The sequence below is a fragment of the Saccostrea echinata genome, unplaced genomic scaffold (assembly GCF_033153115.1).
Source record: "Saccostrea echinata isolate AGI-Se365-2 ecotype Australia unplaced genomic scaffold, CSIRO_AGI_Sech_v1 ptg000064l, whole genome shotgun sequence".
Lineage (NCBI taxonomy): Eukaryota > Metazoa > Mollusca > Bivalvia > Ostreida > Ostreidae > Saccostrea > Saccostrea echinata.
In genome coordinates this window covers 5729910-6018267 of record NW_026889813.1, presented here as the reverse complement: position 1 = coordinate 6018267, position 288358 = coordinate 5729910, and the positions used below count along the sequence as shown (strand labels likewise).

The following is a 288358-nucleotide window of genomic DNA, read 5'->3' as shown; positions in this document are numbered from 1 at the left end:
TTTCATTGGAAAAATAGTGGGAAAAACGCCAAATAATCGTTCCAGACAAAAAATATCCCATTTAAATTATATATTTTTCCTAACCTTTTTTTTTCTTAAACAAATAAGAGAATACATGTACACTCTAAAAGCAAACAAAAAAGTTATTATGCAAACAGGTTCCTTATATTTATGACAATGGAGGAATAATATATCAGCTCTAAAATTTTAGATCCACCTCCGCTTCTTACAATACTGTTGAGTGTGAGTCATCATCCTATATTCATTGAATTTGCGGCTAGGAGAAATTTCACGTGTTCACGTTCGGCACTCCTTGGAAAGTGGTTTCCAGCTGTGCCTTATTACCAGATGATTGACATAATATCTTTTATGTCTTGAGTTCTTGAATCTATCTAGTTTCAAGCACTCTAAAGCTCTCGTAATTTTGAGGTAATTAAAAGTTAGGGGCTTGGAATGGATAATCTTGAGTTTAACCGATCAGAAATCTATCAAAAAGATGTTTAGCTTTTTAAAAAAAGATGTGTCTATATCTAATATTCGTCAATAAACAAAGTTAACATGAACATTCATAATACAAATATCAGTGTATTATACTGAACACTTATATTATCCACCCCTGATCGTAGAGATGGGGTCAATTATATACCAAAGTAATTAAATTACTTTGTCAAATTTTTCAGTTCAGATAACTGCAATTCACAAATTTATTTAATTAAATTATATACTTTGCAAAAGAAATAAATTATTCTAAAAATTACATTTTATAAATTTTAATTCTTTTAACAGTGGTTTATTGGAAGAAATGCTCTTGTGAACTGTATTCGATAGCGAAGATATAGATCATATTTCAATGTTCTGTTCTGTTCTATTTCCAAATCATAATTTTTTTCAAAGCATTTAATCATAGTTAGATGCAATTGTTAACTAGGTCATTCTTTTGGCAATGTTCGGGAATGTAGAATCTTTTCAGCTTAACTTACTTTGTCATATAATTTTCTGATCCAGCATATATGTACCTGGAACTCTCATCTTTGAAGTTTTATGGAGCAGATAACACAAACTTTTTTTCCCGGAAATCAGCCATATATCTAAGAAATTTATGTTTCATTGAGATGGCTTGAATAAATATGGAAATTTTGTAAGATGACAAATATGTCACAAAATGTGTGAGAAAAAAAATTGTAGACTATATAATTTATATTTTAAAGAATTTAGTATTCATGTCATTTCTTTGAAAATTAGTTAATAAAAACAATATATCATTCCTGGATTTAAAAAAAATGTTTGTGATATTCATCCTTCAACATTAAGCTTGGGTGTTTGTACTTATGTTAATCTAGAGAACTCTTAATTACCCCAAATCCCTGAATAGAACATTATCATGGGTGTAAATGTGGAAACGTCAGTGATTAGGTTATTTATAATGCAGACACTTATACAAAAAGTTCTAACAACCACTACAGAAGATTAAACATATGTTTGTTCTTGAAAAGTATACTTTTTTCCCAACTAAGGATAAAACTGATTTATACCTATATACATTTGTTGATGAATACTAAGTAAAATGTGCACAGAAAAATGGAAGAAAGAAGAATTCTACTTATTTCATTGTTATATTAGACTAAATGTAATTGAAAAGTCATTTTAATGTTATAGTAATAACATGTTATTTGCAATATAATTACATATATTTGTCATTAAATTACAATTACTTTTAATTGAAAAAAAATGATCAACTATGAAAAAAAACTTCCGATTAGTTGAAAGTTTGTACTTTATCACACACTCAATTTCAATACGTTTTTCAATTACCCCTTCCATACTTGATTGATAACGCAAAAGTTCCTTAAAACATATACATGGTCACTTTTATAACATAATGTAGAGAGTAGAAGTTTCTGATTAGAAAGTCATACCATTCTAGCAAATTAGTGCTCAAAATTTTGATACGATGAATATCTTTTCGAAGGATAAAGTGGTTGTGTTCTCAATAATGAGAAGGAGAGTACATGTTATGTTCATAATTTATGGAAGGCCAACATTTTAAATATAATACACCCTCAGTAATATTCACATGTATTATATAGTACTAGTATTTTTAGTATTAGTAAATGTATATTAGTATTTTCCTAATTTTTAATTTTATTTCACCACAAATTATTTCTGCATTCAAAATTATTTTAGTTATTCCGTTATAAATTCCGTTATATTCCGTTTAAATTTAGTCAAATGCTGAATATATTTTCTGACTTCTTAATTAATCTACTTACGCGTGAATTTTCCTCATGTCTGAAATTGAAGCGTTTGGAGTTTTCCGCTGCCATCCTGTAAATCAGAAATTGAAAGAAACTTAAACTGGCATACATCTACAATAACAAATTTAGAAATATATAAATAAAATGCATTTAATATGTACAATAATAATTTGAAATAATATTTTAAAAAAAACACATGCATGTCATTATATTCTTGTTTAAGACTAATTGACAAGGTTAAATGAAGAGGATACTTAAAACTTTTAAGGCGATAATCATGATACACGCACTAGAAAAAAATTCTAGAATAGATTAACAAATCCTTAGTAAAACCTTTAATATAATTCTTTCTGGGATCATATTGTTACAGGAAAGCAAAGTATTTGATGTTCCCAGAGTAAGTAAGAACTTTACCTTGTGAAGAATAAGTCCAAGTGAAAGTCAATCTCCTAGAAAAAACACTTTAACCACCAGATCACAAGACACAGATAATTTTCGAACAATTTTTTACAATTAAAGATAAAAAGCATGCACAAATTAAAGATATATGTAAACTAATGAAAAAAAATGTTTGAAAATGAATTAGAATATCGCAGAAAATAAAACAAGAAAAATTGTTTGTAAACAATTATTCCCGAATTTGATGCAGCGAAAATGAAGCAAGACTATCTCAAACGACAAAATCGTTCGAAAGAATTTGTGTCAGTTTCACAGCTCTGAATCTGACTAGGTGTAAGGGGCTCATAAAGGGTTTACTGAAAAAAAAGAATTTAAAATATACAGCGATTTTTTTTTTTACAAAGCATATTGATCTTTTGATGTATTTCTAATGAACATAATATTCAGCTGTAAAACCTCGAAATTAAGGAATGGATGCAAATATTAGCAAAGCATAACATAAAATATCAAAAATTTTCTAAGTGCAGAGTTTCTCTCTCTCTCTCTCTCTGACCTAAATGCTACATACATTCTTTAAGATTTACGGTTACACAAAATATCGTAAGAATATAAAAGTTTAACATTGTTCAGCCACTTTTTTTCTGAGTGGAAAAAGAATGAGCTTGAATTATGGTTATAATCTTTTAATATTCCAGTGAAGATTGTAAATGGTAGAAATGATGAATAATTTTAGTTTATATGTATATTATGTATAGATATTTTTCATGTATAATGGAGAGTTTATAATGCTTACTGTAATTGTTGGTGTTGAGGAGTCGGACAGATGGACACTAGGGGTTCCACCCCCCGTAGACTTTCGCTATGCGTGCATAATTATGTTAATTTTGTGTATACTGATGGGCCGTATGACTTAAAGTTGTGTAATAAAGAAAGAATTCTCATTATCAAACATTGATAATTGATACTGAACAATTTTATGAGTTATGGGAGACATAATGGAAAAGAAACCTGGATATAGAGAATAATGTTTTCCCTTTACACTGTGTTTAATGTCTAATGAAAATATCTCACTTTATTCATGTATCATATTCTAACTCTTTCATGGCACTTGATCCCCACCCCTGTTTTTAGAGGTCCCTGTTGTAAATGGACTTTTGATAATGCTTACTGTTCGTTATCTTTACATTTCATTTCAGTTAAAGCATCAAGAAAAAGGGTGGGAAAAACACAGAAAGAAAACAAAATATATATGATACGAGAGACACGTGCTCAGCTCGAATTTTCTCTCCTTGTAATAGAATCAGCGACAATAAAGTTAGAAGTACTTTAGCATTCTTTTATTCATAATTAGAAACCGCGTCTAGATATCGTGTACACTTGTAAAACACAATCAACGATCGGACAGTAGGGTTTCACTTGGGGTCTTGAATTGACTTGAAACATCTTTCTTGAAACAAAATGTCTAAAATTGAAATTATGTGGGTTTGTGGATGTCCCTCTGTAAATAACTTTTTTTTTACACAAAGAACAATACTTCCTTGTGTAAACCAGCTATGGGCACTACACTTGTTTCTATATAATGTATAGAATATGTTAAACTGTACCAAAGTTGATTTATAATTTGAAAATATTGCAACAATTATTAATTAAACTTCTTAATTTTATACATGAAGTATATAATCCCGAGAAAAGTTTATTTCTTTGGTTAAACACCCAAATCTCTGGTCAATACTTTTCGGCCAAAAATTGGACCTATTACTTTTTTATGAATTAGGCATATCTTTATTTCAAACTAAATTGAAGAGCCAGTGGTCAGTACTTTACAAAAATGTAAACTTCAGTATCTTTTTTTATTATTCATTTATTTATTTATTTAATTTGACAAAAACCACATGTGGCGCAAGTCATACATACAGTAAACAAATATATAGTCACACAGATTTTCTGATATTAAATGCATCACGTATGAAGTTACAAATGTTGATTTAACATCTGCTGGATTAAGAATTTCATAAGATATACATGTATTGTTAAAAAGTGTACAAAATTCACTTCTTAGTTGTTCATAAAGTGGACATACAAATAAAAAATGATGTTCGTCTTCAACAACAGTTTGACAATTAATACAATATCTTTCATCTCTTGGTATAATTGGATTTTGCCAACATGTTTTTTCCATTTCCTGCAAGTTTTTCATCGTCTAAATATGCATGTTGTAAAAGCAAGTTTGAGTTCTCTTGATCTGAAACAATTTTCTGTAATCTGTAATAATATCTAAATAATAATTTATATATTCTGAAAATAATGGGAAGTGCACCAAACGCTACTCTAACTGCTAAATTAGAAGCTTTATTATGGACACCTAAAATGTCTTTCAAGATGAAATTTTAAATTTTTTCGAATGGAGTTTTATCAAAGTCTTTTGTCATTTCTTTAAAATCACTTATCCAGATTTCCTAAACATAAGTCAATTATTTGCAAATATTTTTTTTTCAAAGAAACGTTGCATATTTTTGGGGTGCACGCTTTTAAAACCCCTTTGAAAGGCTTAGATGACTAAAGACAACACTAAAATTGTGTTTTTATTCCTGATAAATATGATTCATTAATACACTCAGGTGACCAATATCTATCCATTCTCCTTTTTTGCTCTTCACCACGGGTTGTATGTAATTTTTTGAACATTTTCAGCCTCCTCTTTGAATTACCCATACCTTTGTCAACCACATTTTGTATATTACATCTATAGACATAGGGAAACAGCAGCTTTGGATGTCATGGCACTGAGGCTTTATGGATGCGTGCAACCAAAAATCATAGAAAAATCATGCTTTAAAATGTTCTCCTTACTCCCGGACATCTGGAAGGAAAACTGTTTTATTATTATGAAAAGCACAGAGACCCCTGCATAAATTGTAACATTCATAATACTGGGTCCAGGTCTCAGGGTCGAGGATGGGTGGGGTAAGTGATGATATACTGAAAATACATCCTTAAAAATCATTTTCTTTGCATAATATGGACTTTCTAAACCTTTTTGCACATGTACAGAACATTACCAATCACAATCAAAAAGATGATTTGGCTCTTACAAAAAGTAAGGGAAGTTCAGGGAACCAAGTTTTTTGAGAAAAATGACACTTTTTGACCCCCAATCCCCAGGGTGAAAATTGAAATTTAAAAATCTTAAATTCAGGCAAATGTGTGAATTCGATTTTAAAAGGGTACATTATCAGGGGAAAATAACACCTGAAAAAATCCTTGACTAGCCCCACAAAAAGAGGAAAAGTTTCATCTTTAAAGGACCAAAAGTAAAAATATTCTTTTATTTTTTTTTTCTATGGCCCTGACATAAATAAATCAATCAACTGTTGAGGCTTCCAAAACTCGGAGATTAAGCATTGCCTTTTGAAATAACAAAAACATATGGTGCTGAGTACTGTTAGTAAATCCAACTTATTCTCTAATGTACAAAGATAGGGTATTTTTCCTATCATTTTTATTTTTTATTACTTACAAATCCATCTGATCATTTTAAACTATGAAAGAACTTATACCTATTAAATATTTTATATAAGTCTCTTATTAGTCCCCTACCGGTGAAACCGGAGGGGACAATAGGTTTCCTCTGAGTCTGTCTGTCCGTCTGTCTGACTGTCTGTCCGTCTGTCTGTCTGTCAATCTGTCCCACTTGGTTTTCCGCACTTTTATTCTAAACGCTTGCAGATATTGAGATGATTTTTGGTATGTGAGTGTATCTTGATGAGTTACAGATCAAGTTTGCATTTTGTTCCACTTCAATGATTTTTGACGGAATTACGATTTTTTCAATTTTTCAGGGTTTTCCGCAATTTTTTTTCTAAACGCATGCAGACATTGAGCTGATTTTTGGTATGTGTCTTTACCTTGATGAGTTATAGATCAAGTTTGCATTTCGTCCCGCTTCATTGATTTTTGACGGAATTATGGCATTTTCAATTCTTAACGGGAACCAGGTTACACTTGCCGGTAGGGGACTAGTATTGCTAATGCAATACTGTCAGAATGCTTGTTCAACTGACTTTTCAATCATATTATTTACAGTGATTAATCATCAAAAGTGTATAGCAAAAAAGGAATAATTTCTCTCCAGGACTGGGGTCAATTACATTGAAAAGTAATATGCATGTAGTTTAATTACAGTTAATTTGCTTTATTCTTTAATTGAATTACATTTAAATTGCAGAACACTTAAGGCAATCACATTTACTTCGCAAAATTTATTACTTTAATAACAAAATACATTTTCATTTTTGCAAACATTTATGATACTTGTGAATGAATGTAGAACATGGTCTTTGCTCAGCTTATATGCTTATTGTTCATTAAAGCAAATTTACATACTTTGGATATTATAAATATATTTTTAAAATAAATTTTGGGGAGTTATTTGTTTCTTTCTTCAGTACAAGACCTACATGTACATGATTGATATACATCAGCTTAACGAAAGGATACTTTCAGACTCGTCGCACAGTACAAAAAGGCGTCACTCTTTTTTGTCTATAAGGGACACAGACTTTAAGAGTCCAATCGGTGTCCCTCGGATTATCCTCAGGTATATTAAACATATGTCATATGTGCAATCTTAAGATTCCCAGTTTTGGTATAAAAACAACAGTTCTTACAAAAATTTGAAGGAATATAAGGTTTCTATTACAGATATATTTGACGATTCCTTTTCCGATCCCTTATGTTCTATTTCCAAATGTTCTGTCAAAACTGTACAACCTGTGATATTTTGTTTACTAGCTCTTCGTTTTCTAGGAATCTTACTGGAGAGAGCTTGTATACCAAAACTTTGGAAATCTGAATTGCAAATCTTCTAATGTTGTCTACGGAATATAATGTAGCCTTTGTAGGCTTATTTATGTTGGTGAAACTAAGGGTTCACTTATTAAAAGAATATCGGGGCATAGATTTCAGATTAACAACGGGGGACAGCAGCTTCTACAAGCATTTTAATTTACCCGATCATTCTATTTTGTCAATGAAAGTTAGAATTCTAGAAACGATTTACGATCATACTAATAGCACATCACTGAGTACACCTATCCGTAGACAACGAGAAGAATACTACTGGATTAGAAAACTAGGCACGGCCTTTCCATATGGTAGCAATGCCAATTTCGATAGAGTTGGGAATCTTTTAATTAAGCCCCCACAGTGTAGCAATGTGAAAGTGATGGGACTTTTTCACAGTCGGTCTTACAATAAATCTATTATAAACGATGTCTCCTTTGATTCACTACTATCTTATGTAAACAAGCATTCTGAGAGTATTGCATGAGCAATACTAGTCCCCTACCGGCAAGTGTAATCTGGTTCTGTTCCCGTTAAGAATTGAAAATGCCATAATTCCGTCAAAAATTAATGAAGCGGGACGAAATGCAAACTTGATCTATGACTAATCAAGGTAAAGCCACATACCAAAAATCAGCTCAATATCTACAAGCGTTTAGAAGAAAATTGCGGAAAACCCGTAAAAATTGAAATTGAAAAGGCCGTAATTCCGTCAAAAATCAATGAAGCGGAACGAAATGCAAACTTGATCTGTAACTCATCAAGATACAATCACATACCAAAAATCAGCTTAATATCTGCAAGCGTTTAGGAAAAAAGTGCGGAAAACCAAGTGGGACAGATTGACAGACAGAGGGACAGACAGACAGACAGACAGACAGACGGACAGACAGACAGACAGACGGACGGACAGACTCAGAGGAAACCTATAGTCCCCTCCGGTTTCACCGGTAGGGGACTAATAAACAATTGGGCCTTTATCAACATCATTATCGCACAAAACTTTACTCTTTCCCTTTGAAAATTCTGAATAGTCTAATTGTAAAAATCAAGTAATTCCTCGACACCAGAATACAGGTTCGGATCTGTGATTATGGATATTGCAAATCATGGGCTATTTAAACCGCCACGTTTTACGGAAGAAAATACAGCTAAACCTACCCTTTTTTCCTTAAACTTCAATATGCCAACAAAGGAATTAATGCGGGTAATATAAGTAATAATCTTAATCACAGAAGGGTCCAGTCTTGTATTCTACAATATTTCCAATTGAAGACTACACCCTGCATTCCCTATAAAAATACATCGACTATTGCTTCCAAACTTTTTAATTACAAGAAAACTTTACAGAGCCTGGATATTGAGCATCTGAAACATAATCCCCCATCGTGTTCATGTTCTTCTTCACCCTACAACTATAGTCCTGCTGGGAACGTTATTACTGGTGACGTAAATATTGTTAATAATGAGGACCTTAAATTACTTATTTTAAAAGGGCCAAAATTTAGGGAACCCCAATCTTTCAACTGGAATCATAATTTCATAAATATTATGAATTCTGTGGAAGATTATGCCAGGCGATGGGCCGGGCATAAAAATGAAGACCTTGATACTTTGTCAGAATGGATTAAACGTATCAGATGTATGTTAAACTCTCGCATTGAGCAATAGAGGGGCAACATGTAAACCACCTATCCTTCTTTGTTCAATGACTCAGAAGTGAAAAAAGAATTAAATAGACTACACGATCAGTATATACTGATCCCAACTGATAAAGCAGGTACAACATTGTATTTGTTTGTAGGAACTCGTAAACTTTGTTACTTTTTCATTGGTCATATACAAATTCATTTTGTTAAAAAACATTCTGATTGTACACACAAGTACTCTGAAGTTGATATTAAAAAGATGCTTGCATTTCTGATTGACAATATCTATGTGGTTTTTGAAGACCAGGTCGTCCAACAATCAGTTGGAATTTCAATGGATACCAATTGCGCCTCCTTATTAGCAGACCTATTTTTGTATTCATATGAAGCAGAATTTATTCAAAATCTTGTGCATGAGAAAAAGAAAACTCTTGCTGTGGCCTTCAACCCGACATTTAGATATATCGACGACATATTATCAATCAACAATAGTTATTTCCATTCATATATCGACAAGATATATCCCAGTGAGCTTGAAATAAAAGATATTTTTTGAATGGAGTTTTGAGCTTGAATATTGTTCTTTATCTCCATATATTTTATTAGATATATCGACGACGTATTATCAATTAACAATAGTTTTTTCCATTCATATGTCTTCACGATATATCCCAATGACCTTGAAATAAAAGATACCACAGAGTCTTACACATCTGTTTCATATCTGAATATTTAACTAGAAAAAAGATGTTAATGATGATCTAACAACCAAGCTTTATGATAAACGTGATGACTTTAACTTTTCAATCATTAACTTCCCTAACTTTTGCATCAATATACTCTTATCACCTGCATATGGGGTGTATGTTTCTCAGTTGATTAGATACGCAAGAACATGCTCTATGTATGAACAATTTTTAAAATGAGGTAATTTATTGACAAACAAGTTGATGAAACAAGAATATCAACAATTTCGTTTAAAGTCGTCATTTCGTAAGTTCTATGGTCGATACAATGACCTTGTTAGCAAATACAATTTATCATTAAGTCAAATGCTGACTGACGTTTTCCATACTAATTGTTAGGCCATTATTTACACATTGAATTGGTGTCAGATTTTTCCGCTACTGTGGAATCATCATTGTTCGTGGGGGATCAATGTTCGTGGATTTCGTGGGTAACCCTTACCCACGAATTTACATCCCCACGAACAATTATTTTGTCAACGTACTGATTAATTAAATCTACCAAATAAACGAGCTGCCCACGAAATTACATCCCCACGAACCAATGAAATTTTGATTGCCCACGAACATTGACCCCCACGATTTTAAATGATTCCACAGTATTTCCCGATCATGACCAGGAGCGTGCAGCGGGAGTGACCGGTGGTCAGGGGATGCTCACTCTTCCATGGCACCTGATCCCACATCTGATGGGTTTGGAGGTCTATGTTTGACCTGCTCCGGATTTGTAATGTTTAATGGCTTTGAGCTTGAATACTCTTCCTTATCTCCATATTTCATTACATGGTGACTCCAGTATATTTGAGTGTTTACATCTTTAAAACTATAAAATATATAGTTAATACCGGGTGTAAATTTCATCTAAAGAAGCGATTTGTGAGGTGAAATATGGAGATAACGAACAGTATTCAAGTTCAAAGAATTTATATTTATATTCTACTGAGAAAAGCAAGGATGGGGTTATTGAAAAAAGTTATTGTAACTGAGGATAATTAATTTAATTTTTATGGTAATTGGAAGTAATTTGTCATTGATCAAATTACTTGTAATTGTAATTGATTAATTACCCTGAAGAAAAAAATATCATATACTTTCAATTACTTCTCAATTACATTTTCACAGATTATCTTAAATCATTCAAAACATCCTTAATCTGTCAGTTTTTCAAAATCTTAATATGTTTACATGCTTATAAACATTTACATCTACATTATACATGTACTTACATACAAATAATATTTTTTTATATATAAATTGAAAACTTTTACACTTTAATGTTTTGAGCTTACTAACAAATGAAATAGTTTGAGATTTTTTATTCATTAACTTTTGTAAACACACGTATATTCAATTTTATGGGGCAGACAATTAATATACATGTTAAGGATAGCAATCGAATACAGAATTGCCAATCTGTTAAACGCAAGACTTTCCGACCAATTAATCGGTTAATCGTATCAAAAATTCTAGATACATGTGTGTTTCAGCATTCTAAGCTCTATTCAAATAAACAAGACTACGAAGATGTTATCTTTAGTAATATTTTATTCATATTTTATCAGATATATACGTTGTTTCAAATTTAATAGGGAAAAAATTAAGAAATCCAGGAGACATGCCTGAAGTATCAGTTATATAAAAATATAAGTCAGAAAAAAATATATGTCAGAAGAGATGATACGGAAGTCCATTCTGCATTGTCACCATAATCAAAACTAAGTCTGAACTATCACTTAATTTACAATGTTGAATAATATAATTCGATAGGTGACTGCAAAGGATATAAAAGATTTGGCTATCTTCTTTATTGTTACTTTAAGCTTTACAGCTTATCCGTATATACAATATAATACAATCAGATACAGTACAGAAGTGGATAATTTGCAGGAGAACAATGTGTACGTAATGAACATAAATAATAGTGAAATTAAAAGAAGGAAAAAATTACAATTATTGGATTACACGATCACCTCTTCACCTCATTCTATAATAAATATATTTACCGAGGTATTGAACAAATGCAATAATTTAAACATGGATGTTTTTTCTAAAGAAATATTTTCAAATAAATTTGCTTCGATAATCTGCATAAACAGGGCATACTAGTAGAAAATGATATTCATCCTCAGCACAAGAATGACACAAAAACATTTCCTCTAGGCTTTGTTAATAGCTTAAAGGTGTGAGGATAATCTTAACTTTGATATACATGTACATTTTTGAAACTAAGCCGGAATATATTTTTATAAATAATACTGTAGGTAAAATTACCCCCGCGTTGTCAATCCAGAGAGCCTTAATTATCTCCAAATCAGCTTAAATAGATAGGTGAAAATGCTAACATTTAAGATATTTTAATTTGTATTTTTTAAATTCAATTTTCAGGAAAATGTGTTCAAATTTACTTATACATTATTTTTCCCGACTAACCGATTACAGATTTTCTAACCGATTACCATCGTTCTGACCCAGTAACCGGTTAACCGTTTACAAATTGCCATCCTTAATAACTTTATTCCTATTGGAATACATTTATGTAGGACAAATTTACGCTGATTGTTTCGTGAAACAGCTGTGATACATCCTAGGAACTTCCTATTTATAGGTAAAACTTAGGTATATCTAACGGTCAGAAGACAAGTTCTTAAAAAAAATTATAACTTTCCTAAGATTTTGTGAAATATCACATTTTAAGAATTTTCCTCACAAAAACTGGGTACATTACCAGGCAGTTGTGCAAGTTTCAGGAGAAAAGGTATTTCTTACATAATGCTATACTTGAAATCATTTGAACTGCTGATATCACAAATTTTGGTTTATGCATTTTTCAGATATTTTGAAAATAGTTTAGAAATAAAAAAAATTAATTATTATACAGACTTGGCATATTGCAAAGGTTAATAAGGAGAGTAGAACATCTTGGAAAAAATAATTTCGCAAAAGATATAAGCAAGGAGAAAAACAAATCTTGTCTAAATCTTGTTTAAATGAGTTAAGAATAAAAAAAAAAGCTGTGTAACACTGTTAAATAATGAAATGTATAGATGTAACGAACAGTAATGAAAGTTCCAATGAAAGTTTGGCAGTTGTTTATCCCAAAATATAATATTAAATTAATTTTGATGAATTTTTTTTAACATAGTAGCTTTACCCAATTTCTGTTAGTATTCTTCTTGCGGGTGATTTTGATTCAGGGAAGTCTAACAGATGATTTAGGAGCATATTTTATATACATTCTATTCATGTGAGTTTGTTCTCCCAAAAAAGTTTTCGTTGTTTTTTAAAAAGTCAAATAAATTCACTTTCAGTATAAAATTAAAGGATTTAATGAGGCCTAAATGCATTTTAAAAGGGTTTGGAAAGAAGATATTTAATTTGTCTTCTGTCTGAAAGAAAAATCTACAGGACATCCCCAATCGTATTCGAAACAATGAATTTGCTTTGCGTAAAGTATGAGGAGTTCCAGGAAACTTTTTTTTTAATTTTGCAATCGGCGCCTAGAACGAAAATTTAAATAAAAGTCATGATATCTCAATGCACATCTTCAAGACAACACAAAGCAAATTCAAAAAATAAATGAATATATAAATAATTAAATGAATAAAACTTGCCATAGCTAGACTGTTGGGACATTTTGGGGAAGAAGAATAGACGGATGGAGGTGGATAACAACTAAATACCCGAATCTTCCTTAGAAGGAAGAAAGAAACTTTGACACTTTGATTTAGTTTAGCATTATCAAATAGAGTTAACTTAGGGATATATGAAGACAACTTAGCAGTCCTATCGACAACTATGAAATATAAAGTCCTTTCATTTGCTTTTGACATTAATAAATCAGTACATGCATTTATAAGTACAAGCATATTCAAATAAAGAAGGACTTCTCAGAGAATTTTGGGATTATTCATGACTGTGTAGACGAGCTTCCTCACCGGTGAAACCAGAGGGGAGAATATGTTTCCTCTTCGTCTGGTCGTCTACCTAAGCAACATAAAAATCCTTACAAAGATTCATAGTGGGTTCTGGTTTGTTTGTTTTAACGTCCATTCGAGAATTTGTTTTACTTGTATTGATTCCTATGGCTACTAGTTGCCCTCCGTTAATAGCTGACCAGTTTTTGTATTCATATGTAACAGAATTTATTCAGAAACTTCTTTACTTGCTGTGACCTTAAATTCCACATTTATGCATATTGATGACGTTATATCAATTAACCATTTTCATTTTCACTCCTACGTTAATTCAATATATTCCTTTGTACTCGAAAATAGTTACCACAGAGTCTGTCACATCTGTTTCATTGTTAGATGTTTTATAGAAAAAGACAGTAATGGCTAATAATAAAAAAAAATATGATAAACGTGATGACTTCAATTTTTTCTATCGTCAACTTCTCTTATTTATCTACATGTATCAATATACCATTATCAACTGCATATGGAGTTTATATCTCCCAGTTGATTCAAAAAGCAAATACCTGTTCTTGGTACGAATAATTTATTAAACAAGGCAAACTAATGCCCAACAAGTTGATGAAACAAGGATATCAATAGTATAGTCACCGTTTAGCAAGTTCTATGGTCGATACAATGCCGTTTTCAGCAAATACAATGTATCATTAAGTCGATTGTCTTTTTTAAATCTGATTGCTATATGTAGCGATATACCATAATCGCCTGCATATGGCGTTTGTGTCTCCAAGTTGATTAGATAGATATACGCAAGGGCATGCTCTACGAACAAACAATTTCTAAAACGAGGCAAATATTGACAGATAAATTGATGACAAAAAAGATATATTAACAATCTCGTTCAAAGTCTAAATTTCGCAACTTCTATGGTTAATACAATGACCTTGTTAGCAAATACAATATATTACCATAATTAAATCGATTATTAATTAAATTTTTTCTCACAAATTGTTAGGCCTTACTTTTACACTGAATTGTCTACAGGTTTTCCGTTTACCCAATCATGACAGGGAGCACAAAACAATATAGCCGGTAGATAGGGGATGCGTACTTTTTTAGAGGTCTGTGTTTGCTCCTGTCCAATCTGTATTGTTCCAGTGGTCTCTTGAGATAGAGTGCTTTTCGTTATTTTATGTTTTATGTATATATAAATGTTTAATGCGGTGAATGACTTCAACTAGTTCCAATAAAACCCGTGATAATGAGATAATAATTCTTTTTCTGTTTTCTTTTGTTGTCTTTTCGTTGTTTAGTCTAGAGGTGACTCCTTCCATATTTGGCAACTACTTTGTCATTGAATGTCAGATTCCTGTAAAGCATTCATCAAGTATTATACACTAAAGATCATTTTCTCATTGTATTTTTCTTTAAATGCTAGCCTGGTACTGATACCTTTATATGGTGTAGAAATATACGTTTTCTTTAAGTGAGCAAGGTTTTCTAATCTTTTTGGAATAGATTAGTACATGCATTGAAAATAACTCTCATGTCATTCGTTTTTATGATAATTTACTGTTCTGTGCATTTCCAGTCATTTTGACTTTAAAAGTTTGAGAAGAGTTAATATATATCAGAAAAGTTTTAAAGACTATCTATCCTAAAAATATAAAGAACATAGAAAATAGTAAGCACCGAACTATAATAGTCTGATTAGTAAAATGAACCTTCAAACCTGGGCAACTAAGTACATTATCATTATAAAAACAAGGTACAGTTTCAGTACAAATTTGAACCAGTATTTACCTAAAATATGAAAGTAATGACTCGTGTTTTCTGAGTAGTAGAATTCCATGCACTAAACATTCATCTACTCAACTCATATTTAAGCCAATTGCAAATCTTTTTATAAACATTAAATGTTTAGTGGACAATAAAGCCAAAACCACAACTACTTGTTTGAACCTTCTTCAACGAAGAATGCAGTTTGCTTCAGTGAAAATGAAAAGTTTATAGAAAAAAAATGTGGAAGACAAGACGTCGGAAACTCTACATTTAGAGTCTCTGGCTCAGGTGAGTTAAACATAGAAATAATATAAAGACAGATAGTATTTTTTCGTAGGAGCATTGAATGCACTGGATGACACTGTAAAGGAAATCAATACAGTTTTATCAACGAGATACTTATGACAACTTATTTCCTAAAAATATAAAATACGATAATAAGGTATAGGTATATTTTGCAGAGAGAATATCCTGTAGGAATTAACTCACAATAGAACGTACAATATGAGTAAATACAACCAAAATGCCATTTTATGATACTATTTCAAAAGAGACATGGAGAGAACAATGAAAAAGAATAATAATTGATAGTACTATATATATTCATATATTATATTAAATTATCTTCAACCTCAAGAATTCCGACAAATCATATATGTCTGGCATATCAAGCTGAAGGTGTGATTTGTAACATGGATCTGGAACTTGATTATCTATTAAGAAATCAAATATAATGTATGTTGCACATATTGTGAACATGATAAAACAGAAAATCAAAGTATACTTTTGAATTTACATATAGCACAAGTACCTGCCTAACGTTTTGATTAATCTCAAAGTCTTAAGGTCAAACCAAGGATAATTCTAAAGGGATCATTCATTAATCATATGCAAATTATTTGGGCAATTGCCAAACAATTTTTAAAATTTTTGTTAATACATCTTCAAGTATACTTTAAAAAATGATAGGCTTTAATGGCTTGAAGCATTAAAACTGTTTATAATTTTTGCACAGACGGAAGGACATTGTTCGGACGTAGAATGGGCTATTGCGTATGGAATTGACTGAGAGACATAAACTCCATATGCAGGTGAAAATGGGTATATTGCTATAGAAATAAGCGTAGTTGAAGTTGAAGTCTTTACGTTTATTATAAAGTTTTGTTGTTAGGTTACCATTAACGTCTTTTTCTAGTGAAATATCCAAATATGAAACAGACGTGTCATACTCTGCGCTATCTTTTATCTCGAGTTCAAAGGGATATATCGAATCAACGTAGGTATGAAAATGAATATTGTTTATAGATAAGACGTCGTCGATATATCTAAATGTTGACTTGAGGGCCTCAGCAAAAGTCTTCTTCTTTCCATTTGAATTCTGCTTCAAATGATTAAAGAAATTTCTGCTAATAACGATCGAGGCGCAATTGGTAACCATGAGAATTCTGGCAGAGTGTTGGAAGTTTTTATCTCCATAAACTACAAAGATATTGTCCACAAGAAAATTAAGCATCTTTTTAATATCAACTGCGGATTGTGTACAATCAGAATGGTTTTTGTAACAAAATAATTTTGCAAATGACAATAAAAAGGTAAGTTAATTGACGAATTCCATTATTATTGAAAAAAGCAGCTGCCAATGATGTCAAAAAGCCTGGAATTTATTTGTCGTGAGGAATGGTTGTGTAAAGTGTGGAAAAGTCTCTAAAATGTTGAAAATATGCTATTGATTTTGATACAATTTCTGATTTTTAAATTTTTTGAGTTCATTGGAGAGTTTAAGTATTCACATCTGATTTACACCATTTCTCAAATATATTGTTGTACAGTACGCCTGAATTTTCTCCTTAACTACTGTTAATATATTTTAGAGAGGAGTAAAGAAAGAGGCTTCGTGGAACATTTACTAAAACCCGCTATATATCTCCGTTTGCAAGGATTTGTATGTAGTTTAGGAATCTTGTATAGGTATGGTTATTCAAATTCAATTTGGTTGTTGATATTATTAAAAATATTTAAAACTGACATATGATATTGAAGAATTTCCTCCTTAGAAACTTGAATAGGAGTATAAGTTGGATTACCTTTGCAGATTTTAATCCAAGTTCTTCTAAAATACAATTACCTGCTTTGTCAGCTGGGACCTGCTTTGTCAGCCGTAACATGACGTAATTATTTATCGTAATTTACAAATATGAACAGCAAGTTCTGCACCTTTCCTGTAAAAAGTCCGCATTTTCTACTGATTCAAGGAATATTTGTTCTTTCATCAGTCATTTCTTCTAGATATCATTATGACTCAGTAACTTTTTTACAAAATTTATTGGGTCTGTGTGATCTTAGATAGAAGTACTGTTATACTTCCATGACTAGTTTGACCAGAGTGTTGCATAGTGTGTATTGGACTAGTATTATCGCTAATACATGTCTCTGTACCTGATTGCTTACAGACAGGCATACAAGTTAAGAATTTTTTTCTATGTCTTTTCTGTTAGCATCAGAATCTTTTTTTCATCCGTGCTCTAAAATTTTGATTGTTTTGAAGTCATAATTTCACTTTAAGTTGAAAGCACAGTTTTTAACAGCCCTTAAACTACAAGGCAAATGAAGTGTTCTTAACATCAAACCAAAAAATGTGTCCTCATGCATGAAGTAACATTTGACACTGTGACTTATAAGTAATTCGGACTCATCCCATAAAACTTCCATTCATTAAATAAAATCTTCGGTTAGTTCAAGTCATAAGTAATTAAAACAGACTTATAAGTAGTCATTTTGGAGGCCTGTTTCAATGCATGACATAAATGAAAAACACTTGTATCCATTGTCTATTAATGAATTCTCTCAAATAAATTAAAGCAAATTTATTTTTTAGTTAAGGGTGGTTATGGCCCTGCCATTACTTTGCATAAGAATAACCAGGTTAATGTTTTTTGAGCTTGCAGTTTTTGAAGCAGTTACATATCTATTACCTGTATGGTGACTGAATTAAAAATGTTTGATTTATACATGTGTTTACATATCTTAATGTTTAGGCATACAATACTGAAAATAGGTTATACTCACTCCTCCATTGCACCTGATCCCATCTGCTCCAAAATTTGTATTGTTTAATGGACTTTTGAGCTTGAATACTGTTCGTTATCTCCATATATTTCATTATATAAAATTATTTCAGATACACACTACTCACGTAATTTTTTTTATTTCATGATACATTTAGTTTTCTGCAGTTGTGTAGTCAGAGTTACACAAGATTTGATCTTGAATATTGATGTAAATTTAGGCATATTAAAAGTGAATGAGATAAATTCAAATGGATCCAAAATTCTTAAATTATAACATTAGACAATTTAGTTAAAATAATCAAAATACATATATCCATAATTAGGTAAATTAACACGAGTGGTTTCTGTTCACTAACACTTCACTACCTTTGAAAAAAATTCATGAGATATAACCTAAATTAACTCGATGTATACATCTCTCTCTATTTGTATCCCTTTCTCAAGTCCAAGTCCAAAAACATTACAACTTCTTAAATACAAAAACATAAAAGAAAGGTCTAAAATTGTGAATTTTCGTAATGAACTTGAATTCAGACTTGTATTTAAAGTCGTAGATAAATTTCTCCAAATCAGATATATACTAGTATATACATGTATGTATTAATTTAAAATAAAACATCATTACATTGAAATGTATGAACCGATGATTTTAATGTCTATTATAATCACTGTACAGTTTAACTTATTCGTACATCTTTTTTTCCAGAATACCATCTACTCTCTCAATTAATCATCTCAAAAAATCAATAATCAATAAAGATAGATAGCTAGGGAATTGAATGCATGTATCTCCAATGACATTTATTAAGAAACTCTCTCTCTCTCTCTCTCTCTCTCTCTCTCTCTCTCTCCTGTGTAAAATTCTTTGTTTACCTTAAGATCCGCAATTTCAAGTAATCAACAATGCATGTTAATCAACACCTACACAATTAAGGTACACAAAGACTGGTTACACAATAAAAACCAGGTACATACGTATATAAACAAATGGCTTTTTGATGATAAGTGATACAAGAAATTTATTGTAAATATTTCTTATTATATTTATATGTTTTAAAAGAGATGAAGATTACAATGCATAAGACAATAAAAATCTGAACATTTAATGTAGATGACAAATCTATACTGAAGGTGGTTAAATGTTTTATGTGTATATTTTTCACATGCAAAAAGGACGTTTTTGCCTTATATTATTTTCAACAGAATAATTTGCATTGATGTTTATTTCTTTTAAGGACAGGTTACAAGAAACAAAAACAAAAAATTCCTGGATTTGTGCATATTTTTGGACCTATTTTGGTTGTAAATGATGCAAATAATAATTTTTCAAAATATTAATTAACTGTATACTTTCTATGATGTTCAAAATTCTACCTTTCTGCAACCATCCTGATTAATCTATATAACTTTTTGACGTGTTAAATCTCATTATTCTGACATTTTGAATAAAATATATAAAGATATGCGGTTAAACTTGTTCATTTTACTTATATAAACATGACAATAAAAATGCATCTTTGATTCAAAAGACATCTTTCGGGAAAAGGAGGGGATTTCTTTTCATTTTATCCAGACTAGGACTTGAACCTAGATATACCATAAGTTATGGTCGCTTTTCCTTAAGCTATCTGGATTTTAATTAAGAAATCACAACCTTTAATTTTATCAATTCATATTAAGTTAATATAGACTAAATGTTTTCCTAGTACATGATCTACTGTAGAAATCTATAAGAATCCGAATCAATGCAAGGAAGACAATAATAACCGGATATCTTTTATGTGCATTAGCATAATAAAACACTAATTATAAAAAATATCTTTTCCAAGTTTAAACTACCAAATATACTGGAATTCAAGAAAATGAAATGATTGTGGTCAAAGAGGAGGTAACCCATAAAAGGTCATCCAGTTAACATTGTTGAATTGTAAAAAAAATATTTTCCTTGTGGTGTGATCCTATATGAATTCTGAAGTTCTTTGTCTTATCGTATTTACCTATTTAGAAAACTGAACTGAGAATGAACAATTATGATGATGTGTCTTACTAACACAACTATCAATTGATAGAGTTTCAGATGTCAATTCTTCGTTATGTTTTAAAGCAGACATAGTTAATCCTGAACATGATATTTCTGAAGTAAATCTTAGAAGTATTAAGGACCCTCTTTACACTGCACCCTAATTTTAGGGTGCTTATGTGTAATTAGACAGACCCATACTTTGAATTATAATCTGCATTCTATGACATAATTTAAAATAAATTCAAGTATTCTACACATTATATTAGACCAAGATAGAGTAGTTGAAAACTACAATTTTTCAAGATTATTACTTCATTGTCTTTGAAGATTTTTCCTGGATAAAAAAGGCAGGCTCCCTATATTAAAAATGAATTAGTTAATTTCAAAATATTCTCCTTTAAACTATATAATTTTGGCAAAGTCTAAAAAAACATTTTTCATCAGTGTATAGAAGGTCCTTAACTAACATATTTATATATTTTATTGCATACATTTGAATCGATTGTAAACAAATTTAAAAACATATAACTGTTATTAAAATTCTTTCTCCTAGTTTTAAATTTAATCATACGTCTGCATGATAAAATTTACAATCAACTTATAATGGTGATTATTCTATAGTCAAATTAAAAAAAGAAAGATCCACTTTCAATACTTTAAGTTTTACATTTTGAAATTCGCATCAGTTATTTATCATCATATTACCATTTTTACCTGGCCCCAAGACAATAAACTGAATGATATTTTGATTCTTTATATCTTGAGTTTAATTTTTCAAATGTGTTTTAAAAAATTCTATATTTGTATAAAAGTCAGATACAAATATATGAAAAATATTGTTTGATTATCAAACTTATTTAAAAATGTATATTCATTTGAAATTTTGTCTTAAGTCTGTTCTCAGGTTATGTTCTTGGGGCCTGGACCAACAGTTGGTATTATTACTTTTTTTTCAACAATAAGTGAATTGTTTCAACAAATCTTGGAATGATAATATTTGTGATAACAACATAAATCACTTATAAACTTACCTTGTTATATATAGTTGTCATTTCCAATATCAGTTTGTTATCCTAGCTCAAAAGTAGCTGTATATCCTTTAACATGTAAAACGTAAACAAAACAAATTTTATGATGATGTAAACAAATAAAAAAATCTTTCATTAAAGTTATTAAATGGAAGATGCCTAACACTCCTGAGCATTATCAATCCTGTAGTACATAGAAAAAGCCTCACAACAAAGGATAACCTATGAATGAGCATGATGATGAAGTACAGATGTGCCTCTTTATGTAGATGCTTTACACACAGGAGTAAACACATTCCATTCCGTAGAATCATCAGATTTCAGAATTCACAACACAATAAACACTCATTTCAAGCACATTTTCACATCTTAGTAGTAAAACACTTGAGATCTCTCCATTCATTATGATTCTGTTTTAGAAAAACGGTCAGGGTCGACATTCTTTCTATTACATTCGATCACAAGTAAACAAAAACAAAGTTCATCTACACTGATAAAAAACAGGCTGAGGCTTTGATATCTAACGTGCCTTGAACTCTAGCATAAGAATCACAAGTCATAATCGACGGACCTCGATGAAAGAAATCAAAATAGAACATATTCCCACTTCTTTGATGTAATTTCAATAATTTACATCACCAAGCGATGTCGAACAGGACGCCATTTTTATTGCGTTGAAATATACGTTATGAGCATGCGCGTACATATATACAAACTGAAGGCAAAATTTGACACACCATTACAGAAAAAACCCTCTTATTTATTTAAATCAAACATTTAATAACTCATATTTTCACAAACAGCACAATCAATCCCCCTTTATGATTTGAAAACAGTATAAAGTACATATATACTCCATTTAAGAGAGAAATTTGCCAAAAACGAGCACCCGCACTCAAGTCGGTTGTTTATCTCACTTGGATATATACTCTAAAAAAGGGTACCTCTCTTTTCAAGAGTCTATCTCTGTCAAATCTTCACTGTCAATGATAACTTTTATATCAGTGTAAAGATAAAAGAACAATCTCCAACATACTAGAAACTCATTTCTTGATCTTTACAGGTTACGGAGTACGAGTGCTACAAAATATCGCTGCGACTTAGGTGCTGGTCGAAAACAGCACTTAATTCTCACCAGCACTTAACTCTGTAATTCGACCTACTTGAACAGCACCTAAGTTGGTCGAAGTATTGATATATATATATATATATATATATATATATATATATATAATAAATGTTCTACATTGTATATTGTTACATTACAATTTCACAATTTAAAGACCCTTTCAACACTAGAGGAAAATATTTTTTGGACATTGAGAAAATTAGAGTGTGTAAAGGTGTAAATATTCAGCATATCTATCATATTTTCAACATATGGTGCCTTGAATTTACCCCAAGGATAAATGTTCAAATACAATGAAGTACTGATGAACAGAAATGACTGTTGTTTAAGTGGGCAAAATACCTGCAAATGAAGTTTTCTATCTATTTCTTGTGGTCTATTAAAGTGTTATGAGTGCTTGATTTGATCACAAATTAAGTAATAAACTGTACATTCCAATTAATTATATTCTTGATCAAAGGGCAGATTCACTCTATCTGCATAAAAATACCACAAAATCAGAACTCTTTAGTGTGAAGTGTATAGAGGGCTCTTAAAGTCAGACGACACATTGCTCGATATCTGCTTTGAATCTCTTCAAAATATACAACGATTTAATCATGATTATCATTATCTTGTGATTTTTAACTGTTTTCAAAATGTCGAAGTAGACAGAGACACCAAAAAAAAAAATTGTGATGTTGACAATGATAGTGAATTCCAATAGGATAATAACAACATCATGTGTATCTTGCAAAAATGCCTGGTAAGGAACCTCAATTTTTTGTGAGGAAACTTGTTAAAGTAGCAATACGTCAATGACAAATTCTTGGAAAAAAAATCATAGATTACTGATGAACGTGTGATCTGACCTTAATCACCTACACATCATTATCACCACATATTGTTGCTATGTAAAGAAATTAGATGTATTTGGAGTACATGTATATCTTAACTGGAGCTAACCTTGTACATTGGCATATTAATTTTTATGCTGAAAAAAGCTCAATATTCACTAATGATAGTGAAACATGACCAAACTCAATGGTCAACAGTATCAATATTAATAGACAATGTTCACAGAAATTTTTTTAAATGCATCCTGTCTAAGTTATATTTGTTTGGTCGACTGAGTTAATTTTTTTTAAAAAATTCTTACGGTTCCACCTGACTTTATTTTTTCCTTCATAAACCTTCTATAACATGAAAAAAATGTTGGCCCTAGTCTTTTCAATAACTTCAGTAATTATCAAAAAAGTGGATATACATGTCGTATGAATAGATATTTAGGGTGAAAGTTGTCGTCCATGGTTCACTGTCTTTGTTCCTGGCGTAAACGTTATACATACGTTGCACAACTCTATTGTTTACATTATGAATGAAAAAAAAAACCCGCATATAATATTTCTTTGGAAATGAATTGTTCAATTATGTTTAATGTCGAGCGCAGCGAGCGGCGCGAAGCGCCGCTCGTCACTGCGAGCTCTAACGACAACGCCTGGGCGAAGAGAAAATTCGGACTACTGCACATTTTTGGGGGGATATAGTAACTCACAGACCTAAAACACTACAACGTTTGAATTGTATTTTCCCTTATATCTCTACCTAGAGGAAAAAGCAACATTAATTGCCATGTAGTTGTAAATGTAAGTTACTCACATCTCCCCCGCCCAAATACCCAACTAAGAGAGAGACAGAGAGTGAGAGGAGCTAGAGAGAGTGAGAGAAGGTAGAGAGAAGAAGAGAGATGGAAAAATGAATAGGATGGAGGGAAGAAAGGAAGAGGGGAGAAAGTAGAGTAAGGGAGGACGGGTTCGATAGAGGGACAGAGAGTGATTGAGAAGAGAGAGAGAAGAAGATTGAGAGAGAATAGAATAAAAGAAATTAGAAGATAACGATCAGTGATCATGTAAAAATGAAATAATACAAATCGACAGCAGAGCAATTAAGAACTCTGAAAACATCAAAGGTGGGATCAGGTGCCATGGAAAAGTAAGCATTCCCCTGTCGACTGGTCACACCTGTCATATTCCCTTTGTCGTAATTAGGTAAACCAAGAAATCCGTAGTCAATTAAGTATGAAAATAATGGCATTAGAATTTGTGTGAAAGACGTCAGTCAACTTTCGACCGAATGACATATCGTATTTGCAAACAAAGTCGTGGCATTGGCCATATCATTTGAAAAATGATATGGAGACTGTAGATACCCTTTTATCATCAACTTATTTGTCAGTAGTCTCCCTCGTTTTAAAAATTGTTCGTATGAAGAACATGCTCGTGTTTATCGAATCAACTGGGATATATAACCCCCATATGCAGAGATAATGGTATATTCTACACAAATGAGGAAAGTTGATTGACGATAGAAAAGTTGAAGTCATCACATTTTTATAAAATTTAGTTGCTAGTTTACCATCAATATCTTTCTCTAGTAAATTATCCAGATATGAAGCAGATGTATCATACTCCGTGGCGTTTTATTTCGAGTTCAATGGGGTATATCAAATCAAGGAATGAGTAAAAATAGATATTGTTAATTGAAAAACGTCATGGATAAATTTAAATGTTGAATAGAATGCCACAGCAAGAGACTTCTTCATAAGATTACAAAAAGCAGGTCTGCTAATAACGGGGCACAATTAGTACCCACTGAATTTCCAACAGATTGTTGGGAAACCTGGTATCCAAACACTACATAGATATTGTCATTTAGGAACTCAAGCATGGTTTTAATATCAGCCTCAGAGTACTTGTGGGTTGAATCAGAATGGTTTTTAACAAAGTAAGTGTAGGTGACAAGATAGGAGATTTTACGAGTTCCATTCTTATTAAAAAAAACAATTGATTTTGTTATCAAAAAGCCTAGTCTTATATTTACTGTGGGGAATGGTTGTATAAAGTGTCGAAAAGTCATACGTTTTGATGCTATTGATTTTGGTAAAAGTTTGTGGTTCTAATTTTTCTAAAAGTTCTTTGGATATTTTAAGTATCCACATTTTGATTAACTCCACTTCTCGAAGATGTAAATCACTCATTGCTCATGCCAATGTTCAGCAGACCCTAAAATTATCAATCAAAGGTCAAAATGGAAAATAGCGATGTTTCTCTTCTTAATGCTACCAAACATTTTGGCGAGCTAGGAAAAATTATCTGTTTCTTCTTTTTCCTCTCACTGCATTGGTACCCCCATCCTGGGGCCCATCAAAATGCAAAATGCAAACAATTTTTTATCTTAAAAGGAATAAAGTTAAGTGTGAAACGTTAATAGGTTTCAGCAATACAGAGAAAAACAACTCTCCATGCTAACTTTATAGTGTTTGTTCTGTCCGTTCGTCTGTCTGTTTGTCCTCAAAAACTTAAATCTTGGTCATTACTTTTGAAAAATTGGTGCTAGGGCTTTGATATTTCACTTGTGTATTTCTTGTGCCAAGACTTTTCTTAGGTAACACCATTTTTGACCCCTTGCTCTTGACCTTGGAGTTTGACCTACTTTAGGAAAACTATAACCTTAGCCATGAGCTAAGGCATCAGTGTTTCACAAAAACATATTGTTACTTCAATTTCATAACTTTCCATTCATTAATTTTTCTAAACCTATCAATAGTTTATCGAAATGTAAACTGTTACAAACGGTTTTCAGAATTTCTGTAGAATGACTGGACTAAAAGGCTCACAGTGGGTGTGACTGATAAATAGGAGATGCTTACTCCTCCTTGGCAGCTGATCTACCTATGAAGGGTCTCTTTGCCTTCACCTCGGTTTGTAATGTTTTATTGGACTTTTGAGCATGATTGCTATTCGTTATCTTCACATCTCATTGAACGTAATTTTTTGAATCACTTTAACGATGTTAATAATATTAATAACTTTTATACTGAGAAGAAAACACTTATCATCAGTTTATTTAAATGAGCATTCATCAGAATTATACTGACTCTGAAAAACAAAAGAACAAAGAGACTTATAGGATACAGTGCTCACTACTGTCAACGTGCTCTTTTTTAATCTCTCAAATTATTCGATCCCCTCTTGGCATGATTTTAACAATTCTAAGCTTTGCATAATATTTTTTAACCTCACAGTGCCACAAATCACACGGTTGGCAAACAAATTAAATTGTGCGCTGCAGTGTATTGTGGACACTGTCTGCACACCTGTCTGCTTTATGACACACGAAGATTAAAGATAAATCATTTAGCGCATTGTATTTGCATTCTTTCACCAATTAATTTAAAACGTTATTTACATATATATGTATATATTTTCTCTCAGAGCTCATTATTATAACGTTACTTTTGCAATTCATTGTCAGAAATAATTTATAAAGGATTTGTATAAGAAAGATAACCCTTGATTTTCAATAAATATAATACTGACGACTATTTATAGTCTTGCTGTATAATTTATGAAGATTTTTTTCCATAATGAAACATGAAGATAACGAACAGTATTCAATCTCGAAACTCCAATGAAACAATACAAATTTTGAGCAGAGCAAACATGGACCTCAAAATTTAGAGGTGGGATCAGGTGCCATAAACATTTCTATAGACAATATGATACCTGTTAGAGTTAGTTCTGACCTAGGAATAATATCAGCAAACTTCATTCTATACTATATAAGGATGCTTGCATATTCAAAAAGAGGACTATGTTGCTTACTTTTGATTACTTGTTCTTAAGAAAATTTCCTTTGATTAGTAATCTTCTGCATTTTTTTTAAGGGTTGGGAACTTTGGATACCTTTCCTTTTTTTGCCCATAAGGCATCAGATGCCATAATTTTTGACAATACTCAATAAAATATGTTTCAAATCAATTTAATAAACCTTGTATAGTTTTATCCTTCGGAGAATTTCTTTAAAAAGAAAATCATAATTCCTTTTTAAATCTTTAGACTGTACTTTATCATATTTTATGAACATTGCACAATTGCATTGCATTTGAGACTCATATGTAGTTTACATAAATCAGTAAAATGAACGTAGTATTTGTCATATTATGAAATGATTAGTATTTTTCTTTACTTCAATATATTTTATTGTACGTTCTTATGTTTCATATTGTAATGCTAAAGAACGATCGAATGCAAAAAGCATTGTACGATTATGGTTCTGCCCTATTGCCATTGGGTAAAGTACATTTTTAAATGGTTTTCTGATAATCAAATTATCATTTCTACATCTATTTGAACAACCCTTTTCTAATTTCTAATCATAAAAATATCTGTATTTGATCAAAAGATTAAAATTTTAAAGAATTATTTGAATAACCTGTTCCTTATTTTAATTAAAATGTGTTTAAATATCTCTATCATAAACAGATGAAAAAAGCTAATTGACAAGTTGTCTCTCCTGTCAAGAGGCAAATGGAAATAATTTCATGGTATAAATACAAAGAGATTGGTAGTAAGTAAAACTTGTCGCTAAAACATGTCATATTTGACAACACTTATTGAAAGGAAGGCGCATAAAATGCATCAAATTATTGATGTAAGAACACATTTTTTGCTGCTGTCATTAAGAAGTAATGGAATAGGAGAGTCTGCACCTATATTTTACATAAAAACGTCTAATTTCTTTTTCAGATAAGCAAATTTTAAAAACTGCAAGTTCACAAATACCTAATCATTAAATATCTGAAAATCCTAAAATTTTGATGCCTTATGAAAAAGATAATAAATGATATTAAAGTCGTCGTTAAGTTCATCAAAAAAAAAAAAAAAAAAAAAAAAAAAAAATCATCAACTTGTTTCATGTCTGTGGTAGTGTGACTGATGCTTGATTTTACTAAGTTTAACATACATGTAAAATCAGACTCCATATTACGCTTGAATATTTTGAATAAAAGAAGGTCAAATTGACATTTCAATCATTAAACTAAAAGACATTTATGATTCAAAGACCTCAATATTCAAAACGCGTTTATTTATTTATTTATTTATTTATTTATTTATTTTTTTGGTTTATCTTAATTTTTTTAACATTTGTATTTCTTTGAACTAAAATGAACACCAAAAACAGCAGCACAACTGTAGCATTGTGTCCGTATTTAAGAAAATGAGATGGAAATTGCCATTTATTATTGATAGCGAATGTACATAATGTATGTTATCCTGGAAATATAAACACAAGAAATGATATCTTTATAAATCAAATAAAACTTCAATCAAGTATTTATAATGAAGTAATTGAAAGATGATATTTTATCCGTGATACACAATAAGACTGCTATTCTTGCATATACACTGTATGTACCACTTCCGGTTAGATTGCCAATTGTAAATAGTCATTTTCACATTGAAAATGTTTTAAAACTAAGAAATCTACACTTTCGTTTTATGAAATGCATTTTATGCTGGTTTAATTTTATTTCAATGAAATATTTAGGAAAGAATCAATGGTAAAAACTTGATTTAAGAACGCGTTGTAAAATATTGTACTATCCAATTACATGGCAATACAAAACAAATGAGAACTACATGTATTTGGTAAAATAAAATCAGTTTTCAATCTGTTTTTTTTTTTCAGAAACAGACACAGTGGGAAAACATCTCATATAGTAAGTCAAGCTCTTTATCCGAAAGTCTCAATAAGTGTGGGACAAAGAAAGTACTGCTTTAGAATATAATCTTTTGAACATTCTCAAAATAATGTGCTGTTTTTATCGTTTCTTTAAAATAATCATTTTCAGAAATATTGATCTTTGAGTATCATCTTCCCTTACGGGCAATGCCAGAGAAGTTGATAGTCATGAATTTTTCTTTGACTTATTTCACTGCTTCAGCGAATTTCATATGAAGATAGCGCCAGCTATTTTTCGAGGTTTACAGAGTAATAAAATTTTATTTTTTTTTTTATTTTCTTTAGAATTTCCAAAATTTGTACGTATGTGTCACCTAATGTATATCTTCAGTGTGTCTTTTTTTCTAAAAAATTAAATTTACATAAAATTTAAAAATTGAATTTAAAAATTTTAACATAGCTATGAAAAATATAATATCCATAATATTTTACCTTAATTAATTTATGCACTAATTTTGATATACCTTTTTAAGTATTTGTGATTTTTTTCTAGTAAGTTTGTTAAATTAGAAAATGAAATAAAAAGGATTAAGTGAAAATCACAAGAAAAAAACTGATTCAATAAAATTAAGGATAATAAACTAAGATTTTCTTAAAATGCGTAAAAGACCCAAGATCATTTTTAATCCGTTATGGAAACAAAGTTGTTCTGGCAAAAATTGTATAAAATATAACATTATAAGAAAAATATTTAGGTCCATGTAATAGAAAAATTAAGGAATTATAACCAAATCGGTATGTATCGTTTATTTACTGTTTTGAATATTATATTAAGGAAAATAATAATTACCATAGTACAGATTCTTGTGCTAGAAATTTCTTAAATATCAAACCTATAAGAATTATTGCACAGCTCTGGACATTTATTTGTGAAATTATCAAATAGCACAAAAAAGAATTTATATAAATACCTTTATTACATATGATAGTTGTTAGTTATAACGTCTTATAAAGTCAAAATCCTACCCCTTCAATCTATTCCGTCCATTTTAAAATGGCGGACGCAAACCGATATTACGTAACATACAATTGTTAATTAGAGGTTTCCACGTTCAAAACACCCAATCTCAACCTTAATTTGAGACAACTTCAGTTCCATAAAAAGCTAGAAGTGTTCAGTGCGTGTAATTCGTAAAAGAAAATATTGCAAAAATTATGGATTTATATTCTAGTTGATAATGTTTAAAAAATTAACATTTTTCCCCAATTGCATGCATAAATTTTGTATTGTAAAAATTAATTTGTTTTCTTCTATTACAAACAAAAAAACTGTATAATTGTATTTTAAAAATTAAAACAAGCCTCTTTTCCTTCAATATTATTATTTATTATTCTATTTCATTAAATCAGTGTTTCTTTTTAATATGTTATATATTCTACGTGATTGTAAGACCCTGAAATGGACACATTCTTTCTCAACATCAAGTGAATTGATAAAAAAGTTCATTTCATTCTCTTTTTTAAGACCATTGCATATTTCTCATACAAATTATTTCTGATGTTTTTAGAGGTCCGTGCTTACTCTGCTTACAATTTGTATTGTTTCAGTAGACTTTTCTGTATTTTCAAATTTCATTCATTAAAGAAACTTCATTATATAAGCGTGTAGAATATCAGTCATATGTTAGTGTGTGCTAGTAAATTATAGCATCAACAGGTGACCTATCAAGTAAAGAATGTGCAATTCCTCTAAATATCCAATCTTGGGAAATTGAAGTGAGCAGCATTAATCTTTCACTGAAATTCATGTGTCCACCTCTCAGTTCTTATCGGTTTATGACGGGGTTAGCAGTGTAATATAAGAGGGTGGCATCTGCTATATACATTCTACGATTACCCATGTTAAATAATCAGTATTCATATCAAGGAGAAATAGATACTCTTCATCTTCATTTATATGTTTATTATGTCACTGCTACTGTAAAGTAGCTCTTGATGTATGACTATGCTTTTCTCTTGTTTTCTTCTAGTTAGTATCAAAATAAGTTTTATTTATTTATTTTATATATGTTTAGATGCTACTGTCTGCAATGAAGTTTCTTACCCAATGAACCAATCTGTCTCTTACATGTGAGGGTTTTTTTTTTCTTGGCGACATGAATAAGTTTTCAAGAAATCTTTTTAATCGACTCGGTGGTTCAGTGGTTAGAACGCTCGCCTTCAATACAGACTGGCCGGGTTCGATTCCCGGCCGATGAATCTTTTACTGAAAACCAGAAGGTCTGGGAGAGAGTTCATGTTGAATCCTCTGATTTTCCAGTGAACAAGAGCAAGTTTATATAAAATTATTGTACATCTTTTTGTTTTGGTAGTCCAAAATTTGTAAGAATTCTCTAGCTCCTGGGGAGTCCAATATTTAATTCAATGTTTAGATATTAGATCACAAGCTGGGGGCCCAAAAGAATAGATGCGATTGATTTATTACAAAATTTTGAATCTTTCAAATATTTATACATAAACGAAGAAAGGGGGAATGTTTAAGCAAAATATCTCAAATAGTTCATTCTGTAAAAATTAATATTATACTTTCATGTAAATTAGCTGAATCTGATTCGTCGAGAAACATTTGTTAAAAAACATTATTACCCGCTGAATGATGAAGCCACGCCCTCCAGTGAAGCAACAGTTAACATTGCTTGACGACGGGTGATATTCCAAAAAATAGTGACTGCGCAGAATTTATGCGCGCAAGGTTCACTGTTATATGTACTTGTATAAAACATTCAGTATAATATAATAAATTTTCACCCTTCGAGGCTGCGCCTTGGTTGACAATGGTTTTCTTGGGGTGAAAATTTTCAATGTTACACTCAACTACATGCAATATTTATATAATTATTATACTGAACTGAATTCGATGTGATGCGTTTCAGTCAGTCAAATAATTTTCAGTTGGAACCGTTTTCGCACACAAGTGTATTGCCGCCAGTTAAAATTATTTTTAGCTATGTCTTACGTACAAGATAATAAGACGTACGATCGAGATAACAAGTCGTAGTTAAGAGATAATATTAGTACATACGCGATACTATAAGTCGTGCGTACGACATAAGAAGTCCTAATTAAGAGAAAATGAGTGGTACAAACGACATTTACAATTAAGAAATAAATAACAAGTTTAAAAACTTCAATGGGAATTGAAGTGGGTCGGTCACGTGATCAAATCCTGTGAAGGCCGAAGGCCTTCTCAGAAGATTTGATCACGTACCGACCCACTTCAATTCCCATTGAAGTTTTTAAACATGTTATTTATTACTTATATATACATTTGAGATGGACAATTGAATGTAATCGAATATAAATATTGCACTAACCGCACGTCGTAGATTTTGACAAATTACGCTATGTGTAAATCGGCTTGAAAAGCGGTTACGCTTCAAATTCATCTGGCAAATGATTCTGTTTTGAAGGGAATATTCTGTGAAAGGCTACTTGTGATCAATTATAGTGAGCTTATTGGTGTCTGGGAATTTTTGTATTCATGAGAACCCATATTCAATGTTAAAAAACACAAGAAACACGTCCGATGTTTGATAATAAAAAGTTGGAGGAATTTCGGTCGGAAAGGGATGGATGGAGACACTTGTCCGGACCAGATAACTTGAAATCAAGTACAAAATTTGATCAAAAACATAAAATCTACGATTTCAGTAAGGCATATTCATTAATTTATGATGTTGATATGGAGACACGACAGCTTACATTGTTAAGATAACGTCACAACGATCTCGATGATGGAGGTGTGCCTACCGTAACCGAACTTCCAAAGTGCAGCGTTTGTCAGCTGTTTGTGGCGTGATTGCATTACATTGATATTTTTCAACAGATTTTCAAATTTATTGTGAGTAAAGTTTAATGAAAAAAAAATTATAGCATTCAGAGGTCTGCGAGAAAAATGAGGGTAAACGTTGAGATATGCAGCTCAGACATGAAACTTCTAACACGTAGTTTTCTATTCTCTATATAAAATCGATCAAGAACTGTATTAAATACTCGTTTACATTGTAAATAAAATTATTATTATTTTACTTGCGTATTTTGTACATTTCTATGCATGAAAAACATGCTATATTGCTTAGTGGAGTAAGTCTTTTTATGTAGATATTACTTGATTGTACTACGCCGTGTGATTAGGTCACGTAATGACCTATGACCTGCGAAAAACTTCATACAGGTATGAAGATATTTGCTCTCTGCATGTTTATATAATAGAGAGATACCACAAATGTATATATTGCCGTACAAACGACATAAGTCGTAATAACGAGATGATAAGTCGTAATTAATAACGATATAATAAGTCATAATGACATAATCAGTCGTAATGATGAGATACTAATTAAGATGAAAAAAGAGATATGTCATTATAACGATAATAAGTCATTATGACGAGATAATGTCGTACAAACGATATTTTTTAAGTCATGCAAAATATTGAGTTATAAAAGCGAAATAATAAGTCTCATTAAGGAGATAATAGTTCGTAATAAGGAGATAATGTCTTAAAAAGGAGACACTATGTCGTACGTAACGATACGACGTAAAACATATAAGTCGTATTAGCGAGATAATAAGTTAATGAGATTACCCCGCCCCCAACCCAAACACACACATAGACGATAGAAATATTTTTCGCCTTTGTATTGATTCATTCATATAAACTCATCTTTTCTTTTTGGCTGGTCAAAGAATTTCTGAGATGGTTTTTTTTTTGACCGGGTACTTAACAACAATGAACCCCCTCCCCTATAAAAATTCTTGGACTGGACCCTGACATTTTTATTAACATGTATTCATTTCAAACTTTTCAAGTGTTATTGGGGGTGGGGGTCAGTTCTGAACCAGACAGGACGCAACATTCTGAAACGTCATGTGGATATCTTTATATATATATATATATATATCAATAAACGGATTGAAATGATTTTTTGTCTGAAATAATTGCTTTATCAAATTTAGAATTGGTCATACAATCGACCTATCAGCATTTGAATCTGGTCATACCGTCTTTTGTGGATCTTAAGACACAAAAATGATAAAAGTGACTCCAATCTTAAACTTAACTTACAATAAAAAAAGTATGCATCGGCCGGGAATCGAACCCGGGCCGCCCGCGTGGCAGGCGAGCATTCTACCACTGAACCACCGATGCGATATGAATGCAATATGAATTACACTTCGAGTGGCTAAGATTATTCATATTTCGCTCTTAATCACCTGTCATAAAAATACAGCTTGCCTTTGGGGTAAAGAAGTACAAGACAGGTAAATGTCTTCTGAGGATAAAATTTGATAAGTAACTTAAGCAAAAGATAACAAAAACGCAATTAGAATTATTTGAAATTGAAGATTGAAATCGTATTATTCATCTTTCTTCTACATTCCCAAAGAAAATTTAACATTTTTTAAAATTTGATATTGACGTTTTAATTTGAGTCATAAGAGTGTCCCGATTGTAGAACATGTCAATAATAGGTGTGCCAATATATAGGTGTATGGAAGAAAAAAGGCTGTTGTGTCTTGTTTATCAATTATGTGTGAAATGGTGAAATGTCTGTAAATCTAATACATTAAAAGTAGAGTACGTAAGTTGAAATAGAATGTGTTGTAAGTTAAAAAAGATATGATTACTGCTGTTGCTTTCTTGATTTGACAAGTAGCTTTTCATTATATATATATATATATATATATATATATATATATATATATATATATATATATATATATATATATATATATATATATAAAATTTAGCGTAAAAAACAATAACCTAATAATTGGTATGAAATGTGCCAGTCTAAATACGACTCAAATTGGGATGAATTTGAAAGCAAGGACATTACAACGACCAAAAAATTTGCGAAATTATGACTTTAAACAATGCTGTTGAGAGCTCTGTAACATCAACTTATTTGTTAATACTTAATAGTTTGTCTTAGTTTAAAAATTGATCGTTCTCAGAGCATTATCTAGCGTACGGAATCATCTGGGAGACATAAACACTATATGAAATTATAGTGGAATGTTACGTACGTGAACAAGTGAAGTTGAAGATGGAAAAGTTGAAGTAGGCCCGTACATGAGCTTATATACATACTATCAGATCTAATTCTAAATTCTGTTTACCTATTAGAGGAGTGGATATATCGGGTTTAATCGCTTGCTTATAATAAAAGTCTAAGTTCTCTACCTATTAACAAAAGTTTTACTTTGATTTTATATAATCATTTATTAATGGTTGTGAATAAGAAAAAATAAAATCTTTCTTTTAAGATAACCTTTTTATAAACAGGGTGATGCACAGGGTAAGTTTTAGACTCATTTTGTATAAAAGACATTTATGTGGTGCAGTTTGAATTACTGTATAAATCATAACCAAAATACATGCAAGGCATGATTAAAAATTTCCAATTTTAACAAAATCTAATGCAAAGATAAGTAAAATCATGTTCTTGAACATTTTTATGGCTTTAGTAATAGAACATCTAATAATCATAAAATGTTGGGGGTTTTTTTTTTACTCTAATAAGTTTTGATTTCGTCAACAATTAACGTTTCGCTATAGAGTTATAATGGATATTGGAGCTCAATGGCCATCTAAGTCTGCAGCGACTAGATTTTGATTTTACGTTCTGTTTTTTATTTTATTTTATTTATCTATTTATTTATTTATTTTTGGTTAAAAATGGAATAAAAGTATTATAAATCATTATAAATAATAAGTAACAAATAATATTTTTTGAAATGATTTACAATTTAATTACCTTTTTAGCATATTATAATTGTTTAAACTGAGTGCCGACGATTAATATTCTGTCATTTGATTAGTGTTCTGTCATATGTAGATCTAAGAATAAAAGATGCTCAACGTTAATGATCACGTCGCCTTTCAAGTGTTAAGGTATAAATTATTGTTAATTATGCATGAAATCTAAAAATTTTAATTTCACCGCTAAAATGACCCCTCCATATGAACAAATTATTCAAAACTAAATCTGAAAAAGATCAATTTTATTTCAAATTTATTTCATGTACACAAAATGTGAAGATAACGAACATTATGAAATGAGAGCAGAGCAAACAGGACCCCAGAAAACAAAGGTGGGATCAGGTACCATGGAAGAATAAGCATCCCATGTCGAACGGTCACACCCGCCGTTAGCCCCCTTTTTTGATCGGGTAAACGAAGTAGTATACGGATAATCAAATCTGAAAATAAAGGTCTAACCTATTGTATTAAAACGTCAGTCAACTAACGTCAGGGCGGTCTTCTATCGACCATAGAATTGTTGATTTTAAAAGAAATTTTTGATAATATTGTAACTTCAACTTATATTCTTAGAAATAGGATTATTCAAAGACTTCAACATGAGAAGAAGAAATCTCTTACTGTGGTCTTCAATTATATAGCTATGCTGACGATGTTTTATCAATTACCAATCGTTATTTCCATGCTTATGTCTACTCAACATCCAAGTGAACTCAAAATAAAGGACACCATGGAGTCTATCTTATCTGTTTTATATCTAGATGTTTAACTCACTATAGACGATAATGGCCAAATAACAACAAAATTAAATGTCAAACAGAACGAATTTAGCTTTTCCATTGTCAAGTTTCCTTATTTATGTAGTTACATTCAATTATTACTTGCTTAAGGAGGGATTCTTCTCATGAGAACACTTATTTCTTATATTTAAAAATCAATGAAATTTTCAGAGAATCAAGAAGACAATATCACTAAGTGATGGTATCACTTAGATTAAATTTGACCGTTTTATATTAGAGGCAAGGTCAGGTCAAGGTCAGTACCTTTTCCCTGGACATTAAGAATAAAAAATTACTGTTGCCAACCGTGCGATGCCTACTTCTATTTCAATAAATTAAATGTTTTTCTTTTTGCATAAAGAGATATTACCATATAGGCTCTATAAGATGATATTAACAAATTGACATAAATAATTTAACTAAATTGGATATTGGCTAATCCGAATTTTCTCTATTTTTCTTAAAATTTTATGATATTTTAGTTATTTTTATATGCTTCCTATATTTAAATTTTTCTTATTTTCACAGATGGTAAAGTTGTCACATAAAGATACAAAATGATATAAAATCAAAACGTTTTGACCGTTTACTAAGAGAGAAAAAAAACTTTTTACGGATTTTTGGCTCAAATCTGAACTTAAATTGGAAGCTTTTAAAAGCTAACATAATTGTAGTTTGTTTGCAAAATCATATTTATTTGTTATATTTTAAAACTTTAGTCCCGTATTATTAATTTAATTTACATTTTAAAAATTTCTCCAAGTCTTTGACTGTGTAAAAATTATAACTAAATTCATTGTTCTATAATTATTTTGAGAGTCAGAAAAGAAGATATTTTCATACGTATCAAATAAGGTAAGAGGAAAACAACAAATGTAAGCAGTAATCATTTTTAAATTATCTTTTATGACGTCCAACATTTTCTTAAACAAAAATGCAACACCTGGTCTTCAAATTCTAAATAACTACTACATTTCTCTTTTCTTTATAGAGATGAACATGGCGACCTGCTAATTTGGGCTATATATTAATATGGCTAGCTTATGTACTTTCAGAACATTTGATACACAATTATTTGAAGTCAATATTCACACAAATTTGATTAACCACACACGAAAGTTTTTTTCATGTATACATATAAGAACTTTATTCTACAAGTTGGATGATAAAAAAAAAAATGCTTCCATATCAAATTAACAAAAGCGCACAATTTTCAATGAGAATATAATTTGTATACATGAAAAAATGTTGTGTGTGATTAATTCGAGCAATGTGTCGTCAGACCTCAACCTTCAGTGGACATTCCCCTTTCTTGTACTTTTGTATCCTAAGGCCAAGTTGTTACTTCTTGACAAAATGATTGACAGGGAAATGTTAATATCGTATCAACAAAATTCGTGAACTTCATATTTATTCGCATTGCATCGGTGGTTCAGTGGTAGAATGCTCGCCTGCCACGCGGGCGGCCCGGGTTCGATTCCCGGCCGATGCATTTTTTTTTTATTTGGAATTTTTGTTCATTAGAGGCATTAAAACCCCTGCATGAAGTCTGCAACTCGATAAACTGACGACAATGTTGCCAAATTTTATATTCAAAGTACATGTAAGATCAAATGAAGATATCGATTATGTAAACAGATCTGAATTCTATGAACGTAACCAATAATCAAATAAATTATACATAAATTAGACACAGTCTCATATAAATCTTCTTTGAAATAAAGACAAATTGTTATCAACCTGACATTAATTAATTTGCACCTTGATTTATAATTATAAACCTTCAGTGCACATTCACCTTGTACTTTTGTATCCTAGGGCCAGTTGTAGCTTCATGGTAAACAGGGAAATCTAATATCTAAGCAACAAAAATTGAAGACTTTCCCTATTTTTATACCGCATCGGTGGTTCAGTGGTAGAATGCTCGCCTGCCACGCGGGCGGCCCGGGTTCGATTCCCGGCCGATGCATATTTTTATTTGGAATTTTCTGACGACAATATGGTCAAATCATTGCATGTAATTGTTTTGTTTGTCTCGAGAATTTTTCACTTATATGGAGACGCCACCATTTGCCGGTGTAGAGCTGCAAATTTTGACCTATACTCGGCACTCAGGGCAATTTAGCTGTGAGGGTTCTTTTTCGTGCCAGCACCTACTGCGACACGGGACCTCGGTTTATACGGTCTCATCCGAATGACCGGTCTCCACGTCCCACAGTGGGATTCGAACCCGCGACGTTAGGATAAACTCCTTACTCCGCGACTCAAGAGCGAACGCTCTAACCACTGCGCCACGCGAGTGACCATTACAAGTAATCTATAAACCAACAGATAAAGATGAAAAGCATATAAGGTCCAAATAATTACTAAGGTTAAATTCTAAGAAATATTCATAGCATGTAGTACTGAAAACATTTCTATATGTAATTAAAAGACTTAAGCTTATCCTTCGTCAACTTCCCTTATTTATGTAGTAATTAATATTCCAACATTGCCTGCATATGGTGCGTCTCCAAACTGATTCAATACGGAAGAGCAATTTTTAAACGGAGGCAAGCTACTGACAAATAAGATGATGTTAGAAGGATTTCAACAGGCCAATTTAAAGTAAGCTTTTTGCAAATTTTACGGTGGATATAAAGACCTTATTCGTAATACATCCTATCACTGGATCGTATTTTGTCTGACATGTTTCATACAATATGTTAGGTTACTGCTTTTATACTAATACTCCGTCTACCTGATCAGTACATAGGATGTGACCGGTCGACAGGGGATGCTTGCTCCCTCTAGTTATCTAATTCCACCCCAAGTGATTCCAGGGGTCCTCGTTTTTGTCCTGTTCACGATTCGTTTTGTCTACTGTATGTAAGAGATTGATCACTTTTCGTTATCCTCACTTTTTAAATTGATTGATTGTATGATACTACGTCCCATTCGAGAATTTTTTTTTTACACATGTAGAGATGTCATCATCATTTTTACTATACAGCTCAAAATTTTTGAACCTTATATGCTTTTGTGAATTAATTAAATGCATGTTTTGGAAATACATATCTATTGTTACTAAACAAAGGCGCAAACAAAAGATTTGGTGAATTTTGCCATTTTTCAAATTCATGATTGATGTTTTCTTTTCTAGTTTTTAGCTGTTCCCCTTTTGCAGATAAACAGCCTTAATCACATAAAGTTTACTGTGAATTATATTTTCCTAAACCGTATTAAGTATTGAGTTCCATTGCAGCTGAAATTTCCTTCACATGCCTTTTTGGCCGATGGTACATGTATGTATTAAACAAAATCTTTTTCCACTGTAAATTTTACCTTAAATGTTTCGAATTGAGTTTCAGCCAGGAGTGTTTCCCGGTCACGTTAGTGTAGGAAATGCATTACGTTTGGGAAACTCTCTTGTGCTCATAAGAAAATACTAAAGGATCTTAGCATATGTGTGCTTCTTTAGTATTTCCAAGACTAACTAAAAGCCCAAGAGAGTTTCTGAAACAAAATTTAGTTTCTACAATTTCATTGTCCTGGAACAGTCCTAGATAAACGCATTTGGGGTCAAACAAAAAAGGACCTTACTCAAAACATGCCAAGAACTTAGTTTGAACGGTGCTCAATTCCCAAAAATAATCTGTGAATACTTAATTCAAAACATGCATTTAGGCATTTTTTTTCCGAAAATTGAAGCAACGAAGTACTACAAAGTAATTTATCAATCACGAATATAAAAACTATACAAAAATTGCAAAATTCACCATATTTTTTGTTTACGCCTTTGTTTAGTAGCAATATATTTGTTTCCAGAACGTTTTCTGATCTGTATATGTATGGTATCCATAACATTAACAACTTACCCTCAGTCAAAAGCGGTTATATATGCATATTTTGGTCGAGATTATTCATACACCTTTTTCTGCGGATATTTTGTGATGCAGATTTAGCGTAAATATTAGTACAAAAAACAATAATATGCCTCCACTTAGAAATTATCATTTGCTAATATTTGGTATTGGCATAAAAGAGGGGAAATAATTGTTGACATCTGTTTTTTATACGATATTTTTGTTCCTTTCTTTTTATATCATAAATGAAACTTAACTGCTAAGATTTTAAATCAAACTCAGTGGGTGTTGTCATTTGAAGTCAGAATAGTGATATTGAGTCAAAATAGAAAGGTACAAAACAAATCTAAGGTATTACTATGACATATATAAGATGTAGGCTTCTAGTTAGATATCTAATGCAATTGGTCATTCAATATTCCTGAGTTGTACACATGTTAAAAACTATAAGCGGTATTACAAATAGCGCTGAACTCAGAAGTATATGAATTTTGTGTTACATATGTGGAAATAAGCTAGTAAAACTAAAAACCAAATAGCATATTATGTAAGATTTTCAAAAAAAAAACGTTGAACAAATTTTACGTATTGTTTAATCTTGATAAAAGGAACAATGAAAAAAAGAATTGCGTAATAAGTCTGACACAATATTTAGGAAATAAGCATTCCATCTGTTATTTTGAATAACTATATCGGATACAAAGATAATAAATCAAAATATCTTTCTGACGTATTTGTGTATTGAATATTACTATGTTATGTAATGATATTATTTTAAGCATACAAAACTGAAATTCGAATTTGAAATTCATTATTGATAATAATAATTATTATTTTCTCACTTAAATAAAACGTTTCAATAAAAATAAAGAAAACGAAAATATTTTCCCCTCATCTTCAAAATATATGATTATTGAGGTATTTAGCAGTTTTTATAAAGAAACATCTTATTTTGATATTCATGTATCCAAATATTTTCTTTTTGAAGCAATAAAATTTGAAATTATTATTAGTATCTATGTTTTATTTAAAATTAATAAAGAGATTTAGCTTTGAATATAATAAAATACTAAAACAAATAATTATCTAAAATTAATTGATTTTCTAACATGGCATTCGTTCAAAAAAGTCTATCATTAAAGAAATCTCATTTTGCTTGGGTTCTAATTTTCAAGAAGGAATAAAATTACATGTATTGCAAATATATATGCCATAAGTTGAGTATTCACTAAAAGGTAGATGCTTTAGATTCCTAAATATGACGCAAAAAGTTTATCATCGCGTGATTTCGCGAGAAGCATCATGCACAGAATAAATTTACTCGCTTAAAAATATATTTTTATAAGTTAAATGCATGTTAAATCTCTTGGCCAACAGTACACTCGAGAATTCATGTTCTCTCCTTTTGACATCTGCAAGTCATTTTGCGATATTCAGTACTTGTGTAGAAATAAGGAATCTACAGTATATGGTATAAAATGAAACTTGAAATTACGTAAATGAACTAAAACTGTTTGAAATAATGAACAAAGAATTGCTTTTATTGACGATGGTTAAGAAAAAAAAAATATTTCAAGATCTGTTTTGATTCAAATATAAAAAAAAATCATTAATAGTATTTCAACTTTGAGTGCTTCTGATTGTATTTGCTTACAATAAAGGAATATTTATTTAATTGCTACATACTTATTTGAATATGTCAAAAAAAGATTGAAAATCTGATAAAGATTAATGTCTATCATTTCATATTTATAACAAGTTTGAAAATATTTTGAGGAGAAAGTCTATATATTCTTTTATAACAATATTACTTATAATAACAATATTAATATAGAATATAGTAATTTTTATATAGAAACAAAACCAAAAAAATCACCTAATTGAAATCCATAAGCATCTCATCGTGTAATTCCAAATGAGAAAAAACAATGATGGCAAATATACAGTTCCAAACAAGAGATGATTTACAAACTACTCGTAGACACTAAATTTTTATTTTCTAAATCCATTTTTTACGCACCAGAACGTGTTGTGTACAGTTTGTCCCATGGTATTTCCTAATTATTGCAATTTAGTTAATTCAACCGTGAGATGTTACGTAACACAGAATATTATGTGGTTGCAGATGGGCATGGAAATTCCCGAGGAATAACTCTTAATTTAACAATTCATAGCCATTGGTAGGTATGATTCGATTTTTTTTTCAAATTAACCAAAAACTTCTTAACCATTTTTAAAATATTGTTGTTCAGTCTTCATTTGATACTATGTGTGCAAATGTTCAATTCTAATAATAATTCTCATTATCTATCATAACCGAAAATACTTTGCATTTAAATTTTCAGTTTCAAAATATCTTTTTCAAAACATGTTGGGAAAAAAATCTTTGTCAATTTCAGGTATTTGTAATATATTTTTTCTACAAATCAGTTCAATTGAAATATTAAGTAATTAAAATATTCTTCATCTTTAGTTTTTCTATCCAAGTAGAAATCGTACCTGAAATATCTACACAGTTTCACTTACTCTAAAGCAAATAATCTGAGTCCTTTTATTGCCAAGACATCCTGTTTAACCATGGCCCATTAAATTTTAATTGGATACTAATATTATTATTTGGAATAATAGATATGCGGTGAGGAATTCATTCTTTTATTTGAATGAAAAAAAAAATGCTCAATTGAAATTGGACACAAATCGTATCAATTAAGACACCTCATCTTTACAGCTGTTAAATAGTAAATGACAACATTGTACTATCAAACATCATTTACATAATACACAATAAAAAAGTTACTTTGCAAACACTACATTCAATAATAATATTGTAATTTTAAAATCAATAATTTAGTTTGGTATATGTTTGAATGATGGCAAAAGGTACTTTTTTTCATGTGAATAACCGATTCTTCAGTAAAACATAAATATTAAATACATGTAAATTATTTGTTTTGAATATTTTATGGAAAAAATAGTATTGTTTATGCAGATTAAGTACAAATACAGAAAAAGTAAACATTTATTTAAATTAGGTTGATGCCTTGTTTTTCTAATGACGTACATGATGCATACAACGTATTGTTCAACTACTACTTATTCTTGCTTATTTGACATGCTTTATTCCCTATATGTTTTATTCTTATTGTAAATGTCAGTTATATAATGACGGGATTTAAATTGCTTTGATTAAATATTTGATTGATAAAAACAAGTAAGGTCGTTTCTCACAAATTTTGGTACCCAATGATTATATACCAGGCTAAGTATTATATTTTCACCATGGCAAGCCATGAATCTTACCAAAATGATGTCATTTCATGTTACAGTTTGGATTGCAAACAATTTCAATGAATTTAGAAAGATGTCATGATTTTCTTTTCCATATTTTCGTCAGATTTTTCCTTATTATGGCAAATGGCATTATTCTTAGAAAGTAGAACCTTAATATGCCATGGGCGACTCGGATCCAAAAATTTCACGTGGTATTATGAAATCAAACTCTTAAAGTAGCTTTATCTTCCACATCTTTAAACGAATGATTTTGCCTTATATCTATAAACAATTGCAGTCAATACAAATGTCCTAGTAGAAATGATCGTTGTTTAACGTGTAGAGTTCTGACTTTGAATAAATAATGTCTTTTTTCAGTGTTTGCTTTTTTTCCTTTTTCAAAAATCAAGACGAAGTAAAACTAAAGTATAGAAAATGAATAAAAAAAAAATCCAAAAATATAATGGAATTCAAATTGATTTTCAAATCACTTGAACGTGTCCAGACATAACCAAATGACCTTACATACAGTTGAATTGATTTATCTCAAAAGTGTCTCATTGATATGTTAATGATATACTAGAAAACATTGATTTTTTTCCAGCATTTGTTTTTTTTCCTTTTTTTCAAAAATCAAGACGAAATTAAAAACAAATTTTGAAAATAAAAAGTAAACTATCGATATAATGGAATTCAAATTCATTTTCAAATCACTTGAACGTGCCCAGGCATATCCATATGACTTTACATACAGCCGAATTGATTTATTGCAAAAATGTCCCATTGATATTTTATTGATAGACTATTATACATGTACTTCAGGTTTGAAATAATTAGTGTTTCTGTCGTTGTATTAATCTTCGAAAATTGTAAGCTTTGGAAAAGTTAATGATTTGAAAATGATTTGGAACTTAAATATAAAGCATATGTGGTCCTACATTTATCCATCCTTTCAGACAAAAATTTGATATCCAAATCTGAAACTTATATCTTTTTATATTATTCTTTCATGTAGATTTTGCCTTCAAGTAGATTTCAAGATTATATCAAATTAAAAACATTTTTCTATGAATCTTACAATGCCTGAGCAAAAAGTTCAACTTATACTTTACGTAACTATATACATTAAGTATGACCCACAACCAGTCCAATTGTTGACTCTTTTCATTATGCAATGAATACTTATTGTTTAATAGTGAAGATTTTGTTGACTCTTAAGAATGCTTATTTTATTTCCGTTTCACATGTGGTATACAGTGTTTATGCTCTCTTTTTCAGAAAAATTTAGCAAGGGAGCAAGATATAGAATATGTAAACTGGAATGTTAAAGAAAAAAGGTTGAGAGATTTTAAGATTAGTTCAATCTTCTTTTACGTTCTTGAAAACTTTCAACAATTTCTGATATTTGCTTGAAGTCAACATTTCACGAATTCTATGGTCGGTACCACGACCTTGTTTGCAAAAACCATTTTGTCGTAAGATCGAATGTTGAATTACCTCTTTCATACAAATTGTTGGGTTATTTTCATACTGAACTGACAAAGAATTTTTCAGTTTACCGGATCAGGATAAAGAGCACATGGTGAGTGTGACCGGTCGACAGGGGATGCTTACTCCTTCATGACACTTGATCACACCTCTAATATTTTTAGAGACCCGTGTTTGCTCTTCTCCTAATTTGTATTGTTTCAATGGACTTTTGAGAATGATTACTGTTCGTTATCCTCTTATTTCATTTTACCGGTACCCACCGAACATGTATCTCTGCTGTCTCCGAGGATACGTTTTGTTTGGTACTTATTCATTCATGAGTAGTACAAAGAATAACGACATTAGACTGGCTGACGACGCGTATGAAAAAAGTATAAAAAGCGTCTTTCTTTTTTGTGTATAAGGGATGCAGACTCAGAGTTTGGTAAGTATCCCTCGGATCATTTTCGGGATATTAAACATGTCATATGTGCATGTCATATGGCCAGGTATAAAACCAACAATTCCTTTACAAAGCCGATTAAGTTTTCATTAGAAATATATTTGAATATTTTTTTTTTTTGGGGGGGGGGGGGGAGGAGGAGACGTCTGTTTTGCCAAAATATTTTGATTATTAGATGTTCTTTTACTAGTAATCTCACTGGACAGATTATCAATACCAAAATGTGGGGAAATCTCGACTACAAATCTTTTAATGTTGTCTACGGAATAGCATGTACCCTTTGTGGTCTTGTTTATGTAGGTGAAACCAAGGATTCACGTAATAAAAGAATATCTGGATATAGTTTTCAAATTAACAACGTGGGCCAGCAGCTTCTCTACAAGAATTTTAATTTACATGATCATTTTTTTTGGTCAATGAAAGTTCTAGAAAAATTTACTATCATACTAATTGCCCATCATTAAGTACTCTGTAGGCAACGAAAAGAATACTGAATTAGGAAACTAGACACTTTCAGGTCCACAGTGTAGCAACGTGTATGTGATGGAACTTTTTGACACAATACACAGAGACGTACGCGTAGTCATGGACATCGGTCTTACATGTACCATAAACCTAATATGCACCATGTCTTTTTTGATTCACAACTACCCTACTTAATACAAAGTTAGGTCAACATTACATTCGTATCAAACTTTATTCTGTTCCATTGAAAGTTTTAATGGTCTTTTTGAAAAGGCCAAGGAAAGTCCATACTTGGATTTTTCGCCAGAATACAGGCTTGGATCTGTGAATATGGATACTGCTAATCAAAGGTTTTTTAAACCTCCATGTTTTATTTAAGACAATACTTCTCAAGTACCCCATTTGTTCCTTAAACTTTAATTTGCAAACAAAGGAAATGACGCCATAAACATTAGTAATATTCTTAATCACAAAAACGTCCAGTCTTCTATTCCACCATATTTCAAGTTGACGTCCACATCTTATTTCTTACAGATATTTTCGACAATTCCTTCCAAATTTTTTAATTGCAAACAAACTCTTCAGCGCACTAGGTATCGACCATCTTAATCAAAATCCTTCTAGTGGTCATATTCTTCTCCTTAAAACTATAGCCCTGCTGGGCAACTCATTACTGGTGATGTGAATATAGTTAACAATGAGGACCTAAAATCAATTATTTGAAGGGCCAAAATTTAGGGAACCCCTATCTTTCAAGTCGGGACAGAATTTTTTTTAGATATAATGAATTGTGAAAGATTTTGCCAGATGATGGGTTAAATATGAAGAAGACCTTGACATTTTGTCAGCATGGATAAAAGTATAAGGTGGATGTTAAAATCTCGTGTAATACGATTGAGGGGCAATATGAAAACTATGTGTCCTTCTGCATTCAGTAATTCAAAACTGGCTAAAGAATTATCTGTATATGATCCATATCTACTGGTCCCAGCTGACAAAGCCGGTAACAATATAGTCGTTGTTTGCAAGACTCATTAATACAATTCCATTATATGTTGGATTCCAAACCCTCATAAAACTCGTTACAAACAGAGATACATAGCGGGATCGAACAAATGTTCTACCAAGCCTCTTTACTGCTCACGAATAACAGTAGCTGTGAAGGAGAATCTTCAGCAGTACTGTGAAACTTGAAGTAGTGTTAATCAAATGTGGTTCCTTAAAAACTCCAAAGAACTTTTAGAAAATTTGAAATCACAAAATTTTACCAAAATCAACAGCATCAAAACGTATGACTTTTCAATACTTTGTACAACTAATCTCCACGATAAATTAAAGATCAGGCTTTTTAACGTCATGGACTACTGCCTTTTTAATAAGAATTGAACTCGCAAATTTTCCTATCTTGTCAGTGGTCACCTGAAGACTTACTTTGTTAAAAATTATTCTGATTGTAAACATAAGTACTCTAAAGTAAAAAGATGCTTGAGTTTCTGATTGACAATATCTATGTAGTATTTGGAGACCAGGCCCCAAGACGATAAACTGAGAACAGACTTAAGTCAAAACTTTGATTTTAAATATCTCAAGTTCTATTTAACGTATTTGGTTAAAAATTTGCAATTTTGTATAATATTTAAATGCAAACATATGATGAAAATTTTGTTTCATTGTCAAATATTATTTTTAAAGTTATATTGGATTGAAATTTTGACTTAAGTCTGTTCTCAGTTTATGGTCTTGGGGCCAGGTTTTCCAATAATCTGTTTGAATTCCCATCGCTACTGAGTGTACCCATTTATAAGCAGACCTGTCCCTGTATTTAATGAAGCAAAATTTATTTTTTAAAAAAACTTCTACATAAAAAGAAATATCAACATTAAGAAATATCGATGACGTTTTTATCAATTAACATTGATTAATTTTCATTCATACGTTGATTCGATATATCCCATCCAACTCAAAATAAAAAACAACACGGAGTCTGGCAAAACTGCTTCATATTTCGATATTTACTAGAGAAAAACATTGATGGCAAACTAACAAATAAACATTCTGATAAGCGTTGATTCTGAGCAATACATGTATACTAATATAACCTGCTTGTTGGGGTTTATATCTCCAAGTTGATTCAATCCGCAAGGGCATGTTCTTAGTAGGAACAATTTCTTAGACGAGACAGGTTACTGACAAACAATTGTCATACAAGGGTATCTACAATCTCTTTTGAAGTCAACATTTTGCACATTCTATAGTCGATACAATAACCTGGTTTGCAAATGAAATAGGTGAATATAACGAACAGCAATCGATCTCAAATAACTTACAAACAATATAAATCTGTGAACGGGCATAAAACACGGACCGCTGGAAATTCCAGAGGAGGTACCAGGTGCCTAGGAAGAGTAGGCATCCCCTGTCGACCGGTCACACCCACCGTGTGCCCTATGTATTGATCAGGTAGACGGAGTAATCGTCATTTGGTCGAATGTTGACTGACTTATTTCATGCACATTGTCAAGCCATTTTTTTTTCATTCTGAACTTACTACGGATTTTACCGTTTACCCGAACATGATAAAGAGCACACAGTAGGTATGATCGTTCGACAGGGGAAGTTTACTTCTCCATGGCACCTGATCTCTCCTCTGATATTTTAGAGGTCCGCAATTGCTCTGCTCACAATTTGTACTGTTTCAATCGACTTCTGATGATGATTTCTGTTCGGTACCTCCATATTTCATTTATGTCTGTTCTCCCAGGTGTATGAATGGGGTGTTAAACCTAAAACCATACCGATAAACTGAGATAAATTCAAATTAAACCATTTAGAGAAGGTATTCCAGAACCGAATAACTAATTATTATACATAGAGACACACAAAAGGTAGAATACAGAGGATGCTTACTCCTCCTAGGCACCTGATCTCAGCAATTGTGTTTCCATAGGTCCGTGTTTTTGCCCTGTTCATGTTTCGTATTGTTTACAGTTTATATACATGTATGAAATTGATTGCAATTCGATATTTTTTTTCCTTTTTCATTCAATGATTTTCAAATGCTTACATTTCTCATCATATATTGTCCATTCATGTAAAAACAAAACATTCATCAAAACGATCCACAACGAAGAACAACATATATTTTTACTCTGAATTATAATCTCAGATTGGGAGCGTACTTTACTGAGAATGAAAAGCTTTATAATACGTGTGATTTGAGCTCACAAAGAAAGTGAATAGTAACAGCGTTTGTCAGTATTCATGAAGAGGACTTCTCTTTATATACAATCTATATCATCATCCAATTTATCCATATTTAAGGTAATACCCTTACAGTTTCTCTTCACTGAATATCTGAATGCTTATAACTATAAATTAAATTCAATCCAAAAAGTAATTTTTTCATTATTGAAGAATTTTTGTGGCCCAGAATGTCCCCCCAGTTTATGCTGAGTATTTATTTCAAGAGTTGGTAAAATAAAAGTCTACGGTTCTTTTCTAGCTTTTTAGCTGCTAGTTTTCAATCAAAATGAAGAATTTTTGGATTATTAAACTTAGAGCATAAGTTTTTCCCATCTTCCTGATAAAAAAAAAACAAATACATCTTAAATATTAATATCCCAAAAGCAAACTTGTTCTTGGTATTCCTATGGAGTAAAAAGTATTTCTTTTTATAAAGATTTGTTGAAAATGTTGGTTATTCGAAAACTTTTTAGGTTAAAATTCGTCTATAACCTTTCTCTGGCTGTTGATTATTTCCTTGAAGCAGTGTCTAAAGGTTTTAAGTACCTTTGTCCTTATAACAAGTTATTTGAATTATGACCTCTCCTCCAAATGGAGGGAAAATTAAGAACTTACATCACATGTGCTTGTGGACAGGAACCCCGCCCCCGCCCCCCCCCCCCCCCCCAAATATACACCCCGGGTCCAAGGATAATTTTATTTGTCTTCTTTTATAAATTAATCTTATAGTACACATTTACAATGTATTCCATATGAAAAATCAAAACAGTAGATTTAACGTTTTATTAAAAAAAACATACCCGCGGTATTATAAAATACGTGGGTGTGATTTTTTAATAAAAGATTGATTTATGAAAAAAGACAAATAAAAATATCCTTGAACCCGGGGTGTATATTCGGGGGGGGGGGGGGGTCCTGTCCACAAGTACCTATGCTTACAATACTATATCCTTTACACAATTTCATTTGTTGTTGTTTTTTTTTAATTTAAAGATTAAGAAGCTAGACATTCGGTATATATTCTATATATAGATAAGGATATTTTAAAAGGATTTAAAGGGAGCAACTTAAAGATAAGAAGACTTCATTTTATAGAAAAAAAAATCCAATAAATGATCAATATTTGATCGGTGCATTTATACACATATGCTAGACCCTGTTGAGACAAGAAATGATAGATTGAGTTGTAAATCTCTTCTAACTAATCAACCAAAAATGCACATGTCCATGAACATAATCAGAAAAGCTTAATCCTTGTTTTATATTCAACTCATTAAAATAATTTATAAGAAGAAAAAAGTCTCAGCAACCAATCTTTAAATTGAACATTAACTTGAAAACAGCAAGATCAAAAACTAATCTGGTTTTTTTCATTTTAAGGATTTCTTTTTTAAAAAACAGCCAGTGTTAAGCCTTCTGTAAAATCTCGTAATCCGTGACAATTCGCGTTATTTGAGATCCTGGTATGCAACGCATGAGAATGATTTTCTATTGCAGTCAAAGGCAAAATTTTTTAAGATTTTAAGACATTTTAGAACGCTTTAAAGGGATTTCTAACTCACGGAGAGAAGCCTTTCGATTCAAAAGATTGATATTCATTTGAAGTTTTAAAATTCATAAAAAAAAACAAACAAACACCGTCTAGGAATCAATGAAGACTTTCATCTGTTCTTTTTAACCTTCATCAATATTTAGTGGCAAATAAAATGGACTAGAATTGCTATCCGAAAAAAGTTATTCTCAAGCAAATTAAATGTTAAAAAAATGGGCATAAATATTTGAATTCTGTTTGGGATGCAAATACGTTCAAAAAGACTGTATACCTTCTCCAGAGAAAATCATGCAATTAAACACTACACACACTCACACACACACACAAATACAGGATTCAATTTCTCATTCGAAACGCATAATTATGCATTTTTTTTTAATAATTAGTGATGAATGTGGGTTGAAATTACAAATTACACCTTTTCAATCACTAATGATCTCTTTCTCCGCGAATACTGCTCTATTTGGCCTTTTGGGAGTGGCCAATGTGCAGAAAAACCTGCAGTAATTGAAATTGTTGCAGCGTGACGCTGCACAGACTTCATGAATGACTGAACTTTAATGCATTAGAATAGACACAAACTGATGGACTTTTTGTTTGTAAATCTGTACTCTGTTGTTGGATATTACTTACTGTATTGTACAAAATAAAGTGTTTTCTATCTTTCTGTCGGAAATTGGAAACTAATTTTATATCTTATTGACTGGTAAGCAGCTTTTTCAAATGTTGCTCGAAACAAAATGCAGCATTTTCCCGCTTGATTATCACAAATTAGGCTTTCTTGTTTATTATAAATAATGGTGTTTGAATTTATATCTATTAATGTCCATTTATGTCATTGTGAACTTACAGTGGCATACCTGAAAGAGAAAAAAAAATGAAATAGAACATAAAGGATTCTACTATTGTTCAAAGAACATATATTGGTAATCTTAATATTACAAATCTATTTTGAACAATAAAATATGTTTTACAGAAAATAATAGGCAATGAATTTGTATATATATATATATATATATATATATATATATATATATATATATATATATATATATATATATATATATATATATATATATATATATATATATATATATATATATATAATTACTGATGAAATGTACATTACATATTGCAAATTTTGATTATAACAATTCGTTTTACAAATAACAACAAGCAGAATACTAGTCTTATTTCTTTTCTTTTAAGATACGAGACTGTCAATACACATTGAAATGTTGAATTCTAAGTTATGAAACAAAAAGTAAGAAATTTCAAGTTTTCTTTATACTAAAAAAGGGGAATTATTTGATAATATTTTTTTTTCATATTACTAAAGCACTTTATTCTAATCAAAATAAATAAACGGATAAAAGAACAAACAATAAATATAATATGAATCGCCAAATGTTGTGTACATATGCACGAGTACAAAAGAATTTTATTCATTTTTATATGATCCAGCAGCCACATATTTCAGTTATTATGCTCAAGAAGTTCGCATTTCGAAGCAAAGTACTATAAAAAAAAAAATTAATGAATGAAATCAGATTTTTCTAGACATGAGAAATACTGACACAATATTCATTTCAAGGGGAAAAAGTTGAAACCATGAAAATGAAGACTATTTCAAATCTTACTGGGATAAGAAGAGTATCTTCAAATAAATGTTACGTGTTTTGAAATTGACTGGATTTTTTAAGGAATCTAGCCTCAACCATGTTAACGAGACACGCTGATGTATTGCTTCTATCGTGTACTAAAATTTCCTATTTTTGGATTTGCATGAAAACAAACGAGTGAGTTAATTAATATTTATCTAATATCAGTTTAATTTTTTTTTCTTGAATTTTTTAATTTACATTTGTGAATATTTTAATTTATAGATGAAATTAGTATGGTTACTTCTAGGATGTGTTTAAGATTGCAAGCTATCAAAAGTAACAAACTTCCATATGGATGACTAATTATTGTTACTGTAATCTTTTTTTTTGGATCAGATTATTTTTCAGTGATAGTACTTACTCAGAATTGTGTTTCCAACCTTTTCCAAATATCATTTAAACAGTTAAAAACAAGATATTCTCATTTGAAATTAGACGATGGTTGTGTGCGTGTACGTGGATACGTTTATGCATGTATTTTATTTTCCAAAATGTTATGATGGACTGTGGTAAAGCAAATATTTTTATTTAAAAGCTGGTCATATATTAATGTCATCCTTCAGTAATAATAATAAATGCATAAAAATAAATTTCATTTTAATATTTTTTTTCAGTTGTATGTCTGTATTTCCAGGGGAAAAGAGAAATAAGAAAAAAATAAACATTTACATAATTGGATTCAATAACGAAACTAGAATGAAAAAATGATAATTCATCGAGACGGATCAATAAAATTCAACTAGTTTTGTAAAGTTTCCTGCTAATTTAAGATCCAGATTATATAAAATTATGAATGAAAGAATTAACAAAATAACTTTGGAAATGCAAACATGGTTTGTCCAGTAGTTTGTCGCGCAGCTGTCCAGGAGTTTAGAAGGAGAATTTAAAAGGCGTCATGTATTTTCAAATATACAACCAATTTAACCCTACCCTGGACTCTTCCTGGGTATTTATTGTCTTTCTGTTTCGATAAAAATGGAGGTTTAAATGATATGAAAATTCTTTTTGGTATAAATCATAAACAAGATCGTGAAAAAGATGCAATTTTTAAAGTCTCTATTTTCAAAATGTTGTTACAAATTGAAGAAAATGAAGTTTAAAGTATTAAATTTTGCAGATTAGCTGTTCCCCGTAGTCATAATATGCATAAAAGTGTTTACAGTCCTAAACTATATTTATATTTCTGAATTGTTTTTCACTGTTATAATTAACTTGTTCTTGCAGTGTTAACCTGTAGCCCTCAAACTTATACCCTTTTTGTGACCCACTCTGAAAAGGCCATGATTTGTGCTAAAAAAAAAGTCGCATTCCCATAATCAATTGTGTTGTTTGTCATATTTTTATTCAAAATAGTCATTAAATATGTACACGTGTAGATTAAAATGCAAAAGTGAACAAAAAAGATGGAGAGGATTTGATTTGAAATCGCCAAATAAAGATCGTCTACGTGAGTTAAAACATTTTCATAATTCTGATTAGATTAAAATAAGAGATAAAATAATATAAAAATAAAATTTTATATAAGATAAAAAGGTGGTATCAGCTTTTCAAAAAAAAAAAGGACTAGTGACTCCAATTAATGATGTCACCTTTTCAAATTGATGTGATATTACCATTTTGAGTAGGTGATACCAATAGATGTCGATAAATACCAAAGCGAAACCTCAAGTTTATTGTCATGTTTATATTCACAAAATATTAAACTGACCAATGTTGACCAAAAACAACATGATGGAATAGGTTTCATTTAATTGTAGAGCACCAAGAACTGAGGATTATGTGAACATGGTTTGGAGTTGTGATTGCAACCTAGTTTCCCAAAATAGATTTCATAAGAATCAAACGTATCCATAAGAATGACATTGAATAACATATTTCGTGTCAGGTGAACTTTAGCGGAGATGAACCTTCAGCAATTTAAGAAGAAGCAAATTACTAGTAACTGAGTTGAATCGTGACCGCAATGTTGAAAAGACGTAATATTCAAGGAAATGTGATTTTCCTTTCTCCAATTTTGATTTTTTGAAGGTTAGTCATTCAATAAGCTGAGGGAAAATAGCTCTGCTAATTAATGCACTCTTTATCTGACTGTCAGATTTGATTTTACGGACAAAAGGTCCAAATATATATAACAGAGGTTGTAGATTCGTCATTTAAGTATTCTGTCAAACCTTGGACTAAAACAAGCATTGCAATTCAATCAAATCCTTACTCAGATTTAAGATTTCAGAATCCATTGCCATATAAATTGAAATATCGGTCTGGAGTTCTTCAAGTTTTTATTTACCAAAGGACAAGGTCGCCCGCGTGGCGCAGTGGTTAGAGCTTGCTCTAGAGTCGTAGAGTAATGAGTTGATTCTTACGTCGCGGGTTCGAATCCCACTGCACTGGAGATTGGTCCTTCGGATGAGATCGTATAAACCGAGGCCCCGTGTTGCAGTAGGTGCTGGCACGAAAAGGATCCCTCACTGCTCAATGGCTCTTAGTGTCGAGTTTTGGGTCTAAATTTGCAGCCCTCCACCGTCAAGTGGTGGTGTCTCCTTGTGAGTGAAAAATTCTCGAGAGGGAGAGAAAGAGAGAAACAAACAAACAAAAAAACCAAACGAAGCAATTTTCGATACCAACTGGATTTACTTTAAAACCTTCGATAACACTATCAGAATTTTCCTGTTTATGCAAATCCTAATTTATATCAATTGCAACTGTATTACTATAATTAGAAAGGCTTCTTTTGGTGCAGGAAGCATTACAATATCAGATTCAAGAAAAAATATATTTTAAAGAAACAAAAAATGAATGGGGACCATAGTATTGCATATTGTTATTATTTGGTTAAATTCGACATAACTGTTAAAAATGTTCATTATATTCACAGACAAATTGACATTGCTGGAATGCTGTACGGAAAGAAAAGGAACCCCCGATGTTAGGATTGCAATCATCATTGTGGCTTGAGCATATGTCTAAGTGGAGTAAATTATTTTGCTCTAGAGGGAAAGTTAAAATAAAAAATATTAAAGGGAAACATTTTATTTTTTAAAAATTAAATTGGTTTGTAGTCACGTATTTATCGGGCTAGTAGACGGTGGGTGAGTGTGATGGGAGAGGGGGTGGGGGTGGGGGGTGATAGAATATATTGATACTGAACATGAACAATTACTGCTTTCCAGTTACTTTTTATATTTTGAGTCAAAACTCTCGGCATTATTCTTTTGCCATATTTTGAACAATTTCATCATAAGGAACCTTTTCATTGTTTCACAAAAATACTTTCCGTTTAAACACAATGATCTAAGAAACACAAACCCAATTTAACCCATTATTAAAAGTGGAACCTAGTTCTGACAGAATCAAAAATATTAAGCCAATGACAGAAAACAGATCATGGTTTCAAGCTGATGGGTTAACTTCCGGTATATCAGTAACGAAGCGATGCTGAGGAAGCGCATAAAAAAAGGGACATTTTGATTGATATTAAATTTTGCCGTTATCTGCATAAAGGAAGACTGTATAACACGTAGATACATGTCTTGATAACATTTGCATTGTTTTAGCTAAAGTCGTATACAAAAGTCTGAAAGCATGAATTAGATATGACGCTATTGACTCTTTACACCATGCTGCATTTGGTCTGTTACAATTGCTTCTTGTAGATATTCGTAAAGATATGCTGCCTGATGAAAAAAAAAATTATAGAAAGGGTAACGATTTCACCATTTATAACTGAACAAGTGATATCGCGCTTTCAAATTGGTGATATCACTAAATGTCTATAAATACTAAAACGTCACCCCATCGTTTTTCATGAATAGTTACAGCTGTATTAAACTGGCAAAAATCATATTAAGGAAAAGTTCCATTTAATAGTTTCATTGAAGACACCAAACACTTTTCTGAGTGAAATGATATCAATCTAATTTCTTAAAAACAATTTTAACAAAAAAAAAAAAAAAAAAAAAAAAAAAAAAAAAACAAAAACAAAAACAAACAAGCAAACAAATAACAATTTTACCGCAGAATGAGATTTAAAAACAAGTTTAGTGTAAGGTGGACTTCGAGTGAGAAGAAACATTTGAAGACCTTGAGCAAGTACAGACAGAATGACTGAGTTTAATTATATTCTCAACGTTGAAAAGAATTTATATTCAAGGAAACGTGTTTTTTCCTTCAATTTTAATTAAAGATAATTTAGACATTCAACAAGATGGGGAAATAGCTCTGTTAATTATACCATTCAATATCTGGCTGTCAAATTGATGATATTAACAAAATCTCCCAAAATTTAAAACAAAAATTGTAATTTCGTCAAGTATTCTGTCAAACCCTTGACTCAAAACAGACATTGAAGTAAAAGCATTGAAAGTCATTCAAATCCTAACCCGGATTAGAGACTACTTTGTGATGGATTATGGCATTCTTCTCAGAATCCATTGCCAAATACAGCCAACAAATAAAAGTAATAAGTAATTATCTGCCTGTGATTATTCAAGGTTCTATATACCAAACGATAAACCATGTCAAATCTTAAAACAGGACAATACCAGAGTTAACTTTCCCTTTTGTGTGGACATCCTATAGTTTATAACATAGGGACTTTGCTGCTGTAATTAGCAAGGGTTCTACTAGAGCGCAAAGCTTCACAATATTAGTCTCAATGTAAAATGTGACGATAACGAACAATGATCAGTCTCGAGAAAAAAATTTACAAACAATACAAGTCTGTGAACAGGGCATAAAACACGGATGTCCGGAAATTCCAGAGGTGGGATCAGGTACCTAGGAGGAGTAAGCATCCCCTGTTGACCTGTCACACCCACCGTGAGCCCTATGTATTGATCAGGTAAACGGAACATATTTGGTATTTTAAAAAAAGCCTTAAAATTATAATAAAAAATTGTCAGACAAAATACGACCCAGTGATATATGTCATTATAACGACCATAGAATTTACAAAATGCTGACTTCAAACGCGATTGTTGAAATCCTTGTAACATCAACTTATCTGTCAGAAGGCTGACCAGATTTAAAAATTGATCGTTCTCAGAGCATGCCCTTGAGTATCGAATAAGACAGGTGATAAGGGAATATTACTACATAAATAAGGAAAGCTGACGATGGAAAAGCTGAAGTCATTTCATTTGTCATTTAATTAAGCTGTTAGTTGATCTTTATCGTCTATAGTCAGTTAAACATCCAGATATGAGACAGATGAGACAGACTCTGTGGTGTCTTTTATTCCAAGTTCACTAGGAAATATCGAGTCGACATTTGAATGGAAATAACTATTGTTAATTGATAAAACGTCGTCGATATATATGAATGTGGAGTTGTCAAGTTCTTGGGAGGGTGACTTTTTTAAAAGGTTAAGCCTTTTTTATAAAAGTAATGCAATATTGCATGTACATGTATATGTATATATTGCAAAAGCAACTATATTGAAGATAATGGACTTATCTAATTATATTAAAAGAAATCCTTTATATTTCTTGATAAAAAGATTTTCATTCAGTCAATATCTGTTAAAGTTTCTTTTCATGATACAAATTATCACAACACGCACATCATACAGGGGTGGGGTTCTTGTCGATGACTTTAGGAGTCTGTCTGCCAAGTTGCTTTGCCCAAAAACACCTTGTTAGAAAACAAAAAAAAAGCGCACGAAAAGTAAATAATTTATCCCAAAGCAGTGAAAGTGAGAAATCTGTACAAGAAAAATCCGGTGAAATCTTCATGTAACCTTATATTAACCTTAAAGTTGAAAATTCATAATCTCTCTCTCTCTCTCTCTCTCTCTCTCTCTCTCTCTCTCATTTTAATTTTATGATGTTAGATGTTCAATAAGCTGGGAATGTAGCTCTGTTACTTGATTATTTTATTCAATACCTGACTGTCATAATTGATGTTATTAACAAAAGAATCAAAATTATGTAACAGAAATTGTAGTTTCGTCATTTAAGTATTCTGTCAAACCTTGCATTCAAAACAAACAGTGATGAAGCAGTGCGAGTCAATCAAACCCTTAGCCATTGTGATTGACTAACAAACCTCATTCAGAATCAATTGCTAAATATAGCCTACGAATAATTATATCTGAGGTTATTTTAAGGTTCTATTTACCAATCGACAAACGTCAGATCTTATATTCAACCACAACAATTTTTGATAACATTTGGATTTACCTTGGGCTAACATTTTCAGATTCTGTCCCTATGTATACACATCATAGTGGCTTATTAGGAAGACTTCTATCACTGCAATAAGCTTTACAATATTACTCTTAAGAGATTTTATTTCTGTAATTATATTGAAGACGATGAATGAAATTATATTAAACAGACCAATATAATAAATTTATAACTCCTGATGAATAGAATTTCATTCAGTCAACATTTGTTACAAAACATTCTATTACTCCAAAGTATAATTACGGTTCTCATTTCCATGATACATTTCATCGAAACAAACACATAGGGGTCGGGAGGCTTTTTCCGGGAAAAGACCTCAATTGTTAAAATGAAATAGGTGAAGAAATGCAGAAAACGTACAATTAATCCTATTAAAGATTATTATGTTTAAAGACCTACAGAAAAAGGTTAAAAATTCATATTAACCTATTTGATGCTGATTCAAAGAAAATATGTCTCATACATTAGAATATTGCTATTGTGTGGTTAATTCTAAAATGAAAGTTAACAAAAGGTCATTTAAAGATAAACTTATTTCTTAATATAAATTTACTTTTCCTACAGCGGTTTATGGAGAGAAAAAGGTACCCAGAGTTGTAATTGCAATTATTACTACATGTCTTCAAAAATACGATTGTAGAGGGAAAAAATATTCGCTTTGAAGCATGTGCTATTACATGTAATAAGGAAAATGTCTGGAATTTTCTTTTATCTCAGAGTGGTTCGGTCACCTAGTTACGAGTGACCCTGATAAAACATACAGATGCTGAACACAAAAATTACGTCAGCTAAGATTTTCATTTCCATTTCATACTTTGAATTCAAACTCTCGATACTATTTTTAATGCATTTTGGACAATAGCGTCATTAAGGGACATCTCCATCGTTTAACAAAAATACCATGTATTCATCTCTCCGTTTGGACACATTGATCAAAAGAAACACAAACTCATTGCCAAATGCATTAGGTGAGGAAAACTGAAGTGGTACCTGATAATAACGAAAATCACAATCGGTGAAAGAGAAAAGCTAATGACAAGCTAGCTGATGAGATAACTTCTGGTATCTCAGTAACGAAATAATACCGAGGAAGCAGGTTAAAAAAAAGAACATTTTTGGTTGATATTAAATTCTGTCGTTGTCTGATTGTTTAACATACAGCTACATGGGTTGATAATACTTATATTGTTCTTAGCTCTGTTGTACGCAAAAGTCTGAAAGCATGAATTTTAATTATGAACAGATTTTTTTCTTTCATTCATCCTTACATTCACCACGTATGTTACTGTTGGTTTGTCATAATTCGTTTCTTTGCAAATATTCGTTAAGATATACTGGTTGATTTAAAAAGTTTCAGATAAAGGTGATAATGTTACCTATTTAAAAATAAGTGATATATATTACCCTTTCGAATGGTAATATCAATAGATGTCTATAAATATATAAGCGACAACTCAGTTTATTGTCATATTTAATTTTTCTGGATTGTTGCAGGCTATATTAAACTGATAAAAATAATCAGACTAATGAAAAAGCTTCCTTTTATGTTTTTAAGAGCACCAAAAATAAGGGACATTTATTATGTCTGAATATTGGGAATATTGGTAGGTTTAAAGATACCAACCTTTCCTTTTTGAATAGGATTTACTAAGAATCAAATTTAAGCATTAGAATGAGATTAAAAACTTAAATTTTGTGTCAGGTGCACTTTGAATGAGAAAACATTTCGAACTTTAGCAAGAAGAAGCAGAATAACAGAGTTGAATCATATAACCTCAAAATTTAAAAAAGCTTAATATTCAAGGAAACATGATTTATTTTGTCTCTTGATAATTTTATGACGTTAGATATTCATTTATCTATTAACAATATTCAATTTCTATTCATACATTGATCAAATATACCCCACCGAACTCGAAGTAAGACACCACAGACTTTGATACATTTGTTTCATATTTGAATATTTTACAAGAGAAGAGAATGAGCAATATACAATTTTCACCTGCATATGGAGTTTTATGTTTCTCAATTGATTCGATACACAAGAACATGCTCTACGTATGAACAATTTCTAAAACGAGGCAGGCTATTGACAAATAAGTTGATGATACATGGGCATCAACAATTTCCTTTCAAGTCAATATTTCGCAAATTCTATGGGCCATACAATGACTTTGATTGCAATACAATCTGTGTCGTTGGGTCAACTGTCAACTGACATCTTTCATACAAATTGTTTTGCCATTATTTTCCCACTGGATTATTCCATTTACATGATCATGACAAGGGGTACGGCGGGTGGGACCAGTCGACAGGGTACATACTCCTCCATGGCACCTGGTAACATCTCTGTTTTTAGAGGCCCGCGTTGGCTCTGCTCAGCTCACAATTTTCATTGCTTATTTGGACTTTTGAGCATTTTAACTCTTTGATTGATCTCTTCAATAACTTACTCTAAAAATTAATGGCATTAATAAAATATAAAAAAAAAAGCACATAAAGGAAATTGTAATTCCGTAAAGTATTCTGTCAAACTTTGGACTCAAAATAAAAACCGAAATTAAAGCATTGCAAATCAATCAAACCATTACGAAGATTACAGACAACATTGTGATGGAATGACAACACATTTCAGAATCCATTGCAAAATACATGTATAGCCCAAAATGTTTGTCTGGTACTTTTCAAGAACCTATTTACCAAACGAACATGTCAAACCTTAAATTGCACCACAAGACAACAAGTTTTGATACCATCTGGGTAAATCTTAAAAAAAAGTACCTAACGTTATCAGAATTTTCCTCAATGTATGCACAGATAGTGACTGTGTTTCTGCAACTATTTCAAAGATGAATTAACTAATATATTAATCAGATCAATACAATAAATTAATAATTAGTATCTTGTTGAGTATTGTATTTTCAATCAGTCAATACTGTATTTGTTTCCAAATAATATAAACACCTATCTATTGAGTTTCTATTCTTCGTGGTACACATTTTCGTAACATACTTATCATACTGGACGAGTTCTTGACAGTGATTTAATTAAGGCGACTTTCTGTCAACTTATTCCACTGAAAAAAGATCTTGCTATAAAACAAATGAAATCGCAAAACGCACAATAAACCATTTCAAAACAACTAAATTAAATGTCCTACGTGTATAAAACATTTTTATGGCGGGAATACAAGCAAAATCCGGTAAAATCTTCGTGTTAACCTTGCTTGACATTGAAGCACAGATTCCTCAAAATGGGGCTTGGCATCAATAACTTAATATATTATTTTATGTGTTGTTTAATTCAACATAAGTAACAATGCCTCATTCATAAACAAATCAAAATCAACATTTCTTACAACGGATTATGAGGAAAAAAGGTTCCTCTGGCCGGTGAAGTTGAATTTGCAATTTCAAAAATACGTCTATAGAGAGGAAAAACGTTCGCTCTGAAACAAGTGCTTTTAATAAAAAAAGTTTGGGAATGTAGTGGTTTGCATTGGTCACCTATTTGAGTGATCCTGATAGAACATACAGATACCGTATACAAACAATTGTGTGTCGGTTAAATTTCATAGTGTGAGGGAAAAAACTCTCGGCATTATTGTAAAAGTGTATTTTGATTAATTGGATCATGAGGGGACATCATTGTTTTACAAAAATGAAAACCCAAACAATTTATTCCTTCTTCCATTTGGACACAATGATCAAAGGAAACACAAACTCATCGCCAGTTGTCTTTTGTTGATGAAAACAGACGTGGTACCTGATAGTAATAAAATCACAATCGGTGAAAGAGAAAAGCTAATGACAAAGTTTCCAGCTGATGGGTTAACTTCCGGTATCTCCGTAACAAAGTAATGCTGAGGAAGCGCATGAAAAGGGGGACATTTTGGTTGATATTAAATTTTGTCGTTATCTGCAGAAAACGAAGATTGTATAACATATAGATACACGGGTTGATAATACTTTTATTGTTCATAGGTTAAGTCGTACACAAGTCTAAAAGCATGAATTACATATGACAAGATTTTTCCTCCATTCATCCCTTATACCTTGCAGCAACTGGTTTGTAACAATTGCTCTCTTTGCAAATATTTGTAAAGATATACTAGCTGATAAAAATAGTTCTAGATAAAGGATACAAATTCACTGCTCTTTCAATCAACAGAAACATAGAAAAATGCCATATACATGTTACTTTTGAAGATGCAAATGGCAAAACTTATCTAATTACGTTATATGACTAGAGACAATGGGATGTGAACTGCGCTGACTTCATCTTATCAATGTTCTCTTACTGGCATGCATGTCGGACGAAGACCAGTATATACATTTAACGCGATCTGCATTTACAAATTATCTAAAACCATTCTTAAATATGTTGTCTTCCATTATCGTTATATATATTTTTTATATTGCTGACAACAGGACAAGCAAGGTAACCATCATAATTCGAGTAAGCGTGTCCAGATTAACGATTTGTCAAAGTTATTTTACAAGAACTGAGTAAAATATGCAGTCTACATCCATGGATAATTCTTGTTCTTTAAACCTGAATCTTAGCAAGACTTAAGTAACATTTAACAGAAATGGGCAAAAATGTACCATCTTTATAAAACTGTATTCAAAATTAAGGAAAACCTGCTTGAAAATTAATGAATTCTTTAAACTTTCATTGAGAGATTTTAATGTTCCATGTAAACAAACCTTGAGGCCGTATCATGGCCAATGGCCAAAGCTTTAAGCTCTTTGTACATGAAGTTGAACCTTTGTCTCTAGAAGTTCACGTTTTTGACCTTTTCTACATGGGATATAGAGCAGGCTGACATTACCTAAATCCGGCAATTAACTGATTAAGGATTAATTAATTAGCGACAATCACTGTTCAATGCTTTCAAACTCTTTAGTTTTTTATACAGCATTTATTCTTAGGTTCTGCTTGGGGAAAAGAACAAAAAAGCAAAAAGAAAAAAAATGCCTTTGATGCCTGTTGTTTATTTCAGTCTCATAACAATTTTATCTAATTCATAACAATTTACCTTCTTCATCCATTTGACTGGATCGAAAAAAGGTCGTTTCACTTTTACTCACAAGCCTATAACAAATGAAATAATCGTATAGATTTTTAAGCATACAAATATACTAAAACAAATGAAAAAGAAAGCCCTTTGTAAAAGAAATTACAATTTAAAATGGTTAGTAATGCATTAAGTTTAATCTCAAATTGATATTTTCCACTTATTTCCTATCTATTACGCTACAATATGGCTATACAGAAAATCTCTAAGTCAGAGAGGAATGTATTGATGTCATACAAAACATGATAAATGTTAACAGTAAATTGACCTACATGATATAACCTGACCACTGCTATATTGCACTAACAGGTACACAGGATACGGGACTTTGCTTAGTTTGATATTAAGTAGAATATACATTCAAATGACCACTGGTGTGAGTATTTAAAATACTACAATAATGACAAGCTATTCTGTATGAGGAGAAGACTTAACCAAACAATTTTGCCAAAAGCATATTTGCACAAAATGAAATATAAATTGCAGTTGCATATTAATATTGTGGAAACCAAAAAAAAAAAAAATCACTGAGTTAAAATCAAGATGATGACATCATAAAATCTACATCTAAGATATGTACATCTTCAATTAGCACACAGAGATTCTGAACAGTTTTCCCTTGTAAGATATAACACAAAAAAAAAGAGTATGTAATTCATGCTGCAATTAATTTTTTTTTTTGGATCTAGTGTGACAGTTCACTGGAAAATTAAAAATGGGACAGAAAATGATTTAAATAAAAGTTATCATGATTAAGTACTTGATAATCTATCATATAACAAAAATGCATTCAAATTATACCATTTTGATGACACATAAACCAATCAAGACAAGCTCTTGATTCAGTTTTATACCATATTCTAAGAACTGTTCTGTTTAGCTGAGTTAAGTATCTGAGTTTTGGGCCAATTTGCATTTCAGTACTTTTACACACATTCAGTTATTCAAATGTACAGAAAATACAATGATAAATTCTAACACTTCTAAAACAATTTACAGTATGAAACATATATCTTACAAAGTGTACATGAATACTCTGTACAACTGTATTAACTTAATTTACAGTTTATATATAATAGCTCTAATAAAACTCAAATATCAGTTTACATCACAAAGAAAAACGTTTACATAAAGCACCAATATTTTAGCAACTGTTCCTTTTCAACCATAAAACAATTATTTACATTGCAAGTCTGAATTATATACACAAGTATATATATAGGTACAGTCAATTCTATACCTGCAAGAAGGATATGAATTAAAATTGAAAATTGTTCCAAACACTGGTAAACTTTGTAGAAATTACTGGAAATAAAGTTAAAAAATGCAAAGTATGTTTGAAAAGCAGCTGGTTTAATATGAACTTAAAAAGTCATACTTGAAAAGCATTTTTTTTTTTTTTACATTTTTTTTTGTCTTAAAAGTTGAAAAGATTTTTTTAAAATTAAAATGTAGGATGAACTGGAACTGAAAACTGGTTCAAAAAGAGAAAAATAAAATACAATGATGTTTAAGATGAACGGCATATAATGAAACATAATCATATGAACTCCTTTACAATGCAGGCTGTCCAAAAACAGGAAAAGTACCAATTTATTGATTTGCATCATTTTGAAGTCCAACTTCATCAATTCTATGTGTTTCTACAAGCATGACATGCATGATTTGTAGATTATTAATTCTGGAATCATTTAAGTATCAAGATTTTTTACAGATGAATCCTGGATTAAAACAATGGTTCTAATGCAGACATTTGCCCTTGTTTATACATGTATGTGTATGGCATGTTTACGCAATCAAGCAGTACCTTGTACCAGTAAATTATTAAAAAGTTATGCTCCAATTGTTCAATACAGCCACTGGACAGTATTGTTTACTATATATGGCACTCTGATGTGTATCCATATTGCCCTGTAAGTGCTGCTACAAAGTCCATGGTACCAAGTCACTCCCTAGCTTTGAGGGCAACTCTTCTCCATTTTTCCTATAAAAAATAAACAAGATTCACAGTAAACATTATGCTGAGAAATTTGCCAGATGTAGTAAAGAGATGTGACACAGTGAAGGTGACAGATTATTAATAAAAGAATAATTAATATATCTCTATAAATAGCTCTTAATAATATAAATGTCACTTTATCCTCTTCATTATAAGTACATGTTATAGGCCATTTCAAATATTTACCAAATTGCAATAAAGAGTACAACATCATCAATTTTTCTTTTGTAACTTTTGTGAACTTTCTTTTATAGTTTGGAATATGATTTAAATTTCTATTTTTCCAAATTACAGTTAAATTTAGGTATCTTGAATACCTCTGAAATTGAAATCAAGATCTTTTTTGTGTATAATATATCCTCTAAATCTTGAATCATTATTTATCTCTAATGCCTTTCTCAGCCCCATCAAGTTCAAGATAATGGGGTTTTATCTTATTTATACCTCTTTTTTTAATCTTTTTAAATTTTTTGGCAGAAAAAGTATAAAAGTATTTTTTTTAATATGGTAGACCCCTTAAATTACTAATTGCTAAATTCAAAGGTCCCTAATTTAATTGTGACACATTATGAAATTCAATCATTCTTAATTTGTTACATTTTATAAAATTAGCATAATTTCCAGTTCTACTTCTAGCTGAACAACTCTCCATGCATGTTTGTCAGGTTCACTTGATGACTTAAGTACACATATATGTATTGCAATCGTGTAATCATTCACATATTAACTACATATTCTTTTTCACGCTTGTTTTTAACTACTATAATTTCTAATTATAATAGCTAATTTACTCAAATTTTACCAAATAAAGATTGGATTTGATGAAAAAGTTCACGTACTCTTGAGCTACATTGTACAACTACTTACATGTATCTAGTGTATATTTATTATATGGAATAATTTTCATACAAACACATATTTTGCCCTAGGCCCTCACATATATAATAAAAAGTCATATACATTTCAAACTTGTTACAAGTATAATCAACTATATGCACTGAATATAAGGTCAGGCCTACTTCAGAGGAGATAGTTTACCTCCTCTTCCCCTGGCCCAAGGTCAAGCATGGTCAGTGGTCAGTAATTAACCAAGAAGATGTCACTATTATGACAGGGTCATTCATGTTGATTTCTTGTTTTTACATTATTTTCTACGCACTTCATGCAACTTTGCAAGGATTTGGGTGCAAAAATACTGGCTTGAGTGAGTTAACATTATAATTTAAATCAATTTAGGTACGTATTCCATTCTTGATTACTGATTTTCTCTTTTTTAAAAATTTAAGCTATTTTAGACTACAATCAGGCATGAATTACCTTTTTTTAATTAATGGGCATTTTCAAGAAATTCCTAGAAAACTATGTTTCTATTTATATTTTATTAAAAAACTAAAATTAAATTAATGTTATCTTTTTGATACTGTGCAAGATATTAAAAGTACCACTTTTTACTTCAAAATTTTACAAGCTGAGCAGCACAATTTACTTTTCTAAATTGTTGTCTGTACAGAACTATATAACATCTGCTAATTATTACCCCAGTTCTCTACATTCAATTATTTTCAATGGCAGTACAGCAGTCATATAATATAAATAAATGATTAGTATCAATAAATAATAGGTTTATAATCAGGTTAATTTCCAATGCAATCTGCAAGTGTGACCTTAAGATAAACTTAATCCTGAAGAAAATGGGCAATTATACTGTCTGACTGCAGCTCTCACCCACGATCCTTTAATCCTGTGAAACTGAAAATCTGTTCAAAAATTGTTTTCCCCATATTTATTTCAACCAATGCCAGAGGATAAATCTTATTTGTCTTTGAGCAGGAATGCATATATTAAAACTATAGTACACTGTAAGTATCATTTCCATTTTTTGACACTTAATTACTATCATATATTGTCCAAATTCAGTTAAGTTGTGCAAGTCTTAAATTTTCCTCTCACCAAATTTTTTTTTAAATGATAGATATACAAAAAGGAGACTTTTATTTTCTAGTTTTAGTTTCAGTCTCTCTCAGGATGGTTTATTTACTCTCTTTATCTTATAACAGGCCAGTGAGTATTTTTTACAAAATTCTTCGTGTAGGGAAAGAAAATCGAGACTTTTACAGCACTTCTGATATTCTTTCACACTGTGACAAAATGTCACTTTTATTCAATAAATAAATTACAGTATTTCACTGTTGAAAATGCAATGAAGTGAATTACATTACAAAATTTTATTGTCATATGAAACCATATATTAGCCTTTGATGCTTTCCTTGTATCAATTAAATTATTCTAATTTCTTTGTTGAAAATATATTGTTTCATAAGAAATATATATGTATTTTCTGTCTTTTACATATGCAAAAAAGGGGAAAAAAAATTAATAAATAAATAAAAATTCAAGGATAATTTACAGAATTCAGAATTTCCAGTTTTTGTGACTATGTCTACCTTTAAAGCAATTATTAGGTATGGAATATAGTGGACATTTTCCATGGCCATAGGCACATTTTAATTGAATTTGGGCAAAAAAAAGTTCAAAATTCAGGAAAACATAATTACAAAAGTGCAGCAAATTATCCAAAGGATTCTGCTAATTTATCTGCTGACATTTTCACCGTGGCAGCTAGTCTTAAATCCAGTGTAATACAAATTAAATTTTCTACATGATTTCAATAATATGAATTAGCTTTTATGCTATATATTTTAATTTTGTAAAAATTGTTAATGGCAATTCAGTTTTGGGTTCAACTGGTTGATGCAAGAATAGTTTTTGAGTAATGATTAATGTTAGAATTCTTTCACTTTCAGCATAATTGAAATAATTATACATATGTTTTTAGCATAAACCAGAACTCTGGAAGTAAATATTTAAGAAATGACTTTAATTTTTGAAGATTCATGAGGACATGAACTACGACGCTTCTCGCCGGCATATTTCATGAAGCACATTAGCACTGCGCTTCATGATAAATATGCCAGTGTGAATCGTTGTAGTTCATGTATCTCATGAATTTTCAAAAATTAAATTCATTTCTTATATTTACATTATTTTTCTGATGAGAATCCATAAGTTATGCCATTCAACTGTCATTTTTTAAGCAAAACAGTTTGCACTATAGTTTTGACGTGAAGTACTGTATTATGACGTAACAATCATGGAGATATTCATGCTCATCTCATGGTAGTCCATGAAAAAATGAACAATCTTCTAATTTGCAAAGAATCTTAAGGAAAAATACTTGGAAATGTAAATATTTCTTAATGAAAAATAATTGAATGTGTAAAAAGTTAATAATCAAAGTACTAAATGTTCTGATACTCAATATAAAGGCTACTCTAATTCGCTGTGACTTGAGCAAACAATCATGATTCCTAAATCACATAATATTCTGAAGGTAATAGACTTATATTAAGAAGATGAAATTCCAAAAAAATATTAAGAACAGAAGAAACAATATATCAAATCAGGAAGTCCATTTATAAACAGAAAATTTTATGAATGAAGAAAGCTGATTTTCCCAAAAAATCAGAGAATAGGAATTTATCTTGGAAAAATCGGTTACAGATTTGCTCTTTTATTTCAGTCACAACTAGATACCATGTACCTTCTATGACCAACAATATATTATTCCACAGAGGAATTGCTAATCATGGCACTGCAATACATGGAACTGTTTGAAATGAAGCCTAATATGACTAGTTTAGAAAGCTCAATGGAAAACCTTACAACAGAAGAATTTGCCAAGATCATGGAATCCTTCAATGTGTCCGAAATTATGAAACTTGACACAAGGAAATACCTCGAAGAGCCTGTCGTTATCATTATGATGGTCTTGTGTGCACTTGCTCTTGGTACCAACATCATTTCTATTCTGGCTACAAGCCATGTGCCCTCCAATCTCTTTACATCTCACTTTCGGCTGATACTGAGCCTTGCTGCATCTGACATAATGATTGTGGTCAGCATTGTGTCTCACATTGTTAACAAAGTTTTGAATCCACCTCGCATATTCCACCTACATTCTCAAGAAGAGCGCCTAGTATCGTCTTGTGGATTTCAGCTTGTGGTTTCGATCAATGTCACTGCTCATTTGATATCCCTACTTAACCTTTTTGCCATGGCACAGGATCACTATGTGGCCATTATTAAACCGCTACACTACCACCACATCATGCAACCCAGTCGAGTTAATATTATGATAATTATTTTATGGGTTATTTCATTTCTGGGTGGATTTTCCAACTTTTATGCAGGAATAGGAAAACCTCCCCAATTTAAGGACTTCAACATATGTGAGCGTGCCCTGTATAGCAGCTATCAGGCAGAATATCTTCTTATTCTTCTTACCTTATTGTGCTTTCTAGGAATAAGTGTCATTTATACAACACTTTATTGCAAAATCAAATACCACAACAGCCTCACTGTGACAATGTCCAAAAACAGAATGCACAACAGGAAAGCTCTTGTTACCACTTTAATTATCATTGGAACATTTGCAGCATGTTGGCTACCTGGCATGATCTTTCAACTGTCCATGATCATTCAAATTCATATAGATGACGCCAAAATCAGAGAATACATTGTGATGTTCGTACAGGCAAATAACTACTTGTATATCCTTTTGCTGTGTAATTCTCTGTGTGATCCCATCATTTACGCAATTCGACTGCCTGAAGTCCAACTAGGGTACATCCGATTCTTGTCCAAGTACTCTGTAACTTTTAGGAAAATACTTCACAGGAGAAGAATGACTCAAACTTGGAGTGTCTCACAGACAAGGACTAGTGTGAATACTTTCACAGATGCAGGTTGTTCTCTGAATCTTCTTGAGAGAAATACAGAAAATGGTAACCTAAACAGTAGCGAATCAATTGAAAGTAGTTAATAGATTTTAATGCTAAAAATGTATGTTGAAATTTGATGTAAATTTTGAGAGGCTGCTGATCAACAACTGTATGAAGTAAAACTGGAAGCAAATGATAATGGATAATTTATACCCTTGTCAATTCTTGTAAGAATTTAACTTAAAATAAAGGTTTTTATCTGATTAAAGAAAAAACTAAGCTATTAAAAGTATACAAAAAGGCCCTTGGGCTGCAACACTCACCTGAGCTATAGCTCTTGTGTTCTTTATCAGCAGATTTTTTCCTACATATTTCTATGCCAAAATTAAGATCACATATTTTGGCCAAACCTACTCAAAGGTGTCATGATTTGAACAAACTTGAATCTACACTGCTTGAGGATGCTTCCATATAAATATGACTAACCATGGTTTTGCTGTTCTTGAGAAGATTTTAAAAGATTTTTCCTATAGTTTCTCATGTAAAACTTTGATCGCCTATTGTTGCCCCACCCAACTCCCAGAGGTTATGATTTGAATTTAATGCTACAGTGTATGTGAAGGAGCTTTCACAGTTCATCTCTTTTGGCCCAGTGGTTCTCTCCAAGATTTTTCAATGACCCCATGCAATTTTAATTATGTCTTAATTTTATCCCCTTGGAAGAAGGCGTGGCCCCACATTTGAACTAACCTGAATCCCCTTAACCTAAGGATACACTGTGCCAAGTTTAGTTGATATTGGCCCATTGGTTCTAGATAAGAAGATGAAAATGTGAAAATTTATGACAATGATGACGACAAACAACAGACAAATTTCAATCAGAAAAGCTCACTTGAGTCATCAGCTCAGATGAGCTAAAAAAGATAAATGAAAAAAATTATCCTAAAAATTTTTCTTTGTTTAGATAAAAATAAACATTTTGTGAGTTTTCAATGTTGAAACTATTCAATGTTTTATAGGACAATCAATAGGTATCAAAATGTCCATATGTAGTCACACTTTCTTCTTCCTCAAACTCCCCTTTTATTTTAAGCAGTAACCAATTCACCCTATAACATTTTAAATCTTTAATGAGCAGCTGTCTTCAAACTGTTCAACTCAGATATTGTTTACCTAATAGTCTACAGCTCAATGCAAACCAATGGTCATGCAGTCTTTTGCTTACAACTCCTACTGATATCTGATAGTCAGTTTGACAAAAATACAAATAATAGCTCTTAAAATTTAGTGAAGATGAACACGAAGGTCAACACTATAAATTAATTTACATATCTTAGGTACTGATCTTTAAAAAATCAGATTATGCCTTAATATTTTGCCATAAATTATACACTCCTGATGCACATTCGTCTTTGCAATTAGTTTACTTGGGTTAATTAAACTTTTAAAATTTTTGAGGTCATTAAAACTAAAACCAAAATAAAGCTTCCTTTCTAATACACTCCATCAAGAGAGACAACTCATATGATTAACACCGTTCTTTCTCCTATTCAGTGCATTTCAGATGATGCCAGGTTAAAATATACTGAGCATATTTTTTGTCACATGGGAGGTAGGCAGAATGTGATAAATGTACCGGTATTCATAAAACACAAAATATATAATAGATTTGGAAAACTATAACTATTCAATTACTTTTTATTAACTCCCGTTGTACTTGTAGTTAAACTATTTTGTTGAGAAATGCTGATATTGTGTTTCAAAAAACTTAATCTGGAAAATGCTGTAAAGAGAGTCTATATATGCATGATAATGAAATATATCTATGAATTATTATTAGACTTCTCAATAAGTTTTCAACTTTTTTTTTATTTTCTCAACTTAGCTCCTTGAAACTTTTTCTCAAACTTATCAACATTTTCACGCAATTTATTATGAAGAGTTTTAACTGAACACCCCATCAAGACAAAACACTGAAATTGATCATAATAATCAATATAGATCATATGACGATTATGCCAGCTTTCAAAAACTATTTTGGCATACATGACAGCATGTAAATTTTTTTTGCAATATTGTACATAAAGATTGATCCCTTAGTACCAATAACTAAGTTGTCAAACAAAGATTGTAAGGATTGGCCCTGAATGCGATCTAGAGCGATATCGCAAAGAAATCTCTATCACAATTGTCAAATCGCAATTTCAGATTCGTGCAAATATCCAATTATTGTTTGGACAGTCTTGCTATAATGGTGAAGTCAAATCGAACTTTTAAAAGATGACGTTTATAGAAATGCGCATTCAATCGATCACTTTGAGTGCAGCAAAAAGAGTGCAGCAAAAATAGTGAAGACTGTAATTTACATTTTTTAATAATCCCTTTTGCATATTTTTTATATAATCTGTTGCCTATGCATTATACTGTACGAAATGCAAACTTGGGTATTTTAATCGATCGACGTTTGATGTAAGATGATAAATCAGTTTTTTGATGATCCCTTCTGCACCATCTTTCTTATCAAAAAAATTACGTTGGTGCAATTTATCTCATGTATGTCCGGACACAAAATGATGCAATATTCATATATTTAGATTCGCTTGACGAAAAAAGTTTGCATTATACTTTGTAATTAAGGCATAAAAAATCTCTGCGAAACGTTTACCAAAATATTATCACACACTCATAAATACGTAAACCACTCAATAAATCAAATCAAATGAACATCAAACAACAAATTATATTTTTTCCCCTAACTCTCAGATATCTTCCCACCCCTTCTCTAAAAATATGCAAACTCCACCTCCACTTTTAAATGTCCTAATGACACTTAATTGAGCCCTACGACTCTGGTTGAAATTGCCATTGTGCAATCGAGTTGATTTAGCGAGACACAAGATCAGGGTCAAGCCTATTATGTTTCCATAGAGGAACGGTAGCGTAACTTGGCATGTATTGACACAAGACCGTAGCATACAAAGAAAATAGAGTCAGAAATAAGATCAAATAACAGCAATCATAGCGTGTCACTGGCCACGAACAATTGACGTCAAATTTAGTAGAAAAAATAAACGCCTCGAAATGACACCAGGATCGGTGGCCATTACTGATCTACATTTTCAAGAACATCTGCAATGGTATAGATTTTAGAATACCAAAACATATAAAATTTTATATACTTCTTCAAACAATTACTCTTAATATATTTTTTACCTTTATTTTTGCTTAAAAATATTCTCGCTGGTGTTTAGCCATTTTTACAGAAAAGAGACATAAATCGAATCATGCATGCTTTCAGAATTAATTTTAATCTAACGAGTAGAGAAGGCCATAGGATGAACACGCTAGTTACACGTTAAATAAGTGCTAACAGGTACGAATTATGTGATCGTGAAATCGGAGACTCCAAAAATTACAGTTTGAACCGTCCCTTGATGATTACATGGTTGTATTTATTTATCGATATTATAACTGTTGACAGTTGTGTAATCTTTCATCCGAGTTATGCAGGCTGTAATTTTTTTAGCATTAAAGTCCTTTAACCTTGTAATTAAGAAAGGTGATTTGGTGTATGCAGTCCACATTTGCCTATGGGAAAAGGGGAATAACCTCGGAAGCAGCCACAATGTTGAATAACTTTTAAAAGTTTATGACATTTAAATATCCAGTTTAGTAATTTCATTTTTGTCTTCCTTACATCAGAAAAATAATTTATCTTCAAGAAATCTTTCTAAATATTATAGGCCAATTCAGTAGACATTAACTTTGTTCAGAGTACTGTATCATTATCTTAATTTAAAATACACACTAATTAAGCTGTAGAAAGGGAAAATTTTAACTGATACATGTACAATACCCAGGAACTGTAAACTTCATCTAATGAAGAAAAGTTCAGGGCCAGTAGATCCTAAAATAAGGGGACCATACTCTAATACATTACAGTGAACATAAAGTTGTACAAACATATCACCTGCCTGTTAGCTTGAGTCAGATGTCAGACCGTGTGAATGGATGCTTTAGATGAGGATATGCTGGAATCATCCGTGTCACTCGGGCTCAGTTTCTGTTCAAATTCAGTCGCCTCCATCATGGCTTTGTCTTTCAATGCCATCTGGTATGCCACCTCGAAGGCTTCTCCGAGGGTCATGATTACCTCCCTTGCTAGGTCCTGGATAAAGAATTGTTAGACACTTAAGGTTTCTTTAATAAGTAGTGAAAAATCTAACATAGACAAACAGCATAGGAGTTGTACCTTCTGAATAATCATATTTCAATGAATATGATGTGTAATCTATAATATTAGAAATTATTGGGAAGCTAGGTCTGTTTATCAATTTTATACATTTCAGTACCTGACCGCATTCTGAATCTTTGATATATATTAATATTTTACTTTCAAGTAAATTAGTTGAATCTGATTCGCCGAAAAACACTCGAATAAAAATACAAATACCCTCTGAAGAATGAAACCCCGCCCTCCAGTGGGATAGAAAGTAGAAACAGTCAACATGTCACTTGACAACAAGTGGTAATAAAAAAAAAATGTTGACTATCCATGTGAAATCTATGCGTGTATGGTTCACCATGATTATATTTGTGTAAAACATTCAGTATATTAAACAAAATTGCATGTAGTTGAAAATAACACTGAAAATTTTTACCCAAAGAAAACCATTGTCAACCAACGTGCCTCGGTTGAAAATGGTTTTCTTGCAGTGAAAATTTTCAATGTTACCCTCAACTACATTCATTTGCAATATTTATATAAATAAATATGTAGGAGATATTGGCAATACACAAAGTGAAGAATATAAGGGCCCACATGTAAATGAAGTTATAATCTGTACATTTAAACTCTGGCTGCATTAGGTAAGTTTTTGTGTGACTTGGGATGTGCCTGTATCTCTTTGAAATACAGTTGAAGAGAGAGCAGAAAAAAAATTCTGCTGACTATAAAAAAAATGACTCCACTATACAGTACACAATAACCTAGTTGTAGCCATAAAAACTGAAAACAAATATAGTCCACTGACCACAAACAAGGATCACAATACTAAAATGTTGATATACATCTTCCTTGACAATGGAGCCTATAAACAAACAAAGGCGTCAACAAACGAGTGGGACAACCCTGGTAGACAGTCCAGCTCAACGTAAACATGTCAACACCGTGGATACCTAATGGAGTGTGCTGATCGCATTCACTGCTCGTAATTAACAGTAAAATCCTCACAAGTGTATCAGCAAAAAAAAATATTTTGATAAACTGACTGAATGAGATGGGGTGTTTTGGTAGGATCTAGTTATTACATTTGGTATGACATATGATAGGGTTGGGGTGATTTTTACGAGTTTATCAATTCAATGTACAATCCTTAATCATGATAGATCTCCTGAAGCCAGGATCTCATTGATTTTAATTTGTAAACATGAGAAACGGAAATGAGTAATATAATCACATACAAATTTTAACCAAACCTATCACATAAATATTGTTTTAGAAAAACACAAAATATGAGATTGGGCATTGATGAATCAATGTGCACTAACAATTCTGAGTAATAATAAAATCACAAGGAAATATGCTTTAACTGTTGAAGCTTCAACTTTAAAGTATCTTTATAAATAACACTGCCTTAATATCAATTTTTAAATTTTTATTTTGTTATAAGCATGCTGACATTTTTTACTTGTGGAACAATCTGATACAATCACGCTGATGGCACTTTTAATGTCAAACTGGAAAATTTTGTAATTTAGAGAATAATGCAACTGATTGCACATGGAGCATTATATAATGAAACTTACAATTTAGAAGTACAAGAGTACTACATGTAGAATGGTTAAGACAAGCTTTTGACATTACTTTATTTTTCTATAGATATATAATTTGATGCCATAAAACCAAGCCTTTACAGAGAAGAAAAGTTGAAGAATTTGCCTAGTAAGCATTGCCTATGACGATGAACATACAGATACAATATAGTGAACAGAAATGGTTCATAGATGCCTACAGCATACACTGCCTCTGTGTAATCCAAAACTCCTCTTTGCTGTTAGAGGCATTGTTACACATTTCATTCAGGAAATTTGTCAATGAAAATTAACTCTTTTTTATCTGCATGTGCCCCACAGCCTGTTGGAACAAAACCACTTTATTTTCAATGACACGAGGAGCAGTCGACTTTTGTCAACAATCAGTGACCTTTGTCCCCGGACGATTTAAATCTTTTGTTCCCTCAATCTGATAAGAACCCACAATCAAAATCATCACATTTTTCCTTCTTTGCTTCCAGATTTCCTCACAAAAGGTGTGTCTTTTATATCAAATAAATACCATTATCATTCGATCGGGGATCATTATACGTGCTCTCATTGATTCTTGGCAATTTAACTCTTTCTTTCGTGAAAAGTCAAAATATGCAATATTTAAACTGTGACAAAAAATCTACATATATTGATATCATACAATACAGCTTCCATTAAATCAATCACTTTAAGGCTATTCGGACAATGCCACAATGGGCGATTTTCGAGGCACATATATCAATATCATTTAATGCCGGCCAATAACAAATACATCATCATTACACAACGCTCGTGATTCGCATTAGTCATTATGATAAATGCCAAACACCCCTAATTGCTGTTATGACATGAGGGGATAGTTTGCACGAGTCCCATTAGAAGTTTTGTTGTAGTTTCTGCATTTTTTCCCTCTCTTAACAAATTCCATATTTAGGCCATTGACAATCTATTGTATGATAAATTTATCACCATGCATATTGACCCAGAAGGGAAATATAAGATGATTTATAATCTTGTGTGTTATATGGTACAAACAAAACAAATGGATTATTTTCATCAACAAAAAATGTAAATTTCTTACAAATATATGTCACCCGTCCTGTGTGCATGCATTAAATCAACAGTATAAATGATTTAAGCTTGTTATCATGGATTGGATTATCTTTGCAAAAATATATAGGTACCTCAACTAATCAACGCCCTTAGATCACTCAGTAATTCATATCTGAAGAACATTATTACACAGTATGAAAGGTTAACTTCCACTGATCAAGACCTTTAAAGGGGCGCCTTATATTTAGGAGAATCTTTATGATTAAATGCATCATTATGTAAAGATTTTTCAAAAATCATGAAAAATTTTTGGTAACGATTTCTTAGTAACTATTTATCATTGCGGAGGATGTATATAATTTTTGTAAAATTTGACATCATAAATATCGATCGATTTGATATATAAAAGTTTTTTGTAAATTACACGAAATCTACATGTATGCCACCTAAAAAAAAGCAACTGACAGAATTAACAGCTTCACAATAAATCTTTCTTAACTCCGCCATTTTGAAACTACTACAGAATGAGGTCATGCACATGGTTGCGCAAACTCAATGTAAAAAAAAAATCTTTCAGAATAATTCACTTATCAGCTGCGTAGAAAACTGCTGCACACATTCACTGGAGAGCTTACGAAATCATTAATAATGCAATTTCCTTATATAGTCATTTGACTTAACCTTCTTTTAAATACAGTCCATTTTAAGACAGCTTTACGGGACAAATTAAAGTAAACACAGTTGTAAAATTAAGAAAACAATATTAGATTGTGTGGGTGTAATTGATGGAGAACCAGAAAAAATTTAATTTCTGTTGATTAAAAACAAAATGAAAATTAAATCTTAAAAATATTCTTTCTATCTTAAATTCCTCTACTGCACTAATAATAATCATGTAGTTACCGATTTTTTTAAAAGAGAAAGGATAAAATGCATTTACACCTGTTTACATTCAAATTTTTTCCGTAGATGAAAAATATAAATATACTATACCAATATATCTACTGAGTTGACTATTCTTTTTTCGTCTTACATACTCTTACTAGTTGTATTACGATAATACAATAGTTGTATTAACTACATTAATATTAGGTATGCTTGCATCTACCCAGTATAAGGCAAGAAGGATGACCACAGCTCATTTGTCAAGAGACCCACAGAAATTTTTACATACCCCAAGAGGAAAACAACCAGCCTTAAACTTAAAACCTAAATGGGAAAACCTTGACTGCATTTCATGCCAGAAATAGGAGCAAATTGCTTTTAGAGCATTTTAGAAAACATAGTAAATTATGCAATGGTCATCTAACTGTATTGCTTGATCACATTAAGATATTTCAGTCTTCTTCAGCATGGAGTTATTAGTCGATCCCAATATTTACTTTTTTGGACAATATCAACAGTGATTTTTACTAAAGCATTCCTGGGAAAAACTATACTTACCCGGTAATTGAATTTAATGTAAAATACTTTCACAAAATTTAAGAAGATAAACATCTATAGAAGTTCTGTAATTTAGCAATACTTATAAGACCAGAGATAAAAATTCCATCACAAATACAAAATTGAAAACAGCAGAGATAAATGTAAATTAATTCTGACTTCTGAAAATTACAATATGAATTACAATGTACAACTGATTTTCATTTACACTAACACCTTGCACACAACACACCTTACATACAGATGCAGCCCCCCACTGGGGGATCTCGTTTTCTGACCCTGACAGATGTTGCTTCATCAGTCTGCCCCTCCCAAAATCTAACCAGGGGTAAAATCTATGGAATCCCCCAAACTCAGAAATCACTCAGCTAGAAGTGTTTAACAAACTGTAAAATTCAGTACAAAGGGAGATAATGCTATTTCAGTACTCCAGGAAAGAGAATTTACAAGTTTGTGTCTCATTGTTTCTCTATCAAATATAAGGGCCAGACTGTCTATAGCACTCCAGAACATCAATAGAAATCAGATTCATTACAAATTCAAAATAAAAAAAAAAAATCAAACCTTTCTTAAAAGAAGAAAAATTCCCCTTTTAGTTTCTCCTTTTAAAGTGATTATATACATGTACTACTGAGGGTTGGATTAATTAACACAAAATTATTAATAATCAAACAGGATTTATGAAAATGACCTTATAATTACTTTATATGCAGTACTGAAGTATATGCATTATAATGATAAAGAAAAAAGTACTTATTACAAAGTACTCTAAATTTAGAAAAATTACCAGAATCTGTGTATATATATACAAAATATGAGAATCAGTCCAAGTACTATGTGGCCATTGTGCAGCCTTAGTTTGCTATGAATTCTAACTTACTGCTGTTCGACAGCTGAACACATGACAATAATGTCTGGATGTCTGGTTGTCCCGTGTGATGTAAGCAAAGAAATTCATGCTCTGGGCATCCTGGCACGCACAGAAGATGTTCCCAATCTCATGGTCACAGATGACCTTTTTGGATTTGGCATCAATAAATTTCACTCCTTTGTAGGATATTGACAACAAAATGGTGGGGATTTTGGCAATGATGTCTGCTGATTTCTGTTAATAAGAAATAAAAACATATGAGAATTATGAAGAGGTGAGATCTCTCTCTAAGAGAAGAAACAAAAAATGCATCCATCTAGTGTCCAAGAATCTTATGTCCATATTATACCGGTATGACTTTACATGTTTGATTGATTACACATGTATATATAATTACAAACTGAATTATCTTTTAATCATTAAAATTTCGAAACAATTTTTAATAATCATTTGTTAAAAAAAAAAAATTTAAGGCAATTTACAATGTAATCTTGATGGCAAAGAGAGAGCTGAAACATAAGTATGGATGTTTTCTCGTGCTGTGAGAGATGGATATGTTTCTCAATTCTTTGAAAAGTTAAAACATTGCCTCAAAATGGAAAAAAAAATACAAGACAATTCTATCACTGAGTGATATAAATTTAAGATGTCAAGCTATATAGAGACATGAGGGAAGCTATTTAGTAGATCTTGACAGTTCTGAATGGCTCGGATTCAATAAGATCAAGGAGATTAAACGGAAGACCCTGACAATTCGTATTAGTTCATATTTCACTATTACATCTGTCAAAGAAAGAGGAAATTTTAATGCGTAACTCTGTGTAGAAGTCACATGATTAATGATCGAGTGGCCTTTATCACTTTCACAACTGAAGGTTTTTTTTTCCGACCACATCACTTAGGAGCCTTCCAGCAATGGTCTGTTTTTTGCGCTTGATTTCTGCTACTGATGAACACCAAGAATTAGCATTTTTCAAATTAATTTCGCTCTTGAAGACTGTCTGAAATCAGGGGTACTGGCATGGAAAATTTGATATAACTCGTGGATCTGAAGAAAAAAAACTATCTCGTCTTATAAACTGAAAACGATGACTTTCAAGTCCCAGGCTTGGCCTCCCATGGGATTCAGCATCCGAAATGAAATATGCTTTTTTAAATCTCTAATTTCTCTGGATATGTCTAGCATCTTTTGATCACATATGACTTATGAGCTTACAATGGGATGGGAATATTATCAAGAGTTATTGAGAATGCATTGGGCTTACTCAAGTGTGATGGTCCAATCATGGCCAATATTAAGTTTACATTTCATCTTTTAATCCCTCCACAAGAAATAAATATCATCAGTCAGGTTTTAATATGCCCTGGGATCTCCAGGCACTGAACAGGCAGATGTAAACCATTTAAATGTCATTTCATAATGCTGCTAATTTCAGTATGTACATTAAATTATGTATGTATCTTAAAGATGGACAAAAACTTTATCCATAAAATCTGTTTGCAAGAAATATTAATTTTTGTGGTCTCCCTAAAACCAGTACTCTACTTTACAAAAGAATTCACAAATAAGACCAAATTATATTTTTTGAATAACTTTCTTGTTTACATTAATAGGAAAATGAATTTCATCTTTTTTAAAAAGAACTTAGAAAGATATTTTATACGAGCAATCGAAACAGACTCATTAATTTTGGAAGATTTTAGAACCAACTTAAGTTTTTGGTCTAAGTCGTAAGTTCTTTTGTACGCCAAGCCCCTGATATCTTAATGGATCAGGTTATGTCTCATAAACATTGAAATCAAAGCAGAATTGTTATATTTGCAAAACAAATTGATTTCCCCTGTATAATGACTTCATTAATTAGTTTTAAATTTTTGAATGTGAAATAATCAATACTGTATATATAAGTCAGATTTTTTGGGAGTCAAGTGTTGGTCCAAAACTCAATGTACGACTTATAAGCAAGTCCTACAAACATTAGTATTTTATATGTAACTCCAATGATAATCATTTATAAAGGTAGAACTTAATCTTATGTTTCTTTAATGCAGGAAAAGAAGATCTAAGTTTACAAGTTTACCAGTGCAAAAAACAAAAGTGCTTACAGATTTTAATGATCATATTTCTGTTTAAATTGTAAATTCAAAATACACAGTAATCAATTTTAATATGAAAATCAGCTACACCAGAACAGACCAAAGTAAAGTTTATTAGTCCCCTACAGGTGAAACCAGAGGAGACTATAGATTTCCTTCTCTTCTGTCTGCCTGTCTGTCTGTCTGTCTGTCCGTCTAGCTGTCCCTCGGTCTGTCAGTCTGTCCCACTTGGTTTTCTGTAGTTTTCCTAAAAGCTTGCAGATATTGAGTGATATTTGGTATGTCAATGTACCTTGATGAGTTACAAAACAAGACTGCATTTCGATCTGCATCAATGATGTCTTTTCTTTTTTTTTTTTTAAATTTTTAAGGGGGACAGATTACAAGTGCCTGTAGGGCTGATTAATATTGTTTATGCAATACTCTCAGAATGCTTTTTTTATCATAAAGAACCTAAAGAGATATACTATGAACATTTCAATTCTCACCACCCATAGTATTTAGTTCCTCAAGAATACATAGAAACCAACCATCTTAAAATATTATTCATAGTGCATCACGTGCAATTCACATATTTCAATCATGTATTTTTTTTTAACAGAAATGTATGAGGAATTCAAAAATTATATTTTCCCTGGCAGAGGATGTAAGTTTCAATGGTAAGATCTTGTTTTCTTACACATTACAAATTAACAAATGTGACCATTGACATTTTTAGGTTTAGTCCATTTCATTATGCACAGAAAAGATATGCTTCACTTAAATTTGCAGATAATAAAATATCTCTCATCAAAATGAATAAAATGAAAGTTTTAAGAAGAAAAATGCTGCAGAGATCTTTAAAGATAGTTTTAAATTAGCATGAATGCAATGGTACATGCGACATTGAATTTTATTCTTGACATGCTTTTTGAGCATTGATAAGTAGAAGAACCATGCATGGTCATTAAAAAAATATAAATAAGCTAAGAAATTTCTTCATATAAATTGCATTTTACTAAAACATGTCACCAATATTTTGAAAGTGTTCCTTGATACAGTCCCTGAAACGTTCTACTTTCCCACTTGAACGGTGAGCGAACGGTGAACGAACGGTGAACGAACGCTGAACGAACGCAGAGCGAACGGTGAGTGAACGATGTGTGAACGCTGAACGCAACTTGGTGAACGATGTGTGAACGGTGAACGGTGAGCGAACGCAGAACGCGAACGGAGCGCAAACGCGAGCGCAAAGTGAACGGTGAACGAACGGTGAACGCAAGATGAACGATTTATTCGGAATGCCTCTGATCTTTTCCTTGCATTGAAACTATTCTATTGTGTTCTAATGCTTGGTGCTAAAAATAAATTAATAAATAATAAATAAATAAACAAATCAATGAAAATTGTCCTAAGAAAGACGATACATGCACATTAAGTAAAATTATTAATTTAAGTTTCTTGCAATATTTTCTGCACGTAAGTACGATGTTTAAATTCAACTTTTTAATAACACGATTTTTATCGCTGTAAAACATTGTAATTGTTAACGAACGCTGTAGTATAACAGATGAAATTAATCTAGTTGTAAAATAAATATGTTTATTTTTATTTGATATATAAAACCATTGCAAATAATGTGGATTTTAGAAGAGAAAACTACGGACTTATAGAATGAATTACAACGGCTGTAACAACCATACAAGGGATTCCGTGTAAAATAATGGGAAAAAAAATTACAAAGGTATGCGGACCTATTGCATAAATACACTCGTATTTTAAAATCTTAATGCAATAATATATTTATGTGTCAGTTTTATTTTTTTATGATGATTTATTGAGCGGACTTCTACATGTATCTGTAGACATTTCCCGTCGTGATTATACTCGGACAAGATGATACAAAGAGGCAATCATGTTATTTGTTATATATTAAATTTTCACAACTTGATATTTAAGTAATATGTTGGCATAGTTTTTATTAAACAGACAAATGAGAGAGAGAGAGAGAGAGATTCGGTTTTAGCCCCCCCCCTCCTTAAATGTTTGCACCTATATCAAACAAAAATTCTAATTCTTTTCTAAATATATCAGGCAGTGAAAGTATCCTTTTTTTTTTTTATCAACAAATCCATTTGTTTTACAGTCATAGTCGGTTTTTATTTTCCTGCTTCAAGTTCACACGAAGTCCACGTGCTTGACCTGTCAATCAAAATCATTCGACACTGTGCAGGTGTGAAAGTCTCGTCACACCGAAGGCAAAGTGTTAGTATTTCCAAGAAGTTTTAACATTTTTTCTTATCATTTCTAGATCTGATTCCAACGTTTCTAAAAAAAAAAAAATAAATAAATAAATAAATAAATAAATAAAATACATTGGGAAGAAACACTTGGAATGATTAAGCCGCTTGAATTTGAAACATACTCCCTGCCAATTTAAAATACATGTATCACCGCCGGCACATGTATATTTTGAACTACTTTTGTTTAATGAATTTGTTTAGATGCATGTTTGTTTTGAGACTGAAATTTTTGTGCTACAAAACACATTAACTTCTTTTTAAATGTTAACTAAAATGTACTGGAAATACTAAGTAAGTAACTGATTTAGGGGAAAATGGGGGGGGGGGGGGGGGGGGCTCTTATTAATATCGAATGACAGACATAAAGTTACGGTGAAAAATATCATTACCGGAGAATCACCTTGGTTATATAAATGATAATCATGTTATAAAGGCATTTCTCTCTCTCTAATTAAAGATCGACTTTATATATGTAAAGTAGAAAAAAATTCTTTAATGTATTACATTTTAAACAAATATTTTTTTTTAACCACACTATCAATTTAATTCGCTCTAAAGATATTTAATTAACTGGATATCCGCAGTACTGTTTATCATTCTCAGAACAAGTTCTAACATGTATTTCTGTATTATTTGAAAAAAATGTGATAGAAATAAATATTTTCGTATTTTTGTTGCAGGTGGTAAATTAATTGACTTCGATTACTATCTATCCATTTACGATTTGTCGTCTTTAACATAAAAGCAAAATGTTGCAGTACTTGAAGTATCAGTATTTTGACCGTATTTAGATTTAATTTTTCAGCATCGTTCTACATCGGTACATACATGTACATGTACTTATAACAACATTGATTTTCCACATAAATTTTATAAATAACCTAACAGATAAGTTACAATAATAAAAATAAATATTGTAGATAATTTTTTTCCCATGAAATAATGATTCTTTAAACACTGTATGTTATTTATTAAATTCAAAACCTGTAAATCCTTACTTAAAAAAAGATAAGTCCTTTCACTTCGGAGTTCCGAATGACACTGAAGACTGAACGATAAGTGAACGCTGAACGCAAGGTGAACGCAAAGTGAGCGAACGAAGAGCGAACGGTGAACGCTTTGTGAACGGTGAACGCGAGCGCACGGTGAACGCTGAACGCAAAACTGTGAACAGAGAGCGAACGGTGAACGCACGGTGAACGAACGGTGAACGCACGCTGAACGAACGGTGAACGAACGGTGAGCGAACGGAAAAATGGGAAAGTAGAACGTTTCAGGGACTGTATCAGGGCATGCTCAGTAGAATTAAAGGACATGAAACACCAAGATGTGTTAATATTTAAACAATATTTAGACAATATTTAGACATGATGAAAGAAGGATAACTCTTGCACAATTCATGCTTATGTATATATACAATGAATAGAAAAAATATGCAAGGGAAAAATACTACAAAAAATCAAAAGGTTGGAAAAATCATTTACCTTGTCTAACAATTTCAACTTTTAAAAATAAACAAAATTAAATTAATTCTATTGAAACAATGAACAACATATTCTTATGCATGCACCAATTAACAGCAATATTTAATCAAAACACAAGAACAGTTTAATCTAAAAAGGTTTTTAAACAGATCAAACAATCTATGACATACTACAGACAACATCAAACCAACCTGGAGTTTTTTCCTAAATTTCATCTGTTAATCAGATTGTGGTCAAATTGTAATCACAGTTAAAACGTGTATCTCAGTGCATGTATACATGACCTTGTTGATTAATGAAGATTGATTAATTCGATTGATGTGTTAAAAATTTGAATTATATTCCACAAAGTGTCATTTATAATAAGAATAATTAATTTTTAAGACTTGTTACCCATATTAAAAACATACACAAATGTCAAGCTTTCAGTGTTAATTCCCTTTGCATGTGTGTCTTGTGTGTATTTGATGCTGCTCTCCATTACATCTTAATGATAAGAATGGAACTTATTTTGTACTAATGCCTATGCTTCATATAGAGGAATATGACAATTTTTACCTTTAGTTTAGTGATGCCTTCTATTGTAGACTCTGTTCCAATAAGTTCCCTGACTAGTGTAGAGCCCAGATACTAAAAACAAAGAAATTCAAATCTTTTTAAATCATTTTTTCTCTCAATAAATCAAACTGAAGTTTTAAACAAACCTGATATTGTGCAAAAAAAAAGTATCTTTATTAGCATACAAGGGAGATTCTTATAGGGTTTCACATTTTATTTTAAAATTGACTGTGTATCTAATTTATTTTAAAATTACCTGTGTATCTTGAAACTCATGGCCAGTGAAAATGAGTCACTCAGAAAAGTTGTGAATTTTCCAAATTATTCCTGTCCTAATTGATGTAGACCTATATTACCTCCAGCCCTCTTCATATAAGACATCTTGATAAAACCTACCTGGGCAGAGTAGTTACAGCAGCCTTTAACTAACATTTCTGGCCGATGCCTCCATTGTTTGATGGGGGTAGCAGTATTAGCTTGATGGGGAGGTCTGATGTGTATTGAACTGTCCCTCAATGCTTTACCCTAAATGAAGAACATACATGTGTCAAGATTTAACAAAACTAACCAAATCAGACATGACTGAAATTTATTTTAATGTTTAATGTTTTACACAGTCATTTGAAAGTTTCAATGACTTTCCTTCTCACCCATCAGAAAAGCATACTTGAAAATGTTTATAAAATCAATGTATTAATTTGAATATCCTGAATTTGAACAAAGAGTATAAACATATGGCAAGGAAGCACATCATTTCCTGTTTTGGACATACACAGTGTTTGATTGTTAGCATATATATTACAGTACTTTAAAGCACAACTAGGATGTCTATGTATTATACTACATGTTGTATCCCAAATTGTTATAACCATTTCAATTCTTCTGGTGATTTTTTTTTTTAACAAAAGAAAGAAAGAAAAAAGAGAAGCTTCACAGATGTTAATAGAATCAAAATCTCAGTATAATTTATTTACAAACTAGAGGTCCTGTAAGCACACAAAATGATACCCCCTGCTGCGTACGAGTATAATGGCAAAGTGCATATTTTTGCAGCATGTAAATGAGATTCTGTGAAAGTTCAACTGAATTTCATTCAGGAGTTTAGGAAGAGCTGCATTAGAGATAGGTAAATCCCATTATTATAGGTAGTGTCCGTTTGCTATGGAAAACCTCAAATTAGTGTTCATGCAATCAAAACATTGAATAGGAGATGCATGTAATAAAGATATTGTGAAAGTTTCATTAAATTGCATTCAGAGGTTTAAAAAAAATTATGAAATATAACCTGGGCACCTATTAATGCCTATAATTTTACCTGTTCTTTACGGAAGACATCCTCATCCTCGCTGCTGTCTGGGAGGGAATTCTGGGATACCTTGTTTTCCTCCTCTGAGGACGAGGCTAGAGGTTTGACCTTGGTGTAGTCCTTATAGAGGTTAAGTTCTGGTTCTGAAGTGGGTTTATCCTCATCCTTGGTACGCTTCTTCTGTTTCATGAGGAAAACAATACATTTTATAAAGGGATGATTTTTCTTTGAATGGCCTTAATCCTTAACCCCAAAATTGACACATTATACTGACATCTATGTGCTATCAACAGGTCAACATCACTGAAATCATGCATCTTGTTTTTGTGATATCAAATATCCTTACTGTAAAAATCAAGACATCAGTATCGTACAACATTTTTCATGTACAGAAAATCTGGCAATTATGTTCTTCTTCATCATTGAAAACTCTTAAGAAAATTACCTTGAAAGACACTTCATTTTCTAACAAGAGATGTTTGTGAAACACTTATGGGGCATAACTCTGTCAAAAATTGCTTGATTGTACCCAAAAACAGAATTTGATCTAGATATTTTTATGATAAATTCTGTATACCAAATTTCATTTCAGTATGTGCAACCTCTGCGAAGAAAATGAGCGGAAACTGCAAATAATTGGAATTCTTCTAAGTCCAAGGGGCATAACTCTGTCAAAAATTGCTCGATCGTACCCAAAACACAACTTGCCCTAGATATTCTTATGATAAATCTGTATACCAAATTTCATTTCAGTATGTGCAACCTCTGTGAAGAAAATGAACGGAAACTGTTGGTGGACCGACAGACAGACAGCAGCAAAGCAATATGCCCTCCCTTCTTCAAAGGGGGGCATAAAAAATGCTAGAAAATGAAGTATTAAATGCTTCATCAGGTTATCAAATCAAAGAAATATTTTTTTTCCCTCCAGGAAGCTAAAACTGAAGATGTCAGTATTGAGTAGAAGGAAATTTAATTGAGATATGCAAGAGTTGCCTCTCTTTACATACCAGACTTGAGAACTGTCTCTCGGGCTTTTTCCTGTTTGCCAGTGAGGCCAGAATTCGTTTCCTGTGTCCTACAGCTGTGATGTCTAACACACTAGTCAGTTCTACTTCCCACAACTTCATCACACGATCCATCGTGTCAAAGTTTTTGTTCATGAATGTTTCCGTCTTGTCTGACAGATGTAGGGAATTCAACCAATCACAAACTGACGTGGGGAGGTTGTCCGGGTCTGAAATATCAAAATATTTATTAAGAAACTGTAGCAACAACACTTAAAATGAGCTTCAAATACTGGTATTCTATGTTTTTTGAGAATTTTAAGGAACACTGTCTTATTCCATTATTAACCCCAACCCCTAAAAAATGTTCAATATAATATAGGGCTGGATGCAGAGTATTCACAATCTGACAAAAAGAAACCTCAATTGTTGAGTTCACTCACAAATTATCCGCAAGCATATTAAACAAACAAAGGATATAGATGGTGGTGGGAATTTTTTTTTTTTATCTTGATTTACTTACTTTTTAAGATTAAGAATATAAACATAAGTAATCAAAGATTACGAAGCTCACCTCAATGAATGTTATCTATAAATAATGCAAATTTCACATCAGATTTTTTTTCCAGTTAGTGTACATCCAAAGATCAATATCCATGCAAGTTTGATTTAAGTAGGACTTATAGTTACTTGGAAATAGACCTGCTCAAAAACTTTAAACCTGTTTACTAATCAAGAAAATTTTGGTCAGTTCCAAAATCCGAAGCAATTCTGGAAGTTTTCATCCTTAGATGCACCATCTAGATTCAGAATCCAAAGCAAGTCTGGAAGTATCCATCCCTAGATACATTATCCATGCTAATTTGGTTAAAATATGGCAAAATTCACTCTTGTGGAAAATCTAGGTTGGATCAAGCATCTGAAGCAGGTGGGCTAGTGTACATCCCTAGATGCATCATCCATGAAAGCTTGGTCAAGGTAGGGCTTATAGTTACTTAGGAATGGACCTGCTCCAAAATCTTTAACCTGGTCACTCATGCGGAAAATCTAGGTCAAATCCAGCATCCCAATCAAGTGTGGTAGTGTCCATCCCTGGATGCATCATCCATACAAGTTTGGTCTAGTTAGGGCTTATAGTTACTTGGGAATAGACCTGCTCCAAAAACTTTAACCTGGTCATTCATGTGCAAAATCTAGGTCAGATCCAGAATCTGAAGCAAGTGTGGTAGTGTCCATCCCTAGATGCATCATACTTGAAATTTGGTCCAGGTAGGGCTTAGAGTTACTTTGGGATGGACCTGCTCCAAAAACTTTAACATGCTCACTCATCTGGAAAATCTAGGTCAGATCCAGAATCCGAAGCAAGTGTGGTAGTGTCCATCCCTAGATGCATCATCAATGCAAGTATGGTCCAGGTAAGGCTTATAGTTACTTGGGAACAGACCTGCTCCAAAAAATTTAACCTGGTCACTCATGTGGAAAATCTAGGTCAGATCCAACATCCGAATCAAGTGTGAAAGATGCATCATTCATGCAAGTTTGGTCTATGTAGGGCTTATAGTTACTTGGGAACGGACCTGCTCCAAAATCTTTAACCTGGTCACTCATCTGGAAAATCTAGGTCAGATCCAGAATCCGAAGCAAGTGTGGTAGTGTCCATCCCTTGATGCATCATCCATGCAAGTTTGGTTCAAGTAGGGCTTACAGTTACTTGGGAATGGACCTGCTCCAAAATCTTTCATCTGGTCACTCATCTGGAAAATCTAGGCAGATCCAGCATCCGAAGCAAGTGCGGAAGTGTCCATCCCTAGATGCATCATCCATGCAAGTTTGGTCTAGGTAAGGCTTATAGTTACATGGGAATGGACCTGCTCAAAAACTTTAACATGGTCACTCATCTGGAAAATCTAGGTCAGATCCAGCATCCAAAGCAAGTGTGGTAGTGTCCATCCCTAGATGCATCATCCATGTAAGTTTGGTCCAGGTAGGGCTTATAGTTACTTGGGAATGGACCTGCTCCAAAAACTTTAACCTGGTCACTCATCTGGAAAATCTAGGTCAGATCCAGCATCCATAGCAACTGTGGTAGTGTCCATCCTTAGATGCATCATCCATGCAAGCTTGGTCTAGGTAGGGCTTATAGTTACTTGGGAATGGACCTGCTCTAAAAACTTTAACCTGGTCACTCATCTGGAAAATCTAGGTCAGATCCAGCATCCGAAGCAAGTGTGGTAGTGTCCATCCCTAGATGCATCATCCATGCAAGTTTGGTCCAGGTAAGACTTACACATGTAGTTACTTGGGAATGGACTTGCTCCTAAAACTTTAACCGGCCGACCGCCGTCACCGATGCCGACGCTTTGGGTATAGCATAAGCTCATCTCGACTTTGTCGAGGTGAGCTAAAAAGGAATAAATTAAAAAAAAGTCCATTTAGTTTACGAATTATCAACCCTGATGGCTGTAGTAAAATCATCTTGTTTCACCTTGTGTTAAGCTAGAAGATGATTTAAAAAGCATCCTCTCTTAGATATAAAAGAGTTCCATTTACAGACTTCAAATTTAATACATGTATTCTTAATTTTCCCTCTTCAGGACATTCTGTGTAAGTTTATCACAAACAGAAAGCTGCTTGATACATTATTAGATACACCTGATTTAACCAGGGGCATAGTGAATAGGCTGATTTACTGGTGGTGTATAGTAATAGTGATATAAGGATGAGTTCTGAATGATGTATATACATATAAGAATCCCTCATCCCCACCCACAGAAAAAATTCCAATACACACACTGAGAAATAATGATTCACCATATTAAAGATGTTGAATAATAAAATCAGCTCTCTTCAGTCAGTTAAAGAACTTGGGAGCTAGGATTTACTTAATAGTATTTTATTTGTCAATATCTAAGCATAGCTTCTTTAGTATTTTATGCTAAAACAACATTTTCAGTGATTGCGTCTTTGCTGCAACTTACGATCATTCGTGGTACATGCATACAGTATATATGAAAACAAGTAATGGAGGTCGATTTCTTAAAATTTTACAATAAAATCAGTTGTAAAATTGTAAATTTAAAATGCAAAATTGTTTCTAACCTTCTAGTATGCCTATATAAATGAAGTTTTTTGATTATTTTACCGCATTAGCAGTTATTTTCTTTTAAAAGTTTTAATTTTAAGTCTTTATCATTCTTCCACACTGTGTGCATAATCCTGGGGGAGCATCTTACTTACTGGAACAAGCTTGGTAAGTACTGGCAATTATCTTTGGGACCCTGCTGAATGTGGTGGATGATTGGTTAGACAAAAGTAAGACTGGCAGTGAGCTGATCCTTACAAGTGAGCAACGGTTGGTAATTTGGTTGGGAGGTAGGGGTTGATACAGAAGAGTGTGGAATGGGATATGGAGAGTGGGTCTAGGAGTAAGCTGGGGGGGGGTCTGAGCCAGAGGGTGAGGTTGACAAGTAGCTGCAATCTAAGAACAAATGGTGGTGGTGGTGGTGGGAGTACTTACCTATAGGAGTGAGCTGTGACAGTGATTTGGCTGAGTCCAGGATCTTTTTCCTGTGTTCTTCTGAGGTAATTCCTATAGCTTCAAGGTCACTATCCTCCATTATCTGCTCTCCCTGTTAAAAATCACTACTTTGTATTAACTGAGAACAAAAGCAGATGTTGACAATCATACTAACATGAATAAATACATATACACGTGCTATATTCCCTCAGGAAGTGATTGGTAATGACGTAGGCTATTGATCATGCAGGTGATGTGGTTAATTCAGATTTACTCAGTGTCCTGTGTCATAGTTGTGTTGGGGATCTTTCTTACTTCAGATTAAATCATTCTTACTGTGGGGGACTCACCAGAAAATCTGTGTGGTCAAATCCATTAGCCACCAGCGTATTCTCATACTGACCAAGTCCGATCTCCTCTAGCCATTCCCCCACACTCAGGATCTGTCCGGGATCTAGAACAATATTTCTATAATTTCAGACCGATACATTATCAAGCAATAAAATTAACTTGGAAATAAATGTTAATCTCTTTTCCTTTCTTTGCTAGTTTTAATCTAATAGAGAAAATTTTATCTTGTTTTTTGAGATTTGCTTTATTGATTCATGGACTTATTACATGTAAATGAATTTTTTCTTTTTTTTTGATTTTTTTTTTATACATTAATTCATCAGATCAAATGAAGTTAATGACTCATCCCCACTGTGACAAACCTATACACTTAGAGTTCTGTATCTACTTAACTATCAATCTCTACTTACGGATGCATTAGATTATGCAATATATTATGAAAACAAAATTTAAGTATGAACATTGTACACATAAAGAGCATAAACATTTTTCATAATATTTGTCAGTGAATTTATAAACTCATTTCAGATTTTCAGCATAGTGAACGTAGATTTTGTAGCATGCGAAAGATAAGAGAGCCAAGGGGTTTTACTCTGCAATAGCATTTTGAGTTGGATTTGTTTTTGCACCCTGGCAAGAAATTAAGGCATAATTAAAAGCAAATTAATGCTTACCAATATCTTGAAAATTTGAAAATTCTAAAGCATTGAAAATCTTAAAAATTTCAACTCCTCATAACATCATAGTAATTGTGTTTTACATCATATGTCAATTACATTACATTATGAAAACTACACCAAGAATATACTTTTCTGACCCTTGAATATATAACCAGTTCCCCAAACCAACTTTAATTTGATTACTTTTAATATTTTATCCTTAATTAATTTAGCTTTCTGATTGAACCCAGAGCTCCAAGGGTTTTTAATAGGGACTTAGCTTTGGTATCCATTTAAATACATCAACAGAAGACATAAGAAGTACACCTAAAATAATTGGAGACATGGAGACAAAAATACATACACTGTTGTAAACTATCAGCTAACTTTTTCAGAAAGGCTGGTTCCATTTCTCTCATAAACACAGACTCTCTGGCAATTCCACCCCCAAACGATGCCATTATGTCTTCAATCTAAAGAACATGCAAGACTACAAGTGCAGAAAGGTCATGCACAAAATGAGAGGAAAGTATATATATTTTTACAGGAAATCTGCAGCTTTCAAAACCTGCCCCTTTTTAGTATGGGATAAAAAAAAAATTATGGGAAAACCTGAAATCCATCAAAAAAAATCTTGTTAATGGCATCATTAGTTAGTAGAGAAGTTAAACACCAGCATGGGTTTCATGTGAGGTGCATGGACCTAAATTTTGTACCCTAAAACTAAATTCTAATTCTAGGTTTTTGTTTCTTGTTGCTGTATGTCATCAATCCATATTTATTTTTTTTGGTTATTTTTTTTTAAATCTGCATAAAATTAACTGAATTAATGACTAGAAATTTTATTGTGCCTGTTGGATGAAACAAATTTTCATTGCATGGCTATATGTTCCAGGACAGAAGATTTTATTTTTAGCAGATCTTTGTTACTACGCAGAAATATATATGCAGGTATTTTCATGTACAAATGATTAATTAGTAAAGAGCAATCACAAAGAAAATAGTATTGAAATTGAAAAACAGAAATTCATTCTGTTCATGCATAGCCTAGATATGGGCAGATTAATGTGTGAAAATGCAAATAATTTTGAAAATCTCATCAGATGTATATGAGAGATATTGCGAGTCATCTCAGCATGCTGGTGTACCTCGGTTGAGCATCTTTAACTCAGCTTCAAATGAAGGCAGGTCAGTGTATACCCCAATGTCTCCCCCAAAACTGGAGACAATGTCTGCAATCTAAAGGTCAAAGGTCATATTTCATACATAGTCCATAAATACAAATATTTTTCAATATTCAAAAAACAAAAAAATTCTTTGAAATACAAGAGATGAGAACTACTGGTCAATCATTTCTGATGTTTAAAGCTGAATATTTTTTAACTTTGTCAGTACAAAATTTTATCTGAACTATACCAATACAGGTATATTAGAGAATAATATGGACCTTAATTAGCTATTGCTACCAGCTTCCTTCAAAAATATTGGCAATACTATCATCTAAATTTGGTAATACTGAGGTCAAGGTTAAAAGCCTGGCAACAATACCACCTAATGTATTTAGGATTTTAATATTCAGCCAAATCAAAGTTACAAACAGAATACTCTTACCTTTGCCCATTCTTCATCATCATCGGCACCCTCTTCTTTCCCATGTAATCTGGACTTTCTTGGCTCATGTGTTGACATGGCAATGGTTGCCATATTCTTTTCAATATTTTCTTCTTTCATGGGGTCAAAAGTCATTGCCATGGCACCAGGCAAGGACTTCCTCTTTGAGGACCATGAGTTTCTGTGTGCGACATTGTCCGTAATTTGGGTCACTACAGTTCGCGGTCCACCGATCACAGAGCCCCTGTACAGACCTACAAGAACAAAGTAAACCATCATTAACACAAATCTACAACTGCAATGTTAACACATTTACTTATCCTAGTATATTTTATGTCACCTGCAGCGGTGGTGTTTGTGTTTCTCCTCAAGGAAAATTCTTACATCATTAATCCAACTCTAATTAACAACCACCTAGTTAATTAGTCTGCAAACATTTGATATGTACATGCAAGTACCCTAGAATCTTGGCCCCAAAGTATTTTACTTCATGATACATATATCTTATCAGTCTTTTGATCCACGTCTCTAAAAATAGTCTTGAAAAAATTATTGCTTGATGAATTCTAATATTTTTTAACTAAAGAGTTTTAACAAATATCTGATCATATCGATAGTTACAGTATTTCCCTGAAATATACAGTTGCAGTTAACTTAGTTACATCCTCAGCTGTAGGTAAAAGAGACTCAGGTAACTTGATCAAGCTGTTTCCATGTGGTATAATATTTTGACCATAAGATCTATCTAGAGTAAAATATCGTATGTGTATACCAAACAAAGTAAAACATGAAAACATCAAACTACAAACAAACATGGTTACATATATTGCACTACATTAAAACATGATTGCATCAAACTAAAGTAAAACATACTGATTGCATCAAACATGGATTTTAATATATATAGCAGAATATGATTATATCAAAACTTTGGTAAAACATATTTACATAAAACCTCCCATAAAAATATGATTATATATGAAACTACAGTAGCTAGCCCATGATTATGTCAAGCTACAGTAACTTGGTTATATCAAAATGGTAGAACATAGTTATGTCAAACTACAATAAACCATGATTATATCAAACTTAGTAGAACCATACTACAGAAAAACATGATTACACCATACTACAGAAAAACATAATTACATCAAACTATAGTAAAACATGATTACATCAAACTATAGTAAAACATGATTACATCAAACTATAGTAAAACAGACATCAAACATAATTACAGAAAACCACATGCAGTATACATTGTAACACTGGTTTTATCAAACCACAGTAAATCATGATTACATCATATGTACCACAGTAATAAGTATGTTACATCAAACTACAGTAGAACATGTTTATATATATTAAACTACTACACTGTAACAGATAAACATGGTTACATCACATTTCAGGGACTAGAACTTTTTAAATAAAACTAATGAAATCAAAGGAAAACTTATTGGAGATAAATAAATAATGATGAAATATTTTTCATTTTAAATAAGACATGTTTTCTTTTCTCACAATAAGAACAATTCAATGTAAAGAAAAAGTTGACTTTGAAGCCTTTACCTTTAAATACAAAGAAATGACGTACATTTTTTCCACATTATCAAAATTCAGAAAAAGTTCCAATTCCAAGTGCCAATTTTGTTCCCACACTAATGAAAAACAGATTCTGCATAAATCATTACTCCTCAACCTTCAATTAGCACTTACAAATTAGCACAAAGCTCAAGCCACAGTGGGTCCTAAATTAATGATTTTTCAACACCAAAAACATGTTTCCTTGAAAACAAGATGGCAAAATTTCCAGAAGTTGAACTTGAATATGTTAAAATTACATCATCAACCAATAGGCCCTTGAACCATTATGTTTTACTGGGTAATGATTAAGGAGTATGTGTTACTCATGTTCTAACACAAAAGGAAACCAACTTAACTGTAGCTGTCTCTTCATTTTTTTTAACAAATACATGTACAACAATTTGATATATTTAATAGGCATATTATTGTGTTGTATTAGATCACAATTCATGTTGTAATATGCAACTCAACAATTTTTCTTCTTTCTTTTTTTATTAAGCAAAATTTATTATTTCTAAATTCTTTTCCTGCAGGCAATGAGATTTTCTAAACAATTAATGCTAAAGCATGAAAATTCTTGGGACTGGCCATTGAGTAAATTAAATAACAGAAATTTTTCATCTCAAATTCATGCCAATTGATTCATGTAATAATGTATAACCTTTCATGTATTATCATAATTCTTGAGTATGAAGCACTTCTTAGTTAATATGTATGCCTATCCTACAATATAAACGTTTATATAACTCCAAAGTTACTGTAATATAACAAAGAACTGCATAGCAAATATATTAATCTACATAAAATATCCCTTCCGTCATTATACAGTTAAGATAAGCACATGCAGAAAAGCTGTTAGGTGCAAAGAAACTGACAAAGTTCGGTTGTAAATCACTGCATGATTCTTTTTTCTCTAGCATGGCCCAGGAACCCATGTTTCTTTCACATTTCTCTTCATTACTAAGGTTCATAATGTGTCAGCTCTTTACAGATCATCAAACTGGATCTCCATCAAGCACACCTCATTGGTAAACAAGACAAGCCAGATGCAGAGGTTTTCTGCCCATCCCATTGTCAACAGATTGCGCAACATGTATACAAAGGAAGTTCTGTTCATTAACTAAGTTGAACAAAAGCAAAAAAATGCACTAGATAAATATATGCATGATCATGATGATAAAGAAAACAAACTGAAGTACCATCAAAGTAAGATCAATGCTTCTGTAAAACACAGATTCTCCTGGAGAAATGCCATTTCCTTACTTCAAGCCTCCCACACCCCCCAAAAATGGGTCAAAGTGCAACTTTAAACTCTTCCCATATTTCCATAACAAAATTCGAAAGTCTATCATTTAAATACATAATAAATGTCCATTCATTTTTTACATTCATAAGTGTATATACATTTGTTATACCCATACCAAATACTATCATTACCAATATACAATAACAGAGTTGAACTGGGTCAAACACACTATAATTATGATGTGGTCATAAATAACATACATGTAAGCTCTATGTTAATTGTTAAATACTTACTAAATGTACATAGAAATGACACTAGTGCTGATGTAGCATATGGTTCATAATACCCAGTGCTGTTAATTATTCTATCCACATACCTTAATCATGTTAATTAAGTAAATTATTAACTTCTATTATAGAAATTTATCAACTTCAATAAAAGATATATCAAAGTCTCATATTTATGGTAAATCCTATAAGAAACTTCTAGAAAATTAAATACAACATTTGATCAGCAGTCACATGCATTTTTCATTTTTTAAAAAAAATATTTACGATTATAAACCGCGCCAAAAACTGAGTTCTGATAAGATGAATGTTGATAAAGTAAGATCAGATATGGCCTATCTTATAAAACTTCCCAATGTACATACCTTCTGTATACCAAATCCTCATTATTAAAAAAAAAAAAGCAGAACAATATTTCAAAAAATAAGAAAACTTTTTCAACTGAGTCAGCTAGCACAGATAAAACGTTGTGTGACTCCCGCCAAGCCTCTGATTGCTGCTGATTCAATCACCCATCTGAGTCTGATTATAAAACATTAAAGGAAGAGTGCTTGTCCTGCGAACCTTCCCGCTCAATCGTAAAAATTATTTGGCACTGCCTTACATCATATTACTGTAACCATGCCAGAGCGGTAATACCGTATTTTTTCCCATCATAAATACACTTTTTTTTAAAAAATACAATTATCTTGATCATCAAAAATATTAATATCTGGTAGTCTGGAGATGGCAAACCAACTGCAGAATGAAACTAAAGCTAATGAAACATACACATAATATACAGATATGTCTTACTAACCCATTTCAAGGTTAATTTAGATACCTGTCTGCAATTAACCCTACTTCCCCTTTACCTTGAGAAGTGAATTTCAAGAGTTTGTTCCAAAATCTTCCTAGATAAATTATTAATTGACATGATGAACCCCCCCCCCCCTCCCCTCCCTCTTCAATTTTCAGAATTACTAATGTGATATTATTTGATAAACTATATGGATAATGGAATCCCATAGGGCCATCCATTTTTATTCTTAATGAATTAGAAGTGTCCAAGCTATTCTGATATCTGGGGGGACACATCCAAAAAATATTTTTTATAATATATATACTTATTTTTCTGTAAATATGAACATCCTAATTCCTGACTGAAATACCTTATCCAAATGAAAAAAAAAACTGAAATGATGTCATCTCAAGATTTTGGATCATTCACACAAATCAATCTTGAAAAGCTATGGATCTCCCTAATGGCCACTTAATATTACTGACAATGGCAGTCAGGATAATGGCACTTCCTGGAACTTAATGTAGGTCAGTGATTCACATTCCTGTACAGGTGCATTCCACTGGGCTATAACTTATATTGTACCTGCCTGTGTGGTATGTGGATACTGACTTCTATATCTCTGAATTTCGGAAATGAATTCCAGTCTTCCAATATTGGTTCCTAGCCATCTTGCATTTCAATATGTGCAATGTGGAACATTTCAGCAGCAGGATTTTTTATATCTGCACCATTCAGAAACAATAAACATGCCTTAAATCAACATCAGGTCTTCAATGCATTTCAATACAGTAAACATCATTTTACAATCAATTCTATACCGCTAAACAAACATTATGCTTTCTTTTATTAAGGCATATTGAAGAATTGGCACCCACAATTGATTTCTGGAAAGCAACAAAAGATATGGCCTAGCTTACTCTCCTCCCAAAAACTACCTGTATCATAGAGAAAATATTTACAACAGATATTATTTGTGGGTGATGTAAAACATCTCTCTAAATCAAACACAGGGGCACCCTCTCCAATTTATGAATTCAGAACCAGATGAGGGGAAAAAATGGGTGTATAAAGATTCTCAAATCCAGATGAGTTTAAAGTGTTTCCAAGGACAGAAAGTGTGAGTTTTATTCTGAGGAAACTTAAAAGTGGTGTATAATTTCCCAAAATTTACAACCATTACCCTTTGAATCCAATATTGGCACACGTCTTTGCAAATCTTTACATTCTTGAATGTGCAGCACTTTGAGTGGCACTAGTTAATACAATGTTACAGACATATTTCATGCCAATGTTTGGTTAGACAGAACTGTAATATGATTAATGCTAGGAAGTAGACAAAAATCACTTCACATACTTTTTTTGAAATTAAATAACTCATTCAGGTGCTTTAGATTTACATAAGTATTTTTATTTTAACATCCATTCAGATTTAATGATTTTTTCCTGTATTTTAAAAATGTGATAACTCAATTTTTTTTATACACATCTGAAATTATTTAGTAAATGGATTTTAATTCTGCTAAAATTTAATGAATTCCAATAAATAACACCTTTTTCATCTCTACTGTGTACTGTAACCTAGGATCTCGAGCGACTCCATGCTAGGAGACATTGAAGATTAACTTCTCCTCATTCTTCATGTCAGTCCTTAATTAAATTTATCTATAAACACCAAACCTTTTCATCAAAGAAACAAAGAGCACTTTTAATCTTTATCAAGTGCAAAATACCTGACGTTCAATCTATCAGAACACAAATTACTGAGAGCAGACAGGAGCCAACATAAGTTATCATAGTCCTGTAAATCTGGGTTTTCCACTATTATCATGTGGATAGACATCTGAGAAAACTCTGCTGATAAGATGGGTAATTTGACAAATTTCACTAAAACACACAACAGCTGTGTCAAAATTACTACCATAGCATTGGCATGTCAGCATGCAGACAACCAAAAAAAATGTTTACAAACTCATCAGTTGTGGGAAAATTTTCACAAATGGGTCATGACTTGTTCCACAACTCCATAGTACAACAGTGATATATAACGAAGAACTTTCTTCATTAGAATTTTTTTTCCTTGATGATTGATGTTCAAGAATATCAGCTCACAGTACTCCTGCAACCCTGGTGTCCTTCCCAGCCTAACTGATTGGATATGTGTACCTGCATCTTACAGCTTTCTGCCCTTCAGTATTGAACCATCATATTACTTTTTCATGTCAAAATTTATTGGAACATTGTATGTCTGCAGGTAAAACTGCCATAGGTTTGAGTTTCCCAGGAATCCATACAGAACATTATTGTTTTGCCTAAGACACCATCTTGTCAAGTACCCATAGACAATAGAACTCTCTGGTCGTTAATCACTGACCTTCTGTTTTGTGTAACTATAGCAACATTTATCTAATACCTATAGCAATAAATAAAGCACAAATAAATATTATTCCCTAGATTGACTGAATTAACATCCACAGAGAATATAAAACAGGTAAAGGGAAAAATTGCATATTATTGCCTTCAGTGTCTGATAGAACAAAATGTTCAGCTTTTTTAAACAATTGACATATCATGAGTTTGACAGTGCACCAGTAAAAAATCCACTTACCTCCCACTAATACAATAAATTTGACATAATCAAACACATTCAAGTCACTTTATGTACATTACATATCCTTACCAACATGTACTTCCCCAACAGGAACTTTAATTAATTTACATAAGTACAGTCCCTGAAACGTTCTACTTTCCCACTTGAACGGTGAGCGAACGCTGAACGAACGGTGAACGAACGCTGAACGAACGCAGAGCGAACGGTGAGTGAACGATGTGTGAACGCTGAACGCAACTTGGTGAACGATGTGTGAACGCTGAACGGTGAGCGAACGCAGAACGCGAACGGAGCGCAAACGCGAACGCAAAGTGAACGGTGAACGAACGGTGAACGCAAGATGAACGATTTATTCGGAATGCCTCTGATCTTTTCCTTGCATTGAAACTATTCTATTGTATGTATGCTAAAAAATAAATGAATAATAAATAAATAAACAAATCAATGAAAACTGTCCTAAGAAAGACGATACATGCACATTAAGTAAAATTATTAATTTAAGTTTCTTACAATATTTTCTGCAGATATGTACGATGTTCAAATTCAACTTTTTAATAACACGATTTTTATCGCTGTAAAACATTGTAATTGTTACCGAACGCTGTAGTAATCTAGTTGTAAAATAAATATGTTTATTCTTATTTGATATATAAAATCATTATAAATAATGTGGATTTTAGAAGAGCAAATTACGGACTTATAGAATGAATCACAACTGTTGTAACAACCATATATCTATACATGTATATCCGTGCCAAGGCGATTCCGTGTAAAAAAAAAAAAATGAGAAAATTTTTTTTTTACAAAGGTATGTGGACGTATTGCATAAATACGCCAGTATTTTAAAATTTTAATGCAATAATATACTGATGTGTCAGTTTTATTTTTTATGATGATTTATTGAGCAGATTTATACATGTATCTATAGACATTTCCCGGCCGTGATTATACTCGGACAAGATGATACAAAGAGGCATTCACATTACATGTATTTGTTATATATTAAATTTTCACAACTTGATATTTAAGTAATATGCTGTCATAGTTTTTATTAAACAGACAAATGTGTGTGTGAGAGAGAGAGAGAGAGAGAGAGAGAGAGAGAGAGAGAGAGAGATTCGGTTTTAGCCCCCCACTTCCTCAAATGTTTGTACCTATATCAAATAAAAATTCTTATTTTTTCCCAAATATATCAGGCAATGAAGGTAACCATTTTTATCAACAAATCCATTTGTTTTACAGTCATAATCGGTTTTTATTTTCCTGCTTCAAGTTCACACGAAGTCCACGTGCTTGACCTGTCAATCAAATCATTCGACACTGTGCAGGTGTGAACGTCTCGTCACACCGAAGGCAAAGTGTTAGTATTTCCAAGTAGTTTTAAGTTAAACATTTTTTCTTATCATTTCTAGATCTGATTCCAACACTTCTAAAAAATAATAAAAGAATAAAATACATTGGGAATAAACACTTGGAATGATTAAACCGCTTGAATTTGAAACATATTCCCTGCCAATTTAAAATATCACCGCCGGCACATGTATATTTTGAATTACTATTGTTTAATGACTTTGTTTAGATGCATGTTTGTTTTGAGACTGAATTTTTTGTGCTACAAAACACATTAACTTCTTTTTAAATGTTAATTAAAATATACTGGACATACATGTTCTAACTAAGTAACCGATTTAGGGGAAAGGGAGGGGGGGGGGGGGGCTCTTAATCATATCGAATGGCAAACATATAAAGATACGGTGAAAAATATCATTACTGCGTGGAGAATCACTTTGGTTATATTAATGATAATCATGTTATAAAGGCATTTCTCTCTCTCTCTAATTAAAGACTTTATATATGTAAAGTAGAAAAAATTCTATAATGTATTACGTTGTAAACATTTTTTTTTTCAATCCACACCATCAATTTAATTCGCTCTAAAGATATTTAATTAACTGTATATCCACAGTACTGTTTATAATCCTCAGAATTAGTTCTAACATGTATTTCTGTATTATTTGAAAAAAAAAATGTGTTAGAAATAAATATTCTCGTATTTCTGATAATAATGATTCTTTAAACACGATATGTTAATTATTAAAATTAAAACCTGTAAATCCTTACTTAAAAAAAGATAAGTCCTTTCAGTTCGGAGTTCCGAATGGCAATAAAGACTGAACGATAAGTGAACGCTGAACGCAAGGTGAACGCAAAGTGAACGAACGAAGAGCGAACGGTGAACGCTTTGTGAACGGTGAACGCGAGCGCACGGTGAACGCTGAACGCAAAACTGTGAACGGAGAGCGAACGGTGAACGCACGGTGAACGAACGGTGAACGCACGCTGAACGAACGGTGAACGAACGGTGAGCGAACGGAAAAATGGGAAAGTAGAACGTTTCAGGGACTGTATATACCAAATTATACATCCCATTTCATATAATCAAACACACAACTACACTGTATTAATCAGCTGATGAATGGAAAAACTGAAAACTCACTTGATGGTTTGCACTTAGAAATCTGCTGTGACAATACGAGACATCTCTCTATATTTGTAACTTCCTCAGCCCATAAAAAAATATTAAACTGTTAATGCACTTAAATGCAGCTTCAACTTAGTTATGTACCATGATCATTTATCACTTTCCACTTATACACACATTACTGATACTGATTTTAATGCACAGATTTTCAAATTTCCTTCCTCAGTGGGCCAAACCTTTATTGTAGTTAGGAGGAAGTATTTTGAAGGGAAAAACAAGAGGCCCATGGGCCACATCGCTCACCTGAGCACATTGGCTAGGCAAAAGCACAATCAGTTCAGTATTGAAAAGACCGGGAGGGGGGGGGGGGGGGGGGGGCTTGAATTTTAAAGTTTCCATGTCAATATAACAAATGGCTTTGTTGTACTTGAGAAGATTTTTAAAAAAAAATTCCCATATATTCCTTTGTAAAAATTTGATCCCTCATTGTGGCTCCTCCCTATCCCAGGGGTCATCATTTGAACAAACTTGAATCTACACTACCTGAGGATGCTTCCATATCAATATGACTAAACATAGCTTTTCTGTTCTTGAGAAGAAATATTTTTTTCTATATGTTCTTATGTAAAACTTTCCATCCCCCATTGGGCCCCATCCTACCCCTGGGGGTCATCATTTGAACAAAATTGAATCTACACTACCTGAGGATGCTTCCATATCAGTATGACTAAACATAGCTTTTCTGTTCTTCAGAAGAAGATATTTTCCTTTATATTTCTATGTAAAACTTTGATCCTCCATTGTGGCTCCGCCCTACCCCCGGGGGTCATGGTTTGAACAAACTTGAATCTACACTACCTGAGGATGCTTCCATATCAATATGACTAAACATAGCTTTTCTGTTCTTGAGAAGAAATATTTTTTCTATATGTTCTTATGTAAAACTTTCCTTCCCCCATTGGGCCCCATCCTACCCCTGGGGGTCATCATTTGAACAAAATTGAATCTACACTACCTGAGGATGCTTCCATATCAAAATGACTAATCATGGTTTGCAGTTCTTCAGAAGAAGATATTTTCCTTTATATTTCTATGTAAAACTTTGATCCTCCATTGTGGCCCCGCCCTAGCCCTGGGGGTCATGGTTTGAACAAACTTGAATCTACACTACCTGAGGAGCTTCCATATAAATATGACTCATCATGGCTTTGCTGTTCTTGAGAAGAAGATTTTTAAAGATTATTCCTATATATTTCTATGTAAAACTTTGAACCTCCATTGTGGCCCCGCCCTACCCCCGGGGGTCAAGATTTGAACAAATTTGAATCTACACTACCAGAGGATGCTTCCATATAAATATGACTCATCATGGCTTTGCTGTTCTTGAGAAGAAGATTTTTAAAGATTTTTCCTATATATTTCTATGTAAAACTTTGATCCTCCATTGCGGCCCCGCCCTACCCCCGGGGGTCATGATTTGAACAAATTTGAATCTACACTACCTCGGGATGCTTCCATATAAATATGACTCATCATGGCTTTGCTGTTCTTGAGAAGAAGATTTTTAAAGATTTTTCCTATATATTTTTATGTAAAACTTTGATCCTCCATTGTGGCCCCGCCCTACCCCAGGGGGTCATGATTTGAACAAACTTGAATGTACACTACCTAAGGATGCTTCCACATGAGTTTCATCTTTCCTGGCCCTATGGTTCTTGAGAAGAAGATTTTTAAATGATGCCATTATTTTTTCAGTAATTCCTAATTATCTCCCCTTGAAAGAGGGCGTAGCCCTTCATTTGAACAAATTTGAATCCCTTTTACCCAAGGATACTTTGTGGCAAGTTTGGTTGAAATTGGCCCAGTGGTTCTTGAGAAGAAGTCGAAAATGTGAAAAGTTTACAGACAGACAGACAGACGGACGCCGGACAAAATGTGATCAGAAAAGCTCACTTGAGCTTTCAGCTCAGGTGAGCTAAAAAGGAGTGGATCAAGCTTTTATTTCATTTTAAATGATTTATTACTAATTTAGTAATATCCACTTGTATAACTTTCTAGCACATTAAAAGGTTTTACATAATTGCATATCTTTAATTCCTCATTAAAAAAAATCCAAGTCCATGTGTATTTTAGTAAGAAACATGAAATTGCAATCATCCACGTTCACAGTTTTAAACTATACGCCTAGGAGTAGAAAATGCACCGAAAAAATCCACCCTATTATTCACAAAAAAACATTGAAATCAAGCAATAAGCAAATTTAATACATGTGATTCAAAAATCATGAACACATATACAAACTTTTCCTTCATCATTTAAATAATAAAAGATCAAAGGGGGGAGAAAAACATTGTGTTCCACAAGACTACAATATCAAATTGATACAATTAAAGACTTTACAAGCCAGTATTCTGTGCAAACATTAATGTTCATAACGATGGCTCCATTTTCTATTATTCTGACAAGAATATAGGTAAAACAGAAGAAGAAAAGAAATTGGGGAGGTGTTTCTGTCTATATATATACAGATATCGAAAGGGAATCAGATAGCTTAATGTGTCTGCAGATTTCATTATATTGCCTCTCTGCATGCTTGTAATCCTAGGAAAAACTGGTCAGGAGGCAAATCTTTTGATTGCAATAAAACATCACTCTCTTTTCACCTCCGTGCATCAACTTCTTAGATTCCAAAAGCTTGATTGAAAGAAAAAAGAACCTCAAGACTGCCAAAATGTTTGACATAGAATTCCTGTACTCTCTCTCGGAAATATGTCGTACAATGACAGATTTCCACCAGGTTCAACAAAAACCAACTTCTCAGCTTAATGATCAGGTATCAGGTATTTGTATAAACATCATGAAGATAACACTATTTCTCGACTAAAAGTTCATAAAAAATATGTTGAATTCTTTATAATCTAGCAGGGAAAGGCTCCAATGTTTGTGTTAATTTATAGAGTCTATTAAATAACATCAATTATCTGAACTAAATGTACTAAAATTCTCAATGAATATGAACTTGTCAACCTTACAAATATCATGGAAGTATTTCTACTGTCAACACTGCCATAAATCTTTCAAGTAAAAAGTGAGCATTCTTTTTGTACATTTGTAGACTTTAGCTTTATAGTCTACACATTAGATAAATAATATGTCAGCACATACAGCTATGTGTTGGTTAATTATGGCCCATTAACAAATTAACACAGATATGTGCATAAATATAGAGGATGCAAGAAAATCCGGGTACACGATTTGTTGACACAGCCAAGAATGTTGTAGTGTAAGGATATATGAGGATCAAAACACAGTATGATAGCAGGCATGCACCTTACTTAAATATCTGATACAGATTTCAGAAATATCTCAATACTGCCATCTGATATTTGATGTTTATTTAAAGCATGTACTAGAAAAGCTTTTCTCTCACCAGCGCCTGTATTTATCCTAGACTCCTGACCATTATTTAACCATCAAAACTGATAAAATGTTTGAATATATCTAGTTAAATGTTGTCTGATGCTGGCATTAGAGGGCCATTTGTACTGATTTATGGTGCATACATGAAATGTTTTTATATGCATAAAAATTGACTCTCGATGTACAGCAAAAGCCCTTAAAAATCAATCTAATCGGAAAACATCATATAGAATACGCTGTCGGGATTAACTATAAAGCATGCTATAATTACCTTTTTTAATGATTTAATCAATAAACTCCCTCTGAAATGCTTGAATGGAATGCACAAAAAACAAACAAGATCAATCCTAAAATCCATTCACTAAGGTCCATGCACAGAAGCAAAAATGCCTTTTTGTTTCACTGAATAATGAGTCTGATCCAATAAACATCTAATAAATAAAGGGATGCTGACACAGAAATAAACAGACAAGGGAGCCCTCGGATCTGATCAGGAAAAGTGAACCGCACCAATCGGCCTGCAGTCATAACACGGAATGAAGAGGATGAAGTCACAGATAAAACAGGGCATTTATAATAGAGATGTAGTGTGGCTTTTTCAGTTGTGTATCCGGTGGAAAAAATCGTGTGAAACGAGCCTGACCTCATCAAACTCGGGAAAGGAAGTGTTGTTACAACATTCTACAAAACTCTGTCTCCAATCGACACAAATATAAATCACACAAACTTTCCTATCTGTGGCAGAAAATGATCTCACTGCACTGTATATAATCCTTGCTGTATTTTAAGGCTTCTTTGGCCAGTTTTGTGCTGCTATAAATCGCTTAATCATAACAAGAGAGTGGTTTAGCAGTGATCTGTTGGTCTATTACTGTCCATTACATCCTTATCAAGTTGGCTATAGGACCTGACTTATTACTCCAATTACTTCCTGTGACATCACAACACTTGACCATTTACCAGAACATGATCATGAAAGTTAACTAAATCAATATTAAATCACTCCATGTACTATATGAATCTATAGCCCAGTGAAATGCTATTTTTATTATGATTAAATATGTAAGGCAAAAACAAATTAATCTATTTGTTTCTTGTCTGAATCTAAAGTGCCTGTTTCTACTTCAATTTTATTAATGGCAATTAATATTAACCATTTTCATAAACTGAATACTTTATGATGGTCCTTAAAATTGAGTTAGATAAACACCACTGTCTATAATCTTTATTCAATTCCTAATTAAGAAAAACTAATTAATTTGATAACTAGATGTTTCTTGACCAATAAAATGTTCAATTAATGAGCAAAGTTTAGTTAATACAGCTTTCAAAAACTTTTTTTGTGAAGTATAACCTTTGAGACCTTGATCAAAATTCATGTTCATAAACATTTAGGTCAGAAACAGACAAGAATATCTCTCTGACCTGACATATGGACCAATTAGGTTGGATCTGTATATCAAACAAAAAAAGGCAGCAAGATCATTATTTTTGATTGCTTGCATGATGAAAGGATTTTGAATATAAAGGATAATATTAAAAAAAAAACACATATGAATGACTACTAAAAATGTCATTTTGTCTCGAACGAACGGTTTCCTGTATCATTTTAAGTTTTGCATTTAATTATTCAATTAGGGACATCATCATTCCAAATCATAATGGAATCACCATTACTCAGTCATCTGTACAAACAGTTTTGCATTATCTTACTTGATTTTTTTTAATAGAAGGAAATTTTTTCTCTCACAAAGTGTTCCAAATTTTTACAAATCAAGTGGTGCTTTTGATAATTATACACACATATAGTACAGTGTGTCAAGGTCTTACTATATAGCACACATAAAATGAATGACACTAATAAGTTTTCACTTTCAAAAAACCTTAAGAGAATAAAGCAAGATATATTAAAAGTATCATTCTATCTTTGAGAAAAAGAATGAATTAAGTTAGATAATCTTAACAATCAATCAACTTAAATTTCAACAAGCAGCACTTAAGCATAAAATCTAATTAAAATTTCATTTACACTGAAAAAGTTCACAGGAATACATGTATACTCATAACAAAATTGTGCACAATTAGTAAAATATTTTTTCTTCTGTAAAATAGTAAAATAATTAAAACTGCACAAATGTGAATATGATGTTGCAAGGTAATTGAAAATTTTACATGTATAAAAAATATCAATATAAAACAACCTTTCAAGCTATACACGTACAACATCTATCAACTTTGTCTTATCATACCAAGTATAATAATAATGTTTTCAGCAGACCCTGTACAGAACAGGCCTAGAGTTGTCTATCAATTAACAGTTAAATTCCCTCTGTCCAAGCATGAAATAAAACCACAGATCTCCCACCTTCACCTGCAGGCCTTAATTAACTTCTCGCACAGAACGGCAATTCTTCCTAGAGTAACTCTAATCCTCTTTTGTTCAGTTCTCATTTCTTTGAGCAAAGAGCTATTCTCTGAAATAGTTGATGATATATTCCTGTGTTTCCACCTGCTCAACAAGGTCTGTCAATGTATCGACTACCTGGACAAACTAAGACATTGTCTTCCAAAGACATACCCCGCTGTTTTCTATAATATACATGCATGTTCAAAGCAATGTTCTTATATGCCTCTTTACTCTGTATATTTACAATGAAAAGAATTAATGACAAAATTAATATGAAGTAATTAACAATAAACACAATTACATGAAGTGACATTATAACAAACAATATTTTCAATACAATGTTATACTACCTGTGCATGCAGTTCCTGGAGATGATCTGCTTTATGCGATATATTTTGATTTTCCTAATGAGGGATCTATCAAAATACAGTTGGGGAATTTTTACTTGTAAAACGAAGAGTTTTTTTAGTTCACAGAGAAGATTTTTAAATTTTTCAAGTAAATTGTACTATGTACATCCCATGTTAAAACACTTGCAAATTGTCCTTCATAAAAACCACACACTTTTTTTTACGATTTCACTACCAGGATATGTATCTTGTCACAGCCCTTCCTACAAGTCATATAGCTTTGTCTGGTGAATTATCAGTGCTGACCACAATGTCTATAAAACTTTTTTTTTATTTTAATCCTCCCTAAATCCCTCACAATTTTACAAATCACCATACAACACAGTCAATCAGGTACTGGACCAGTCAATATAATCACAAGGACCCCCTTGTCACTAAAAGCTGACACAATCAATTTAAGTTAATCTGGCTCAAGTACTTAGGATTCAGAGATACTTTATAAGAAAAGAAATTTTAAAGTCCTTATTTCCATATATCTAAGCCTTGATTCCTTTTATACTTAAAAATTATATGGCAAAATAACACGACTGTTTGTGATATAAATACAAGGGGATATGAAGATATACTCTTAGTGCATGGATAAAAAATCCCAATATTCACTTCTTAAAAAAAAAAAAAGAAAACTCGGTCATTTTCAAAGCTAAAAATAAACCAATACACATGTACAGTACATAACATTGATGCAACAAAGCAAATCTGCCTTAGGGTCAGTCAGTACACCTTTACAATATGGAAACATGATGCAACAAAAAACCTTTACTCAAGTTGCAGTAAATATTTCTAGACTATTGAGTGAACATCTGCGACAAAAACTACCCTGCTCTAGTTCAGAATTTAAAATTACCTTGTACAGAAAATACATAGCAATTGAACTAAAATACATTGAGGATATTCTATGTTTTGTAGATGAATACGGAATTTATTTCACGAGTGGGACATGATTTTTTGTATATTTTCACGAGTGCGAAGCACAAGTGAAAATATCAAAAAATCCTGTCTCATGAGTGAAATAAATTCCATATTCATCTACAAAACATTGAATTTTCTGTTTATTACATTTTTTTTAATTTTCCCTTTGCCTCTGTCTTTTCTATAGGCTTGACATCATTGTTGAGCTGTTGAGAAATCATAGCTTAGCAGTTGTGTGATTGAAAACATTACATAGCATGGATTTTAGCAACATATTTGGGATGAAATTTGCAATTTTAGCACTATCAAGATGGTTAATTACTATCTCTTATCTTATGACAGGCCAGAAATTATTTTTTACTTTCTTTGATATCCTTTCACACTGTGAGAGAATATCATTTTGGTATCCTTTCATACTATGAGAGAATATCACTTTTATTCAATATATAAATCACAGTACTTCACTGTTGAAAATGTAAATAAATAAAGTTGTATTTATAATTTAAAGCAGTAATCAATGTTGTGTTCTGACATGTAATGAGTGAGGTTATAAGGAAATACTGTCCACTTTGTGGTTAGTTCATACTACCATTTGTCACAGATTTAGTCAGAATAGGCACTATTAAATTTAATTTGGATTAGCTTACATGTATCAGTAATATACTTGTTGACAATCTTATTAATAATGTGACCTTGAACTTTGGCCTACAATGATGATCCTTCAAGATGTCATTGAATCAATAGCTAAGTACGACGGGCATTTCAAAAGTTCTGGCAACTGGTGTGCGGTAAATTAATGAGCATCATTGTCATAAATTAAATTATATCAATCCCTCAAAATAGTCTCCGTTGACCTGGAAACACTTTTTCAGTCTTGAAATCCACGTGGAAAATGCTGCCTCTAGTCCTCTTTCGGTATACGTTTCATACACTGGAATACAGCACTTCCGACTGCATGACAACTTTCAAATCGCTGTCCTCGGAGGGCTTCTTTGATAACGGCATTCAACCAAAAATCGCATGGAGCTAGGTCAGGACTGTAGGAGTGGATGTGGTAAAACGGCAATACCATTTTCCTTTAAATATTTGGTTACTACCTCTGATCTATGGGCAGGTGCTTTGTCATGGAGGAGCTTTATTCCTCTAGTACTGGTTGTTGGTCGGGTCGTTTTACAGTGCTCTACAACCTGAGACAAGACATTCTCTGCATAAAATTGACCAGTAACACTGCTGTGTTCTGAAACCAGAACTTGAGCAACAGGGCCTTTAGAATCAAAAAATAAGGTGTACATTACTCTCCGGACAGACCGGTTTCTGCGTGCAATTTGAGGCCTTGTATCATTTTCACCGATCCAAACTTTATTATTGAGCTTAGTTCCAGGTTCAAAAAAATATATCTATGTTTCATCACCAGTTACAATCTCATTTATTTGCCTTTGGTCACAATCTTCATAAATTGTTCGTAACTGTGAAGCCATTTCTACCCGGATGCGCTTTTGCTCTTCCGAGAGAAGATGCGGCACCCATCTAGCACAGACTTTCCTAAGCTTTAAGTTTTCCTTTAAAATACGAAAAACTGCTGACGAATTAATGTTAGTTAAGTCTGCTATTTCCTCAACTGTATATCTAGCATCATCAGCTATCGTATTTTGAACAGCGACAATTTCTTTTTCGCCATATGCACAAACTGGACGCCCCGAACGGGGGTCATCTTGAATTGATTTTCTACCCTCTTTAAATTGAACTACCAATCTTGCTATTGCTCGATATGAAAGAGCATGCTCTCTATATACTACATCTAAATCGGCTTTTATTTCTGTTGCCGTAAAGCCAAGCAATGAGCGAATTTTGCAATACGCTCTTTGCTCAACAAAAAAATTGTTCTCCTTATCAGTCATTTTTATGCCCAGTATACAGAGTATACCTAATTATGACATCATTTTAGCAGACCTATACGTCATTTTGAATGTAAAATGACATCACTACTAATGCATATTTGCCTAAGCTTTACAGTGGTATCAGAGTCATTTTAATCTGTAGCATAGTTAAAATTTTATATACCAGTTGCCAGAAATTTTGAAATGCCCCTTGTAACTGATTCAATATGCTTCCATACCATATTGATTCACACTAAAGAGTTGATATAGTAAAACTACTTCATAATCCTTTTAAAACTGGAAAGTGACAAGTTCACATTTGAATGAGTCGCAAGTTTCATCCTAGAATTGCACTAAATAATTTGACATTGTGAATGTCAGACTGTTGTGATTGGAAGGCTAAATTATGTCTATTACAGCTAAAGCTGCATGTATATATCATAATTTCTAAACTGTTTCACAAATTAGCTCTTTTATACATCATCAAATACAATATTTCCTCCTTTGTGCTAAACAGTGTACAGTAAAACATGCTTATAATGAACTTACAGCAAATGGATTTTCATTCCCCTTAGCTTTAAAATGTATTGCAAACTTAACAGATATAATGAACTACTTTCAAAGCAAAATTGTTCATGTATGTACATATAATAATATCAAAATTTTCATCAATGAAGTCCAATGTCAAAAACTATATTATTTGTAATATTTGAGAGGTAACAAATGGTGCTGATATTAACACGTTAAATGACAGGTGCTTGAATATCATCTATTGAGACTCACAGTACTTCAAAATATGAAAAAAGGATCGACCTCCTCATTATAAGAACTAAGCTCTTCAGATTTTTTTTTGTAGTACCAGAAATTATGAAATTCCTTACCATGTGCAAATACTTAGTAATATACACATTATCGTATAAACATGTAGTGCTAAATAAGATTTGGATAATGTGACAATTGTACCAGTACTCAATTCTAATGCAAATTAGCCCATCATTTTAAATAGCATTAACTATGATCAAGAAATTATTCCTTGGAAATAAAATCAGAAATAAATATTAACCCTTACCTTTTTATCTATAGCCCTCTACTATTACTTCAATACACCATATGCATTCAATTCCACAAGTTAACGAATCTGATACATACAAACTTTATACTTTCAATTCCTGGTCTTTAAAAGGTTTTATTTTCATGGCTTTTCAAAGCACAGTTGTGTTGTAACTGAATGAGCTCTATTCAGTGGGACTTTATATCCCAGTCAAAACATTGGTGGCATTGATTCCTTACAAATATCAATTAAGTGCCCAACTGTTTACATTTACAAGTTTTTTAAAAACTCTTCACAGAGCATTAATCCCCTAATTGGATTAGAGCAGATAATCTCTCAGCTTGACACCTGTCTATTACAAACTGATCCTTATCATTTTGACTGCCTATGATTATTATAGTGTATTACTCTTCATCCTAAATTCCTGTCATAAATTTTACACAAGCAAGATATTATTGGAATTCCAGCATTTTTTCAAGATGCCCTCAAAATATTTTTTGTTGCTTACATGAAATATAGACACTTACTACATTAGTTTATACATTCATAAATTCTGTAAACAATCAATTGATTTATATGATTCAATTTCCTCTGCTTAATTTGCCAGCAACCTGCAATCATATTTGATACATATCTGCCAAGTTTAACACGTCAACCACGACAACTTAAAGAATCTCTGGAATTCTTTACATCTGTTTGAATCTACATGTAATTCCAAATCAGCAAGCAAGTAAATTCCATAATTTCACATTAGAAGAGGATTTATCAGACAAATATAAATTTTGAAAAATTTTGCAAACCTGGAAAAGCACTGTAACAGCTAGGCTTAAGTATGATGTACATACAACTCCTCTAAAACAATCAAGAATCAGATGAACCTTCAATAAAATTCACAATAATAACTTTTTCGAAAATTTCTGAAAAGAAGTCCAACACCATGGGACACTTTGTACAAACTGTGTCAGCTAGTCTATAATAATAACCAATCAATACATACTGTCAATTTCTATGACATAGCATTGACTTATTTAGGTAGGACACATAATAAAGGTGCTAGCTGGCCTCCTTCTGTCACAAGATTACCACAGTTTATCTCAGAAAGGTCAATAAATAAGTATCTTAAGAAGGCAATGATGATAAAACAAAGGAACCTCGGGTGGATTTAATCAGGGGCCTCCAGCACCTCACGTACATCAAGTCGATACAGTCAGAGAGAATTGTGGGTCAAAGTGGGAGGATATAAAGTATGCATATATGGAAGAGAAAAGATTGAAGAAATTCTGGACATGAAATTTATCAATAAGTACATGTAATAATTCATCTCCAAGATGAATCATTAATTTGAGATTTCTTCTTTATTTCACTCCAATTTTAAAGAACAAATATTTTGAAATTTACAGCTGTTTACAGCAGATTGGTGGCTTTTTTCTTTAGATTTTATCAACTACCTAATATACACTTCATTACAGATATCCTTTCTTTGAATGAAAGAACCACCAAGTTTCCAAACTGATAAAATACACTTTTCTCAGTGAACCAAGGACTATAACAAAAGACCTCTGCCCCTATAACACTACTGGAACATCTGCACAATAATTCAATTAGTTTTGTTTCCAAACACCTTCTATAAAGAAGGATGTTACAATAATGTTGACAAGAAAAAAACCAAGCACTTTATCTTGACTAGATGCAGGTTTTCTATTTTCTGCCTAATTTCTCCCCATTTCTGTTCATTAAATGGGGTTTTCCTTATCTCTGGGGCAATTGTTTTATAAGGCCTCCCCATTTAACAGGCAACATCTGTAGCTGATTACATAACTCATGCTAAGCTTTAATGAAATGCATAAGCATACTTGGTCACAACAACTTATTTAACAATGATCAAGTTTTAATGAAAATGGGGATAAACTAAGCTCAAATACATAATCAATTTGGCAGTAACTTTGGTAATCATGCAAAAAATTGGGCTTTTTTTCAAATTTTTCACGACTTACAGGAAATTGAGAAGTGTCAGACTTGAGTCAATAATTGGTCATTTGAGCCAATTTAACGACTTTGATTTTGATGATGAAATCAAAAATATTTGTAGTGTGTTTGGTGCCTTAAAATGTTGCTACCCTTTAGGAGAACACGATGTTCTGAATAAGATGTTTGTCATGAATCGATTTGTCTTTTATATGTTACATTAACTATTCTAAAGCATTCAAAAATTCAAGCTTCAAAAATTTAAAAAAAAATTAAAAGAAAGGAGTACTAGTAACAAAATTTACGTTAACTCTGCATGTACTTGCATAACAATTATTACAATAATTAGTTTAATAAAAATTGCGGAAATACAACACTTAATTTTTACAGGCAGGTATATTACTACATATAAGGATATAAGGATGACTAGTTTTGCCTATAAAGGTCCTAAGAAAAAGGATTGGTTATATCCAGTAAAAAAGATAAACAGCTTGAAGTTAATTGTGATGCAAGAAAAGAATGCATTAAACAATATTGATGTCTCTTTGTGAATTTGTTTTACCCCTCCTAAGCGGATGGCAAACATGGCCTGGACCGAGGAAACACTATAATTAATTGCTAAATCTTGGGTAATATCTCATATATATTGATCTATTCTCGAAAGAAAAATGAATCATATTGCTTTTTTCCCCATAAATTTGGTAAAATCCTCCAAAATCAATCAACATATCTCTTGATAAAGTTGAGGGAAATTGCCAATCTCCAAGTAATATTCATCATACTGCCATATTAGGTAGCATCATGCCGTATGATTGATACTCATTGACTGTTCAATAAAAAGATAATTCAATTTTTCTGAGCCAGTAAAAAATGACTCTGTCAATATATGGTGATCTTCAAAATAAATGTACTTGTAGCACTATGCTTTAATTGATCGAGTGAAATCTCATAAGTAATGGTACGTTTAAAAATTTAATTTGATCAATCCAGTCAAAGGAAAATTCGTAAAAGGAGATCATAAGTAAAGTAACTTCATCAACTGAAAACTTTCAGACTGTCAACATTACGGGGTCATAAACCTGCCATGAATTCAGCTACTTACAGCAGCTAATCAAGTCTCTCAGCAACAAGGGAGACAACTCTACATGAGGAGGAGAGTTGCCTTTCCGTAGAAGAACCATCCCCAATCCCCCTTCCCAACAAAAAAATTATTAAAATAAAGATGTCTGGTCTTTCAGGTTGGCTGTAATTAGGGGGTTTAAAACATAGGTAATCAAAGATTACGAAGCTCACCTCGACGGATGTTATCTAAAAGTAAGGCAAATTTCACATCATATTTTTTTTCTAGTTAGGGAACATCCCAAGATCAATATCCTTGCAAGTTTGGTTTAAGTAGGACTTGTAGTTACTTGGAAATAGACCTGCTCAAAAAACTTTTAACCTATTTAGTAATCAAGAAAATTTTGGTCAGTTCTAACATCCAAAGAAAGTCTGGAAGTTTTCATCCTTAGATGCACCATCTATGCAAGTTTAATCATAACAGGCCATAATATTATATAGCTACACCAAAAAAATTACCCTGGTCACTCATCTGGATAATGTAGGTCAGATTCAGAATCCAAAGCAAGTCTGGTAGTGTCCATCCCTAGATACATCATCCATGCTAATTTGGTTAAGATATGGCTAAAATTCACTCATGTAGAAAATCTAGGTCAGATCCAGCATCTGAAGCAGGTTGGTTAGTGTCCATCCCTAGATGCATCATCCATGAAAGTTTGGTCAAGGTAGGGCTTATAGTTACTTGGGAACTCGACTGCTCCAAAATCTAAACCTTGTCTCACATGTGGAAAATCTAGCTCAGATTCAGCATCCGAAGCAAGTGTGGTAGTGACCATCCTTTGGATGCATCATCCATGCAAGTTTGGTCAAGGTAGGGCTTATACTTACCTGAGAACGGACCTGCACCTAAAACTTTAACCTGGTCACTCATCTGGAAAATCTAGGTCAGATCCAGCATCCGAAGTAAGTGTGGTAGTGTCCATCCCTAGATGCATCATCCATGCAGGATTGATCAAGGTAGGGCTTATAGTTACTTGGGAATGGACTTGCTTCTAAAACTTTAACCTGGTCACTCATCTGGAAAATCTAGGTCAAATCCAGCATCCGAAGCAAGTGTGATAGTGTCCATCCCTAGATGCATCATCCGTGCAAGTTTGATCAAGGTAGGGCTTATAGTTACTTGGGAATGGACCTGCTCCTAAAACTTTAACCTGGTCACTCATCTGGAAAATCTAGGTCAGATCCAGCATCCGAAGCAAGTGTGGTAGTGTCCATCCCTAGATGCATCATCCATGCAAGATTGATCAAGGTAGGGCTTATAGTTACTTGGGAATGGACCTGCTCCTAAAACTTTAACCTGGTCACTCATCTGGAAAATCTAGGTCAAATCCAGCATCCGAAGCAAGTGTGATAGTGTCCATCCCTAGATGCATCATCCGTGCAAGTTTGGTCAAGGTAGGGCTTATAGTTACTTGGGAATGGACCTGCTCCTAAAACTTCAACCTGGTCACTCATCTGGAAAATCTAGGTCAAATCCAGCATCCGAAGCAAGTGTGGTAGTGTCCATCCTTTGGATGCATCATCCATGCAAGTTTGGTCAAGGTAGGGCTTATACTTACCAGAGAACGGACCTGCACCAAAAACTTTAACCTGGTCACTCATTTGAAAAATCTAGGTCAGATCCAGCATCCGAAGCAAATGTGGTAGTGTCCATCCCTAGATGCATCATCCATATAAGTTTTGTCCAGGTAGGGCTTATAGTTACTTGGGAATGGACCTGCACCTAAAACTTTAACCTGGTCACTCATTTGAAAAATCTTGGTCAGATCCAGCATCTGAAACAAGTGTGGTAGTGTCCATCCCTAGATGCATCATCCATGCAAGTTTGGTCAAGGTAGGTCTTATAGTTACTTGGGAATGGACCTGCTCCAAAAACTTTAACCTGGTCACTCATCTGGAAAATCTAGGTCAGATCCAGCATCCAAAGCAAGTGTGGTAGTGTCCATCCCTAGATGCATCATCCATGCAAGTTTGGTCCAGGTTGGGCTAATAGTTACTTGGGAATGGGACTTGCTCCTAAAACTTTCACCGGGATGCCGACGCTAACGCTGACACTGACGCCGGGGGTATAGCATAAGCTCATCTCGACTTTGTCGAGGTGAGCTAAAAAACAAGTGAACTAAAAGAAAAGAATTTAAACAACATCAGTAGTCAAATAGCCTTTACAGAGCTATAGAATTATGACACTTTAAAAAAATGAAACTTTGGTTTTTTTGTTGTCCAGTAGCAGGCTACCTTATAAATTTTAGGCCACACACAAACAAATGTACTAGTAGCACTTAAAGATATTATTCAGTTAATTAAAAGAAAAAAAATACATGTAAAAAGTTTGATCATTTTCAAAAAAAATCTGAAATATATTAAAGGGGGAAAAATGCTAATTTATACAAAAGCAAAAAAAAAAGATAATTCCAAGAATCTGATTTTTGGGGGAAAAAAAGCTTTTATCACAATGACAACAACTATTCAATATATACAAACACTTAAATTCTGTATGTAAAGGTATACAACTATGACATGGTTGGGTGCTGAGGATAACTTACAGTTAGCAGGGTCCTGGATGAGACAGCTTGCTAAAGAAGCAGAGTAGTTGTCAATGGCAACACAAAACAAAATGGCTACCCATCTTAAAACAAGCAAACAAAATTTTCTGCAGAAGTCATATAAAAGGATACCTTTTACAGCATAATTAAAATAAATGGATGCTGATTAAGCTAATTTATCCAGATATTTCCCTAGCTATATCTATTTTTTTCTTTCATTATTGTTAAATGCATGTACATACAAATTTCCTGCAACTTCTCTTTAACGAAAAATTTCTTTGTGTCATATGGTTATAAACAAATGAAGAAATCAAAACAGGAATACACAAAATCATATAGTCTTGTGCTCACTATTGAGTTAAAGAAACAATATAACAGGACTTCTAATTAGGCAAATTAAAAGAACAGCTGAGTAAATTATGGCAGTCAGTTTTCAAAATGTAATTAATACAAATATTTAGTGTCAGATCTATATACTTGTTAACTGCTCATCACAGAAATATACAATCAAGGTCACTCTATATCAAGGTGGCTCCCTCAGAAAAAAAAATAGATTTACACACAGTTCGCTCTATAAACTTAGATGATTTTATAATTTCAACATATATAACATATCTTTGAGTCTCAAATTAAGATGAAGTAGATTGTTTAGGAAATCTACCTTCACCTTGAATGTGGTCAATGTTTTATCTCCATGTGTCACAAACTTACAGAGTTAATTTGAGGTACTTGTAAATTCTCAATATTTATATTATATAAGTATTACCCAACCAAAGGCACTGGAATTCCATGAGATATATTTTAGGTGTGCAATTAACATAAAAAAGGATAATTTACTCTTTAAAGTACTGACCAGCAAATGGACCCAGTTTGTCGTCTGTGACAATGTCATCCATACTACTGCTACTTCCTCTAGTGGAGGCTCTTCTCATCACCACTGGCTCCTCAGCTTCGTCTGCTGCCTTGGCAACAGGAACTTTGGAATTCTGGGTATCAGCAGAGTGGCCTTGACTCTCAGTCAACATATTTGCCTCTGTAATGGTTTCCATGTCTTTAGAAGACCTCTTGTTCTACAATATTACATGTGTATACATTAAATTTTAACACAGTGGTACAAGCAGTGTCAAAAACCCTCCTCTTGAAATAGTTTACTTCTTAATCAACCCTCAGGAAGTGGGTCATAAAGGCAAATAAAGACAAAAGGGAAGACACTTATTATAAAAGCTTTTGTGACCATCAAGATTGGCAAGAGGAAAAAAAAACAGAAATGTCCTTTAATACATTTGGTCATTTTACCTGTCAGCTGTTTACAAAATGCTGATTTACTTCCTGATTTTGTTGTGTAACCTATATACATATTTATCTCTTTAAAACACTTATCTCATACCTACCTTATTCATAACAGCTAGTATTTTAAATTCATCAAGTAAAGTTAATGTTTTAATAATTAATGCACTCATTTATGAACTATTAAGTGTTAATACTGAAATAATATGTATGTATGTTATATATCATCATAAATTAGCATATTAACATGTAAAAGATTTAATTATAATTAAATTATATATACAAAAACCTTGCAGTTCTTCCTTCATCCCCAAAAACTTTCATCTCCACAAAATTTTACACAGTCACAAGTTTAATTACTGTTATTCAATAGCAAATGAAACTAGCTGAAATGACATTGATATTTGTAAAGGGCAATAACTCTAATATCCAACATTATTTAACAAATACACGGGTTTAGTATCATTAATTTATAAATTAGAAACTGCATTACACAGTTATATGTAACATTACACATATCAGATATATAAATCATAATTTTGACAATGTTGACCAAAACTTAAATTGATATACTATATATGTTTTCTTGGCATGCTTCTAAAAATTTACAAACTACAAGGCATTCTAAACAGAACAAAACACCAAAGGACATGCATTTGGCATTAATACTGAGGCTACTTTAATTTACTTAAGTCCCATAATATCAACAAGTGTAAGTGGGTAATGGCTCCCACATACTCGTCCCAAGTCAACTTAAACCCACCCTGGATTAGGGAAACAAGTGCTATTTCACATCATTTACTAGACATTTCAATGTTAACATATAGTTTTGTATAGTAGTTTTGTGTAATAATTTTGTACAATAGTATGCAATATAAAGATAATACATGTATTCACATTCAGTGTTGTGTAAGGGGAGGTAATACATACAATACAGTGTACAGAGTAGGTGTAAGAAGCAATGTTCTCAGATATAATATATACCAGTACATGTGTTAGTAGCCTTTTAGTTAATGGATGGCCTTACCCATCTTCTTGGCTATTAAGGGTAGATACAGTGCATTACAATAAATGACTAAAAGATGAAAATGAAATGAACAAAAAATTCAGCTCTTGATGTAATAGCCAGAATGCAAGATAAGCACAATATATTCAAATACAGAGGCATTAAACAAGGAACTATTTTAAGACAGCTATAGAAGCGGACTTTGAAAATCTTTCATCAATTCAAAAGTAAGGGTCAACAATCAATATGGAATTTTTAATATGTGGCATCTTATTTTGGCGAGATAGTAATATTAATTTGTATTTATACAATATTTTCATGAGTTCTGGTGATTGTTCCACGTACATTATCCTTAAAAATTTTTGCGAGCAGTAAAAATCGGGATATTCGAGCAGTATAAGCCCATGGGCGCTTGGTTTCAGGAGGGTGTATTTTCTGTATTATGTGTTTTTCTGGGTGTGTCTGAATATACTCATTAAAATAAAAAGAAAAGTTTGCTGAAATAAGCACATTTTAAAAATATCACGAGTGTCGGGTGAGATCTAGCTTCAAAAATGATTAAAAACGCCCTTCAATCGTCTGCCGATTTGAACTTGCCATATAAAATATGCATTATGTGAAACTAAAAGCAATGAAAGTGAAGATTTCTACTATGTAAAATGTAGAGGCATCTCAGAATTACAGGAAAAGTCTAGAGAGAACAAGTTTGGTGCGGTTTCTGACCTCTCTAGACTTTCAGTGTAATTCAGGGATGCCTCTACATTTTACATATTCAGAAATAGTCACTTTCATTCCTTTTAGTTTCAGTGCTAGGTATCAAGGACGTTTTGGGTTTACTGCATGTTTTATACAGCAAGTTCAAATCAGCAGATGATTGAAGGGCGTTATTCAATAATTTTTGAAGCTAGATCTCACTCGACACCAGTAGAAAAAGTGTAGATATATTAACAGATTAAAATCAAGTTTGAACCGAGGCATCCCCTGAAATCCAAGTTGGCAATTGTCATACCTTCACTTTTTTTATATATAGTAATATACAGTAATATATATTTTTAATTTTTATTTTAATGAGTTTATTCAGATAGACCCAGAAAAACACAATACACAAAATACACCCTTCCGAAACCAAGCATCTATGATTGTGTCATGCAGGGAATTTTTTCTTAACACAGCGATGACTGTTTACAATAGGACAAATAAGAAAATTTCTTAAAAGTTTTTAGGTTATTTATTTGAAAAACTGAATTTTGGGTTTAACAGTTACTTTATTTTACCAACACGACCAATCGGTCTAGTTCTCGTATATTTTACATGACCGAACCAATCAATTACTAGACTGGGTCGGTCGGACAGGCCTTAGTGTAAAACCCTGCTGGGTTTATACAGATATGATCACTCACATTCTAACATCAACTGTTACAGTAGGTTAAATCATCAATTCTCTAGGTCAAAATCTAACATGGTAATCAAAACATCAAAGATTTGGAAGTTGACATCTGGAACAGTCAACATCAGGGTTAACTATGTTTCATTTTCCAAATAAAATGTCAAAGGTCATGGTCAATCCCTCATCATGACTGACCTAACTGAGCAATCACATGATATTCAGAATAGGTGACCCACAATAGAGTTTCTAAGTACATGTATTTCATTTATCTACTCAAAAACAATGGTGAACCTGAACACTACTGGTGGGATTAAAACCATCTTACTCTAAATCCCATACATGTATGTATGAAGTTTAGAGATAATAGATGTCATTCATAACAGAGGCAAACTACTGGTAGTTTTATTTACCAGGCAACCACAGTGATAATTCACATTGACTGACCTCTATGTGAAGTCAGGTGTTATTCAGAAAAGGTCAAATACAGGAGAGCTAAACGAATTGGCTAAACAAAACTGTTGAAGAAGATAGATGGACATACATCATGGACATACATCAGTCAATTTATACAGAAGTTGTTAATCCCTCCTAAAACTTGTAGTGCCAAGCAGATTTACCAATGCATGAAAAGTCTAAAATGATTTTCGGATGAAAAACAAGGTTACAGCTATTCTGTTCAGTACATTAAAGCATCTACTGCATATGTGAGCACAATGAAATAAATGCTGCATTATACATGTATTTGATGTTCTACATTATTATTTATGTCTAAAGCTAGATTAACTAAGGAACACAATTATAATTCATCTTTAAAGATGAAGATAAAGTATCTTTGACCCCCTAGAAAAGTTTGTGCTTTAGAAGAAATATGATAATTTCCTAAAATAGTTAAAATATTTCTATATGCTTCAAAATGATTTCCATAGGAACTGCTATATTTCTCATCCAGTCCTTTATACCCATGAAGTCTAAATGGGGAATCAATATTCACAAACCACAATATTTTAGTCTTTTGAGGGGGTACTATATTTAACAGAACCCCCACCTTTTAAATTGTTCTGTAAAAGTCTAAAGGGTGATCAAAATATGAAGACCATAATATTTTGAACCCTGGCTTTAGTATTTTATACGGGGTCTATTATTTTGCAGCAGAATTTTGAACTTGGGTTCAAAATGTCACAGGAATTAACATATAATGTGATATACATACTACATCTAAAATTATCAACCATAATCAAACACTTACATCAATAATGGCCATTTTTTCTTCAATGCCCACTAAAGCTGTGTGGGGTGAGGGGGGAGGGAAGTCAGGGGTGGGAGGTTGAGCATATCCAGTGGGGGTCAAGGGTATTCCTGTCATCCCTTTCTTCTTGCCCAATTCTAAGGACCCTGGTGGTTTCATCCCTTTAAAAATTTTACAGATACATGTATTAAATAAATACTCATAAATTTAAAATTGATTTTTTTCTGTTTGAAATTGACAAAAAAAAATCAAAATGGTTACAAGAAAAGTTTCACTTTATAAGTATCATCAATAGTTAACTTTGTAGCATACTTGATGAAGATTCTACCTATGATTGTTGATGATGAAAATCAAGCATAAAAAAAACCTTGTTTTGCATAGGTACGGTAATATACTGTACATTTACGAAATACTTTAATTTATAATGCAGTACCTTGTCCTTGTCCCTCTGTTGAATCACTAACCCCATTAGACAACCTCTCTGACTTATCCTTTGTGTGACGTAACACAGATTCAGCAAGGGTCACATATTCCCCACTGGTATTATCACAGACAGGTTCATCACAGTTATCCTGCTTTGAAGCACTAACCAATTTTTGTTTATCAGACCTCAATGAGGGCTTGGGAACAAGTGGGGGTTTAGGTCCCTTAGGGGAGACTGGTACTTTCGTTCCAGCTGGCAAATTTTTGTTGGCAGGTTTGCTACCAACAGCTGGCTTTTTAGGAATGTCTGATTTTGGTTTAGAACGACTTACTGGTTCCTCATATATCACATCCTGTTCACTGGAATCTTTTGGAATGTTACAGATTCTATCACAGTTGTTTACAGACTCAGCCTCTGAGGTTTCATTGTTTTCCTCATCAGCTTTTTTATTTGGTTCTCCTTCATTCTTTGGAATGTCACTTTTTGGTCCACTTTGAGCATTTGGAATGTTCTCAGATTTTGGCCCTGTCTGCATGAAAAGAGAGGCATCATAAGGATTTTCTTCTTCCTTTGTTACCTCCCCTGTGTTTTTGGTCTCAAAACCTTTGGAAACTGTCAATGGTATAAATCCTTTGGAATCTCTCATAGGCGTAAATCCTTGAGATTCTCTCACTTGTTCTGCAAACTTCACCTCTGACACAGAGGCACTGTTCTCATACTGAGTTCCTTCTTCTTCAGCTGTTCTTTCACTACCTCCCCTGGCTGTTACAACAGAGGCATTGTTTTCATACTGTGACCCTGCCTCCTCTTGAATTAAACCCAATGCCTTGCCAGATTTGTTGTGTCCTTCAGCATTTGAACCCCTGACCTCCATCCCCTCCTCTTGTATCCAAGCAGGACAAGGTGGAGGCAGATCATCTTTGTCCCTGAATTTAGCTATTTCTCCAGCAAACTGATAAGTATCTATCACATCTTTACGGTCCAATGACTCTCCTTTACCAACAATATTGGAGGCAATCTGGTAAGTGTCTATCACATCTTTCCGGTCCAGTGAACTTTTCCTTGTCACACCTGATGCTATTTGGTAAGTATCAATTACATCCATCCTCGCTAGAGATGAAGTTTTAGTGTGCACATCTATATCAGTTTGTTCTTTTGAATTTGGTTGTTTTACTTGTGACATAACTTCATACTCTGTTGTTGGTTCATTATCTGCAGCACTGTTATTTAAACTGACATCTAAGTTGGATTCAATAACATTTTTATCATTGTTTTCATCCAAATTCTTCACTTTTTCATCATTCAGTATTTCATCAACCTTCTTTGAATCCTTTAGATTATCACAAGGTGCAGGAACTTCTGCAGAGGAAGTGATGTCATGATCTTTTGATTTGATGGAAGGCTTAGTTAAATCACTTCCTGTATTTAAAACTTCACTGTCTGAAGCAAGTCGAGTTCTAGATGGTGGGGTATTTTCTTGCTTTTCTACACTTGATTCAGATGTATTACTTCTTTTTGGCAAAGGACTTAATGCTTTCTTTTTTCTGATAGGTTTCACTGGTCGATTGGGCTGAAATTGTATCAACAGAATCAAAATGAAAAATATTCAGTTTTCTGACATAATACGAATGTGTAATTAAATAACGAAGCAAATATATTATTGCCTGCAAATTTATATGTGGAAACAGCTTAACAACTTCAAAATAAAATTAGAATTTAGGTTTCAAATCAAGGATTTCACTAGAAGAAAATACAAAATACTGACCTTTGGACTCTGTACAGGGGAATCAGACATTGAAAAATATCCACCTAGAAATTCAATAACAATGTACATTTGGAATATGACAACAAATAGAAAAACAGGCACAGGGAGGCTATCATCTTAAATTTCATCTCCAATCATGTAGGATGAAAATCAAAGTATACATATACTTTTAAGACCTGCATAGTCTTTATATATATATATATATATATATATATATATATATATATATATATATATATATATATATATATATATATATATATATGGTTACAATAAGTTATATTAAACATCATACTTTATTCAACTAAACTTTTTTTAACTCAATTTTCATGGATTAATCTAGGGTATATTTACCACTGATATTCAGTATTTTTCCCCAAGAGAACATTTCCCCTGAATATCCCATTTTCCCCTTTTGATGAGTAAAAAATTCCCCTTACAACAATAAAACACTTAGATATTTTTTTTCCTTCATAAAAACTGGAAAATTTAAGTAAAAATTTTCATCAAATGTGAAAAATGGTTTTACTTTGCTATTTTATGCACTCTAAATGGTCATTAAAATGCTGAAATTCAATTGAGTCTCCCAACAGGGCTAGCCCTGCACCCACTGGGGGTCTAGAGTGGCCCCCATATCCCTAGCTGATTTTTCCCAATTTCTCCAGAAACGGTAGTTTCCCCCAAAACCTAGATTAATCCCTGATTTTAAGTTGAATACACATTGCTGCATCATTCAGAATGCTCATTTAAAAAGAATTCTATACAGTATCAGTTATTCAAATATTCATATATTATATTTTTTCATCATGGACATCTAATGACTATGTGATGTGTGTGTGTTCTGTTTGCATCATTTAATTTTTGAGAGTCTAGGTCAAGTATAAACATCCCAGATACTTCTCTAATACAGTATATGAATAAAATCTTGATATACAGTACATTCTTTTACAACTGTACCATATTCTCAACCAAAGCCCACCTGGTTGTATCTGTGTGGGTTCACATGGAGCTGGGGGGTGGTTAATAACACTGAGATTCTGTATACTGGCACCAGCCCTATACATCTTAGGGGACATCTTCTCAGGCAAGGCTGGAGCACCATACATGGAAACAGTCTGTCTGTCAGTGGAGCGTCTGGAGGGTTGGGGTCGTGTGGGGGTGGCGGTGGTGGAAGGGAGGGTAAAGGGAGGCTGGAATGGTTGGATATTTTGGAATGATACCATGGAATCTCGTTCTTTTGATACTTCCTCAATGGTCCTATTAAAAGAAGAAATAAAGTAAAAACATTATGTAGGCAAGACCATAGTTTGCATCAACTCAACTTTTGTGTCTAACTGGATTTTTAAACAAAAACCCAATTTGTCGTAATTCTCAGATAGGAAATCCTGAGAAGATTGGCCAAAATTCAAAGATGAATTTGATTCCACAATATACTACACATTTATAAAGATGGACAGATGTAGTGTACCATGTGAGACCATTGCAAAAGGATTGAATTTTGACTGGCAATCCAAAAGGCATCATATCTCTGTGTTGCTTGTGAAAGCAAAATCTAAATTACATGTACATTTTCCACAAAATAATATGGGTTAAACCAAGTAAAAAGTTTCATGTCAACTTACAACATACAGCAGAAAGACCGACGTATGAGACAAATCCATAAGAAAAGCTCATTTGAGATTTTATCACTAATATTTGACAAAGTATATGTATTCTGGAGTTTATTGTCCATCGACCTTCTGGCAAGAAGGATAACTCTCAATAGGGAAAATGACTATTCCTTTTATAAAATTTCTCGTTGAAAAAATCAATTTTAGTCAAATTTTGCGCCACAAGCTATGCAAAATTGTGAGCATTTCAATCAAAAATTTAAGATTTTTGTGGGAAAATTAATAAATTAAAGCATATTTTCATATGAATTATCACAGGTATGATGAAACTTAATCAGGTAAATTTTTATGAGTCAGCTGTTCAAATTAGCTTTACCTGTGTACAGGTGAGGTGTCACCCCCGTCAAATGTTGACTGTCTTGGAGGAACTGGTGGGGGTTCTTCTTGGAAAACAGCATTCACATCTTCACTGAAAGAATGAAAATTGGAATGACTATAAATCTTTGTTTGCATATGAATAATATGGTACTGGATAGCACTTTAGTTAGAGATTACTATTTCATTCAAGTACTTTTGCTTGCAGAACTCTGTGTGATTTAAATGGAATAGTTCATATAAAATTTAATTTATAGTACATAGGAATATAAGAACGAGATTCTAGTTTGAAAATATTACAAATCTACATTCACAACAAATCAAGATCATAGAAACACTAATGAGATTTACAAGAATCAGAAACAATAATGTTTATATAATTGGAACTACAGAATATAAACATTTTTTTTAACCATGCAATACAACTGCATGAGTTTTAAATATATAATTTAAACTGCAAAGTTCAAATTGTTCATGTAACTAGATCAGAATATTGTATCTTGACTTCTGGATACAAACCAGAATATGTCAACATTTACTATATACATGAATAAAAAAAACCTTGAATTTTCCACAATAGTAATCTTAGTACCAAAATTAATTTTGTAACATTTATTCACAGCTAAAAACAAATCCACACTTTTCAAAAGTTAGGTAACTTGTCCACCATCTTTCGGGAAAAACCACTAGAGTTTTCACAGAGCCTTTGTAATTTTCTGGTTTTAAGGGAGCCGACTGGGGTTTTATTGTGTGAAAACTACTATAGAGAAACTCTTTAATTTTATACCATATGTACCTTACATTGACTTCGGTATATATGCCAAGTTTAGTGAAAATCTACCGTCTGGTTATTTTTTAGGGACCATTTCAATATACAGGTACATTTACTATAGGATTATATAGGAAAATACCATTTTTTTCACACCTTGAAGCAAATTATACAAATGCTACTATAGACTTTTTGCTCAAATTATACTATTTGATGGGTAATACTATATTATACATTTTGTGCATGAAACACAAAATTCTACCGTCTGGTTTCCAGAGGGAGCATCTCAAAATGTCAAAATTCATGATATTTTCCTGTTTTTATGGAGTACAACAAAACATGTCAGATACCACAGATTTACACAAAAAATAATAAAAATGATTGCTAGATTCTCAATTTCCTATGTTTAAAATTTCAAGACCATGTATTTTATACTTTTTATTTTATGGCATAATTAATGACCCCACTTAAAGAACTTCGGTTATTCATAACGTCAAAAACACACTATTACGACGTCTCTATACCCATTATTTGAAAAATCGTTCAAAAAATCAGTTATTTAAAAACGTAATTAGATTTTTTAATCTTAGATTTCCTAAATTTGTTAATTTTTATAAATCATGTAAAAATAGTTGCTTTAAAAGAGTAAATACGCTTTGTTTTACTATGCTGCGCGAAGTATTGCGCAATGAAAACCCCAGTCGGCCCGCTTAAGCAGCTTTGTTATTTGACATAAAATATCATTTGCATCTTGTGTTTCATTTGCCCAAGGATGGGGCTACCATAACATAGAAAGATTTTTTAGCACACCTAAAAGTTTTGCAGCACACAGAAGAGGAACTTTTTTTCCCCTTTTGACCTTTTGTTTGACCCTGCAAAAGGAAAACTAACCAGAAGTCTCTGATGAGACTGTAGCTCTACTGGTCTGTACGTATAACAAAGGAAAAGTAGCACTTGGATTTGAAACTTTGCAACATGCAAATTGAATTATGTATCTTAATGTAGTCTACTTCTGTGCTTAGTTATATTGAAATCAAACGAAAACTGTTGGAGGAGTAGCGTTTTGAAAGTATTTCACAGAAATTTCTATTTTTAGTAACAAAGACAACACCATTCACTGAAATCAAAAACCGATATACACTGTATATGTTATGTATCCTAGTGTATTCTAATTGTGTGCCAAATTCGATTGAAATCAGACCAAAACTGTAGGAAGAGTAGTGTTTTAAAGGAATTTCATAGAAATTTCTATTTTCAGTAACCATGGCAACACCGTACATCGAAATCAAAAACCGATGCACTAAATTATGTATCTTATTATAGTCTTCTTGTATGCCAAATTATATTAAAAGCAGACTAAAACTGTAGCAGGAGTAGCATTTTAAAGAAATTTAGTAAAAATTCCTATTTTTAGTAACCATGGCAACACCGTTCATCAAAATCAAAAACTGATGCACTAAATTATGTATCATTGTACTGTCTACTTGTGTGCTAAGTTATATTAAAATCAGACCAATACTCTAAGAGGGGTAGTGTTTTTAAGGAATTTCACAGAAATTTCTATTTTTAGTAACCATGGCAACACCGTATATTGAAATCAAAAACTGATGCACTAAATTATGTTTCTTAGTGTAGTCTACTTGTGTGCCAAGTTATATTGAAATCAGACTAAAACTGTAGGAGGAGTAACATTTTGAAAAATTGTTTACAGACAGACGGACAGCTAGACAGACGGACGGACGGACGACGAACACCTTACTATCGCATAAGCTCTTTTGGTCTTTTTTGCACAGTGTGGACTGAACTATAACTTACTGGTAATTATCATCATGTTTTCAATTTTCGGCTATGTTCAACTTACAAACACTTGGAATTGTTTGTTAGATGGACGCTTGTCACACATGAAGGATCAAGGATTCATTTTCTCTACTCTTCATTAGAATTTCATATCATTTTGACTTCACATGATTTAAACTGATAATTATTGTTGTAAAATCCTCTTTCATAATTGAATCTTAAACATTCTTAATGTCAAGGAAATATTAACAGCTTGGGTATATATTACTCAAAAATATAATAAAATATTATCAAAATTCATTATATGTGTTTAATTATAAACCCAACATTTATACAATATCACAGTAAATATATTATGTAGAAAAAAATCTACAAATGAAATTCAACAATTAATTCTCTGATCGCTAAGGTGTAAATGGATTTAGGATTCAAGAAAGCCCAAAACACAATCCATTAAAGACATATTCTAATTTTCTGTCTGTAAAAATATGTTTTTATTTTTTTTTATTTTTTTAGTTTGTTTTTATATTTGATATTGTTCAACTAGCTTTGCTGAAATAAAATAAGAACATGGCCACCACAAAGTGGAGCATTCCCTCGCATAAAATATATTTAATATAAATCAAGGCAGCATTCGATATCAATCCTGAAGTGAACTATGTCACTTTCATTACGCACACAAGGATAAACTAACCTACTCATCCACACACTCATAAGCGTGTAACTATATCCCCTCCAACTTCGTTGCGAAGGAATAAAAATTTGGAATTTAATTTTCTTCTTTTCAGTGATGATGTTATGTACTGTTGTTACAACAATCCAACAGTATAAACAGATTGTCAAAGCATAAGCATTCTGTTCACTTACAAAGCCTTTGTGAAGTTATGATCACAATTTAATACAAATGATTTATAGTCATTTATATCACTTACAGTTGAATAGAAAAGGAATTTCTAAAACCAGGAAGTTCAAATGAATTGACATTGTATGTAATTAATGTATCATTATTTGCTAAGAAATATTAAATTTCAAGTCTCAACTAATATATTTTGACACTCCGGAAAGGAGATACCATGATTTTTTTTTGAATAGATCCAATACTGTTGAAATACTTAGTTTTCTATTTCAGTAACATGATAAAATTTAATCCAAAATTAATGTTTGTAACATTTTAAATTAAAAAAAATATTTAATACTTTCACATAGCTTCATTTATATGAAGTGTAAATCTCCTCAAAATGAAATTGCCATTGTTACACACAAACCTTGAATGGGCATTTCCAGGTTGACTTTTGTCAATCCTTGCATACTGAACTGAAGCTTCACTAGTTCTACACATGGGGGGACTTTTCCTCTCTGTTTCTGGGGAACTGCTTACAGATGGGCGGGGCTTAGGGACAGGTTTAGGGGTGTGATCCACTAATGTTTCATACACTTTGGCCTCTAGACTTTCTTGTGAATTTTTATTAAGATGATCTGCAAAAAAAGCATATACATAAAATACTTCATAAAATTACACACTTCCAATCTGTTTGTGATAATAAATTTCAGAAAAGACAAATTTGGTCAAAAGTCATATAATATTTTTTTTAAATTGAAGTAATACATGTAGAGCACAGAACATTCTGATTATTTGTGTATGGCACCTGATTTAAACTGATGATTATCCTACAAAAGACCTTGAAACATTGGTTGGCAAAGACTTTAACATTTTTATGTGGGTTGGACATGGTGAGTTTTTTTTTCCATGGGGAATAGTTCACCCTTCTTTCAGTAGTGGTTGGGTTCAGGTTCACTGCCCCTTCCATCAGTGTTAATTGCACTGGCATGGATCCCCCAACACAAAATTAAAAGATAGGGTTCTAAAAGATTTCATCATTTGTACATGATTAAAGCTACATAAACAATTTACCTGTAATCAAGGAGATTATCTCCAAATAAGAAGACTGATTCTTTTGTTCTTGAAGAATTTCTAACACTGTTTTCCCATCCTTGTCTCGCTCAGTGCAGTCTATACCTATAAGGGAGAAAAGATAAAAGATACCAGGTTGTACAAATAATTCTGTTTCTACAAAATAAGCCCTACACACTGGAACTGCTTAAACAATCTTGGTTTTGAGTAATCATTTATGTTTTAAATGCATTCTTTTCAGAATTTCTATGCAATTAGTGATACATACCTCTATCAAGCAAGATTCTGACAATGTCAGGCTTACAGTACAGGGCTGCTAAATGTAAGGCAGTGCCATCCTCTGTCTACAAAAGGGTAAAAATAGTCAATGTGGAATTTGTTAAAATTAATGTGAATAAAGTGTTAAAATTTCAAAACTCAAAAATAATTTAGAACTAATTAACACTTCAATGAAATGAAATGCAAATCAACCAAACTTCGGTAAGTCTGAGTCCTGTTATTATTATAGATCTGCTAATATAATAATTCCTACTGACAAATTATCATATTATCAGGCCTTTGTTGTTAAAGGTACAAGAGAATTTGTGCTTGCGCAAGGATAACTTCTGAATAGTACATATTAAGGAATATTCAGCAAGAAACATTTTCTATCAGTTGACTAGCTTGGGTACTATTTCTGACAGCCAAAAAATGTCTCTATCCTTTCACATGAGACATAATGAATTTTACATTTAGAGTGGTTGTGGGTATTAACTTACAGCTTGGGTTATCTGATTAACTAATGACAGTGATACTTGTATCACCGTCATACTACTAAAATGTGAGTTAAAATTTCTTCTGTTTAGCATTAAAGTTGTGTTCAGTGTTCTACTTAAAAAAAAGGAACACAAGACTATCAGTCACATGATTTGTTTTTTTAAATCTTTCACGTATAAATCAGGATAAGTATTAGAAATTAAACACTGGCTCAGTTTATATATATGTTTAATATCATACCTGATGCCATAGTAAACTAGTAAACTGTGATTATATTTGTATGTAAGTTGACAAAAACTGTTTTTCATGACTTAAATGTTCATTTATTTTTGGAACAGTACTTGTCATTATTGGTATTTGTGCAATGCTTATGTGCAACGACGTCATTAATATACAACTGTATGATATGTTGAAAATTCTTACCTTAAACATCTAAACCACATGTACAAGAACATTCAGTATATATATCTCATCAGAAGAGTTAAATGCCTAAGTGTTTTACAATTCTACTACATATGTACTGCAATTCTGACTTTTGTGCCAAAGATATTATACTGAAAATCTCATCATAATCAAATACATCTTATAGATGAAACCTACAAAACCCAAAAATGTCCAAACCTAAAAGGGTAAGAAAAGATATGCGTTTTTACCATTGTATTTATGTTAAATCCTTTGTCCAACAAAATCTCCACTATCTGCTTGTGTCCACATGCCACGGCCAGATGAAGTGGAGAGTGGATAAAGGTTGGACTGTGGACAAGGTCTGGACACTTGTCTATCAGGAGCTGCACCACCTCCACTCTACCATAACGAGCTGCAAGGTCAAGAGGTGACTCATCCTTCAGGTTCCGGATGGTGGGATCTGAGTGATGTTCCAGAAGGATGCTGACAGTTGGAGTGAAGCCATATTGTGCTGCACTGTGGAGTGGGGTTTCTCCATCACAGTTCTACAATAATTTATTGTCAAACTTCATCATTATCTGATGCATTTTTTAAATGCAATAATATATATATTTAGGACTAGTTACGCTTCATCCTACACTTAGGTAAAGGCATTCATTCAGTCAATTTTGTATTTTATTTTGTGAAGTTCTACTCTCAAAACAAAGACAAACTTAAGAAGAATTGCCTGACAAATCTCTATATCAGTATGGATGTAACGACTTAATCCTATCTCAAATCCTTGCAAGATAAATGTTCAAGTCCTTGAATACAGAAATCATCATTAAAATCAGAATTCATATCTACTCCTTCAACAAACACCTCCGAAATAGTTTTTTTTTTTTTGTGAATATGGTAAAGTTAACTAACTTGAAGTGCAGTCTTAATGTGATTAGACTGGTACTGTACAAACACAGGTGTGTAATCTTTTGCCTAATACAAAAAAACAAACTAATAGAGGGGGTCACGTAACCCAGTCTAATGAAATGGACTTACATGTAAACATTACATACTTACATGTAAACTGACCTGGTTTTGTTTTTATACATGAATTTTGGGATTTTATTTCACTTTAAGCTAACATGGACTTGAAAGTTCAAGAGTCTTGAGGATTTGGACTGACAGACAGGGGTATACATGAATCTTGCAATTTTATCTACCTATATCTGATTTTGTGCCTGTTCATAAATTTTGAAATCTTACTGACATTAACATACAGTAAGTTAACCTGAACTGAATCAGAGTGTACATGAATTTTACGTTTACCTGTAAGTTGACTTGAGCTTGTGAGTGAGGATTTGTTAGCAATGTTATGTTTACTTGTAAGTTGACTTGAGCTTGTGAGTGAGGATTTGTTAGCAATATGTTACATTTACCTGTAAGTTGTCTTGGGCTTGTGAGTGAGGATTTGTTAGCAATATGTTATGTTTACCTGTAAGTTGACTTGGGCTTGTGAGTGAGGATTTGTTAGCAATGTTATGTTTACCTGTAAGTTGACTTGAGCTTGTGAGTGAGGATTTTATATTTACCTGTAAGTTGACTTAAACTTGTGAGTGAGGATTTATTAGCAATATGTTATGTTTACCTGTAAGTTGACTTGAGCTTGTGAGTGAGGATTTGTTAGCAATATATTGCAGATTTCCACATTCCCTTTCCACGCTGCTAGGTGGAGCGGGTTACATCCACGGTTGTCTACAACATTTACTGAGGCGTTCTCTCGCAGCAGAATCTCAACAGCCCCTCTGTAAAAAATTTGGAAGTATTTCAACATGGAATACAGTAGCATTTCCTGCATTACAGTACATGTATATGTTATTTATTTATTTATTTATTTTTACTGTATCTTTACATACAGTGAAGTTCTGTGGAATAGTCTAATTTCCACAAGTTTTCCAGATCAACTAGCAATACCCTTGAAATGTAAAAGCTTGGTTTCCAGTAAATTGCTCAATAATTCTCTCCTCTCTCTCTCTCTCTCTCTCTCTCTCTCTCTCTCTCAAAATACAGATATGACTATTGTGTTCCAGAGAGGAATCAGTCTTTTTCTGTCATGCACATACACTCATCACTGTGCTTGAATCTGTAATTTAGTTCTGACACAAACCCTGATTGAAGTCAGAATTTGCTGAATAAGAAGAAGGTGAAAATAGCATCTTAGCCAACACAAATTGATTTTCTTTAAACATACAGCATTCCTAATTGGTTTCCACAAAAAATCCAATAAGGAAAGACTTAAGAACTCTTAACAGAAGATGGTCAATTTGCAGTGTGAATGAAAGTGTTCTCTTAAAGAATCATACAAAACAATCCCCCAAAAATATGTCATCAAAACTTGCGTGGGTAAAAACATAGACTTAATCTCTATGCCTCGGAGATATTTATTTCACGTTTATCATTAAAGTGCAAAAATATCGTATCGATATAATGTTGTACCAGACCACCATTTCCTTACTAGATCCTAAATGTCAGACTTAATGTCATCAAAATCATCCTGAAGCTTTAATATTTTATCAGTCTGAAAGAAATTTAGTCTTTTCACACCATGTAAACCAAACACTGAATGGGCCTAAAAACCAACAAATTTATGGAAACTCCAATCTTTGATGCAATGACAGAAGCTAAACTGTAGCAGTTTTTCCAACTAATCACCTGTAAGTGCATTAAATTACACAGTACATACAGGAAGTTCTTAAGGACTTTCCCCCTAGGCAGGTACACAGAGTTAAATTATTAAGGTAGTAATATTTTGCATTATAAATATAATCACCTTTATACTGCTACATATTCTGGGTTATTATATACTGCTTTCTGGTGTACAAATATTACAAATTCTGGTAAAAATTTCCATATTTTAACCAATTAACCCAAAGGCATGTAGTATAAACAGGAAGGGACGGAGGCTGCCGCCATCACTTTTTCTCAAGAATAATCTTTTACTATTTAAAATAGGTATGGAAATTGTCATACAAGGGTGGTCATGCTGAATGTAATGCTAATCTAGTAATTTTTTGTTGTTGTTGGAACTTACATATGCCCCCCCCCCCTTCATCTCCAATGTTCTGGAGATAGCTAGGTCAGTCTTTCATTATTGCACACTGCACACTGTAGTTCCCATTCTCCAATATATGTTTTGTATTGATAAACTTTAACTGATCTATAATGGTGTTGAATCTTATAAATAATTGTATTTTTATCGTGGTTTTTTTTTTGGGGGGGGGGGGGGGGGAATATTATAAATCCATTATTTTTACAATATAATCTACATTTGCTAGCTATATTATGAAATTTCTATAAACCCAATTATATGGAGGTAATAAAAAAATAAATCAAACTTCCATGTCCATTTTCTGTTGCTCTGATTTTTTTCCCTATCACGATCATGTATTACAGAATAATTAGGAATTAGGAAGTGTTTCTATAATTATATTTCCTAGAGGTGCACAATGTCTTTTCACCTGCATTCACCCTACAATTATTCATGTCTTCTTCCCTATTATATCAATTAATACAGATATACATAATACTTAAATTCATTAAAGGGTACTTACTCATTAGAAAGACAATCGTTTTAAATCATGCACCCCCAGGAAATTAACCGTACGAGTACGACAGTGCAAACCAGTATGAAAATCATAAACATGTTTTGGAAATGGTGGATTGTACAGAGTTATCTATAAAAGATATCTGTTCTTATGTGTAATGTTTTGCCTTATATAGTTTTCACACAACACGTTTTCAATATTCTAATTGCAATAAGATATGAAAATTGGAGCTGGAAGATTAACACATTTCTTCTTAATTAATTCATAATTAAAAACTAGTTACACAAAAAGATTGTCTGGTATGAACAATTAAGTGAATCATATTTAGTTTGCTATTTGATATAGGCATCAAGCAAATTTTCTACAATGTTAACCGAAAGCCTCATGCATACAGATACCTCTGTCTGACACTACATTGGTTACACTTATTATGTTACAAACTTACAGCCATGCAGGCCCAAGTATTTGAACCCTGGCCCTAGGGCTCGCGAATATCACAGTCTAGTAGAGGATTTCGTTCATTTTCAAGCAACTAATTTTGCTGGCTGAAAGTTTCTAAAGCATACACAAGTAAAATATGAAAGCCTTAGCACCAACTGTTCAAAAATTATGGTTGAAGTTTTTCAGACCTAGGTCATACTCCAAAGTTAAAGTCAAAGGGTCAAAAAACGTTCACTCCGAAAGAGAGGACTTCTCACAAGGAATGATGGAATACAAGTTATGGCAAAAGTTAATTTTTTTTCAAAAATATAGTTTTTGGCCTAGGTAAATAAATAGTGTGTTTCTGGTTCCCCGACCGACCCTAAAATATATGAGCCTACCCTAAAAAATTTATTAGCAGATATCTTTCCAGGAATAAACTATTCCAGTTTCACTATTAGAAATCCTAATCTTGATCACTTCCGTGTTTCAGAAAATGCATATTCTATACACATTAATCAAAAATGTTTTGACAGCAATTTTCACTGGGAAAAATGGTACAGTGCTTGCCAATAAAATATTAAAATAAAATACAGGTGACTCTCGATCTCTCGAAGTTCAAGGGACCGCAAGAAAAGTTCGAGAGATCGAGGGGTTCGAGAGACAGAAAGTGAATAAAATCCGCAATTTTCAGTTCCGATCATCATTGTTCTACTATTATAAATACCGGAAGTATATGTAGATAATGTCATTGGATTTTTCATTCGTATTTTACAGGTAATTCACTTGATTTCAACAACAATGATCGTATTTTGAATAAATAAAACGATCTCTTTAAGTTTCAGTATTTATTTGTTCTCATTTCATAATTACATGAAACCTGAATAGCAATCGTCGGCGTGGCTACCTCCAGGGCTTCACCGGGTCCTTCAACAGATTTCTCGTATTAAATGGGTATTCAGTTCTTCAGATAGGATTTCTTGTGCAGTGTTTGTCATACTGGGATTATGTAAACTCTAATAAAACTTCATAATCTATGAAAAATTATTGACAGGTCTCTTTAATTATTTTCTAAAAATTATCGTCTCGCTCTCAAGTCAAAATAAGTTGTGAAGCAATTCGCTTATAGTTTACCAATTGTAACCAATTAATTATATCAACACTCGGATGCTCACAGGTATAGTGTCATCTATGTAAACACCCAATTAACACCTCCATGCCAGCCCGAAGCAATCACTGTTATCCAGGTAAGTCTAAGCTGCATTGATTTTACGCTTGATCGGCGTGTGCACACGCGCAATCAAAACTTCAAGAGAAAGAGAGTAAAAAACAATGAAATGTGTGTAACGGGACCCAGGTCTTGGTTCGAGAGATAGAGAACTTCGAGAGGTCAGAAGTTCGAGAGATAGGAAGTAAATTTGCTTAGTTATATAGAAGAAAAAAACGGGACCGGAGGTTCACTTCGAGAGATCGAGAACTTCGAGAGATCGGAGTTCGAGCCATCGAGAGTCACCTGTAATATGTTTTCCCTACCCACCTACCTACCCTATTTTTTCTCAGGTTGGAATAGGAAACACACTATTTATTTATCTTGGCCTTAACTCCAGCATCAAGGTAAAGAGGTCAAAAATGTTTGCAAAGAAAGGTCTATACACATGTGAAATATGAAAGCCCTAGCAGTCAAAAGTTATAGGCAAGGTTATGAAGCTTTTGCAGGCAAACAGATGACAAAAGGAAAGACCAAGAACTATATGTCCAGGCCAAATCCTTTGATTAGAGCCTGCCTAGGGCATAAAAATTATTATGGTTCTTTAAAGACATCAAACACCCACATATAATGTTAACAGTGCAATATACATGTGTCCTTGACCCCATGGCAAGCATAAATAACCACTTTTAAAGTATGTACTTTACACTTATGACTTTTTTTCACAAATTTCTTTGGCTTCCAAAAAAATTAATCATTTTTTACACATTTCTGAATGCTTTTATAATTTTTTTTTAAAGAATTTTCATTTCCTTTAACAACTTGTAACATCCTAAAAAGTCCCAGAGTAACCAAGAGTTCAAGTCCATAGAATGTTGTATGTAACACGTACTAGTGGGTTAGTAAAATAATTTTAAAAGACGGTAATGGATCAATTAAGATATGCAAATAAAAATCAAACTTATCTGTAAAAGCTGCTTATAAGTACAACTGTGTATACTTAAAAACATCTTTATTGTACCTTTCTGCATTAAGTGGGGAAACTTAATGTAACATTCTTTCGCATTCAGTGAAAGAATTTTTTTCCAAAATAAACATGATAAAGATCATTTAGAGTGTTTAAATCCGGTGACATGTAAACAATATTTAGATAGAGACATAAAAAGGAAACCAGGACATATTAAGACTTTCTACTTAAAAAAAAATCAAATATAAACTGAATAAGCAGACTCTGCAAATAATGTCAAATTTTGAACAGACTATTACCCGTTACATTGTACTAAGATCTTCTTTCCTTTTGCACAAAAATGTTTTCCTTATTTAGTAGTATTCTAAGCTAGAAATATGTCCATAGGACATGAATGCCCCGCCCTACGTACATTGGTTTCGATAGTAAACTAGAAGTCTCTGCCGAGACTATAGCTCTATAACTTATCACAAAGGAAGAGAAAAGTAACACTTGGACTTGAAACTTTGCAACAGCAATAAATAGAATGATGATCCTTGATTTAGTCTCTATTTGTGGCAAGACTGCAATCAGATTAAACCGTAGAGGGAGTAGCCTTAAAAAAGAATTTTACAGAAATTTCGATTTTAGTTATGGCAACATCAATCAATATCAAACAACGATAAAGACAATAATGTATCTCAATGTAATCTACTTGCATGCCATGTTATATTAAAGTGTAGTCTACTTGTGTGCCACGACTTACTTTAAAATCAGACCAAAACTGTAGGAGGAGTAGCTTTTTGAAAAATTGATATATGGTAAAATGTTCTTAAGGAGGTTCGATCCTGCGCTTTTGAGCAGATTTTGGTCTGGACCTTTATTTCTAAAGTTCTGTATCATTTTTAAGTTCTAACATTAAATCCTGATTCTACAATGCAAATTAAACTATATCCAATGAAAAAACCGCGATTAAATTCCTTTCAAGTAGGACTAAGCCAGGAACTATATTCTGTGGCGGAAGGTTTTTTAGAAGAAAATGATCAGTTTTTCCCTTTTGAAATATATGCAGTACTGTTAAGTTTAGATTCCTATTTTTCCATGCTGGTTGCACACAGAGCTGTTTTTTGCAGTGAAATGTTTTATGCTGATTCTGAAATATCTATTAAATTATTTCTTAGGAATTCTTTCGTCATATTGTGACAAATATAGTAAATATATTCTGAAAGTCCAATAAAAAATTGAGCCAATTTTAACATAAAATTGACACCTTTTTAGTAATATCTAAAAATTTACATCATAGACCCCCACTTTCGATTTTCTTTTCTGAATATATAAGATAACTTCAATCAAACTGCTTAAATTCAGCAAAAGTTTAAGACTTTAAAATAATTTTCTTGCTTGTTAAATTTTTAATACCAGAAAAATCACATTTTGTGAGTGCAGAAAAGTCAAATAATTGATTATGCGAAGAAATTTAAAACTTTTTCTTAGTCACAATTTTAATGTGTCTTTTTTAAAATAGATAATAGTTTATTTTGTCCCATGGTTTATTTGGATAAAAACATTGGAGAAAAAACATCGAAGAAGTAATTTTTGATTAAGACACAAATGTCAGTGCAAAAAGGTCATATTGAATGTGCTGTAGCGCCAAAAGAAGCATATTGACCCCCATTTTTTGTTCTTATTTTCAATTAAGCTATGTGTGTAGAAACTAAAAATATACTTGACAAAAAAAGTTTAAGACTTTAAATATCAGGATCCAACCTCGTTAAAGAAAGATATGATCAATGTATATCAAGAAGAGAAAATTATGACACAGTTGAATCTATAGCTCTCAGTAATTTGAAAAGTTTCTTTGAAATTAAAATTAATGCACAATGAGAACCAGAAGTCTCTGATCAGACTGTAGTTCTACTGGTTTGTACTTATAACAAAGGAAAAGTAGCACTTGGACTTGAAACTTTGCAACAGCAATAAATAGAATAATGATCCTTGGTTGTCTCTTTTTGTGGCAAGATTTATTGCAATCAGACTAAAACTGTAGGAGGAGTAGTCTTCTAAAAAAAATTACAGAAATTTTGATTTTAGCTACCATGGCAACATCATACAACACAATCAAAAAACAATAAAGACAGTTATTGTGTCTCAGTGTAGTCTACTTGTGTGCCAAGTAATACTGAAATCAGATCAAAACTGTAGAAGGAGTAGCATTTTAAAAGTTTTTCACAGAAATGGCCATTTTTAGTAACCATGGCAACACAGTTCATTAAAATCAAAAACTGATAAACAGAATTATGTATCTTACTGTAATCTACTATGACTCTACTTGTGTGACAAGTTATATTGAAATCAGATGAAAACTGTAGGACTAGCGTTTTAAAAGTTTTCACAGAAATTTCTATTTTTAGTAACCATGGCAACACCATTCATTGAAATAAAAAAAAATACCCTGAATTATGTATCTTAGTGTAGTCTACTTGTGTGCCAAGTTATACTGAAATCAGATCAAAACTATAGCAGGAGTAGGGTTTTGAAGGTCTTTCACAGAAATTTTTATTTTTAGTAACCATGGCAACATCGTTCATTGAAATCAAAAACCGATGGCCAGAATTATGAATCATAGTGTAGTCTACTTGTGTGCCAAGTTATATTGAAATCAAACCAAAACTGTAGGAGGAGTAGCGTTTTGAAAAATTGATTACAACAGACGGACAGATAGACAGCTAGACGGACAAATTAATATCGCGTAAGTTCTAACCAGTAGAGCTAAAAAGTGAGATCAAGGTTATAGGAAAGGTCAAGAAAAAAAATATGACCATGATGACACAGTTGAATTGCTTTTATCATTTTGTATCTTTGTATGAAACATGATGAAAATATCTTGAACATTATTTTTAATAACTAAATAAATGCACAATGAGAAAAAGTGGGTTTAAGGCCATAGGAAAAGTCAAGGTCAGAAAATTTTGACACATTTGAATAGTCCCCATCAATAAGTATCATTGTATGAAATTTGATGAAAATATTAACAGCTTCTTTTAAATTTTTCATGAAAAGCAAAATAAGTACATGTATTAGTGAGATCAAGGACATATGACAGTGATTCATTTTGAAAATGGTTATCATGGGTCCAAAGGACCCCTCTTAAAGACAACAATGAGTCCCGTGCCAAAATCAATGCGTCCAAATCCAAGGGTACTGTATATTAGATGTTACAGAGGAAATTCTGGTAAAATAAAAAAGGGTATTGCACGAAAGTGCAAATGTTTTATTGTAGCCGTGAGTGATTTATACTTTTACTATCAATTGTCCAAGACTGTACGTGATTTTGCGTCATAAAAATAATATACTGTCCACTGTGCACTTTGGTTCTATTTTTAGATCGTACATGTATACGATCTCACACATTGTATCAGTCATAAAATGCACAGAAGCAGAATGAAGTTAAAAAAAAAAGTTTAAGAAGAAATGACAAATAGTCAGAAATAGAAATGATTAAATTTTATACTTCTTAGCTTGTAAGGAAAAATCGAAAAACAAAAAAACAACAAACAATGATACAGGGTACAGCTTAAATACAAAGGTATAGTATTCTCTTCAGAAACGTTCCACAGTATAGACGTTATCAGTGATAATCGAACTATGCTAACTCTCAAATATTTTCTGATAATTGCTTTTAACTGCAGTTATGAAATCTGACCTGTTGTTGGCAACCTTATACCTGTTAAAATAGTTCATGCATATCGCTTAGCACGTGGATATGATGCAATCGGTCAAATTTTGAATCAGATTATACCGAAATAATTTTAAATAGTACATGCCCTTCTATAAATTTATTGCGTCCATTGGGGTACTACTAAACAGAGTACGATAGAGTACTTTAGAGTACGCTAGAAAAAATGTGTAGTTTAATGCAATTTAATTGTTTATTTATGTAAATATAACTCGATTAAACATTATTATAAACTAATATTGCAATATTTATTTCAAAACATTTGTTTTTAGCGCTATTTTGACAAGAAAATAACATTCATGATTCAATGCATTAAACTGTTAAAGATTATTAACACTCTGATCTCGATTAATATTTTGTTTCAGACTTACTAACTTCAACTAAATTTTATCAAAAATTAAATTTATCGCCCTATATAAATATTTTTTACATTAACAATGAAACATTTCAACATGTTCAAGTTAAATTAGATCAGGATCAAACGATAAACCGTCACCTGAAATCAGAATTTGAAATAACTCCTAAAATAAGGAAAACATACAAATCTAATTTAAAATATATATTCATTATGTTTAACTAAAGTAGAAAAACATACAAAAAGTAGTTAAATTGCATTAAATTATTAAATTTTACTAGCGTACTCTAAAGTACTCTATCGTACTAGCGTACTCTGTTTAGTAGGACCGCGTCCATTGGGATGCACATTTATTGAAATAATGCATCCTGGGCAAAATTTGTGCGTAATTTACGCAGGACACACACCAAAATGAATCACTGAATTATGGAGAGTCAAGGTCAAATAATTATGAATCTTTAGTCAGATAGCTCCCATCAATATGTTTCAGTGTAAGAGTTTTGATAAAGATATCTTGAAAAACCTAAATCAATCACTACAGCATGCGTATTTAGATTCTTGTGGCCCTGTTCTTTATTCCAAAGAAATTTTTTAAAACAATTTTTTCTTACATGTATAAATTCCAATGTAAACCTTTGGTGCCCTATTATGTACTAGTATAATTTGAACAACTTCAGAACTAATCTGACATGCACTGGGACACAAGTTTTGTGTCAGAATAGACAGGGTGTCAGTTTTTGCACGGTTTAAAGAACACTGAAACGAGTATTATAGGTCAGTTTCACAATGAAATGGATTGCACAGGTGTCAGATTAAACATTTTTTACTGTACTTAATGAAAAGAATTTTAGAGTACATGTAAGTAGTACATCCTAAGCATCTTTTCCCTCAAGTTCACGACTGTATATCAGCCTCAGCCTTATAAATGTTAAATCATGTGAACATAGTTACATTTTTGAATAAGGTTACTGTAACACTCTTACATTTGTGGGCTATGTTCCTTAAAATACAGTTGTTTTTTTATTATCACCTTAATTAAAGATCATAGTGACCTTAATATAGGAATCAACATACCTTCGGTCTAAGATGCATTAATTAATCGACCAAGTTTGATGATTCTATGCCTAACAGTTTCCCATGCAGTAATGACCTGGACAGTGTTTTGCCATATTTGCATGGCCATATCGTATTTGATTAAAGATCACAGCAACCTATACACCTTCTACCTAAGATGTATCAGCTGACAAATTTTCAATTATTCTAGACCTCATAGTATTTTAAAAGTTATGAGCCAGGCATGAAAAAGGTAATAGACAGACGAACAGACAGCTACATGTAGATGGATGGACAGGAAAGCCATACCATAATATGTCCCATCTTAAGATGGGCATATAAAAAATAAATCATCTGAATTAATTATTTAAAAGTGGGGTTAATACCTTTATGTTGCAATTACTTAAGTTACAGCTTAGTGTCACTATTTTGCAGCAAAATCAATCAAGGAAGCTCTAAATCTTGTGAATTTTCTGGGACATACTTTGTTTACACTACTGACAATCGAATAAATGGAACAATCAGTATGTCAAAAGTAAAATGTATTGCCAAGGGTTGCACTAAAGGTAGTAAGTTCTCTAATTCAGAATGTTTAGAGTATTTTATGGAGTTCCAAAAGTATTGATCTTCAGAGACAAATAGTTAAATTAATTTATTAGAGGAGTAGGCTTATTGCAAATTAGTATCAACAAAAAAGTAACACAAGAGGACTAGGTTCTTTTCAGTTTTACAAGCACAGTTCACTGAATGTTCAGCAAGATATTCCACAGTCATGTCCTTGAAAAATCTATAGTCCATGATAAGATTTTTCAACAGCCGATGTCCCTTGCTTATGGACTTTTCCTACATGCACTGTGAAAGAGTTCTGTTAAGTAATTGCAATATCAAGTACCGGGTAATTGTAGCTGAATCTACTGGTGTTTTCAATTGACGTAATATGTCTATGGGTATTGCACATTATTTAGTTGACAGACATGAAATCTCCCAAACACTAGTAGTCTAAGAGTATCTATTATCCCTTTACCAATACATGAATATAATATCATATATAAAAACTAAAGGTCTTGGAAACAACAAGAAGTCCCGCACAAATCACACAAAAAATACATGTATGCTTAAGTTTGCTATGCGCACTTAGCAAGAACTGGTCTCTGATATAAGGTCCCCTGTCAGCAGTTGTTATCAGAGGCTGACAAAATGATTATTGCCCCACGCACCACCACCAAACACACCCAATGACTAGGGCTGGGACGATACAACTTTTTCTATATCGATACGTATCCCGATATTTGAGCCACGATACGATATGTATCACGATATGTTTAATTGGTTATAAATTCTTTTTTTATATTGAAATGAACAAGATATTTCTTCACAAATAAGAATAATTTATTCAAAGAAGTTGTATATCTGTTGTAAAACTTAATTATTTTGGTCTTAATTATTATGTATTTCATATTCCTATTTATATTAAGCATATTTATTTTACATATTAAACCCAAAATGTTAAGTTAACAAAGAAAAACATTAGTCAGAATTTTTTGGGAAATATGTCGATATTTCTTCATACATATCGATATGCGTATCATCCTCACATTGAATCGATATTATCGATATCTCGATATATCGTCCCAGCCCTACCAATGACCCCCTCCCCATCTACTCATCTAACAAATGTATACCATGAAAAGAAAATACAAGCTAGAACTTGAATCAAGAAAAAAAATATATACATGTACAGGTAACTCTTGATGGCTCGAACTTCGATCTCTCGAAGTTCTTGATCGCTCGAAGTGAGTCTCCGGTCCCGAATTTCTCCCCTATATAACTAAGCAAATTTACTCTTGATTTCTCGAACTCTTGATCTCTCGAAACCCTTGATTCCTCGAAGTCAAAATGCGGTCCCGCTATGCGTATTCTATTAGAATTCACCCTCGATACCTCAAAGTGGTTTTGTGTATACAAGGTTATATAATTAGCACCTTTACATTTAAATGCCCCTGGCAGAAGACGCGGGTCTCGAGGAACGGGATGTTTATTCAGGTGACACTTATGCTGCAAGGTGAAAATTGAATTATAATTAATTATTTTTGCCTATACATTATTGAAATAATTATCATCGACTGTCTTACGATAATTTAGAGATGCAGTGTCAGTGAAAAGTAGAAGTTGGTTAAAAGACGAAATACTAATTTAATTTTTATTTGAGTCAGTGTCAAAGTTAAACGAAATATGAAAAAGCAGAAATAGCCTCAATGTCAATATGACGACTATTATTGGACAAATACTTACAGAACTGCGTTCAATGATCATGTTTCAATTGGAATAGTCAGTGCTATGTACGACGCTGTAAAATGTTGTTTTCATGTAACGAATGCTTAGTATGATGTCCGTATTACAAAGAATAAATACATAAATATGAAATGACTATATACATTTTTTGGTTTACTCAGTTTAATGAAATATTCATCTAAATTATATGAAAAAATATCGTTGTTTTATAATAGCCACATGTAAAAGGTTAGCACTGCATGAAAATCATTACATCCGGTAAGACTAATAAAACCTGTCAACAAACCCAGAAAATTCCGGACTATTGAAAACTCGAACTCTTGATCTCTCGAAGTTTTTCCTCGGTCCCGCAGACTTCGAGGTATCAAGAGTTACCTGTACAAATAAAGAAAAAAAATTTACCCATTAAATCTTACAATAATGAGATGCTGGGTCACATTCAAAAGCAACTGTGCAATTTCTATTCAACAACATGAAGAGATTGCATAGATAATCATATTTACATGAGTTTCACTCAGAAAATAAGATTTGTTTGGTTCATGTGTACCCATGTCCTTAGGATTATCAGAAGTAATCAATCATAGGAACAGCATTGTACAGAAGAAAGCATTTAAATGTTTTTATATTCTTTGACAGTAACACTATGCTAGTTCATCAGTTTCACTTTAGACCTATAGTAGTCAATGTATCTTGTGTTTTACTTACACATGATCATTGAGTGCAGCAAGGTGAAGGGGCGTGTCTTTCTCTCTATCCACACAGTTGATGTTAACTTTTAAAAAACTACTGCAAAGAGAAAAAACCAAGCTATCAATGCTTGGACATACATAATACTGTCAATGAGCCCAAATTCTATATACAGTAAAAAACGCTTAAAGCAAAGTGCCAGGGACCAACAATTTTAATTCGTTATAAACGTAATTTGTTATATCCGTTCAGTTAACAACATGCTTTAAAACTAAGGGGAATGAAAATCACTTCACTGTAAGTGTTAATTCATTATAAGCGTGTTTGCTATAACCATTTTTTACTGTATCTGGGGCACGCGTTGATTCTGAAAATAGGTATTTCTACTAAGATAAAGAGTATATATACAGTGCAAATAACAAATCTTGAATAATTTGTTCATATAATTATAAAGGGTTTGTTCTAATATATTTGTTAACATTATAGGGATATATCAATTAAATCAAAATTGACATTTGAAATCCTGCAACATATGTGAGATATCACAATTTGCAAGAGTTGCCTATCCTATTGTTATACAATGTCCCTGGATCAACTGGAAACCCAACCATAAAATGTGTTGATAAGATTGAAAGACAAAAACGAACTGTATTGAAATAGCATCACAGAAATACCTCTATTACTTTTCTTTAAATTAGTATGTACTCCATAAAAACAGGGAATATATTTGTAGTACATGTATTGTACCTGTTCTAAATTATGACAATTTATAAAGTAATGTAAGATAGTTCTTACATTTTATGATTTAGAATATAACCAAGTAACAAGGCATGCATCTTTTCACTTTTTATATATCATTATATGCTCGATGTGGATTTGAAAAAAAAGGCGTTTTATTTTTCGTAAATCTTATAGAACTTTAAAAGCATCAATTTATTCATGCAAGGACTACTGCATCAATAAAACTGGCATTCTTTTTAATGCACGTTTCGAAAAACGTCAGGATACATAAGATTACATAGATGACACCCTTGTAGTGTAATGTTACGCAATGCCGTTCCTGTTACAACTGTACACTAACCAACCTTAGATTGGTCAGCAGGCTACTCCCACTTGTTGATTTTTTCAGGAGTTTCTCGATGACCTCGCATTTCCCGTGTCTGGCTGCTTCGAGTAACTCTTGGTCTTTGTCTATGCCTACCAGTTGACGGATAGCAGCCATACCATGAGTTCTAAAGCTAACGAGTTACTTCCTCATCTCATTTGCACCATCTTAATAAATTTCAGTATATAAGAATGATTCTGAATGGTCAATTCCAATAAGAAACAGCTAATCAAAAACACAGTTATAATTGAATGAATACTAACGTAACGAAATATCACTTCTATTTTGATTGGATGTAGTACAAACACTCCTCCAAATCTGTCCAATGACAAACTAGATAACTAGTTATTCCTGGTTCATTTGCAGCAGGTGGTATAAGTAGTATTCTGGACCCGACTCCCAACTGCTGCGATTTTTCATACAGAATCGGTCCATACTTTCCAGTCACGGTCGCTGTGTGAATTTAAATTCTTAATATATAAATAAATAAACCAACCAATCAACAATTTACTTGCAATATAATGAACTAGAAATTTCACCTTCTCAAATGAAGTAGTAAATCCATAAGATTAGGCACAGGGGCTTGCTCCTGGCGTGTAAAAATATTTATTAAAAAAAACATATACGATATGCTAAAAGTTTGAGTATATCGTATATGTTTTGTTTTTGTTTTTTTTTTTTAATAAATATTTTTACACGCCAGGAGCAAGCCCCTGTGGATTAGGCTATTTTTACAGCTTTTGGGTATGTGACATTTCTAGTCTAGTATATATTATGCGTAAAATTGATGAAAATTTTATGTATGTGGGGTTTATATTTCCACACAGCAAATGTGACTTGGAAGTATGACGCGATTTTGTTTAGGTATAATGAATATGAGTGAAAAGCCGCAATCCGGGACAATTGGGCGCACTAGTTATACCACATGCTCTAATTTGCATCGTGACGTAAACAACCCATCTAATTATAGCACACGTAAACACAGACGAGACAAGGACAAGTCAGCTGTACAAAAACATTGAAGCAGACAAGAAAGAAAAGGAATAACCATGACAAATCTTAGTCCAAAAACTGTGGTAAGTTGAATTTTCTGTTTATTTATATCATCTAAAACATGAGAGACTGAAAAGGAACATTGTTTTGTTCAAAAGGCATCAAATAATAATTCATCATTTATGCGCCATATTTTCCTTCGCCAAACAATGAGCAGAACGTTTCGCTGAACAGACGTATGTGAGGGGGGGGGGGGGGGGGTTTGGTAAAAAGTCGTCTTTCAAATGTCGGGGAGCTTTATAGGTTCTTGCAAATTATAATTATTTAAAATGAATCTGTTTCAAGAATACATGCCACCTTGCAATGATAATCACAATACGTTACAACGTGACTATACAGCTATTTATAACTATTATAGTGACTTAATGCACCACTTGTTTATAATTTATTCGTCATAAAAAATTTCAATGTAAAGAAAAAACTTAATTATTTTGTCTTTTGCAAGATGAATTTTGAATTTTTGAAAATGATTTTTTTTTAAATTTTTTGACATTTTGGCAAAGTGCCCTGTTTTTGTCTCATAACCATGTGACCCTTGTTGACAACTTGTCATCATATTCATTCATTTACTTATTTTAAAGTAACACAATTAGGGCATAGGTGTATATATATATACTGTATTAAAAAAATATTTACTGACAAAATTGTTTTGCAAACATACAGTTTTACATGTTACTTACTGGTAACTCAACTTCTTAACTCTTTCTTTTTTTTTTAAATCTAATTCCAATTGCAAATGATGCCAAAATATAAATGGATACTGGAGAGAAAAAAATAGATGGATAAATAGGGTTGTCCCCAAGAATTGAAATAGCAGGGGACATTAAAAAAGTAGAAGGGGTTCTTGGGTTCTTTCCCTAACAGAGAGTTGAGGGAGAATACCAGAATTACTGGGAGATGTCTTTATAGGCGAGGAAATTCCCCCGGCCCCCGGGTCTTAGGGACAATCCTCATAAAAATAAATTATAGAAATTGATAATCAATGATAAAAATGATCATATATTTGAAAACTTTATTGTGCTTTTATGAAATGTACAAGACATAAAATAATTGTGAGGGCTTCACACTTTTTGACATGTACTTTTCCTGTTAATACTTAGAAAACTTGGCTATTCAGACTTACTTGTGTACTTATATGTAATAAGGCCTGTAGCTAGAGCAGCACACTGGGCCCTAAGTATTATTCATTGTATTTACTTACCTGTTGATTCAAGGTGTGTTCATAGGTGCAGTCTGCCAGTCTCTTGAAAATCATGATTATTTACATTACATGTACTACTAGTTGAAAGTTCTTTTTCTTTTCTTTTCTTTTTTTTAAATAAATCTTAAACATGAAAATGTAAGCACTTAAATGAATGAAAGAATTTATCTAATGTTGAACTTTTTTCTGTGACACTAGCTTTCTATCATATCTATCATCCGTCAACTATATGTGTTAGCAGCTCTGTCATCTTTTAATCAGTCATTGATCTTAAAAATTTTCAGTATGACTTAATGTTTACATAAACTGTTGCAATATTGTACATATTTGTTGTGTTCTATAGGGTAAATAATTTAAAGGATAATGCCCCGTCTCAGGTAATTTAAATAAAGTATTCAAATTTCATTATTGAACCTGACGTTGTATAATATCGGTATAGAAAAACACCCTTTTTGCTGCCAAAATTGTTGTGGCTGGACTTTGTACCATTGAAGAGGCTTTAATGATTCATAAAAATCACACTATACTGTAACATACATAAAGATTAACAAAGTACTACAAAATGTCACATGAACATTTAAGTGGTCAGTGAAGGAACACCACAGGGAAAGATACTTGAAGTGACTTTTAAATCAGAGTATCATCAGACAATTACTTATGAGTGTGGAAATGCACATCCTTGCCTTCAGCAGAATCGTCCAGGACTACAAGGTCACCAATAAATCCCCTTTAGTCCTGGTGAGAGGATTTAATTTGTTTACGTCATTATTCCACGCTTTCTTAAATCAGAAGCAGAATTCAACAATTTACGTCAAGGAGACCAATCAGCTTTCTCATACTTAAATACACACAATACTTGTTATTCTAGCTTTTTCAAGTGTGCTCTGTTCATTTTTTTTTTTTTTTGGATAAATGGGTATATTATTGGGGGGGGGGGGGTATAAATGCAGTAATTCAAGGATATATGTGTTTGGGCACAAGTATATATCTATTAAGAAGAACAGAACCAAATGATTTGATAATTAGACAGCTAGCAGAAACACAAATTTTGCTAAAGTTAATGCACATCCACAATTCCACAGTTTTATTACTTCAATGTCAATTACATGTATTTCTCTTTTTGATGTGTTTCAGGTGAAGAGTGTGGGTCCCTTTCTTGTTCCCTTCTTCAAGACTGTGGCCATCTTTTTCGTTTTGTTTGGAGATGACAGCAGAGATGAATCAATATTCTTCTGTATAGTAAAATGTCTCCCTATTATCTCCCTGATCCTGTTCGTGATCGTTCATGGAATGAACCAGACCGAATACTATCGCTACTCACGCCGAATTCTGATTGGTCTGGTTTTCTCCTGCTTAGGTGATGCCTTCTTAGTGTGGCCCGATTATTTTGAAGTGGGCATCTTCATGTTTGCCATAGCCCAGTTTTCCTATGCGCGGGCTTTTGGATGGCGTCCAAGGAAGATCCTCCATGGGCTTGGCTTCGCTTCTCTGGGAGCACTTGTCTACATGTTCCTGGCCCCAGCACTGGAAGGTGTAATGCTTTACATAGTTGCAGCTTACATAACCCTTATCTGCACTATGGCTTGGAGAGCAGTTGCTAGAGTAGAGTTCTACAATGACCTGTGGACCTGGACCAAACTTTGCGGATGCATTGGCTCCATACTTTTTGTTATCTCAGACCTCACCATTGCTGTAAACAAGTTCCGATTTCCTGTACCTTTTCAACATCAGATTGTTATGCTGACGTACTACGCTGCCCAACTGGGAATTTCTCTGTCTGTCATTGACAGCCCTATCGATGAGCTTCTAGAAAAGACCCTCAAAGTATCATAAAGTGGAGCCATTTTGAACAACCCCTTAGGAAAGGGATAAGATCATGCCAGTTCATGCCAAATGCATCTCATAGAGTTCAATGGTCATTGATCAAACTGTATATTAATTGTTGATTTATTGATTAGTTATTGTTAATTAGTGTTATATTACTGATAATAATCTGTTGAACTTTGCAAGCTTTTGCAGATTTGTTTGTTTTTTCTTCATTAATTGTAGCTACAGTAGAGAGATAGTCCTTTGTTGTGTTGGATGGTTGACTTCAGTGTTATAGTCATTTCTGTGTGTTTAGAATTGTGAAATAGTGATAGCTGAGGTTGATTCCTGTGAATGCTCATACATATATAACTGAAAGTTTAAGGTTTATAAAAATGATTCTCTCTCACATTCTTTTCTTTTCTGAAATCATGCAATTACTGTTGGATTACTTACATCAAGAATAGTAATCTCCTAATATTCTATATTTTTTTTAATTGCTGAACATAAAGAAGCTGTGTCATATTGTCAGTTTTTAAATACAACATTTGTTATTAATTCTTTATCCTTTGTTTTCAATCAGTTTTTTTATTGTAAGAGTTTATATCAAGAATCTGCATTTAAACACTCAACCGGTACATTTTTACATGCATTTTCCATAATGTTACCAATTATGGTGCTATATTGTATGTCCTGATAACCCAAACAAAAAAGTCATTATATGGGTATTAGTTTCTGACAGATTGTGTTCATTTTAGTTCATATATATTAGAATTCTAAATTATCAACAAGTCTCATATTTTTCATTTTTGATTTTATTCTTTTTTTTTTCTTTTCTTTTTTTTTTTTTGAAAATGAAGCTTGAATTTGAAGCCATACAAATCTAGTTGTGCAGAGTTTTGTTATCATCATACTTAATGGTTGTTTATATTGTTACATGTCGAAAACTTTACTCAGCAATACTAATACTGTTTTTTTTTAATTAGTGTAGATCTACATGAGTGTGTATTTTAGTCCATTAGACATTACTCTTTACCCAATAACATTTTCATTGGAAAAATGTACAAAAACTAAAAGACAATTTGTAGAGCTTTCATTTCATCAATCAGATAATTTATTAAGCTGTGAACTATCCCGTTTTGGTCTATTAACCCAAATTCAGGTCAGTCACAACTCTTCTTCAATCAGTCACCTTTACTTATCTCAGCTAATGAAATACATACATTGTATACAGGTGATACTCAGTGAGCCATATATTCTGTCCTTTCATCACATTGTTGATGTTCTATGCTCTCATCAAATTTGTTGTGTTTATAACTACTTGTATGGGCTAAGGTGATTTTGGGTATAGTGGACAGTTGTCCAGTGTAACTTAAAACTTAACCAGAAATATATATCATGTTTTGTTCTAATAACTTAAGTATATACTCCATGTAGTTCTAATTTATATCCTATTTATTGCAGTTTTATTATCAAGGTCTGTATTTGTGGTATGTTACGATTTGGTGGATTTTTTCAGGGTTATAAATAACGTAACTTTTGAGTCCTTAAGGCCTACCGAGGCACCTTCCATTTGATAATTTTGTTTGATGTAAAGCAAATGAATTTTCAGAAAAAAATAATACAAGAAAACTTTTTTTAATGTCTAAACCCTGAAAAAATAAAATTTGTATCCTAGCTGTGTTGTAACACTTTTAGCAGTCATAGAAAAGGTACAATATGTCTTGCCATTACCTCATTCTCTTATTTATCATGGCTGCCTTAGTTATTATACACATAGTGCTTCCTTTTGATTCCTGAATACATGTATATATCTGAAAACTTAAAACTTATCAAATGCAAATTTGGGGGGGGGGGGGGGGGGAGGGGAGATTAATTGACAAGGCAGTAGGCAGTGTACATTTCATTTCCATGTTACTGTTCACAGTCAGCAATTAAAAATTGAAAGTGTTATGACAGAATTTTCCACAAGCATGCACACACATATTATAAATAAATATTACAGTACATAGATAATGGATTCAGTATTTTTACATCTAAGCACTTAAAAACAAATCTGGGTCACTGTGTTTTCTATTTATATTCTTGAGTCTTTTATTTTTCATATTGGTAACAATTCTTAATATATTCAGTTTTTACAACGATCTGTCAGTATGTTGTCTCTTTCAGGAAAAACACAAGTGTTGTTGTATTATTTTTAAAAACTAATGAAAATAATGAGTCGGAATGAAAATCAGGGAATTATAAAAAGCTTCGTAGTGATATATGTCTCCTATTTTCAATGCAACTTCAATGCAATTTTATTTCTAATTATTGTATTATCTGTTACACTGATATTAATTAAGGAAGTATTTGTCTTTATTTTTATTATGATATGCATATAAAGCATGAAACATGCACTGCTATAAATTGTAAGTGTCTATATGGGTTTTTGTTTTATATGATTGTTTTTTTCTTTTGTTTCTTTGTTTGTTTCCTTTTTTTTTTCTTAATATTTTTGTCTGTTTATTTATTTTATTTTAGGAAGGGGGGGGGGTGTTTTGTTTTGTTCATTTTTGGGGGGGGGGGGGTGTTCCAATCTTAGTAAACTTTTTTTCTTTTTGGACAGAACATTTTTTATTTAATAAAAGCTTTTGTAACGCATTATTTTTCAAGGGTCAGTATGCAAGCTTCTTTTGACTGAACAAATTTGCAGTTATTTGATTAAAATTCTCAATGTTTTAAATTGTTGATTGTTCCTGATAGTTTTTGAAATAAAATTTTGTTCAAAATTATCATTGTTATTTTGTTAAACTTGCATTGAAGATTGACCATGTGATTGATGTTTATATTTACATGTATAAGCATATTTATAACAGTCATTTTGTTTTAGCAGAGGAAATATGGTCAAAGTCCATTGAATATGGGCATTATGATTATTTAAACAAGATTCATACTCATTAGCACTATTTTATTTGCAAAACAGGGATGCACTCACATTTCATGAATTCATTTAAACTTTACACCCTCACAGATTTGGATATTATACAATTGTTGCTGTTTTTGAGGTCAACACCATGATTTAGACACCTGAAGAGTACGATATTCACTGAGCCCAAAGGGCAAGGTCAATATTGTACTCTGAAGGTGGTTTAATAATCGTACTGACACCCCGAAAACAGCAATAATTGTTTAATTATGATTAAATGATACAAAGTCATTAAGCAATCAATGCCATCTAATTGTTTACTTTTCCTGTAGTCCTTAAGCCAAACATAATGAGAGAAACAGGGTGAAAACAAACATAATCAGTTGTATTAATTTTAAATCTATTTAAGGTGTGATGTAGGAAAAAAAAATGTAAGGCACATAAGTAGGATTCACAGGTGCTTGGGGACGAACCCATCCCCATTCTTATATTCACCTGGAAGGTCACGTGCAGGTAAACATAACCATAGTATTTTTTGTACAATGTTGGATCACAGGCACTTGACGAATGGTTGATGTACCCCCATCCCTCCTCCTAAGAATTTATTTAGACACAGTAACTTAGCAAATATACGAACGCCTATTGGTACGAAAGCTTATTAGGATCAATCTATGGAGGACAATTTTTTTAAAAGGCGTTATAACGCCTTTCGAAAAGGCTTATTATGCCTTTTGAATAGCAATCATTATGTCTTTGACAGGCCCGTGCTTTTGAAAAGGGGGAGGGGCAGCCTAGAAAAAATTTGACAAGAAACAAGACCCCCCCCCCACTCCGAAAAAAAAATCAATTGCCTAACCTCGAAGGGGATTTTTTCTAACTTTTCGGTAAAACTTTTTTTAAATGCAATAATTTACCAGAGTTTAACCATACTGCAACTAACTGTTCAGGGACCAAGCAGCCAATAAATGATCTTTTTTATATTTAAACTATAGCAAGACTATTCTCCATGAAAGTGGGGAGGGGGACCCCCCCCCCCCCCCGCACTACCGGCCTAGCGGTATATCCAAAAATGGAAAAAGCGTTATTTTATAGTAATAAATATATGAGAGATTGAATCAAAGCCATCTTTTTTAAAAGTATTTTCTATATTTCTGCACATCTTGCAGACAACTGTTTGCATGCGTATTAAGAGAAGTCAACACTCCGAGATATAGACAGATGCAGCTTGGGGCTTTGCTGGCCATGTATTAAAAATTCATGTCAAATTTGTGAATATTTTTCTCTCCTCTTGGGAAAAAAAAAACCGGCAAACTATTTGTATAGGTATAATGAGCAATTAACCTTCAACCAAATTTGTGAAATCTATGACGTAAAATTTGGTAGAGGTCTCTGGCATCAGAGAAGGACTAAGTTGGTTAAACATTGAAAATATATTATACATTTAAAAGTCTTTTTTTTCCAAATATAATTATTATCATCTATGTTTAAATCCTTTTTGAGAAATGAGCCCTAAATTTAATTGTGAAATTCATGTCCCGAGGGAAAGATTTCAGCCCCCGGCGTGGTCTAAGTTAGTCATGTATTGAAAATAAAAGGCGTAATTTACCGCATTTTGGATGAAAATAAAGGGCGTAATAACGCCTTTTGGAAAGGCGTAAATACGCCTTTTTGAAAGGCGTAAATACGCCTTTTTAAAATGTTGGATTACGCCTTTTGGAAAGGCATAATAACGTCTTTTGGAAAGGCGTAATAACGCCTTTTAAAAAGGCGTAATAACGCCTTTATTTCGCGTTATTACGCCTTTTTTCGCGTTATTACGCCTTTTTTTCTCCATAGATTGATCCTAATAGGCTTTCGTATAAAATAGTATTTTTATGGTTCCGAATTTTTATTTTATTTTTAAGAGAATAAATAAATTAATAAACGAGTTACAAAAATGTCATCATGAAAGTTACTGAAGGTCATAAGCAGGGCGTCAGACTTCCAGTCGCAGATTTCTGTTCCACTGTAAACACAAATTGCGAAGCTACACCTCCGAAAACTTAACAAAATCCTCTTTTTCCGTGAGGGGTAGCATTTGCTGATTAGTCTTTCACACACAAGCAAAAAAATTTTATGCAATTTCAATGCCTTCCACGTGTTAGATGAATAAGACCAATTTAGTCGCAGGTGCATTTTAAAATACATGTACATGAATGTACACGTCTGGTTTTGGCATAATCATCCTGATGACGAGAGGAACGAATCGTAATATCATCCTTGGCTTTCCGAGGATCAATACATTAACTAAAAATGCACGGTCGTTCTTGAGAAGAATGTTTTGAAAGCCCCCTTTTCCTATATATCCCCCTGTAAACTTGTGGCCCCACACTAGCCACAGGGACCATGATTGAAAAAAAGCTTAAAATTGCGCTACAGTGCATGGACGTCGTTTAATCTGGATACTTTGGTTCCAGGCCAAATCGTCCGGATAAATGAATCGTCCGGATAACTGACTCTCATCTAAACTCGGTCATTTATGAGAGGCACTTTGTAGGTTTTTAATAAACCCCAAAACATAGGCGTCGGAATCAAAATTTTCATAGTGTTAAATGGATCGCGACTACAATAAACTAAAAGCTCAAAGACCAGTTTATACAAAAATGGTATAGTGATATGAATAGTTACATACAGAATTTTTTTTTAAAAAAGGTTTGAATGTGAAAAATACTTAACTATTTTACCAAGAAAATTTGGAAATATCTTTTCAAAATTCAGAACAAGTAACCATCGTCTTCCAGTAGAGGTGGGTAGATGGAATAATGCTGAAAGAAATGAAAGAGTGTGCTATTTATGTAACAATAAATTTCATTACTTACTGGAATGTAATTTATTATGTAATATTCGGAAAGAATTTTTTGTTACATAAATACCATGTACATCCAAATATTAACAAATTTTGTAATTTAATGACAAATACTGACCCAGTATTCATAAGAAAATTGTGTATATTTATCACCAAAGTGTTTGACACTATCTGTCCTCCTGTAATCTCTGCTCGTCCATAATTATTGTAAATATGTATATATATGTACCTCTTGTACCATTCATATGATTTATTGAGAGAATAAGGAATGAATGAATGGAACCAGGGGGGGGGGAGGCTTTAACCCCCCTTTTTTTGCAAAGACATAATGTAGGCATTGAAAAATGGGGTTTAGTCCCACAAAATTTTTTGTTGTTGTTGGTTTAGCCGCTCCCCCTATTGCAGTTTGCTTCAGACGCCTATGCAAAATGAGTTATATATTCATTTTATTGGTCAATCACTTGGTGACAGATCTTCATTTCTATTATGAATTCTGTCGAACATTATGCCAGACGTTGGGATAAATTTGAAAGGGAAGACCTGAACACTTTGTCAGAATGGATTAAGTGTTTTAGAAATGTATTAAAAATAATTGTATTGGAAAGTTAAAAGTCAATCAGGGTTCTCCATCAGCTGTTTTACTGTGTCGGACCCGACACAGTAAAATTTTCCCGACACAGAAAGAAATCAAATTTTATGCGTGCGATACAGTAAAAATTTTGCGACACAGTAAGATCTGTGATCATCACAAAATCGGAAAACGGAAGGATGCATGGTTCTTATATTGACTCAATATACATGTAAGAAGCATGTATCCTTCCGTTTTCACTAAATTGGAGATTATAAAAGAATTGGAAAGACTATATATGAATACTATGTTATATAGTTCCAGCAGACAAGGCTTGTAACAATATCGTCTTTGTTTGTAAGACTCATTATATTTTATAAGTTATAAGTTTCCTACTGTATATCCGATACAGTAGGAAACGAGTATTCTAAATAACTTGTGACATGACCTTTCTTATGACCTAGCTTTACATGTGTATTTGGGATCATACCTCTCAACCAATCAGATGATTTTGCAGAAAGTTGATTTAGTACCCCATTTATAGCAATCGCAACTTAAATGCGGTGGACGTGCAGGTATCAATCAATTTAAATAATTATAATTATGAGATGCATTATATAACGTGTTTTTCCCAACATTTAATTTATATTTGATTGCTTATGTTTTTCCTTTCTATTTACCTTTTGTGGACATTTTTTTTTAATTTAAACTACGAATTTAGTGCAAAACATTTTGATCCATAAGATACCACATACCTTTTTAGAATTAAAATCTTGAAGTACAACCCACGACTCAATACATTTTATGTTCTGAAAATCGTTTATCTTCTCCTGATACATTACATAACATTCACGTAGTATAACTAAAGACAATTTCAGCATTTTTTTTATACGTCATAGTTTAACAATTAATGGAACAATAAAATTATTTCAGTAATAAGTGCATCTCTCTCTCTCTCTCTCGTTGTAAACTACTGAAGTATAATTATTGATATGACTTCGAAATTCCTTTAATATAGAACTGTATTTTAGAAGAATTTGGTTTTAATTCTACGTCTGGAAATCCAACTTATACTCAAAGTTCACTTTCTAAGGATGAAATTCTGCAAAATTGTATTTAATTGTTTAATAATTTTAAAAAAGTAATTTTTTAAACACATTCCAGTCAACCAAGGTGAGTTCGACCTACCCTACCTATAATGGATTGCTAAACTTCATAAAAATCCTTACAAAGAAACATTGCCGGTTCCAGCAAATGCTCTATCGAGCCCCTATATTTACTCCTTACAAAAATATTAACTGCTGTAAAGGAAAATTTTCAGACGTGCTGTGCTACAGCATATCTTAGACAAAGTGGTGTAAATCAGATATGGATTCTCAAAAAATTTCAGACAAACTTTTAGAAAATTTAAAATCACATTTTTTTTTAATTTCAAAATTCATTAACATCAAAACGTACGACTTTTCTACACTTTATACAACCATTCCTCACGATAAATTAAAAACTAGGCTTTCTGATTTCATATATAGACCACTGCTTCTTCAATAAAAATGGAACTCGGAAATGTTTGTATTTGTAACTGGTCATTAACAAAACACTTTGTTAAATATCACTGATTCTACACACAAGTACTCTGATGTTTATATTAAAAGAATGCTGGAGTTCCTCATTGACAGCATTTATGTAACCTCGGAGACCAGGTTTTCCAACAAACTGTTGGAATTTCTGTGGACACTAATGGTGATCCTTTATTAGCTGATCTGTTTTTAAATTCCTGTGAAACAGAATTTATTTTAAACAAGATGTGTTTGTGAAACACTGATGCCCCCGTATGTCAATTTATAGCAAAGGTTAAATTTTCTCAAATGAAAATCAAATATGTTGGTATATATACCCAAAGTAAGGTGTAGTCTCGAGGAAATACCTTTGAAATATGAAGGTCCTAGCAGCACAACCATTGAATAGATATGGAAAGGGTCAAAAGTTTTTCAAAAGTAAGTCAAACATCAAGGTCAAGGTCAAATGCTCAAAATTAATGGTGCCCAAGGAAAGGTCTTCTCACAAGAAAAACACATGTGAAATATGAAAGCCGTAGTACCAATCATTCAAAAGTTATGGCCAAGGATAAAGTTTTTTTTCAAAAGTAGGTCAAACTCCAAGGTCAAGGTCAATGGATTACAATTGTTGGTATCAAGGAAAGGCCTTGTCACAAGAAATAGATATGTGAAGAATAAAAGCCCTAGCTCCACCCGTTCAAAAGTTATGGCCTAGGTTAAAGTTTTCCAAAAGTAGGTCAAACTCCAAGGTCAAGGTTAAGGGGTCAAAGTTGTTGGTATCCAAAGGAAGGTCTTGTCACAAGAATGACATGTGAAGTATGAAAGCCCTAGCACCAACCTTTCAAAAGTTATGGCCAAAGTTAAACTTTTCAAAAGCAGGTCAAACTCCAAGGTCAAGGTCAAAGGTTCATTGTTGTTGGTATCCAAACGAAGGACTTTTCACGAGGATTACACACGTGAAGTATGAAAGCTCTAGCACCAACCGTTAAAAAGTTATGGCCAAGGTTAAAGTTTTTCAAAAGTAAGTTAAGCTACTAGGTCATGGTCAAAGGGTCAAAGTTGTTGTTATTCAAAGAAAGGTCTTGTCATGAGGATTACACATGTGAAGTATGAAAGTCCTAGCACCAACAGTTCAAATGTTATGGCCAAAGTTAAAGTTCGGTAAAATTTTGCAAAACTGGGTCAAACGCCAAGGTCAGGGTCAAAAGGTCAAATATGATAGTACCCAAAGAAAGGTCTTGTCAAAAGGAACGCACATGTGAAATATGAAAGCCATAGCTCCAACCAATCAAAAGTTATGGGCAATGTTTAAGTTTTTACGGACAAACAGATAAACAGACAAACAAACAGCTAGACAGACGGACAGGGCAAAAACTACATACCCCCAAATCTTCGATACGGGGGGGGGGATAAAAACATCTACATGATAGAAAGAAAACACTTGCTGTGGCCCTCAACTCAACATTCAGATATATCGACGACGTTTTATCAATTGAGAATATAGTTACTGAAATTACATTCATATGTCGACCCGATATACCCCATCAATTTTAAACCGAGGCAGGTTACTGAAAGATAAATTGATGTTACAGGGATTTCAACAACTTCATTATAATGACATTATTAGCAAATATATCCTAACATTGGGTCGTATTTTGACAGACGTGTTTCATACCAATTGCAAGGCCTTTGATCTTATACTAAAATTGACTAAGGAATGTTCCCTCTACCTTAAAATTAAATACAAAGGCTCACGGTCGGTGTGACTGTTAACAAAGGATTATTACTCCTCATAGGCACCAGATCCCACCTCTGGAATTTCTGGGATCCGTGTTTAATGCCTTGTTTGCAGACTGTTTTGTGTGTAGATTTATTTTTAAAATCCATTACTGTTCGTCATCTTCTTTTTCACTACAGCTGTTTAAATAAACAAAGTTACCAGTATGATATACATGAAGTTGAAAGTATGTAAAGTTATACAGATGACACACGACAGATCTGAGCTCATGTGAGATAAAATGTGAAGTTAGGTAGTGTTCAGTTGAGATAATTGCAATACCTACACCATGATTTCTGGGAAAAAAGAAAACACAGTCGAAGCTCATTGTCTCGAACTCGATGGAATCATCCGAGGACTCGAGATAATGATAAAACTTCTATATTAAACTTTTATTTTTTTTTTCCAGTATTTATTATTATGGGTTTTTATAGTCATTAAAGGTAGATAAATAAATAAAAAAGACTATTTTACAGGTCAATATTATATATTTTAAAAAGTGCATGAAGATGAAGTTTATCACTGTTTAAATACATGCATAAAAAATTGTATACTCGATGATGAAAGCTATAATCGGTCAACCCATCAATAACCTGTGTAGCACACCTTGATGTATCCCCCCCCCCCCCGGGGTGTGACCAGATCAATAATGAACGTTCTTATAAATTCAATGCCAATTTGAAGGAGAAAGAAAACAAGCAAAAGTATTTCATTCTCTTCCTTGTTTGTTTTATTATGTGTGTTCGTCTCGAACTGAAAAAAAATCATGATTTTCCGGAATTGTTAGGAATCCTTTGAGGCATCATTCATTCTTTTTTCATAAAGTAAAAAACAACTTCCGGGTCAGATGTCATTCTTACACGTTACAGGTGTTGCACAGTTGCCGGTTTTTTGTGTTTAATTTTTCCAGATTTGTTATCAATGACGAAGCAAGGATACTGGGGCAGAAAGAAAAAGAAGGGTAAGGTTTTGGATTCAGGAAATCTTCGTATAATTGTGCAGTTTAATTTAATATGCCTCAACTAAATGTGCACCCATTAGGACCTATACATGACATCATGTAATGATCAAGTATGCGTATTTTGTTGAGTATCTCCTTTCGTTTCAAAGTGATTAAACACATTTGATAAAAGCAAACATATTGCAAAGTGTAATACATTACAATAGTAACAACAGTGAAAGGTTTGTGTGCAAACATCGTACATGTAAACTTTGAACACAGCTGCTCATGCTTATGCCTGAAGGTTTGTCAGTTATATAGATGTTGAGAAATTGTTGCAGCATATTGATATTGCTATTATTTCAGACTCAAAGGACGGGGTTAGGGTTAATATGTCACAAAGAGAGTGGATAACATATACATTTATAGTTAAATACCTTTCATCTGATGGTTTGAAGCTGACTTGTTAAGGAAATCAAAAGTGAAAGTAGACTGTTGTCAGGTATTTGATATGAAATAAGAATGCATTAGAATGCAGAATGCATATTTATATGAGAAGCAGGTTTTATTCATGTTTATATTTACTTATATACTGTATATTTGCAGTCTGATACATGTATTTTAAAGTATTTTAATCTCTGAATACAGAAAATGGTAACAAACAAGAAACAAAGCCCCCCAAGCAGACACCGAGTACAGGTAGTAAGAGAAGAAGGTGTTGTGGAGGGGGATGTCTGGGATTTATCTTCCTTTTGTCTGCTCTAGTTTGTGGAATAGCACTGTTTTATGAAAGTAAAGATTTCCACAAGAATTTGGGTAAGTACTAAATAAAATTTGAAATCGATTTCAGTCACTCTGGAGATCAATTAGTTATTTTCAGACTATACAATTTCATATTAGATAATCTGAAGAAATTATTGCCTCAGAGCATAAGCGTTTTATATATTTCTGTAATCAATATAGAACATATATTGTATATGTACTCTGATATTATTGTTCAGTTATATGTTGTATAATAAGTCATTTTGTTCTGTGATTTGATCCTTCAAAGAGAGCAGTGAAGTTTTAATTTTGGTGTATGTCTTAGCTAGACTGAAGATAGGGCATCAGATGTTTTGTGATTTCAATTTCCGTGGGCTTTTGATTGAATTGCAAAATGGTAAAAGTGAAAGGATCACAGAAATCTGGCAAAATACCTAGTTATATATGCTAGTAACTATGAATACATGATAAATTTATCTATTATATAATTTGTCATGGATTAAAAACAAACAACAGTTGTAGTTACAAGTACATGCAGTTCAACTTTGGTATCTATATGATTATTACTTTATCATTATAAAAGTTATGCATATTATAATATTCATAAGAATAAACATGTTTTGCCATTCCTGAATATGACCTGCACATTATTATGTATATCTTAAAATGAGAATCAATGTATATTTGTCAACAGATTATGTTGCGAGGCTACATGCAGGAGATGAATTTGTGGATGCAGTGTACTTGAAAGCCTCAGATATCTGGGAGAGTGTGAAACCCTATGCAATGTTAGTTCAGGAGAAAGGGATAGAACTCTTTCACAAAGGGAGAGAACTTTTCTACAGAGCCAAAGAAGGTTAATTGTTTTATAATAAAATCTGTGTAAATCAGGGAATTGACTGTTGAACATTTGTCTTTTTTTTTAAATATTGTGTTAATGGAATATATGGACACAATTAGAGCATATTACATTGAAAATGTAATAATAATGTGGACATTGAATATGATCCAAAAGTTACTAATGTATTTGTTGTGTCAGCCATAGAACAATGATCTCAATTAATACCGGTAATAATATTAAGGGAAAAAAAAATTAACTACCCGGTATAAAAACATTGAAGCATATATGCTAAATGAAGTTTTTTTATCCTATCTTGTAATTAAAAAAAAAAAAATGAAAATAATGCTGTGAAAAATGAGATATGTTCATTTTGATCAAAAGTGGAGAATATTTAAATTTTTGCACAGTATTAGTACATGTACAGCTTAATCTAAATTTTTCATGAAATTACTAAATGTAATAGATATATGTACATACATGTATGTTTAGAGAAAGGAAAAGAGAGTGCACAGTTAGATATATGTATGTGTGTTATAAAAATGTAATTGAATTCAAATTAATTGCTTTTTTTTAATAAAATAATGAAAAAAAAATAACAAAAAATTGTTTATTAATATCAGTAAACTAATGGCTATTAGCAAATTAGTAGCATTAAATTTTTTGGTCCGTACCTCCTTGACTTAAAGAAAACATTATTCAGGTAGGAGAATATAATGACGGTTTCAATAAGCAAACACCCCTGGCAAATGTAAGAATGTGAATTGTATCAGTCCAGCAATTGTCATTTAATTATTTACTGTGAATAGAAAAGAAACAACTTGCATATTTTCCAGAATCTGGAAACAAGAAATTGATAGGAAAACATCAAAAATTTCGTGACACCTGGTCATTTGGTATTTATAAGTGAGACATAATTTTCACTAACTTTGGTTATTGCTCTATATTATCCTTAGCAATGCAAATATATCAGAGATATTAAATTTTTGTTATAAGGCAGTCTCACGTAATTACGCGGAAATAAAGTTCCTGTGAATAAAAATTCATTTAGAGTAAATGACCTAAAAAATGATATGGGGAATTTAAATTACTTTGTAGAATGGTTGACCTTAGCTTCAGCACTTACAAAATGCTAAACATTGGTGGCAGAGTGACAAAGTTTTAAATACCGTCAAATGATTGGATATTTCTGTTAGTACAAATGATATGTAAATGATTGAGGGTGTCATGAATGAGAAAATTTTCTTTCTAACATCAATAAATTGCCCTTGCTTAGTATTTTAGTGCACAACAAATTGTGCCATACAATAAGTATTTTGTAAGAACCAATCAATTTAATATTTGACAAATTTTCCTTATCATAAATAGACATTATATTTAACATAATTATCACTAAAGCCTGACCATAACAATAACAAACGGCATCTCCACTACCCAGACACAACAGAAATAAAGTTCAGAATCAGTCAGGGTTTCTATAACTTGAAAACGTGAATTTATCACATCAATGATTTAATTTATTAATAAACAAAAATATCAAATGAACAGACAAAAAATATCCCCTCCAATTAAGCAACTAACAATAATATAAACTCATGTACCATAGAAATATATTTTCCTGAAAGGACTGTGTGTATACAATACCAAAGAAAAAAGAATAAAAAGTAATTTCATTCAACTTATATAATTAAAATATATATAAATATATAACATGAAATAAAATATGTTTATTTTACTCTGAATGAGGTTGTTGTCAGTTTGAAGGAGAGCTACAAGCACTGAGGCTTTAGCTATCAATTAGCGATTACACTAATTACAATGGAAGTGTAAGTCGTATGCAACTTAGTTTAAAATACAGTCAAAAATATACTTCATGTAAGTACAAAAAAATTTAATGATGACTATTAACTGACTCAGATTAAATTTAATCTAATTAAAAAGAGATTCTTACATATATATGTTTATTTTAGGGATGGAAAATTTACTAAAAGATAAAAAGGCAGAAGAAGAAGAAGCTCAGAAGGAAAAGTTAGAGGTGGAGAAGAGGTTGGCAGAAGAGAGAAGAAAGGCCGAAGAAAAAAGATTGGCAGAAGAAAAGAAAAAGGAAGAAGAGAAGAGATTAGCTGAAGAAAAGAGGAAAGAAGAAGAAAGAAAAGCAGAAGAAAAGAGGAAAGCTGAAGAGAAAAGATTGGCAGAAGAAAAGAGAAAGGCTGAAGAAAAGAGATTAGCTGAAGAGAAGAGGAAAGAAGAAGAAAGAAAAGCAGAAGAAAAGAGGAAAGTTGAAGAGAAAAGATTGGCAGAAGAAAAGAGAAAGGCTGAAGAAAAGAGATTAGCTGAAGAGAAAAGGAAAGAAGAAGAAAGAAAAGCAGAAGAAAAGAGGAAAGCTGAAGAGAAAAGATTGGCAGAAGAAAAGAGAAAGGCTGAAGAAAAGAGATTAGCTGAAGAGAAGAGGAAAGAAGAAGAAAGAAAAGCAGAAGAAAAAAGGAAAGCTGAGGAGAAAAGATTAGCAGAAGAAAAGAGAAGAGCTGAAGAGAAAAGATTGGCAGAGGAAAAGAGAAAGGCTGAAGAACAGAGATTAGCTGAAGAGAAGAGGAAAGAAGAAGAAAGAAAAGCAGAAGAAAAAAGGAAAGCTGAGGAGAAAAGGTTAGCCGAGGAGAAGAGAAAAGCTGAGGACAAAAAGAAAGAGGAAGAAAAGAGGCTAGCAGAGGAGAAAAGATTAGCTGAGGAGAAGAAGAAAGCAGAAGAGAAAAGAATTGCAGAGGAGAAGAGGAAAGAGGAAGAAAGAAAAGCAGAGGAAAAGAGAAAGGAGGAGGAAAAAAGAATTGCAGAAGAAAAGAAAAAGGCAGAGGAGAAAAAGAAAACTGAAGAGAAAAAAAGTGATGAGGAAAAGAAAGAAGAAAAGAGAAAAGCTGAAGAAAAGAGATTAGAGGATGAAAATCTTGAAGCAGAAATGAAAAGGTTGGAAGAAGAATTCAAGAAACATGAGGAAGAGAGGCAAGCTGAGGAGAGGAAAAAAGAAGAAAAGAAAAAAGAGGAAGAGAGAAAAATGGAACAGGAAAAGAAGAAAGGAGAAGAAAAAAGACTAGCAGAGGAGAAAAAGAGGTTGGAGGAGCAGCAAAAAGCAAGTGAAAAGAAAAGGCAGGAAAAAATAGAGGAAGAGGAGAATGTTAATTATGAGAAGGCTTCATATCCCAAGAAAGACATAACCAATGATGAGGATTACATGATAAGTGACTTGCTTGATGTTGGGGATGATTATTTACAGCAGGTAAGATTTGCTTTAATTTTGCATTTTTTCTATATTTTCAAAACCAAATTTTTCTTCAATTTGAAAAAAAATTTAAGTCACCTTTAGAAGTCAACTAAAGTTTACATCTATAACCTACAAGTTGCTGTTTGCATAATGTACACATGTATTATTATTATTTAATTTTTCTTCAGAGCATGCAGATATATTCTCTAATGCCCTGTTCACACAGAGTTTAATTCGAATTAACTCTAAGTTACTGTGAATTAAATTTAAAAACAGAGAATTAACTGCTAGATGTTCATACCTAAAAGATAGACTGTCCATAACCAATGGAATATAGTCTATGTCAAAATTTCAACCGGCCAAACTGTGTATTCTATTTATTTAGCGTAAAAATCTATTCAATGTATTTTTTTCTTACGATAAGCTTTAATGAGTTCTATTGACCATTGACACCTATGACGTTTCAGTACCACATGACCCCTTTCTAATTAGTGGAGATTTTTACTTCGAGGACCCTATATTACGGGCGTTTTATCGTCTAATTACGGCCGTTTTCAACATTATTTCATAATAAAACGATAATAATATGTTTCAAGAATATAATAGTGTTTCATTTTTAAGAAATTTAGATACGTGATAAAAACCCTTTAATTCGAATTAATTTACTGCACATCAAATTGTTTCACATTAGCTCCCCATGAACGCTAAGCGAGGTTAATTCGAATTAAATTTTGAAGCATGCATAATAGCAAAACTAAACCACATATTGGTGGTCAGATTTAAGTATACTTATGCTATTTTTGAAAAAAACAGAGAGACATTAATTTTAATTATCGCTAAAAATGTGTACAGACACTATGACAAGGTACCATCTGCTCTGAATAAGGTGATCTGGTTTGCAAATGACATCAAAATAGCCTTACTGTAGAAATAAACTTTTATTTCGCATTAGTTTACTTAGCATAACCTGTCATGTGCATGCAAATTAATTTGCATTTAAATTTTATTTCGCATTAATTTAATGGGAATCAAATATTTAATGCACATTTGTGTGAACAAGGCATAAGATTTACATTTACTACCGGTACTGATTATACTTCAGATTTACCATTTTTTTATATTTTTGCTTTTGTTTTTCTTGTTTGTATTTTTTTTTTTTTTGAAGTGAAGTCAATTAAATGGCATGTATTCAATTTTCAATTTGCATCATTCTTCACTCTTTACAAGAAAATGCTGAATGAAGCCAAAGATCATTTTGACCATCTGTTATCGGAGTATCCACACAGTCCACGAGCTATGTATGGCAAAGCCTTAACACTTGATAAACTGGCTGAGCAACAGAGGAGCAACAAGTTGCTGGAGGAATCTATAGCAATGTTGCAGAGGGTGATGGATGCTAAAGATGCCCCCGATGGACTTGTGAAACAAGCAGGCTTGATGCTGGGAGAAAAATTAACTTTCAGAGGTAAAATTAAACTGGAAATATTAATGAATTCTGCGAATTTTATTCAAATGAATTCAATTATGTATTCATTTAGTTAAAATTTTGTCAGTTTCATGAAGATGCTTCAGTGATATTAAATCCCTGGAGAAATTGCACACTTAAGTATTAAGTTCCATTTTATTCTAAGCAGAAAGTCCCCACAAAACCTTTTTTTTAATATAAGCATGACATTTTTATCCCCATTAAAAATTCTTTTATTTAATTGCTGAATACAAAAATAGACTAACCAAGACAGATGTTCATTTTTTTGCGAATAAAACTTGTGAAAGGTTTTTTTAAAAATAGCATGTTTTATTTAACATTTCATTTTAGGCTGGATGTCCAAAGCAGCTAATACTTATGAGAGTCTGGCGAACAAGTTTCCCTCCGACCTGAGTCTGAGAAATAAGCTTGGTGTGGCCTACATGATGATGGGACAGAATGAAAAAGCCAGACGTGTGTTCTCTGATGTAAGATTAAATTTCTTCTTTGTGGAAAAATTGCCAAACAATTGTTAACTTTGGGAAACAATCTGATCACTGGTATATAGATTTTATACTATGTACCAGTTTTTGCTCAGATTTTGTCTCAATCCCCTATGTTTGAAAAAGGATACTCAAACATCGTTGCCTCAAACTTGATGAGGCTGCATGAGAAAAAAACTTCAAGATATATGAGAATATAAGATATTGATCAAGGCTTAAAATATATTAAGAAAGAGTTTTTTGGACTTCCAAATTACTTTGACATATCCTTGGTATTTGAGATACATGTATCGATGCTGCAGATACTGATGTTCAGCTGTAAATATTTCACGATACATTTTATGCTGAGGCTTTCTGGATTAGGATGCTAGACAGTCATTTTAACCATAATCAGATTGATAATTTCTTTATAAACATTAATATTCTCTAATGAGAATCAATTCAATGATATATTGGTATAGGATATGTAAATGAATCCATTATTTGTAAAGAAAAAGGGGAGAGGGGTAAAAACAATCAGAAAAATTAACCCATGATTCTCTTTTTTTGTGTAGATTCTCCAAAAGGACAAAGGTGATTCTTTTGCTCGGGTCCATCTGGGATTCATTGTCAAGGTCACTGACAACAACCCAAGGGAGGGAATTCCCCTTTTAAGGGCCATCATGGAGAGTAACAATAAGGACATACAGCAAGGGAAGTTCTATTTCCACCTGGGAGATGCATACCAGAGACTGAACCAAACAGACAAGGTATAGTAAAAAAAAAATCTTGTCTTCTTATTTTCTAACTTTTATAATTCTACAAGTAATATATAAAACATGGTTACAGCGAACATGCTTATAATGAATTCACATGTACAGCAAAGACGTTTTTCAAAAAGTGTAATATTTCTCCTTTTTCTTGCAGGCATATGAAGTATATGAGAGAGGAGTAAAGAAAAAGTTGTTTCTATCAAAGTATCAGCGCTCTCTGTATAACTGTGATGGGGTTAAGGGACAACCTTGGTGGACACCAGAGGAAACAGGGTATCAGCAGTATCTCAAGGTAATGTCAAAGCTTCAAAAAGGATTTTTTTTTTTAAATAATTACAAAGAAAATATTTGAAAACAAAAGATTTATCTAAGATATTACTCAATAAGTTGTTTATTTATAACTTTATTTATTTTTTAGATATTGATTCAATTTGCTTAATCTAAATGTTATATACATGTACATGTAGAAAAAAAAAGAGTGCATGGTTTGATTGAAGGAGTTACATTTGCAGTTAAATGTACTAATAAGATGCGTGTACATTGTTTCAATGAACCTCCAAGGTCAACCAAAATCACTTTGGGCCATATGTACATGGCTTTTTTTAACATCCAGTTGAAACTTTATTGGTTTTTCACTTCTCAGTCAGTGTCAAAATAATCACAAAATATGACCTGATTATAAGCAGCTTAAATTGATATTCCCTGTTCACTATTCAATATTTTGCTGCATGCTATTGAATTTGCCATAATATGGGGCTTTACTACATTTATACAAACACAGAAAAATTTCACATTTGGGAAATAAAAATGTCATAAATCTTTTTAGCTCACCTAAACCAAGGGCTGTAGTAAGTTTTTTGTGATAAAAATTTGTCCGTAGTCTGTCGTTGTTGTCGTTGGTGGCGTCGTCGTAACCTTTTTACAATTTTATCTTCTGATCCAGAACCACTGCACCAATTTCAACCAATTTTAGACAGAGTATCCTTAGGTAAAGAGAATTCATTGACAAGTTTGTTCAAAAGAAAGGCGACACATTCTTGCAAGGGGAGATTATTAAGAAATGGTAAAAATTGGGAGGAGTCATTTAAAAATCTTCTTCTCAAGAGCCACTGGGACAGAAAAGATGAAAATTATGTGAAAGCTTCCTGACATATTGTAGATTTAAATTTGTTCAAATCATGACCCCAGGGGGTAGGTTGGGGCTGCTATGGGCAATCAAAGTTTTACATGGTTATAGATAGGAAAAATCTGTAAAAATCTTCTTTTCAAGAACAGCAAAGTCATGATCAGTCATATTTATATGAAAGTATCTACAGGTGGTGTATATTCAAGTTTGTTCAAATCTTGACCCCCGGGAGTGGGGTGGGGCCACAAGTTTTTACAAAGGAATACATAAGATAAATTTTTAAAAATTTTCTACTCCAGAACAGCAAAGCCATGATCAGTCATATTTATGTTCAATTTTGTTCAAATTATGACCCCAGGGGGTAGATTGGGGCTACAATGGGCATTAAAAGTTTTACATAGGAATATATAGGAAAAAGAAACTGCTGATTAAGTACAGGAAGGACTATTAGGTACTCAGGTGAGTGTTGTGGCCCATGGGCCTCTTGTTTCCTTATGTAGAAATTTTATTATTTTAAGATCTTGACTGACAATTGGAAACTAATCAGAGATGAGGGACTGAAGCAGATTGATCCAAAATCAGGCAGCTTTATTCCAGAGGAGGAAAATTTACTGGATAAAGGCCAATGGAAGCAGTTTACACTATATGCTAGAGGTACAATATACCTCTCATCGCCAGACTTCTACTAGCTTTGTTATATCCCCCCACAAACAAGGGTTGGGGTTGGTGTATAGGAATCACCTTGTCTGTCTTTCTGTCTGTGCAGTTGTGTCTGGACCATAACTTTGTAATGGAGAAACAGTGGAAGCTCAAACTTGACATAAAGATTGTTTATGAGCTGAGAACATGTCTTGACCTTGACTTACAAGATATGGTCAGATCAGGAATTTAAAAATGTCAAGAAAAGTTAAATAAATCATGTGTGGTCTATAACTCTCAGATGGAAAAACATTGGAAGTTGATACTTCACAGAAAGGTTATTTATCATGTGTTTTTAATCAACTTTGTCTGAGGTCATCTGGGCAAGTTGTACATGTAGGTCACTGGCAGAAAAAGTTTAAAATTTGTGTCTGGCCATAGCTTCTAATAGAGAAACATTGGAAGTTGATGAGCAGAGGGACTGTTATAACTTTGATACAGGGTCATTTGGGCAAGTTCGAGGACTATTTGCACAAATTATTTTTTGGCTGAGTGTGTCATGGCCTTGACCCAAACTCATTTCAGCAAGATCAAGGTCACTGGTAGCAAAAATTGTTTAATTTGTGTCTAGTTCATTACTATCTAAGAGAGAGAAAATTTTGAGTTAAGTAAGTAAACTTTATTTAGAGTAGGATGTTTTCATGTAATAAAAACATATGAGTTTAAAAGCTCTTAAATTGAGTAGAAATTCTTTTTTTTTCTATAAAAGTTTGGTTCACAAAGCAGATAGAAAAATTGCACTTTTTTCACAATCAATATTGTGATGAATCATTTAGTTTACCAGTATAAAAGAAAATAGGTGATGGCAGTAGGAACTGGAGAAGTGGGTGGAGGTGGAAGAGGGGGGCATCCCCCCCCCCCCCAATAATTTTGCCAGTATATAGTATACTATAAAAAAAACATGGCTACTTAAGTGCCCCCCAAACCCCCACCCCCACACCAAAGTATTATATTTAATAATAAACCTAGATTAATATTTGCTGTTTTTTTAAAGTTTGCAAAGTTTGTGGCCACAGAAGAAATTGGGTTTGCATATCTTACTGGTCTGTGACATCGTTTCAAACCCCGGCCAAAGTGTATGATCCTCTCCCATTCTGGCCATGGTTGAATGAAAAGGGAATTTTGTGTAGCTCATTAAAATATTGACCAATGCCAGCTAGTACTGCATAGTTGGAAAATGACCTCTATCCTGACCTTTCAATACCTTGCTATTTATTTAATATTAATGATTTCAATTGCAATAGAAACAATTATTTTCATTGGTTTAACATTGCGTCACAAATTAAGGGCATAATTATCCAAGATTATGATAATTCATGTGATCAAGCACTTTAGCAGCCACAGGTAGGAGAGCTATATGTGTATCCAGACTTAAAGCTGAACAGGACTCGTAAATAGGCATATGCCATTTTCAATATTACTATCTATGATATCAGCACCGGGGTATACTCTTCGCATTTGTTACACCTGACTGCTATATTGTCACAGGATGGCGACCCGTGTTTGTGCTGATTGTCTTGCATTACCTTTATTTACATTTCATTGCAGTTATGTGTATTTGTGTTTGTTCGTATACTGCACTGACCTGTGCAACTGTTGTAAGTTTCTTTGGTATCTTACTCTCCTGCATTAGAAGAAGTACATAGTTATATCTTTCGCTACCGAGTGCTGTATAGCATATGTCCATCTACACCGGTGATGATTGCTTACACTGAACAGTGACAATTAAAGTGAGCGGCTTTATATAGGGACCCTCAGATATAGCAAGAGACCAATCGAATATGGCAGACAAATTCCTTTTATGAATTTTGTTCAACTTTAACTTGAAATGATGGGTCTGTTACTAAGTTGACTAATTTCTCATTTAGCGTAATATGTAATTTCTTGATAGATATGTATAAATACTGACTAAAATCAATTTATGAATTTAAGGTAAGAAGAATGAAAAGAATTGTGCCAAAGTTCCCAGAGTGTGTGAACTTATTGACCGCATTCCACCAGCTAAGTCCTGTACAAGAGGACAGGTAATGAGAAATTGTTAATACTGAAACAGTTAAAAAAATTTATGATGCATAAGTTTATGAAGTGATAAGGTTCATATTTTTTTGACAGTGTAATTGAGATGAAAAATATTTTTTCCAAGAAATTTTTCATAGATTTTGATATGTACAATAATGAAGCATTGGATTATGATTTTTTGACAGATGTAGTCTCATAATGCAACCATGTGTGCAAACAAATTGACTAATGCGTGTTAGTGCATTCTGAAAATTTGTTTCCACACACCATTGCAGTTATGACACTACATCTTTCAAAAAATAATCATTCAATGCTTATATTTATATTTTTGAACTCCCTACTTTGTCTGCAAATGTGATTTATACGAGATTGTATTTCAAAATCCCTGTATTACTGTGGAATCATCATTGTTCATGGGGGATCAATGTTTGTGGATTTTGTAGGTGACCCTTATCCACGAATTTACATCCCCACGAACAATTTTTTTGTCAGTGTACTGATTAATTAAATCTACCAAATAAACGAGCTGCCCACGAAATACATCCCCACAAACCAATAAAGTTTTGCTTGCCCACGAACATTGACCCCCACGAAATTAAATGATTCCACAGTATCCTTTGGATAAGTTACAGTTGACTTTGATTGATTAAACTTTTGACCTCCCCATCTGTGTTTGGTGCTTTGAATACCAACTTTTCACACACTTTATGAGCAAAATACATGTGGAATGCAAATATGATATTATGGATAATATTTGCATGTTGGTGTACAAGATTTCATGAATGTTTATCCAAAGACCTTGAATCACTACACCTAACAAATGAACAGATGAAACTTGCTAAGCAAACACATTTTTGTGCTTAACGAAACCTGGTCAAAGTTCTATTCAATACTTAATTTTATATCTGTAAAGCTAGTTATGCTCAATCTCACAAAATGTTTTGATACCTGTTTAAACGTTATCCCTATCATTAAGCTTCATTGTAATTGACATTTTCATTTTTCCTGTGAAGCATTGGGTTTTAAATTATGTAATTATTATAGAATCACCATACATGTAGCTTGGGCTAGGAGGGAAAAGTGCATTCCAAGTATTTTTCTCCATCAAAATTCACCAGAACTCACAACCAAATTACTTAATTTGAGATGCTAGTAATAATCAAATTTCTAAAAGTGATCATATAATATAGGTGTGTATGTATATTAAATGATAGGTAAAATACTCTCTGATGAAGCCTGGAGTTCATGTTTGGCCTCACTGTGGACCAACAAACTGTAGAATCAGAGCCCACTTGGGACTGGTCATACCAGAGGGTCCAAAAATTAGAGTGGCCGATGACACAAGGTAACATACATGTATATAATGTACAATATATGTACCATAGTTTTTTTATAAAGCAAATCAAATGTTAGGAGATTTTTAGGTCGCCTGAGTCACTTAGGTGACCTATTGCTATCTGTTTTCATCCTTTTCATGCATTGTGCATTAATATTTGAAAAATTTCAGCTTCTTCTCTGGAATCACTGAACCAGTTTCAACCAGTTTTGATATAAAGCATCCAAAGGCAAAGGGAACTAAATTTTTGATGTCGTGGTCTCTAGTAGCTGCCTCACCGGGGCCTAAGGGATGGGAAACTGTTAACATTATTACAATAAGAATTGAGCCCTCTACCAAAATTTTGAAATTATAGCCCCAGGGTCATGGATTCTGGTGTTAGGGTGGTGCTCTGTAGATCATACAGTGAAAAATGCATAAATTCTTCAAAAACCTTCTCTGTTTTTGGGTATTTAGCAGTCAAGTTAAGGGCATAAATATTGTGAGCAAAGGCACCTCTTCCAAAATTTTGAAATTTGTGGCCCTGGGCAAGGGGTTCTATTGATCATGTAGTGAAAATGCCTTAATTCTTCAAAAATCTTCTCTGCTCTTGGGTATTTAGCAGGCAAACTAAGTACATAAATATAATGAAAAAGTATGTGCTCCTTTCAAAATTTTGAAATTTTTTCCCCTGGGTCAGAGGGTCTGGAGTTAGGGCAGGGCTTTATTGATAATATAGTGAAATTCTTTGAAAATCATCTCTGCTCCTGGGTATTTAACAGAAACACTAAGTACATGGATATGATGAGCAAGAGTGCCTTTTCCAGAATGGAGAAATTCATGGCCTAAGGATTAAGAATTCTGGAGTTAGGGCAGGGCTCTATTGATCATACACAACTGTAGTTAAAATATATTAATTCTATGAAAATCGTCTCTGCTTCTATGGTACATGTATTATGCAGACAGATTAAGTGCATGGTTGTGATAAGCAAGAGTACCACTTCCAGTGTTGAGAGATTCATGGCCCCAGGGTCAAGGTTCTGGTTTTAGGATGGGGCTCTATTGATCATATAGTGAAAATGCATTAATTCTTCAAAACTCTTCCCTGCTCCTGGATATTTAGCAGAAGACTAAGTATATGGTTATGATAAGCAAGATCGAATGTTCCTTCCAAAATTGTGAAAATCGATCATGTTCCATGGGTCAGGGGTTCTTCAGTTAGACTCTATAAAAGTCATGTATGGAAATAAGAGAAATTATTGCCTTTTATTATTCACATATATTAATTAATCACTAAAATAAATAATATATTTGATAAGAATATTGAATTAAAGAATTATACAAGAATTTTTAATGTATGAAACAAAAAGTACTTTTTGTAGTTTTTAATGGTCAAGTAGACTTGTAAATGAATAAATAAATATTATATAAAAATTTCTTATATTTGTACATTGAATATAATTAAAAGATCAAGAGAGACCATTAAGGCATGGAGATCCACTATAGTGTTGTGTAGTTTGGCTTACTTAGCACTAGGAAGTAAATAGGCTCTATACTTTCTGAGTTGTTGCTGATTACTACACTAACTTATTTGTTGATCCTTGATTGTCCTATTTCTCTTATTTTGAGCAACATATCTTCATCAATCAGTTTATTTTGTCTTAAATTTTTATATAATTATTAAATTGACTTTCCATTAATCCTTTATGGGGTTGTATTATACTCAGGTGACTGTTAAGGCCCTGGGGCCTCTTGCGTTTTACCTTCTTTTTTTATTATTATATGCAAAGAACAATTTTTTTGACAAATTAAATCATGATTGACTGCTTAATTGCCTTTGAAATATTTGCAAATATGATCATGATGCAGTTGCAGATGTTGGTTGTATTCTCGCATTTTAATGAAACTTATTTTGCAGTTTTTTTTCTCTCTCAGAAATGAAAAGCTAGAAATTATCAACTCTTAAAAATTATATATGATATGTATAAATGTAATACTAGCTGAGATATGAAATTGTAAAATAAATCTTTTAAAAGGTTGTCTGCTGGTTTTAAACATTTGCTATAAAGATTTATTTTGGTCCTCATTTTAGAGGATTAAAAGATCTACTATAGGTCTATCTACATGTAGAATTACTTTGGATTAATTTGTATATTCCATTGCTATGGATTCCTTTGTGTATGTAGTATCAAGTAATATTGATAAGATTCCTCATTTTGTATTAATAACAGAACTTGGAAGGAAGGCCAGTTCATCATTATTGACGATTCCTTTGAACATGAAGTATGGCACACAGGAACCAAAGATCGCCTGATCCTGATTGTGGATTTTTGGCATCCAGATCTTGATGAAAAAACAAGGAAAACATTGGATCCTATATGAGTTGAGGAGGATGCTTCTAGGATTTTGTTAATTAATGAACTATTTTTACAAAAAAAAAAAAATTGTCTTCTTTCTGAAAATCTGTTGAGTTGGTTATGAAAATGGTGGAGGTTATATGGAAAAAGAATCTAGATGAATAGTTTGATGCTACGTGTATGTGAAAATTATTTAATGTATGTTTGTGTGGATGGAGGCATAAAATAGAAATTGTGTGTTTGTAAACTAACACAGAAGAATGATGTTTTAAAAATGTATTGTTATAGAAATAATGGTATAGTAGTTTAATACATAAGTTATATAAATGATGTAGAAAAAATATGATATCCAGATTATGAATCAAAACTGTTGATCGTTTGAAAGAAGTTTTGTGTGTGTTTTTAACTGTTTTAGAAATGCAGCCTTTTACCATACAGTGAAAATTGACTTGCTCTTTATATGGTTGAATATGAATAATATAATGTATCCCACATCCATTTTCAGTGACTTGAATTCATAAAAGATCTCAAGAAGCTTGGCATGTACATAAAGTCATTGCTGGTGTGGCTATAAACCTACACAAGTCTATTTTCTTTCACCACCATTACATTTCAAAGGGAAATAACTGAGATCTCATGATTGTACTAAAATTCTATGCAATGTACATATATAAATACTTGACATCACTTTTTATAAAGGCTTTGCACAGATCATGTGATTTTGACAAATACATCTATGTATGCTTTTTGTTATTAAAGCAATTACATTTAATACAATTAGATATTCCGAAATATTTCTGTCATATCATGCATGCATATTCAGAAAAATGTCATAAATGAGTTTAATGATTTTTATGATGTACATTCATATAAATTTTTCAATAGATTTAAAAAAATCTATGAACAGAATACACATCAAAATGGAAAACATCTTGCCTTTGAACAAGCTAATGGATGTTTTGTGTGTGATTTTTTGGAGCATGAATGATAACCATTTACCAAGGCTAGGTTGTACCGTTATATGTTAATGTGATATACACATTATTTTGCTAAGACAGAGTAATAGTAAACTGCTTTATCCCACCAGACAATACATGTAGTTTTGATTAGAAGGAACCTTTTTTATGTTTTGAATGGGAATAATTCACACATTTCTCAAAATTTTTGAAATGGCAGTATTTGCTTTTGATCACAGTGTTTCTGATTAAATTTGCAAAATGATGATTTTTAGATATAAAGTTTACCTGTTTTTAGCCAGAGTTAAATGTTTGTGAGTTATTGTTATTTATACAAACATGTTAATAGATTATTGTTATTGATCTAGTCTATTTGTTAAAAGGGAATATTTTATAAAGACATGTTAGTAATTCAGATCTGTAAAATAAAATTTTGTTTCCCCACAGTGAAAGGTTGTTCTATGTATATAGCAGGGGTAATTTATTTCAGGAAAGTATAAGATTTGGATAAAAATGAAATTGGTGCAAATATTAAGTTGCAATAATAATTATCAATATTAACTATGCAAATCTGTTGTATTGTGACAAAAGAAAATGTCATAAGAATGTTGTTATTTTTTCATCAGGGGTTTACCAAAATTTTTGTTATTTTTTTATCTGAAGATGTGAATTATTCATTGTCTAAATGTGCCATGAAATCTAAAAACAAAACATTCCAAAGCTTTATGCGATAATGCTACTGCTTTATGTATTTTGGTGCATATAAACCCATTCACATTGACAATTAAGCAATATATTTTCTTTTTTTGTTGTACCGTATAACTGCTTTTTTAAAATGAAATGAAAATTTTGTGAAAATGAAGTCACACAGCGCTATTTTTAATTTCTGAGATCATATTTTGTTTTTGTTTTTTTTTTTTCAAATGTTAGATGATGAGTTATCTCCCTTTTCAGGTGACTTTTTATGTAACATCTTGTGTTCCATTTTAATTTTTTGCAGTTCACTATTTGTCACATATATAGCTAAAATTAAATCATTAAGAAAAAAGTTAAATGTTATTATTGTTATTTTCAATCAGGGTTCCCTATTTTTGTATAGATAATTTTTCTCTCTCAATTTTTTTTTGTTATCAGAACTGATCTTAAATCTCTGTATTTTCTTCCATATGATTACTAAAAGTCAATTTGATATCTATTTCAGAATCTTTTTTTTTTTTAAGTTGACCTTTATGTTGTTACTACATTTTTTAGAAGCTTTAGTAAACAGTATTGATCTTTTCATGACAATTCTGCATTTTTTGTTGCTCATCAGAATATTTCAGGTTAAAAAAGATGTGAAGCATTTTTTTTTTAAATGAGTTATTTCTTAATGTAATTTTATATACACATGTATTTGCCCCTGACTGGAACATTTTCAGAGTTATTACAATTTTTATGTTTATATTCTAGCTATTACCATTAATTGTGTGAAGGAGAGGTTTTTCATATTGAATAAAAAAGGTTGTCTTTTAGAATAATTATTGTATGTTATTGCTATTAAAGAAATGATATATATATTTTGAAAAGAAATATTGAAAGCCAAATTATGGTAGGAAAATTTATATGATTTTTTTTTTTTATGGTTGTAAAGTGAACAAAGGAAAGAGGAAATTTCATTTAGTCATTTTTTTTTTACCTGGTATATAAATCAGTTGGAATTTTTTTTTAATGCATTTTACATCATCAGCACACTTCATAGTGAATTAGTAGAAAGAAATCTTAGAACACATAAACTTTATTTGAACCATTCACACACGATGAACTTCTTTCATGTTCCTATGCATTAAGAATATATTGAATGCATGTTTCACTAAATGATTTTGTGTTTGTCACATTCAGTAACAACAATAAATATAAACCGTCATTCTTGTTGGAATATTTTATTTATACAATTAAAGATTACAATCACAAAGGTCCATATTGCAATGTTGTTAATCAGTGTATTTAAATTATGAAGAATTTTATTGGAAAAACTTTGGTTTACTAGAACATTGATTTGGTAAAATACAATCCTAGTATGTGTCATTGTGAAGAAGATACTATATCTTCAAAACAAAACATCATAACTTCATTTAGTTTCCCAGTTATCTGACTGATAAGTGTTGACTAAGTAGATTTTGGACTTAACACTCCAGGAACCATTTTACCAATTCCATTTGATTAAAAATATCCTTTTGAAAAGGAAATTCAAAGTAGGATAGACTCGGCTTAAAAAAAACAAAAAAAAAAAAAAAACTAGCACTACAGCATCAAAGATGGCTGACAAAGATATCTGATATGTGCAGTGCGAAACCTAACACATTGTCATAATTTTTGTCTCCACAAGTTTTATTAGGGGCCGAAGTGGAGCCATTATAAGTAATGTTAGTGGCCCATGAATTCTCTTTAAATACCATTTGGGAAAGGAAGAATAACGTAAAAAAAAAAAATCATATGCAATAGGATTATTTAGTCAGTTTTATGTCCGTTCTACAACTAGAAAAGCTGGTAACTCATTATCTGTAGTACTAATGAATTGTTAATAATGACTGCATAATTAATCTTTATGTACTAGTATATAATAATAATAAAAACGTACATTTTGAATAATGAACAAAATGCAAATTTCTAGAGGGTAACTTAGAACCCATGCTCAACACTTAAAGGGTAACGTAACTATAATCGTTAACTGGTTAATAAAGCTTATTATGCTACAACACCCCCCTCAGTCTCATTATAGTCATAGAAAGATGATAAATAGGTGAAAATCCAGAATATAAATTAAACAAATTAAAACCAACAGACAAAGTCAATACTTACTATTCTTGTTTACTAATACCATTTGTAAAAAACGAACGATAGTACTATTATTTCTGAACAATGTTTGATCCCTCCATTATTGGGTCTGACATCGCGATGGCCATTTTTGTGTGGCTGCACAAACATTTTATTCATTGTGCGTATGGAAAACATGTGCTTTTAAATTCAAGATAATGGCGCGTCCAAAAATGATGAATTCAAAAATAGTTTATCTGATTTAAAATCAATGATTATGTCATTTTACTAATAACTTCCTAAATATGGGCCGATTTTACACCACGATATAATAGAATGTAATCTTAGTGTGTTTATTATTTTCTACAAAAGCGTTAACCTGGTTAAGGTGTGAAATATGAAGTTATGATGTTTATGTTTTAAGTGATATACTAACAAAAGTTCTTAGGAACATTCATGTAAGATGAAATGACGTTGAAAATTACAGGTACCCTTATCATTTTCGGCTGGACTTTCAAGACAATTCGGTAAGCGATAAAATATTTAAAGTGAAAAATGAAAATATTGCCAGTATTAGATATAAACTATGTTATTTAAATTCTGTAGAGTACAAAGGCACTCAATTTGTCAGAAATGATAACAATGCGTTAATGTCAAAGCATTAGACCAGTTCACCTATTTTTGCATAATTGGCTGTGCATTGCAATAAATCTAGCAATTAAAATTATTTTAATATCTTGCACGTTATCTCGTTGATAACATCTTTTAGTACTTATCAATTTGGTATCGAATAATTGTCTATTTAAATTTAGTGTATTGTGCTATCTATTTAATCCTCGTAAAATTTGCAAATTTATCGTTTGTGCTCTATATAAAAAAATGTTTTATCTTGATCTTTCGCCATCAGGTGAACTTTACATTGAGAAAATCAGATCTTCTAAAATTGTGTTTCTCAGTTCGTTAAAAATGTGCAGACATGATAATATTTTTGAGCCCTTTATGATGGAATTTTGCTGAATTTGGATTAGTGTACTAATATTTTTCATCTAAAATCTTAACAATGGCGGACGTAAAGTTACCAGAAATAGGTCGACCAAATAAAGAAAGAGATGACAAAAAAGGTAACTAAACTATTTGTTTTTGTTAAACATAATATGGTCATATAAATGTGTTAAAATATGTAAAAAATGTAATTTTAAGAGGAAATTTTCTCCTGAGGTTTAAAAAAAGGCTTCAGTTGAGGCTAGGCGACGAGCTTTAACTACTTCATTGAAAATGAAATTGTATTTTTTGGAGGATTCTTTTTTTTCCGAAGACAAGTTTATGAAAGTTGGGGTTGAGAAAGGTTCCTGCAGGTATCGAATATGGGATCCCTTCTCCCAAAGCAAAAATAGAAAGCAATAGCTTCTGTTAGGAAAGACAATTATATCTGTAATACCCGCACTATATTAATGTTTGATTAAAGGATAAAATTAGCAAAAAATCTTTTTAAGATCTACATGACCAAAGAAAGATTTCATAGGAAGTGCAGATTCAAATTTGCATTATGTAAAGCTTGTCATTGCTTGATAAGTACTAGAAAATGCCAATGTCAAAAAGCTTTGCCACAACGCTTTTGCTGTAAATTGTAGCTAAGACATGTCATTGCCTGGTAATTACTGCATCTGAAACATAGCTCTAGATGGTTGTATATGTACAATGTATCCCCAATTAACATCCTTGTAAGTTTGGTCATTGTAGAGCTCCTGCTTAGTAAACCTGGGAATGAACCGATAAACCTCTTCAGAATTTTTTTTTATCTAACCAACCATCTGGAAAATAAAGGTCACATGCAGAATCAGAGATGCAATGTCTATGCAGATTTGGTCAATAGTTTAAGTTTCCATCTTAAATGATGAACAATGTAAATTAGTAATATGTAATAAGAGAAGAAAGTGTGATAATCGGAATAATTTAGAAAGTGCAGGTAAAAAATGAACCTGAGGTGTTGGATATAGAATCTACTTTTCGAATTTTTTGCTTGTCAAGATGTTTTGACCCCCTCCCTCGGCCCTAACGTCACGGGGACGGGTATCCTTTAGCTTCTTATAAATAACCCTTTCTATGTGCCGATCCGATGCTAAGTTCACAAGATAGTGCACTACAGGTACGAAACATGTACCCCTGTTAATAGTGTACTTTTTAGTGTTATCATAGGGGCTTGTCTTCCGGATTGTTAAATGTAAAATAATTTTAAAAATTTTTAATCTTCTTTACTTATATACTTAAACTGTATATAGGTGTGGTACGTCTTTTTTAAACATGGTTTTTCTTGACTGAAAGTGTCAGAATCTCTATTTTAACAACTTTTAAGTGTATTTAAAGAAGATTCAAAATTTTTGAAATTATTTTACGTTTAACAATCCGGAAGACAAGCCCCTATGGTGTGATTGCTCACACTGTCTCCGTTTTATTTGACAATACATTTATGATACATACGCTTTCATAGTTACCCTAAAGAAAATGGGTTGACTTTGAGGTCATCATTTGGTCATTAGACTCTAGATAAGGTCCTTTTTCTTCTACAAAATGCTTACCCTTTCTTAGTTCCTTGTATTTTAAGTACGGGAATAAAGAGCCGATTAAAGTAAGCACATGTGCCTTCAGATAAATTTATAAACTTTCTTATTCGTTACATCATGGAACTTTTTATTTATTATTTATTAATTTACTCCTTTAAGCTTAAATCCATTAGACGCGATGCATTCCTCTATGACCATCAAGGATTTCTAAATCAAATGCTCATAAATCCAACTGGATACTTTTACAAATTTGGCAAACACAATGAAAAATTAATTTGAATAAAATTTGTACACACCTATATCGGCAATCCTATCTCTAACTTTTGTTGTAATTTTTTTTTTTTTTTTTTACAAACTGAATTCTTCTTTTCGGTTTTACGCATGATTTTGGGGGGAAAATACGTATATTTCACAGCAAGTTAAAGGAGGAACAAAGATAAAATTCAGCGAGAATTTTCAACAATTATATATATGGCTATATTTATTGAACTGTGTTATTAACAGAACAAACAAGTGAAAGAAATAATATGATTTTCATCCCAAACTGAATTTCTTTACACGGACTCTACACAACTATTCAGATGGTCAAAGTTTGACTATATATTCCTCCGACAAGGATTTGGATTAAGATGTATTGAAATTTGTGACCCACAGTTGTAAAATGTCACAGATAGTCGATGCTTTTAGTTTAATGTCGGATTAAAAGGTTAGAACGAGAAAGAAAGTCCGGTAAAACCTAATGGAGAACTCATTGTTAATATGTATTTAAATTAGTAACACTTATAATATACCCGATTATTTCAATACATAAATGCGCATTGTTTTCTCTTCTAAATAAGTTAATCGGTTTGCAAACTTAAATGATACTTAAAGGTCCAATACAGGTTAATTGATCTATTGCGTTTTCTTCTATAAGGATAAATAATTTTGCATTGAAGAACGTAAATATAGTTATGCAAGAATAAGAGTTAATCGATTTCTTACGAAAATAATGGTTTTGATATCCTCAAACACGAGAAAGAAATTTTCAACCCTCAAGTCTATCAAGAAGAACCCCCTGTGGCCCCTTTTTTGCCTGGTGATACTTGATCCTTGACCTTTTCCGATCTGGCCACAAGAGTGTACAGTTTCTATGGTCTATCCAGTTATGGAATCTGGATAAAAATCCTCTTCATTTAGAAGTGTGTATACTTTTATTTGGAATATATCTTCTCTTTTTTGTAAGATTCACGACCGGACACTAAAGAAAACCTTGAGCATCTTCCCGAAGTCAAGAGCCCGGGGCCGAAAGAAGCTGAAAAGGACAAAGAAACACAGGAGACCAGTTTACCTCCTATAACCGACAAGAAAAAATCCAAACCTAAAGCAACCGAACCAGACAAAGTTCAGAAACAGGAGACTGTAGGAGACGGCAAAACTTTGACTGGAAAAGTTGATCAGAAGAAAAAAGTAGATAAGGTCTTAGACGCTGTTCGCGAAAGAAAAGTAGACAAGAACCTCTCAAAGCCTCCCAAAAGAGATAGACAGACAGAGAAAACTCAGGAACTACCTCATCTCCCAACTATCAAAGAGGCTACTGACTCTGAGGAGGTCATCGCCAAAAGATTCCTAGCGTAAGTTTATACAAATAACTTTTTTTTTATTTTTGGTATCTTTTCAAAATTAACTTCTGCATCACATAAGTTTATATTATTTTGAAATCAAACTTGAAGTCACGTTTTTTCCATCATATCTTTATTATGCATTTTTTTTGTCTTACATTGCTTTAAATTCTGGAAGCATTGTCCATTCATTTTACTTATTTATTTTTGCAATTGTCCCTTACCGTTTTAAGACTCTTGATGCATTGAACGTTTATTTGCAGTCTACGAAAGCGAGAAGTTGCATTTAAAAAACTATTCCACGTTAAAGAGGTCCACGTTTTTGATCACAATATGCTACCAAGGATAAACCCGTAAGTCTACAGTGACAATGTTCTCTCTTTATTTTCTTGAATATATAAAATATGGACGATATCGAACTTAAGGTATGTGATTTATCGATTTTACAAGCATATTTTTTATGTAAATTGTTTCATGATATTAAGCTTCCAATCATGTCAAATTTTGTTTTATCACATATAAAATATAAGAATATATACAAATCGGTTAACTCTTTTCATACATGTATCTCCAGTTTTGCTGTAAAAGTCCACATCAACTCTGTCTTGATGGCAATAAGATATGGATTATTGTGTATGGCTTGTTGATTTAGATGATAAATCCTTGTGTTTTCAGAAGCAAATCCAATCTCATATCGAGGTTGGATCCTTACACAGTGGAACAAGGAGAGAAAGAAATGAAAAGAATCACAAGGTCCATCGTGAGTATTTTCTATTACATTAAACGGTTCTACTGTATATATCTTACTATATTAACCGTAAAAAAGTGCTACCTAAGGCATTTATAGATTAAGAAATCGAAAATAAAAGGCAGATTTCAACGATGTCAATTATTCATGAAAAGAAATATGTTTTTAGCCATCAAACCCCGACTCAGACCATGGTTACAGATACAGAAAGACAGCGGTAGACATGATGAATCCTTGGGATTTCTTGGAATTAGACAGTGTAGAATCATCCCGTAGAACAATTCCACGCTACAGAGGATCACAAAAGTATCAAGTTCTCTAAGTTATGCACAGCAAAAAAAAAAACAAAAAAAAAAAAAAAAAACAAACAAACAAACAAACAAACAAACAAACAAATAGTTTTGCTAAAATGTTCTCTAAAACACATATCCATTATTCGCTCTATGTTTACGTGTTAAAATGCAGCTTGTAAACGAAATATAAACGGAACTTTTTTTCAGGCGCCGTAGGGATTATCCAAACAGACCCCCACCCAAGGGCAGCACATATTTCCCCCAATTCCCTAACGTAAACTATCCTTACGTTCAAGCAGAGAGTCCCACACGTATGTTTGAACTTGACGATGTGCCAAAAGTTAGGTGAGGAATGGGTTGTTTCACTTCTTTTTCATGATTTTAATCTGTCGTGAAAATAACACTTTGATGTGTTATCTTATAAGGATGATATCTTTAGGGAAACACTTTATAGGGGCCTGAACACAGATTTGAGATTAATATTTTATAAAATTTTCAGCTTAAGATTATGACTTATATATGATGCTAGAGAATTTCACGCAAAATAATTATAGATGCAGAGACACAAAATCAAATATTCGAGGAAATAATCGTCTGACCTTAACTACACCGCAAATACAACGGTCTTCTTTTTGCGTTAAATTGTTAGATTAACATCTCTATTGCCATAAGAGTACATTTACAGATCGATATGATCGATAGATATAATGAAGTATATGTAAATTTTTGTGTTTAAATTTGAAAAAAAAATTGTACAACTTTATTCACGAATATTGATTTCCTCAAAACTACTCTCTTGTTTTCTCTGTAGAAAACAACTGAAAAAGAAATGGAGTAAACGCTCACCTGAGAGAGTAAAGAAGGATTATACAAAAACAAAGAACGACTTTTACCGTATGGAGCTTGATAAACTGAACGAAATGCGTCCAACATACAACCGACCCAGTATGGTCAACACCTATACTGCCTATCTACAAAACACACCAGGTTCCAAGCAGGCCCTGGACGAATGCATCAGTGGAATCGAATCAAAACTTCTTCGAGATGAGGCTAACGTCAGTCTCTTGCCAAAACATCCTAGACCCTCACTAAAGAAGTCACATTCCACCCTGACCAGCGGGAGAAGTACCCGCCAGAGAGTCATCAAGGTCGTGGATACGCCCATAAAAGTCGTAGAAACGCCCACAGTTGATGTACCAAGGTCCGCCCTGCATTCTCGGCAGACGATTGAATCTGCGGGTTAATTGAATTGCATACGGAAAGTCAAAATAAACAATCTTTTATCATCATGATCTGCTGAGATTGTGTCACCTTTCACAGAAAATAACATCAGAAGACACCAGTTGACCATTTCTGTGTATTTGTCGACAGCCTTCAAAACATTTTTTGATAGAGACATTGTATACATTCATTTCATGATTTTAAAGCCTATTCATATATATTATATATGTTTTGCCCTTCTGTAAAACCAATTGCGAAAAAATTTAGAAACAATGAAACTGCTTTTGATTACGAGCCATGTTCTTTATTGAATTAAATAACAATAATTATAATGTTTTTAAAACTTACTCTAGTAAAGTAACTTTATCTCACATCATACTTTTGTTTAAGCATCAAATTTTTATTTTTGGATGTCGTCACACCTGGCCGTGCCGAAAAATTGAATACCGCGCTAACGCGCGGTATGATATTTTTAGGGTTCTGTGTTTTCTTATGGCACCTGATCCCACCTCTGATATTTTTAGGGATCTGTGTTTTCTTATGGCACCTGATCCCACCTCTGATATTTTTAGGGGTCTGTGTTTTCTTATGGCACCTGATCCCCCCTCTGATATTTTTAGGGGTCTGTGTTTTCTTATGGTACCTGATCCCCCCCCCCTCTGATATTTTTAGGGGTCTTTGTTTTCTTATGGCACCTGATCCCACCTCTGATATTTTTAGGGATCTGTGTTTTCTTTGTATTTTGTATTTAAATTTGTATATGGCTTAAAACTGTTTTCTTAATATTACTTTATACTCCGTTTCATATTTGGATTTTATACTGATTATAAAAGTTAATGCCAGCTAACAACTAAACTTTATGTATATTACCAATGGGATGACTTCCAAAAATCTCATCGCCAACTTGATACATGTATATTTTTAGTAATATTCTATCGCCTGCATATAGTGTTTAAGTCTTCTAACTTATAAAGTACGCCAGGGTATGCTCTGAGTACGATCATCTTTTAAACAGAGGCAGGACACTGACAAATAAGATGTAGTTACAGGGCTTTCAACAGTCCTTAATCAAAGTCAGCATTTCGAAAAGTCCTGGGTCATCATACTGACCTTGTTAGCAAATGCATTTATATTTTTCCATATTTTTTTAAGATTTCGTAAGGTTATATATTTTGTAATTTTAAAATTATAACTTAACAAATTTACAAAAATCTATGAAGGCCATAACTTTTATAAATACGGATTATAATATAAAAGTATGATGCCGTTGAAGCCAATAAAAAATATATAATTATTCGGACGAATTCGATATATATTCTGACAAGATATTTGTGTGGACAAAGGGGTTCTTGCTTAAATACAAATTATATACATTTAGAAGAAAGTAATGCAATTGTTTTTGATCGGAATTGTTCGGACGAACTGCATGTTTGCCTGGACAACTTAGTGAATTACATATTTGGTGTTTCTTCTTTATACAAGATTTATTATTTTTACTAGCTATAGAAAAATTGAGTGAAGTCGATTATCATAAATTTATCATAATATTTATCATAAAGAAAGATCATTCTATTTGAAAGATTGAAATATCATCCCTGTATCCTCATTTTTTAGTATTTTGGTCCACGGGCCTTTTGATTTATCATAAGTTTTTTGACCACAATGCAATATCGCCGAAATAAACACAAAGACGCACATGTCATGTGCTTGTATCAATACAGTATATATATATATATATATATATATATATATATATATATATATATATATATATTAATATATATATATATATATATATATATATATATATATATATATATATATATATATATATATATATATATATATATATATATATATATATTCACAATGTGATTAAAAAAATCATATACGCAGTTTCTTTCCTCCGTGAATGTTTGAACCAACATCAATGTGACTTGCGATTTATTGAAATAAAAAAAAGAACCCACAACGATAAAATGTGACAAGACAATATTTAATATCATGATACACACATTGACAAATTCTAAATTACAATTTTTGTACGTAACGCTTAAGCGAAATTCTTTATTAGCTGAACTGTAAAACGAACAACAATTTTTAATATTTATAAGTTGTACTATACAATTACACTAGAATCATGATTCGAAGTGAAATTTTTTTTTAAAAGAATTGAAATATCAAGAAAAGGTATTTGAAAGATCTAATCATGTAATCATGCTACATTATTAAACACTGAGTCCACAATCTTCTTCTTTGTCAGGGTTGTCACAAAATTCATATGGAATATATATACAAAACCAACAGGCTGATAACGATTACCGAAGTGTATTGCAAGATTGTAAACGTATTGTGGAGAGAAATTTTCGAAACAAAACAACCTTTAGATATCCCAGTCTCTTTACCGAAGTGAGGACACTTGTACTCTTCCAAGCAGTAAATATTTTACTTCGGCTAACAATTATGTACTTCCTGATCTACAACTTATCTACAACTTGCAATCCCTGCACTGGTTAATGTAATAAAATATGGAGAAAAGGAACAGTATTCAAGCTCAAAGTCCATTTCGAAAAGACACATCGGGGGCAGAGCAAACACGGACCTCAACTGGGAGACAAACACCTCATACGCAGGTGATAAAGGTATACTGCTACATAAGTTATGGAAGTTGACGATTGAAAAATTGAAGCCATCACGTTTATCATAAAGCTTTGTTGTTAGATTACCATTAAAGTGTTTTTCTAGTAAAATATCCAAATATGAAACAGATGTTAGTGTCTCGCAGACATTTTTTCCTCTCTGTATCTTTTGTAGTATCTCATTCTGACTTTTCTCAGCTTGCAGTGCACGACTTCACAAATATTTACCCCCCTCCAATGCTTCTCTAATAAGTAAGACTTTGAGCTTTCTTTTAGTCTTCGTACATAATAATATACTGTATTTAATTCTTGAATCAAAAGCGGAAGTCTTATTTATATCTGCCATTTTGTCATTTAACAATAAAGCTTACTCCGAAAATATCAAAATGATATTAAATATATATATATATATATAAATTGTGTTAAATTGAAATTTAATATAAAGTTATTAAAAGTTTGATAAGAACTTGCTTTTTATATTAGACTAAACTGAAATGGCTTTAATATTACTATTTTCCATATAAAACGTGTTGGATTTCAGAAAAAACACAGCACTACCGGTCATATACATGTATAAAACTAAATTACACAGAAACATCAATATTTGCTGCAACTTTTTACATGGGTTTAATCTGTGAATGATGACTGCATTAATTAACAGACTCAGTAATTGTGACTGTAGATCTCTTTTCTGTTGATTTTCTCTCATTCTTCCACTTCATTCCAAGTGGCAGGCCAAATCCCAAATAAAGAAAAATACCCTGACCTGCACTAAAGACTATGTGCAAGATTGAAAATACTTGAAGACTGGTGAACTGAGCAAGGAAACCAAAGACCCATGACATGCCAGTCAGAGTTGATAACCGGAAGTAGGCACCAACTCTATTTTGATCCTTGGATTTTCGCATGTCTCCCTTCTCAATGATTCGGCTTACTGTCACAACAAACATAAAAGTATTGATACAGACAGTAACAGCAACAGGTACAGCAAAAGTATAAAGTATCATATTGGATTCCGCTATGTAACAGGTGCGAGGAGAATACCCTAAACTTTGACCCTCACTGAAACTATAGCTTATAGTGACATTAATGCCGATCAGAAGAAGACAAAGAAGGGTGTTAATGAGCAGAAAACAAAGCACATTGGATTTTCGTTTGAATGTGGGTACTGTAATGTTGGTAAAAGTTTGAAAGATTTGAAAGGAAGAGAGACTCATCCAAAAGACAACGGATAACCAGGAATAATGAACTAATATACCGGCCACAAAACACACTGCCTCGCTTTGTTGGAAAAAAAATGAGAAAGTGTAGATAGTGTTTGCAAATATTAGGAAGAGTGATAGAATGATGATATTGGTCCCTGGGGGATTAATACTCTCTTTCTGAACAAGATATGATATGATTGTTAACAGTGACCCACCAGAGGATAAAGAAAGACAAATCACGGAGAGATAGGTATTCACAATATCGTTTGAGGTTGCTTTTTGAATGGATATTCGATTTGAAGCTCGATTATACCAGTCGAGGCATACCTCAAATTGTTGATTGCTATTATCTTTCTTAAAGTATCTAGAGGGGATGCATAGGTTGTAGTCTAAAAGACACAAGGAATAATTGACCAGTTTTGTTTTAGTATCTTCTGTTGATATCTTTATCTTCGGACAACGGTACCAGTCCGCCACAACTATTGTCGATGATACTTCGGAACAAGACTGCGAATTTTGGGATTCTAAACGAGATGCTGGAAATATTGATGAGATAGTCATGGGGTTAATAAAGTGATGACACAAAGAAGACGTGAAATGCAGATTATCCTCTTCTAAATGAAACTTCTGTCCTATTATAAAACTTGAAACGTTCATATCATAACCATGTAAAGTAGTGGTAAGAGTGATAATACGATCTTTTTGAAACGCGTGCAATATTTTTTCAATCATTTTATCGATATCATGTCCTTGATTTACAGAGAAGCCAATGAGAGCCCCCAGATGATCTTCATTGTTCTCCCCAAGTTCAAGGATCTTCATCACACAATAATACTCACTAAGGTTATTTTGTGCCATGTCATTTTCTAAAATATTCCTCAGATGCTGTGCTACCGCATGGAGGTTTCTTTTTTCAACCTTATGCGAGAGTTTGAAAATCATACTCAGCTCGTAGTTATTTTCTCCCCATTCCGAAAACTTAGGACGACATTCCAGGCTCTGATCTAAGACGTATTCTTTTTCACATGTTAGGTCCAGACATTTTCCCTATAATATTAATGATAGTTTTTTGTATATCACATTCTTGCATTTTTCACTGAGCACACACATTTATTAGGAAAAATCATTTTCACTCATATGTCATTTTATCAATTCTACTGGATAAAAACTATCAAAAATAATTTGTCTGACAGGCATGAAATATGAAAATAACGAACAACATTCAAGCTTAAAGTCCATTAAAACAATACAAATCTGGAGCAGAACAAACACGGACCTCCAAAACATCAGAGGTGGGATCAGGTGCCATGGAGGAGTGAGCATCCCCTGCCGACCGGCCACACCCGCCGTGTGCTACTTGCCATGATCGGAAAAAACGGAAAAATCCGTCGACAATTCAGTGTTTAAATAATGGCCTAACAATTAGTATGAAAAACATCAGTCTGCATATGACTCAACGATAGATTGTATTTGTTGACCAGGTCATTGTATCGACCATAGAACTTACGAAATGATGACTTTAAACGAGACTGTTAACTTATTTGTTTCATCAACTTGTCATGTCATAGATCTTTGGTAATATCTATTTATTAATCTGTCTACACCAAATAAAGGAGGAAGAGGTATGATAACTTTGTACTTTACTCTTTACTGATAAAAAGTCTTCATTCTTGGTAAGGATGAGATGTAACAAGACAAGAGGCCCTTGGGCCACAACTCTCACCTTAGAAACTTTATACTTCAGCAGTGAATTCTTTTTTCCTATATATTTCCATGTAAAACTTTGATCACCCTTTGTAGCCCTACCCTACCCCGGGGGCATGATTTGAACAAACATGAATATACACTACCTGTGGATGTGTCAAGATATATAAGACTGATCATGGTGTTGTTGTTCTTGAGAAGAGGATTTCTACAGATTTGTCCTATGCATTCCTATGTAAAACTTTGATCGCCTATTGAGGCCCACCCTACCCCTGCCGGTCATGATTTGAACAAATCTGAATACAGACAACCTGAGGATGCTTCCATATAAATATGACTGATCATTACTTTGCTATTCCTCTTCAGATTTTTAAAAAGGTTTCTCCTATGTATTCCTATGTAAAACTTTTGATCGCCCATTGTGCCCCCCAGCTCCAGGGGGTCATGGTTTGGACAAATTTGAATCTTAACTGTCTGAGGACACTTCCATATAAACATGACTGATCATAGCTTTGCCATTCTTGAGAGGAATATTTTTAGATTTTTTTCTATAAAAAAACATGTTAAACTTTGATTGCCCATAGTGGCCTTTCCCTACCCCGGGGTCATGATTTGAACAAATCTGATTCTACCCATGGATGCTTCCATATAAATATGACTGAGTATGGCTTTACTGTTCTAGAGGAGAAGATTTTTAAAGATTTTTCCTATATATACCCATGTAAAACGTTGATCACCCATAATGTTCCTATCCTACCTCTGGGGGTCATGATTTGAACAAATTTGAATGTTCACTATGCCAGGAAGCTTTTACGAAGACGAAAACGACAGACAACAGAGAAATTTCGATCAGAAAATCTCACTTAAGCCTTTGGCTTAGGTGAGCTAATAATAATTTGATGTAGACATTTTTGTCCATATATTTTAATTTTTCAATCTCACTGCCCAGGATTGAACGCTTTTGTCAAATCCCTGCCAAGGACTGTATGCTTTCGTATCAGTAGTATGCAAAAAGTTATCTTACCCCCTCTTTCATATATTTGTAGTAGTCAAATTAATATGCAAATGTATTTTCATCAGAAGAAAATAAATGTTCTTTGTTCATTTGTGAGATATATACACTTACCATAAGGTTATCATATATTTGACCCCAAGTACAAGTGTTATCTCTCACTGCTGGCCTTTCACTTTCCTTGTCAAAATCCAACAAAGCCGAAAAAGTTTTTAAATGATTTGTCTTGATAAAATTATTCTCTCTACATTCGATGGGCAATTGATTTAGGGATTCCATTAATGATACTTCTCCACACAGAGCACAAAATATATTTTTGAATGTGTGATCACATTTCGAGTAAGGTAAGTAATATTTATCGCAAGCCTGGATCAGATACGTTCTGTCCTCACCTTCTCTCATTGAAAAGGAACAGCGATCTTGGTCCACGTAAATGCAAGGTGTTATTACATCCTCTAGGGAACTTGGTGGATAAAACAACACATTGCAGGACGGATGTGGACTGAAAACGGATTGCAAGAGTTCTTCTGGTGTTTTTCTCAGTAAAAGATCCGACCTTTTCCTACAAAGAACTTGGTTTTGCTTCCAAAACATTAAATCTGATATGTGCTCATTGTGACAAAGAGCACAATGAATATTTTTGTAGGATTCGTTGGTAGTATAAGAGGTAACCGGGGTGGAAAGTGATATGTTTTTCGCCTGTGATTGTGACAAATCACAGCTTTCCCCATTAGGACAGTTTTCGATTAACCAGTATGACTTTCCATAGAACCTGGAGTGCATGTTCCAGAATGGTTGTACACAGGACAATGGTGGACGTTTTTTGAAGTTGTCTTGAGGTACCATCTCATTTATCTTATTACTATCTTCATTGCTGAGGAATTTCGAAGGGCAACACGTCGATTTCCTCATACAGGAATCGTCACATTCGCAGGGGGTGCAGGACGGCGTAGAGTCAAACATATGCACTCGTCTAAAGCTATTCCCAAGGCACATGTCTTGCCCTGGACAAAAGACCAAATATTGCGAGAGTATTTCTCTGGCTGTTTCATTATGTATTCCGGAAGTAATTTTGTATGCTTGACCGATGTCCTCATTGGTCGGATATGTTGCCTCTGGAGTCATATAGCGTCCAATACAGAGCTCCCACCAGCATATTGACGTTATTAGAAATAAAATCTAAATAAAACGAAAACATGGTATATATATATATATATATATATATATATATATATATATATATATATATATATATATATATATATATATATATATATATATATATATATATATATATATATATATAAATTATCTTTACTATATAACGAATGTTTTCTGCATTTTTTGGCATTTTTATCCCCTAGATTTCATGTTTTTGGGTATTTTGCATAACTGATATATTTGTTATATATTAATCTGCAAAATTCCGAGAAAAAAATATGGAGGTAAAAATAACCAAAATTAAAAAAAAGACTCAGTGTTGCAAAAACAAAAATGAAAATAAGTAGAATTTTTGCACGGCTCCTTACAATTTCGTTCAACCCTGAAATATACATGTAGTAGGCTTCACGAATTGCTATTCACACATTAAAAAATACTTTTAAAGAGAGAAAAATAATTATCGTATGGCGCAGCACAAAAATATTGCTTCTCATTAGGCCCGATTGTGCGCATGCGCAGAAAACACACAAATCTCCCCCCTCCCCAAATGGAAATGGACTGCCATTGTACCGAGGATTGTGACATAATCTGCGGGGAAAAACATTTTCTTTTCCTCAACATGCTTCAAATTCATGATTTTATGATTTTTAATGCTATAAATGAAAATGACACGTGACGTTGAAAAAGACGATAATAAGGCTCTGCTTGGTACAGCTTTGATTTAATTTCTGCACACTTTGCTTGTTTTTCTGTGCAGTTAAGTTTGCAATATATGCTTAATTCATATTCTTGATATTTTTTTCGATTTCTGATGCAGATGTTATAATAAATGAGACCTATTATATTTTGACTCACCGTTACAAGTACGCACAATTTTGCAAGCCATTTTCAAGGATATTAAGGAATCACTGATTAGATTGTTGGAGCATTAACGACAGCTGGAAACGTGAGTTAATTTGCTTAACGGACATGAAATAACAAAGTAAATATGAAAAAAAAATTCATTTTCTTCAAGATGAGAATTGCATGATGCATTACATATTAATTTTCATATTCCCCGCCGCAAAGACAGACGCGGTAAATTGACATGCATATTAAGCTTTTGACCTTTCACTTGGCAAAATTTACATTCAGTTGTAAATACCAACACACTAAACTTTCTCAGAGTCATCACAGAGAAAACAGTTGGAAATGTAAATATTTACTATGAACTTTGCCTAACGACAATCACTACACAAAAAATATGTAAACTTTCCTTAGCCTCGACTGGGACATGTTTTATATTTTCAGTGGTGCCCTGTTCTAATTATGTTGATTGTTTCAATTTTTCGACAGAGTAGGCCTCTTTTTCAAAGATTCCATCAATGATAAATCCACGAAATCAAAGTCAAAGAGGATTTAGGGGGAATGTCTTTAAAGAATGTGGAGACATTTACATTTATTACGTATGTACAATTTCTAAAACGAGGTAAATTATTGACAAACAAGTTGATGAAACAAGAATATCAGCAGTCTCGTTTAAAGTCATCATTTCGTAAGTTTTATGGTCGATACAATGACCTTGTCAGCAAATACAATTTATCATTGAGTCAAATGCTGACTGACGTTTTTCATACTTATTGTTAGGCCATTATTTAAACACTGAGTTGTCGACGGATTTTTCCTTTTTTTCCCGATCATGACAAGTAGCACACGGCGGGTGTGACCGGTCGGCAGGGGATGCTCACTCCTCCATGGCACCTGATCCCACCTCTGATGTTTTGGAGGTCCGTGTTTGTTCTGCTCCCGATTTGTATTGTTTTAATGGACTTTGAGCTCGAATATTGTTCGTTATCTTCATATTTCATGCCTGTCAGACAAATTATTTTTGATAGTTTTTATCCATATTAGAATTGATAAAATGACATATGAGTGAAAATGATTCTTCCTAATATCCAAAGAAAGGTCTTGTCACAAGGAATAGACATGCTGAATATGAAAGCCCTAGCACCAACTGTTCAAAAGTTATGTCAAAGGTTAAAGTTTTCCAAAAGTAGGTCAATCTCCAAGGTCAAGGTCAAAGGGTCAAAGTTGTCGGTATCCAAAGGAAGGTCTTATCGCAAGGATTTCGTATGTGAAGTATGAAAGCCCTACCACCAACCGTTCAAAATTTATGGCCAAGGTTAAAGTTTTTCAAAAGTAGGGCAAACTCCTAGGTTAAGGTCAAAGGGTCAAAGTTGTTGATATCCAAAGAAGGGTCTTATAACAAGAATTACACATGTGAAGTATGAAGGTCCTAGAACCAATCGTTTAAAAGTTACGGCCAAGATTAAATTTCGGTAAAATTTTGCAAAACTGGGTAAAACTCCAGGGTCAAGGTCAAATATGATGGTACCCAAAGAAAGGTTTTTTCACAAAAAATACACATGTGAAATATGAAAGCCATACCTTTAACCAATCAAAAGTTATGGGCAATGTTAAAGTTTTTGCGGACAAACAGACAGACAGACGGAGAGGGAAAAAACTATATACCCCCGAATCTTCGATAGGGGGCCATAAAAAATATTACGAGTCACACTACGAAAAGTTCTTATTGTATTGAATAACTAGCACAAAATTCAATTAGTAAGAATTCTATATCCTATTGGGATTATTTTATCTATTATAATTTATTGTGCATCATTCTAAATTATAAAACTAAATAACATTTCAGGGTCTCTAAAAGTTTATCCACTTCTTTATTCATATAATTAAAGGGGCCTTGACACAGATTTGAAGTTAATATTTTCTCAAATTTTTCAGATTAATATAATGATTTTTTTTGTTGCTAAAGCATTTCACACAAAAATATTATAAAAGTGTGTTTAGAAACTTCTTTTATCTGAAAATTATTAAACTTCAAAGTAAAGAAGAAGGTACACTTTTAGCTTTATTGTGCCCTAAAAATTTAACGTTTTCAAAAAGATTTGAAACTGGCTTAAATATTAGTTGAGTATATGACTGTGATAAATCAGGAAAGAATAGGCCAAGAAGAAGTACCATTCTGGAAATATGACGTCATTAACTTGATGCATTTCTCTTTTTTTAAACAGAAAAAAGCCTCAAAATGACTCATTTCAAGGGTTATTTTTCTTAAGAAAATAGTGTCCACAGCCGTCGCCCACCTTAAATTTTCGGATATGATGCGTAAAATTCTTTGAAAAATCACATATCTCAAAATCTTTGTGGGCGATGCCTGTGGACAATATTACCTGAAAGAAAATTCCATTGAAAATTGATGTCTTCTGCAACTTTCAAAGAAAATTATACGGGAAATTACACAAGTTTAAGACGTCACAATTAGCACTTAGAAGGTCATGTGAGAAAAATGATTTTTATGATCTTTCAGCGTGGAATTTCAATGATTCAGGAAGCATGGGTTTTAATTTTTTACATCACTTTCATTTTTAAGAAAAACACAGGGCAAGATTTGTATTGAAAGCGTACCTTGTTCTTTAACATTTAAGGAAAGTGGGAAATTTATTGTGTATTAATGAAAAATATTCAAAGTATGATCCAGAAAATTCAAAGTAGAAAGGCGAGAAAGCAAAACCAACTCACTTGTATTGTCAGTCCGTGTTCAGTGTTGTTTGTAGAGTAAACAAATTGAATACACGCGGTAGCGTAAATATGAACAATGTCAAAGTTCGTCCCCATGCTTACAAACGAAGGTGTTTGAAGTGATAGTATGAAAGAGTGTTTTCGTCAGTGAATTTTAAGAATTTTCATGTGAGTTCAATTCCTTAAAATGAGGATATTTTTGGAATAAAAGAGGAAATTTAAAGTTGTAAACAAAAACGGCTAAACAACTGTGTCCAGGCTCCTTTCGGACAACCTTTATTCATTGTTTTGAAGGAAAATATTTTTGAGAAGAAATAAAAATGTAATACTTACCATTTTTGTGGTGTCGGAAAGAGTTTTTGATAGTGTCTGATAAGCTGCAGTATTTATACCTTTTTAAAATGATTATAAACAACATAATAAATATTATCTTCACACGGTATTCACGATTTTTCAAACAACTGATCTGTATTTAGTAAAATTGACACACTGAATGCGATAATAACCTGCCACCCTTCAGATAACATGAAGCTTCGCACCATTTCTTACCTACGAACGGATTAAAAGAACGATGCCACCAATCTCCCACATCAGTAACGTAATTCTACGAAAGCTGAATGAGAAGGTGAGTTTCTTCACCTCATTAACCTACAAACACAATATCAATGATGTCATCAGTATCATCACACAATCAACATACAAACAAAATATCAATCAAATGATTTTATCGTCAGAACGCCGTTAAATAAGGATGATTTTCCGTCAAAACATTGGTAATTCTAATTAAAAAAAAGTGTGTTAAAGGAAGTCCCTCATCAGTGAAAACTTCAATGATAAATAACATGGATGACATTTGAAAATTACTTTTTAAACTTTTGAAAAGTCAACTTTAATCCACTCTTCATCCTGTATTTTCCTTGGATTTGGGCAAAGAAAATATTTCTGAATTAAACTTCTTAAAAGAGTAAAATTTGTTTAACAAATAACCACCCTTAGGTACTCATTTCTTAGCATTATGCTCTTTAATAATAGAATTTTAGGATATAGTCTACTTTGTGCATATAAACGTTTGGCATAGAGGAATGTTGTTACAGCCAAATAAAATTTTTTGCTCGTATATTTCATGAAAGCGCAAATTTATTTTCTGTGTTACAGATGGCAGAATGTTTAAAATATACTTGAAACATTCACTAACCTTAATTGAATATTATTTCATTAGAATTTTCTTTTCAAGAATTCTTGAACACTTTAGATTATATATGAGAGCATTCTATCATATTTTATGTGTCATGCTCTCTTAATAAATATTTACTAAAAAGGGCTTTTAGACCCAACCTGGATAGAGTTGTCCTATGGATATCGATTCCATGTTTTCATACCTCTCTATATATTTCTTTAATCCTTTGTTCAGTTAGGGTCTTCCAAAATTGATTCATCCTGGAATGTCTATTATAACTGTACACTACTCTATTATAACTTACACTACTCTATTATAACTGTACACTACTCTATTATAACTGTACACTACTCTATTATTACTGTACACTACTCTATTATAACTGTACACTACTCTATTATTACTGTACACTACTCTATTATTACTGTACACTACTCTATTATAACTGTACACTACTCTATTATAACTGTACACTACTCTAATATTACTGTACACTACTCTATTATAACTGTACACTACTCTAATATTACTGTACACTACTCTATTATTACTGTACACTACTCTATTATAACTGTACACTACTCTATTATAACTGTACACTACTCTAATATTACTGTACACTACTCTATTATAACTGTACACTACTCTAATATTACTGTACACTACTCTATTATAACTGTACACTACTCTATTATAACTGTACACTACTCTATTATTACTGTACACTACTCTATTATTACTGTACACTACTCAGACACATCGGCTCTGTAAGACGTATCCTCTTTGTTCAGTTTTTATCTTGGTAAATATTCTTTCTTCAGTTCCCAGCAGGCACGCAACGTTGTTTCAACGTTGAAAGTAGGTGGAATATAAGTTGCAAAGTTGACAACAATAGTTCAACGTTGTTTCAACGTTGAGGTTTCAACGTTGAATCCTCAACCTTTTTACAACGTTGAAACAACGTTGAAGATGCAACATATTTTCAACGTTGAATGTTTGTTGATATTTCAACGTTGAAACAACGTTGTAGATAGAGCATATTTTCAACGTTGAATGTTTGGTGTTATTTCAATGTTAAAACAACGTTGAAGATTCAACATATTTTCAACGTTATATATTTGCTGTTTTTATAAGGTTGAAGCAATGTTAAAAATGCAGCATATTTTCAACTTTGAATGTTCGTTAATATTTTAACGTTGAAACAACGTCGAGGATGCAACATATTTTCAACGTTGAAAAAAGTGAGGAAAATTTAATGTTGAAACAACGGGTAATGAGCACCTTGTTTTTCAAGGTCAAAATAGTAAGGATTATTGAACGCTAAATCAATGTAATTTTTTGCTATATATATATGCATTGTTGGAAAATATCATGATTATTCGCAATAAATGAAATGCATTATGAATTAATTTATTTAAATTTCATTCAAAAGGATTGTGCTTACAATACTGTAATAAAATGTTTAATATGAGTTAATATGAAGTATGACATCTACATTCAACTCTTCACTGTAATTGCATGTTTCAAAAAAGTTAATTTGTAAATCAATTGTGAATCAGTGTTTTTGCATAAATAAAAAAAAGAAACTTTTTTATGCTTAATATAAGCTTTTTATAAATAATGACATCTTTATCTAATACTTCACTGTAATTCCATGTTACTATAGAATTGATAAAAATAATAATTTATTCCATATAAATGTAATCTAATTAAAATTAGACTTCTTAGATCCGCGCCGTATACTCAGCGCAGAATGTATACGGAGCGGATCTAAGAAGTCTGATTTTAATTAGATTGTACTTTTGTTGCATTTAGGAACGAAAAAAGTAAACTATATTAGATATATTACTATAATCTTTCTTATCACAAAATATAAAAACATTAAAATAAACACGTTACAAAAGGGTTTAACAATTTTTCACAAAATTATATTAAAAAAAAAAATTCGAGTGTAAGCTTCAAAGCAATCATACAGTATCAATGACTTTTTAATTGTCAGTAAAAAAAAAATAATCACAAGGTACATTGTACGAGTAAATATTGAAAAAAAATTTCAATTCTCTTGAGTACATTAACCACCTAGAAATTACTAATTTCCCTGGCCGACACTGGTGACCATGATGTTCATTTACGTGTAGGGAATTTAGAGGAAATTCGTATTATGATTTGACATTTCTTCCACTACGCGATGAAGAATTATTGAGAATTTTTGTACTCAAAATTTCTTAAATAAATTAAAGTAAATGCCATTCGAGCAATTTAAAAATAACCCCCAATCCATTGTACACCAAAACAATATTTAGGTGTGATTTTTTTTAAACAGTGTCTAATTATTTTCTTTTAATTATTTTATTCTATGTTGTGTTCATTAATTTTATAAGAGAGAGAGAGAGAGAGAGAGAGGGGGGGTGCTCGCTATAATGTTCTCAGATGACAGCCAATTGAGTTTCTATGGACCCAAGCGACAAATCAAGCAGGGCACATAAAAGAGGTTGTCGCGTGGTCAGGTAATTGCTATCAAAACATCCAATCTCATAACATCAGGTAGCACAGGTAGCTGGCCTGTCAATCACATCAGTAGCTATTTGTTTTATTTATGATTGACAGGTGGTATATTATTGATCTTGAACCAGGTAGGTTTTGGGGGCGTTAACATAAAATTGGGTGTTTAAGGTAAAATAGGATCACTATCACAAGTATTTTTTTTTGTAAGAAAAATTGTATATCAAAATTCTTTTTTGGCTTAAAAGGACAAAAAAGTAATTTTTGGGGAATTTATTGTATCATACATGGACTTTTGGGCATCAAACAAAAGTATCTTGCAATTTGAATAAGAAAAATTGTGTGACATTTTAGATAATTTTGGTATATTTTCATTTCAACTGAAAGAACAAACATTTAATAATTATCCATTGTATTTGACAAACAAACCTAGAAATGAAAGTAATCTTAAACTATACTGAAAGTAACTTCAATGAAACCCCAGAAACGCAAAGGAATGGATTCAATGAAAAATTTTGATCATGCAGATATCCGTATCCCGCCCCAACGTGCAATAAATTCATGCTTTTTACGTATATGTAATATTTTTGATTTTCTGGATGCTCTCCTTTATCAGAAGAATGATAAATCTTAAATATAGAAGAAATATCCAATCTGTTCGAACAAAAATGTTACTCGCTAAGTTCTCCAAACAAATGTCCAGTTTGTCCGGACAATTACGATCAGAAACAATTTCCTCTACATTCTTCTAAGTGTATATCATTTGTTTGAAGGAAGAACTTATTTCTCCACACAAATATCTTGTTCGTCCAAACGAAGAACAAACACGTGAGAACTATTACCTTATTTGTCAGAACACATATCAAATCCTTTCGAACAATTATATATATTTTTTCCTTCAACGGCACGATACTTTTGTATATGATAAAATAGTTATGGTCTTCATAATTTTTGGTAAATTTGTTAACGTTATCAGGATTCTACACTTACAATGTATTACCTTACAAAATGAAAAAAAAAACGGAAAAATAAATGTTTTTGCTAAAAAAAAAAGGTCATTATAATGAACCAAGAATTTTCGAAATGCTGACATTGATTGAGACTATTGAAAGCCCTGTAACATCATCTTATTTGTCAATAACCTGTCTCTGTTGAAAAGTTGATTGTACTCAGAGCTTTTTCTAGCGTATCAAATAATTTAAGAGTCAAACACCATATGCAGGAGATAGTGGAATATTACAATATAAATACATATAAGAAGTTGGATTCGGTAGTCATCCCTTTGTAATATAGTTTAGTTGCTAGTTGGCCTTAAGCGTCTATTATCAGTAAAATATCAAAATATGAACCGGATGCTTAAGAAAGATTTAAATAGCAATTTTTAGCAATAACCACTGTGATATATCTATTTTTATTGTGCAGAAAACACAGTAGGTGAAATATATGGAGATAACGAACAGTAATCAAGCTCAAAAGTCCATTTGAACATTACATTATACACCTTAAAAATCATCAAAGGTGGGATCAAGTGCCATGTAGGAGTAAGCATCCCCTGTCGACCAGACACACACGCTGTGTGCTCGTTGTCATGTTCGGGTAAATGGAAAAGTCCGAAGGTAATTCAATGTGAAAATAATGGCCTAACAACTTGTATGAAAAAAGTCAGCCAACATTCAACTTAACGATAGACTGTGTTTGCTAACATGGTCATTGTATCGACGATAGAATTTGCAATATATTGACTTTAAACGTAATTGTTAATATCCTTGTATAATCTACTTATTTAGTAGCTTGCCTCATTTAAGAAATTGTTTTTAACGTCCCTTCACGCATCACTTGCCGGTGGAGGGCTCAAGATTTAGACCTGTACTCGGCACTTTGAGAAGTGAGAGATCCTTTTCATGTCAGCACCTACTGCGACACGGGACTTTGGTTTATTCGGTCTCATCCAAAGGACCATTCTCCACGTCCCGCAGTGGGATTCGAACCAGCAAGGTAAGGATCAACTCATTACTCCGCGACTCTAGAGCAAACGCTTTTACCACTGCGCCACGCGGGCGACTGTTTGTACGTAGAACACGCTCTTGTGTATCGAATCAAATAGGAACATAAACTCCATACGCAGGTGATAAAGGTATATTGTATTGGCATTAGTGTCTCTTTCTAGTAAAATATCCAAATAGGTATAAAAGATCTAGACATGTAATGCTGTTATGTTACATTTTCCAGTGTTCGTCAGAAAAACGCAAGAGAATTAAACGTTGAGATCCAAACCTTGTCATCAATCACCTCTTTTAAACTTTATATCACTCTATTTGGAATGGGATCATTTTTCAACTGTGCCAAGTTCATATGGGTTGCACATGGAGAAAACTGACCCCTAGGGTTATTTTTCTACAAAACATTACTTTTTTCTAGGGCTGGTGGAGGGTCATTTTTTTCAACGTCGGAAATTGGCCCCGGTTATTTTTCTACGTGGGTCATTATTCCTCTTTACACGGTTTTCCTGCTCGAAAAAAAGTAAAGAAGTTGCAAGTATTTATTTTATGATTATGTATTTTGTTTAAAAAACAAATCATTTAAAAATTTAAACCAAATCCTATTACATATGTATGTATTATAATGCTTGAAAATATCAAATGTGCAGTCGTTTAACCAGTTCCGAATTTTGATCAGTTCCGAAGAATGATTTAAGAGCTGATAATTAATAAATTCATAAGTGTAAACATAAATTGATTTCTAAGGTACGAAGGCTTATTTATAAGTGTTTGAATTATATGGAGTTTTAATTTTTTGCCGGTGTAAAGATGAATAATGACCCAATAGAAAAATGACCGGGGTCATTTTTTGCCGTTGAAAAATGACCTCCCAGGGGTAGATAGAAAAATGTAATTTTTTTGTAGAAAAAGAATCCTAGGGGTCAATTTTTTACATGTGCAACCTATAAAAAATGACTCCGGTTGAATAATGACCCCCTCTCCCAACATAGTGATACGAAGTTTAAAAGAGGAGATTGGTGACAAGATTTGGTTCTCAACGTTTAATTCTCTTGCATTTTTTTTCTGACGAACACTTGAAGAACACGCAATTAAAATGTAATATAACTGCATTACATGTGTTTGGATCTATTATACCTTTTGGATATTTTACTAGAAAAAAACACTAATGGCAAACTAACAAAAACTATGATAAATGTGACCTCAACTTTTACTATTTTCAACATCCCTTATTTATGTAGCAATATACCATTATCGCCTGCATATGGAGTTTATGTCTCCAAAACGATTCGATACGAGAGAGCATATACTACTTACGAACAATTTCTGATACGAGGCAGGCTTTTGACAAATAAGTTGATGATACACGAGTATGAACAGTCTCGTTAAAAGTCATCATTTCGCAAGTTCTATGGTCGGTACAGTGACCTTGTCAGCAAGTGCAATCTATCATTAAGTCGAATGCTGACTGACGTTTTTCATGCCAATTGTTAGACCATTATTTACATACTAAATTGTCTACGGATTTTCAGTTTGCGTGATGATGTCAAGAAGCGCATGGCGCCTGTGACTAGTCGACAGGGAATGCTTACTCCTCCATGTCACCTCATCCCACCTCTGATGTTTTTGGAGGTCCGTGTTTGCCTTGCTTCCGATTTGTATTGTTTCAATGGACTTTTGAGCTTGAATACTATTTGTTATCTCTATATTTCATTATACAAGATTTATCATTCCTCTGATAAAGGAAAGGATGCAGAAAACCAAAGATGGTACATGTATAAAACACATGGATTAATTGCACTTTCGGGTGGAGATATGGATATCTGCAATAAGTTTTAATTTATTGACTCCATTCCTTTGCGGTTTCTTGGGTTTCATGGAATTTTTACTTGCAGTAGGTTAAAATTGCTTGCATCTTTTCTTTTGTTTGCTATAAACAATGGATAGGTAATTAATGTTTTTTCTTTCTGTTTTAATGAAAATGTACCAAAAGTATCTAAAACATCGCACAAATCTTCTTATTCAAATTGTAAGAAACTTTTGCTAGATGTCCGAAAATTACTTAAAAGTACACTGTTATTTAAAATCTCTGACTTAAAAATACATGCACTCAAATGGAACTTCGTCAACAAATAGATAGACATTATAAACAATTCTCATTCTTTTTCTCTCTCTGTCTTCTCTGTGGAATATTTTTTTATTCTTCTTAAAAACAATGATACTTTTGTCAAATCAAAATAAAAGCTTCTCCACATAGTGTAGATTGAAGTCGATTTATGTTGTCAATTCATCATAAAAGACAGATCACTTATTCCAAAGATTTAATGAGACCAAGATATCATATCTGTATCCTCATTTTACGTATACTTCAGGTGAGCATTTTGGTCCAAGGGACTTTTGATCTATAATTCTTAATCTTTTTAATCAAAAAGAAAAATACAAAAAATATCCCTAACAAAATCTACAGGGGGTCATTATTCTACGTGGGTCATTTTTCGTCACGTAGGATATGCAGATTTTAAGGGTAATGCCACTTTTTCTACAGGCAAAAGGGTCATATTTCGACGTCGAATAAGGACCGGGGGTCATTTTTCGACGTCAAAAAATGACCCCCGGTCATTATTCTACGGGGGTCATTATTCGTCTTCATACCTGCAATTTGTGTTTGCTATCATATCATCGTAAAGACTTCAATTTTTCACATGAAGCAACATTCAAAAAGCTATCAAAAGTAAGTTTGATGTGTATTTTAACAAACACCAAAAGCGTGCCGAAAATAAATAGTTCGATCACTGAAAGATATCAGAATATTTTCGTGTTGTCATTTTACTAGTTTCGACCATTCACGGTAGCTCAGTCGGTAGAGCGCTCGCTTCGTGATCGGAGGGTATTGAGTTCGAATCTCGGCCGCGACAGACCTAAGTAGATAAAAAATAGGTAACAACTGTTCCTTCGCCATGCGCTCGGCACTTTGAAGTGAAAGTTGCGGGTCCTTCGGGTGAGACCTTAAAAACCGAGGCCCCGTGTCACGGCAGGCGTTGGCACGATAAAGATCCCTCACTGCTCAATGGCCCTAAGTGCCGAGTAAAGGTCGAAATTTGAAGCCCTTCACAGGCATGTGGTGACGTCTCTATATGAGTGAAAAATTCTCGAATGGGACGTAAAACAACATACAATCAATTTACTAGTTCCGAATACCCATTATGAACACTATAATATGTTTGTATTCTGTTGTTTTCTTCATATTAGACGTGACCGGTATTTTTCTTTATTCTTTGGAAATACCAAAAACTTACTGGTAAGCATCTATTTGAACTTTTCCTAGGCATGTCAATTGATAATGTGTAAGATGGATATTTTTAATTTAGGGTCGAATCGCATGGAACCGCTAAGGTATTCGGAACTCGTCGGCTCATTCTTAACTGGTAAAATATTAACCCATGTTAACTTGCTGAAATAAAAGTTTATTTGAAAGGCTGAATTAACTTTTATGAAACAACATTTAATTCGACAAGTCATTGAACTACTTTGACAAACAACTTAGATTTTGAAATAATGCCGTCGTATATTTGTAGCACCGCCGAATCGTTCCCTATTCGGAACTGGTCAAACGACTGTACTTTAAAAATATTAAGAGAATCAAGATATTAATAAATATTTGATAATTTTTATCGATTGAGGGAGATTATCCGATTTCATGTACAAGAAGAAGAAAAGAATCTCTACAGTACAAGACAACGATAACTCGTTCCCCAAAAGGCGCAAAATTTACCGCGCCATACTTGCTAAACCACCTGAATTTCTAATAAACAATATCGTGGCTGTTTATTGGGCATTAACTATAAGTATCCAATCTACATGACGTAACATGAAGACATCATTCTGTGGACCACACCCAGTGTTACCAAATTCCTGATTCCATCTTCATAAAGACTGCACAGTGTTAAAAAAATGCGTATGAAACATATTCCGATTGCTAGTTTAAGTATATATGCACCAACTGCAACACATGTTTTTCATTTATGATATTCCATATGGTACATTTAACTAATCAAGAAATATAACTTTAAGATGTGACAAGACAAAATTTATTAAGATACACATAATGATAATTACACAAATTTTGGTAGTTTAGGCAAAGTCCTTTATCAACTGAACTGAAAAATTCCCATTTTGATGTAGAAAATTAGTAATTACTTTATCTAGTTATTATGACTACAATGATTGTTTTTACAAAGATAGGGTTCAATTCAGAAAATAATAAAAGATATGATCACGATACAACATTAAAAACTGATGAATGAAGAAGAATTGTCCCTTTAACAACACTATAATTACAAAATTCCGTTCTATATATACAAAGCCAATGAGCTAAAAAATGAGATGAAATGTGACCGGTCGGCAGGGGATGCTCACTCCTCCATGGCACCTGATCTTAATCCCACTGTGACATAATTTATATCTTAGAACAGTAACTCTTGCACTTATATTATTTCGTAAATGTTATACTAGAGTTGTCTTCCCTTGTCATTCATGATGCTGCTGCACGTGTTTGTAATAAACTAGTTTTCATCGCCATCTTGATTCTGAATAATGCTACATGGTGTCAGAAGAAAATTTTTTTTAGAAATGGATCGCTTATCGCCACCACCCGGACTAAACCTTACTGGAAACTTAGCAGAGAACTGGAGAAGATTCGAACAACAGTATGATGTTTACGCTGTAGCAAGCTGAGTTGCAAGCAAAGGAGATAAAGTTCAGGGGATGACTCTACTCCACGTGTTGGGACCGGACGCCATTGATGTTTATAACACTTTACGTGGACGGAAAATGAAGATAAGACTAAAGTGGCAGATATCAAGAAGAAATTCAAGGAGTAATGCAATCCTAGAAAGAATGTAACATATGAGCGACACAGTTTTAACACGAGAACACAGAAGGAGGCAGAACCGGTCGACGCTTTTGTGACTGAACTCAAACAAAAGGCAATTTTATGTAAATTTGGTGAACTAAAAGATTCCCTTACTAGAGATTGAATCGTTTGTGGAATTCGAAGTGACACTGTGCGTGCTAGATTGTTAGAACGAGAACTCACATTGCAGAGTGCCATAGACATTTGTAGGGCAGCGGAAGTGTCTGAATCGCAGCTCCAGGAAATGGGAGAAGAGAAAAACGTTCATGCAGTCAGAGATAAAAAGCAACGGTATAAGCAGAAGGATGCACAACCCCAGCATAAAGGTCAGTGTAAGTACTGTGGATTGGATCATCCTAAAAGACCAGATCATTGTCAAGCATATGGCAAATCATGTAACAAGTGTCATCAGAAAAACCATTATGCAGTAATGTATAAATCTAAGATGCGGCCTATTCCACATCCTACTAAACACAGAAACCCGAGGAATCGCAAAGTACATCAGATTGAAGAAAGCCATGAAAACCTTGACGATGACTTATTTATGTATTCAATTGACACATTTAAGGATGATGATTGGACAGTGAAGCTACTGGTCAACGATGCACAACCTATCTACTTTAAAATTGATACTGGTCCCAGTGCAACGTCAAGAGTCTCAAGGCCTGCAAGTATGCCAACCTTGATCGACACTAAACAATTGATGCTAGCAACAGTAAAATAGTTTCCTACTCTGGACATGCTGTAAAAGCCTGTGGAAAAGTCCGAACTTCAGTGAGACACAAGGACAAGTATTTTCTCCTGGAAATACAGATTGTCGATGATGATGTCCAACCTGTTCTTGGACACTAGTCCAGTATTGACTTGAATTTGGTGAATCGTATGTATACAGTTAAGAAAAATCAAAGTACCAAAAGTGTAGAAGGACTGCTGAAAGAATATGATCATTTATTTACTGGAATAGGATGTCTACCTGGGAAATATATGACATCAAGATTGATCCCAGCATACCACCAGTAGTTGCGCCACCTCGGAGAATACCACACACTTTGAAGGACAAAGTTTTCGAAGAACTACAAAGGATGGAATCTTTGAAGATAATCACTAAAGTGGAAACCCCAACTCAGTGGGTTAGCCCTATTGTAGTAGTCAAGAAACCAAGCGGGAAAGTGAGGATTTGTTTGGATCCATGAGAACTGAATAAGGCTATTTTAAGGGAACATTATCCACTGAAGACTGTCGAAGAAGTGGCTGCTAGCCTTAAGCATGCAAAGCATTTCACAACTTTGGATGCGGCCTCTGGATTTTATCAAATCCAACTGACCGAGGGGAGTTCATGGCTCACTACCTTCAATACGCCTTTTGGAAGATTTAAGTTCGAGAGACTTCGATTTGGAATATCTTCGGCTCTAGAAGTGTTTCAGAGGGCCATGTCTCATGTATTTGAAAATCAGCCTTGTGAAGTGATTGCAGATGACATTTTGATGTGGGCAGATAGTGAACAGAAACACTGGGAAAAACTTAATCAAATACTGCAGAGAGCTGAGAATGTTGTATTACGTTTCAAAAAGGACAAGTGCAAAGTAAACAAATCAGAAGTTGAGTATGTTGGACATGTTTTCAGTGCAGATGGCGTAAACCCTAACAAAAAATACTATAGTTAACTATAGTTAACTATAGTTCAGTACAGTAAATCAAAGTGTCAAAGTTATCACTATAGTAATTCAAAGTTTTCAAAGTGATCACTATAGTGTCATAGTTATCACTATAGTAAATCAAAGTTTTCACTATAGTAAATCAAAGTGTCAAAGTTATCACTATAGTAATTAAAGTTATCATAATGTCAAAGTTATCACTATAGTTAACTATGCTATTTTTTGTTAGGGAAAGCCCAGTGGTGAAAAATCAAAGCAATTTAGGTAATTCCAGCGCCAGAAAACAAGAAGGAATTACTGCGATTCATGGGGATGATAAATTAATTACGAAAGTGTATTCCAAATTTGTCGACCAAGAATCTACTACTCAGACCACTCAGACAGTTGCTCGAAACCGATGTAGCATGGCACTGGAATGATGAACAGGAAAAAGCCTTTAATGATCTGAAGAGAGCAATAACGTCAACGCCTACATTAAAATATTTCGACGTTAATGAGGATGTCAAACTTTCAGTTGATGCATCATCATATGGACTGGGTGCTTGCATCATGCAGAAGGAGCAACCTATGGCTTGAATGCAGCTGATAGAAACTATGCACAAATAGAAAAAGAGATGCTTGGAATCGTGTACGGACTACAGAAATTCAATGAGTATGTGTATGGTAAAACAGTTTCAGTGGAAACAGACCACAAACCATTAGAGAGCCTGTTTAAAAAACCATTGCCTAGTGCACCTCCACGACTTCAACGTATGATGTTGAAAGTTCAGCAGCATGATTTAGTTGTGAAATACAAAGCGGGCAAGGAACTCTACATTGCTGATAGATCAACAGGATCAGATGCAGCTGATGAACATGAAGAACAGTTTGAAGTTCATGTGATAGAGACTATTCATGTAAGTCAGGAAAAGGTTATGCTATTTCAGAGTGAAACCAAAAAAGATCCTGTTCTCATGAAATTGAAGGGCACAGTTCTACAAGGATGGCCATCAAACCGGAAGGATTAAGATAGTGAACTTACTCCATACTGGAATTTTAGAGATTAGATAAGCATTGTAGATGGCTTATTGTTGAAAAGGAGATCGTATCATTACACCAGAGCAACTTAGACCCAAGATGTTGAAAATTCTACACAGCAGTCACCAGCTGGGACAAGAGAAATGTACACAGCCAGCTAAATCAGTATTGTTTTGGCCAGGAATAATCATGCAGTTGAAGGACATGATAGAATAGTGCAACATCTGTAACCGCTACAGGAACGCGCAGCTAAAAGAGCCAATGATACCCCATGAGATCCCAAATCGTCCTTGGCAGAAAATTGCAGCTGACATTTTATTTTTTGGAAATACACGATACTTGATAACTGTTGATTACTTCTCAAAGTTCATAGAAGTCAACCGCTTACCAGATGGGAAAGCTGCCACCATTATCAACATTCTGAAGCAACATTTTGCTCGACTAGGAATCCCTGAAGAGTTCATTAGTGAAAATGAACCTGAATTAGCAAACCATGAATTTAAAAACTTTGCAAAGGATTATGATTTCCGACATATAACATTTTCGCCGAGATATCCACAGAGTAACGGTATTGCTGACCATCAAAAACCTGTTTAGGAAGGAGCAGGATGACCACAGGGATCCTTATATTGCGCTTATGAAGTTGAGAAATTCAGAAATACCAGGAGTAATGCTTTCACCGGCACAACTTTTATTTGGACGAACACAAGAACTCTTGTACCAACCCTTAAATCCAACTGGCAACCAATGAGATTTAACTCAGAACGTGTTCGCGAGGAACTCCAGAGCATTAAAGATGCACAAAAGTCTTATTATGATCACAACTCAAAACCCCTTAAACCACTTGACAACGGAAATGTAATACGTGTTAGGATTCCAGGACAGTTCTTTAAAACACCAGGAAAAGTCGTTAGACCTGCAGAAACTCCAAGATCGTATTACATACAGCACGGGAATGACACAGTGAGGAGAAACCGCCGAGACCTTATCAAAACAAAAGAACTGAGCACAGAACAACCAGTAGAAACTGAAGAGACTATCCAGTTTTGTAGTTCCAATTTGTTAGTTGTAGTTAAAAAAGTAAATGTATTGAGAGGTGTTTATTATAACGGTAAATGCAACTTTTTTCAAATGTAATTTTAACAACCGTTTCAAAGTTAACTTATAAAGGGAGATTTGACATAATTTAAATTTAAGAACAGTAACTCTTGCACTTTGTATATATTATTTGTAAATGTTATACTAGAGTTGTCTTCCCTTGTCATTCATGATGATGCTGCACATGTTTTTAATAAACTAGTTTTCATCGCCATCTTGATTCTAAATAATGCTACACCCTCCTCTGATGTTTTAGAGGTCCGTGTGTGCTCTGCTCCAAAATTTGTATTGTTTAATGGACTTTTGAGTTTGAATACTGTTCGTTATCTTCATACATTTCATGACGACCAAACAAAGCCAATGGGCTAAAAAATGAGACCAAACAAAGCCCTTGGGCTAAAAATTGAGACCAAACAAAGCCAAGATAAATAATCTTCCTGTGGAGTAAAAATAATATTTGATATTTTCTGAATAAAAATAATAATTGATATTTTCTGAATAAAACTGGCCATAAATAAAGCGGACAATTTTTCTTTTCCCTCTCCAAAACCATTTAAAGTTGAAATACTCAATTACAAAATTTTTGTACAGTTTAGGCAAAGTATTATATCCACTGAGCTGAAAAATTACTATTCTGAAGTAGAAAATTAGTAATCACTTTATCTAGGTACACCATACATGCGTTTTATGACAAACAGTGATTGTTTTTACAAAGATAGGGTTCAGTTCAGAAAAATATAAAAGATATGATCTCGATACAACATTTAATACTGATGAATGAAGAATAAATTCCCCTTAAACAATACTATTGCAGAATTCCGTTCTATATATACAAATATATACAAAGCCAATAAAACACTCGAAGTTGAAGATTTTACATCTGAAAACAATGAATGCTATAATCATCCATTTTCTATTGACGAACTTCAAAAATCTTTAGAAAAGTCTCATGATACAGCTGTAGGACCGGGCCAAATCCATTATCAAATAATTAAACACCTTCCTATAAACAGTAAAGAATGTCTTCTGCAAATTTTTAATACAATTTGGGAGTGAGGTCATTTTCCACCTTCCTGGGCCCAAGCTACTATGTCGTTTCGATTGTTTATATTTTTGCAAATAAAGAAATTAAATAAATTCCAATGTCTTGTTTTCAAAATTTAGTTAAAAGTCACTCGAAGTCCCCTAACAAAAAATACTATAGTAAACCATAGTTAACTATAATTTTCTATAGTTAACTATAGTAAATCAGTTTCAAAGTTTATTCCATAGTAATTCAAAGTTTCAAAGTTTTCACTATAGTTAATCAAAGTTCCAAAGTTTTTACTATAGTTAATCGAAGTTCCAGAGTTTTTACTATAGTAAATCAAAGTTCCAAAGTTTTCACTATAGGAAATCAAAGTTCCAAAATTTTTACTATAGTAAATCAAAGTTTCAAAGTTTTCACTATTATAGTAAATCAATGTTCCAAAGTTTTCACAATAGTTTATCAACTTATTAAAGTATTTTAATATTGTATTGCTTATTTTGTCGTTTTAGGGGGTGGAGGTGGCCCGGGGTTTGATGGGGGCTGGGGGTTGTTATACGACTTAATTTAAATTTACGAATTAGATAACTGAAATGCAATATTTACATTTATAAATTGAAAAAAAATACATGTTTACTGAAGTTGATGGAACAGATATTTTGGTTCTAAATTACACAATTTTTATTTTATAGTATATTATTATACTTTCTCCATAAAAAAACTTAGATTACATCTGCATTAAATTTAAATGCATTTAAAGAAATGTTGCTCATCTATCAGCGAGAGAGACAACCTTACATTAAAATTCATTTCTTGTACATGAAATTTTTTAGGGGAAGGGTCGGGTTTTTAAAAAGTTCTCTGATGCTCATAAAATGTCAAGAATGGGAATAAAAAAAAGCAACATAACTCCACAGATTTTACAATAGTAAATCAAAGTATCAATTTTTTTTACTATAGTAAATCAAAGTTTCAAAGTTTTTACTATAGTTTGTCAAAGTTCCAAAGTTTTTACTATAGTAAATCAAAGTGCCAAAGTTTTGACTTTGATACTATATTTAACTATAGTAAACTATAGTTAATTATAGGTTACTATAGTATTTTTTGCTAGGGTCAGGTCAGGAGATAGTAAATTATACAGAAAATGTATAATAAGGTGGTATAAAAATCATGCCTTCTAAAACAGAATGAAAAGAATTAAACACTTTAATGTCAATAATCAATTATCTTTGGATTGAAAAATATAAACCCTGATATATATCAACCCTATTCTGTAAAAAAAAAAAAAAAAAAAAAAAAAATAAAAAAAAAAATAAACTGAGACATCTTCAAAATTGGACATTCTGAAGCATGGATTTATAATGTGTTTATATCATCTACATGCGATTTAACCGTCTGTTATTAAATAAATGTAATTTCAGATAGACCTGATATTTGAGACACACGTAAAACGTGTCTCCATGCATTATGTACAATAAAGGTCAAGGTCATATTCAGAGGTCAAATGTCAAATACTATTATATCATATTCTGATTCTTTTAATGTTTTTCTTCATTGATTGTTTTTAAATCTCCAAAAATATCTGAAACCCATTGGTCATTTTTCCTACACTTTTTAATCTCTGTTCCATTTTAATCATTCAGTTAATGGATCATGCTTTTCTTTTCTAAGAAGTCTTAAAGTGTAGCATATTTACTTGAATTTGCAATTCCCGATCAGTGTATATTGTATGTTCTATTTATACATCACAGTGCACTCAAATATACTGGCATCAATATATTTTACTGAATTATAGTAACACAAAATGCTACCATTTTATACAACATCACACATATTTGTAATAGAAATATTTTATAAACACTGCACATTTTAATGTTGAATGTCTTTTTTCACCCTCTTCTTACATGGGACTGATGGGCTATATTTGAATCTATATGGCAAAGAATGTGCGGTTGAATGTTTTTTTTGTATAACACATATAATGATTTTATATCTCAGAACAAAATATCAAAGTTTCAAGGCAATTTGAATCTAAGGGAAAATTTGGCCTATCTGCTTTGTACTACCTTAATTACAATTTTAAATGTTAGCTCAAAATAAAGGGAATAATGACTGCATAAGTTAACAGTTTCGCGGATCGGTAAATGCTTCTCTAAAGATTATGAGTTCCTCGCATACTTCCACTTGATACCAAGTGGCATTCCAAATCCCAAATAAAGAAAAATACCCTGACCCGCACTGAATACTATATGCAAGATTGAAAATACTTGAAGGTCGGTAAACTTAGCAAGGAAACCAAAGACCCATGACATACCAGTCAGAGTAGATAACCGGAAGTATGCGCCAACTCTATTTTGATCCCTAGATTTTCGCATGTCTCCCTTCTTATGGATACGACTGACCGTCACAACAAACATAAAAGTATTAATACAGACAGTAATACCAACAGGTACAGCAAAAGTATAAAGTATCATATTGGATTCCGCTATGTAACATGTGCGAGGAGAATACCCTAAACTTTGACCCTCACTGAAACTATAGCTTATAATGACATTAACACCGATCATCAGAAGACAAAGAAGGGTATTAAAGAGTAGGAAACAAAGCACATTGGATTTTCCTTTTAATGTGGGTACAGTAATTTTGGTAAAAGTGTGAAAGACTTGAAAAGAGGACAAACTCATCCAAAAGACAACTGACAACCAGGAAAAATGAATTAATACACCAGCTGCAATACACAAAAGTTTGGTCTGTAAGAAAAAATTTGAGAAAGTGTAAATAGTGTTTGCAATAATCAGGAAGAGAGATAGAATGATAATATTAGCCCCAGCGGAATTTATAGGGTCTTTCTGTACAAGGTAGGATATGATAGTGAAGAGAGATCCACAAGATGATAAGGAAAGACAAACGACGGACAAATAAATATTCACGTCATTATCTGAGATCCTTTTTTGGGCGGACATTCGATTTGTAGCTCGTTTATACCAGTCGAGGCAAACCTCAAATTGTTGACTGCTATAATCTTTTTTAAAAAATCGGGAGGGAATGCAGTGGTCATAGTCTAAAAGACACAAGGAATTATTTATCAGTCTTATTTTGGTATCTTCTGTGGATATCTTCACCTTCAGACAACGGTACCAATCGGCCACAACTATTGTCGATGATACTTCTGAACAAAGAAATGAATTTTCATATTCTAAACTAGACAATGGAAATATTTGTGTGAAAGTCGTGGGATTAAGATACTGGTGACAAGGAGAATATATGAAATGCTCATTATTCTTTCTCAAATGGAACCTTTGTCCTTGTATAGAACTTGAAACTTTCATGTTATAACCATGTACATAATCGAGAAAAGTTAGTGCACTATCTTTCTCAAAAATATGTATTAGGTTTTCGATCATTTTATCGATGTCATGTCTTTTATTTATGATGAAGCCAATGAGAGCTCCAAAATACCATTCATTATTCTCGTCAAGTCCAAAGACATGTATTACACACAAGTACTCGCTAAGGTTATTACGTGTCACTTTGTTCTTTAAAATATTCATCAGATGTGGTGCTAATTCATCAAGGGTTTGTTTTTCAACTTGACGCGACGGTTTGAAAATCATACTCAGCTCGTAGTTATTTTCTCTCCACTCAAAGAATTTAGGACGACATTCCAGGCTCTGGTCTAAATTATATTCTTCTTCACAGGTTAGATCCAGACATTTTCCCTGAAATATTAATGATAGCTTCTGTGTATCACATTTTTGCATTTGTCGGAAATGTGTACATCTGTACATCTAAGGAGCAAAATCATTTATATTCACAAGAAATATCAATCAATTAAAATATTTGAAGATAAAAAGATAAAATGACAATGTTAATGCAGTGCTTAAATATCTTTTCATCACTGGAAGGAACATTTTGTCTCGGCAGTATTGAAAACAAATTATCATTTATTATCCCCTCTCCTTTAAATGTTGTAGATAAGTCTAATATAAAGATGCATTTTTCATCTGAATAAGATGGCCCCTGTTCATTCATTCATTATATATATATATATATATATATATATATATATATATATATATATATATATATATATATATATATATATAACACTTACCATATGGTTATCATATATTTGACCCCAAGCACAAGGTTCATTCCTCCGTGTTGGTCTATTTGTTTCTTTGTCAAAATCCAATAAAGCCGAAAAAGTTCTAAAGTAAGTAAACCTATGATTATTGTCTTCTTTACATTCGATAGGCATGTTATTTAGGGATTTGAAAAGTGATTCTTGATGACACAAAGCACAGAATACATTCTTGAAAGTGAGGTCACAATTAGTGTAAGGTATATGGTATTTATCGCACGCCTGAATTAAGTACGCTCTGTCTTCTTCTTGTGTCTTTGAATAGCGACATGGCTCATGGCGTGCGTAAACACACGGTTTGATTGTTTCCTGTATTGTACTTGGTGGATAAAACAACACATTGCATCTTGGATTTTCATTGAACACGAATTGCAGGAGTTCATCCTGAGTTTTTTTCAGTAAAAGATCGGACCTCTTTATGCAAAGAACCTGGTTTTGTTTCCAAAATATTAAATCTAATATGCGTTCATTGTGGCATATTGCACAATGGATATTTCTGTAGGATTCATTTGTAGCAAGGGAGGTAACTGGTGTGGAAAGAGATATGTTTCTTGCCTGTAATTGAGACAAATTACAACTATCCCCATTGGGGCAGTTTTCGATTAACCAGTATGACTTTCCATGGAACCCAGGGTGTGTGTTCCAGAATGGTTGTACGCAGGATAATGATGGAAGTCTTTTGGTGCTGTCTCGAGGAATATCATCATCATCATTGTTGAGGAATTTGGAAGGACAACAGCTCGATTTTCTGACACAGGAGTCGTCACAATCGCAGGGGGTGCATGATGGAGTAAAATTAAAAGTATGCCGTCGTTTTAAGTGTTCATCATGACACATATCTTGTCCTGGACAAAAGACCAAATACTGTGAAAGTATTTCTCTTGCTGTTCTATTATGTATGTCAGACGTCACTTGGAATGCTTCATAGATGTCATCATTTGTCGGATAGATATTCCGGGAAATTTCTAAGCGTCCAATACAGAGCCTCAACAAACACAATGACGTCATAAATGATAAAATCTAAAATAAAGCAGAACAATTTTAAACAAATAGTTGATGTCAATAACTGTAAAACCTGTGATATTTTGATTACTGGCTCTTAGTTTTCTAGTAATCTTACCGGACAGAGATTCTATACCAAAACTTGAAAAAAATCTGAATTGCAAATCTTCTAATGTTGTCTACGATATAGAATGTACCCTTTGTGGGCTTATATATATTGGTGAAACCAACGGTTCACATAATATAAGAACATCGAGTCATAGATTTCAGATTAACAACGGGGGCTAGCAGCTGCTATACAAGCATTTTAATTTACCTGATCATTCTATTTTGTCAATAGAAGTTAGAGTTCTAGGAAAGATTTAACATCATACTAATAGCCCATCACTGAGTACACCTTTCCGTAGACAACGAGAAGAATACTGGATTAGAAAACTAGGCACGGACTTTCCATATGGTAGCAATGACAATGTTGATAGTGTTGGGAATCTTTCAAGCCCACATTGTAGCAATGTGAAAGTGATGTGACTTTTCAACAGTACAAATAGACGTTAGCGTAGTAATAGACATTGCTCTTACAATAAAGTTATTATACACGATGTCTCTTTTGATTCACTATTACCTTATTTAAGTAAACAATTAGGCCTTCATCACATTCGTACCTAACTTTAGTCTGTCCCTTTGAAACTTTTGAATAGTCTATTTGAAAAGTCAAGGAAAGTCCTCTACACCAGAACACAGGTCCGCATCTGTGATTATGGATATTGCAAATCATAGGCTTTTTAAATCGCCACGTTTTACGGAAGAAAATACAGCTAAATCTACTCGTTTTTCCTTAAACTTCAATATGCCAACAAAGGAATTGGCGCGGTTAATATAAGTAATATTCTTAATCATAAAAGGGTCCAGTCTTGTATTCCACCATATTTCCAATTGAAGACTACACCCTGTATTTCCTTTTAATATACATCGACTATTACTTCTAAACATTTTAATTGCAGAGCCTGATCTTTCAGCTGAATCATAATTTGATTAATATTATGAATTATGTGAAAGATCACGCCAGACAATGGGCCAGACATGAAAAAGAAGACCTTGACACTTTGTCAAAATGGATTAAATGTATCAGAAGTATGTTAAAATCTCGCATCAAGCGATTGAGGGGCAATATGGAAATCATCAATCCTTCTGTGTTCAATAATTCGTAAGTGAAAAAAAAGAATTAAATAGACTACACGATCAGTATGTACTGGTCCCATCTGATAAGGCAGGTAACAACATTGTCTTTGTTTGTAAGGCTCATTATTTAAATTGTATTTTAGAAGAACTGGAATTTAATTGTACGAGTGACAATCCAACTTATACCCATAGCTCCCTTTCTAAGGAGGAAATTCTTCAAAATCATATGTCAGTTTTGAACATTTTTAGTATTACTAACAAACAAAATTAATCTGAATTAGCATATTTATACTGGATTCCGAAACTTCATAAAAATACTTAGAACAAAGATACATAGCGGGTTCCACTAAATGTTCTACAAAGCCCCTTTCTTTACTCCTCACTAAAATATTAACAGCAGTGAAGGAGAAACTTCAGGAGTGCTGTGCAACAACATATTCGAGGAGTGGTGTAAATCAGTTGTGGATACTAAAATTTTTCACGGAACTTTTGGAAAATTTGATATTACAAAATTTTTACAAAAATCAGTAACGTTAAAACTTATGACTTTTCAACTCCGTGTACAACCATTCCTCACGATAAATTAAAGTCCGGTCTTTTTGATATCATTGACAGCTGCTTTTTCAATAAAAATGGAACTCGTAAATCTGCTTACCTTGTCATTGGTCATTTGCAAAATTATTTTGTCAGAAAACATTCTGACTGTACACACAAGTACTCTGAAGTTGATATTAAAAAGATGCTTGAATTTCTATTTACAATACATGTATCTATGTGGTGTCTTCCAACAATCTGTTGGAGTTCCCATGGGTATCAATTGCACCCCTAGCAGAACTATTTTTGTATTTATATGAAGCAGAATTTATTCAAAATCTTTCTTAACGAAATCTCTTGCTGTGGCCTTCAACTCGACATTTAGATATATCGACGACGTATTGTCAAGTAATAATTATATAGTTATTTCCATTCATATGATATATACGATATATCCCAGTGAGCTTGAAATAAAAGATTTCACAGAGTCTGACATATCTGTTTCATATCTGGATATTTTACTAGAAAATACGGTTATTGTAATCTAACAACAAAGCTTTATGATAAACGTGACGACTTCAATCGTCAACGCAGTACAGTTAAGGTGCCAAATGGAAATATCGGCGAATTTTTTAGATAGAAAATACATTCTTTACAAGGATGGGCGTTTCTTTTTAGGACTTAACCATTATGGGACAAATGCAATGTGGTTGAAAACTACATGTTGAGGACGATTAGATTTCTTATTTAGACTTGTCACGTGATGTGGCACTCACGGCATTTTAGCAAATATACCTGAAGTTTTGAAGTCATCTATAAATTCTAATATTGCAAGGGCATAACCAAGTTTAAAACTTAGTTTAACATATAATCATTTTCAACTTTCTTTGTAGTTTGTGAAAAGTGCTGCAAACCTATATAGATTCTACTATCTAATCGCTAAAATTACATTTGTTAGACCGTATGTTGAATATTTTGCTGGTCAAGTATATTTAATATAGATATAATTAAGTCATTTGCAAGATTTCAACAGGTTCGCAGCACTTTTCAAATATCTTCATACTTCTTGAGTTTATGTGTAAAAGCTTGTCATAATTCATTGAGGGTATGCCCTTACAATATATCGATTTATTACGACCCTTCTATTACCCTTCAATGAATCTGCATACAAATATACGGCAGTATCGCTTGTCTAGGGAGTGTACGTTAAGTATATTGATAAAATCATAAAATAGACATCGCATCCAAGTTAATGGCCTCTTATATATCTACCATTTATACTTTATTTAATTTTAAAATGCATTTTTCATTATATAAATATAACTTGATCCGCCTCTCACTGTATACAAACTACATCAAATTTTACGATATGACGTCACATTGACAAGTACATTGCGATCAGTGAATTGTTTATACATTGTTGTGTGGGATTTAACCAACGACAATAATGCATGCACTAGTTAGTATTGATGTAGTTTAAAGCTATTCAACAGTTTAGAATAGCAAATCATTTCATTTTGTGTTAATTTGAAGAACTTATATTTTTGTGTGATGTCATAGTAAGCATTTCCCGTATAAATTAGGCCCCGCCTCCTTACTGCAGCCTTAACTGTGCTGCGAACTTCCCTTACTTATGCAGCAATATACTCCCATCTCCTGCATATTGGGTGTATATTTCCCAGTTGATTCGATACGCAAGAGCAAGCTCTACGTATGAACAATTTCTAAAACGAGGTAAGTTATTGACAAAAAGTGGATGAAACAAGAATATCAATAGTCTTTTTTAAAGTTTCGTAAGTTCTATGGTCGATATTATGACCTTGTCGGCAAATACAATCTATCGTTAAGTCGTATGCTGACTGACATTTTTTGTGCTGATTGTTAAGCCATTATTTACACACTGAATTGTCGACAGATATTCCGTTATTTTCCGATCATTGAAAGAAGGACACGGTGGGAGTGACCGGTCGGAAGGGGATGCTCACTCCTCCATGGCACCTGATCCAATCTCTGTTTTTGGAGGTTCGTGTCTGTTCTACTTCCGATTTGTATTGTTTTAATGGACTTTGAGCTTGAATACTCTTCGTTTTCTCCATATTTCATTAATAAGAAAGAATATTAATACTGAACAGAATTATGAACTCCTTTTTGTGCTTTATTACCTTTAATTGGAAGAAAACTGTTTGCTGTTTTTGGAAATTTTAAACCATTGCACTTATTGTATAATTTCAAATATAATTTTATTTACATAACAATTTAATTGAACGATTATAGACAAAACTTAGTCTTTAAATCAGAATTTGAATCTTGGAGATTCATAGTTAGGTTAAGGACTTCCTTACTTACATAAGTCTATGCAGAGGTTCGGGAAAACGATTATGACGTCACGTTAAAACTATACTAATTGAATCTCGGCGAATAAATGCTAATGTTCTTTTCCATACACACTCAAATACAGTCTTTTCTCATAAATAATGTAAACATAGATCCATTTGTATCTTATCTTTTCATAATAATACTATTTGAATAAAGAATTAAAGCCACCTTGATCTTGCACTGGCTGAAAAGACGACACTGATTAGTTTGACACGCAGTTTCTCTGTATTGAGGTGTGGATCAAGCTATAATTGTAGTTTGTAAATATGAAAATAAAATGAAACACGCGTGATCTTACCAAAAGGGAGGCTTTTAAACACGTGTAGCTATTATCCCTGGTTGTGCGCTTTCGCCTTATTCCGTAATTTAACATTATTTCATTGCGTAATATGTCAATTTAGGAGATTCATTGAAAGACGGCTAAATTTTACATATTTCCCGGGCATGAGAAAATTGCTCCAGCACTTTTCATGTTAAGGAATTTGTCTCAAAGAAAACACAATCAATTTCATAGCGAAAAGATATCCGTATATTGTTGAACTTTTACGATCTTTGTAGCCGTACTTTTTTTTTTTCTAATTTTAAACATGTCACGTGACAAACAGCTGATGTAAGTGAAGTCGCTTTGCTGAACTCAGCAGAAACCCGATATATACATATGCAAATAGAAGAATTTCCATTCATCAAAACTCAGGCTGTTTTAAAAAAATATCAACACTATATTCATTCTCTCGGAATATTTTAAGGCGTATTTTCTATGGGCGTCCTTAACCTAGCTGCGTTTTTTCTTCGGTCGCTTGGGTCATCAGGTGACCTATTGATAAGTCCGTTTTTGTCCGTCGCGTGCGTCGTAAGTTAACTTTTAAACTTTTTTAGCTTCTCTGAAACCGCTGAACCAATTTTAACCAATTTTGACAAATAACATCTGTGTGTAAAGGGGAACAAAAATTCATGACCCTGCGTTACTGAAGGGTGGGACAAAATCCATCAAAACTAATACAATCTTTAAACAGTCTTCTTTTTTTTTTTATCTCGGACATCAAGGAGTCAAACTGTTGGCATGATTGTAATGAGCATTGATTCCTCTACCAAAAATGTGAAATTAATGACCCCAAGTTCAGGGGTTCTGGAGTTAGTGTAGGGTTCTTTTGGTAATACACTGAAAATGCATAAATTTTTTGAAATTTTTTTCTCTGCTTCTGGGTATCAAGAAAATAAACTATGTGTATGGTTATAATGAGCAAGGTGTTACTCTTAATCAAGAACGTCATGACCCCTGAGTCAGGGGCTCTATTTTAGGCTATATTGAGTTTACATAGAAAATGCATTTTTTCTTTGAAAATATTTTTCTCTGTTCCTTGGCAGTAAAAACAGTGCATGAAATGATGAGGAAGGGTATCCAGTGTTCCAGCTAGGATTCCAAAAGGGCTGATTGATAATTCAAAAAGGGCATGTCAAACATTGTTTTTATTATGTTAACAGTAATACTAGTACTATAATTTTATATACGAAGATATCAATTTCATGGCCCATGAGTCAGGGATTCAGGTGTTAGGTTGGAGATCTATTGCTCATATAGTGAAAATGCATTATACCTTAAAAAAACTCATTTTCTTCTTCTGGGCATTAAGCTAACAAACAGAATGCATGATTGTGATATCGATGAGCAATGGTGTTTCTTTCAAAAGCTTGAATTTCATAACCCATGGGTAAGAGGTTGAGGCGTTTGGTTGTGGCTCTATTGATAACACGGTAAAAATGCACTAATAATTTCTTTGAAGATCTTCTCTACCCCTGGGTTTTTAACAAACATTAAGTGCTTGATTATGATAAACAAGGTTGCTTCTTCCAAAATTGTGTCACGGCCCGTGGTTCAGGGATTGAAGTGTTAGGGTGGGTTCTACTTATCATTAATATATTATATATCAAACAACTAAGTGAAATATGGAGATAACGAACAGCTATTCAAGCTCAACAATTAAAACAGTGCAAAGTTATGTTGAGCCAACATGTCTTTTCCAAAATGTCAAATTCAGGGCTCCTGGGTCAGGGGTTATGGTGTTAAGTTAGAACTTTCTTGATGATATAGTGATTAGCATTAACTCCTTGAAAATCTCTACCCTTAGGCATCCAGAAGGCAAACAAAGGATAAAGTTGTAATGATCAAGGGTGTTTTTACCAGCTTTTTGAAATTCTGGACCACTGGTTAAGTTTTGGTGCTAGGCAAGACTATCAATTTGAACTTTAATGAGAGAAGTTATTACCCTTTGCTATTCATATTTGATGATTATTCATTGTGAATAAGGTAATTGATAGGTCAATTAAGTAGAAGAATCATACAAGAATTTTTAGTGTATCATAAAAATACTTTCATTGTTTTAATGGTCAGGAAGACGTGTATATAAAAGATAAATAATAATCAGACAAAATTTTTTTTTTATCGTTGTACATTTGTTATTTTTCAAAGACTAAGACAGGCCATTGTTAGAAGAGGTTATGGGTCATTCTAAGTGTTTAAGCACAACGGTTATGTTCAATCTACATAGTGATAGTGACAAATGTCAGAAAAAGCAATGGCAAGTGCAGACAAAAATTAAATTGATCTATTTTATGATTTGTTACTAGGTAACTATTTTGCTTATTCCTGATCATCCTATTTCTCTAAACTTTTAGCAATATATTTTCATCTATCTGTTCAATTTGATTTATTTCATACTTTTATGGATTCTTCACAGTGTTGTATTATACTCAGGTGACCGCAATACCCTTGGGCCTTTTATTTTTTAATCTTCTTTCTAATTTAAGATAAGTGGAACTAAAGCAAAGATGGATCATATCAAAGTTAGTCAATAACAAAGTCCGAACCCTTCAAACATCAATAAATTTAAGTTTACTCAAGAAAATGTTTTATAGAAATCAATCCTCTTTGAATGTTATAAAGTCTGAAATATCATCTGTTTATGCATGGTCATCTTACCTTGGGATATTAATTGTTTCATGTCTAATGAGAGGAAGAGATTGACCAATCAAATGTAAATCTAAAATTCTGGCCAGGCGGCGCGTCACTCGGTCCCAGGGATGGGGTCAATTACATAGGAAAGTAATTAATTAAATTACAATTACTTGCCCAAAACCTTCAATTAAATTACCATTACCATTACAAGGATTTTGAAATGTAATTAATTAAATTACAATTACTTTGCAAATGTAATTAATTAAATTACACATTACATTAAGAAAAAAACGTATAAAAATAAACAATGATAAATAGTCATGAATGTTCATTTATATTCATATAGATTCAGTTCCTTTTTTTAACATTAAGTAAACATTGTTTGATGTTAATGAAATTTTGAATATTGCATCCCCTAACTTACATGCATCTATCAGGTTTAAAAAAAAAATTCTGCCACAATGAAGATATTTTACACTGGGGCATTTGTGACGGGAATACATAAATACTGACTAATAGCAAGTTTCAAGCTTAATTGACCCTTTGTAGTACAGGGTCCTGTACCCTTTTAATTGTGAATTTTTAACTGAAAAAGTGGCAAAATTGGGAAATGTTGTTGACTTTTATTTATTTGTTGATTTAAGAGTTAAATAGTGGACTTCTTTTAAAATCATTTTAATTTCAAAACATGTTATTTCTATATATAAACAGCATCAAAAAATTGAATTAGTCATCAGTTGGGAATTGTTACCTAAATTTTGGGAAAAAAGAGCCAATTTTCAACTGGAACACAGTCCTTTTACAGGACCTGGATGCTGTTTTCCCTTAATTCATGTGTCTATTTAATTAAGCTTTCCGATATATTTATGCAAAACAATGGATGCGTTTTGCCTTGTTTCCTGCTTTTTTCATCATCCTCATTAAGCTGTATATCTCAAAATGTTAGTATGTGACATATTGTGTCAAACTATTGTCTTAATTTCCACAATTTTTATTAAAATAGAAAAACTGGCGTCATAACACCAAAATATATACTTTAAAAAGATTTGTGGGAAGACATATCAATGTGTATGTACATAACTACCATTAGGTAAAGTCAAAATGAGTGTAAAATCTCTATTTAAGTTCAGTGTCAATATGTACACGACCCTAGGGCACTAATTAGCACCTGTTAATCACTTCTAACACAAGCTGCAGATATGGCAAACAAAGGATTAGAAGCCATTGGACTAGATGTATTAAGTGCCAATTCATAAACAACTTAATCAAAATTATTAATTTCATTTGTACATTATAAACAGGGAGATAAATATGATTAAAAAGTTTTGAAGAAAATGCATTTTAAAGAGAAAACAGCAATTCACTAAATAAAGGAAATATATAAATTATTTTTTTTTAAATTTATTATAGGCTATTTTGTCCAAATATCAGTTTGTTTCTTGAATAAAGTGTATGGGATTTGAAAGGGGGGGGGGTACGTATTTCTCATTTATTAAACACCAGTGTAATTGAATGTAATTGAAAAGTAATTGTGAATTACATGTTTTTCTCGAAAGAAATTAATTAAATTACAATTACATGTAATTGAAAATTAGGCCAATTACACATTACTTTAAATTATATTGAAATTTGTAATTAATTACTGTCAATTACCATTACACATTACCAATACCCCATCCCTGCTCGGTCCCTTGCCTTGGAGGATGGAATTTTTTCCAGGTTTATGAATAATCTCCTTCCGTCACGCCACTGCCATTTTGGGTGGTTTAAAATCTTACTAGAAATCTTTTTTCAGAAACATTTTCATGATTTGTCTTTATTTCTAATGACATTGTTAAATATCACTTTTGAGGACTTCAAAGATTTAGAGCATTAAACATCACAAGGTGGCAACACATGACAAACTGTTTTACATGCTTTTCATTCATTCAGTGAAAGAGGGTAGGAGATTGTGTTCTTAATAATGAGAGAGTTATGAAAAGGAATTTAAAAAGGGGTTATTGAGCAATTAAAATTCTTATTAAAATGATAAAAATAATTGTTCTTAGGAAGAATTACAAAAAGTTAATGAAAATCTAACATTTCATAAGTTTTCAAAGTATTGATGTATTCAAAACACAAACGTTGAATATGATATCCAGATAAAATGATAGATTTTGATTATTGAATATTGCATTTTATCTCAGTATCAGTTATGGGTTTTGTATATATAAACTTAAACATAATTCATTTCAATGTTTGTAAACCCAATCACTAAACACGCAACCGGAGCGGCAATTGTTAATCAAACGTACTGAATAGTGAGCAGCTAGATTAGTTATCCGCCGAAGTTTTTGATCGATCAATAAAGGATTATATATGATTAGAGTCAATTGTGACCCTCATAAATCAACGTTTTTAATGTGATTCAGATATATTAAATTTTACGGTCGATTCAATGATCTAGTCAGCAAATACAATTTATCACTGAGTCAAATGCTGACTGACGTTTTTCATACTAATTGTTAGGCCATTATTTACTCACTGAATTGTCGACGGAATTTTCCGCTATTTCCCGATCATGACAAGGAGCACACGGCGGTGTGACCGGTCGTCAGGGGATGCTTACTCTTCCATGGCACTTGATCCCATCTCTGATGTTTTGGAGGTCCGTGTTTGTTCTGCTCCTATTTTGTATTGTTAAGTGGACTTTTGAGCTTTAATACTATTCGTTATCTCGATATATTTCTTTTTAAATTTTGAAGAAGAGTTTTTATTGGAGATATGTTCAATACATTCGTCTCACTTATCAACAGGCAATGCTTACTCCTTCATGGCACCTTATCCCATCTCTGTTGTTTTCAGAGGTCCATGTTTGCTCTGCTCCCAATTTGTTTTGCTTCAATAGACTTCTGAGCTTGATTACTGTTTATCTCAATATTTCATTACATGTATATGGACTCACTGGCTGTAAATGACGTCAGAAATGATTCAATTTGTGCAATCCATTAAAATAAGACAAAAATGTGTCTTTGTTTTGATATTTTTCCTATGGGAAACACAGGACGCAGCTTTGCTTTGAACAAACAAAACGTTTTATCAGCAATTAGTTTTGGATACACCTTTTGTGATAATATAAAGTTTGTTCAAGTCTGTGCTCAATATTTTCTGGAAGAAAAACTGCTTGAAAACTAGTAAACTTATTGTTCACAGAACAGTTAGAGGTCTTTCCACCTTCTTTGAATTTCAATAATTTTCATATAATAACTCTTTAAAAATAAATTCCATGAAAAAGAAACCAGAAATTGCTTGAAAGATGTAAAAAAAAATTGGAAATTTAAGAGAAAAATGAAATGACCTTGACCTTTGACGTTGAACAAACTTTAAAGGTCAAAGGTCAAGGGTCACATTACAATTGGTCTCATGTTTCTAAAACTTATATTTTGAATAAACGTGACCTTTGACCTTGACAAAAATTTCAAGGTCTGAGGTCAATTAATCTAATGTAGTTGGTTTCATGTCTCTACGATTTATTGTTTTGAAAAAAATTCACTATTCGTAAACTTCATAAACTTTCAGGGGCAATAACTCATTGAAGGGGTAGACAAATCCTTTCGCAATAAATAGATTGAAAGTCCTCTCAAGTAGTCACAAACATGGGTGAAGGTTCTGTATCTCTATGGTTTACGGTTTCAAAGGAGTAGCGATAACAAGGTTCTTCGTACAAGGGGTAATAACTGCGAAAGGGTCATGGGTCAAATAGCTGGCCACATGTTTTTCGAAATAATTTTAGTGGTTGAGTATCATGAACTTTTAAGTTTTTCGATAAGTTTCTCGGATCAAAAAACCGTAGCGGAAGAATAATAATAATAAACAGAAGCATTTCAAGAGGTCTTTCCACAGAAAGGTGCAAAGATCTAATAAGCAATTTCATACAAAACATGCTTAAATGGCGGGAAAAGGTAAACTTCATGGTGTCATATTTCTAAATTAATGGCATTTTGATCGAATAAAAAATCACGCATAAACATAGCGTTTATAGTTGTACTAAGTAAAACTATGTATTAAATAAATTAAGATATTAAGATATTAATTTTGAAGGGTCTGTGACGGTATATATTGTCGTTTTGTACATATTGTCGTCGGCGACAATATGTACCTACCATCACTGCACATATTGTCGTCCATCAGTACATATTGTCACCGACTGAAAAGTTACATATGAACATATTGTCGCTGGCGACATTATGTGCCTCACCCTCACTGTACATATTGTCGCCCCACAGATATAGCTGTTTAAAGATGTCTTTTGTTGTTTTTTCGTAGTTTTGTGAATGTAATTGATGTGAGAATCACACTGACGTGTGTCGTATGCTATTTCATGCAGCATGATTGTCACGGTACATTTTGTCGTCCTGTTCATATTGTCGTCGGCGACAATGTGTACTTTCCTCACTGCGCATATTGTCGTCCATCCGTGTTATTGTATATGTTAAGTTAATTATTTAATTATGAAATTTTACCTGTGGACAAAGTATATACAAGTTAAACAAACAGAGTTTACCAAAGCAAAAAAAAAAAAAAAAAAAAAAAAAAAAAAAAAAAATCAAAACACCAAGCGAGGGGGAGGGGGGGTCGCTACATCTGTCTTTGGTGTTTGAGAAGATTTTTAAAGATTTTCTGTATATATTCCTATGTAGAACTTTGATCACCCATTATGGCCCCACATTACCCCTGGGGTCTTGGCTTCAACAGAATTGATTTTGTTTTTGTTTGTTTGTTTGTTGTTAAAATGTCCCTCTCGAGAATTTTTCATTCATATTGAGAGGTCACCACTTTCTGGTGGAGGGCTGTAAATTTAGACCTATACTTGGCACTTAGGATCATTGAGCAGTGAGGGATGTTTTTTGTGCCAGCACCTCAAAATTGAACGTACGCTATGAAGCTTTCACATAAGTATCACCTCTTCTGACCCAGTAGTTCTTGAAAAGAAGGTTTTGAATTTTTTTTTTCCTAAATATTCTATGAAAAACTTACATCATCTATTGTAGCCACACCTATCCCCCAAGGGACATGATCTGAATAAAACTGAATCTACATTTTTAATGAAGCTTTCACACAAGTTTAAACTTTTCTGACACAGTGGATGTTGAGAAGATTTTTAGAAGTCACTAACTTTTCACTTATTCTTCACTACTTCCCTTGAACAAACTTGAATCCCCTTTATCCACGGATACAAGTGTGGCACGTTTGGTTGAAATTAACCCAGTAGCTCTTGAGAAGAAGCTAAAATTATGAATAATTTACAGACAGACGGACGGTCAGACAAAATGTGATCAGTAAAGCTCACTTGAACTTCCAGTTCAGGTGATCTAAAAATGTTATTTTTGCGTTATTCTTATATTATTATTAACAATAAATTATATTTATAATATTATATCGGCACATGATCGTATATAAAAATAACGCAAAAAATAATTTCCAAATAATCATTACTACTGAACAAAAACATACCTGTATTCAATCTCCAAGTATATGTTACAAGAAAAAAAGAATAGCTGATTTATCAGATATGTCAAGAATTACGGTATCTATATATGTCATAGTGATGTACCTCAATCCTTGACACAATTTTCTGAATAAAAAAGTTTTCTCCCTACAGTATTGCAAGTAATGCTGGCTGTCTCCCTCCATGCGTATGTGTGTTTGTCAATCTCTCCTTCTTTTTTCAAGTAAATATTCAGCAAAACAATATATCGACGACAATATATGCCGACCTTGACTGTACATATTGTCGCCGACGACAATATGTGCTTGTGCTTGACTGTACATTTTGTCGTCCACTATGCAGGAGGAAAATAAAGCTCGTCTCGGTACATATTGTCGCCGGCGACAATATGTACCGATGGACGACAATATGTGCAGTGAGGGTAGGTACATATTGTCGCCGACGACAATATGTACAAAACGACAATATGTACCGTCACAGGGTCCTTTGATACACTTATCATATATAGTTTCTTTTCGTGTTCAAGAAATTTTTAAGGCAACATGTACTGTTGTTCGATTGAAGACTTCTTTACACGTGTGCACATACACACCTGTAACTAAGTAAATGAAATGCCATCTTTGACAGGAAAGGGTTTACGGTTCCTGGGAGCGGAGTGGACCGAAAACCTTTACAAGCAAAGATAAAATTCATCTGGACGATATGAAAGAAATAATTCAATACTTAATATAATAATAATACACATGTATATATATAACTATAACAAAAAATGTCAATATTGCTTTATCTTCAGTTTTCACAGTGCAGATATTTTAGTACTGATTCATATCTTGGTTTTGTGACAATTTCAAATCTTTGTATTACCTTACCTAAAACACTGCACGGGATGACGTTGTATGGATAAAATAAATATTATGAACGTTAAAACTTTTTGAAACCTTTTTGAAATACTTACATGATAAACGAAAACGAAAAAAAATACACTGATAAAATACTAATGTAACAATGATATTGGTTCAGGATTTCATCCATAGTTGGATTTACCCCCGGATATCCTACTCAGCTACGTTAACAATTAGAAGCAAATCATATATCATAAATGACGTCACTAGCCTTGACTTGACGCAGTACAAGTGATCCAGATGAATGGATCCATTGGTTTACTAAATTTTACAAAAATGCTTAAATAAATATAAAACCATCGCCAATGTTTAAATCTAATCAATAAAATTGATAGGAAATAATTTAATTAAAACAATTATGTAGATTATCAATTTATCTAGGTGCTATGGAGCTGCACAACGACAGAGAATGTAAAGAATATCGCTAACACGATAATTGTATTCCTAATTAACCTCAAAAGTGCAGCGTAACATTATTTTTATTCATGACAGAATTTAAGCGAAGTAGGAATTTTTAGCTATTGTACGCATTTTCAGCAAACTTACGAGTATTTCCGAAACAATTCAAACTAGCTCCCAGCACTTTTTGGGTAGCCGATGTAAATCTTTTTTAAAGTGTGACAATTTTTTTCTCCAAAAAAACATGCGTATGCCCTTGCACTAGCGTCATTTTCTACATTCAGCTTAACAATTCTATTTTTATATCAGACACGTGACACACAGCTGATACATGCGATGTAAATGGTACTGTGTGCGGAAGCAAACATATCCATTATGGATATCTATATTACCTTTCCTACATGTAAACAGTTACTTTGTTACAAAGATTTTTAAAAATAATACATTTCAAGAAGGTACTTAGATCGCATTTTCCATTTCCTTCCTTAACATAGCTGAGTACTCCTGAATCAAATCCTCCCCCAAGGACCCCCCTGAGAATTTAGAGCAGGCCTTCTCCGGGGAGATCTCACTCTTGTGCCCACACCTTATCAACAAACAGAAGAGTATATAAAGTTAAAAATGATAATTTCAAAATGATACACATTCTCTTCTTGTAAAATGTGTTTTATTGTATTTTTTCACCTGAATTTTTAAATTAAAATGTAGGTATTTTTCTGATTTAACAATTTAAAAAAGATTAAATTTGTTCTATATGCTAAAACATGTTTTACTTAATATTAATTTCATTTCCATTTGAATGAATTTCCATGCGAGAAAAAATAATATCATTCACATGTAATGCAATAAATATAAATTTGCGATTTTTTCTGATTTAGTATTCGGATGTTTACAAAATTACAATAAATACAACCTTTTAACGCTGTAATTTAAACAAACTTGAATCTACTTCACCTGAGGGTGCGTCTGCATTAATGTGACTAATCATGGCTTTGCTGTTTTTAGAAGATTTTGAGTTATTTCCTAAATATTCCTAAGTAAAAGTTTGACCTCCTATTGTGAGCCCGCCTTACCCCGGTGGGTCATGATCTGAAAAATGGAATTTACGAGGTTTGTTAAATAAAAAATGAAAAAGTTCAATAGGAAAAACACGTAAAGCAGATTCTTAATACTTTCAATTTCTCTCAGATTTCTCTGTTAGCATTTATACATGTCGTAAGTCTTTGTACCCATGATCGGTAAACTTCAGCATACTCATCTTTAGGGATGCCCTAAAACACTAATGAATAGCACTTTTCATGATATACCTTAAATTGTAAAATCTTCCTTTGGTTGTTTTCATGCGCTTTGGGAAGAAAAAGATCTCAATGACTGAGATCCAGAAAATATGGGGGATGGTTAAGCTCTGTTAACTTTTCTTTCTTTAAAATTTTATTTATTACTCTATGCTTATTTGCAACGGCGTTTTCAGGTACAGAAAAATTACCCTAGGGACCGGTATATGGTCTTGTTTTGCAGGAAATCTGCTTAACTTCCCTGAGTGAAATTGTAACACAAACGTAACCATCGATAGTCCTTCCTTTGGTTGTATTTATATGTTTTACTGGACCCGTTGAAAAAAAGGAAATTATCAAAACATATTTGGAGCCCTTGCATCTTTTTGCAATAATTGGACGACAGCTTTCTCTCTGATTCCACATTTTATTCTTGATAATCCTTTTCGGCTATAAAAAGTACATACATGTTTCGTAATCAATCACTCAAGTTTATCAATCCTTTTCATTAAAATTGTTATATTTTTAAGTAGACCATTGGCATATTTAACGCGAGTTTTCTCTTAGGCATTTGTAAGGGAATAAGACACCAATCGGATAGAATTATTGTTAGATTCATTTGTTTTGTCAGAACTCTCTAAACTGATGTGACGATGAAATTTTTACTATCTTGGTTAATCAGTCAATGTAAATCTGGCATTATCAGATATCATATTGCTCACAACATCAATATTTTTTGGTGCCCCTGCAGATTTCGATCGACCAGTTTGATTTCGATCTTAACATGTACTTTTTTTTACTTTTAAATTTCCGAAACTATTCGAAAACTATACTAGTCTTTCCACATATCAAAATCATATACTAAATATGGGTTCCTCAGTTTTTTTTCGTAATGAAGCGCAATTATCACACACGCCCTCATATCATTTTAATCAGTTTTCAGCTCAGCGTAGTGACCATGCTAACTTTAAAAGTGAATTCCTTTGCGAGAACAATAAAAAATTCGGGGTTTTCTGTGATTAGAAGTTCTTTAATAGAACTTTTCAACTGTTTATTAATAAAATTAAATACATTTACATTTCTTATGATAAACTGCATGTTGCATTACTTACTGAAAAACCCTCCTACATGATTTGAACAAACTGAAATTTACACTATCCGAGGATGCTTCCATATTAATATGACTAGTCTTGGCTCTTTTTCTTGCGAAGATTTGACAGATTTTCCCCTATACATTCCGATATAAAAGTTTGACGTCTCATTGTGGCGCTGTCCTCACCCATGCGGTCATAATATTAATAACTTGAATTTATACTAATTGTACTAATTGAATATGTTCCATATTTATGTGACTAATCATGGCTTTACTGTTCTTAAAAAGAAGATTTTGACAGATATGTCTTATATATTCCTAGGTATAACCTATGGTTCCCTTTTGTGGCCACATTCTATCCCCGGGGGACATGATCTGAACAAACTTGAATCTACACTCCCTGAGGAGGCTTTCATATTAGTCATAAATATATTTGATTTATCAAGCCTCTGTTGTTCTTGAGAAGATTTTGACAGATTTTTGCTATATATACCTATGTTAAAAGTTTGATCTCCCAGTGTGACCTTGTTCTTCCCCAGGGGGTCATAATTTGAAAACTAAATGAAACCAAACTGTAAAGCGCGATGATTTCTTAGTGGAATGTCAACATTGGCTGATTTTCAGGGTTAGGCAATAGTTCACTAGGATTGTAATAGCTAAATTTGCCTTCATGTAATAAAGTACTGAGAAGTAAAAAATGCTAAAAATAACTTTTTATCATCTGATGTTCAACATTATATCATTCATTTGGTATTGGTTTTGCTTAAACTTCTGCGTATATCGACATTAAAACACACAAACGTACAAAAAAAACAAGAAAGATAAACTTACTCGCTTTTGCAACGTATGGAGCTCTGTGCTCGTCTAATAAAATTTCAAAGCAGCATACCTTTGAGCAAGAAAAGCGCCAAACTTTACCCTGCTAAAGAAATCCGGCATTTCCTTTTTATAACTTTGATCCCCTGTTTTGGCCCATCCTACCCCCGGGGATCTCTATTTGAACAGAATTGAATCTACTCCACCTGAGGGTACGTCTGTATTAATGTGACTAATCATGGCTTTGCTGTTCTTTAGAAGAAGATTTTGAGTTATTTCCTAAATATTCCTAAGTAAAACTTTGACCTCCTATTGAGACCCAGTCCTACCCCACTGGGTCATGATTTCAACAAGATGGAATTTATATGATTTGAACAAACTGGAATTTACACTATATGAGGATGCTTCCATATTGGTATTACTAATCTTGGCTTTTCTGTTCTCGCGAATATTTGACAGATGTTTCCCCTACACATTCCTTTGTAAAAGTTTGACCTCTTATTGTGGTCCTGACCTCAAATAACTTGAATCTAAACTAATTGAATATGTTCCATATTTATGTGACTAATCGTATCTATACTGTTCTTAAAAAGAAGATTTTGACAGATAAAAGTATTTCTTATATATTCCTAGGTATAACTTTGATCCCTTTTTGCGGCCACACCCTATCCCCGGGGAGACATGATTTGAATAAACTTGAATCTACAAAACCTGATGATACATTTGCATTAATATGATTAACGTTTTTGCTGCTCTTGAGAAGATTTTGACAGATTTTCCTATATATATATTTATATAAAAGGTTTCCATGTTATTGTTGCCCCTCCCTTTCACCGGGAGTCATTTTTGGAAAAAAAAATTACACTATGTAATTAAGCCTTCGTATGTTTCATATTTTATTGCCCAGAAGTTCTTGAAAAGAAGAATTTTAACAGATAAATTTCCACTTATTCTTAATTAAGTCTCCTTGAAAGAGGTCGTGGCCTCTTATTTGAACAAATTATATTCATTTCAACCGTGGCTGCTTTGTGTTAAGTTTTGTTGAAACTCGTTAAGTCATTTTTAAGAAGTTGAAAAAATGAAAAGTTTACAGATGGCATACAACATGCGACAGACGGACGCCGAACACTCTCTGATCAGAAAAGCTCACTTGAGCCTTCGGCTCAGATGAGCTTAAAAATCCAGAGTCCTTAAAGTGTTTGGACAACTCCCTTCATTGTTTGAAAATAAACTTTATATGGAGAAAGAAAATGTAAGACTTACCATGTTTGCTGAGACAAAAAAGAGTCTAGACAGTATCAGATATTTATACTGTCTGGAATATTTCTAAAATGATAATTAACGAAATTTGGACGATTATGTTCACACAGCAATCACGACTTAGAACTGAATTCAGTGAGTCATAATCCACTTGACTCCCCGGGTGCGATAATAAGTCACATCATTCAGGACATTTTAACCTTTAAGAGACCTTTTTAGGGTAATAAGAGATTGACAATAATTAATTCTATTCTCGTAGAAGGAAATAGTTGAATTTCCTTACGAAATTAAAATACATACACATCAATATTGTAATCGACAGAACACTGGTAATTATCAACGATATCTTCGTGTTAACTTTGTAATTATCAATGATATCTTCGTGTTAACTGTGTTATTATCAATGATATCTTCGTGTTAATTGTGTAATTATCAATGATATCATTGTGTTAACTTTGTAATTATGAATGATATTTTCGTGTTAACTCGGACACTATCAATGATCTCCGTCAGAACATCGGTAATTGGAAAAATAAAACTGTTAATGGAAATCTCCCTTTCGTGACCTAAGTTTAGAAAGATAAAATTTAAAAATGTGAAGGGGAAAAATAAAACTTTCAATATTTATCAATTATTTTCCTATAAAACATGGTTCAATGTTTTGTTGTCTTTTTATTATTTTTTACTACGTTTGGACACTCGAACCACGCATGTGCACACATACACACAAATTCCATTTACAAAGAAACAACTTGAAAATTTTAAGGATATTTTCAAATGAATATATATATTTCCTGTTTTAACAGATGAGTTGACGTTTCTTTGTACATGTATGGAAAATTAAAGAAAATATCCCTGACACATTCACTGCATTTAATTGACAAGATTTTTGTAAGATAATCTGATCATTGAGATTAATTGCATATATGTAAGCAGAGCTTTCTGTTCTACCGTATTGTCTCGGTCCTTTTTATTGCAAATGCAATGGTTTTGTCCCCATTCAGAACCACCCGTTTATCCTCTTTACCGCAAATATTTATACTTATGTATACTTTTATGGAAATAGTATTATAAAGAAATTAACCAACGTGCATATGTACAAGATCTCCTATGAAATTCACTATTGGGGACGACACCTTTTTAGAAGTGACATTTGTAGTATACGTGATATTCACTAATAACTAATGCACAAATTTATAAATATAATTAAAAATTACTCTAAAGCGCTGAACAATAAAATGCTGGTAAACATAATTTAAGAACTATGGATAAATTCATTAATTTAACATTATTATATGTGCTAGAAATTACAACATTAAAATTATAAAATAAATTTAAAGTTACATACATACAACTACGTCTTAAAAAAAAATAAAAAATAAAAAAAAAGTTGTGAATAAAAGAACATCTTTAGCGATTTGTTGCTAAATCTTGTGCGGCAAGTATTTAAAAAGCTATTCTATAAAAAATGTATCTTTAAATGTCTGTTAAAAATTCCAGGGACTGGTCTGTGTTATATCATTAGGAAGGCCGTTCCACAAAAGCGCTGATGTCCAAATGAGCTGGCGTTCTCCGTATGTCTTTGTCCTGATTTTTGGAATTACTAACAGCAATGTTGACCCAGATCGCAGTGATCTGGCGGGCTTGTATTCATTTATAAGATGGAGCTAAACCGTGTAACGATTGGTATACATATGTCAAAATTTTATACTGTGGGTGAAAGTAAACGGGTAGCCAATGAAGATCTGCTAAAATAGGAGTAATGAGCTCCCGTTTCGATGATCTTGTAACTAGACGAGTGCAGTGTTCTGGACTCTTTGCATTCTTTCTAGAATGTTCTTTGAAACTCTATATAGTAGGCAGTTCCCGTAGTCTAATCTGGCAGTGATTACGGCGCTCACCATGGTCTTACAGGCTTCTTTTGTAAGAAAGCGCCGTATAAGTCCAATATTGCATATCTGGAAATGGCATGACTTGACAATTTAGGATACTTGTTTTTTTTCATAGTAAGGTGTTGATCGAAAAATGACACCTCGACTCTTCAAACATGGCACGTTTTTAATGGCATGATCACCAACTTTATGTTGTACTGTGGTATATGCTTCTGATTCTGCCTTGTGGTGAAGATTATTTACTCGTTATTAGTTTGAGTAGATTCGATGTCATCCTGAAACAATGTCGCTAAGGCACGCTTCAAGTCGAGATAAATAATCGTTCCAATTTTTCATTGGTCTAATAATTATGTAGATTTGTATATCCTCTGCATAGCAGTGTTATATCATTCCTTGGCGACGGTATTTTTTTGCAATTTATTGCATTTATCACCATATTGTGATAAATGCCTTTAATTCCAGTGCAGGCGCGATAACTCTTGTATCCTTATTCCCGGTAAAACATTCGTGAGACCATGAATTTTATATACATTGAGTAAATAAAATCAAGCCCCCTAGCGATACTGATTTAGAAAATTCTAGAAGGAGAGCAGAGAAAGAGCCTGACATCTTTAAAAATTTCATCGAGTCTATCCGCTGCCATCAGTTAAATTACAAGTCATAATGCCTCCCAAAGCTAGAAAGAGAGGACGTATGGACAGTCAAGCAAACCCGGCCCAAAGAAAAAGAAGACCTAGCCGACGTTTAATCGAGGCACAACACTCGGATAAACCCCAAGCGTCAGACAAGCCAGAGACGCCGCAAGCAGTGGCACATGAGGCAGCACCTTAATTGGCAAGTGAAAGCGCCAGTGACCAGATCGGACAGGGTCCGTCACAGCAAGACACGGGTGCAGGTATAAACATTGATTTCAATCAAAATTCTCGCGGAGTGAGAAGCTTGGATACAAATCAGTCGGGCTCGGGTTTTAATTCGGCAACTCAATGTATTGGGGGTCTCTCGATTGGGGAACAGGTGCAAGTTACTAGTAGTCGCCCATCCGCTGAAATTAGTATTTGTGACCCCATAGGCAGTCATGTGCCCGTAGCCATCCGAGAAAAAATATGGGCAGGTTCTTATGTAGATCTGGCATTATTGTTAAAACAGGCCCATGACCTTAGGACTGACCCTAACATCACAGGGGAGCTCGTGATTAAAAATGGCCAACTAGTTGTTGAAAAACAACACTTGAAGTCGATAAATAATATACACATTTTGACAACTGCATTTATTATTTACATGTCAATATACCTCGAGAGGTTTCCAGGGAAAGCCCAAGAAATGATTAAGTACATGCACAGTATTCGTTTGGCTGCCAGTAGACAGGGTCATTTGGGTTGGTCCAAGTATGACGAACAATTCCGCTTAAAGAAAGAGAGGCACCCTACTTCATCATGGGGGGAAGTGGATTTCGAATTGTGGGTAATGTTGATATCCCCGGGGCAGTACGAACAATCTGCTTCACAAACTTCTCATAGGGACATATTTTCAGGAAATGTTGGGGGTAGTTCCTTTCGTGCACGGACACAAACAACTTATCTCGGAACAACTACTCAGTGTGGTGGGTCTGGATTCAAACAAAGCTATAACATTAATAAACCACAGTCATCAAGGTCCGTCGGCAACTGCTTTGCCTTTAATAGAGGCTCATGCTCCTTTAATCCCTGCAAGTTTAGACACAGATGTGCGAACTGTGGGGGACCTCATCCCCAGATCAACTGCCCATCCGGTCAGAAATAATGCTGATATGACTCTATATGACCTTGCTGCCACACCCATTAAATACAACCAACTTTGTAACGAATTAGAATTATATCCTTTCAATTCAGAAAAACTTCAACTGTTAAATGGTTTTAAATTTGGTTTTCCCCTACACTATGCTGGCCCAAGAACTTATAGGGAAGCAAAAAATCTTAAATCTGCCAGAGACGCCCCTCAAGTTGTCGAGCAAAAGCTTGCTAAAGAAGTCACCTTGGGTAGAATGGCTGGTCCTTTTCACGATATTCCTTTCCCCACGCTTCGCGTATCACCAGTAGGCCTCGTGCCCAAGAAAGATGGGGATGTCCGTTTAATTCATCACTTGTCCTACCCAGACTTTGATTCAGTTAATTATTTTATTGACCCGGACATTTGCACAGTGAAGTATAGCAATATAGATGAAGCAGTATTGATGATACAGAAATTGGGTCAGGGTGCCCTCCTGGCAAAAACTGACCTGAAGAGTGCATTCCGCTTGTTGCCTATTTACCCAGGGGACTTCGACCTTTTAGGTATCAGGTGCAATGAAAAATACTATTTTGACAAATGTTTGCCGTTTGGTTCCAAGCTTTCTTGTGCCTTATTTAACCAGTTTAGTAAATTCTTGCATTGGCTCATATGTAAAAAATCAAACAATCAAAACCTCATGCATTACTTAATTGATTTTTTATTTGCAGGAAATGCAGGTGACTCTGTTTGTAAACATACGCTCGATATCTTTCATCAGGTCTGTGCTGAACTTGGGGTCCCTATAGCCAATGACAAGACGGTAGAGCCCACAACATGCTTGACATTTTTAGGAATAGAATTTGACACTGCGTCTATGCTTATGCGTTTACCACAAGACAAATTGACTGAGCTACGTACTAGAATTCAAGACAGCTTAAGGGCCAAAAAGATTACTTTACGAGACTTGCAGTCTATAATAGGGTTATTGAATTTCGCCTGTCAGGTAGTTACAGCAGGTAGAGCTTTTATTAGGAGACTCATCGATGCCACAATAGGTGTAAGGAAGGCAAAACACAAAATAAGAGTAACATCTTCTATGAAATTAGACTTAGTTATGTGGCTTGATTTCCTTAATCATTATAATGGAGTGACCCTCTTTCCTGAGAGACTCTGGGTCTCCAATGATACTCTCCAGTTATTCACAGATAGTGCTGGGGGTATGTCGGGGGGATTTGGAATATTTTTTCATAATAAGTGGGCTTTTGGTAGATGGCCTCAGCATTGGTCAGAAACAGGTAGGCTGCGCGACATGACATTTCTCGAGTTGTTTCCTGTAGTAGCGGCCATATTAGTGTGGGGTCCTCAGTTGGCTAATAAAAAGATATTATTTCATATTGACAATCAGGCAGTTGTACATATAGTCAACAAACAGACTTCTAAATCTGAGGACGTTATGAAACTGGTTAGGAAACTTGTACTTAATACTCTTCATTTTAACATAAGGTTTAAGGCAGAGTACATAGATACCAAATCAAATGCAATTGCGGATTCTATTTCTCGTTGCCAGTGGCGTCGGTTTCGGGCTTTGGCTCCACAAGCAGACCCAGCACCAATCCAATTGCCCCTAGAAATCTGGGAGATTTGACACTGGAAACCAATAAACTGTTAAAGGCCTCTATGGCTGAGAATACTTGGCACACATATAAGGCAGCTTTCCAAAGTTTCAATCATTTCAGGTATTTGTTTGGTTTTCCGACTACTTGGCCAGCTCCTTTAGATCATGTAGTTCATTATATAGCATATATGTCAGTGGAGGGTAAATCCCCTGGATCTATTAAAACATATATATCGGGCTTGTCATATATGTACAAAATTCATGGTCTTGCAGACGTTACCAAATCTTTCATTGTTTCAAAGTTGTTAGAAGGGGCTGCAAGGCTGACACCAAAACAAGATACACGAGCCCCTATAACTCTAGAAATGCTTGTATCACTTCTCCAGGCTTTGGAGAAGGTCTGTTCTTCTAGTTATGAAGTTTACCTTTTTAAGGCTGCTTTTTGTTTAGCATTTTTTGGTTTTTTAAGAGTAGGCGAATTGGCTTGTAAATCGCTGAGAGGGAAGGACTCAAGACCTTTGCAACAAAACGACATTGACATCATTCAAGTTAATGGACACAAGCAGGTTAAGCTGACTATAAGACAATCAAAAACAGACCAATTAGGTAACAAGGCCACCTTGTTTTTGTTTAGTACAGGAGGACCAGCTTGTCCTGTTTCTACCATAAGTAATTTTTTAGGGGTTCGAACTCGAGGCTCACCAAGTGCTAATCAATTCCTGGTGCATTTCGATGGTAAGCCTTTAACACGTTACCAGTTTTCTGCCCTGTTAGCTAAAACTTTACAATTCTGCAACATCAAGAATGGGCGTTATAGGTCACATTCATTTCGCAGAGGGGCAGCAACAGAGGAAGCAATGAGGGGCATACCTGACCAAATAATCAAAGAATGGGGCAGATGGAAGTCGGGGGCATACTCTTCATACATTAGATTCACATAATTTATAATACTATTTTTTTTTCCCCTTGCTAACAAACTTCAAGTTTTGTAGGTTATAGGAGAGTAGTATGGGTGGTGGGATCATCCATAGTATACTGGGCAGCCCGAAGTGCCACCAATAGACCTGGAGGAAAAAACCTTACACTTCAAGATAAGAACATCTCCATAATGTGGTTTGGTGTCAGGGGAATGAGATGGAAAGAATTTGACTCTTTTTTCGAGAATAAACTGAAGTTTACCCCACCACCAAATTATTTGGTGGTACACCTGGGTTCCAATGACCTAGGCATATTGCCTGGAGGGGAACTAATTCAAAATATCACATGCTCCTTCCTTCGTTGCAAGTTATTGGCTCCAAACATGTCTGTTATTTGGTCTGATATGTTACCTCGCTTATACTGGCACAATGCCAAATCTGCATCCAAAGTTGATGCTATGCGAAAAGATATAAACCGTAAAGTTAAGCAATTTCTTAAAGCAGAAGGGGGCTTGGTCATCAGGCATCCAACAATTACTTTTGCACAAAAACAGCTGTTTAGATATGATGGCACACATTTAAATGATTTAGGAAATTCAGTGTTTCTTAATAGTCTGCAAGGTGGTCTGGAATCCTTCTTGGGCAATCAGATGGACGTAAAGGTATTCCCAGATGACATAGCTTGATAGCATGAATTTCAAAGAAGTCTATAGTATGTGTTTATGTATATAGATATGTATATATTTGCATTTATCGACCTTAATATGTTTAATGGAAGGATGGTGGGTGAAATTATAATAGGCGGTAGGCTAATATACCACAGAACAGTCGAGTGGCGGGTGAACTTGTATAGACAAGTTCATTTGGCGGAGTTCGGGGATTACCACGAATGAGGATTTCTACCATGTCTGGCTCAAAACTCTGGATAATCTATCCTCAGTACTGGGGAAGATTCGGGGGTTACCTCAGCGGTACCTGAGGGACCAGCTTGATCCTTGTGGTACCAAGGGCAGGCTTTGGGGGTCTAACCCTGGGGGTATTATCCCCAGGTAGTTGTTTTATACCAGGGGAGACAGTATAGAGTTAGGGCCCGAGTCAGAACTTGAATTCCTTGTTTGTATGTGGCAGTCACTCTTGTTGGTACCAAGAGGTCTGTTCCCACCACAGTTAATTTCCCTGTGGGGGCGCTATCGCGCCAGGTTAGTAGGGAGGTCATCCCGGTAGGCAGGTAGCGATTCCCTGTTTTCCGCCGGTTTACTTTCATTGATATAATGTATAAATAGATTGTGACAAACGCGTGCCACGAAATGTTAATGCTGCTTGTATTATTAATAAATTGAGTTTAATTGATTTGTAGTTAATAGTTGTGAATCTGGAATTAATTGCATTTATCACCATATTGTGATAAATGCCTTTAATTCCAGTGCAGGCGCGATAACTCTTGTATCCTTATTCCCGGTAAAACATTCGTGAGACCATGAATTTTATATACATTGAGTAAATAAAATCAAGCCCCCTAGCGATACTGATTTAGAAAATTCTAGAAGGAGAGCAGAGAAAGAGCCTGACATCTTTAAAAATTTCACCCACCCACCCTTCCCATTTTATAAGAACATATACTTGCTGTGTTTTTTGTAATTCTGTGATTTCAGTGAATGGAGTCTGTTAACAATTGAAACTCGAGAAAGTTGCACTTGGAGAACTTGTATCCGATGGACTCGGTAAAAAATGATATGGACTGTGCGTAACGGTGTACACTGTACACAGTGGGACTGTTTGTGGAATAGCTGAAATGTCATTGATTAGCAATAATTGCTAAGGAATAACGAGTTCTGGTGCTTCAGTGACGGATGTTTTTATAGCTATGTTTATATTTACTTTGTGTTTTAATACGTATACTGTCAGTGTGTAACACACAGTTTAAGTGTTACAATCATAGTTTGCAAATGCATAATTTTTCTTTTATTTTTTGGGATTAGGGTAAAGTCAGAAAAGTCACAATCTGGGACGGGGGCGGCGGAGTTCGGGGATTACCACGAATGAGGATTTCTACCATGTCTGGCTCAAAACTCTGGGTAATCTATCCTCAGTACTGGGGAAGATTCGGGGGTTACCTCAGCGGTACCTGAGGGACCAGCTTGATCCTTGTGGTACCAAGGGCAGGCTTTGGGGGTCTAACCCTGGGGGTATTATCCCCAGGTAGTTGTTTTATACCAGGGGAGACAGTATAGAGTTAGGGCCCGAGTCAGAACTTGAATTCCTTGTTTGTATGTAGCAGTCACTCTTGTTGGTACCAAGAGGTCTGTTCCCACCACAGTTAATTTCCCTGTGGGGGCGCTATCGCGCCAGGTTAGTAGGGAGGTCATCCCGGTAGGCAGGTAGCGATTCCCTGTTTTCCGCCGGTTTACTTTCATTGATATAATGTATAAATAGATTGTGACAAACGCGTGCCACGAAATGTTAATGCTGCTTGTATTATTAATAAATTGAGTTTAATTGATTTGTAGTTAATAGTTGTGAATCTGGAATTAAGTCATGGTTTATAGAAAATGTTGAAAAAGGCCTTTGTGTAAAACTTTTTAAATTAATATATTTTGATGAAATTATATGTCTTATCATTTTGATAAAGAAAAAAGTATCTATTTATACACAAAGAAATGAAAATTTAGTTTTAATTTTGGTTTCTGAAAAATTGATCTTTCTGCACAGTGACAAAGTTAACATTGATGAACACAAATTGTACAAGATATAATTAGGACGTCTACAAGCATTTATGCTCACCATTAATACCTGTCGTCTGAAACAATTCTTGATTCCTTTCCCTCATTTTTCAGTGGTGATGATCTACCAAAACAGATTGATCTTTCGACTTCTCTCATATTTATCATTTTCAGGAGAGCAGTTCCATCATCGGATCTCTGTAAGAACTGCACACCATAAGGATCCTGCCCTCTAAAACAAAGAAGTCTTGATTTATCCATTTATTTGTGCAGTATTCAAGGCCCTCAACCAGAGGTTGGTTCACGTACAACTATCATTTCTGTCATTAGCGAGTAAACATATATACCCAGGACCTTTTACTTGAATTGTTCATTACTTAAGTCCTCTGAAATCCTGAGATTTATTACTGTTCTCTACCTAGGGTCTTCTAAAACGAAGAAAACATGCGTGTTCTTTGTCAATTGTGGATGTGCATCCTCAATATTAATAGGGGTACTACAAAACTAACTAAAATTCCCCGAAAAGCATGCCAAAGAGATCATAGGACGTTATTATTGAGGGGGCACATTCATAAAGAAGCTTTATTATATATTTGTTATATAATACAGGATTTTTGCATCCCTAATATGAACACAGGCACGCGCCCCGTATTAAACACCTTTATTTCACCCTTTATCACACCCTTATTACACCTTTCCGGAACATCTCTGTATTTTTCATTCAGAGTATCTCGGATCTTTTCCTATTTCTTTCCAAAGTTTATTCAAATTAAAATTTTATTTCATCAGACATTTTATGTTATTCAAAATAATTATTTGTTTGATTTATAATAATTTCATTTCTTAACACTGAATGCATTTATTTGCCTTTGTAAAAAAGATTGAAAAATGGAAATTCAACAAAAACAGAACACATTCAATTATTAAAGATACAGTAATTAATTTACAAGTTTATATATGATTTTTAGACACTATTTTCAAATATATAATATATATAATATAAAATATATAATAAAAACAACAATACAAGACAAAATCTGTATCACACCCCATATCAACCCTCGACCAATATCAGCCCTCTGGCCTTCGGCCCTCGGGCTGATATTGGAGTCTCGGGTTGATATGGGGTGTGAAACAGATTTTGCCATGTATTATTCTCTATTTATACTATATACTGGAAAATTATTGAGGTGTCTCCGTGCCCCTGGTTCCTACTGGCCTGAAGGGAAAATAATCATCAGGGTCTCTTATAAACCAGCAAAAACATAAGGTATGTTAATCGTCAAGGAATTTTCAAGAAGTATATTTTAGATATCTACTTATATAGTATTACTCAAAATCGTAAAGAAAATTGGAGGTCAGTGTGCATCTTACTGAGCAAACGGTACAAATAACTTGACATTTTTTGCACTTAAATTGTAACTTTTAGAGTAATCACTATAATTTTATTTTTCAAATGTAATCATGGCAATGAATATAATCTAACTTTATGTAGAATAGTTTGATTAATATTTATTATATAGTCGAGAATGTTAAGTATTTTTCCTTTAGTGTACTCCAACAAAATAACGTATTACTGATTTAATATGATTACAATTGAAATGGAAACTTGCTTTGCCAGTAGAAAATGCCAATTAAAAAAAAACTCCATGTCACGATGGACGAACTGATATGTGATTGGTGTAATTTTATTATGCATTTATTTGTTCAGCAGTATTTGCTATTTTCTCGACATTAACAAAATCTTGATTCATTGTAATTCTCAAAAATTTGTCAATCATTCGAATTTTGAGCTATTTAGAAATCTACAGGTCAAATACAATGAATTCGTTATCTATCATAGATAAGACACCATTTATAACTATATTTTGCTAAAGGTCTCTGCAATTTGACATAAAAATATTTTGTTAAAGTTCTCTCTAATATGACATGTTCCTCAGGAGTTTTCTTTTACATTGTGATGTCGGTCGTTATAGTAGCGGCAAACACACAAGAACGTGACCTCGGATCTGTCATCCAGGAACTAAACAACCTCAGAAGTTTGGTTGAGCGTCTCCAGAGAACTTCAGATCTCCAAACTACCAAGATAGAGGGCCTACAACAGACATCACGAGATCAACAAGCCATTTTACAGACACAGGACGTCCAACTGAGGAACTTAAAAGCAGAAAATCAAGAACTCCGAGACATTATTTTTGAATTGACAGCAAGTAGTATTCAAGAGAGTAGGATTAATGGATCAAACGTTGTAACTAGTGATTTTGACACAACACTCATAAACAAGATTTCAAAAGGTGACTTCAAGAATATAGTCAGAAAAGAAAACAAAACAGGTTAGTAAATTAGTATTTTGATTTAAATATCAAGTCTTATAATGAAGAATATTCAGAATCCGATTCATTTTTTTTTCTAAGAGATAAATATAAACAAATTGTTTATAAATGAATAACATTTGGAAAATATAACCAAATTGTTTTTTGAATTTGAATTTGTCATTAATATCATGTATTTATTTTTAAATGTTTAATAGAGATGGGTAAGTAAACTGATGAATTCTATATCATCATAAGAAATATTTTCTCATGCACTTATAGCATATTCATGATTTCATTTTGTTTCCAAAATTACATAGATGATATTTAAGCCCAAAATTTCATTACTTTTCGCGAAAATCTTTGTTGTTTTTTTTTAAGTCGAAACGTTTTGAATAGTCTTGCCAAAATAAAACAAACAGACAGAGACAGCATCTTTGATTTATTGGGATTGTCAATAAACTAAGTGAATATGCAAAAATATTCACCCAATGCACTATCAACCTAAAAACAATGGACAAAAATAAGAAATGTATTAAAATTGATGTTTACTAAATACAGAATTGAAGAGCAGAAATAAGAGACTCTTATCACAGTCAACAGTGTCTCCTCCCACTAAGGATTTTGTTGCTTTCTATGCCTTCATGTCAGCGGGAGCCACATATACACAGAACAATCATGTTCTGGTCTTCGACACTGTAAAAACTAACTTTGGAAACAGTTTCCATCACAACACAGGTGTCTTCATTGTTCCTACATCAGGTAATAATTACAATTTTTTTTTTTATACAAACATTCAACAAAAGCCATTTTTCAGTAGATGAGCGTCAGTCAAATATTCGCTTATGTTATACATTTACGTTATTAGGATCTTCATTAGCATTGAGCATTATCGGAGAGAGAGAGAGAGAGAGAGAGAGAGAGAGAGAATTGGGACTGGAGAGAGTACGTGGGGAAGAGAGAAGGGGATTGAGAGTGGGAAAATAAAAAGAAAATAACTCTAAAGGCTTTATGTATTTTACTTAATCTAGGCTTGTATGTGTTCACATGGACTATCAGAGAACACAACGGTAGCCATCATTCTGTCGCACTGGTGATTAACAACGAAGAATATGGTGCAGTTTATCAGAACTCACGTCCCGGAGATTATGATCAGTGCAGTACAACAGTTGTAATCTATGTCAATCAGGGGGACGATGTGTTTTTGCGAACCCGATATGGGACTGGGGGCACGTCTGGAGACATCATCAGTAACCCATATGGAAGAACTTCCTTCTCTGGCTGGAAAATACATTAAATCAGAAATAAAAGAGAAAAAATTGCTTAACATTTTTTGTCCATTATTACATAATTTAATGATTTATCCATGCTACAGATAATATGAAATTTTATTTTTAGCACCACAATACGTAAAATTCAAAGTTTAGATGAAGTTTAAATGTAACATAGTCCAGAAGGGTTTTCCAAGAAAGAATATCAATTTAATTAGTATTCTGGAAATCTATCATGTCTATAGATGCTCAAAAGAACTGAGTATGATTTCAATACTGTTCTTCCTCCGTTTATGGGAACTTGGTTGCATAAGCCACTGCGATATTTTCAGGAAGCGATATGTTTCAGAATGCTTTATATAAATAACTAAATAAATGAGAGACAGGCATGTAAATTATAAAAGCTGAATCCCTAGGTATTAATTCCTAACTCGAGGACACAAGTATTGTGTGAGTACTTTAGAGCGTTATTCCGGGAAAGGTTCACGTAATTCACAAGAAGTACGTTGTCTGACATAGCCTCTTTTACTTGCGAGATAAAAACGTAACTGACCTATCGATATCATGAATGATTAGTCATTGCTCTGTGCTGAAGATACAATTGTACTAATTGTTCATTTTAGCATAAATGAGTTCACAGATTAGTATTTTTGTAGGTTTTTTTTTTAGATCGATCACTGTTCGCTATCTTCATCTTTTTCATTCTAAGTTGGATCGCGTAGTTTGCAAGTGGAGTGCACAGTAAGAAAAACATTGCATTTTTAATATATAATTAAAAGTATTATGCATTAATTCTAAATAACTACTGTGGTCTTAAAATTTTCAATAGATAAGTTAAGATTGATTGAGACCGATTTGGGGCCCTTGAGGGTATTCAAAGTAAAGAGTAACACACACATACACACACTCAAAATGTCAAAATTAATCGGTATCAGCAACAAGACATAAAAAACTAAATAACAGCAGTGAAGGAGAAACTTCAGGAGTACTGCACAACAATATATTCTAGAAGTGGTGTAAATCAGATGTATATACTTAAAAACTAAGGAACTTTTAGAAAATTTGAAATCACAAACTTTTATTAAAATTAATAACATCAAAACGTACGACTTTTCAACGCTTTATACAAACATTCCGAACAATAAATTAAAGTCTAGGCTTTTGGACATCAATGATAGCTGCTTTTTCAATAAAAATGGAACTCGTAAATTTACTTACCTTGTCATTGGTCATTTGCAAAATTATTTCTTATAAAACATTCCGATTGTTCATACACGTACTCCGAAGTTGATGTTAAGAAGATGCTTGAGTTTCTGATTGACAATATCTATGTAAGTTTTGGATATAAAGTCTTCCAACAATCTGTCGGAATCTCCATGGGTTCTAATGGCGCCCCATTATTAGCAGACCTATTTTTGCTTTTATAAGAAGCAGAATTTATTTAAAAAATTCTACATGAAAAGAAGAGGTCTATTACTGTGGCCTTCCATTCAACATTTAGATATACCGACGCGTTTTATTAATTAACAATATTTATTTTCATTTCTGCGTTGATTCGATATATCCCTTTGAACTCGAAATAAAAGACACCACAGAGTCTGACACATCTGTTTCATTTTTGGATATTTAACTTTACAAAAACGTTAATGGTAATCTAACAACAAAACTATATGATAAACTTGATAACTTCACCTTTTCTATCGTCAGCTTACCATTCCATTCCATGTATCACCTGCATATGAAGTTTATTTCTCCCAGTTGATTCAATAATCAAGAGAATGCTTGAAACAATTTCTTAAACGAGACAATTCATTGACAAATAAGTTGTTGAAACAAGGATATCAACGGTCTCAAAGGTCTCATTTAAAGTTACATGTAACATTTCGCAAATTCTGTGGTCAATACAATGATCTTGTCAACAAAAACAAACTCTTATTATGTCGAATGTTGACTGACGTTTTTCATACAAATTGAAAGCCATTATTTTCTAACTGAATTGTCTACGGATTTTCATGTTTACCTGATCATAACAAGAAGCACACTACGGGTGTGACCGGTCGACAAGGGATGCTTACTCCTCCATTGCACCTGATCTCACATACGATGTTTTCAGAGGTCCGTGTTTGCTCTGCCCCAAATTTATAGTATTTTAATGGACTTCTGAACTTGATTACTGTTCATTATCTTCATATTTTATACAGAAGATTATAGCAAATGGGGATTAACTAAAAATACTAATAAGACATATGTAATTAATATACATCAACTAAAGAATTTGAAACATGTATATTTGTACTAGAGTATAAAAATTACTATTCTTTTACTTTTTAAGATTGCACAATGCATTGTTTCTTATTTTAAAAAAAATGTTTCATAAGAATGCAAGACTAGCCAGAAAAAGATTCCAAGTTCTCAGCCTGAGTGTTTCTTAGTTTTCATCTCGTCCTTTTATGTGAATTTTGCCGAATGAAACAATAATTATTTATCTAGTGTTCGTATGTATTAATAGCAGCAACGCCCTATTGTCTAATGTGTAAAAAAAGTGCATGTATTTAATGTATATTTCATTTTAGAAGTATCAATCAATCCCCAAATTCTTGTTGAGTTATGTGAACAGGTATCGTTTTTTTTGTAATCGGTATATTGTCAATAAAAAATACACTAATATATAACTATATCCCTAGATGCTAGTACATGCATACAAAATGTATCTTAATGATGTAAACTTTAACGAATCATAAAAATTTGAAGCAAAAATATATCATACCAAATTATTGTTGTTGTTTTTCGTTGTTGTGATTGTTGTTTCTTCCTTTCTTCTTTTCTTAAAAAAATCTATATTGTGTAGGCATTGTCTTCTTTTTTGACAAGCGATTTGTTACGAACGATAACAACAAAATAAACGATTTATCATAATACTATTAAAATAAAAGTAAGTTCTTAAATTAGCACTTTAAATCTGTATCCTGTTTAACACGTGCTTGTATAAAACGACAACGCATGCTCACACCATCAGTGAAAATGTCGTGATGGCAAAATGGAAGCACACTCATCTGTTCTTTCTTCTTCCTATTTTATTTCTTTTTACATTTATTTACCATCTTGAATCTTGGAACTCCAGCTCTGTAAGTTGTTCTTACTCTCTGTACATTGCTTTGGAATCAAACGCTAGCCTGGAATTTTATAAATTATTCAATTTTTATGTAATTATAATTCCCTTATATCTATTGTTGTTTTGGGCTCCATTTGGTGGTCTAAAACAATTCACGTTTCGCATTATACTTTTAAACATTCCTAAGGTTGAGAACTAATTAAGAAAATGTGAGAAAATGCATTTTATTAGATACATAGTTAGACAGAATATCTGAGAGAAATAGAGTGGAATTGAGAAAATTTGGTGTTCAAGCATGGAAATATAATGCATTATAGGATTAAGGGTTAAATTTCATATATATATATATATATATATATATATATATATATATATATATATATATATATATATATATATATATATATATATATATATATAAAAGTGAGGGGGTAAAAATTTGTTATCATAATTTATCACTTATGGATCTTCCAGTATTACATATGAGTTCTGTTTTATAATATACGGTAGACTTTATACAAGTGTAAACCTTAAGTAGGCCTCTGATCTATTAATGCATGTTAGCTGTGTTTGATCCATGGGTATGAATATGCAATTCATTTCTGAATAAAAAACGCATGAGTTATTTATAAACAACTTCAAATTGCAAACCCATAAAAGTCATCAAGATTGCACGTGATACACATGTACAATATTTATACTTGAGACAAAGACGTCTTTTAACAGTTGTAGATTATAAAATGTTGGTATATGTATTTTTCAACTTAATAGATGTGTTTTTATATTTGGCTTTTGACACTCGGTGTAAGGAAATACCTCCTCATGTCTGTTTAAAACATAAGCATGAGCTTCCTGTTTCTAATACATGGTAAAAATACAAACGATCAAGTGTTATCATTTCAAACTGAGTCGAGGAAAGTACACATTTTATCCTTATTCGCCTAGTTGTGATTTCTAAGATGGTCAAATCGAAAATTTTACATGACAATTTCCATTTTGATATTAATCTAATCTTCAGAAATACATTTCTTAGAATCAGTTTGACTGGTTTGGGTGGAGTAAACGTTTCAATGAAAATTGTACAATTCTTTTAGTTATGTCATCGAAAGATTTGCATGGAAAATCATCAACCATATAACCCTTTCAAGATTTTGCTCAAAAACCTGTTAAATAGCTCACAACAGTCATCATTAACTACAAATGCTCTCTGTACGATGTACAATTATAATTATTTCTCTTGTTTATGCGATTGCATAAACATTATCGGAGTAATTTGAATCCATCATATCAACCTTTAAATTTAGTTTTTGCATTCGTGAAAATGTAGCTGTTCGTATTGCATTTTCTTTTACGAGCAGTTACTTGCATTTAGTACCGTGTCTATACTAACATGGAAAATGTTACTACAGATAAGAACAAATATATATATATTCTAGTCTTTGGCTTTTTTCAGACATGGTCTTTTCTGAAAGGTACATTTTTTGGATATAGGAAAACATCCTCCTCAAGCATTACTATTGTAACAGCGTATTGGAATTTAGGAACATTCCAAAAAGGATTTAGTAAAACATTCACCAAAAATACATATCTTACTTGGGCAAAAACATTCCAGTATTTGACGAATCCTTTAGTTGTTTACACAGACTGTGCAGAGTTCCGAGATTTGATGAAGAAGCTAAGATCCGAAGGAAAATTGAATTACGAAACAGAAATTTTTTTTGTCAAAAGAAAGACCTTATGGCCTTTTCAGCTGGTGGATAGAATAAAAAAAGTATTCACTCAACCGGGATATCCCATACACTACCCAAATACAGTTAATCCCTTTTATGCCGCATCTCAACATGCGAAATATGCAGTTATGTCTGATGCAGTGCAAAGGAATTTGTTTAATACACCGTGTTATGCTTGGTTGGATATAGGATATTTTCGAGATTTAGTAGGAAATAATGAATCATTCGAACTGAAAATTCCACCAAATTTCGACCAAAGCCGCGTAGCAGTTAACCTTGTTTTTAATCAAAGTATGGGAATGGATCCATTTCGAATATTTCGGGGAAACATAGTTTGGGTTGGCGGGGGGATAATCATTGGAACAAGAAAAGTTGTCATTGAATTCGAAAAATTGTATCATAAAGCTGTGTTGTATTTTTTGGAGAAAAATTTGATGAATACTGATCAGCAGGTACTGTTTTCAATGTATACAAATCATGGACGAAGAACACTCAAACCAAAAATCGAGCTTCAGTTATATATTCCGAGAGGACATGGAAATATTTGGTTTTATCTGGGATATTTGTGTCGAGCAGTAGTGAATCAAACAGAAATAACATAATCCATGTAATCAGTGATGTGAACAAAAGCTGAAAATCTCTACAGTGATGCCGCAGAAGTAAACATCACAATTACAAACTGTATTATTTAATAATATTCTAGTGAATTACCTACAATTCGTGTTTCTTAGAAAATAGAACTAAAGTTAAGAATTCATACAGTCCTGTTCAAAAAGAAATATATTTTATATATCTGAAATACAATTAAAATTATACTGTGCATCATTAATTGTAAAGGTTCAAAATTTTTGCCAGTGGTATAACACTAGAACTCCTGCATGTCTGGGCAACAAAGAAATAATTTTTATTAGTAGATTTTTAGACGAAACTTTCTTGTTTTAACTACAAAAGGAGAAGAAAACAACTTTCTATCGCCTAAATTTATCTTTGTCGGATATATATGATCAATATGCGAGAAGTTACGATTACAAGTGAAAAGTCGAAGGGCATGTACTTGTAAAGTACATCGTTGCACATGCTCTATAGACAATCAATTATTATAGACTTCATTTAAGTTTGACTTACACATGTAAATCAATAGCAAAGAATAAGACTTTTTCATTATAACATTTATTTTAATCCTTTTTTCAAAAGACAGATTTTGAATACACAGAAAATGGAAATATTCTTTTATGAAGAAATTTAAAGAACAAAACTAAAAACCGAAAATGATAATTTGAATGGTAGAAGAATATTTTTTTTACAAATAGGTAGATATGCATTAGTTCAATATAGTACACAGGCCCTCAAGATCAACAACTTCCAAGATAACTGTATTTTGTAATCTCATTTGCTTATTCCTAACACTACATCATGATCTTTTATAAGCTCTATGGAAAAAAAAGTGATTTAATGTTTTATCAAAGTACATGCATCTACTGAGGACACACATCTATTTGGTATATTTTTGAAATTTTCTATTTTCGTAACACAATTTCAACTCCTGTATCCTATTTTTGATATTAAAAAAATTCCAAGAGGCACAAAGCTTGCCTTAGTACTGTCAAACCTCGTTATGGCGAATTTAAGTGACAACCAAAGACCCTGATGTCATTATACAATGTAGCTGCATTGGTTTGAATTTGGAAAGAAAATGTTTCACTTACAATTATTATTTTCTTTGAGTTTTGACATTTACATTTTTTTTGTTTATTGATGTTTTCCGAAGATAACCCAAATTTTATAGAAATCAAAATCTTTAGAAAAAGTTTCATTTTGAGAGGATTTCAAAAATTCCTTTGGTTGATATTCCAATGCCCTTCATCTAAATTATTTTAAAAAGTATTCAAAAGAAAGATTTATCTTTACTACGTATACTCCTACGTGTACTATGTATACGAAGTTTAATTGAAATCAGAAAAATCTACATAAATAAAGAGTTTACACACAAGCAGATAGATAGTAAGACAGACCTGAGGACGGATAGACGTATTACATACACTTAACTATCACATTAGTTCTTCTGGTGTAATATCAAGAGACGAAATATAATCTGCTACTCAGGACAAAGAAGCTGAAGGATAAGCAATCAAAGAAAAATAGAACTAAGCAGACAATACGCAGAAAAAATATAGATTTTTTTGTTTTTATCTGGATGATTTTAAATCTAAACATTGACAATATGGATTCATGACAGATTTTGGCAAATTCGAAATTTCCTATGGACAGTTTTATTACATTTGAAAATTTCAGATGACAATGAACATTAGAAGTACAAGTCTTACAAGTATGATAGAAACCATTCGTTATTCCTCATGTTTTACTAACAAAATATTTTACCAACAAAATCCTTTCTCCAAAACGAAAAACAAAGGCTCTGGACGACCATCAATTATTACGGACGTTGCCCGGCGGTGCAAAAATCGGTAGTGCATAATGTAATTAAGTCATGATCTACCTGTATATGACATTTATGTAATTTTACATTGGGGTAGCAACAACACACATTGTTTTAATGTTATAAATATCACTTAAGAGAAGAGGGAGTTTGATTTTTAGAAAGTTAGTTGTGATGGCTGAGAAAGAAGAATTAACGCTTCCCGATCTTTTCAACATGAGAAAAGATCTAGAGTGGGCGTGACGTTAAAATGACGCAGCGATGCTGCTCCAGGTCAATAGACATAAGATACAAGTTTATAACTTCACCGGGACTTATTTAATTATCCTATCAATTAGAAATATTGCACATTTCTTTTATTTCTTCTTGATAAAAATTTGACAAATTTTCATGAATTTATCCCTTTTCTTTACGGAGTAAAAATAAATGTCTCAATAATTTCCGAACAGCCCTCGTATACTGAGTCCTTCCTTACTGTCAATTGGCTTCTACACACAAAGCAGCTGTCTTTTATAAACAAAATTAAAGTTGTTATGATGACGAAGAAACGTCAGATGCTCATAACGTCATAATAAATATCTAAGTTAGTGGTTTTAACCCCTTAAAATAACTTAATAACGTTGTACCTATACTAAATATGAAATATAACACTTTATCATAATGATATACAAATCAAATTAATAAAGTTCATTTAAATCAATTATTATTCATTTCTTTTGACAAATATAAAGTAGTTTATATACATCGATTTCGGGGTCCGTTTTTTCCGAACTTGTAAACACACAGTTAATCCGAATTTTACCGGTAAACTTTGTGATACGTAAAAATATTTTAGCAACGTCATATGACGAAATAATATAAACCTTTAAAATGCGATACCTTGTATTCTTCACTTATGGTTATAAGTATTACTTGCAGAACATAATTAGATGTGAATATATAATATAGCGATGAGTTTAGATAAACCTACAATAGAAGAAACTTCTGATTCGGTTCCTTATGATGAAAGTAAGATGCCTGATTTTATACCCGCTTCATCGTATTGAACTAGACTTTTTGCCGCTTTTCATACGAACAAGGAGAAAAACTAAATATGTTCATTAATTCTATTTTGATGATGATCTATGAAAGGGTCGGAACACCCTCGGAGTGGTGGACGGGAATGAGAATGTTAAAATCTATTTGACCTTAATTCATTAATTTTAGATCAACAGAGACTGTGCGTGTTCACAACACCCTTAATAGAATGATACAAGGTATACATTTTTACAAAAAGTATAGATTTGTTTTTTGTAGAATTCATTATGTAATCAATAAAATTGTCATCTATTAATATGATATTTTTGTCTCGCTGAACTAATTAATAACTAGGTAACAATTAGTTTTATCCGTTTAAACGTACAATTGTAAGTATATAATACCCCATAGGTATTAATACTATACAGTACTCATGGACTATTTTTTTGATTAGTGCTGAGTCTTCACCGGGGTACCACGATTTTAAAATCAATTCCAGCCCTTTATCTAAGAAAATGGTTCAGTTTCAAATGTTACACGACCTTTAACTAACAAAGTTAGGTATCAAAGGAAACAAAGTCCCTGATTGGTATGTGTATAATATACAAATATATTTCTGCTCTAAATTCTAATGCACGAGCAATCAAAAAGAAACAAATGATAGTCAATTGAAATTGAATTGGAAATGTAATAAATTCCTGATTTATTTCCTAAAGTTATAATTTCCTTTTTTTAAAATTTAAATTACATAGTCTGTTCCTCTTTAAGCATTATTAAGGTTATTATCACAATTATTCATTCAACAGAAAATCAACTATGCAATAAAGATCTGTAATAAATTAAATTAAATTCAGAAAGTTAAACAAAACCCCATTTTGTTGTGCATGGTAGTAAGAATCTAGAGAAACATTTTGAAATGAATAGGTATTTCATGAAATGAAATATAGAGATAACGAACAGTATTCAAGCTCAAAGTTCATTTAAACAATACAGTCAGGAGGCAAACACGGACCTCCAAAACGTCAGAGGTGGGATCAGGTGCCATGGAAGAATGAGCATCCCCTGCCGACCGATGATACACGCCGTGTGCTCCTTGTCATGATCGGGAAAAACGGAAAAATCCGTTTACAATTCAGTGTGTAAATAATGGCCTAATAATTAGTATAAAACATGTCATTCAGCATTTGACTTAATGATAAAATTGTATTTGCTGACAAGGTCATTGTATCGACGATAGAAGTTACGAAATGATGATTTTAAATGAGACTGTTGATATTCTTTTTCATCAAATTGTTTGTCAATAACTTACCTCGTTTTAGAAATTGTTCATACGTAGAGCATGCTATTGCGTATCGAATCAACTGAGAGATAAACACCCCATATGCAGGTGATAAGGGTATATTGCTGCATAAGTAAGGGGAGTTGACGATTGAGATTGAAAAGTTTAAGTCATCACGTTTATCATAAAGGTTTGTTGTTAGATTACCATCAACGTTTTTTTCTAGTAAAATATCCAGATATGAAACAGATGTGTCAGACTCTGTGGTATCTTATATTTCAAGCTCACTGGGATACATGGAGTCGACATATGAATGGAAACAACTATTGTTAATTGATATTAGATTGTCAATATATCTAAGTGTCGAGTTGAAGACAATATTAAGAGATTTCTTTTTCTCATGTATAAGATTTTGAATAAATTCTGCTTCATATGAATACAACAATAGGTCGATTAGAAACGGGTAGCAATTCGTACCCATTGGAATTCCAACAGATTGTTGGAAGACTTGGTCTCCAAAAACCACATAGATATTGTCAATCAAAAACTCATATTATAATTAAATCACATTTGAGCACTTTGAATTGGTATGTCCATCTTTTTGCAGTTATTCATCAAATTATATTAAAAGATGGGTTGGATTCTTAAAATGGTAATATCTCGGTCATTTTTGGTGCAATTTTGCACTTGAAACATTCATTTTTACGCTCTTTCCGATGGTGTCATTTATTTTCTTATGCAGTTTGAGCAACATTGTGTTCCTAGGCACATGCCTGTGCAGAGCGCATTGGTGAGACATATGTGGGGCGTGTGTAGAGAAATGTCACTGCAACCAGTCTAGAGCACTGATCTTCAAAACTTGGTAAGCAATGTGCGAAACACATATACATGTACATCTAGGTGTCCGAGACCAGATCTGTGCACAGTTTGTCGCTTAACGCCGATAGGATTGAGATAAGTGAGCACAACACTCAAATTATCTAAATAAAATAAGGTGAATAGGAGAGTGTTATTATGTTGTCATCTGAGGTGTCGGAATATTGAAAATAAATTCATTGGATGCGGAAAAAAGTATTAAACCGAGCCCAACTCTCAAAACCGGTTGAAAATCGATACATAAATGACTTTTAGCGTTTGGTTGAAGTTTTGTTAGAACAGTGAATATTTTTTATCGTGACGTCATAGTGGTCTCTTTGATATGCGGAATGAATCGTACCTAAGACTGACGGGATGGTATTCTTAAAATGGTCATATCTGGTCATTTTTGGTGCATTTTGGTACCTGAAACATTCATTTGAATTAAAATTTTACGCTCTTTTCGATGGTGTCATTTATTTTCTTATGCAGTGTGAGCAACATTGTGTCCCTAGCCACATACCTGTGCAGAGCGCATTGGTAAGACATATGTGGGGCGTGTGTAGAGAAATGTCACTGCAATCAGGCTAGAGCACTGACCTTCAAAACTTGGTAAGCAATGTGCAAAATACATATACATCTAGGTGTCCGAGACAAGACCTGTGCAAAGTTTGTCGCTTAACGCCAATAGCATTGATATAAGTGAAAACAACACTCACACTATCTAAATAAAATAAGGCGAATAGGAGAGCTTTATTTTGATGTCATAAATAGTATAAATGATCTCATGTATCCAGAACCATGTACAGTAAATTATTCGTCATTTGACAAGGTGGTAGACATGCAATTTAAGGTTTTCTTTGTTAGGGAAAGTGGCTCTTTTAGCGAAAGTTGATGTTAGGAATGTTTTTAGATTAATACTAATATATCTTGGTAATTTTGAATTGTTTGGGTTCTCGGCAGATGGGTTTTATTATATTAAAAAATGTTTACCAATGGGCTGTGCAATGAGCTGTAAGATATGGGATACATTTGCAACATTCCATCATTGGTTACCAAAATTTCAGACTCGTTTAGATACTTTAGATCACTACTTAGATGACTTCATTTTTTTCTGAAAAAGGGGAAAAGTCAGAGTGTATTTGGCTTGTGGAAAATTTTAAGTCTTACGACTCATATTGGTGTTCCCTTAGCTGAGGATAAAATTGCAGCCCTACTACGAAAATAACATATTTAGGATTAGAAATTGGCACTATTGAAATGGTACCACAACCTAAAGTTATCATGTTGACAGATTTGGTTAAGGACATGTTACAGAAAAGAAGGTTACCCTTCGAGATTTAGAGTCTTTAGTAGTGATGCTGTATTTTTTTTGTAAGGCAATTAGGTCAAGCAAGCATTTAATAGGAGAATTTATAATGCAATGAGTGGTTCATCCAAACCTCATTACTTTATTAGAATTTCAACAGGCATGTAAAGCGACTTGGAGATGTTGTTGGAGTTCTTACAAAAATTTAATGGTATATTGTCATATTTTCCTGAGTCAGAGTCGACAAATTCCAATGTCTTAGATTTTTTTACTGAGAGTGCAGGTGCTAATAGTTTGGGATGTGGTGCATACTTTAAAGGTAATTGGATATTTTTAGCATTGCCTGAGCAATGAAAAGACCAAGATATAATGAGAGATATAACTTTTTTTTAGAATTAGTACCTGTTGTATTATCTATAGAAATCTGGGTAAATCACCTTCAAAACAAGAAAGTTTTGTTTCACATTGATAACATTGCACTGGTTTGTGTTATTAACAAGCAAACCCCCAAATCAAAAAGGACAATGGATATAGTTAGATATTTTGTGTTCAAATTAATGAAATACAATGTTATTTTTAAAGCTAAGCATATACATTACAGTACCTGCATCGTTATTCTTTACAGAATACACGATACGGTAGGATACACGCACGATATGATAGGATACAAGCACGATACGACCGGATACACGCACGATAGGATAAACGCAAAACACGATAGACCTGATAAACTATCTTCACGATAGGGTAAACGCAAAACCTGAAAGGATTGTTTCAAAATGCGAAACGTTTTTGACAAGAAATTGTTTCCTTTTTAGATACACTGTAGTATGATAATTTAATTACTAAGTCTTACAAAGTCACAAATCTAAATGATAAAAAATTTATTAAATGTGTCATGATAAAACATTTGAGGTAGCTAAGTTTTGTTAAAGAAATATGTTTTATTCATTTATTTTTTTTGGTCAAAAAATGGATCGTCATCAAATTCAAACTGTAATTATTTTAGATTAATTGCACTTTATGGTGGAAATTATGCGATTATTTATGTAACTATTCAAATGTCGAAATTCCCTCGAATCGTTAATCGTTTAATTACGGAGATTTTAAATTGATGGTGGCTCAAAAATTCCGTAGACAAGCGAAGTTTTACACCCAGGTGCAATAATTCATGAAACGTTATAGATGTACTCGGTATTTTTACAAGTAAAACCTTATAAATTTATTAAAATATATTGAGTATTTTTACGGAAGAACTCTGTGTAAAAAATGAAATATTTGGATTCAATATCTTGTGCTAAAAGTCTGCGATGTATCCACAATCGCATTTAATAATCGATATTTAATCATTCAAATCTTATAAAAATAATTTCCTAGTAAGTTTGGGGGGGGGGTAAAAATAATATAATATTTTAAAGTTAATACTCTCTCCTCAGAGTTTTTATGAATTTGCTTTAATTTATATTAATTTTTATTACGTTTTAAACACGTGACTTGCTGAAATATGCTAGTTGCGTTGACACAGGCTGTGCACTGGACTATGATTAAATAATCTCTCCTACATAAATATATATGTCACACATATCTGGTAAACATAGAAATTATTTACATATTCCAAGTACGTACATTGTATATGTATATATGAAGAAGGAGACCGGCCGAAAGAAATCGAATTTAACAAAATTAATAAACGTCACTAGATCTGGCATCATTTAATTTCCGAAGAGAATATCGCATATCCATTCTCTTGTATTTATTTTCTCTGTATTTCTAATGCTATTGACCTGTAGGATCCAGAAAGGAGCACGCAGTCGTGTGACTAAAATGTACAGTGTACCAACATTTGTAGTATAAGGCCATTCTAAGTTTCTTCTCTGTTTAGCGTCCACCAATCTTTCAAAAACCTACCTACCGCAAAAAACACACAAAACAAAAAAAAAAAAAAAAAAAAAAAAAAAAAAACAACAAAAAAAAAAAAAAAAAAAAAAAAAAAAAAAAAAAATAAAAATAAAAAAAATAAAACACAGACTTTATATTCATAAAAATGAAGTCACTCAATGTACACTTTTTTTTTCTTGTAGAAAAACACATTCTTCAACAAAATCAAGGTATTCAATGCTTACAATATTCCTAATATGACATATTGTAGACAAATATTTTGTGAAATTGAAAGAATTTAATGCCTTTGACCAGAATATTCAATTTGAGGACTAATGACTTTGTTTTTTTTGTGATATGGGGTGTCAAAAACCAAGGCGCACGCGGACGCTAAACATAAAAAAAAAACTTGGAATGGCCTAAAGTAAAAATATAATGCTTATATAATATCGTCCATCAACAATAATGTCTTTAGCCTCTTTTGTTTGCTTGCCAAAACATTTCTTTTCGGATCCCTCCCCCCCCCCCTCCCCCGGGCCCTAAAGAAATGAAAATGCTTTCTACGCGTGCCTGGCAGATCTGCTTTTCCGAGAATTTATTTTCGCAACCTGTCTGCTTTTCTGCGACTACCCCATACTTCTTTTTCCCGATTGAATTTTACTATTAATTACCTGTTTTCTCCTTTTTTCGATATTTTCTTTCCGCGATTTTAAATGATCACGGTAAGCACTTAAGGTATGTCACTCGTCAGCCTTTTAGAAAATTTCAGTCAGAACCTCTTACTTAAAAACTATTTATTACAATTCAATCTTTATAACATATTTGAATTAAACAATGTAAAGTGTTCAACATTCAATTAAAAAACTGTTCAAAAATTCATAAAGAAGCAAGATTTATAAGGGACTATTTCTTGTGGTGGAAGGATATTTAGCAGAAAATTCTGCAAATCTACACATTTATTGAATTTAATATCTTGGAACTTAAGCCTCACATACTTTTACTTAAAGAATATTTTCCGTTATGATATGCCTGGGATATTAAATATAGGTCTCAGTTTATATTTTTATAACAAAATGTACACCTTCTCTCAACAAGTTTTGCCAAGAAATGAAGATATATTAAGGAAGTCGAGATAAAATTTACACAGTTTTTTGCCTGAAAATCGCATATTTTGACCAATATTTCAAAATTTACATCACTGACCCCAACTTTTTCTTTCATTAATTTAAACTACTCGATACTTTTGACCGATCAGCACTTAAGTCGTAAAAAGTTTGATACAAGAAAATATTCTATTGCCTATTTAGATTTTTAATACCCCAAATAGGAGACTTTTTTAGTGCAAAAAGGTCACACAATAATTTACGCGCATTAATTTGCATGATTTGTTCAATGATAAATATTATTCAAACTATTTTACGTAAAATAAGATTTTGTTTATTGCCATGGTTACATGTGATAAAATATGATAACGGTTAAAGTGATTAACCAAAGAGTTACAATTTAAGTGCAAAAAGGTCAACTTAATTGTACCGTAGCTCAGTTAGATGCACACTGACCCCCCATTTTCTCTGCGATTTTGAGTCATACTATATGAGTACTTATCCAAAATATACTTCTCAAAAAATCCTTGATATAACAAATTTCACGAGTGACATACCTTAACATCAAACGGATGCCGATATTTACCTGGATTTACATGTATCTATCTATTATAATAAAGTTCTACTCGGTAGAGCACACTGTAATAAAAGTTGAATGAATCAAATTTTACACTGGTCGGTGATGTTTTAGGCAGAACCGGGCGATTTCATATAAAGTCTTATATGTATCTTTGAGGAGCCTTTAATAACGAAAAAAAAAATCGAGCGAGGCAAAGTTCCTATTTTTCTATTAGAATTATTAGCCAATTCTTCGATTAATAATTTTTGTTTTTTAGATTTGATCACAACAACCATGTTTAAGACTGTAAATCGATAAAAAATATATAAAAGTATACAAATGAACCAAATCTGCGGCCAACAATGTAGGATCTGTACTGGGAACGATGTCGTTCTCCCCGATCATTAAAACAACTACCTCGGGACCTAAAACAAATACACTCTCCATATCCTTAGATATTATATTACGAACCTTCCTTCCACCCACACCCCTGTACAAAACGGAATGCGTTTTTCCCAGACCAAGATTTGCAGAATATCTAATGTCATCACCATGTTTCAAGAATTCGTGAAAACGACGCACAATTGAATGACCAAGAATGACAACCGAAGTTTTGCACATTGAAGACATGATGAAATAATTTTACTCACCAAATACTTGATAAAATAAATAACAAACTTGAAAAAACGTCCGTCCTCCAAGGCTGTAGGTGGGAGAAGAGGCAGAGTGAAATTTTCAAAGTGCGTCGATTTTGTCCCAAATTTAGCGCCTTTTGAAAAAATTTATCAAAATGCGTTGATTCTCTTTCAATTTTAACGGTCTTTGAAATTTTTTTTTAAAGTGCGTAAACATTTAAAACATTTATAATTATTGGTGTAGTTATTGATGTATTAGAAGAGCTGCTAGACATTGTGTAATGTAATCGTGTAATATGGTTGTGAAAATGAGAATTCTTAATACTTAGTACCTAAATATCACTTTGTTTACAAACATTGTAATGCTATATCACATAATATTTACATTTCCAATGTCTTTGTTCGAGATAAAATTACAAATTGTAAAAATACTTTATTTCTACATAAATCTATAGGTTCATCGATAGGCGCGGTTAAAAAAAAATCACGTGCGCGGCGGGAAAAATAGAGACCGAAGCGGGGTTATTAGCATGGGAATTTGCAGAATCAGGAGCATGTAAATATAAGGAATAACTGTCAGATTTTTTGGATTCATGACGATGATCAATCGATTGGCTTGCGTGATAATTTTATGCATAAACGCCTTCGGCGTTTATGCAAATTATCACGCAAGCCACTCGATTGATCACATCATGAATCAAAAAAATTAGACAGTTATTCCTTAAATATTTGCTATGCACACTGTGTAAAGGTTAAATTCTATGATGTTTTTCAATATTGCATTTTGGAATGTACATGGTCTGAGTGACCATAAGTTAGATAATGATTATTTTAGTAGTCTAAGTAGTAAGAATGAAGTAGTATGTTTAGTAGAAACCTTGTTAAAAGACTCTCCAAAAAACCTTTCAGGTTATTCATCACCATATTTTTTCAAGTCTAAAAAACCAAAAAAAAAAAAAAAAAAAAAAAAAAAAAAAAGGGGGGGGGGGGGGGAAAGGCCCTCTGAAGGAATTTTGATCTTCATTAAACCTACTTTACAGAAATTCTTTTTAAAAAATCATGAAAATGACTATGGTGTGTGGTTCGAAACAAGCTTACTTTCATACTCAAACAAAAACACCCCTGGTTATATATGTTTTTGTTATGTAAAACCATATGTGAACAAACATACTTCTGAATCTATCTTTTTCACTCTAGAAAATGATATCTCAAAATTCAGAGAAAAAGGTTAAATTCTTATTTGTGGTGACTTCAGTTCTAGAACAGGGGGGCTTCATGATTCCATTGATCATGATACAATAACAGACACTTCTCAAGAGTGTCCACTACCAGAAATATATGTATCAGATGTAGCTGAACATAGGTGTCAACTAGACTCCAAATCTAATTTACATGGTCATTTACTTATAGATATCTGTAAAACCTTTAGACTGTCTTTGTTAAATGGAAGGTTTCTTGGAGACTCGTTAGGTTATTTTACATTTTTTAATTCAAATGGTTCAAGCACTGTTGACTACAAGTTGGTATCAGGGCAACTTTTTCATAATATCAGGCAATTTAATGTACTATCAGATCACTCCCTTATCAGTACTTCTATTGCGATTAATTACAACTCTTTATACAGAGGAAAATATAAAATCACTCCAAGCCCAGGAAAATACTTATGGAATAATGAATCAAAAGCCTACTATTTAAATGCACTCCTAGATAATGAGGCAGAAAAACAAATTTCCAACCTAAATGAGTTAGTTGACTCAACAAATGTAGACACCAACATTCTTGTGAATAGGCAAACAAATATATATATTACTGAAGCAAATAAGTCCATTATCTTTCGAAAAAGTCCAAATGGGTAAATAAAGATTGCTTACTATTACGCAAAGAAGTACGAAAGTTAGGACAAAAAATTACAAAAAATCCAAATAATTGTGCATTAAAACAGGCTTATGTCACAGCAAAGAGAACATACAATAGATTGAGAAAAACCCTTCGAACACAATTTTATAACTCATTAACTAACGAAATTAATTCTTTAAATCCTAATAATTTCAAACAATTTTGGAACAGACTTAAAAAATCTAAATCTAAAAGTGTAGATGCTACAACAATTAGCACATCAGAATTTGTTGATCATTACAAATCCTTACTAAATATGCATAATCCCTCAAAGGAGAGATTTGATCAAAAAAATAGATAATCAATCCTTACAACAGAATAACCCTTTAGACTATCCTTTTACTATTAATGAAATCAGAGGTGGTATCGCCAAACTAAAAAATAAAAAATGTGCAGGTAATGATTTGATTCTAAATGAATTTATCAAAACAAGTAGTGATGTTCTATTACCAGTTTTAACAAAAGTATTTAATGTTATACTGAATAATGACAATCTGCTGGAATCATGGAACTTATCAATGATCACATCCCTGTACAAAAGTGGAGACCCTAATGACACAGATAACTACAGATGATTAAGTGTCACTAGTTGAATGGGGAAACTTTTCACAAGTATATTACAACAACGTTTAAATAACTACCTAGAATATAATAATTTATTAAGTCAATATCAATCTGGATTCAGGAAAAATCATAGAACCACTGATAACATTTTTATACTCAAAACTTTAGTTAATAAGTATTTGTGTAAAAAGAAAGAAAACCTGTATGTATGTTATGTTGACTTTTTAAAAGCATTTGATACTGTATGGAGATCTGCATTAATGTATAAAATCTATAAGAAAGGTATTGGTGGAAACTTTCATAAATTTCTATGTGATATGTACTCTTTAATTCATTGTATTCTTGTAAAAATAACAACATGATGAGTGAACCATTCAGAGCAAATCGAGGGGTAAAACAAGGTGACAATTTAAGTCCTACACTGTTTAATATATAGGTTGATGACTTCTTTTTTTTTTTTTTAAATTTTTATTAATTTCTGAATCTCCATCTGGGCTTCAACATTGTCTGAATGTTTTGGAAAAATATTGTACAGATTGGCAGTTACAAGTTATTATGGGAAAAACCAATGCAATGATTTTCTCTAGAAAAGCATCAGTGAATGATATGTATGGATTTTATTTTAAGCATAACATTATACCTATAACAGACCAACATAAATATTTAGGACTTGTGTTTACATCAAATGGAAAACTAAAGTTTGCTTCTGACGTGCTAAAAAGGCATATTATGCACTGAAATCAACCTGGAAATAACAATCTTTCAGTTCAAGTGTTACTTAAACTATACAATTCAATGATTGTTCCAATTAAATCTTGTAAAGCAGTTTGTCGTTGATATTTTTACCCAGTAAGGGAAATGTTTTCATATTTTCTTGACTTCAAAATATGGTTTTTGCTTATGCAATATACATTTCTTAGTCCAAAAATGTCGGTAATTTGTTGATAGACATAATGATTTCAACTACAAAATGATATCAAGGATAACATTTCCTTGAAGAACAAGTGTTTAATTTCTTGATAAGTGCGAGATTATAACTGACATTTGAGCACTTGATAATTCGAAAGAATTATCACGTGTTGAAATGTTGTTCACTCAGACACTTGTTATCTGTATTTACGATTTTACTTCACAGTTTCTGTTGCCCTACCTTTGAATCAAATGACACGTACGTTCGTCACAGAAGGTTTAATTTTACACTTCACTTTTTTGTCCTCTCCAAACGGATCTCTATCTCTTTTCTTAATTCATATTGTAACGAAAACCGAGACTACGGGGTAATTACTAAATATTCGCTGTTGAATACAATTTATGCAATGAATAAAAACCAATTTTTAGTCTTCTAAATAAATGACGAAATTACCATTTTTTTCGGTTTTCTTTGAATAATATCTGCATTAGAATTATTATGAATAACACAGTGTAATGTTTATGACATTAATTGAGACGATCAAATGGTCCAATTATAAACAGAATGGTAAATTGTTATTTGGTTGGTACAACGTTATTTGGTTGGTACAACGTTATTTGGTAATTAAAAGGTGAAGAACCAACATTCAATCCAGGACATTAATTCCTAATCACTTGGTAGTAATGACTCTTTCACTCTTAGACTTGGTACTGTTAGTACATACCATTGTCTTACATCTGAAGTATATCGAGTCGCTCCCTACTGTCGACTGCCTTCTACACAAAACAGTCGTCTTTTATAAACAAAAATTGATCATAACGTCATTATCAATATCTAAGTTAGCGGGTTTTAACCCCTAAAAATTACTTAATAACGTTGTACCTATACAAAACATAAAATATAACACTTTATAATATACAAATTAATTTGATAAACTTCATTTGAATCAATTAATGTTCATTTCTTTTGTTAATTGTTCATTGACAAATATTAAGTTTTTTGTTTGTTTGTTGTTTAACGTCCCTTTCGAGAATTTTTCACTCATATGGAGACGCCACCACTTGCCGGCGGAGGGCTGCAAATTTATACCTATACTCGGCACTCAGGGCCGTTGAGCAATGAGGGATGTTTTTCGTGCCAACGCCTACTGCGACACGGGACCTCGGTTTATACGATCTCATCCGAAGGGCCGGTCTCCACCTCCCGCAGTAGATTCGAACCCGCGACGTAAGGATCAACTCCTTACTCCGCGACTCTACAGCAGATGTTCTAACCACTGCGCCACACAGGCGACTAAATATTAAAAAGGTTATACACATCGATTTCAGAGTCCGTTTATTACGAATTAACTTTTCAACACACATTTAATCCGAATTTTAGCGGTAAACTTCGTGATACGTAAAAATATTTTAGTAACGTCATCTGACGTAATATCAAAAACCTTAAAATGCGATACGTTTGATTCTACATATACGGTTATTAGTATTACTGACAAAACATTTATTTAGCAGATGTGAAAATATTTTAGATAACCCTACAATAGAAGAACAGATGAAGGTAGAACTTCTGATTCCTGATGATGAAAGTAAGATGTCTGATTTAAACCTGCTTCACCTTACTGAACTTGGTTTTTTTGCCGCTTTTCATATGAACAAGGAGAAAAACTAAATTTGGTCGTTATCAATGCTCATTAATTCTATTTTGATGATGATCTATAAAAAGGGTCGAAACATCCTCGGAGGGGTGGACGGGAATGAGAACCTTATGTCATTAATTTTAAATCAACATAGACTGTGCGTGTTCACAACGCCCTTAATAGAATGATGCAAGGTATACAGTTTTACAAAAAGAATAGTTTTGTTTCTTTGTAGAATTTATTATATAAATAATAAATTGTCATCTATTAATTGATTTTTTTTGTCTCGCTCAACTAATAGCTAGTTTACAATTGGCATTTTATCCGTTTAAACGTAAGTATACAATCCCAGTAGATATTACTACTATTAGTACTCATGGACTTCCTGTGTATATGTTTGTGTATAAAGATAAGTGCTGTGTCTTCATCCGGGTACCACGATTTTAAAACTGACTCCCGCTGTCTATCTGCGAATTGGTACCGTTCCAAATATTGACTTTTAAGAGGGTAACAAAGTACCTGCTTGGTACATGTATAATTCACAATTAAATTCTTATGCACGAGCAAACCAAAAGCAAAAACAATCCAAAAACAAATTATAGTCAATAAAATTAAATTAAGTTGAGGATGTATTAAAGTTTTTGATCTATTTCCTAAAATTATAATTTCCTTTTTTCTTTTAATTACATAGTCTGTTCGTCTTTAAGCATAATTAAGGTCATTGTCACAATTATTTTCATACAACAGAAAATCAATAATGCAATAAAGATCTGTAATGAGGTAAATTCAATACAGAAAGTTAAACAATACCCCAATTTGTTGTGCACGGTAGGTAAAATCTAGGGAAACATTTTGAAATGAAATGAAAGTCTATAAATGTAATAATTTCATGGAGAATGATCTAATGCTTTGATGGAATCCAAAATTCACTGCAATATCGGATATAATCAGGTCTTATGAAAATGAATTACAGGTGACTCGAGATGGCCCGAACTCCGATCTCTCGAAGTTCTCGATCTCTCGAAGTGAATCTCCGGTCCCGCTTTTTTCCTCTATATAACTAAGCAAATTTACTTCTGATCTCTCGAACTTCCGATCTCTCGAAGTTCTCTATCTCTCGAACCAAGACCTGGGTCCCATTATACGCATTTCATTATTTTTTTTACTCTCTATCTCTCGAGGTTTTGATTGCGCGTGTGTACACGCCAATCAAGCGTAAAATTAATGCAGCTTGGACTTACCTGGATAACAGTGAACGCCTGGGTTTGGCATGGAGGTGTTAATTGGGTGTTTACATTGATGACACTATACCTATGAGCATCCGATTGTTGATATAATTATTGGTTATAATTGGTAATTTATAAACGAATTGCTTCACAACTTATTTTGACTTGAAAGGAGACGACAATTTTTAGAAAATAATTTAAGAGACGTGTCAATAATTTTCCAAAGATTATGAAGTTTTATTAGAGTCTAAATAATCCCAGTAAGACAAGCAGTGCACAAGAAATCCTAGCTCAAGAATTGAATACCGTTTTAATACGAGAAATCTGGTGAAGGACCCGATCAAGCCCGGGGGTCACACCGACGATTGCTATTCAGGTTTCATGTTATCATGAAAAGAGAACAAATAAATATTGAATCTTAAAGAGATCGTTTTATTTATTATTCAAAATACGATCGTTGTTGAAATCAAGTGAATTACCTGTAAAATACCAATGAAAACGTGCAATGACATTATCAACATATACTTCCGGTATTTATAATAGTAGAACAATGAAGATCGGATCTGAAAATTCCGGATTTTATTCACTTTCTATCTCTCGAACCCCTCGATCTCTCGAACTTTTCTTGCGGTCCCTTGAACTTCGAGAGACCGAGAGTCACCTGTATATTTATTCGCGAGAAATTTATTTTCGCGTAGTTACACGAGACTTTCAGCTCTCTTAAGATTTCATCCTCGTGTAGCTTTTTATAAGTGTAGATTATGTACACCAATAATCAGAATTATTGAAAAGTATCGATTTTAGATACCAAATACAGGTGACTCTCGATCTCTCGAAGTTCAAGGGACCGCAAGAAAAGTTCGAGAGATCGAAGGGTTCGAGAGATAGAAAGTGAATAAAATCCGGAATTTTCAGTTCCGATCATCATTGTTCTAGATACTATTATAATACCGGAAGTATATATTGATAATATCATAGCACGTTTTCATTCGTATTTTACAGGTAATTCACTTGATTTCAACAGCAATGATCGTATTTTGAATAAATAAAACGATCTCTTTAAGTATCACTATTTATTTGTTCTCATTTCATGATTACATGAAACCTGAATAGCAATCGTCGGTGTGGCTACCCCAAGGCCCCGGGCTTGATCGGGTCCTTCACTAGAATTCTCGTATTAAATCGGTAATCAATTCTTGTGCAATGTTTGTCATACTGGGATTATTTAGATTCTAATAAAGCTTCATAATCTATGGAAAATTATTGACCTCTCTTAAATTATTTTCTAAAACTGATCTTCTCGCTGTCAAGTCAAAATATGTTGCGAAACAATTCGTTTATAATTTAGCAATTATAACCAATAAAGAATTAATTATATCAACACTCAGATCCTTACAGGTAAAGTGTCATCTATGTAAACACACAATTAACACCTCCATGCCAGCCCCAGGCGTTCACTGTTATCCAGGTAGGTCCAAGCTGCATTAATTTTACGCTTGATTGGCGTGTACACAGGTGCAATCAGAACTTCGAGAGATAGAGAGTAAAAAACAATGAAATGTGTGTAACGGGACCCAGGTCTTGGTTCGAGAGATAGAGAACTTCGAGAGATCGGAAGTTCGAGAGATCGGAAGTAAATTTGCTTAGTTATATAGAGGAAAAAAACGGGACCGGAGGTTCACTTCGAGAGATCGGAGTTCGAGCCATCGAGAGTCACCTGTATTTAAAGAGTCGCAAAAATTTGATGATTTTATGCGGTACTTTGCAGCTGGATATTTCAATTTACGGATATATCCGGTATTTCAGAAAATTTGTAGTAAATTACATTTTTGACTTCAGGCTCAAAACTCCAAATGATCTGAACCAACACGATTACCACCACGCAGGTAAGCTTACTATTTGATGTAGTATAGAAAAGGACCCATATCGATATTTCGGAATGATGCAATATCATTGGAGGGGAAATGTTTAAAATTAATGTTTAAAATTACAGAATATATTGCTATTGAAATCGAAGAATTTTGTCGAAAAGCCATGTTTTATTCTTTGCAGAAAATCTTATAAACTCTGATCAGTGGGTGCTATTTTTAGTATTTATCAAGCAGTGATGAAACAGTCAAACCTTAAATCAAACTCCAGATATATCCATCAACAAGGGGTAAAATAGCTATAGGTATATTTATCTCTGATATATGAGTGGAAAAGAAGTGAGTCAAATAGAGTGGGGCGTTCATAAACCAACATTTATGTATCGATGGCGATATATTACGGAAGCCCGTTGAGGCCAGTTTAGAGAAAGAAACATTTTTATTGCGTTTTAACGCAAAACATTGCGTCTAATCGGAATAATAATTGCGTTGAAATGTAAAAGATTGCATCCTAACAACAAGAGAGTCTTAAACATATTAGAACCCAACACTCTTAATGAAGCCTTTGATCAATTGCTTACGTATCACAACTAATTAAGAGCGTTTCAGTGGAATTAATAGCACTTGCCAATTTGGTAATACACTTCGATCAATCTGATTTCATTTGATTTTGATTTTGATCTCATATGATTCCATAACCTATGTTCTTTTGTGTTTTGTATGCAACCATAGGAAAGGTTGTGAATATATATTTAAGTCTAAATACTTTGCGTGGCTAATCATACACTATTTACACTGTTCACGAATATGATCCCAAACCTGTCAAATGGTTTCAAAAGTCATTCAATATCTGCAAAGGCTCCCTGTGGAACACTTGTTGCTCTTGCTTGTGCGATTGCATAAATATTATGAGTAATTGGAAATAATTGATCAGCTCAACATTAAAATTAAGATTTGTTGAAGAAAAGGTAACTGTTTATATTCCATCTTCTTTTGTGAGCAGATGACTTGCATTTTGTACTTTGTATATATAAAACTCGTCAATGTTACTTCAAAATAGAACAAGTATGCTAAGAGTAGGTTTATTGCCTTTTCCAGACATAGGCTTTTCTGGAGGGAATATTTTCAGGATATGGATAATTCACCTCCTCAAACATTACTATTGTAACAGCGTACTGGAATTTGGGAACATTCCGAAAAGGGTTTAGTCAAACATTCAGCAAAAATACATATCTTACTTGGGCAAAAACATTTCAGTATTTGATTAGTCCTTTAGTTGTTAAGAGCCATTCTCTGTAATGACTTGAAATTTTATATAGGAGCTGTGGCACGCATAGTCTCAGAATTTCTCCAAACTCTCTATGATAAAAGTCTTTCATACCGTAAACTCCAAACTGGCAAAAATTGGTTGCTATGTGGCATGGTTACCATAGCAACATGTCCGAAAGTTTGAAAAATGGCATTTTCAACATGTTCAGAGTCCCACAGTTAACGTTTGCAGCAAAGCAAACCAGTGGCAATGCCTGTTTCTAAAAGTTGAAGGCCTGTTGTCTTAAATGCATGATAAACATATTTGGTAAATTAACTATTACATACGTTACTATGGAAACAAAGTATTCAAAAGTAATAAATTTGTTCATTTAATTTTATAAAGTCACACACTTAAGAATAAAAACAATTATAGGTTGAAATGCAAGCAAATAATATACAAGAGATCCTTGTAACATATACCAAGGACGAAATGTGATATTTCTTATCGGTTGGCAATGGTTGCCATGGTTGTAATACCACGAAGGGATGTTTAATTTACCCTCTTAGTGTTTTAATCTCATCCTTTCTTCTTAAAAAGCATATTTCTATATAACTGATGATCAATTTTTAAAGGCGTTGGTGTGACCCTAATTTTCACATTTCAAAAAATTCAAATTCAATTCTTTAAATAGGGCGTTGCTATGGAAATAAGCCGAAAAAATATGCATAAAAATCTGAAAAAATATTCTGTTTCCTTGGATATGTACCCTTGTATATAGATTCCCAAAACTTTTATGATTGATGTTTATGAACAACTAACCTGACTTTCAATTTTGACTATCACCCAATCTCTAACTGGATGCAAAAAGCTGGCACATAGGGTTTAATATTGATATAACATTAACAAAATCGAACATTTTCACTTCTAGGTAACCATAGCAACAGTGTTGTATTTTTCAACAAACTTTATCAATATATGATATTCAACTTTAGTTCTACCAGATAAGTAATATTCAAGGTGAGTCACATAATATGTTTCTTGATTAAAAGGTAAGTAAATTCCTAAGGCAGCATAAAAATATCACTTAAAACAACTGGTACATTGTTTCCAAGGTTACACTGCAACAATTAATCCCAATTTTTCTTATGTTGTGGGTGTTGCAAGGTCCTAAGGATTTATATGTGCCCGTCACGAATTTTATTGTTTTCCCTCAAGATAGTAGCATTAACCCAAACTTAGCAACAGATTTTGCATGGCTACACTGTGTTAAAGTTATTTTTAGAATAATATTGCCAATACCCAATTACTTCAGGTCAAATATTTTTACTGTTTTTCTTAGGTTGTTGATTGAGTTTGATCATGTAACATCTATCAATAGTGAATATTGCACGTTTTACAGCATTTTTCAGCATCTAAAATATATTCCAGTTGTACCCATGGTTACCACTTACTTAGAGATAAATTCTAAATAGTTTCTTTATAGCATAAGTTGCAACAAGGTGTCAAGTTTTTGTGAGAATGGTTTGTTTGTTTTTCTTAGTCTTTATTAAGGCTTAATAAAGATTCAAAGTAGCTGAAAATCTCATTTTTTCCAACTTTTCTGGCTGTTACCATGGCAACCAAGACACATAGCAACAAAATTTTATGTGATATATGTTTCTGGTGTGAAGTTGTAATAATGGGCAAAGTTTCATCAAAATCGGTGACCATGCGTGGCAAAGAAGTTTAAGTGGTTACAGAGAATCGCTATTAACACAGACTGTACAGTGTTCCGAGATCTGATGAAGAAACTAAGATCCAATGGAATTTGAACTATCAGACAGAAATTTTCTATGTCAAAAGAAAAAACTTTTTAGCCTTTTCAACTAATAGAGTTAAAAAGTACATGTATATTCCACCATACTTTCAATTGAAGACTACGCACTGTATTTTCTATAAACATACATCGACTATTGCTTCCAAACTTTTTAATTACATGTACAAGAAAATTTTATAGAGCCTGAATATTGAGCATCTGAAACATAATCCTCCATCCTGTTCATATTCTTCTTCACCCTACAACTATAGTCCTGCTGGACGCGTCATTACTGGTGAGGTAAATAAAGTTATTAATGAGGACCTTAAATCATTTACTTTAAAAGGGCCAAAATTTAGGGAGCCCCGATCTTTCAACTGGAATCATAATTTTATAAATATTATAAATTACATGTATGTGGAAGATTATGCCAGGCGATGGACCAGCCATGAAAAAGAAGACCTTGACACATTGTCAGAATGGATTAAATGCATCAGATGTATGTTAAACATCTCGCATTAAGCGACTGAGAGACAATATGAAAATCATCTATCCTTATCTGTTCAATAATTTAAAAGTGAAAAAAGAATTAGGTAGACTACAAGATCAGTATGTACTGGTCCCAACTGACGAAGCAGATAACAACATTGTCTTTGTAAGGCTCATTATTTTAATTGTATTTTAGAAGAACTGGGATTTAATTCTACAATTGGGAATCCAACTTGTATCAATAGGTTCCTTTCTAAGGAGGAAATTCTTTAAAATCATGTCAGTTTTGAATATTTTAATATTCCCAACAACCATAATGAATTTGAATTACCATATTTATATTGGATTCCGAAACTTCATAAACATCTTTACAAACAAAGACACAAAGCGGGTGCCAGTAAATGTTCTACCAAGCCTCTTTTTTTACTCCTCACTAAATTTTTAACAGCAGTGAAGGAGAAACTTCAGGAGTACTGTGCAACAATATATTCGAGAAGTGGTGTACATTAGTTGTGGATACTTAAAAAGTTCCAAGGAACTTTTGGAAAATTTGAAATCTGAAAATTTTTACCAAAATCAATAACATGAAAACTTACAACTTTTCAACCATGTATACAACCATTCCCCACGATAAATTCTAGTCCAGGCTTTTTGACATCATAGACAGCTGCTTTTTCAATAAAAATGGAACTCGTTACTTACCTTGTCATTGGTCATTTACAAAATTATTTTGTTAAAAAACATTTTGATTGTACACACAAGTACTCTGAAGTTGATATTAAAATGATGATCGAGTTTCTGATTGACAATATCTATGTGGTTTTTGGAGACCAAATCTTCCAACAATCTGTTGGAATTCCCATGGGTACCAATTGCGCACCGTTGTTTGCAGACCTATTTTTGTATTCATATGAAGCAGAATTTATTCAAAATCTTATACATGAGAAATCCAACAATCTGTTGGAATTCCCATGGGTACCAATTGCGCACCGTTGTTTGCAGACCTATTTTTGTATTCATATGAAGCAGAATTTATTCAAAATCTTATACATGAGAAAAAGAAATCTCTTGCTGAGGTCTTCAACTCAACATTTAGTTACCTGTATATCGATGACGTATTATCAATTAACAATGGTTATTTCCATTCATATGTCGACATAGTATATCCCAGTGAGCTTGAAATAAAAGATACCACAGAATCTGACACATCTGTTTCATATTTGGATATTTTACTAGAAAAGTAAGTTGATGGTAATCTAACAACCAAGCTTTATGAAAAACGTGATGACTTTAACTTTTCAGTCCTCAACTTCCCTTACTTATGCAGCAATATACCCTTATCACTTGCATATTGGGTTTATATCTTTCAGTTGATCCGATACGCAAGCGCATGCGCTATGTATGAACAATTTTTAAAACGAAGTAAGTTATTGACAAACAAGTTGATGAACCAAGAATATCAACAGTGTCATTTAAAGTCATCATTTCGTAAGTTCTATGGTCGATACAATGACCTTGTCAGCAAATACAATCTATCATGAAGTCATATGCTGACTGACGTTTTATACTAATTGTTAGGTCATTATTTACACACTGAATTGCCGACGGATTTTCCCGTTATTTCCCGATCATGACAAGGGGCACAAGGCGGGTGTGACCGGTCGGCAGGGGATGTCCACTCCTCCATGGCACCTGATCCCACCTCTGTGTTTAGGTCTGTGTTAGTTCTGCTCCCAATCTGTACTGTTTTAATGGACTTTTGAGCTTCAATACTGTTCAATATCTCCACATTTTTTATAATTACATATTTCCTATTTAAACTCTATGCAGCAATTCGATGAAATCGAAATTAAAGGTATTGTTGAAGACTTAAGGTCCTCGAATTATAAATGACAGGCTTGCATTTCTGGGAGAAAGATCGACTGTAACACAACAACCAAACAAGAAGCCCAAGGGCCTTAACGGTCACCTGAGTATAATACAACACTGTAAAGGATCCTTAAAAGTACAAAACAAAATTAACTGATAGATGAAACTACGGAATGTTGTCTAATAATTTCAAAATCTGGTAAAAATACCCTTGCTTATTGTAACGTGCGAGACCCGATCGATCTGCTTGGGATCATATTTGGTTTGCCCAAGTCTTACAAGGATGAGAATGAATGCAAACTATACAAATACAATGGATATTTGCCTAGTGTGTAAGGTACTCAACATATACAGAAATATTTTTGTCACTTGTCTGGTGCTACCATGAAGTACACAAAGAAAATCTCTAATGCCTGAATATTTACTAGTGGTGATGCCTCTTAGCACAAACAACTCAGCTGCTTTCCACTTGGTAACACTTGGTTCCAACACTTGCCTCTTGCCTTTACAAAGATTGGTTATACCTATTACCAGCACTTGCCACTTGGCTATACAATGTAGCTATTTGCCACTTGTCACAAACTACAACATGTCCACTAGGCACTCCGCCTCTCTATCATCACTTGGTCAAGATAATAAAGTATAAAACAACCTTATGCAGTCTCTTACCTACTACACTTTGGTCTGCATAACTTTATCTAGCAAGAACTGATCAATCATCAAATAGGACACCAGTACACACTTATTCTGTACTATTGGATATTTTGCTACATAAATAATCTTTAGGCCAAAATAAAAAATACCTTTGTTTCCCCTAACGCGACCGACCCACTTAAATCGTGCCGACTAAAAAGTTTTTTTAAATAGGATTATTCATTAAATATTTTTTTTTTTAGTGTTTATCAACTTTATAAAATACAATTTCATCAAAAATCCTTTTTTTATCAGAACAGCGACTTTTGTTTGTTTTTTTTTATTATTGTTTATCAACTTTATAAAATACAATTTCATCAAAAATCCGTTTTTTATCAGAACAGCGACTTTTGTTTTACTCTCATTTGGAGCCCACAACTTGTGGCCACAAAGGGTTATTTCGTGTTATAAAACAACGGCGACGTATCAGTCTTATTACATATCTTTAACTTATTAGAATCCTACACTCTTTATAAAAAACGTTTCGTGAATTAAATATGCCATGACAAAGGAGTGTTAAAATGGTATTTACAAATGTGTCTTCTCAAATTAACGTACGTAGTAAGCATGGCAAAGCTTGCCTCATGAGCAGATGAGGGGCCCACCTTGTGTATGTATATCAATAAATTTCACTGCATTTCTTTCGTTTCGATCTAATAAACAGTTTATGTATGATCCTATTTTTACTATATAGGACCATAGGAGTTGCAAGTGTGTCTTTGTATAATTATTTCTTCTTGATAAATATAATTCAGATGTCGTTTCTTCATTCCGTCTATTTCTGGGGTAAACTCCGTGACTATAACATTAGATGAAACTATAATCATTTTAGATATGGTTTGATTGAATTAAATATTGTTTACACATGTACACTCTATTCAAATAGTGTTAAAATCTATCTTTAAAATTGGCTTATGCTACGGCTTCCTGGGACGTCTGGTGTATTTTTCTTTAGTTAGGCCCTTAAAAATAGGTTGTTTCTTTGCTTTAAAATACCTTTAAAAATTGTTGGACCGACAACATTTGAATACATGCCTGGTTGAGGGCTCCTAATTTAGACTTTTACTCGGCACTTATGGGCATTGATCATTAAGAATCAGTAAGGGAATCTTTTTCGTGACAACATCTACATGTATATTGCGACACTGGACCTGGGTTTTTTTACGTCCTCATTCGACTGACCAGTCTCTACGTCTCACGTCGGGACCTGTGACTTAGAATAAGCTCCTGAATCACGTCGTGGCTCCAAAACGATACACTAGAATCACTGCGCCACGCAAGGCCCTTGACATTTTGTCAGTGTAAGTACTCGAAGATGATAGTAGGTTTGAAAGATATACTCGGATGCCTGATGGTTGAGTATTTGCGAATCTTGTCTTTTTGTAAATATTCGATTTCAATAAATTTACGCTGACCTGAGATATTACACAGATTCAAATGAATAATATTTGTGAATTGTGTTGTTTTGTTTGTATGATCTTCGGTTTAAAAATCGGTTTCGATTGTTCTTTCTTATTTATAAAGATATTATTCAATTATTCAAAATGTATTTTCAAAACAGCTGTCAGAAAAAAAAATAATTTACCTACCTACCTACCCAACTTGAGATTTTAGGGTCGGGTTAGGGGAAACAAAGATATTTTTAATGATGGCCTTATGTCAATCTTTTATTTTGCTTTACAGGTATGAATCCGTTTTTGAGCATGCTTTACTCATTTAAACCAATCATTCATTTTTGTTTCTATATATATAAAACATTCTTTCTTGTATTTTCAGTCAATCAAATAGCCTTATAATTGAATTATATACAAGGATTTCTTGATGAATACAATTAAGCAAAGGGGAGTAACTCTCATTCACTTCACTTATTAGATTTTTGTTCTCTGTTTGCATCCTAGATACCCAGGAGCAGAGAAGATGCACATCTATTTACAATTATACATTTACATTTATATTAGTTCATCTTTACTGTGTTTGCTTAATACTCAGGGATAGAGGAGAAGATTTTCAAAGCATTAATGTATTTTCACTATATAATCATTGGAGTCCTGCCCTAACACCAGAACTCCTCACCCAGGGGCCATGAAATTCACAAAATTGGAAGAGGAACCCTTGCCAATCATAACTATGCATTTAGATTGTTTGCTTAATACACATGAGCAGAGGAGAAGATTTTCAAGGAATTAATGCATTTTCACTTTATAATCACTAAAGCCCTGCCCTAACACCCCAACCCCTGACCCAGGGGCCGTGAAATTCTCAATTTTGAAAGAGGCATCCTTGCTTATCAAAACTATGCATTTAGTTTGTTTTGCTGAATACCCAACAACACAGGAGAATGGATTTTTTAAAAGAAATATTGAATTTTAACTGTGTATTCAACAGAGCCCCACCCTAGCACTAGAACCTCTGAACCTAGGGCCATGAATTTCACAACTTTGGTAGAGGGCTAAAGGCTTATTACAACCATGCATAATTTTACTTCTTGATGTCCAGGAGTAAAGAAAAGGATTTCTAAAGATTGTTTTTATTTTGATGGTTTAAGCCCAACCCCTCAGGTTCCAGGGGGACAGGGGACTTGAATTTGTTTATTAAAATTGAACTAGCATCTTTTTTCACATATAACATTCAACAAACACTACAAACAGCACTCAAATAACAGTTCAGCATACATAGTGCAACAATTTAGTAATCATTATATGATATTCAAAATAACTTAAAAACATGATAAACTTTTTTTAAAAAGTTAAAGATTAAAGACAGATTTCTAATTTCGGAATACTACAAGAACAAATAAATGATTCTTCAAAACATGAAAGATTACTCTTTCCGGTACTGCTCGATCAATTGTTTATTTGATTACTTTTTAAAGTTTTGCAACTGTGCAAACTTCAGCTTTATGGCTGTAGCTGGTCATTTATCACATGATACTGCTAAAAAATAATAAATAAATAAATAAATAAATAAAAGAATAAAAAAAAAAAACTCTCGATCGGCGTGCACTTTAGCTATATCATCTTCTTTCTTGATGTAAATGGTACGTATATTTCCCACACCCGTTAATAATTTCTTCTTTCATTTAATAGTTTTGAGTTTAGTTTTGGTTTTTTATTTAATTATTTTTTTTTAATTTAATTATTTCGTGTTTTTTTTAATTATTAATTCCAATTTTCATTTCATAATTATTTTTTTTTTATTTACATGTAATAGTTTCGTTTCTTAATTTAGTTTCGATGTTTTATTTAATAATTTCGTTTTTCATTTAATAACTTCTTTTTTTATTTAATATTTTCGTTTTTGTTTCATAATTTCGTTTTTGTTTGGTTTTAGTTTGCACTATTGGGCTTACGTATTCAGGCATCTTTCTAAAAATATTTTTTTTGCAGATAAACAATAACAAGGTTTGTAAATTTCCGAGTTTCAAACGTACGAAAGACTATTAGGATCAATCTATGAAGAAAAAAAATTCTAAAAGGTGTTATAACGCCTTTTCAAAAGGCTTTATTACGCCTTTCCAAAAGACGTTATTATGCCTTTTCAAAAGGCGTTATTACGCCTTTCCAAAAGGCGTTATTACGCCTTTTCAAAAACCGTTATTACGCCTTTCTAAAATGCATTATTATGCCGATTGAAGAGCCATTATTATGCCTTTGACTTTTGAAGGAGGGGGGGGGGCAGCCTCCTAAAAAATTGACAAGCAAGCAAAAAACAAGAAATAAACCCCACCCCCCAATACAACTAAATTGCCTAAACTCGAGGGGGATCTTTTTCCAACTTTTTGGTAAAACTTTTTTTAAATGCAATAATTTGTCAGAGTTTGACTTTACTGCAACACATTGTTAAAAGACCAAGCAGCTAATAAATGAATTTTCATATTTAAACTATAACAAGACTATTCTCCCAAAAAGTGGGGTGGGGAAGCCCTCACTCCCCCACTCGTACTCGTACTACCAGCTTGCTTGAAAAAGCGATATATCCAGAAATGGACAAGCGTTATTTTATATTAATAAATATATGAAAGATGGAATTAAAGCTATCTTTATTTATGCAAATATTTAAAAGTATTTTCTATATGCAATTAGCCTTCAACTAAATTTGTAAAATCCATGACCCTTGGTAGAGGTGTCTGGCATCAAATTTAACATTGCAAATATATTACACATTTAAAAATCCTTTTTCCTGGAAATCTACTAACAATTTGTTTAAATATTTTTATTTTATAAATTAGCCCATTATTTAATTGTGAAATTCATGTCCCGAGGGTAAGATTTCAGCCCAAGGGATGGGCTAAGTTGGTCATGTATTGAAAATAAAAGGCGTATATAATAACGCCTTTTTGAAAGGCGTAATAACGGGTTTTGAAAAGGCGTGATAACGCCTTTCAAATAAGGCAGTATTACGCCTTTTGGAAAGGCGTAATAACGCCTCTTGGAAATGTGTATTAACACCTTTTAGAAAGGCGTAATAACGCCTTTTGGAAAGGCGTAATTACACCTTTTTATTAACTCTTTTCAGTAGTAAAACATTACTGTATTAGGGAATGTTCACTCGTTTCCCTTCTATTCTCGTGTTTGCTTTGAGTGAAAGATTAAGTGCAAGAATATTTTCATATCCTCTAAATATTTATAGTCTATTAAGTGTTAGTATGCTTAAAACTACAATATTTACAGCTGCAAAACGCTGAAAATCAGTGATAAAATACTTCTACGGATGCAGATTTCTTACGGAAGCCTATCGGTGATAAAAATGTGAGATTGAATACATTCAGTACTTGCTAAATCGTACATAAAATCATTCATTTTAATTTCATTATATATCATTTCTGTCAAAAATCAATTCCACTGCATCTTTTACATTTATCTATTTTTATTAATTTTAGATTATTTCTCCATTTTGCTTTACTCTTAGTTTATACCAGGGTTCTCAATCATTTCAAATTTAACTGTGGCCCAAGACTTTCGCGAAGTGCAATATTCGCGGTCATTTCGCAACCGAATTTGTGAAGAAACCGATAGATAAATCAAGAAACAAAAATAGCTCTTCAGAATCACTACATAGTTTAATACAGAATTGATATTATTTAGTCGGCAAATTAAAAAATAAATTTAATGATAATTAAAAGCATCCAATGGATATCAATTGAACATAATGTAAAACAAAAATAAGAACGTCTCCAACATATATGTGTACTGTGAAGAAACCTCCTAGACACACACTAACCTTTTATGAACATATGTACTTATGAATAAACATATATATATATATATATATATATATATATATATATATATATATATATATATATATATATATATATATATATATATATATATATATATATATATATATATATATATATATATATATATTATACATTTGTCTTTTTGATCAACGATGATCTTATTGTGGCACTAATATTTAACTGTGGCGGAACTAGGGCGCCACGTTATACTGCCCATGGAGAACCCTGTAATATATTTTTATAGAATATTGACACCTTGTTTCAAATAATTGGTGCTCTTTTTTTTTAACTTATAAATTTGATTCATTAATTTTGATATTAAGCCATCTTGCATTGATAAAATATCAAAAGTTGTTGACATTGCTACTTGAAGTTAGCATGTCAAGAATTCCATGATTGAAGGATATTATGAAGTTGTTTTGAAAACTCTTCCCACAAGAAAAAAAAATCAGTATTAATCATCTTAGATCTCAAGATTTAGACGCAGTTTTAACAAAATAATAAATCTGTAACTCAAGGGCCAATAAAGTAATTTAAGAACCAGGAAGGTTGCGTTACAGCTACAACTAAAATTAGATTGATTTGTTCGGTTGCTTAAGCTTACGACATATTTATTTGACTCCTGTTTTAAAACTGAAATACCAAAATAAACCAGGTATAAAAATATGTGTCGTACTTCTATGATG

General features: G+C 32.7%; 8 protein-coding genes, 1 long non-coding RNA gene and 3 other non-coding genes across 13 annotated transcripts in view; 8 read left to right on the top strand and 4 right to left on the bottom strand.

Moving 5' to 3' along the window:
* The window catches only part of LOC133175949 (uncharacterized), a 37122-nt gene extending 34795 nt beyond the window's left edge, over positions 1-2327 (bottom strand). Inside the window, exon 1 of the long non-coding RNA XR_009719357.1 lies at positions 2271-2327. This is a non-coding gene — a long non-coding RNA (uncharacterized LOC133175949). The remainder of the gene's footprint in view (positions 1-2270) is intronic.
* A 32153-nt stretch (positions 2328-34480) lies between these two features.
* On the bottom strand, positions 34481-34551 carry Trnag-gcc (transfer RNA glycine (anticodon GCC)). The gene has a single exon. It is a non-coding gene; the product is annotated as a tRNA-Gly (tRNA).
* A 3817-nt stretch (positions 34552-38368) lies between these two features.
* Trnag-gcc (transfer RNA glycine (anticodon GCC)) lies at positions 38369-38439 on the top strand. The gene has a single exon. It is a non-coding gene; the product is annotated as a tRNA-Gly (tRNA).
* A 406-nt stretch (positions 38440-38845) lies between these two features.
* Positions 38846-38916, top strand: Trnag-gcc (transfer RNA glycine (anticodon GCC)). The gene has a single exon. It is a non-coding gene; the product is annotated as a tRNA-Gly (tRNA).
* Positions 38917-64081: 25165 nt separating this feature from the next.
* LOC133175922 (ankyrin repeat and sterile alpha motif domain-containing protein 1B-like) lies at positions 64082-150011 on the bottom strand. Its single transcript, XM_061311061.1, has 25 exons — positions 149805-150011; positions 148738-148818; positions 136067-136223; positions 134691-134987; positions 133550-133625; positions 133282-133386; positions 132635-132845; positions 128805-128897; positions 127798-128075; positions 126819-126862; positions 125063-126623; positions 124630-124790; positions 120557-120773; positions 95009-95262; positions 93762-93870; positions 92738-92841; positions 92388-92499; positions 88874-89100; positions 87876-88046; positions 86957-87085; positions 86561-86632; positions 86194-86217; positions 80149-80373; positions 74939-75132; positions 64082-66168 (listed from the first exon to the last, which is right to left on the bottom strand). Exons 1-24 carry the CDS (start codon positions 149939-149941, stop codon positions 74959-74961), a joined length of 5019 nt encoding a protein of 1672 aa, XP_061167045.1. The 5' UTR covers positions 149942-150011; the 3' UTR covers positions 64082-66168; positions 74939-74958.
* Positions 69772-71141, top strand: LOC133175817 (melanocortin receptor 4-like). The gene has a single exon (XM_061310941.1). It carries the CDS (start codon positions 69830-69832, stop codon positions 71063-71065), a length of 1236 nt encoding a protein of 411 aa, XP_061166925.1. The 5' UTR covers positions 69772-69829; the 3' UTR covers positions 71066-71141.
* Positions 150012-150788: 777 nt separating the features above from the next.
* LOC133175955 (lysoplasmalogenase TMEM86A-like) lies at positions 150789-154349 on the top strand. The gene is made up of 2 exons (XM_061311111.1): positions 150789-150900; positions 153213-154349. Exons 1-2 carry the CDS (start codon positions 150874-150876, stop codon positions 153909-153911), a joined length of 726 nt encoding a protein of 241 aa, XP_061167095.1. The 5' UTR covers positions 150789-150873; the 3' UTR covers positions 153912-154349.
* Positions 154350-164369: 10020 nt separating this feature from the next.
* Positions 164370-181489, top strand: LOC133175933 (aspartyl/asparaginyl beta-hydroxylase-like). 2 transcript variants are annotated; one of them, XM_061311080.1, is made up of 13 exons: positions 164370-164499; positions 165127-165294; positions 165935-166096; positions 168049-168721; positions 168776-169346; positions 170559-170796; positions 171148-171284; positions 171854-172048; positions 172206-172343; positions 173696-173831; positions 175809-175900; positions 177110-177240; positions 179442-181489. In XM_061311080.1, exons 1-13 carry the CDS (start codon positions 164460-164462, stop codon positions 179590-179592), a joined length of 2832 nt encoding a protein of 943 aa, XP_061167064.1. In that variant the 5' UTR covers positions 164370-164459; the 3' UTR covers positions 179593-181489. The 2 variants fall into 2 exon arrangements, with proteins under 2 accessions (XP_061167064.1, XP_061167063.1); XM_061311079.1 differs by having other exon boundaries at positions 168049-169346.
* Positions 181490-184376: 2887 nt separating this feature from the next.
* On the top strand, positions 184377-189831 carry LOC133175709 (uncharacterized). The gene is made up of 7 exons (XM_061310818.1): positions 184377-184437; positions 187103-187490; positions 187742-187831; positions 188154-188238; positions 188396-188532; positions 188727-188864; positions 189331-189831. Exons 1-7 carry the CDS (start codon positions 184377-184379, stop codon positions 189761-189763), a joined length of 1332 nt encoding a protein of 443 aa, XP_061166802.1. The 3' UTR covers positions 189764-189831.
* Positions 189832-218584: 28753 nt separating this feature from the next.
* Positions 218585-220186, bottom strand: LOC133175706 (uncharacterized). Its single transcript, XM_061310816.1, has one exon. The coding sequence runs from the start codon at positions 220184-220186 to the stop codon at positions 218585-218587; it is 1602 nt and encodes a 533-aa protein (XP_061166800.1).
* A 30509-nt stretch (positions 220187-250695) lies between these two features.
* LOC133175705 (uncharacterized) lies at positions 250696-252344 on the top strand. The gene is made up of 3 exons (XM_061310815.1): positions 250696-251068; positions 251609-251809; positions 252079-252344. The coding sequence occupies exons 1-3, from the start codon at positions 250696-250698 to the stop codon at positions 252342-252344; spliced, it is 840 nt and encodes a 279-aa protein (XP_061166799.1).
* A 3003-nt stretch (positions 252345-255347) lies between these two features.
* LOC133175738 (uncharacterized) lies at positions 255348-257985 on the top strand. Its single transcript, XM_061310845.1, has 2 exons — positions 255348-255443; positions 256884-257985. Exons 1-2 carry the CDS (start codon positions 255348-255350, stop codon positions 257760-257762), a joined length of 975 nt encoding a protein of 324 aa, XP_061166829.1. The 3' UTR covers positions 257763-257985.
* The last annotated feature ends 30373 nt before the right edge of the window (positions 257986-288358 follow it).

Excerpts from the sequence above, each read along its gene's own strand:
- LOC133175706 (XM_061310816.1), bottom strand. The coding sequence starts at position 220,186 with ATGCAAAAATGTGATACACAGAAGCTATCATTAATATTTCAGGGAAAA.
- LOC133175709 (XM_061310818.1), top strand. The coding sequence starts at position 184,377 with ATGGCGGACGTAAAGTTACCAGAAATAGGTCGACCAAATAAAGAAAGA. Across the intron at positions 187,491-187,741 it reads ATCGCCAAAAGATTCCTAGC|TCTACGAAAGCGAGAAGTTG; the intron begins GTAAGTTTATAC and ends GTTTATTTGCAG. Across the intron at positions 188,239-188,395 it reads AAAGAATCACAAGGTCCATC|CCATCAAACCCCGACTCAGA; the intron begins GTGAGTATTTTC and ends ATATGTTTTTAG.
- LOC133175817 (XM_061310941.1), top strand. The coding sequence starts at position 69,830 with ATGGCACTGCAATACATGGAACTGTTTGAAATGAAGCCTAATATGACT.
- LOC133175955 (XM_061311111.1), top strand. The coding sequence starts at position 150,874 with ATGACAAATCTTAGTCCAAAAACTGTG. Across the intron at positions 150,901-153,212 it reads ATCTTAGTCCAAAAACTGTG|GTGAAGAGTGTGGGTCCCTT; the intron begins GTAAGTTGAATT and ends GATGTGTTTCAG.
- LOC133175738 (XM_061310845.1), top strand. The coding sequence starts at position 255,348 with ATGGCAAAATGGAAGCACACTCATCTGTTCTTTCTTCTTCCTATTTTA. Across the intron at positions 255,444-256,883 it reads AATCTTGGAACTCCAGCTCT|ACATGGTCTTTTCTGAAAGG; the intron begins GTAAGTTGTTCT and ends GGCTTTTTTCAG.
- LOC133175933 (XM_061311079.1), top strand. The coding sequence starts at position 164,460 with ATGACGAAGCAAGGATACTGGGGCAGAAAGAAAAAGAAGG. Across the intron at positions 164,500-165,126 it reads GGGCAGAAAGAAAAAGAAGG|AAAATGGTAACAAACAAGAA; the intron begins GTAAGGTTTTGG and ends CTCTGAATACAG. Across the intron at positions 170,797-171,147 it reads AGAAAAATTAACTTTCAGAG|GCTGGATGTCCAAAGCAGCT; the intron begins GTAAAATTAAAC and ends ATTTCATTTTAG.
- LOC133175922 (XM_061311061.1), bottom strand. The coding sequence starts at position 149,941 with ATGGCTGCTATCCGTCAACTGGTAGGCATAGACAAAGACCAAGAGTTA. Across the intron at positions 148,819-149,804 it reads AGCCTGCTGACCAATCTAAG|TAGTTTTTTAAAAGTTAACA; the intron begins GTTGGTTAGTGT and ends TTCTCTTTGCAG. Across the intron at positions 132,846-133,281 it reads GATAATCTCCTTGATTACAG|ATCATCTTAATAAAAATTCA; the intron begins GTAAATTGTTTA and ends CTTTTTTTGCAG.
- LOC133175705 (XM_061310815.1), top strand. The coding sequence starts at position 250,696 with ATGTCGGTCGTTATAGTAGCGGCAAACACACAAGAACGTGACCTCGGA. Across the intron at positions 251,069-251,608 it reads CAGAAAAGAAAACAAAACAG|AATTGAAGAGCAGAAATAAG; the intron begins GTTAGTAAATTA and ends TACTAAATACAG. Across the intron at positions 251,810-252,078 it reads CTTCATTGTTCCTACATCAG|GCTTGTATGTGTTCACATGG; the intron begins GTAATAATTACA and ends TACTTAATCTAG.